The sequence below is a fragment of the Podarcis bocagei genome (assembly GCF_964188305.1).
Source record: "Podarcis bocagei genome assembly, chromosome: 4".
Classification (NCBI taxonomy): domain Eukaryota; kingdom Metazoa; phylum Chordata; class Lepidosauria; order Squamata; family Lacertidae; genus Podarcis; species Podarcis bocagei.
Genome location: NC_138128.1, coordinates 35,312,741 through 35,601,098, shown reverse-complemented (window position 1 = coordinate 35,601,098; position 288,358 = coordinate 35,312,741). Strand labels below are relative to the sequence as shown.

The following is a 288,358-nucleotide window of genomic DNA, read 5'->3' as shown; positions in this document are numbered from 1 at the left end:
AGTTGAGTTTTGGTACTCGAGGCAGAAGGTTCTCCTCCCACCAGAGCCTCTCACCTTAACTGGCAATTTTCCAAAAACGCAACAATAATAGTTAATGTATCATCATCATCAATTAGCTATTTCCTGCCCTTTCATTGTACTAGCAAAGGGCTACTTTGAGGCAGTCAACTCACTCTGCTTAAAACAATGGCGGACAAATCGGACAAAAGAAAGGTGCTCAGGATCTGGGTGTCTAAAAGGCGCACCTTATGCAAGTCTCCCTAACCATTATTCTGCTTCCCTCATCCCGCAGGCAAAGGCGTCGGGACCCGGAAGCAGTTAAGTAACTGTCCTAGCTCTCTCTCTCTCTCTCTCTCTCTCTCTCTCTCTCTCTCTCTCTCTCTCTCTCTCTCTCTCTCTGTGTGTGTGTGTGTGTGTGTTGGAGGGATGAGTTCGAAAGCGGGTCACTGATTCAAATGAGCCCAAGGCTATTCCCGCTTCCACAGAACTACTTGGCAAGATTCCGGTGTGGAATGCCGAACTCCTTCTTAATTCACCCAAAACATATTCTCAGTGCGCAATCCTATCCATGCCCGTTTAGAAATTAGCCCCATTGAGTACAGAACGGCTTTCTATCAAGCAAGCAGCCTAGGTTACAGACATGCAGTGTCCAACGCGGGTTAGAATCTGTTTTGGAACCGGTTTTGGTGCCCTGAGAAGGAAAGGTTGCACAGAGGCGCAAACTACCCTCCAATTCCAAAAGTAACTTAGAGGATACCCAGCCTTCATTTCAATGGCCAGGCCCGCACCGAAAGCTCCCATTTATACACAACCCCCACGGCCAAATTCAAAAGAAGCCTGCAGAAAGAGGGATTGCAAACCCTTCAAGTTCAATTTAGGGAGCGAAGGGTTTGCCGGGGAATAAGGTTTTAAAATGTAGGCACCACCATTTACAGATTCCATGCATGCTTATTTTATTTGTCGTTTTCCTATTGCGCCCTCGCTCTCCTAAGAGCTGCACAGAACAATACATTCCTACTTAAAAACAATAAAAAATCATTTAAAACCTCGAACAGATCCTCATTAATAAAAATAGAAGCAGATAAGCAAGGAAACACGCTCGGCAAGGGTCGGGATTACTCTGAAGAAACTGTCCTGCGTATAACCCTAGGCATTCTTACACTGGGAGTGAAGTCCCCTCTAACTCGGGGGGACTTCCTTCCCAGGAAACAAGCAAAGGAATGTCTAGAATAGTTAAAGTAAATCGGAATGAATTCAGGAGGAAGCGCGCAGAGGATCAGGCTGGCCAGGGACAATCCGGGCGGAAGGGCAGCGGGGAGCCCGCGAGGCGGACTGAATACAACCTTGCAAGATCCGCGGTGTCGCACCCAGAGCAGCGCTAGCCGCCTGGCAGCGGATCATAGAACTGTGGACATGGAAGAGTCCCAAAGGGTCATCTATCCCAACCCGCTACAATGCGATAGATGGTGGGAGCCTCCACGTGCTCCGAAGAGGTGGATCGGGTCCAGCGCGTCAGCAGAGACTCAGGGCTCAAATTTCCTGCCTCGGAACAGATCGTACCTCCGAGTGTTGTGTGATGACATCTACCTGCATATGTCTGCACGTTGTGGAAGCTTGGGAACGGGCTTTTTCATTCCGTTCTGCAAAGGCCGCTCTCCCCCCTAACATTTTTTCTCTCCTATCAGCCAGTGAAGCCATTTTAAGTCGAGTGACATCCCCCGTAGATTCCACTGGGGCATCCTTCTCGTGAGCAGGAAAGATCCCGGCCGAATGCAAGGTGGTAGACCAGGAGGAGTCTTTGGCTCGGGGTCCTAGATCTCTCCTGCCCCTTCCTCTCAGTTTTTACAAACTTAAAAAAGGAAGGTTTTTCTTAAAGGACGGCTAAGTGCTTTGAAAAACACCATGCGGGTCCGGCCCCAAACACCCACCATCTTAATTTACTCAAAGGCATATATACTTTTAAAATTAGCCTATGCAAACGCTGTGCACATGTATATTATTGGCCGGTGCCAAGTATTGAGCAGGGTCCATCGTGTAAAGCTTATCTAAAGGTTGTGGCTTTTCTGCACACTTCCATCTTTACCACATCTCTTGTGGCCGACACACACACACACACACACACACACACACACACACACATGTGTAGGGGAAAGAATAGGGCAACCACCTTTAGCCCTCCCCGTCAGCGAGGGGAGCCTTACAGAGCCGGCTTAACTGTGACTAATCAGAAATAAGTCCTATTGAATTCAATGGGGTTAACTTTCAGGTAAACGGGGTTAAGACTGCAGCCTTAATTGACTATTCCACAGTCACGCACTCCCGAAGGACTTGGATGGATGAATCCGCCTTCCATCCGAGGGCTTCGGCTTTAACTGGGTTCAGGATCCGGCGGGGGACTTCTCTTTTTGGTAGTGACAGAGGGACTACAGATTCTCCGGGCTTCCTCCGTCAGCGGAATCGTTCCTTCCTTTCAAAAACCAGCAAGCAGCCTTCTGCGCTGTGAAATTCCCCTCCACTCCCCAATTAGTTTTCCTCGCGGTCCTGTCAGCCTATTTTCCTAATCTTACACATGCAAAACTGGACTGAGATCAAAAGTTTGCAGGTAGCCCTGACGGTGTCCTGACCGGGGGTGGGGAGAGTTCCCAAATATTACAGCCTGATAAAACTGTCATAAGGACAGCATTAAACGTCACAGAATAGTTTTAAAAAAAGAAGAAGTCTGGAGAACTCGAAACCTTGCCCACTGCTCAGTTGAAATGGATGGGGCTTGTTATCAAGTAGCTGCGTTTAGGATCCCTGGTCAAGAAAAGGCCGCTTGGCAAACGAACAAAGCCCAAGGTCTGAAAGAGGCGGACCCTCCCATAGCAGCAACAGAGCGACAATTAAAAGAATCGAACAGGGATCACTGAAAAGGAGAGTCTGCCCCCAAATAGGATAATTATGAAAGGGGCATTCACATCTCTGCGCATTTGCTTGGAAGTAAGCCCTCGTCATCCTCGCAGAATTTGCCTCCAAATAAGGCTGCAATTCTTAAGCCTAATCACCAGGAAGTCGGTCCCCACTGAACCACGCTGGAATTGACTTCAGAGTAGCCATGCTAAGGATCAGGCTGCTGTTGCAAGCGAGCTTAAGAATAGCACCGTGCTCGTGTCAAGAAGGAGGCATTCCCCCCAAATGACCTCGCTCTCCAAAATTAAAAAGAACAGCGCGAGCATCTGATATTTCTTCGCACTCGCAGACTTCTCCCGCCCGCCTCTGATCTCTATCATCTGTGCCTTCCATGATATCGGCAAGCCGCAATTCTGCATGCATCCCTGTTCTCTTGTGAACAAAAATGTGTAAGGAAACTCATACCACTACGCATTAAAAAGTCTTTAAAGCGCCACGGGCATCTTCTTCAACGCACAAAGACGCCAGAATGGAAAGAACATTAAAAGCGTGCAAGCAAACCATCACCCTAAGCAAGGAACGCCGGGTTTAAGCTACTTGATTAGAGTTTACAATAAAAGTTTGATGAGACCTGGCTCCAAATACGCTCTTTCTACTTTACCTTTACTCTACCTTTTTTTTTTACTCTCTTTCTAAAGCCAGCCTCGCCAGGTAATGTGCTTCTGCAGCCATATGTCCTGAGGAGAGCACCCTGTTGCTTTCATTGGGATATAGATCTCCCAGTGAACACCGCTAGCATTGGACTGTTGGCCAGCGCTCATAATAAGCGCAATGGTTTAGCGGTAAATTCCGCCGCAATCAATGGGACTTACCTTCTGACCAAACGTGGTCGAGAAGGCCAGGCTGTTAGGTACCGCAGCCCCTAAAACGCATTGACTTGGAAATAAATCCCAGTGATTTCAGCAGAACTTACCTGGAAGGAAGCATCACTGATACTCCAAATAAAGGTGCTTAAGATAACCAGCTGTGGCTATTATCATTATTTTTCAAAACAAGTAAGCCTTAACACAATTGAGCGTGCCCAACAGAAAGTAAATTATTTCCATTGTATTTTCAGGTGACCAAAAACCGGGGCGAGCAGAGGCGGGAGAAGCCTTTTAGAGGACTGTATTTTAAAGTCTTTCTTTCCCCGGATTATGTCGTTTTTTAACGATTGGAGTGGGTGGGGGAGCGTTGCGGGGAGAAGGAATAATCTAACCAGTGACTGAGGGCCTGACAATTCTACACACGACCATAAAAACCTTCCAAATGCTGTTAGCAGCCGTTCCACCAAAATCCACACGTTAATTACCAAAGCGTCACTTTTTAAGGTGTGTCAGAAAGAGGATAAGCCAATTAAATTATTAAATATTTGACAAAAGGAAAATCAAACTCTAGTAAAAGAGAACAAAACCACATTTTATTGGAGACTATACAATGCTACGATATACAATAAAAGTGCTAGGTTATTCTAGAAAAGTTGGTCCCGGGGTGGCAGAATACCAAATATCTATTTGTTTACACAGACACTGAGGAAATCATTAATACCTGCCCCCTCCCCCAATTAAAAACACATTTTTTTCTACATTAGCTCTCCCAGGGTTTAGGATTGCAACTCTGTTCGAAAAAGAAGATGATAAGAATCTAACGGAGATTCGTCTCGGTCAAAAAATATTTAAAAATCACTCTTAACATCCATTGAAAAATAAAAATAAAAATAAAAATATAACAATTGCATTTGGAAAAATAGTCTCCATTATTATTACTATTAACAATAATTTCGGGAAACAGTCTTGTTTTGTCCGAATAATTATAGTCTCGTATAAAATTACTCTATCTTGAGAGAACGCTTTCTATTAAAAAAAAATACATATACATATACACCTATTGTTCCCACAACTCTTCTCAAATCTCCTCTGCGTTTCAACAATCAAATCAACATGGCTACTAGATACTGTATAAAAGGCTGTTCTTGCTCAAATACAGTCTCCAAATAAGTACTACTTTGGATAGAAACATAAATCTTTGAAGAAGTGCAATATTCCCCTTAGGAAATTATAATAAAAATAATCGGTTATCACCGTGAATGATATCAGACTGGCAAAGAGTTAGTGCCTTACACTTGTTTAATTCCGCATCAGCAGAATTTCAAAATACAGGGATCACCCCCAAGGCAATTTTTCAAAGGAGTTTTTCCTCAGCTTTAATTTGAACGTTTGGACCCCGATCCTAAATTCATTCCCTAGGAATTGAACCGGTTTTCCTCGCTCATCCCCAAATATATTTTGGAGCTAAATCTTGTTGAAACTGTTTTGGGCCGAACTACCCGACCAAGTGTATCCGAGGTGTGAATTAAACTGACAAGGAACAACTGCTGAGTCTTTGGCACCTCTAAAAATACACTTGGAATTAAATTAAATTCCAAGTATGCAGTGTGCGTGATTTGGGTTTTTCTTCATCCTTTCAAATTAATTTTCATCCGCAGTGCTATGCTTAAAATAGCCACCTCACCTGGAAAAATAGTCTAGTAAAATTATTCCATTTATGGTTGGCAGATGCCATCAAATGCAATCCTATCTCATTATCATTAATCAGATGGCTGTGGATTGCAAAGTTATTCGTGCTTAAACCCTGCCGCTGTTAAAGGGATGTAAACGCTGGAGCATATTGTTAAATTAATTTATTTCAATGGGGTTTTCTCTGCCTTCTCCATTTGCTGGACGGCTGAAGCCCCATCTTAACTTTAATAGGATGTACTTCGCAATAAACCTAGCTGACTTTTTCTGGCTAGCGCCAGGAATTCTGCAAAAAACAAAAAACAAAAACGGAATTATTTTTCAGTGCTTTTGTTCAACCCGGCGGCAGAGCAGCTTATTGCTTCGGCACGTTCCCTCCCTAACTCGACAGACCTCTTCTAGTTTAAAATTCTGTCCCTAACCCACTAAGCGCTTTCCCCGCTTATATTTCTCCCCCCCCCCGAAAAATAAAAATAAAAATTCCCCACCTTCACTCTCTTTAAACTCCCCGCGAAAACAATGAGACCAATACCTCGACCATAAAGAGATTTACGTACCAGTGAGCAACACTTCTAACCAACAACACTTCTAACCAAACAGTGCTTATGATGGGGATATTAATTTCAAGGAAATGCAAAAAGGAAAACAAAAGGCAAATACTGTTCGGCCACCTTTATGTACGCGCGCTAACCCTAAAACCCAGTGAAAAAAGAAACGCAGAACCAAAGGACCCACGGAGCTCCTGCAGCAATGAGGATGTGCGTGGAAGTCCTCTGAACTTACGCTGCCTTCACGGAGAGGATCTGTATGATTTCAGGCACACAGGACTTGGGCGAAGGGGGGTTGGCGCGCGCGCGGTTCTCGTTTTGGCACTCAAAGTCACTGTCCCATTTCAGCAGCGGGTGGGGGGGGAAAGGGGGAATTACAAGAGGGAGAGGGAGAGAAATCCAACACGATGCTGATGATGATGATGAAGGGGATGGCGAGGACGAGGGCGCTTCTTCTTCTCCTGCCTGCCGTCTCTCTCCCGGACGGGCCCTCCGCTCGCTCAGATGTCTATCCGGGAGTGCAAGGCGCTGTGCTTGCTCTCGTGGTCCCAGTAGGAGCAGTGCATCATGGCCAGCTCCGGCGGCTGGCGCCCGGCGCACGCGAACTGCAAGCCCGCCGGCCCGTTGGGCGAGCCCTGCGGGGAGCCGCTCCCTGCCGTGGCGGCCGCCGCAGCCGCCGCAGCCGCCGCCGCCACGGCCGCCGCTCCGAGCTGCTGGGCCGCCGCGGCCGCGTGGTGGTGGTGCTGGTGGTGGTGGTGCGGGTGGTGGTGGTGCGCGTGGTGCGCGTGGTGCGGGTGGTGGTGGTGGTGGTGGCCCCCCATGCCGTTGTACGAGTTCACCATGGCCGGCAGGCGGGAGTAAGGCCCGTACGCCGAGGCGGCGGCGCCTCCAGGCCCGGCCGCCAGGCCTACTCCCTTGACGCCGCCGCCGCCGACGGGGCTGAGGGGACCGCCGCCTCCCGCCCCCGAGCCGCCGCCTCCGCTCCCGGCGCCTGAGCCGCCCGCTCCCTCCGACATGGTGCAGGCGGCGTAGGCTCCCGCCTGAGGCGCCTGAGGCGGCGGCGGAGGCGCGGGCTGCGCCAGGGACCAAGAGGCGGCCGCCGCGTTGAGGAAAGGCGCCTGCAGGTACTTGGCGGGCGGCGCCGTGAGGTAACCGTAGCCGGCCGCCTCGGCCGCGGCGCCGAAGAGGCTCTTGCCCGGCTGGAAGTGGCCGGCGGGCGGGCGGAACGGCCTCTTCATGCGGCGGCGGCGGCGGTAGTTGCCCTTCTCGAACATGTCCTCGCAGGCCGGGTCGAGCGTCCAGTAGTTGCCTTTGCGCTCCCCGCCGCCCTCTCGCGGCACCTTGATGAAGCACTCGTTGAGGCTCAGGTTGTGGCGGATGCTGTTCTGCCAGCCCTTCTTGTTCTTCTCGTAGAAGGGGAACTTGCCGATGATGTACTGGTAGATGCCCGACAGCGTCAGGCGCTTCTCGGCGCTCTCGCGGATGGCCATGGCGATCAGCGCCACGTACGAGTAAGGGGGCTTCTGAGACGGGTCGCCCTTCTCCGGAGGCGCCGACGCAGCCGAAGCGGACGCCGATCCTGCCGGGGAAGCCTTGGCAGGGGCAGCCGGGCTCAGCTCGCTCTTGGCAGCCGCCGACTCGCCGCCCAGGCAGGGCTCCTTGATGGCCTGGTGCTGCTGCTGCTGCTGCTGCTGCAGGAGAGACACGGCGTCCTCGGGCCCCGCGGGGTCTGGGTAGCCGGTGGCCATCATGGCACCACCTGCGGCTGCTGCGATGGCTGCGCCCCTCGGAGGCGCCTTCTGCTTCTTCAGGGGGTCTCTTGCGGATCCCGAAGGAGGCTCCCCTCGATCTCTCAGGGCGATCTGCTGGGAGCGCCTGTCCCGCCTGCCTGCTTTAAGTCCTGCCTGAGTCTGGTGGGCTTTTTGGTTCTCTCCGTCCCCCACCCACTTCTCTCCTCCTCCTCCTCCTCTACGCTTCTGTCTCCCTTGCAAGAGGCAGCCTCTGATCAGCGGGCTCAGATATCCACTCAACTTCTGGACGAGCTCTCCTCTGATTTGTATGGGCTCCGGCGAGTTCCGCTTTCGTCAGGATCCCTTTTCTCCCATCGCACCCCCCCCCCCGTCTCTCTCTCTCTCTCACTGTGCCACCCCCTCCCCCGCCCGTCCCACAAGCCTGGGAGCCAGCTGGGCACGGGCGAGTTCATGGCGAAGTCAAACCGCGCAAGTCCACCCCAGCGAGGAATCCGGAGGCTGGAGCCCCCTGGGGGTCCCAGAGCAGAGGGAAGGGCGGGGGTGGGAAGAGGCGAGGGCAAGAATCCACGGCAGGAGAAAAAGAAAGAAGCTGTGTCTCTGGCGACTCCTGCACGAGGCAGCTTAGGAGCAAAACAAGTGAGGAGAAGGGGGGGGGTTGGTGTGGGGGAAAACATTTCTCTTCTTTCCACGCTGCAAATAGATTGCAAATTTGCAAGGGCGATCTGTCGACTGGGGAGGTAGGGGCTCCTCAGTGAGCCGGGATGGACGGCTGGCTGGCTGGCTGGCTGGGAGCCGCTGAGGGAAGCCACCGTCTCAGGGATGTCCCGTGAGGTTGCTCTGGAAAACGTAGGCTGGGAACGCGAGGCAGTTTGAAGGATCACGGCTTGGAAAGGTGACAACGTCTTGCTCCAACGCCTGTTTTCCAAAGAAGTGTTGCTGTTATTGTCACCTTGTTTGAGAGTACAAAGTTGCACGCCCTGCTCATATATTTTAAGGAAGCTAATACACAGAAGGGGTGTCACAATCCTCTCCATCTCTTTCTGCCTATCTATCTTGTCCATCTAGAGACAGAACGAGCCGCGTGATTTCTACTTAGATTCGAGTTCGGGCGCCCTTCCACTTGACACATCAAAATATAAATATCCCACGCATATTGGGGCTCTGTCCTTGCAACCTTTTAGTTCACCTTAGGCGTGCACAAAAGCAAAGAAGCCCTCTAACAGCTCGCTTCGCTGCCGGCTCCGGACAAGATGTTTTTCAAAAACATGTCATTCAGGTATCACTTGTTTGTTTCTAGATTTCAGAGACATCCTCCAGGTCTGAGGGGGGGGGGGGAGAGGCAGCGAGACAAATAAATAAATCAGCGAATGAATGAGGAGGGTTGGGAGCTGGGGGAAAGGAAGAGCTCGAGGAGGCTGCTGTTTCCCCGGGTTAATTGGTGCCTAGGAAAGGGCCTCCTCCTCGAGCTTTCCTTCAGATGCTCCAGTGCCTTCGGGCAAATCCCACGCACAGGCCGGCCTTGAAGCCTCGATCTCTGCGAGGCCTTGGACCGAAGCCTAGCAACCGAGTTAGCTACCGGGCCTTCGATTTTCTGATGTTTCTCCAATAGAGATGGTTCACTTCCACGTTCCCGTGACCTGTAAACAACTGCTCATCTTGTTCTCAACAGCCACGGGCCTGTGAGGATCCTTTTACTGTCCTTCTTTGCCATTCATTTCGTATGGCCACTTGGGACCATCAGGTCTTGCATTTCCGCTTCGAATGTACATCATTTCATTCATTCTGGGCATGACAGTCCTGGCCGCCCTCACTTCCAGAAGAGAAAGGGGCTCTGTCAACGCAGTTCTTGCGCACTCTGTAATTTTCTCTCCTGGAAAGGGCTCTTGTGACTCTGTTCAGCCATTCAGCTGCGGGGCTTTGTAGAGATTTTAACCTTGGGTGGGTAGGCCCTTGAATCAGGGTAACTTGGCCGCCATGGTTTATGTAGCCTGTTCGGAAATTATGCACGCTTGATTCTGGGGAGTGGAGCATAGAGCTAAATACAATGGGAAATATCACCACGCTGGTTCTGCCCCCGTATATAATATTTGTAAAAGAAGAAGAAAAACCCATTGGTGTCAATGGATCTCAACAGGCACCTAAAGGATCTCTTTCTGTGGGTGCTTTTGTGTGTGTGTGTGTGTGTGTGTGTGTGTGTAATTTATGATTATTGCGTTCACACAACTGGTTTTCTTTGTAACTGTACCTGATGCTTTTTTAAAAAAAATTGGAATGTTTGACAATTAGTTTCTAATAAATGCACATGGCATTAGTTCCGTTCCCTTTGTCGGAATCAATAAAATCAGGTTTATTTGATATCTTCCTGATTTAAAATGTTAAAGACTGAGGTGACCAAATTGTGGCAGGTCACTAACAGTCCCAAACGCATTTACCTCCAAATTTCATCATTTTCACTAAAACTTTCTTTCCAAGTTAAGGGTGACTGTTTCTCGCAGCTTAAAAGGTCACATGTTAAAATATATGCTGTTTCCTATTGGACGCGTAAAAAAATCAAACAAGTTTTACGACTTGTTCAGCCATCGAAAAAGAAAAAAAGAAGCTTACTTAGAAGGAAGCCCAAATGTATTTAATGGGATTTACTTCCAATTAAGTAGGCTTAGGACTGAAACATTGAAACAGGAGTCTCCTAAGAGCATGTTGTTTGTACAATGTATCTCCCAACAGCAACCGCAGAAAGTGCTGCTCTCTTTTCCGTTAAGACCTGTATCTTTGTATACGCACTTACATACGCTGATAACACTATTACAGCCTAGAAGCAAAATAAAGCCAAAAGTTTTATTGAACAGAATGAGACTGTCGGTAAAGATCAGGAAGCCCCTGAGTCAATGCTTCAACTAAGACGAGGTACATAAAAGGACAGAAGTAATTTTTTTAAAAGCGCATTATTTTTGGTTTGCAACCGAGGTGCTAAGGATCTGTCTTCGTGTGCTTCTAATGGAGTGCATATTTCTATTGGAGTCATCTCTGGTGGAATCCCTTCTGTTGCTTTTCTGGAGCTTGGGTGTTTAAAGTGAGCTCTCGGATTTAGATCAGCCCCTTCCTGAAATCTTAAGCCCAGAGAAGCTGGCGGGGAAACCTCTTTCCCACGTAGGACGCCAAGCACGCACCCAAAGGCTCTGTGGATCCAAATAAGCTGCGAGGCTCTGCCGTCCTGTGCGCATTTACTGGGAAGTAAGCACCGCCGACTCAAGCGGGTCTGATTCCCGAGGGCCAGCTGGGCTGCCCTGGAGCAAACCGGCCCGAGGGTTTTGCAGCAGCCTGGCTTCCCTTTTGCTAAGCAAGCGGGCAGTCCCTGCCTCTGGATCCGACGGGGCCAGCTCCTGGCCCCCCGACGGAAACCGAGCGCTCGGCCGCCTGCTGGGATTCAGAGCCGCGGCTGCTCTTTCTTTCGGAGGCCGGTGGCGTGAGCTAGTGAGGGCCAGTTCCTTCCCCCTGACCACCCAGGCTGGCCGTGGCTGCTTCCCCCACCCCGCCCCGCTCGCAGGCATTTCCTTCCGCAGGTGTAGCGGCAGCATTGTGCTGTGTGTCATCACCTCCGCTAGACTGCAGAGCCCTCCCTTCCCAAGCCTGGAAAGGCGGCGGCGGCGGCGGCCACAGAGGCAAGCGCGCTCGGCCAAAGGGTGGCTTTCTGGGGAGTCTCTCTTTCTCTCTCCTCGCACGCTTCAGTGGGATCTGACAGGAAATCAGAAACTCAGGAGGAGGAGGGCTGAAATGGCGAAGAAGGTGAGGGGACAGCCGTGGGTGTCTCTGCCGAGCGCGCAGGGCTGACACGGAATGACTGGCGGGTGTCACTGTTTCGCTCAAGGGAAATCTTTCCTTGCTCCCTCTCCTCTTCCTGCACACTGGCAGCCAGCCCCTGCTTGGCAAGCCTTCCTGAGAATATTGATATTATTATTATTTTAAAAAATAATGGTAGGATCCATCCAGCTTAGCTTTTCCAGAAGCAACCTAGTTGTTTATGGAAGGAAGTGACAGCGCATGTCTACTCAGGAGCAAGCCCCGCTGAAGCCAACTAGACTTACTCCCAGGTCAGGGCGCAGCAAGGTCTGCAGCTGAACTCGAGACTGACAAGACTTTCTCCGCAGGTTTCTTGGGGAACTAAGCGCCGCTTCCAGTACAATCTACTGAGCATGCCTACTGAAGAGTAAGCCACACTGAGGTCAATAGGACTTACTCCCAGGTAAGTTTATCTAGGTTGGTACCTAATTTGTTCTGGCTCCATCCAGCCTGTAAATATTAAGCGTCCAGGGATCGAGATGTTATTTCCCTGGCATTGACTTCGAGGTCACTCTTATCAGGGCTAAGGGATAACTGTATACATCAGCAGGTTTAGCATCTTCCGCAGATAAAGAAATAAATTTCTCGAAGGGGTGATTTGTGAAACCTCTCTCTTTGAACGGGAGGGTTTCACCTCCCACCTCGCAAAAAAGGAAAAGGGGTACAATCAGTTTTTTTTCTTATAGATGCCCTTAGATTCTTAGGGATGCCACTGTTTCATCCCTTTTTCTCCCCAAACTCAGGGCTAAAACGTCATGCAATTAGAAAGGACGTGCAATGCACAGAGGCGAAGGTATATCTGCGTTCAGCCAAAGTGGATTCTGGTTCACAAGGTCCAGTTCTAAAATCCATAAGCAATCGGGAGTGGAGCTGAATTCCTGCAGAAAAGGCTGCGCACGCTGCAACTCACATGGCAGTTTAACAGCGAGTAAGTTCCAATGAGAGCAAGTTCCATTGAAGAGGGTCCAACCGAGCAAGCACGGTCAGGATCGCATTGCCAGGCACAAGTTTGTATCTGGATCTGAACCTGGAACTACTGAAGCCCACACGGAGGGTTTAGTCTTGGCATCTCCATCAGATTACGACCTGCTTTCTATCCAAATTAAACCAACGCACCGGGATCCGAGATATAACTGGATCTAGATCCAGTCGGTTGAAATTCAACATAATCAGGGCTAAGTAGAGCGACAGGTTTAGCGGGGTTTGAAATGTAAACTTGGAGATAAATCATAATCACATGGATATCAAAAGGACACGCATAACAAGACTTCAGCACCTGAAATACTCCGGCTGCCGATACTACGGTTTATTGGCAATCGGGATAATCTCAAGAAGGGATAAGTCTAGGGCACAGATTATAGGTTTTCCAGGGGATCATATATTTCTTTTGTCTAAACGACAGGATTCCTATTCCCCGAAAAATAGGTTCTGTCGCAATAAACTGGGCTTTACTTCTAAGTAAACCGTTTAGGATTCGGGTTAAACTTGGAAGTAAGGCCCTTATGGCGTTTTCTTCAAAGTCACAGTTTAGGATCGAGGTCGCCGTGGCGCAGCCTCCATCCCCGCTGAAAGGAATAGCCAGTCTTCCACGGGTGAATCCTTTTCTGCGCTTAAGAAGGAAGGGCAGATGAACGAAAATCATGCTGAGTTGCTCTGTTAGCTGTAGAAAGCTGGAAAACCATATTGCCTAGATGCTCCCGGGCAATTCAGGAAGTAGCCAAAGGGGAAAAATCACATTCATTTCATTTTAATGACCCCGGCTCAGGAAATATTAATTGCTTTCAATCACACAGATTGACTCAGGGTGATGAGTAAAATGGTTGGCTTAGATCAGGGTATTCACAGAAACAATATTTTGAAAGGGAAGAAAACCACGGAATACAAAGCATAATAATGATAATGGTGATTATGATGTTTTCATTGTGTGTGTGTTTTAACCCAAATATCACAACAGTTCTTTTCTTTTCTTTTTTTTAAATGGTGCTCATTTATTGCCTTGCTTCTGTTGACTAGAAATTCAACAATTTCTAGGCCCCACTGAATGCAGTGGGTTTTACCTCCGAGTAAATACGCGATGGTTCCCTCTGTTTAAGTAGCACTGGTCTCAGAAAGAGAGAGAGTTAAGCGCACAGTTAATTCTTCAATTGACAGCAATGGAAAATACGACTAACTTCGGCTGGATCTTATGTCAGGGTTGCAAGGTGGTGCGCGCGTTTTAAATAAGAAACTGTACTGGGGATATAATTTTTTGTTCTTGTTCTTGCAGACAAGACTCAAGAAATGCAAGGCAAAGTGAAGCGGCTACAATACCAAAAGCGTGAAGGATCCTGAAAACCTATTAAGATCAATTCCTTATTGAACGGAGGCTATTGCCCTTAAAAAAAAACCGTTTCCAGGGGTGGCTTAGAGGATAACCAGCGAATTTGGACCATTCAGATTAAATTTCTCACACATTGACGGCTAAGGCACAATGGAAGTTCTTTACCATATCTCATTTCTTTCATCTCATGTTTTTGTTAAAAGATGGCATGGCGGGTTAAATGACAGAAAACACGGACATAGTAGAAATTACCGAAAAGAACAAGCCCGCTTTGAACATCCTCAAAATTCTTCGACAGGTAAAGAAATGAAATCTTCTGATGGTAATGAATTCACCTTGTGGGGAAATCAATGATTTATATAAACTCATTTTAAACAATTCTTTTAATTTATGAAGGCTAAGACACTGAGAGTATAACAAACAGATCGTCGACACCACTGTAACGTAATCTATATCTGAATTCAGAGGGTACAACGACAGCAACTAGCTTCGCCATTGGATCAAATAATATTTCAACCTGAGCCAAGAAGTCCCATCTTTTCTGCACTTGAACGTTTGAGTTTGTGGTTAAAGTTAGCCAGTCTTTCCCGGGCTTACCAACTCTTGCCTGGTATGGCGAAATATACCAGAACAAAATTCAGCAGGGAACTATTCCTTTACATTTAAATTCTTTGCTTTATTTGTTCTTTAAAAAATATCTTTCTTTTTTTCTTTTCTTTTAAAAATACATGCCAATCAGAGCCGACGGGTGTCTTTGTTTCATATCATCATTATCACCTGAACAGTTTCGATTCTAGGCTGAAAGAAACGTATATATCTTTTTTCAAACCTTTTAATGCTGGTGGATCTTGCAGCTATGCCGCCCTCCCGCCCTAAACGGACGATCAGCTAGGGAAGCCGGTTCCTCTCTCTCTATTCCACGTAAAGGTTATTCTGACTCCAACGGAATAAATATGAAGGGAAGTACAGAGGTCGCTTCCCCGAAACCTACAGAGCTCTCTTCACAATGGCCCGCTTCCCCAAAGCCTCTTTTGTTTAATTTTCGGAAGCTCCTACCGAAGCCATTTGTCTCGTCCTCAAGCGGCCCGACTCGAAGAAAAACAGAATACTTCAATTTCAACTTTTGCCAGGCACACACAAGCGTGTAAACATACTTCTTTTTTTTCTTTTGGAGAGAGACTGTGAAAGGGCGGCTACAAATTACACAACACAAGATCCTCTTGGAAAATTTCAAAAGAGGTGGGTGGGAAGAAGAAGAAGAAGCTGACTCTGGGGTAACTGGATCTCTTCCCCTTCCCCCACCCCCGCTCCACCCTTCACCAAGGGAAACGTGTTTGCGGATCCCTCGATCACCTACTTCTCGCTTGCCGCTTTCCGGCCTGGTTTCATGCAACTTGTCAATTTCACACCAATTCCGAGGGAGGAGAGGAACCCTGCACTTCTGAAGCCCTCGTTCCCTACCTCAATCTGTTAAGAATGAACCGAGCCTTGCACAGATTGACCCCCAGCAAGATGAAACGGCGGAGAATGTGATCTCCTTCGTTCCCAAGAAGAAAAGCCGTGGGGTTGCTGTTTGGAGGTACCTACCTCCTCCCCTCCCCTATTTCCTATTTTCAGCAGGCTTGCGGCATCAACAGTTTCGAGAATTGATTTATCTTGAAACAGTCTTTACAGAAGTCGGTCTCTCCCACCCGCCCCTTATAAACTCGCCATGCTTTATTTAAAGATCCTGGATTATTTGTTCCAATAACAATTGGGGAAAGAAAACAGGCATACACATAAACATGGCATTTTAGGCACTGTTCTTTCCTCTAAAAGTAACGAGACCAAAGGAAATAAAGTGTGGGAAATGGAAGGGAAAGCTTTTCTTGAAGGAGGGATTTTGCATCAGGTTCAGATTGGTTTTTCACAAGATGAATAATAATAATAATAATAATAATAATAATAATAATAATAAGAAGAAGAAGAAGAAGAAGAAGAAGAAGAAGAAGAAGAAGAAGAAGTTTATTATTTATACCCACACTTTTAGGGTTCTCCTAAAGAGACTAAGCTTGATTATAACCCACATATATGCACACACATTTATGTATGCATTACATGCAAAAGAATACATTGTACATGTTTGCCCGTGGGGGGGGGGCAGGCAGTATATGCATATAGAAGTATAGCCGGAGCATTGCAAAGACAGATCCATAAATAGGAACACCAAAAAGGAATATGCGGCCACACTGAAAATGGTATTTTGAGTGTTCAAATTGAGTTACTGACATGCAAATTATGCTCAGGCCTCAGATGAGTAATTTAATTGAGGATTTTCAATGTGTGCATTTATTTAATCAACCAGGCATCTAATCAGCCAAAATCAACAATCACTTGAGACGCTTGCATGTTATGTGCATCTAGGTGTCATTATTACCTACCTAAACAGGCCTCCCAAACATATAATGATACAACCTTATTTATGCAAATTGCCTGATGGAATGGCTTTCTTTTTGTTCTTTCGTTAGCAAACAAAAATGATAGAAATGGAAAAGCTGTTTATTTGAAAATCCTTTTCAGAATATAGTATTTGTTTGATTAACTGCAGTTCTGTAGTACACCTATGATACTGTGTGAGTTTCTTCATATGTGTCTACACACATACCATAAAATCACACAGTAGAAAGAAATACAGTCACCCAGTCCTGACTACAGAACAGGACTATGCAATCCTATGCAGTCTATGCAATCCAAACTTACAACATGCCATGAACAAAGAACAGGGGCATCTCAGAAAGATGCTCCCAGACCATGCACCCCAAATTACTGAGAGCTGCTTCCCATACCAAACAAGAACAAAACAGTGCAATCCTATGTATGTCTACTCAGAAGGAAACTCACTGAGTTCAATGGGACTTATTGCCTGGTAAATGGATATATGATTGCTGCCTATGGATTTCAGGATATCCTGTAGTAATCTATAACTCTCTTGAACTCCTTGAATCATTTTTGAACTCACCCAAACAAACATTACTCTTTAGTTGTGTCATTCATAAATTGTTGCATTAGATGAGGGGAACTAGTCAGCTGAGCATTAAAAAACCCCCAAGCAAACTTTAATATACTTGGGTGGGGGTTTTTTGGTTGCAAAATCAGGGATTGATAACCTGTGGCTCCAAATCTTGTTGGACTACAGCTCCCATCATCCCTAACCATTGGGTAGGCTGGCTGCGGCTGATGAGAGTTGGAGCCCAACATTTGGATAGCCACAGTTAGTCAGGCCTGGTCAAAATCTTCAACCCCCCAGAATCCAAATCAAACTTTGTTCTACATCACTGTTGAACCCATATATCTGCATTCAGGTTGATTAGCTCTTGGGGGAGCAAGTCCTGTTAATTCATAGGCAGCAGCATAAATCAATGGGATTTCCCCCCACATACTGCATTAGTGTAGTCACACTGTACATTTAAAGAACACATAAAGCACATGGCTTTGGGGACTGCAGCATCTTCAGCAGATTACAATTTCCCAGGATTCTTTGGGAGAAGCCATGTGCTTTGCATGTAGGGTGTGATGGTTGTATGGGGTAGAAATGCACATGCCAACACTAATCAGATTCAGTTGGGGGCCAGATTATTGTCACTGGTTCAGGGCAAAAATGCTTAGGGACGGGATGCCTTTGCTATCAACTTCATAATGGAATTAAACAGGCTCCAGGAGTCTAAGCGCTTGGCTTAATTGCACTGCAGATCACACTGTTGGAATGCTGGGGTATTTAAAAACACCTAATGCATGTCTTCCAGCGAGTATAAGCTGTATGCTTCCCCATGCACACCCAGATGAAATAAGAACTGTTCCGTTCTCTGAGTTTTGCATTGGAGAATATCCTAGTATATCTGATCTATTGAAGTCCATGAGTATTTTGCTATTGAAGTCAAAGAGCTGTGCGTTGTGCACTAAGGCTCATGCTTTTAACAAATTCCCCACAGTCTTTTTGCAAAGGTTGTTGTTTCCCACTGTTAATCCCCGATAAAGTTTTCCTGCTCTATAAATATAATTTGTGAAAGTGACATGAAAGTCATTGAGTCTCATTTCTTGTCTATGAAACCTTCTTTAAGACTCAAGACTATCCTGTTTTTGTTCTAACAAACTAACATGTCTATCTACCCCTGTGGAAATCCTCTAACATTTCTCAAGAATGAATAACCCTGAAATCCTATATACATTCAGAAGTAACCCGAGTGAGTTTAATGGGACTTATTTACAGAAAAGTATGGCTGGACTGGCAGTCTAACAGAGAAGGGCATGTATTATCTACATTCATCCGGATGTTAGTATGGCATAAGCAGGTGAATGGCCGAGGAATCCCATAGCAGAGAGCAAGAGATGTGCTTTATTAAACAAACACAGATTATTCCAGAAAACAAGAACTTGTTACATGCTACAGGAAAGGTAGCAGCACAGTCTCTACACTATAATTTTCTGCAGAATAGTTATTCCTTTTTGCCAGGAAACTGTGCAGAGATTAGGGAGCTGTAGAACAGAACCCTGAGAATGTCACTAAACTAAATTTGTTGGATGCCCCAGAAACAAAACCACAACCCAGGAGGGAGGGGATCCATCTTAAACCTTGGGTTGTATCCAACTAAGTTTCACCTAGAGTAGATCCACTGAAATTAATGAAGTTAAGTTAGTCATGCCCATTAAATTCAATGGGTCTACACTGAGTATGACTAGCATTGATAGAAAGCCAAGAAATTAAAGTGTCAAAAGGACTACAGTTTTCTGAAGGCAAAATGTTATTTGATATTAATATTAACCCTTGCCTTGCTGTAAAAGGCAGCTCAACTCCAATGGTGTCCATCCCATATTCCTCAGGGCAGGGGCAAATCCAATCCTCAACCAATAGCATCTTCCGCCACACAGTATCCTCCCCTGTGTGAATGTCTTTCACTGCAGACAAGAACAAATGAGTAACGTGTGTGAAGATGAAAATTCTAAACTCTAACCTATTTTCAAGAGTCTCAAAATACAAAAAAGTACTCCTGCATTCATTCAAAAATAGAGATACTCTGAAGGAGCATGCTGATTGAACTCACAAGGCGGCAGCCGGGCGGGGGGTGGCGGGGAGAGCTTTATTCTCAAAACCTTACTGAATTTACACAATTGGTCATGTGATAAAATGTAAACAGTGTTGTTGTTCTTTCTTGGTGTATGCAGTATTAGATTGGCCATCCAGTTGGCTCTTACAGGCTTACTGGCTGCTGTGATTATCCTGTGTTGCTGCTGTCCTGCAGTCACTGGCCTACAGCAAGGCTGCTGAACATTGCAAATGAAAACAAACAGGCCAGCCTCCCCATTTGAATAAAAAGAGAACTGATGTCCCTTTAGGAAGCTGTAAACATAGACAGCTTGGCTCAGCTTCAAAGACAAGAAACAGGAATTAATGCTCAGCCATGGCCATTTTCTAGAGCAGAAAATGAAATTTTGCATAAATGAAAGTTCGGCTACATTTTAAGAATTCAGATAAATGTCATTGCCTGTATCAGCATTTTGCTTGTCAGTGATACTGAGGCAAACTTAGTGACATTTTTGACAAACAGGAATTCTTTCCTCTTTGAAGGAGAACCCCTAGCCATCACTGAAACAGTAAACACATTTTACAGAATATCTGTCTGTGGCAATGTGTAAATAAGGTAACAATGATTTCATAGGGCCCAGCGATCTACCTTAAAACAGTAAAGGTACCCCTGCCCGTACGGGCCAGTCGTGTCTGACTCTAGGGTTGCGTGCTCATCTCGCTCTAGAGGCCGTGAGCCGGAGCCGTCCGAAGACACTTCCGGGTCACGTGGCCAGCGTGACGAAGCTGCTCTGGTGAGCCAGCACCAGCGCAGCACACGGAAACGCCGTTTACCTTCCCTATCTATTTACCTATTTATCTACTTGCACTTAAGAGTGCTTTCGAACTGCTAGGTTGGCAGGAGCTGGGACCGAACGACGGGAGCTCACCCTGCCACGGGGATTCGAACCACGCCGACCATGCGATCGGCAAGTCCTAGGCACTGAGGTTTTACCCACAGCGCCACCCGCATCCCTTACCTTAAAACAGAGAACATGACTAACTAACTGCTGATCATCCAGATGCTGAGGAATCCCATGGCAGATAAACCATATAAACAACAGAATCAAAAAATTGTAGAGTTGGAGGATCATCTCATGGAATGATATGCTTAATGAAACATAGCTTACTCAGGAAAACAAACCAAGCTACATGTTACAGGAAAGTCTGAAAAAGCCTTAGGACATATCTATATCAGTTTCACCCAACTTGGTGCCCTCCATATATTTTGGACGACAATTCCCAACAGTCACAATGGCCAGGGAGGAAAGTAGTTTGGAATTCAAAGCATCCTGAGAAAGCTCTCTGGTTTGTGCCTTTGTCTAAATGGGTCCCAGCCCCACCTCCCCAGCCAGGGAGCCTCCAGGTGATGTGGGACTCAGTCCCCCGCCCCCGGAGGGGAGTTGGTGGCCACGTGGTCCACTGCAACTCCTCCCCACTGCTACGTGGAGCGGATCTGCTCAAGACCTAGCATTTTTAGGTGGGGCTGGGAAAGTTTCCCTGCCTGAAATTCTGGACAGCAGCTGCATCGATGGTCTGCTTTGGTATAAGGCAGATTCCTATGTTCCTATGATACCAAACAGGTCATTCTCTGCAACTGACCACACTACTGCCTGAAATTCTGAAATTCTGAAATTTCCAGTGTTCTTTGCACTGGAAGAAAACCACGACAGTCTAAATCGTTATATAGCAACACACCAGACGTTTTTAAGGTTCTGCTCATGACTATCAATCTTAGAGTAGCATCTTAGCATTTCTAAGGAGGAAAAACAAAATAAGAAAATTCCTTCCAGTAGCACCTTAGAGACCAAATAAGTTTGTTATTGGTATGAGCTTTCGTGTGCATGCACACTTCTTCAGATAACTTGTAACTAGAACTATGGAGGTAAATTATCTAATGCAATGAACTAAGCTTTGGCTAAATTTAGCTTTCAGATTATACATAGCAGATGATAGAAAAAATGATTTCTTTATCTTTTAAAAATTGCAATGGTGTGGTCTATACTTAACCCATCTTTCTGGATGCATATATTCAAGTGCACTGTCACACAAAGAGATTGAACTGGTAAAGGCTGAAACCACAACTAGTCTTAAAACATATTTTGCAAGATTTTGAGTGCCATGCTATGCAATGCTATGCATGTAAACCCCACTTGGTTCAATAGTGCTTACTCCCAGGAAAATATACAAAGGATTACAGCCACAAGGTCCCATCTGCCATAACTCTTCAAAAGTAAAATACATTGATGTCTGGTCTTCAGTATTTGTCTATCAAATGAGATATGACCCTGGAGTAGGTTATGTTAATTGGATTAGAGTCCAAGTTGGTTTGCTTGGGGAAGGAATTATTTAAGGCTGAGGTTAGAAATAGTGTTGTGCTGAAATCGGTCTTCCAATTTCTCTGAAGTTTTCCTTCCATCCAAAAGAAGCTTCCATTTGCTTGCCTCATTCTCAGGGAACTTTAAACATTCTTTATTTGAGTTCACACTATCATTGCAAGGTGGGCGAAGGGATGTGTGTTTCTTTCCAGGAAACATTTACCCAGCACACTGCAGCCTTCCTGGCTTCCCACACTTACTTGTCAGAAACAGCCCCAATGATGTTACCTAATGATGCCTCACCCCTGGGTTTTAATTGAGGTGAAGGCGCCTGGGAAGGCTGCAGAGTGCACACCACTGCTGGGATTATTTACAGAATGAAAGAAAAGGCACTCCCCTCCAAAGTAACAAAAGTGGGACAAAAATCCTACACCCCAAATATGAAAATTTCACTGAAATCTTCTCTCCCCATTCATTACTTCCAAATGCAATTTATTTTATCATTAAAAACATGGGAGAAAATTTTGGTCCAGGACTAATAAGAACTCACCTTTGCAACATTGTTTTGGAATGAAATTGTAAAGAAAGCAGCTTTTAAAACTCTCCAGTCCCTAAATGAATTTGCTTCATCCAAAATTATTTCAGTGAAATTACACTTATTTTTTGAAACTTATTTTTACGTTACAATGCTGAGGATAGTGTGGGATGTAAGGGGAAACTCAAATTCCACTTGGCTATTATAGAACCTTTCAGAGAGTTAGTGAATAGACTATGGTAATAAATGAGTATTTTTTTTTAATTGTTCAGGGTAACATATATCTCCAAAAAGAAAATTGAACATAAAGTGGTCTAGTGGTCTGGTGAAGAATTAATGAAAGAAATGAAGAGAGACAAGTTATCTTAACATTTATCACTGGTAATGTCACTTCTGACTATTCTGCAATGTTGTGCTAGTTTGTCTACAAGTGCAACCTTCCAAACTCTATCATACCAGTTTTGCATAAGTTTTAAAGTCTGAATGCTATGTTTGCTCTGAACACTTGCTCTAAAAAGAACCTGTATAGTTCAAACGACCCACTGAAGTCAATAGGGCTTATTTCTCAGTAGGCCTGCATAGAATTGGGCCACATGTTTCTATTATACAGCACTGAAGGGATTTGTCAGGAGGACAATACCTTACTATGCAAATTGTAAGGCAGCAACCCTTGTTAAAGTTAAAACCCATAAAATGCAACTAAAAGATATGCTTATTTCCTCTGTTCACCTACCAAAATATACCTCACTAGAATCTGAAAACGACAGGATTATGGTTTCTTCCAATGGAATAACCACAATTAGATTGTAAGGTCCTCGGGGCAGAGAGTCTGTTTTTCATTTGTACTTTAAAGCAGTATCTCCTCTAAGCAATCAAAACAGCCTAATGCATGCTGGCAACAAGCAGCCTGCCAACCAAACTGTAAATACATGTTTCATACCTTTGAATCTTCGTGCTGTATTAGTCAAGCACACAGCAGATGTCAGTACACCACACATCTTAGGGAGGCTGCAATATAGATTATAAATAGAAAAGCACCAATAGCACGAGTTAGGTGCTGCTAAGTGCGGCGCAGTGACAGTAATGAGTACTGTACCTCTCTCATCCATGTGTTTTTACCATATGGAATTTCACACCTCAGCTACTTTTGAAACTCTCCTTATGAAAATTTTGCCTTGCTAAAATGCAAGACCTCCCCAGGCAAGGACGGGCATATCCTTTTAAGCAAATAGATGCAGGAGGGAAAAGAGCCTCTTGATCACATTTAGCTATTAATTAAAAGTGATTCTCCATGTAGCTTGACTGTTAAGTGCATGTGTTGTGTGTGTGTTTGCATATACTTGCGTGCATGTGTGTGTCTGCTGTTTAATGTTCCTAGGTTGAAGACATCAACCCAAAGCAAACACTTTCCTGACTAGGATGCCATTGTTGAATCACAGCTGCATCATCAAATGATAATAATAATAATAATAATAATAATAATAATAATAATAATAATAATAATAATGGCTCTTAATCTTACTGAAGTCTGACCCTGAGGTACCATAAACACCCACTCACTCTCACATATGGTGATGATAGGTCTTGTAGCCCCGCCCCTCTTCCTTCCTTAGACATACCATTTAGCGCTGCCCCTCCCATCTTGGACCATGCCTCCGTTTATTATGATTCTGATGCTTATTCCTGCCCTTCCTTACAACATGTAAGTCAGGATGCATGACAAAGAATCTATCAAGATCACCAAAATAACTTTGTGGAGGAAGAAGAGAAGAAGAAGAGTTTGGATTTGATATCCCACTTTATCACTACCTGAAGGAGTCTCAAAGCGGCTAACATTCTCCTTTCCCTTCCTCCCCCACAACAAACACTCTGTGAGGTGAGTGGGGCTGAGACTTCAGAGAAGTGTGACGAGCCCAAGGTCACCCAGCAGCTGCATGTGGAGGAGCGGAGACGCGAACCCGGTTCACCAGATTACGAGACCACTTCTCTTAACCACTACACCACACTGGCAGACATTTGAACTCAGGCGCTCCCAGTCCAAGTCTGGCACCTGCTCCACTTCACAATCCCATTAAAGAAACACTGAGCATTAAGTCGCCACCTGCCCAGCTTCTCTGCGCAGCATTTTGAGGACACAGTCCACATTTTCTTTTGAAACCTTTAGAGTTGATTGCTGCTAAACAATGTCGATTTCCCCATTTCTAGAAACATAGGAAGATGCCTTACACTGAGTCAGACCACTGGCTTGTCTAGCTCATTATTGTCTACACTGACGCTCCAGAGTTTAGGACAGAGGACATTCCCAGCTCTACCTGAAGATGCTTGGAATTGAATGTGGGACCTTCTGCATGGAAGGCAGATGCTTGCTGCATCCCATCCCCATGGTTTATGCCTTCCTGCTCACTTTAACTGGCAACACTATAAGCCTCACTGAAAAGCATCCTCTCTTTTGTACACAGAACAAGAGAACTCCTCACAAAAACAAACAGCCTCTCCTCTTTTCTCACTCCTTGATCTGTGCTGATAATGTAGTGTGAAAGCCCAGGGAGTGTTTTCAGATAAAGGTCTGTATTCTCAGGAAGCATAGGACATGCACCTCAATCCAGGGGGTTTCCTTACTTTGTGCACCCAATTTCCCCATACGCCAGAGATCATTGTCTGGACACTTAAAGGACAAGAGTTACAAAGATCATCCAACATTCAGTTGCTTCTCAGGAAACTGCAGAGGGACTTTTAAAAAAAAAAGGCTGTTGTGAAGCTAAGCAGAATGTTTATCTTTCTTATCTGAAAAAGGAAACCTATGGGAAACTGTATGCCATATTCTCTCCTAGTCCCCTGTCATATAATTATAATGCATTACACAAAGCAGACAGCTTTTGGGAAGCAGTAGGTCTAAGGAAGGGACAATCCCTTATTAAATGTGGCTTTGGCTTCCTTTCCAAATGTTTCAGGGCTCAATTGAGTAGTCCTCAGTGTAAAACAATACATGAGCTAAGTGTTTGGATTAGGACAACACAATGTGCCCTAAGTGTCCCATGGTGTTATGGGAACAATTGCTGCACACAGCAAAACTCATTTTCCCCAAGTAAAAGAACGAAGGCCAGATTCCCCCCCTCCCCCCGCTCTCAGACTTCAAAGAAAGAACACAGAGTAAGGCCTTTTACATGGCCAAATTGCTGAAGGGGGTGGGTGGGGAAGACTGATTGTAATTTTGCCATTACATATTTGATGTAACTTCAAGTTTTCCACCCCACTATTAATTTCTCTCTAGACCAAGTTAAATCAGAATCTCAGTGGATCCAAGTCATTATTTTCATTATTTTATATCAGAGTTTGTAGGGCAGCAGTTGAAGAAGGAGCAAAAAGGGTTTTCTTGTGTGTGTGTGTTTCTTGTGGCTGATTAGCTGTTTTCCCTGTGTAAAGGTCAGAGGGGGCAGGGTTTCTGTTGAGGCAGGGGATTAGCTGTGGGAGGAGCTTATCAGAGTTTGTAGGGCAGCGGCGCGCGCCTAGCGGTGCGCGCAGTTATATCCATCTTTTAGATTTAGGGGAGCTAGTCTCAAACGTTTGTTGGGGGAGACCTAGGTGTTTTTTTTTTTGTGGGCGAAGTTATTTGTCCTGTCTTCAAGCTTTTTATGATGGAGGACCTCTGTAGCCACCCCCAACAACACGATCTCAAGATGGAAGGGGAGGGAACAGCTGCAGTCGCCTGCGATTCCTGCGCAATGTTTGCCATCTTGCCAAAGGTTGCAGGCAGCTTCACCTGCAGCAATTGCATGTTGATTGCCCTTTTAAAAGACAAAGTCCAGCAACTGGAGGAACGTGTAGCTACGCTCCAAAGAATTAGAGAGCTGGAGCTCTTCTTGGAAGCAACAGAGCACACCGTCCCCACCAAGGAGGAGACAGGGGACTCCCCTGAGAAGGAGGCTAGTTCATCAACACAGGAGCCAGATATATGGAGAAACGTGACTCAAAGAAGTAGGAGGCCCAGGGTTCACTCTGATTGTTTAGAAATACACAATCGCTTTGAGGTCCTCTCCCCTAGCATGGAAGACGAAGAGCAGACTCCATTTGAGGATCTCTCCCTCATTACAGTCGATCAGGTATATGAAGACGAGCAGCAAAGTCAGTCCTCAGGGAATGTGGAGGCGACCTTGGAACGGACAGCTCACGGAAGAACCCCGACCAAACCCAAGAGGAGGCGTGTAGTGGTGATAGGGGATTCCCTACTGAGGGGAACAGAAGCAGTGATCTGTGGGCCTGACAAGATGTCTCGGGAAGTGTGCTGTCTCCCCGGGGCTAAGATCCAAGATGTAACTGAACGACTGCAAGGAATCATAAAACCCACTGACAAATACCCCTTCCTCTTGGTTCATGTGGGAACCAATGACACTGCAAGCAATAGCCTCCAGAAGATCAAAAGAGACTACGAGGCTCTCGGCAGGAAATTGAAGCAACTAAATGCACAAATTGTCATCTCGTCTGTCCTCCCAGTTGAACGACGTGGCCCAGGGAGAGAGGGGAAAATAGTGGAAGTGAACAGCTGGCTTCGCAAATGGTGTAAACAGGAACGGTTTGGATTCTTAGATCACGGACTGCAGTTTCTTGAAGATGGACTTCTGGCAAGTGATGGGCTGCACCTCACAACGGTTGGGAGGAATGTTTTTGCCAAAAATCTCAGAAACCTCATCAGGAGGGCTTTAAACTGACTAATGTGGGGGAGGGAGACAGTGCTCCTGAAGGTAGGAGTCTATCAATTAATGAAGATGATCATCCAAATGTCATAGACCAAATGGAGCAAACAGCACGCGGACCTAGTGGTGGGAGGAAAAAATCCTTAAATAAGAGACACGGGGGAATGATTAATGGACTTCAATGTCTGTACACTAATGCACAAAGCATGGGAAATAAACAAGATGAGCTTGAGCTCTTGGTACAGCAAACTAAATATGACATAATAGGCATCACTGAAACCTGGTGGGATAAGTCCCACGATTGGAATGTAATAATGGGGGGATACAATCTATTTCAGAGAAACAGACCAGACAAGAAAGGAGGAGGAGTGGCGTTATATGTCAGGGATGTGTATACCTGTGAAGAGATCCAAGATTTAGAACCTCAAAGCCAATGTGAGAGCATTTGGGTCAAAATTAAGGGAGAGAAGAATAACAGAGACCTCATTGTGGGAGTTTACTATAGATCCCCAAGCCAAACGGAGGACATAGATGATGGCTTCCTGGAACAGATGGCCAAGCATGGAAAAGGAAGGGAGATAGTAGTAATGGGGGACTTCAATTACGCGGATATTTGTTGGACGTCAAACTCAGCCAAGAGCATAAGGTCAAACAGATTCCTCACTGGCCTTGCAGACAACTTCATTGTCCAGAAAGTGGGAGAAGCAACAAGAGGAACAGCCATTTTAGATCTGGTCCTAACCAATGTTGATGACCTGGTTAGTGGGGTAGAAGTGGAAGGATCATTAGGCGCGAGTGATCATGCTCTTCTGAAGTTTACTATACAGCGGAAAGGAGCAGCCAAGCATACTAGGACTCAATTTCTTGACTTTAAGAAAGCCGACTTCATAAAACTTAGGGAAGTGCTGGGTGAGATCCCATGGACAGCAATACTAAAAGGAAAGGGAGTTCATGATGGCTGGGAGTTTGTTAAGAGGGAGATAGTAAAAGCACAACGTCAGGCAATACCAATGAGACGGAAACATGGAAGGTGCCTAAAGAAGCCAGGGTGGCTATCTAAAGAACTTTTAACTGAATTAAGATTAAAAAAGGATGTGTACAAAAAATGGAAAAGGGGGGAAACCACCAAAGAGGAATTCAAACAAATAGCCAGCACGTGTAGGCACAAAGTCAGAAAAGCTAAAGCACAGAATGAACTCAGGCTTGCTAGAGAGGTTAAAAGCAACAAAAAAGGCTTTTATGGGTATGTTCGTAGCAAAAGGAAGAACAAAGAAACAGTGGGGTCACTCAGAGGAGAAGATGGTGAAATGCAAACAGGGGACACAGAAAGGGCTGAACTCCTCAATGCCTTCTTTGCCTCAGTCTTCTCCGATAAAGAAAACAATGCCCGACCTGAAGAATTTGGAGCAAATGATTCAGCAAAGGAAACACAGCCCAGAATAACTAAGGAGACAGTACAAGAATATTTGGCTAGTTTAGATGTATTCAAGTCTCCAGGGCCAGATGAACTGCATCCAAGAGTATTAAAAGAACTGGCAGATGTGATCTCAGAACCACTGGCAGTCATCTTCGAGAAATCCTGGAGAACAGGCGAAGTCCCGGCAGACTGGAGGAGGGCAAATGTTGTCCCTATTTTCAAAAAGGGGAAAAGAGAGGACCCAAATAATTACCGCCCAGTCAGTCTGACATCAATAGCAGGGAAGATTCTGGAGCAGATCATTAAGCAAACAGTCTGTGAGCACCTAGAAAGGAATGCTGTGATCACCAATAGTCAGCATGGATTTCTGAAAAATAAGTCATGTCAGACTAACCTGATCTCATTTTTTGACAGAATTACAAGCCTGGTAGATGAAGGGAACACAGTGGATATAGCCTACCTTGATTTCAGTAAGGCATTTGACAAGGTGCCCCATGATATTCTTGTAAAGAAGCTGGTAAAATGCGGTCTTGACTCTGCTACCACTCAGTGGATTTGTAACTGGCTGACAGACCGAACCCAAAGGGTGCTCATCAATGGTTCCTCTTCATCCTGGAGAAGAGTGACTAGTGGGGTGCCACAGGGTTCTGTCTTGGGCCCGGTCTTATTTAACATCTTTATCAACGACTTGGATGATGGACTCAAGGGCATCCTGATCAAATTTGCAGATGACACCAAACTGGGAGGGGTGGCTAACACCCCAGAGGACAGGATCACACTTCAAAACGACCTTGACAGATTAGAGAACTGGGCAAAAACAAACAAAATGAATTTTAACAGGGAGAAATGTAAAGTATTGCACTTGGGCAAAAAAAATGAGAGGCACAAATACAAGATAGGTGACACCTGGCTTGAGAGCAGTACATGTGAAAAGGATCTAGGAGTCTTGGTTGACCACAAACTTGACATGAGCCAACAGTGTGACGCGGCAGCTAAAAAAGCCAATGCAATTCTGGGCTGCATCAATAGGAGTATAGCATCTAGATCAAGGGAAGTAATAGTGCCACTGTATTCTGCTCTGGTCAGACCACACCTGGAGTACTGTGTCCAGTTCTGGGCACCACAATTCAAGAAGGACACTGACAAACTGGAACGTGTCCAGAGGAGGGCAACCAAAATGGTCAAAGGCCTGGAAACGATGCCTTATGAGGAACGGCTAAGGGAGCTGGGCATGTTTAGCCTGGAGAAGAGGAGGTTAAGGGGTGATATGATAGCCATGTTCAAATATATAAAAGGATGTCACATAGAGGAGGGAGAAAGGTTGTTTTCTGCTGCTCCAGAGAAGCGGACACGGAGCAATGGATCCAAACTACAAGAAAGAAGATTCCACCTAAACATTAGGAAGAACTTCCTGACAGTAAGAGCTGTTCGACAGTGGAATTTGCTGCCAAGGAGTGTGGTGGAGTCTCCTACTTTGGAGGTCTTTAAGCAGAGGCTTGACAACCATATGTCAGGAGTGCTCTGATGGTGTTTCCTGCTTGGCAGGGGGTTGGACTCGATGGCCCTTGTGGTCTCTTCCAACTCTATGATTCTATGATTCTATGATTCTATGATTATTTTGGAGAAGTTAAAACTACAACATGGCAGTATTATGGAGCACTACGCTTCTAACTGTGGAGGGTGTGTGTGTGATATTTATAGAACTCCTTAACAGCTGTGAATAAATTTCACTTGGAAGAAGGTATACTGAAGAAATCTTGACCACGAAAGGCCAATTCCTGTCTGTCTGTCTGTCTGTCTGTCTGTCTGTCTGTCTATCTATCTATCATCTATCTATCTATCTTTACACAGAAATCCAGCTTTCAATAATAAATCCTACTGCAATGAAGGGAGTAACAAACCACATCCATAAAAACATAATCTTAAAATGAATAAAATAAAAGCTATGAACATTGAATGCTCTTCCGAACTACAAATATTATGGCAGTCTGATAATAAAACAACTAACAAAATAAAACATCACTGTGTGTGTCTACTAGCAATGTTCTCTCTTATAGTTCTCCCAGACAAAGGTTGCTGCTATGTTTCTGTGGGCAGGGGAACCTAAAGCACATTTTTACTAGGAATTTGGTTCCATTAGTTTTAATGGGACTTGCTTCAAATATGTAGCCATTTCCAACAATTTTTTTAAAAAAAGAGATATATGGTAGCCATTGGAGACTTCAACTACCCCAATATCTATTGGAAGTCAAACCAATAATGTAAGGTCCAACAAATTCCTGCATTGCCTCACTGATAATTTCATTTCCCAGAAGGAGGAAGAACAAGGAGATAATCTCTCTTGAACCTTGTCCTCACTAACAAGGAGGAACTGATGAATGAAGTAGAAGTCCTGGGAAACTTGGAAGAAAATGATCATGTCCTCCTGGGTTTCATGTTACAGAGGCAAGGGAAAGGTGAGTGTAGTCAGACACGCACTCTGGACTTTAAGAAGGCTGATTTCAGAAAACTTAAAGAACTATTGGGAGTGATCCCATGGTCAGAAATACTCAAAGAGAAGTGAGCAAGCAATGAACTCAGGCTTGCTAGAGAGGTTAAAAGCAACAAAAAAGGCTTTTATGGGTATGTCCGTAGCAAAAGGAAGAACAAAGAAACAGTGGGGTCACTCAGAGGAGAAGATGGTGAAATGCAAACAGGGGACACAGAAAGGGCTGAACTCCTCAATGCCTTCTTTGCCTCAGTCTTCTCCGATGAGGAAAACAATGCCCGACCTGAAGAATTTGGAGCAAATGATTCAGCAGAGGAAACACAGCCCAGAATAACTAAGGAGATAGTACAAGAATACTTGGCTAGTTTAGATGTATTCAAGTCTCCAGGGCCAGATGAACTGCATCCAAGAGTATTAAAAGAACTGGCAGATGTGATCTCAGAACCACTGGCAGTCATCTTTGAGAATTCCTGGAGAACAGGCGAAGTCCCAGCAGACTGGAGGAGGGCAAATGTTGTCCCTATTTTCAAAAAGGGGAAAAGAGAGGACCCAAATAATTATCGCCCAGTCAGTCTGACATCAATACCAGGGAAGATTCTGGAGCAGATTATTAAGCAAACAGTATGTGAGCACCTAGAAAGGAATGATGTGATCACCAATAGTCAGCATGGATTTCTGAAAAATAAGTCATGTCAGACTAACCTGATCTCATTTTTTGACAGAATTACAAGCCTGGTAGATGAAGGGAACGCAGTGGATGTAGCCTACCTTGATTTCAGCAAGGCATTCGACAAGGTGCCCCATGATATTCTTGTAAAGAAGCTGGTAAAAAGCGGTCTTGACTATGCTACCACTCAGTGGATTTGTAACTGGCTGACTGACCGAACCCAAAGGGTGCTCATCAATGGTTCCTCTTCATCCTGGAGAAGAGTGACTAGTGGGGTGCCACAGGGTTCTGTCTTGGGCCCGGTCTTATTCAACATCTTTATCAATGACTTGGATGATGAACTCAAGGGCATCCTGATCAAATTTGCAGATGACACCAAACTGGGAGGGGTGGCTAACACCCCAGAGGACAGGATCACACTTCAAAACGACCTTGACAGATTAGAGAACTGGGCCAAAACAAACAAGATGAACTTTAACAGGGAGAAATGTAAAGTATTGCACTTGGGCAAAAAAAATTTTTTTTAAAAAATGAGAGGCACAAATACAAGATGGGTGACACCTGGCTTGAGAGCAGTACATGTGAAAAGGATCTAGGAGTCTTGGTTGACCACAAACTTGACATGAGCCAACAGTGTGACGCGGCAGCTAAAAAAGCCAATGCAATTCTGGGCTGCATCAATAGGAGTATAGCATCTAGATCAAGGGAAGTAATAGTGCCACTGTATTCTGCTCTGGTCAGACCTCACCTGGAGTACTGTGTCCAGTTCTGGGCACCACAGTTCAAGAAGGACACTGACAAACTGGAACGTGTCCAGAGGAGGGCAACCAAAATGGTCAAAGGCCTGGAAACGATGCCTTATGAGGAACGGCTAAGGGAGCTGGGCATGTTTAGCCTGGAGAAGAGGAGGTTAAGGGGTGATATGATAGCCATGTTCAAATATATAAAAGGATGTAATATAGAGGAGGGAGAAAGGTTGTTTTCTGCTGCTCCAGAGAAGCGGACGCGGAGCAATGGATCCAAACTACAAGAAAGAAGATTCCACCTAAACATTAGGAAGAACTTCCTGACAGTAAGAGCTGTTCGACAGTGGAATTTGCTGCGGGTGGTGCCGTGGGTAAAACCTCAGTGCCTAGGACTTGCCGATCCCATGGTCGGCGGTTCGAATCCCCGCAGCGGGGTGCCCTCCCGTCGTTCAGTCCCAGCACCTGCCAACCTAGCAGTTCGAAAGCACCCCCGGGTGCAAGTAGATAAATAGGGACCGCTTACCAGCGGGAAGGTAAACGGCGTTCCGTGTGCTGCGCTGGCTCGCCAGATGCAGCTTGTCACGCTGGCCACGTGACCCGGAAGTGTCTGCGGACAGTGCTGGCTCCCGACCTATATAGTGAGATGAGCGCACAACCCTAGAGTCTGGCAAGACTGGCCCGTACGGGCAGGGGTACCTTTACCTTTACCTTTAGTGTGGTGGAGTCTCCTTCTTTGGAGGTCTTTAAGCAGAGGCTTGACAACCATATGTCAGGAGTGCTCTGATGGTGTTTCCTGCTTGGCAGGGGGTTGAACTCGATGGCCCTTGTGGTCTATTCCAACTCTATGATTCTATGAGTCCAAGATGGATGGGAACCTCTTAAAGGTGAAACATTGAAGGCACAAATCCAGACAATGCAAACAATAGAGAAAAGTGGGAGGCAAAAGTGTGGCTACAAAAGGAGTTTACAGATGAGCTGAAATTTAAAAAGGGCATGTATAAGAAATGGAAGAATGGAGAAATCATGGAAGAAGAGTATACACGGGTAGCAAACAGTTGAAGGGAGAAGGTAAGGCACAGCAAAGCTCAGAATGAACTGAGGCTTGCAAGAGAGGTTAAAAATAATAAAACAGTTTCTTTGGCAATGTCCAAAGCAAGAGGAAGAACAAGCAAGTAGTAGATTTTCTGTGTGGAGAAGATGGAGAAATGCTGTTGGGTGACAGAGAGGAGTGGAACAGCTCAACACCTACTTTGCCTCTGTCTTCACCCAAAAGGAAAGCAGGGATGAACCAGGTGATAATAGAATAAATGATGCCAGGGGGGAGCTGCATCCCAAGATAGGAAAAGAGGCGGTAAGGGAACACCTTTTTTATAATGATATTTATTGAAAAAAGAATTTTTAAAATTACAAAGAAAAAAAAGACAAAATTACAGAGAAAAAAGACAAAAACAGAAAAAAATAAAAAACAAAACCATCATTTTCAAATTCTCCACTTTCATTACCTTCTTTCCATGACCTCCTCCTCCTCCCATCTCTTGTATCTTGATTAATAATTGTCACAGCAAATCCTTTCCATAATTCATAATATTCTGTCATTACATCACCTTGCTCTATTTTCATCTTATCTTATAAAAAACCTTAAAACTTAAATCTTATTTTTACCAGCTTCTCATAACCATTACCTTTTTACCTAATTCTTTAAACATTCTTACAAGAGCCAAGTAATTTCATTTCAACATTTTTGCAACGTTCATAAAACATTTCTGATGATAAAAAAGAGAGAATAAAAACAATCCAATCTTCTTCCAGCGTCCCCTCCTCCCGGTCCCGGGATTGTCAGTCCTTTTTATCCCATTAGTCTGGCACATTAACCTGGTGATCTTATATCCGAGGCCTTCAAATCTCTTCCATGTCCCTTCCGCAGTTCTTCTTCATATTTTCCTGGAACACCTAACTGCTTTAAATGAATTCAGATCTCCAGGGCCTGATTAGCTGCACCCAAGGGAGCTTGTGGATGCAATCTGTCTATAATCTTGGAAATTCTGGGAGAACAGGGGAGGTCCCTGCAGACTGGAGGGAGGCAAATGTTGTCCCCGTCTTCAAAATGTTGATGTGTGTGCAGCATCTATTCTTGGGTTTTCTTCTTTTAATAGACTTGCAGCAGAGCTTCCTTTTAATTGAGTATCTTTATTATTTACAAATATTTACACTAGTCGAATAAAAATAAAATAACATAATCATTTCCTCTTCCAGCCATCCAGCCAGAGACCTAATGCTGACTCATGCTCATTTACACACTGACACTTTACACTGACTCTTGTCGATCACATGCCCTTCACAAAGTCTCCTGTTGCTGGGTAGATTTTTCTGCTGCCTAGCAACCTGTTCAAGACCAATTCTCAAGTTCTTTTTAGAATATTCCAACACAAAAGGGGGAGAAAAGAAGACCCTGGTAACTACTAACCCATCAGCTTGATGCCAACACTAGGAAAGGTCACAGAGCAGATAATTCAATAGTTGGTATGTGAACACTTAGTAAAGGACTCTGCAATGACTAAGACCCAGCATAGGTTTCTCAAAAACAAGTCATGCCAGACAAATCTTATCTCTTTTTTTTGATGGAGTTACAAGCTTGATGGATCAGGGGAATACTGTGGACATAGTGTATCTTGATTTCAGTAAGGCTTTTGACAAAGTCCTCCATGATATTCTTGCAGAGAAGATATTCTCTTTCAGAGAAGCTGGATGAGGCAACAGTTAGGCAGCTTTGTAGTTGGTTGACTGACGAAATCCAGAGTGCCCACTAATAATTCTTCATCATCCTGGAAAAAAAGTGATAAGCGGGGTGCTGCAGTCCTGGGCCCATTGTTGTTCAATGTCTTTATAAATGATTTGGACGAAGGAACTGAGGGGATGTGCAGGTGACACCAAACTGGAAGGGATTGCTAATGTTGCAGAAGACAGAATCAGGATTCAAAATGACCTTAACAGATTGGAGAATTGGACCAAAGCTAACAAAATGGATTTCAATAGAGACAAATGTAAGGCAGGAAGAACCAGCTGCACAGATCTAAGATGGGGAACACTTGACTTGCCTGTAGTACATGCAAAAAGGATCTAGGGGTCTTAGTGGACAAGCTTAACAATCAGTCAACAGTGTGATGCAGGAGCAAAAAAGCCATTGCTATTATAGGCTGCGTTAACAGAAGTATAGAGTCCTGATCAAGTCATAATATCACTCTATTCTGCCTTGGTCAAACAACACCTGGAATACTGTGTCCAGTTCCGGGGAGGGGGCATAATTTAAGAAGGGTGAACAAGCCTTATGAGGAGTGGTTGAAAGACCTGGGTATGTTTATGCTTCAAGTTACAAGAAAGGAGATTCTGACTAAACATCAGGAAGAACTTTCTGATGGTAAGAGCTGTTTCACAGTGGAACGGGCTTCCTCAGATAGTGGTGCACTATTCTTCCTTGGAGGTGTTAAAGCAGAAGTTGGATGGGCATCTGTCATGGATGTTTTAGTTAAGATTTTTGCATTGCATGCGGTTGGACTAGATGTCCCTTGGGGTCCCTTCCAACTCTATGATTCTGTGTTTAGGAAAATATCTTTAAAATATTTGCTGCTTTCCTAAGCGTACATTCTAGAAAACAAGTAGGAAATGATTTTGACTCAAATGGGATGGATTTATAAAATGGTTAAAGATATGTCTGAAAGATGGGTTAAAACACAAGACCCGTTAATGCCAACATTTTGTGGAAGAATTTAAAGACTGGCTGTTAAGAGATCAAGCTGTGAACACATTACTAACAAACTGTTTTTAAAGTTACAAATTATTGGCTTGTCTACAAAGTCCACATTGAAAGAATTTGATGTATAGGCATTTAGGCAACCTTCAAGATCTCATGACACATAATTAGTGCCACATTTTCTCTGTGAGCATCCTAGCAGCACCTCACATGCAGAGGCTATGGGGTCACTCATTCTAGATTTTCTCTGAGCACCAGCAGCCTCCCTTCCTGTCATTCTCCTGCCTTTTATGGGATTCTCCTCCAGCAAAGCCATCTACAGTTAGTTACCCTTCACAATGTTCTTTGTGACTTTAGCATTTCCACTTGGAATCTCCAAATAAAATGTTCTTATTCCCTTCAGACAGGGGTGGGTGGAAGGTAGATGTGGGAGATATGCAAGGGCTTCTGACTCCCATTTGTTTAACTGTAGCAGCAAAGACTTAAGTTCTAACTCTGTGGCTTTTGATCTTGGCTCTGGTTGGTAGATCTTGGTAATTATCATAATAATTTATTACTTAATACCCTGCACATCTGACTGGGTTACTCCAGCCACTGTCCAACCCAGTGTAGAAAGACAAGCTACAATTCCTGCTACCTTCTGCAATTCTCAGGCATGGAAAATAGGCAAGCAGTCTTCACTGAGGGAGGTAGTGAGTATTAATTTGACCATGTTAAAGAGGTACAGTAGAGATAAAATGGCATTGACTTCCTGATTTACATCACAGTTCACTGGCCCAGAATTGAGAAGAACCTTTACAGCAGAGTTGGTGAAGTCCCTCCAGGTTTCCATCCCTGTGCTTGTCTTATGTTGATCACTGTTTTTATCCTGCCCTCCAAAGTCTAGATGGTGTTATTAGTCCCTTCCAACGATATGATTCTAACTAGAGTCAACAGGGTCATGTTGGGCTACCAAAGGATGTATTCTACTGCTAGGGTACAGTCATTATGGTCACCAACCCTCATAGTCCTTCTATCTTGTACATTCTGCCACTCACTCATGTGCAGTGGAGAAAACTTCTCCCTTCTTCCTTTTCCTCATGGGGTAGTTGCTTAACTATCTCTGTATAACCCAGAAATCACAAAGGAATGTTCCCAAGTATTAGGGCTTTTCATCTGCTTTAGGTAAAGTCTGAATACTGAGCCTGAAGCAAAGAGGACACTGCACATGACAAATGTCCAGTTGTAGAGCAGAGTGCTTCACCCACATAGGTGATGAAGAGAAGTGGATAGTAAGGAGAGGGAAGATGCTTAAAATAAAAGGTCTTCCATCAATAAAGAGAGCACTCAAGCAGTTCAAACAAGGTTCGTAACACAGGGAGCTTCCAGATGACCCGACCAATTTGTTTGAAAGAAGGTTGGACAATGTTACATATTTATTAAGCATCCATTCTGATTTGCTTATGAGAAGGTTAGACAATATTGCATCATTTGTTTCCCTACACTTTTGAGTGTATTTCCACATCATTTCCTGATTGGACTTGTGGATTTGTTTAGCAAAACCTCCAAATCACCAGTAAGTACACCATCAGAATTTGTCAGGATGTGATTGGATCTCTACCAAAATTGTTAACAGCCTGGAAGTGCTCTTAAGTGTTAGGAAGGAAGTTGATGTTTCAACAGAAAACAATGGATTCTGCTGCTTTGAATAATTACATTTTTAATTTGTGTGAAATAAAAAATAATTAATTTGTTAAAATAGCCTGGCAGAAGTGGCTGATGAGAGGAAAGACCGAGCAGAAGACTGAATTAAAATAGTGGACTGCTGTTGCTATCATCATCATCATCATCATCATCATCATCATCATCAACAACAACAACAACAACAACAGTACCCAATCAATATCATGAGGACCACAACAGAGATGGATGAAAACAAACAGTAAAGTAGCTCAGGTTTTATAAGCACCAGACAGGAAGATCCAGTGATTCAGAAGTGTAGGGCAGCTTTTATTTGCCATTTGTATCTTAGCGAGCTTTCAGACTCCCTGCCATCATTGTGATACAGTAAAAATAAATACCGGACAAGTGGTCAGTATAGCTTGTTACACTATAACAACGTACAGCTACAAGCCATTTCCCCACTAGAAATGCCATTCATCATGATGGATGTGTCACTTGGCCTGCTGAAAATGTTTTGGTTTAGGTGGAAATCACCAGGGATACCAATGCTTCTTACTATTTCTCTTTGCTAGGTGACTTGAGATGCTCGGCCACATAAGCATCGAGTTAAATGGCAAAAAGCCTTGCTATTCAGAAACTATGGCACTGTCAACAAAAATGAAATGTCTGAAAGGCAAGTTCATACGCTAGATTGTTTGCCTTTCAGGGTTACGGCCAAAGAGCCAATCAAACTCTGCAGCAGTGTTTTGCTGTTTCTTTAACTTCTGACTTCATCAGCGTAAGACAAACATACCACCTTGAGCCCCTTCTGACCTATAATCTATACACAGTTCAGGAGACCAAGTCTGTTATGGACTACCAATCAAAGAAATGCTTGCTAGGAGCTGTGATGAAAAATGGACACTTAAGGCCTTAACAACATTTACTTGTATATGTGGCCCATCCAAGGTAACATTTGGAAGTAAAAACAAAAATTGTTGAGCTTTCTATTTTATTTTTACAAAAATGCCAAAAAATTCAATTGACAAAGCAAAACCGCCCCCCCCCCGACGCCGGTTCCGCCTTTGAAATATAGGACCTACTTATTCTCTCTCTGCAAAAAAGGGTACCCTCCAGGAAAGGTTAAGCCTATTTATGCCTGGTGTATTTCATGATGACTGCAAACTCCAGCAAAGGCCCATAGGGTGCTAATGAACACATAGAGCTCTGAGTGTGTGACAAGGGTCCAGGGGAAACAAGGCTTCCCTATTGTTTTCTGCGATCCACAGAGCACTCTGTCATAGAACTGGACACTGAAGCTGTATATTGAGCATGGGATAGGTGCCAACACATCTACCCAAGGTTGCATCTAAGGTAGCGCTAAGTGAACATTCCATCAGCGCTAGGATTTCTGCACAACAGAACGCACACCACCTAATCTGCTCTAGGGCTTCCCCAACCTTATGGAGCCGATTTTGGGGAGGACATGAGGTAAGGGAGGCGAGAGGGAGGGAGGAAAGTTTTTATATATGTTGGAAGCTGCCCAGAGTGGCTGGGGCAACCCAGTCAGATGGGCGTAGTACAATGAAACCATCATCATCACACAATCAGAAATCCTTGGCGCTGGCAGGTCACATTAGTTGAATACTGGTGACAGTACCCTAATGTCATTTTGGCTTATGATGGAGCCAGCTATGTCAGCTATGTGCGATTATGGGCTGTATCACATGCCGTGAAAATCCTGCACGGAAGCCACTCTCTTCTGTATAGGAAGCTGTGCATCATTATATGAAATAAACTTCATATGAAATAATCTTACGCACGTGCAGGATCCTCACAGGGAATGGTGTGTGTATATAATGAAGACTTCCTGCAGTTTTCCACATGGAAGTCGTTTCCATACAGGGATTATACAATGTGTGAAGGAGCTCTATGGAGTTGAAGCTGACAAGCAATAGCACAGAATCCTGTTCTCATTCTGTCAGAAGTCATTCTGGGAACAACAGTGTTTTTTAACAATAGATGGTGTGTGAGAGAGAGGCAGGCGGGGGGGGGGGAGGTATTACTGTTGCCATTAAAACAGCTCCCAAATTACCAGTTTCTTCCACGGTTGCAAGCTTTAATTGGTTTTAATCACATGGAAGATGGAACAAGCTTGTTTTCTCCTGCTCTGGAGGGTAGGATCTGAATCGAAAGCTTCAAGTTGTGAGTTGAGGACCCGAACCCGCGTGGTGGTGAATAAAAGACAAGGACACAAGTATTTTGGGTTAGTGGGCTGAAAAAGGCCACAACTTTTATTGATTACAGCATGTGAGTGGTATTGGCTTAGGCATTGGATCAAACAACGTATTCATGTTCCTAACCGCACCGGGGGGGGGGGTCCATTGAAGGTTAACAACCAGTGGGAGGAGCTTGTTGATGCAAATACAACTGGAAGCTTCCCATGAGGTCACGGGGGTCGTGCCATGGCCCTAGCCACCAGCAGGGCATCGGACAGGATCCACGACCGCCGGATTCCTTTTACAGAATACCCAAAAGAGGAAGGGTAGATGATGGCCATACTGAATCCTCCAACACAGTACACATATTCCAATGCCTAACTGCCAATACCAAAAAGTTGTGACGAGTTGCTATGAGGTAGGCGAAAAAACCAAGAGGCTGGTGCCAATTTGCCAAATGGATAAAAGAGTCCTACCAGGCCCCTTGGGCAACCAAGGCAACCAACCGAAGTCCATAGCAAGGTCAATACGCAGAGGAAGGTGACCTAAAAGGGAGGGAGGGTGGGAGATCCGAAGCAAGCAGGAACCGACTGGGGTCAGAGCACTGCCATGGCTGCGTAAATGCAGCTAAAACCCGCCCACCAGTTGGCCCTATTGGCCAGCTGAAAGGCTCGGCCGCGGCAGCAGAGGCAATCAGAGGCAGGGAGCCAAATACGCCTCCCTGCCGCTGCAGGAAGCTGCTCCCACTCACAACTCCTCCCCCTCTGGGAGGAGGAGAGGTCTTCTCGTTCTGTCAGAAAAAGTCATTCTGGGAACAACAGTGTGTTTTAACAATAGATGGTGTGTGTGAGAGAGGCGGGCAGAGGGGAAGGGGAGGTATTACTGTTGCCATTAAAATAGTCCCCAAATTACCAGTTTCTTCCAGGGTTGCAAGCTTTAATTGGTTTTAATTACATGGAAGATGGAACAAGCTTGTTTTCTCCTGCTCTGGAGGGTAGTATCTGAACCAAAAGCTTCAAGTTACAAGAACAGAGATTCCAACTCAACATCAGGAAAAACTTTCTGATGGTAAGAGCCTTTTGACAGTGCAGCAGCCACCTTTGGAAGGTGGTGAACTCTCCTTCACTGGAGGTTTTTAATCAGAGATTGGATGGCCATCTGTCATGGATGCTTTAATTGAGATCCCTGTATTGCAGGGGGTTGGACTAGTTGACCCTTGGGGTCCCTTCCAACCCTACAATTCTATGATTCTATAGTAGTAGTAGTAGAAGAAGAAGAGTTTGGATTTGATATCCCGCTTTATCACTACCTGAAGGAGTCTCAAAGCGGCTAACACTCTCCTTTCCCTTCCTCCCCCACAACAAACACTCTGTGAGGTGAGTGAGGCTGAGAGACTTCAGAGAAGTGTGACTGGCCCAAGGTCACCCAGCAGCTGCATGTGGAGGAGCGGAGACGTGAACCCGGTTCACCAGATTATGAGACTACAGCTCTAAACCACTACACCATACTGGCTCGCATTAGTTTTACTCATTTCTGGGGAGAAATTGCAATCAGTGAGGCTGCAAGTTACAGGCATAATTAAAAAAAAAAGCTGTTCTGTTATTGGTGTGTTACTGTAACAGAATGAAAAGACAATGTTAAATATGCTTTTTTCAAAAATAGATGTTTCTGGTTAGATTTTAGTGTGCCAGTTTCTAGAGGAATAGCCCTGCTAGCTTCTTGCAGCAAAAAGAACGAAGCACCTTTATTGTGTCGTAAATGGTGCCCTCCCTTGGACCACTGAAACATTGCTGAGGGTTCTAGCAGCCATTTAATTATTTTTTTCTACCTGTTATAGCCATAGCAGTGTGCTGTGCTAGGTGCTGTATAGTTTTTAATCGTATTTTTTAATCTTTTATTTTATTTCTTATAGTCTATCACATTACAATTTGAATTCCATAGAATATTTAATGTGATGAATGTCCTGCCTTCTTTCTTCAACCACAAATCCATAGATGCACTGAATGAATGGTCACATGAATGAAACTTGCGGACCACCTGTGATCTGTGGGCCCCAACACATTTGTTAAGTCGTTAGAGTGCCACAATAGGTAAAGGTAAAGGGACCCTTGACCATGAGGTCCAGTCGCGGACGACTCTGGGGTTGCGGCGCTCATCTCGCTTTATTGGCTGAGGGATCCAGCGTACAGCTTCCGGGTCATGTGGCTAGTATGACTAAGCTGCTTCTGGCGAACCAGAGCAGCGCACGGAAATGCCGTTTTCCTTCCCGCCGGAGTGGTACCTATTTATCTACTTGCACTTTGACGTGCTTTCGAACTGCTAGGTTGGCAGGAACTGGGACCGAGCAACGGGAGCTCACCCTGTCGTGGGGATTCGAACTGCCAACCTTCTGATTGGCAAGTCCTAGGCTCTGTGGTTTAACCCACAGCGCCACCTGCATCCCTCTTTATTAAATGGTATGTTAGCTTGCACTTCCTTGAATATTTCAAGAGGAAACTCTACATAAGTATTGTTAATATGCACATCTACATAAATTTGAATAATGGATTAATTTTCTAAAAGGTAGGTGATAAAACTATATTTTGTACTCATTTGACGGTTTTTCCACCAAATCTCATGTACGCTTACTCAGCAGTAATTCCCTGCCCCACACTCCAGTCCAGTTCCATTAGAGCCAGTCAGAGTTTCGCTACTAACTTCAATAGGATGTGGATCATATCCAAGATGCATGTAATTTCCATAATTTTGAAAATCCATGAAAAGTAGAAAAGGCTGTCAAAATAAACCGACAGTGTTTTGTTTTATCTCCGATACTCACTCAGGTAGGAAAGAATATGTCAATTTCTTTACAAAATACTAAAGCTGTCACTGGTTTTAGGTTTCCTTGCACATTAAATCCAGCTGCCTCCTTTGAGCTCTCGTGTTTCTAGGAGAGAGACCCAATTATCATCACCTAATTAGTTTTATAGGAAAGAGAGAGCTGCGGTCAGAGAGGAATCTTTACACTGTTAATCACTTACCAGTAAAGACAGGAATAATTCACAATATTACTGACAATTGATGGTTTCACATTAGTTTGCCTTTAATAAATTGTATTTCAAACATACTGTTATTTGATTGGGCACTGCCACAAATGTCAACAACTAGGTGCACTGTTTCTATTAATGACTACTAGCCAAAATGGTCATGGAATGAATATTGATCTTAATGTTTTCTCAGAAACTTAGGCCACAGTCATACCATACATTTAAAGCACTATGATACCACTTTAAGCAGTCATGGCTCCCACCAAAGAATTCTGGGAGTTGTAGTTTGTTAAGGGAACTATTCCCCTCACAGAGCTACAATTTCCAGAGTGGCTGAACAATAAATCCCTCTTCTCTGGGAACTCTAAGCAGTCTGCATCTTGTATGCTTTTCTTAGACTACACATGCTATTTCTAGAGAAGTACCTTCCAGAGATATCACCAACTCCTACTGCATTCAGTGTTCAACTCCTCATTTAGAAAACTAGGTCTTATTTATCATAAGTTGACCTTTAAACAGTTGACCTTTAAACAGATACAAACATGCTGATCATGTGCTTTGCAGTGTCTCAGCTCATAAGCAGCAACAATAGGGGAAGCAGATACTTCAGATTAAATGGTTTTGTAAGTAGGTATGTCATGTGCAAAACAAAATGTCTTGTATCTGACAGTGTTCTATGTGAGTGGAATACAACAGAACTTCTTTTTGCTCCCTTCCTCACAAGTGACCCCTGTGGACCCCACAAATCTGGGTTGGGGGACTCTCTGGAGCAGATCTGAGGGGTGACCCAGGGATAAGAGAGGAAGGGGGAAGTTCTGATGTGTGAGCAGAAAGCCACTTGCCTACTTTTAAAAATAAAACAGAACATCTTCACAGGGCATTAGTATGGACATATTTTCAGACAATTCCAGTATTAGTTAGCGAGAGCTTGGTGCAGCTCCACCACACACAAAAGAGTCTAACCTCCCAGCTACCTGTTCAAACATGTCTCCTTTAAAACCCCAATACTGGGAGTGGGTTAAAGTTACTATTATTCCTATTATTATTGACCATGGGCCATGCCTGTGGCTGGCTTTCATGAGAGTTGGATTTCAATGGCAACCAAAGGACCACTGGTCTCTAGTATAAGCCTTTTTAGACTACACTGCACTTCATCAGATGCATATTCAGAAGATGAGTAGATCTGAAAGGTCTAGGTAAGCTTGGTGAAATATTTCTGTATGTCCCTTCTTCCAATCCTGTTCTGCCCTTTTGTCCCCATCTAGTGGCTTCTGCTTCAGCACTATCTGTTCAGGCGCATGCTATCATCTGCTTGTCTATGGTGCTCCCAGGCAAGGGTCTCACCATTTTGCCTTCTCATTATTGTGTTGTCCTGTGTCCCATATGTTGTCATCATGAAGATGCTCACTCTAGTCTGAGTGCTCTGGCGTTTGTTCTTGTTTAGCAGGAAGGTGGGATAGAAATAAATAAGTAGCCCTGGTTGCACTTGATTCCCAATGTTCCAGCCTGCATGTCCTGGTCTGGAAAGGCATACTGCTTGCTAATCCAATTTGACTCGTTGGGGATTCTTAGCAGTAGTTATTAATTAATTGTGCTTTCCATCAGTTCGTTCTTTCCATTACTCACAATTATGTCCTGTTGTTCAAGATTGTAAACCAAGCAGACTCACATCTGTTTCGTATTTTGTATACTGCCTTGTACAAGATAGTCACTTAATAAATGTTACATGCTATTATCACAATCACCACAATTGCATACTTTGTGGACAAAGTTTCAAGCAGAGCTGAAGCCAGTTTACACTGCAGTCCTTTATGCATCTACCTGGGAGTTAAATGCCATAGAACGTAACTTCTGAGTAGATTTGCAGAGGTTGTACTGTTAGGGATATTTACAAAAATCTTCCTAACCTGCATACAGCAGTATGAAATTTACTTCTATTAGGCAATTAATTAACCGCAAGCAATTGTGTATACTGCTAAACCTGGTATACAGAAGAATCGGATGGAAGGATAGATTTTGAATATTCTTTTACATAAAAAAAAATCCTTGTATATAAGAAAACTAGCACATTAGCCTACTCCCTATGTGCTAATTTTCTGCTCACAGGGAGGTTGAATTTTTAGGGGGTGGGGCTTGCTTTTATAGGGGAACATTCACCAATTTGATTCCTCCTCCTGCAAGCTATGGAACCCTTAGAACTCTTCCTACACTTCCTTCCACTGCATATGTAGATCAGGCCTCACATACAGAGATTTTAGAGGGAGAACTGTAAAAATATTGAATTTGTCAAGTTGACATTTTTTGAACACTGTCTTTACCTCCACCAACTAGATTCAAGGCTTAATTCCTTCAAAAGCATGTCACAATATCAAATTTCAACAGCACAGTTTGGAAATGGTTCCGCTAAAAAAAAAAGGTCGCATCCTAAATGTGATTTTCAAAATTCAAAGATGCTTTGTTTCCGCTCCCCATGCTCAATTCATCTTCTCCCTCTGGTTTTGCTCTACACCTATGGAACAACATGGACTGCCTGTCTGTCCAAGGACCAGATAAAAATAATAAAGCTTTGTATTTGAGGGCAATGCACAAAGCTGTGCTTTATTTGTGGTAAAGAATGTGGCGTGGCGTGCTCTCTCCAGGGGAGCCCAGACTTGTAAAGCGTTGCGCAAAGTGCTTCCTGAAGCCTGCAGATTCTCAAGGGAGAGGATTAGGATCAGGGACCTAATTTCATTGAAGGTTCTGTGTTTTCCTTAGCCGTCCATGACACCAGGTTTCCTAGAAAGGACCGCCATCTAATTACGTGAAACCACCAGCACCATTTACTCAAGTCAGATACAGATGCGTGAGGGCATGTTTTCATACAGCATCGCTGAGTTGTCCTTCTCGGCACTATCACTGTGTATCATCACTGTGAGCAATATGTTTTGTTGCAGGCCGGCTGCCAAAACCCTACACCAGTTTCCGGACACTTCACGGATCCCTTACAGTATCTGCTTCGCAAAGGACGAGCCCATGCTATGGTTTCCAATCACCAGATGTGCAACCTTACAAAATAGGAGTGCTTGGACCTCCCTTCAGTATTTGCATTTTTTGACCCCCAAGGAGAAAAGAATTTGCCATATATAGAGTGGAAAAACAGATTGCTACTTTCACTTATGGAAGGAGCTCGTGCTGATCAGCCTGCCACTAATAATGCGTCAGACAACATCCCAAAAGCAAAACATGCATTATTACATTTCAGGACATCCCGCCATGTCCTGAATAGATGCCAGTATTTTTGCAATGTAATTTAGGACTGCTTCCAGCTATTATGACATCACACTATGAGCTCAGTGTAATTCAGTTTTCTGCTGTGTTTGATATAAAAGCACTCTCTCACTCTTTCTCTCTCTCTTTATAAATGAAATGAAACTTAAATGTTGCATTAGTCAAAGGGTCCTATGAAATTAAAAATGCCACTCAAAAATGCTGAAGTTTAGAGTGGAACCATATTACCACCTGTGCCTTACCATTTAAACAATTGAGGCATAAATGGCATAAAACTGCTTTTCAAATTAAATTTCAGGCTTAATCCCAAATCATGAGAAATGGCAGAAGGGTAGCCACACAGCCACTGTCAAGAGAAGTTTGGAAATGCATGTTTGGAAAAGTTATTCCTTGACATGCTCATTTGAGATTTATCTGAGTCCTTTACCAGTTAAACAGCATCATTTCCTTTAGCATAAATCCAATTTATGAAAGAGCAAGGGAAGTCTAGCTTTAACAGTGCAATCGTACGCATGCCTCCTTTGGCATGTAAGTGCCATTGGATTTAATGAGGTTTAGTGAGTGCAGTCGAAGTGTGTTGTGCTGTGTCCTGTCACACCCAGCATATACATAAACAGAGAAAAACAAGCACCAATCACATGGTTTTTAATTTTTTTTCACTGGGCCACATTTCAAACTTTCTTGACCCTGCACTTTGTGGGCTGGAGCTTATCAGTGGCTTCTAGGGGTCAGAAGTGTTAGTGCGAGTAAAATTACTTGGACAAAGCCAGAACCAGGTCAGATCGCTATGGGATAGTCCCACAAGGCCTTCTGCCGGCTGCTACCACCAAGGAGTTCTAAGGGAAGGAAAGGAAAGACCATGAACCAAACATCCCAGAAAATTCACCAGCAAATGTGTTATTAATCAAGGCAAATACAAACAAAGTTTATTAAAATGCCTTGTAATAGTACATTTCAAAACAACGCAGAGACATCTTATGGGATGACCATTTTAACACCGGCACTCGTGCCAACTGAGCTACATTCTTCAAACCCGAACAGCCACAAGTATACCAGAAAGGAAAATAAACACTGGGGTGATGTGTGTAGGAACATATCCACTTTGACGATGGATCGCCTAATTTAAATAGATGTTTGAAACACCAAATAAATGCATTTATTAAAAGTATTTATGAATTGCTATTCTGCCTCCAAGGTAATCCTTAAAAGAAAAAAAAAAGAATTCATTTGGAAATAGCAATCAAATAGGGAATCATAATTAAAACAAAACAAAAGAGGCAAGGCTTGTGCTAGTGGTCAAATGGAATGAGGTCTGGATGCCTTTAAGTACTTGTTTAACTGTGAAAAAGGAAGAATGATATTAGTGAATATTTTCAAGAACTATCAGTCTGGTTCATTCATTTTCATTTAAGTAGGGCTAATAATGGCTTGTGCCATCTGGAAAGTGGGGCAGAACCAGACAATGTTTTCCTTTCTTCCCCCAACAGAATCCTGAAAGATGTCATTTATCCCTTACAGAACTACAATTCCCAGCACTCTTAACAAAGCTACAGTTTCCAGGATTCTTTGAGGAAAAACAGCTGATTTAAAATTTATTAAAACTTATGTTATAGATGTGGACTGTTTGAAGATTGCTAAATGACACTGTGAGTCTCCCTCAATCTCCAGTTGCCAAATCATCTATTATTTCATCTTGTAATTGAGACAACTCATTACTCAGTCAGGTCTCATACCTGACTGTGTCATTTTTTATTGTTTCTGGGTGTTACTGTAGTATTTAAAAAAGGTTTGCTTGTTTTGAAGATGGATTTTGTTGCTTTCATTTTTAGGACTGCTTTGTACATCAACAGGAATACAGCAGTATACATACATGTATACATGTGTAGTAAGCCAGTAGCAATTAAATAAAATGAGTTTACTTACACAAGCTAAGCATGGGATTACTCTGAAATAAGTGTTTGAAGTGTTGTAACCAAAGTGGAACAAGTAGCTATTGAAAGCTGTGAAATATTTCTCATTCATTTAAAAACAACTTTATTTTATTTTCTGTGTTTATTGTTTTAATTTGCAGTTATGTAAACTGTCCTGGAAATAAAACATACAGAAAGGCAGGATACAAATGTATTAAATCAACAAACAAGCAAACAACCTTTGGGTACTAGCGAGATCTGTCGGTAGCTAGATCAAGATTAGATCTTCAGTACAGACATAACACCACAAATCTTGATGTTACTCTCACTCTCCACAGATATGTGGAGCTGTCATTTTAAGCAAATGAGATGTTCTGAAGTTTTCTCATTGAAGAAACCAGAATAATTTACTGAGCACTTATGGGAAAATTTAAAAAAAAATTCTGGGGAGCCTGTCCAAGTTGACTTAACTGAGGTTCACGGTCTATTGTTTCACTGGCAGATTGTTTCACAACCCCCTGTTTATTTCTGGCTGCAGATTTTTTGCAAACTGGGGTAGTTCTTCTAAATTCTTGAAAGGAAATGATATGCAGAAACCAGCCTCTGCTTCAGCAATAATAAGCCTAATATTCATAGACAGCATTTGAACTGTGTCTCGTTTGAGCTGACATGAAGGTCAAAGATACAATTTTATCAGTTTCATTTGGGAGGCCTTTACTTGATCATGACAGCACCTTGTTTCTAACACAATTATTGTAATCATATTTCCTATGCTGTTTGACTACAGTGGACCCAGATAGCGTTACAGTAAAAAGCCACCAAAATGGGGTGCAAGTTTCAAAGTTAAAGGTTAGAGAGCAAGAGTTACAAATTCTTGTTCAAGGCCTAATCAAAGCATATTCCCAATGGAAATTTGACTTGAGGTTTTGTGAACTCTGGCATTTGTGTTCAATATATTGTGCATGAGTTGGATGAAGAGCAGTTTAACAATTATAATGATTAAAAAATAATAAAGAATTTGTTTCGTAACCTTTGGTATGTGTATACATGTTTAGAAGTTTGCATCCAGAAAACTTCTAAAAGAGACACATTTTTCCATGACTTAAAAAAAAAACCTGCATAAAATTAATGCATCTAATTAATTCAACGCTACAAAAGGGCTCACTTAATTTCATTTAAATGCTACAGGACTGGCATTCTGTCGACTGAAATGCTGTGTGCACACTTAACCATTTATAGTGCAAAAATGTCATTTTCCCCTCAATACAGAATTGTGTATGCTTGTCCTTGGCTATGTACACAGAACATTTTAATCTAGAATCAATGTAGACAGAGAACTTGTTTTTCCTACACAGTTCCAGCCGCAATCTGTATCATAGCTTTTGTCCCTGAAAAGCACTTCTTGAGAAACTGGTTTCACTCTGAAAATAGAAGCTCGTTGCAAATTGATTCTGCGCTACCCTGTTGTGAGTTCATTTGAAAACAGATGAAAACAGATGTTGGCAGTCCTGGCAATGGTCATGTATATGCACCTGCAGAACAATTAATGAAGTTGAGTGAGGTGTGACTGTTAGGAACCTAGGAAGCTGAGCCAGGCCAGTCTAGACCAGACTGGGTCAGACCACTGGTCCATTCTGCTCAGCATTGTCTACACTGACTGGTAGCAGCTCTGCAGCGTTTCAGAGAGGGGACACCCCCAGAAATACCTGGAGATGCCAGAAATGGAACCTGGGACCTTTTTCATACAATGCAGTTGTTCTACCACTGAGCCATGGCCCTTCCTCAAAGTAAAAAGGTAGAGGGACCCCTGAACATTAGGTCCAGTCGTGACCGACTCTGGGGTTGCGGCGCTCATCTCGCTTTATTGGCCGAGGGAGCTGGCTTACAACTTCCGGGTCATGTGGCCAGCATGACTAAGCCGCTTCTGGCGAACCAGAGCAGCACACAGAAACGCTGTTCACCTTCCCACTGGAGCGGTACCTATTTATCTACTTGCACTTTGAGGTGCTTTGTGCTTTCGAACTGCTAGGTTGGCAGGCGCAGGGACCGAGTGACAGGAGCTCACCCCGTCGTGGGGATTCGAACCACCGACCTTCTGATCGGCAAGTCCTAGGCTTTGTGGTTTAACCCACAGCACCACCCGCGTCCTCAAAGTAATCCACCACTAATGCACTCTTGTTGCTTCAATGGCATGTTGCAGATTACGCCCATCAACCAGTCTGAAGAGGCCCTAAATCATGCATGAGCTGCAAAGATATAACAAAAGCCTTCAAACAGCATAGCTGATCATATTTATAGTATTCAAAGAGAAACATGCAATTATTAGCTTATTGTTCTCGCAGACTGCAAGACCGATCTCTTATTCTTAAGCAAGATCAGCTGTCCATGCTCCACCCTACCTTCCAGCAATGCTTAAGCAAAACAAAGCAAAAACGGACTGGGAGGGGAATGTGCCTCTGAATGATTTGACAGAACCACAAGTAATACCAGCAACCACAAATAAGTGTTTGGTTTTATCTGCCCAATCTGAAGAATGCTGATGCCGGGAGGACAGGCGTAATTAGGCTCCAACAGTAAATATTTGCCACACATGCGCTAGATTGGAGTTGAACTGAGTGGCAGCTTTAACTGGAACCTGAGCCCCACAAAGTAAACTGAAAATAGTCACTTCCTTGAAAAAGCAATGATGGTTAAATCTAAAATTTCTAACAACTGATTTAAGAGCTTGCAGGAGAACTTTTGAATAATTCCTCGTTAGGTTCTGAGGTGGCGATGAGTGATAAAGTCTAGCTGTTCTGGTAATAGCAGTCTGAATTTGGGTTGGGGAGAGATCTGGTCCAGGGTAACTTTAGTGAACTTGAAGGCCACAATCTAATTCAGCTTGGGTGTGCTTAAACACTGTTGCAGGCTTCTTCAACCTCGGCTCTCCAGATGTTTTTCGCCTACAACTCCCATGATCCCTAGCTAGCAGGACCAGTGGTCAGGGATGATGGGAATTGTAGTCTCAAAACATTTGGAGGGCCGAGGTTGAGGCAGCCTGCGCTATTGCCTTCAATGGGATTTATGAAGGCATCATGATGTGTTTGACTGTGGCCGAAATGTAGTGTGCATTGCATAACAGTTTTGAAAACCGGTGGTCGACCCTGCATTCCTTTTCCTAGGATGAGAAAAGTAGAAGATGTGTTATGGGGAAGGCTATCACACAATTTGTGTTTTAAAAAAAGGGCTTTGAGGAAATTTTAGAGCTGGCAACTGACTTTGTGTGAAGAAGAGCTCTGTGTGAAGAATTGTCCAATTTGGGCTGTGCTTCTTTACAATAAAAACTTGTTCAACCAGATTCACAAAACCCTAATTGCACAGCCCTATGCATGTTTTCTCCACTGAGTTCAATGGGACTTAGGGTGCAATCCTAAACCCTGGTTGGCTGAATTAGAACTATTTTAAGGCTAAACATTTACACACTTGAGAATGAGACCCATTGACCTCATCTGGCTTTGCTTCCAAATGAGCGTGCATAAGTTTGAGTCAGCCTTGGCCGTTGTTGTCATATGGTTGGTTGCTACATACTGATTTCACTCTGCAGATACCAATCTCAGTCAAGACATCTTTGATGCTATTTATTTACTGGGAATTAGAACGGGGTTGAACAGAGGAGGAAATACTCCTTCGGGTCTTAGCCTTATGTTGCTCATGCACCTATGCAATTCCATGCAGCAATATCCCACTGGAGATAATTTGCTAAGCTTTGTTTCCACCTAACTGACCCATAGGATTGAAAATAATCAGTGTGTTCCCAATTGTGTGGGGTCTTTTTCTTTCTTTGTTTTAAATGGGCAACCTTTATACTTTGGGGCAGTTACCGAAATAGGTTATTAAACCATCTTTGTGTAACCGGCGGAGCTTGTTTTCCTTGGACTTCTCCAGACATGGTTGAAAATACACATTTTCAGATGGGGCTTGAAAAATAGATGGCAAAAGACAGGAGAGAAGGCTGCTCTAGATGGAAAGAACAACAGGGTCATGGGGAGATGAGTTTGAGAGGCAGGCTGTTAAGGAGGATGAGAGCACTAGGCATGTCATTAAGGGGGTGAAATTTAATTTTTGCAAATTTCTTCAGTGATGGGGAGGGGTCTTAAAATTATGTTTTTTGGTGTGAGGAATTCAAATCTGCTGTTATTTTTGTCATTGGACAACATGTAGGTTGGGAATATGTTTGACTAAAAAGCATATAAACTGATTTCGGGAAACTAAAGAATTTTAATTTTACCTTCTGAAAATGTCAGGTAATGCTAAGTAATAATAATAATTAAAAATAATAATATTAATATATAACATAACTGCAAGTACTTGGCAGTCATTTATAATATTTTCCATGCAATTTTACACACATTTTACTTACCAAGCAAAACTAAAGTGTACCAATTTAACCAAAATATCTTTCGAATTCCCAAGTCATTTGCAACTTTTTAGCACCCCTCATTTGGGGAGTTTGAAAGTTAAAAAAATTCAACACACCTTACTGCTACACTCACCCAATTCTCTGAGTGTTGACTTCAGGGATGTTGTCTGTACCCTTTGGAACGAGGTCACTGGAGCCTTATACTTTTTTGTGATATTATTTTTATTTCTACATATGTACAGGTTGAGCATAGGGGAAAGTACAGCATGACTGTAACTGATGCCCTACATACAGTCCTTCTTATCAGATTTCTTGGGGTACCAAGCCAGCCTCTGAAATGATTTTAAGTTTCCAAACTAAAAGATAGCCCCCCATCTCTTCAGAGTCCCATAGACACCATTGTTGCAAAGCACATGGCTTCCACTAAAGAATATGGGGGAGAAGATGGGGGAAAGTCATGTGTTTTAAATGAGCTTTGAATGTATGCTGTGTATGAAGCCTGACTCTGGGTGTCTCTTGGTCTCTTTCTCACACAGAGACACCTTGATGACATCACCTGCCAGCCAGGAGAGAAAGAAGAAAGACATGCCCCCAGTGGTATGACTACATGGCCTGCAAACTATTTCTGTTGTTTGGGAAGCATCTCTGCTGTTGTTTTATGCTGGGCCCCCTCCTTCTGTTGTCTCTTTCAAGCTCTTTGGGTTATGGGCAAAGCTGTGTTTCCCCTTGGTTTCCATAAAGTGCCCTGAATAGAAAATGGAATGGGTTCAAGCCCTCTCACAATAGCTGTGGAAGGATTTCCATTTTCAAGCCTTTTCTATTATTCCCAGGACATGTTGTTAGACACTGTGGCAAACGGGTTAGAAACCATTTTAGCCGGCTGGGAAAACCAAATGGCTTTCAAGGACTATAGCAAAAGCACATGTTTGAGTAGTTTATAGGGCTTTGGCTGAATAATGGGATTAATCTGTATTTTAGAGATTGATAAAAATGATAAATATGCGGCTACTTCCATCAACTGACATTTAAGACGCGTATTTCATTAGCAGATGTCTCGTTAACTGTACAGACAGCAGGAACCAAATCCCATGTTTATGTAATTTGGTAAGTCTAAGAGCCTGTGTTCAGGTTCAGACATTTTGCAGAAAGATACTCAGCTAGCAGTAAGTTACTGGATTCCCACAAAACAATATTCAGATAGCTCTAAGGCTGTGTGCACACATTATCATTTATTCTGGCTTTGGTGCTTTCCCACTGCTGGTGTTTGAAGCTGTGTTTACATGATGTTAGCCACAATCCACATCTATCCTGTAGTTTTGTGAGAACTACTGCTGTTGATGTATTTCCCCATGAACCAGCTTCCATTTAATTTAGGCATGTGCAGTAAAGCTGATGTGTGCACATTTGAGACAATGACTACACATGCACAGATGGCAACTGAATGGATGGATGGATGGAATTGGGGTGCAGCTAAACCAAACAGGTAATGCACATCAGGTGAAAACATCTTCACCCTCTCTCTGGTGCATGTGGCAGTTTGCAAATGTGGCTTGAAATACAGCAGCGGGAAACAACTTTACTGCATTGAAAGATGCTACTATGTCCGTAGACTAACTTAGAATGCTGTATTATTTTACTGTTGTTAGCCACTCTGAGCCCAGCTTTGGCTGGGGAGGGCGGGATATAAATAAAATGTATTATTATTATTATTATTATTATTATTATTATTATTATTATTATTATTATTATTTGCATTAGAACTTAACAGTGCTGAAACTGCAAGAGCAGAACTGCATGTTCATATCTGGCCATTCCTTGTGGACTATTTGGGAAAGGTGAAGGTATTTCCCATGTTGGCTTGCATACAAATATCTTACACAGTTCACTATATCAGTCATATACTGGAATTCCAATATGCATAGGGTGGAATAATAGGTTCTCAAGGGACAACCAATTGCATTTTCTCAATTTTTTTAAAAAAGTTTTTTTTTGCAGCATTACAGGTTTTGAAGTGCTCAAATCTCAGGTAAAGCTGCAAGCTTTTACAGGGAAAAGTCAGCACATCCACTTCACCACTTGCTCAAATGCTTGAATTAACTAAGCCAAAAACTTTGGTCATATGAAACAGCCCTTAGGCTGGTAGTGTGTGTCCAGATCCTTCTCATTTAGGCTATGTACACATTACTGGCTTAGAACACAGCAAGGTTGTTCTTCTTACAAATTTGGATTGAAGCAGGTTTTGGGGGAAAATGCATCAGCATGCAGCATTTCATTTAAAAAGCCGGGATAGACTTTTTCTTACTATCCTTTTTTGAAGGACACGATGCAAGGAAAATGGAGCAACATTTATTACTCTGGGAACTCCTTTCCTTTGTTGGTGTGAACACAGAAAGATTCTGCAACCAAATAATTTGTTGATCTACAGAAAACATTAAAGATGATGAGAGCATATTTTAAGCTGATCGCTCTGTTGAGATGAGATGCTAAATGTCTTGTTGAAGCATTTTTTTCTTTTTCTTTTTTAAAAAATCTCCATTTCCTGTATGATATGCAATCAGCAAAAGGTGGAAAACTTCTCAACTCCCTCTGAGAGTTTGCTGCTTCTCTTGTTTCAGCTTAATAAAGTGTAATCTAAAGTGCAGCATCAGTAAGCCAATGCTGTTCCATACCCAGCTGTTGGAAGGAGGAGTGGAAAGAAATGTTCTACAGGGATGTTGGAGAAATCCAATGAAATTATAGTAATATTCTAGTGCTTTGAGCATTTGCAGAGAAACCTCTAGTGATGGGTGACCTTCCCCTCTAGCCTTATTTGTTATTAAGTTCTCCTTTCTTTTTCTTTTTTTTCAGTACAAGGAGAAAGCTATGAGTCTTTGTAAGAGTCCATGGGACTTGCATGTACATTGATGATGCCCCGCAGATGTGCCTGGCGACTTGAGATTTGCAACTCGATTTGTATCTCGTTTAATTTTTTCTTTGGTGTGTGCACAGCAGAGATGGGGGAGAACCTGACCTTATTTACACTTCCTGAAATAATGTGTGACCTGAGACACATTTGAAATGGAAATATTCTTTCACTGTGAACCACAATGAGTAGTTTCCCCCTTGCCTTTCTAGAAGTAAAGTGAAACACCAGGAATTCAAACCTTGGATGTTTGGAACATAGGTGTCAGGTGTGTGTGCAGGAGCCAGGCCCTGTGATCAATAGGACTTTGAAGAACTGGGGCCTTCCTAAGTTTGCTCTGGAGAGCAAGGTGTGGCTGCACAGGTGAGGCCGCTTGGTAACTCAGCACCTGGTGGCAAGAGCTGGGAAGGGATATAAGCTCAGCATTTCCCTTCAGCTCTTTGCCACAGCAACACGTTCCCTGCTTTGCTGTGTTTGACTCCTTGCTTCTTGATCCTCAGACCCTTGGCTTCTTGACTCCTGGCTCTCTGACCCTCGGACTCTTGGCTTCCTGACTCCTGGCTTCTGGACTCCCGTTCCTGCTCCCACCCCACCATCTTGCCCCCGGTCCTGACACCCCCAGCCGGGACTTCGGTCACCCGTGAACCGGACCGCGACAGTAGGTACTGATAGGCACATAGATCGCATTCTTGATTGTTTGAATTTTTAAGGGTTGCATTAAACATAGCACTAAGTCACACTTTGCACAAGCAGAGCAATTTCTGATTGCGCAATGGGACTTTCTCCTCCCTCTTCTCTTCCCATGCAGCCCTTCAATCTGGGTTTTTCTTCAAGGCTCTGGAACAGGCTTGGGGATGGCAAGGGGAGGAGGTGGGGATGGCCCCATCACACAAGTGAATGTCATGCTGCTCACACATTTATTTAGCTGAATATCTAATTAATTATCTGAATGGTTTCATTTTCCCTATCCCATACAAGCCCCCAGCCCCCACTTTCAAGGCCCTGTTTGTGTGCCTACTTAGGCTGGTGTGCATATGGGAGAGGTACCACTGCCTCATTGGTGCCCCACATCATACAAATATTTGAGCAGGTCTTGAAGACCTGTTGATTCTCTGTGGCTTTTCCCGAATGATTTAATGGAGCAATTGGTGAAATGTTTTTCTTCTGATGATAAGGTATTTTACTGGGTTAGCTTTTTTTAATGGGAATAGCCACAAAGTCGCATTAAGGATGTCCACTGTGACACTAAAAGAAATGTTTCTATGGGAATCATTTCTCTAATCAGTAACTGGGAGGTTCACTTTCCTGCTAGCAGGGAACAAATGCATTAGTCCACAAGTGGCACTTGCCGTCAGGAAGCATCTCTCAACTGCACAGGGATGTGGGAAGGATCTCTTGCATGGAAATGGCTTGGGTAAACATACAGAGGCCCCTTTCTTCCTTACCACCACATTGTTCCAAGTTACCATTTGCAACCAGTTTTATCTTGGGAACGAAACACGAAATAACTCCAGCAAAGCCAACACAGAAAATATGCAACGCCATAGTGTATGCTAAAATCTACTAGAATAGTTGTTTTAGATCTGTTCTGTTTTAGAGAACAGAAGCTCCTGGTCTTTTCACATCAGTGATTCAACTGTTAATCTCATGTTTCCTGTTTGTTTGCTTTAAAAACCCACTCTGATGACATATCTGAGTAACTAACTTATTGGAGACAGATTGGTCCCAACACACAACTTGGTCCCAACACAAGGGTTTCTGCATCTCGGGTTGGTCTAGCTAGGACTGCTGTCACAAAATGAAGCTTAACTCCAGTGCGACAAAGGATTTGAATTACACTCCTTCAACACTGAAGTCAAAATCATAAAATATTAGCATTAGAAAGAAGAGCTGACACAGCAATAGGTGTCATAGCTGCAGGTTCCTCACACATAGTTTAACTCTTAAATATTGTGACACATATATTTGCTCTTGGTTGAGCTGCACCATCAGTTTGGTAATCCCAAAGCTTCTGTTTTTTCTGACCCAGAAGGAAAAGAAAGATGAAGTGAAGAGTTAACGTTTTCAATTAGCATTCTCAGTACAAAATGGTTTTATCATGCAGCTGGGCAAGATAACAGCAAGTGGGTTTGGTACGAAGCGTTACAGATATTGTTGAGGGGGGAAAAAGATTGTTTCTATGGCAGTGAAAATACTTAAAAACATTTCTCGTGGACAAAGCATCGGATCTGACAAAACCATTGCAGGCTTTAGTAAAGGATGCTTGTGATTCTGGAACTATATTCTGATTTTACAGAATATGACATCATATTTTGGCTCAAAATATTCTCTTGGGGGTTGGGAGTGAAGGCAATCCTAGCTGCCTTTCTTTTCCTGACCTAAATATTGGTTCTTATGCAATGCATTAAAACAACAAGAAGAGTGGGTATAGCAAACACACAAGTCATGTTTGCATAATGAAAAATAAACAATTTTGTTTCTACTTAAAAGGTATCATACAGATAATGCAATCCAATTCTGAAAACAAACCTGTCTGTTTTTTAGTTAATGGGCTTGCCATCAGATAACTCAACCACCCCAAAAGCAAACTTATCTGTACAATGGTTAAGTAGAAGCACCATTCATGCACAAGTGCATAGAATAAGAACACGGATGTGCAAGGGCACAGATGATTTTTTTTAAAGTACTAAAATATTGTGAGCAGACGGTACAAATTTTGTGGCATGAGCCATCTGCCCATGTGTTCAGCTACATGCATGGGAGAGGATTTTCCAACACATTCACAGGTGTTGTGTCCTATGGTTGCTTCCCATTTGTAGATCCAGCTGTCTCCAGGGGAGCTGTGCTAGGCATGTGCAGTGATACTCCGGCAACTGTCTCCTAATGAAATACTAAAGGCAGAGGGAAGGAAGGAAGGTAGGTAGGAAATGAGAATGAAGGAAGAGGGAAAATTGACACCTGATGCCTTTTCAAATGTGTTGGGGGGTGTTATTGGATTATTGCTGTTCTTATTTTTACTATGGGTTTTGTGGTTTTTATATCATAATTTTATGTTGTGAAACACCCTGAGATCTATGGGTGAAGGTCAGTGTGTAAATTTAAATAATGATAATGCAAAGTTCACTTTTGAAAGAATCATCAGAGGAATCAACAAGTTTTTACTACTGTTAATGTAGTGTAAAAACAATAAAAACCTAACTTTTAAAATGATAATTTCCTTCAACAGAATGTTTACATGGCGACATGTATGGCAGGGAGGGGAGGGGAGGGGGGAATAAAGGATAACTATGGGTTATTTTTTTAAAACAACAGCTAATTTTACAAAGTCTAAAGATGTTTTAACCAAAACAATCTGCTGATAACTGCCTTGTCTACATTCTTTTTCTGCAATCCACCTGACATTTTACATGTTCTCAAAGATAAACTGTCTGGGTTGCCAAAAATTACAGGAAAAGGTGAAGGCTACCTCTTGTTGTACAGAGTGTTGTACAATTATGTCAGGATTACTCATCACATTCTTCCTATTCTGTGTCCACGCTCTTGATGTTTTCCTTGTACTATGCCTTCCTCCAAGAAATTCTAGCCAATGCAATAGGTTTTAGCAGGTAAATCCGCCCATCATTTCTTTATCACCCCTCCTTCCTCTACTGCCCTAAAGGTCTCCTGGCTCAGCTTGAAGATTTAAGATAATTAATTAGTACATCCCAGTTTATCTGTCTAGGTCCCAGACACAGACACAGCAATGGAAATTTTCTTTTTAGATAGAAACCTGTTGCTTGTTTCTTTCTATCTGTAGGTGTTCTTACTGCAGAAGAGCTCATATTTTACAGAAAGAGAAATTGGTGTGTGGTCCCATTTATTATTAAGAATGTAAGAACATAAGATAAGCCTGCTTGACCAGGTCAATGGCCCATCTAGCCCAGCCCCCTCTTCTCACTGTCACTGACTGGATGCTTGTAGGAAGAATGGAAGCTGAAACACAACAGCCCACTGCCCACCTGTGATTCCCAGAAGCTGTTATTCACTAGCATATTGCCTCTGACAGTGGAGAAAGAAGATAACCACAATGGCTAGCAGCTATCAATAGCCAAATCCTCTTCTAAAGCCATCCAAGTTGGCAGCCATCAATGCCTTCTTTGGGAGCAAGTTCCGTAGGAAATGAGGTTTGGCTTTTTAAATGTGTACTTTATTGAATTCCTTCTCCATTCCTATCCACCACTGAGGTCAAACAACTTGTGGCTTCATCTCTGCTACAAATGTGCCGGTGACTCATATTGTTATGAGTTTGCGGGAGTGGGGGAAAAATAGGCTGCATGCAAATCCTTCTAATCCCCGGATCCAGCTAGTGTTAAAATATAAGCCAGGCTAGTTTCCTGTGTTGAGGTGATCAGCTGGGTGATGGGTCAAAGGAAGAGGATCTGCGTGAGACAGCAAAGGGGTGGGACCCCCTCCCTCCCTGGACTCAGAGATAGTTTGAAGGACGAAGCCTGAGTTTAGAGTTGAGAGTTATTCAGTGATGTGACCTAAAAGAGAAGCAGCGAGAGAGAATCCGGTTCCACTTGTTGTTGCATGCCACCCCAATCTCTGAGCGGTATGAGATTCCAGACACTAACCCAATAAAAATCACTTTGGAAAAAAGAAGAAACAGTGAGTAAGCTGTAGTTATTTTATTTTTTTAGACTTTCAGTGTAGATTCTGCCAAACTGCAAGCAGCAGTTCTGTGGGTGAGTGTGTGACTGAGAAAGGGGGCACTGATGTGGAATCCTTGTGCAATGACCCACATCACTACCAGCTGTTGACACACAACTGCCCTAGTAATGAAAATATTTGCATTCTTCATCTCCTCCCCTGTTTAATCTGATTCTCTCTGTCTTTGAAAATAAGCTTCTGTGTGGGGTTTTTTTTTTAACCTCAAGGACAACATGAACCAATGCCATCCGCAGAATTTGCAGCTGAGCAGGGGCAGATCTAGTATGAAGCTAATGAAGCATCAGTTTCAGAGTCCCTCATTCTGGAGGGACCCCAGAAGCAACTTTGGTTCCAGTTACTTAACCATTTTGATTCTAGTAGACCCATTTTCAGTCATAAGATTCAAATTGATTTATTGTTTTTGCTGTGTGTACTTCCAACAATCCCAAAGTCTTAGAGTCGGCAGTGGTGAACTGTCATGGAACAACCCCATTGAAGAAGATAACAGTGGTTAACCAGATCTCGGTGCTGGTTGTTAAGCCCCCCCCCATAACAGCTTTAGGGCCCCCACAATGTAGATCTACCACTGCAGCTGAGTGTGACTTGTTTAGGATCCTATAAGCAACATGGAACTCAATAAATAAAGTAGAGTGAAAAGCTAAGGAGCTGGTTTTATAGATGGAATGGAAAGAAACCATGGTGGTTCATATTGCCACAAGTAGTAGCCTCATAAAATGAATAAAATTATGAAATGCTGCACAGTGAGGAGAAAGTGATTAGACAGAAGTTTTTTCTCCATGTTGCATAATACTAGAACTTGGGGACATCTAGTGAACTTGATTGCTTGGAAGATTTAAAGCAGAGAAAAGAAAGTCCTTCTTCACACAACAGTGACTATGGAACTATGGAACAAGATGCCATGATGACCACCAACGTAGATTGCTTTAAAAGGGGATTAGACAAATTCATAGAGGACAAGGCCATCACTGGCTACGAGTCATGATGGCCATGTACTATCACCACTAATGGAGGCAGTATAACTGAATACTAGCAATCGCAAGTGGCCAGAGCAGTATTGTGCTCATGTCCTGCTTGTGGGTTTCTGGTTGGTTAATGAGAAAACAGGATGCTGGACTAATGGCCTTTGGTCTGACCATCAAGGGTCTTCTTGTGTTAACAGGCATCTTTATGATCACCTCCATAGAAAAGTTACACCACATTCTCTAGAAGTGGCTAGTTTAAACTATTCATCTTCACTTTTAAATCAAGTCATGCTACATTAAGTCACACCAAGTCACGTGATCAATTTTTCAAACAGAGGAAGCTGTCTTATATGGAGGCATAGCATAGGTCCATCAAGTCCAGTGTCCAGTATTATTTCTCCTGACTGGCAACAGCTCTTCAAGTTGACAAGCCAGCGAAAAAGACCATTGAGGACACTAACCCATCTGGCCATTAGAATCCATTACAGAGCTTCTGAAATTCCTTTGGCCATTATAATGTTTAGAAAACTAATACAGTGGTACCTCGGTACCTCGTTCCGGAGGTCCATTCTTAACCTGAAACTGTTCTTAACCTGAGGTACAACTTTAGCTAATGGGGCCTCCTGTTGCGGCATCGCCGCAGCATGATTTCTGTTCTCATCCTGAAGCAAAGTTCTTAACCCGAGGTACTATTTCTGGGTTAGCGGAGTCTGTAACCTGAAGCGTCTGTAACCCGAGGTACTACTGTACACAAGAACAGAAGAAGCTGACTTATACTAGTCACAACATTGATCAATTTAGCTGGGTACTGTCTACAATAGATCTCTGGGTGATTTGAAGTGGATCAAGAAGATATCTGACTCCCACTTGTTTAACTATGGTAACAACAAATAGGATGTTGCTATGTTCACAGTCCACTTCTGGAACTTAAAAAACATTCTTATCCTCTTGATGTGCTCAGAGGCACCCTGTTCTTTCACTTTTACATATTTTGCACCTGGCTCTGGTTAGTAAATCTAGGGTTTTTAGTAAAAGACAAAGTAGACCCAACAAGCTTTATGTCTGGTTGGCTGCTACCAGCTTCTTTACCCCACTCAATATGTAACACTTTTCTCAGTACAGTGGTACCTCAGGTTAAGTACTTAATTCATTCCGGAGGTCTGTTCTTAACCTGAAACTGTTCATAACCTGAAGCACCACTTTAGCTAATGGGGCGTCCTGCTGCTGTCGCGCCACTGGAACACAATTTCTGTTCTCATCCTGAAGCAAAGTTCTTAACCCGAGGTAATATTTCTGGGTTAGCGGAGTTTGTAACTTGAAGCGTATGTAACCCGAGGTACCACTGTATAGTTACATATTGAGAAGAGTGCAAAAGCTATACTGATGTATATCATCAGAAGTTTCCCATTAACATGTGGATTTAAAATCAAGTATTTAGAAATAGTTCATTTTTAATCTCTCATTACATGGAAGCAGGAGATCATGTAACCAATAAATTCCTAGCACAGCTTAATGCTCAGCATTTGATGAAACCAAGGTTAGGCCTGCACAAAAATTATTTGCTCCTTCAGGCTGTTATCACTTCTAAGTGCAGAAAACAACAGACAGATAAAACTATTCAGGCCTTCATTACTTGCTGCAGAACCCATCCTTGGGAAAATCAAAAGTACTTGGTGTTCACACAACAAGTACTTGCCATCTATCCATACATACAGAGAGACTCCTTTTGGGTTGCTTGAGTGGGCCTTGAGAATTAAACTGAAGACAAAGCTGCATTAAAGCAGTGACAACAGCCCAGCTTGCCATTCTCATGCTGAAAACTGAAAGCATCCCACACAATGCATGACATGATCAAGGTCCTCTTCTCCATGGCCCACATGCCAGACACAAAGCTCTTGCCAGTTTCCTCTTAATGGTGCAGCAGACAAAAGATGACATTGCTAAGAGACCGTGGCTCATGTCCCAGATCAGATTAGATTCCAGGGAAGATCTTAATTAACATTATGAATGTATTTTGCATGTTTACATGCTTCATTTCTATTCATTACAATTTACGCTAGCCTTCTCCAACCCGGAGATGTTCCGAAGTTTTAGACTACAGCTCCCATCATCGCCATCCATCACAACTGTCCCGGCTGGGACTTCTGGGACTTGCAGTCTAAGACATCAGGAGGGCATTGGGCACGGCTGATCTAGCTGATTTGAATTTTGCTGATTTGCAGATGCCTGACTAGCCTTGCACATGACTCAATGTATCCCAATCACAGTCGAAAACAATGTATTTCAAAACAGAACTCTATACCCCACCCCATCCCTGCTCCCCAAATGTCCTAAATTGTTATCTAGATGTATGTGGAACTATTCACAAAACCAGTTCGACTCTCTCAGTTTAGTTTCACAATTCTGTAGAAGAAATGGGGAGCTGTAATATTAACAAGTGCCTGTGTGGATCGGGTCATTAGGTCATGTTCCCCAGGGATGTAACTTCACTAACAAAGCAAAGCTATTAGGGATTTCCAGAACCATATACCCTATTTTTTGCTCCATAAGACGCACCTAGTTTTTAGAGGGCAATGCAAGGGGGGGGATTCTTCAAAGGGAGCACTGAGCAGAGCCTGTATGCACCCCAGGCTCTGCTTAGCTCTCCCTTTCACGAGCCGCAAGGAGCGTGTGTGCGGCGCTTGCAGGCTTTTCCCTGAGGAGGGAGAAGGGCAGCCCATCTCCCTCCTCGGGGAAAAGCCCCCAAAACATGCTCCACGCGGCTCTTTAAAGGGAGCGCGGCTCTTGGGGGCTTTTCTGTGTGCTCTGTCCCTTCCCCCACCTCCCGCAAAAGCCAGGGACAGCCCCGCGAAGCCTCCGCAGGGCACGGGAATGAAGACTCCCCACTGCCCTGCAGAGGCTTCACGCGGCTAAGCCAGAAGCTAGAACAGCTAGAGGGAGTGCTGCGTAGCGCTCCCTCTAGCTGTTCTGGCTTCTGGGATAGCTGCGCAGCCTGCATTCGCTCCATAAGACGCACACACATTTCCCTTTACTTTTTAGGAGGGAAAAAGTGCGTCTTATAGAGCGAAAAATACGGTGCATTCTGCTCTGAAGATCACATCTTGAAAGCAAGTTCTAAGAGGCTTGATAGTGCGGTAGGAGTGGGATGAAAGTCAATCTGAACCGCTTTCTTGTTGTCATGATCCCACACTGAACTATGTGCATTCAGATCTTTTGATTTCATTCAACGCCGTATTGCTCTATTATTCATTTCTTCCTATATATATTTAAAAAATGTAAGTCTGGGCTGACGGTGAAAAGAGTGCTTAATGGTTGCAATGTGTAGGAAGAGGAAGATGCAGAAGGCTACCATGGAAGTGGTTTGTGTGCATAGTGTGAGTGAGGAACCTGTGGTCTTCCAGATGTTGTTGAACTCCAACTCCCATCAGCCCCAGCCAGCATTGCTGATAATCAGGGATGTTGGGAGTTGTAGTCCAACAACACCTGGAGGACCTCAGGTTTCCCATTTCTGCACTACACCACAGTAGCTCTTGTTACTTCTTCTACTTCTACTTCCCCTTTCCTAAGTCTTTCTTTTACATTTAATAGAAACTGCAAATCCAGGACCTAATGGGGTTCATTCTGCTGCCATTCTGCTATATTTCCTTTCGCCACCATGTCAGTATCACATTTGGGGTCTGCAAACAGGTGCACCATTTTTTTAAAAAAAATAAACCTGATCCAGAGGGGTCATTCAGCTGGGTTTTGTATCTGTTGTCACCTTCCTCTTTGCCACTCAATACCTTGAGCTGAGTGCAGCACGTTTGATCTCCATTTGTTTCAAACTGCCTGGCATGCGTAGGAAAAAAAGCAAAGATGTCTTATGTGAGTTTGTAGTATTTCAGGGGAGATGTAGACAGAGATGTAGGCAGCCTTAGGTAAAACAGAAAGCTACTTTTGCATTTTCTTCCCTAATATCAAGAAAACAAGAAATTCTCAGGTTGCTTATTTTTTTACCAAGTGGAAATGGGGTAGGTTAAGTGAATTGGTGCAAATGAGAGGAATTTAGATTATGCAGGCACTGTAGGTTAACCTGTGTAATTTTACTAGTTGGATTATATTAAAAGTGTCTTGACCACCTCTGAGTTTATAAAAAATAAAAATGCATTGTTAGCCAAGAGAACAGTATATGGGGTGAAAAAAAGGAGGATATTTCAGGGAATCCAGATAAGCTCCCTCACACTTTTAAAGCACATGCAAGAAGACTCTGAGGACTAATCCCAACCTCCCATCACTATTATGCCAGCCGCCACCACCCACCATCTGTGCATCTGGTGAGCATGAGAAGGGGTTCTACAGTATGTGCATTCCAATGCAAGGGTAGATTCTGGGCCAATCAATATTACCCTTTACACAGAGTCCCTACATGTGTACGCCAGTATGTCTTCAGCTAGAAGATGGACCAGTTGCACTGTCTGCAAATTATATTCCAGGCTCAGCTCTAGATGCAAGTTTTAAATTTACAGAGTTGTACAGACTATGACCCTCATACTTCAAGGACAGTCTCACTCCACTGTTGAGGAGCAATAATCAAACTTTCATGTACTACAAATTTAATGACTGCCAGCTCTGATTAGGTCACTTAAAGGAAAAGGGACCCCTGACCATTAGGTCCAGTCGCGGACGACTCTGGGGTTGCGGCGCTCATCTCGCTTTATTGGCCAAGGGAGCCAGCATACAGCTTCCGGGTCATGTGGCCAGCATGACTAAGCCACTTCTGGCGAACCAGAGCAGCGCACGGAAACGCCGTTTACCTTCCCGCTGGAGCGGTACCTATTTATCTACTTGCACTTTGACGTGCTTTCGAACTGCTAGGTTGGCAGGAGCAGGGACCGAGCAACGGGAGCTCACCCTGTCACAGGGATTCGAACTGCTGACCTTCTGATCGGCAAGTCCTAGGCTCTGTGGTTTAACCCACAGCGCCACCCGTGTCCCCTTAGGTCACTTACATGTGTCCTTTTGACACTATGGGACCTTGTACCAGGTAGGTAAAGTTTAGGATACATACCTGATTGTTGGTGATCATTGTTGCCATTGGCATTTTTATTTTATTATTGTATTTATACCCCACCTTTTCTTCTCATGGAGCTCAAGGTAGTGTACATGGCCCCCCTCTCTCCATATTATCCTCTCAACACCCCTGCAAGGAAGGAGTTCCTCACCTCCATGGATGGTTGGTTCATGATTTATTGACCCAACTGCTGAACACATGCAAACAGTCTGCGTACACCCAATACATTTTAAGCGCACACCCTTGTAAGAAGTATGGTAACTTTAGTTTGTTATGGGTGCTGGGAATCATATCTCTATGAGGGGCAAGCTACAGTTCCCAGAATTCTTGGCATGTATTTTAAATGTGTTTTAACTGTATTGTGTGTCTGTGCAGCCAAAGTTGGAGAGCCCAGTCTCCCAAGAATGTATGCTGCTCAAGTTCAAGTTCAATGTTGAAGAGAAGTGAATTATACTCAGAACCAGGAAGACTCTGGGCAACTCATGAAAAGCTGCATATTGGGATCATGGTGGGTCAAATTTTAACACTATTTTTCTCTCCTGATCTGAAATTTCAAGCGAAATCAGATCATTCTATTTTATCTGGAAAGTTACTTAAAACAGTTTCATTCTGAACTGAAGGGAGTAGGTTTACTTTCTCAAAGTATGTTTCTAATTTATGTTTGAAAAAAATATTTCCATTGTGCCATATATGCAGTAACTTAAAACCGAAATGAAAGGATTAATATTAGAAGGTTGCAGAATGGTTTGAATTAAATTCAGGTAGTGGTAAAGACGGCTATATTTAGTGAATCCAAACTTGTGGAACTTTTGGGTCAAGAGGAAAAATTAAGTAAAACAATTCTTACCTGTAAATGTTGGAGTAGCATGGGGGGGGGGATAAGAATGATTTTGTGTACTAGGTTATCCATTTGGCAAAACCTCCCATTACTTTTCTTCAACCTGTGGAAAAATAAAACAGCCAATTATGACAATGCTTCACTGCTTTGTTGATGAGGGCTTCTAAGATCTCTTGCCAAATTGTAGGAATATATATATTTCCATATACCAAGGTGGTAATATCATTGACATGACAAATCCATGCTAGTCACATTGCTGGCTCATTATAATAAAAGCATTATATATTTCCAGACTTTAGTTTATTTTTAGCAAGGAAATTTTGAAATCTTCACCATCAACAATAAACTAGAAAATCTTCATCAACAACCACAGAGCTGTTTATTGCACCAGGTAATTTGGGAGTTCATGGAATTTTGGGTATTCTGGAAACTAGAAAAAGCATGGCTATAATTTTCAAAAACTGGTGTTGTTTAGATCTGTATACTGACCAGGTCACCCTTATATTTCTCTTCATAGTTGCCTAGGGTTGAGGCTGAGTTGAGACTCTTCACATGGAAGAGAAGATTCCTGTGTCAATTGATTCAGTATTTGTGAGTGTTTCAGAGTTATAATTTTCCAAATTATAGATACGGTTATGAATTCATATTAGTTATCTCAGCTGCTTTGAGCACAGCTCATTGTGGGAAAGTGGCATATAAGTAATCAATCAATCAATCAATCAATCAATCAATTCTAACCCCCCTCTAGCAGCGCAGAACAAGGGTGAGAATTGCATGCTTATTTTGCTCAAAACCCCTTCATAAATGAAATTTATAATCTGTGAAATGGATCAATTACCTCCATTGCCCGAATTTCACAAAGCAAAACTCTTTGCAGATTTCCAAAAAATATTGCTTTTCTCAAATTAAAATAAAACAAAGCCCCTTTGGATATTTTTGTAAACCGCCCTGAGATCCCCAGGTATAGGGTGGTACATAAATTCAATAAACAACAACAACCACAAATATTGCATATTTAAATTTACAAGAACATCTATACACTATCAGAAGAAGAAGTAAGAGCAGTAGAGAAAGAGCGGCTATTGTTTTCTTTCTCATCGTGCCTCTGGTTGTGTTGCTGTTACTCTGTTTCAGTCTGATTCTCTTGACTGTTTTTGCTGGTTTTAATCTGATTATGTGCTTGTTTATTATTGTAGTCTTTCAGAAGCAGACTGCATGGTGGTGTGGCAATCCTCACCTGACTTCCAGATAGCTGAGTCGCTGCTGCTTACCAGGAGGAAGAAGGGGGAGGTGGGAGATGGTGGAGAGGTCAGTGCGGTGCAAATGCACCAGCAGTGCCAATCTGATGCTTCTGCTAGTGTGTTTGCATTTGGAAGGTGGGATTTAAATTTTTAAAACAAAATTAAAATTTCCTAGATTTCCCCCGGGAAGATGGATTGATAGTTACCCACCCTGGGAATTGTTGCTTTGTGAGGGGAAGAGGGGTCTCCCAACAACTCTCAGCCCCCTTAACAAACTACAGTTCTCGGGTTTATTTGGGGGAAATCATGACTGTGTAAAGTGGTATGTTACTGCTTTAAACATATGGTGTAGATGGGACCCCAGAGAGCACACTGCTATGACATGGCACTACGATCCATATCTCTAAAATAGTAACCCAGGTCAGTTGTTCTGAAGCTCCAATGACTCCACTATAAAAGCTTACCAAATGTGGCAGCTTATAATTTTATTTATTTTCTTTTTCAAGGAGCAATCTAATTCTGTCAAGGTTATCGAGGGGGATAGCAGCTTGAAGACATGACAGGAAATAAGAGCCTGCCCAGCTGACTTTACGTTGTAGTTTTCCATGTGGCTTATGGGTAGGCAGATGTGGAAAATGCAGCAGATGTTTTCTGTGAGAGTCTTCAGCACAAGGATCTAAGTGGCACAATACTTTTACCAGTACCCATCTCAGATAAATCACTGCCCATCTTTTGCTTAGGAGTGGGTGAACTCACCATATCATAAATTGCAATTAATTCACCAAGTTATAAATTCAACTTTACAAATTGGATTATGAGCTTTCAAAATACTATGCATGCACATCAATGTGCATGAGTCAATGTTGGGAATGTGCTGTTTGTAGAATATGCAAAAACACAGCTTCGCGGCCTTAGTTTCAATGTGCAGAGCTGCATTATGTGCTGCTATAGAACATGACTCCATGAAATACTTGTTTTTATTTAAATGCCTAGGTTCAAATGTAGAAATATGAGATGCAATACGTGGAAACAAGTTATGATATCATATGATGATAAAATTCTGCCTGTTCCTGACCATTTGGTAGAGACCATTTGGTTGCTGGGTAAGCAACTTAGCACACTTTTTTTTTATTCACGGGCATCACAAAATAGCTGTTTAAGTCATCTGAAGGAGAACTTGGCTGGACTTTGTGAATCGAGGGCACAATTCTGTACCCATTTACCTGGGAGTAAGCCCTGTTGGACTCAGTGGGAAATATCTTTGAATGGACATGTGAATTGTTAATGGGAATGTTTGAGTAAACAAAGTTGTCATAACTACTAGCACAACCCTTTGTTCTCTCTGAAGTAAATCCCATTACATTTAATGGTCTTTACTCTCAGGAAATTGACTTTAGGATTGCCGCCTGAGAGTCTTAACAAAATGTTATCCTGTCCAATTTCAGCTCCAGGAACATTTTTGTGATAAATGTTTGCCTGCCATTTACAGCCAGATGTCTATTATTAGATTTTCATTACAATATACTGCAAGTGATTTGAGGCCGTAATGAATGACACTTTTAACTCTTATGGGAATGATACGGAATATGACATCATGTAATACTTTTTCTGATAAGTTAGAAATTATCCATGCATGGCTCTCTTTTTTTTACAACTGGTTGTGTAATATCCTAAAATTTAATTACATATGGCCAAGAAATAACTAGCTGGCTGATAATTAACATTTTAGTGTCTAGTGTTAATTCTTTACTACGCACAACATTATCTGGTAAAGTGAAACAGATGATAATAACTTCCAGTGATTTAAGATTTTTTTAAAAAATATGTTGATTTTAAAGGAGTTTGAAAACAACAACCCAAAGCCAAATTTGTTGAGCTTACTTGTTCGACATTCAACATTATAAAAATTCACACAATAGAAGTCTTACTATATTAAAAAATGTAAGATGCCAACAGGTTTCAGTGAAAAAGACTAGTTAGTATGCACATAACACCACTGAAATCAATGAAACTTCAAAACAGAGGGAGCTATTCTGTGGCCCTCCAGATGTTGCTGAATTATAGCTCCCATGATTCTGGATCAATTATTATATTGAAACAGGGCTGAGAAAGTGAAAAATAGGCTTGGTATTTGTATGGGCAGAAAGCAGTATATCTAAGGTGTTCTATTGGGGGGTGTGATGGGGGTTGGTGAGTAGCAAATGGGGAGACCACTTGTGCTAAATAAGATGGATTTCAATTGCTTCACTTCCAGAATAATTTTGAGGTTGTCTTCTGATGGGGAAATCCTTCTTGAAAAATCATACTGATGGAGGCTTAGAGAATGTTAGCTGTCTCATTCTTATTCCCCATGCCAATGTAGGAAGCTGAGCCCAATCAAACACTATGGGTTTGGGAGACGACATGTTCTTGTTTCCATGCAACAAATCACTGGTACTGCTCTCACTGCTATGAGAAGGGAAATAGTGACTCAGGCTTGTGACTTTTTGCCAAGTTCTATTGCTCTCATAAATCATAGTAGTGTTGCCAGATTTTGAAGGGCAGCTGGGCCATATATTAGTGTCTTCCCATCTCAGGTTTTGTAGGTGGGTTTTGCTGGGACTGATGGTTCCAGCATTCTCAGTGCAGCACCCTAAGTGATGACTTTGTGGCTTGTGCTAATTAACACTGGGATTTCATAAATAACAAATCGATGCTTTGGACTCAGGTAAAAGACTTCTCTTTAGACATGTGTTTGGTGTCTTCTACATGATGCTCCCCCCAACCGCTCATGCTATAAATCAGGAACAGAGAACCTGTGTGCATTCAGATGCTGTTGAACCACAACCACCACCCCCTGACCATTGACCATGCTGGCTGGGACTGTTGGGAGCTGAAGTCCAACAACATCTGGAGGACCAAAGTTTCCCCATCCCTGCTATAAACGATATAACATTTTTACAGTAATCTCATTTGTCAGCATAGGCCTTAAACACCAGTTGTAATTAATAGATTTAGGGTTGCTTCCAATGGAATGTTTTGCACCTATGGTTTGCTTATTAAACCACACATATGAGTGCCTACATTCTGAAAAGTGATGTGGCAATTAGAATTAGTCACGCATGTAACTTTTCCAGAGCTGAATCCATGACTTCTCACTTCTCTCAAAGGCAAATTCTATGAATAGTCCATGTTGCCTATTTGACTCAATATAAAACAACTCAACCAATGGAAGTTAGAAACTTCTTCACTGCCACCTAGCTGCTCTGTATCGAGGGGTGGGGGGCAAAGGGGGAGATGTCCCAGGTGGCAGGTTAGGGGGTCAGAGGGACAGCCCCCCCTTCCAGAGAGAGAGGAGAGAGAGAGAGAATTCAGAATTAGGAGGAGGGAAGTGGAAGTGCAGACCTTTGCCCCCTACAGTAAAATTTTGAGCACTGCCATCTATAGTGTCAGGACGTGGGTGGCACTGTGGGTTAAACCACAGAACCTAGGACTTGCCAATCAGAAGGTCGACCATTTGAATTCCCGCGCCGGGGTGAGCTCCTGTTGCTCGGTCCCTGCTCCTGCCAACCTAGCAGTTCAAAAGCAAGTCAAAGTGCAAGTAGATAAATAGGTATCGCTCTGGCGGGAAAGTAAATGCATTTGCATGTACTGCTCTGGTTCGCCAGAAGCAGCTTAGTCATGCTGGCCACATGACCCAGAAGCTATATGCTGGCTCCCTCGGCCAATAAAGAGAGATGAGCACCGCAACCCCAGAGTCGGTCACAACTGGACCTAATGGTCAGGGTCCAGTTACTCTTACCTATCTATAGTGCCAATAATTTATAGTGCCAATAATTATATGTGACATGGGCTTTGGTTTAAAAAAAATCTAATGTTAGTGTTCTCCATTCCTCTCCCTCCACACACACACCTTTAAAGGCACAAACAATTTTGTGTTTTGTGTTAGTACACTAGTGGTATCCCTGCCTGATATGCCAGTCAAGGGTATACCAACACTACATGTAAAAGGGCCAGTGCATATAGTACAACATGATGGGGCACTTATGAAATATGCCCTGTCTCCTGTGTATGTTACATAACATCAGATCAGTGTCAGATTCATCCATATTATTTTAATTCTGTGAGGAATTCAAGCTGTCTAGAGATTCAAATATTGTCTTAGCACCATGCCTACTGATATAACCAGGAAAATGTGGGTATGATAATGGCATGGCCAGGTACCTTAAGAAATTATAACTCAGTATCCATCACTGTAGATATTGGGGTATTCATCATGTTGGATTGTTTCCATTGGTCTAAACCTAGAAAAACTTAGGGTCTGGAACAGGTCAAAACTTGATCCATAGACTTCAATAAGCACACATAAACAGTTAAATTCAATAAGACTGCATGCTATGCAAGGATATTATACAATGCTACACTTGTGTGGAGTGATTGCTCATTGACTTCACATGAGAAACCACGCCAATGCTTCAAGATAAACAGCTTGGTTGCCCCAGTGCTGATGTGAACGCCGGATTTTGTTATATCCTTTGTTCCAACTTACCGTATTCCTTCCATTTCCTGGAAGAGCAGGAAAGAGAGATGTGTGAGCAAGAACATGACTACTGGTAAAGACTAGGTAAGCCAGGAAAACAGAGTCTGAAGAATGAACCTGCTTCCTTAATTATCATGTGAGCATTTACATTCAGGATGTTCCCGAAGGCCAGTTGCTGGGACTCACAAGTGGGGAGGGTGTTTTTGCACTGAGGTTCTGCATTTGGGCTCCCCATGGGCATTTGGTTGGCCACTGTGAGCAAAGGATGCTAGACTAGATGGGACATTGGCCTGAGCCTGCAGGGTTTTACTTATGTTCATATAACAATAGCAGTTTCAACCAGGACTGGGAAGAAACGTGTGGTGCCTTTAAGTTGTGATGTACAACCTGTGGGGTGTAGTGGTTAGAATATCAGGCTAAGAGCTGGGAGACCAGAGATCAAATCTCCACTCTGCCATGAAGCTCACTGGGAGACCTTGAGTCTGTCTAAGGACAAAATGGAGACCACCTTGAGCTCCTTGAAGGAAAGGTGGAAAACAGATGGAAACAAATAAATTTGCAGTAGTTCTATTGTAAAATATTTTCATACATCATGTTAACTTCCTGCTCAGGCTAGAAGTGAGGTGGCTATTGGATACAGGATATGCGTGTGATGATGATGACGATGACGACGACGTATCCATTTATGTATGAGAAAGGGAGATTTTAATGTTATTGCAGTTCTATAAATGAGAGATTTAAGTAGAGATTTGGTGTAGATGGGTTTTCCTACCAACACATGGAGGGTTAAATTTAGGATCTGAAGGAAGCGACAGAAAAGTTGCAAAGCTTATGGGATCATGAGCACAGCTCAGCTTACAGACAGCCAGACAGTCATTTGTTATAGGGGAAATAAATGGATAGGAGTGTAGGAAGAGAGAAAGGCAGGGAAGCAGCTCACATTTCCCCTTTGTAGCTTCACCATTTTGGGAATATGCATGGAAGAGAACAGTCTTTTTTGGAGGGAGTTCAGCTAATGGAATAAGAAAGCACATGCTCATCACTTGACTCTGCAGATTTCACAAAGCTCTAGCACAACAATGCCCGAGTGCTACTCCAACACACACAGGTAGGCATATTGAAAACTCATTGGAATCAATATCATTTACATATGCTTAATTGGCTTTCACCTTGCGGTCATGACAGTATTCCACAAATATTAACAAAACATAACCCCAGGTCCCTTTGACAGCAACTGTATGGTGGTACTTTAACCAAATGGGTGGGGGGGATGCTTTCTATTCCTTAAACCGCTCAGTAATTCTATGCACACTGAATTGAAGAGTTCTTAGTGGAGACAAATTAGGTTTTATTTCTCCAGATCTTTTTCTATCAATCTGCAGTGCAGTTCTAACCATGTCTACGCCTCTTAAATTCAGCTGTGCTTACTCCCAGGTAAGCGAGGTTAGGACTCCAATCTTAAATCCCATTTTGTGATACTATGTTGCAGTAATCCACCATGATATAGCAGACACAGACCCTGCTTCTCAGGTGGCACTGGTGTTAAAATCTCTCCAAAAGGCAAACACATTTACTTGGAAGTAAGGTTCACTAAAGCACTGCTTATGATCAAAAGCAGCAGGATTTCATATCCAAACAATACTGAAGCAGTGCAGTCCTATGCATGTCTACTCTGAGTAAACTCAGAAGTAAGTAAACAGGGATTTAATCTTAGTTGGTTTTTACTTACTTTTAGTTAAGTGATTATAGGAGAGTAGCTTTAGTGTAATTGTCCTCTACTATTCGGTGAAGGAAGAAACGCTGTAAAATATTTAAATATGTTTATTCTTGAAGATACGTTCCTTGTTATTGTACTCTCTAAATTTACAAGAAGCATGTTATTTCCCTTTTATTGACAATTGTGGGGACAGAAAAATTGGAAGTTGAGACACTAGTTCAAACAACAACAACCAGCTATATAACCAGAGTGGCTGGTTTAATGAGAATCGTGCCCCCAAAATGTAGAGATACAGACTGTAAGTATTGCAAAGGAGTATTATAGTCCTTTGTGAAACCTCACTGCAGCAAGAAGAAAATAATAATTAAAAAGCATACTTACATTTTCCTTACATATTAGTGTCGATGAATTAGCTCTCAAGACATCCTAATAGTTCCACTGGTTCGCAAGGTACAAAAACCAATGGTAAAACAACCAACATTTTCATGAAGATTGGCAGCACATGTTACCTTAAGATGTGGACACTTCTTTAAGTAAAAAGTGTCAAAAGAATTGCTTGCCTCATGGAGGGTGAGTGCATTGTACAAAGATGCACAGCATTTAAAAATAAAACATAAACCAGGAAGACGTTGAAGCTTACAGGTGCTGTGGCTCCATTCTGTTGAATTGAAAAAGCAGTTTGCGTAAGGTGCAAAATGACTTCGTGTAGCGCTAGGATTTTCCCAAGTATCTACAGTAATTGCTACAGTTCCTCTTCTTGGGTTGAAGTCTTCTGTCACTGATATCCTGATGTTGCCACTCTCACAATCGCCAGGCATTTCCAATTGGTTGATTGCAGTCATTTTCTGCTTTTGTTCTTTGCGTTTCTTGCCTCATGCACCTCACTTACTGCCTGTTTATGAGCTTCTAAGTGGCATCTTGTCACCCACTGTCGCAAACAAGATACTTGACTAAACAGACTATTGGTCGGCTCCAGCAGGGTTTTTCTTATGTTGTCATGCAGGTACATATGAGACTGGCAGAAGCATGCTGTGGCGTAGCGTGGGTTGTCAGCACCCGGGGCAAGGCAAGTAATTTGCGCCCCCTAACCCGTGGATTTGCGCCCCCTAACCCTAACCCCCAGATGTTGCGCCCGGTGCGCCCGGCCCCCCCTGCACCCCCCACGCTACGCCACTGGAAGCATGTGTACTAAAAGAGATAACCCCAAAGACTTCAAAACACTCTTATCACAAAACTAAGGAAACGAATGCTTGCTTATGATAAGACATTAATGAGGATAAAAACATGAAGCAAAAACCTCAGTCAATATCATAATTGTCCTTAGTTCACCTTTAGATAATGCAGAGGTGTCTTCTGTGTCACTACACAAACCTCTGCCACTAAATCTTTTAATCAGCTCATTTGCATATGTTCTGCTGCTAAGCATCCAAATATTTTGGGGCAAAGGAAGCCTCAAACGTTAAAATATTTTTGATATTCCAAATTTGCACTGGCTGTGTTTGTAAATAGTTCTTTATTTTCTTTATTGCCTCTCAGTCTCCAGACTTCAGTTAAGTTCTATGGAAAGACCTCAGAGAAGTGAGTCACCAGTGGGTTTCAAAAATGGTTTCCTGCTGGAAAGGAATAATAAATATATAAGAGCTCATCCAGATTGTTATCAAATAAATACTACAGACTATTAGAGTAATATCACCTAATGAATATACAATGCAAAAAGTATAAAATACACCCCAGCCAGCCTGCCTTGGTATCCCTGCCAATGAATGTTTTCTTGTTCCATTTTCAGAGCTCTCTCAGGGGAAGGGTATATGGAACTGCACTGTAGAATTTGGAGAACTGCTAATTTCAAAGCATGGTTGTGTTTTGTTCCTCGTATGATTTTGGAAAGTACAAATCAGGCCACCTTTGCTCTAGCGATCCACTGTCCTGTTTCATCACATGCAGGTCATCAGAGTACCAGCACCCCCGAGGTGCTCCACAGCATTGGGTGAGGGCACTCAGGAAATTTTTTTCAGATTTTTTAATTGCTTGTGTATTTGCCACCTAGGGCTCCTTTGGGAGGAAGGGTGGGCTATAAATCTAATAAGTGATAAAGATAATGATAAGACATGATAATAAATATATATTAGGCAACACTGCATACAAAAGAAAAGGTGTGTGTTAGGAGAAATTTGCACTTTGAATTTTCATGAGAATATATATCACACACAAACCCCAAACTGATGTGAAATATGGAGAACTGAAGAGAAGGAGAAATAGAGAGAAACCAAAATGGATGGATTCACTACCTACCTGTACTCCATACAGTACCCTGCTACATTATCCTAGCCTCAGTGTTTGTGAGCAGTGGCCACAGTCTGGTCAGATTTTGTTCATGTAATGAGAGGGGGCAATATTTGACCTTTGCCTCAAGCAGGAAATGTCTGGGATTGACACTGGAATAAGTGCAAATCTTTGTTATTTGGCTGCTCCTACCAAGCAGAGCCAGGAGATTTTTTGGCGTGGGGTTGGGGAAGTGGAAAGAGCTTCATGTACGAGCTTGTTTGTTCTTACGCTCCTTTCTTTCCCTCATTCAACCAAGCAAGATGTTGGCAGGACTGGAAACAGACTCAAGTTTGGTGTGTCCTTCTATTAAAAACACATCACAGTTGCCAAGAACCGCCTTACAGTTTGCAGTGGAGGAAAACCAATACCCAAAAAGCTCAGCACCCCTATTTGCATATGGAGGACAGTTCTGCCATGACTTGATGAGGATTTCCCTCATATGGAATCCTGTGTGTTTTAGGAAAACACATCATTTCATAAACAGTTTGGTACCCTTCTTGTTCATGCTATGGATAAGAATGCTTGAATATAGCCTCGAGGTCTGCAGAACTGTTACGCACCATTTGCGACATGGAGAATGTTACGCGCTCTTGTTCACTTTGGAATTTCTGTGCTAAAAATAAAGTGCTTGTTCTCTCTCTCTCTCTCTCCTGCAATTAAAAACAGTCCACTCATTTCTTGTGCTCTGTAGATGTGGTGGAGGAGACAGGCGTCGAAGAGGAAGAGGGGCCAAAATGCAAGGAGTCTGAAGATGAAAGATTAGCCGCAGGGCCAGCTCCCATTAAAGCAGGGATGCACAAGAAATGGTACGCAGATGGGTTTTGTGCATCTTGGCACCTGGAAGCTGTTGGTGCAGCTCTCTGGCCTCTCCTCCCCAATGCCCAGCATAAATGCAGGGGATGCAGGCTGTGAAGGGACTGTTCCTTCCCTGCCAGGGACCACGATCCCAGGAAGGTGAAGAGTTAATACAAAAGTAACAAACCGATTTCAGCTTTCTTGGGGAGGGAAGCACATCATGGTAAAGCTAAAGACTCTGCTTATAGGACCGAGGTGGGAACCAAATAAGATTACCTTCTGGGTTCCATTCCAGTTCCTTGGAAATGTTAAATTAATTTTTGCAGTAATTGAAATCTGTGGTCTTTATCAAGGAAACCTTGAACAAAGTTGCCAAGTGTATGATGGCGGCTTCTGTGATGTGGACACTGCAGACTGGACAGAGATCAATGTTTCAATTCATTTAGGAAAACTGCACGGCCATCAGATGTTAGCTATTATTGCTAGGCGCTGATGTGAGCCAAATTCATACTTATGAGCCCAAACAAAGGCATTGTATTCCATTACCAGTCTCCTGAGCTGTCTAATACTGGTTAATAACAATCAGTTCTTTAATTCAGATACAATTTATTGCAGGTACAGGACAATAAATGCCTGCTGTTTTAAGGATCCTACCTTAGGTCAGCTGAGGGAACATAGATACATCTCTCCCTTTGATTAGCTGAATCCAAAAATCATAACTTTGGTTTATGCTGCTGTGTCATTCTACTGAACAACTGTAAATGGATGTTTGTGAAATTTTGCTGGACTCACATACATCCACTGTTAGATGCAGTATGTTTCAGCCAGTGAGTTGCTGGGAATCACAAATGGGTAGCTTGCTCTTGTATCTCAGGTCTTGCTTTGATGGCTTTCCATAGTCATCTCGTTGGTCTCTGTGAGAACAGAGCACTGGAGTATATGGGTCATTGGCCTGATCCAGCAGAGAATCTTCTTATATCCTTATGGACATCACCTTAGATGGCAGGACTAGAAAAAGTGGGCAGAAATTGTAGGAGGCATTTTTTTGACTAAAGAGAAGAAACTTTCTAATGGCAAGAGCTGTTCAGTAGTGAAACAAACTGTCCCAGTAAGTGGTGGGCTCTCCTTCATGGAGAAGAGGCATTTGGCTTGGAGTCTGCTCTTGTTATGACGTTCTCTTATCGCTTAAACTAAGGGATCCAGTTCCTACTTCAGCCATTGTTGATATTTGCAATATTAGACTGAAGTAGCTTCCACTCTAATTACCAGTACCAGGTGTATATGACGTCCATCATACAGTTGCAGGAACACAGTGAATCTGCATCTGCATCTATGGAGACTCATGACTGTTGCTTTAAAATTTGTAATGCAAGTTCATGCTGTGTGTCACTTTTGTTTGTTGTCACCATTGATGATTGCTGTCTTCTGAAGATGAACTCTCATGTAATAATTGCAGCTATATGAATTATCTATTGCAGTGACTGAGGAAAGCCCTCAGCAGGATCTGAAATGGTCGTCCATGGGAACACTGATTCTAGATTTTGCACAGACACACAAAAATGTATACATAGCTGAGATTCTCCTATTCTGAGCACCACTTAATGGTTCCGTCACTGTGAGAAGTGAAGTTACAGGGAACCAGGCAGAGGGCCTTCTTGGTAGTGGCACCCGCCCTGTGGAAGGCAGCCCTGTATTGGGAAGTTTTTTATGTCTGATGTTTCGCCATGTTCTGTTATATTTTGTTGCAATATTTTCCTCAATGATAATAATATTGGATATTGGGTACATTGGTGAGTACGCTCTCAGAATCATGGGTGAGAAGGAAAACATAGGGGGAAATTCTGGACATTGCTTTAGCAATGGCAGCCATAAAAGGGGCTGGGAAATTAAAGGTCAATTAAATGTTAGTGTTTTTGATGAAGCACTGATGGGAAATTTAATCCCAGAGTGAATTATATCAACAAGCATCTACAACAGCTGTCTGGCCAAACCCTTCAGCTTTATAGGATGCATACAAATAAGTCATATGAAACTAGAGTGTTCTGGTTAAAAATCATTTTAATAATGACTCAGCCATTTAAATTTAAGCAGATGAAGGATAAGCTAAGACAGGGATAAACTGAAAAGGCCACGTTAATTACCTGTGTAACTAGAAACAATGCACGGTTGCCTTCCGTCATCTGCTTGAATCTCCTGCCTATCTTTCCCTTTAATTTCCTTAAATGGCTGGCCTGCTGCTGTGGAGATAAGGCATTTAATATAGGAAAGGGTTCAGGTGTTCCTACAAGGTCTACCTAAGCCACATTTTTTTCCAAAATGTCATCTTGATTTGTGCTTTTCTTTTTCACTAAGTAATAGACACAGGGATTACAAAGTGAATCTGGAAGCTAAATTTCACTAATGAAATTATTACAGACAGCAGCAACATAAAAAACAATTAACTCCTGGTGCCCATATCTCAGCTACTTTTTTTTTTTAATTAAAAAAAGGTTCTATTTAATACAAAGTTGTTTTATACTTAAATCATAGGGACAGGTCTATATAACTTAGGGCGAGCCTTGCATTTTGAGGGGGGGCACTTTTAAAAAACAACAAACAAACATTAAATAAGGCATAATTTCTTTCAAAATTAGAGTGGGGCAAATCTAGACTTTCTACAAAAGGCATTGACTAAATCCATCAGCTATTAAAAGGTGAGGATGACGGCACCTCAATGCAACTTACATACATGTTTGCATGCATGCATACACACATTAAAACCAGCATTTAAAAAAAATATCTAAAAGGCATTTCTACTTTTTAAAAACTAGGTTAGCGTGTCCCACCTACATAAAAAAGCTATAGATAAGTACAGTAAAAGCCAAAGGCCTGACACCCCAAAAAGTTTTTGCCTGGTGCCTCAAGATATGTGCAGTGGTACCTCAGGTTATATATGCTTCAGGTTACAGACTCCATTAACCCAGAAATATTACCTCGGGTTAAGAACTTTGCTTCAGGATGACAACAGAAATCGTGTTCCGGCGGCGCAGCGGCAGCAGGAGGTCCCATTAGCTAAAGTGGTGCTTCAGGTTAAGAACAGTTTCAGGTTAAGAACGAACCTCCGGAACGAATTAAGTACTTAACCCGAGGTACCACTGTAATGATGCTGACAGGTGAGCTCCTTGGGGACACCGTTCCACAAGAGGGAAGCCACCACATGTTCTTGTGTTGCCACCCTGGACCTCCTATGGAGGGGGCAGATGAAGAAGGGCCTCAGGGAGAGGCGATCCTTGAGGCATTGGGTTCCTGAGGCATATCAGACTTTATAGATCTAAACCAGCACCCAGAAATATTTGTTTTATTACTGTTTTTTTAAAGCATGATAATCATTACATGGAGAGAGACAGGGAGAGAGAGAGACTGACATTCACATTGTTTTAGGTTATTGGGTCTAATGAGCTTTGCAATGGAATTGTTAAAAAAAAGAACAGTTTTAGGATTTTCACCCTACTCTATCTCCATGGTGCAAGACAACCTGGTGGATCAAGTGAGCTGCAGAGACAGAAGTGAGATCACCAAAAATCGTCCCACTCCTGCTTCTACTGACAGATGCCTTCTATCAGAAGAATGACACCCCATTGGATTCTACCCAATGAGACTTACTCCCAGATAAGTGAGAATGGGATTGCATCTGAAGGCAATCCCATTTACTTCTGTGTAGTCACACATAGGAATGCACTATCTGAGTAAACTTTGGTGCATCTCCAATGAAAACAGTTTAGTGGGGTAGGAGAAAAAAAATTCACATCTGGCAACCAATCTGCCTCTTTGGTTTCAGATACCATATCCTCCAACTTTTATGCAATGAAAATAGGGACGTCGCATTCCATAATGATAATTTTACTATTGATACCCCACACATCTTACTGGGTTGCTGCAGCACTCTGGGCAGCTTACAAAATACAGTAAATAAAAACATTACAAAACATTAAAATAACCCTTCCCCATACAGGATTGCCTTCAGACATCTCGGAGGGGTGGATAACTCCATACCCTCCAACATTTCTCCAATGAAAATAAGGACCTCCTAAGGAAAAGTGGAACATTCCGGAATCAAATCAGAAAGCAGAATGGCTTCTCTAAATCAGGGACATCCCTGGAAAATAGGGTGTGAGATAGTACAGTCATACCTCGGGTTACAGATGCTTCAGGTTGCACGTTTTCAGGTTACGGATGCATCGAAACCCGGAAGTACTGGAACGGGTTACTTCTGGGCTTCGGCGCTCGCGCATGCACAACAAATGCTAAATCATACTTTGTGCACGCACAGAAGGGCCAAATCGCAACCTGCGCATGTGGAGATGCGGTGCTGCGAGTTGTGAACGCTGTGAGTTGCGAACGTGCCTCCCGCAAGGATCACGTTCGCAACCCGAGTGTCCACTGTACATGGGTAAATGAATCTAAAAACCCCTGGACATAAAATTTTCACGGACATCTAGTGGCTATGGTGGCTCGTTTACCAGCAGTAATGTATTTAGTGTTAACTCTGGAAACATATACTCCATTCTGACCAAACTATGACTCTTAGAGCAAAATATACATACATCACTCCCCAGCATCTCCAGGTGGGGCTAGGAAGAAGCCTTGTCTGAAACCCTGGAGAGCAGCTGCCAGTCAGTGTAGACAATGCTGAACTAGCTGGATCAATGGTCAGGATTGATACAAGGCAGTTTCCTATGTCCCCCATGAACAGGTTGTGCCAACATTAAGGATCCAAGCCAAGAGGAGAACCACACAAACACAACAGATTAGAGAACTGGGCAAAAACAAACAAGATGAATTTTAACAGGGAGAAATGTAAAGTATTGCACTTGGGCAAAAAAAATGAGAGGCACAAATACAAGATGGGTGACACCTGGCTTGAGAGCAGTACATGTGAAAAAGATCTAGGAGTCTTGGTTGACCACAAACTTGACATGAGCCAACAGTGTGACGCGGCAGCTAAAAAAGCCAATGCAATTCTGGGCTGCATCAATAGGAGTATAGCATCTAGATCAAGGGAAATAATAGCGCCACTGTATTCTGCTCTGGTCAGACCTCACCTGGAGTACTGTGTCCAGTTCTGGGCACCACAGTTCAAGGAGGACACTGACAAACTGGAACGTGTCCAGAGGAGACCAACCAAAATGGTCAAAGGCCTGGAAACGATGCCTTATGAGGAACGGCTAAGGAAGCTGGGCATGTTTAGCCTGGAGAAGAGGAGGTTAAGGGGTGATATGATAGCCATGTTCAAATATATAAAAGGATGTCACATAGAGGAGGGAGAAAGGTTGTTTTCTGCTGCTCCAGAGAAGCAGACACGGAGCAATGGATCCAAACTACAAGAAAGAAGATTCCACCTAAACATTAGGAAGAACTTCCTGACAGTAAGAGCTGTTCGACAGTGGAATTTGCTGCCAAGGAGTGTGGTGGAGTCTCCTTCTTTGGAGGTCTTTAAGCAGAGGTTTGACAACCATATGTCAGGAGTGCTCTGATGGTGTTTCCTGCTTGGCAGGGGGTTGGACTCGATGGCCCTTGTGGTCTCTTCCAACTCTATGATTCTATGATTCTATGATTCTACAACATTGTGTATATAATCTTTTGGTTAAACAAGACATAAGAAACAAGCTGGAAAGTTACATGTCTAAATATTTATATTGTTTCCTGTTAATCTAACACAAGTAAAAGGTTGAAAAATGGAGTGTCTCAAAATAATAATTTTAGAAGTAGTAGGTAGGCTTCTCCACAGAGTCTACCCTGAATTCTGTCCCTGAAAAGAGATCCAAGAAAAATACTGATCCAATGTACATTATTTTACAACGGAAAAAGCTTTTAACATATTTAAGAGAGTACATGCAGAATCATAGTGAGGTAAAGTATATGAATCAGGTTACTGGCGTTAGAAAAGGATTGCTCATGTCTTCATTGTTAAATTTGTATAAATATTTGTGGAAGTTATCTTCTCTGGCTGAGCTAATTCAAGTGCAGTTTTCCCTTTTATCAGCCGGCTCATCTGTATGTTGTTCTTCTTTGGTCCAAGATGAAATGGATATCTTAAACATCAAAACAACCCAGACTTACAATCATGCTTATCCGCCGCTAACAATACCTCTTCCCACCTGTAGGTCACTGGTTCAGAGGTGCCGATAGGTCAATCCTGTCAGCTTTTAAAACCTAAATCTGAGAGTCTACTACGCTTTATGGTTTTGGAGATCAGCTTCTTCAAATAGCTGAAGTTCCTGGTTGCAGGTGTACTTCTCTATTGAAACTAATTGCTACACAGATTGTGGGTGCCCCCCCCCCCATTGTGTCATGATCTTTTGAAGTTGTCTTGAGTACCTGTCTGCTATCTTCCTGCCACTTAGGCCCTGGATTACAAAGTGACAGTGCTGCTCACATAACTGATCTGATCTCACTGGTTTTGGAAAGGGGGTGGGGTTAAGGCTGAGGCATTAAAGTTCCTGTGACTAGCGTGAGGAAAGGGAGAAGGCAATTTCTGAAGCCTCAGGGGAAGGAAATGGTGTGTTTTATCATTTATAGCACCATCCATGTACATGGCACTTTAAAAAGAATAAGAGGGCAGGTCCTTTCCCCCTGGGTTTACAATCTTGAAACTGTTGAGGGGGCGGAAATGCATGGAGACAGAAACAGGGGAAGGGTGTGCAGTGGGAGGAGATCATAGCCATATTCTGCATGCAAAAAGTTTCAAGTTCATTCCCTGGTGTCTGTCATTAAGAGGATCAAGTAGCAGTGTGAAAGATGTCTGCGGCAGAACCACTGCTGATCAGAACACATTAGCGATGGATAACGTCTGACCCATAGAAGTCAGCAAATTTTTTGAGCAGGGGGCCGGTCCACTGTCCCTCAGACCTTGTCGGGGCCGGACTGTATTTGGGGGGGGGGGAGAGAAATGAACGAATTCCTATGCCCCACAAATAACCCAGAGATGCATTTTAAATAAAAGCACACATTCTACTCATGTAAAAACACGCTGATTCCTGGACCATCTACTGGCCGGATTGAGAAGGCGATTGGGCTGGATCTGGCCCCCGGGTCTTAGTTTGCCTACCCATGGACTAAATACTCAACAGACTGGCTTAAATCAGGAGTGGGGAACAGGATCCATTGGGTGGGTTGGATCCTGAGGTCCTACAGGCCACTTTGAGAGGTGGGCATGGCTACTCACTTATTGATCACCTGACACCATCATGATGTCAGGAACTTCATGATGAAACAATCAAATGAACTTCAAATGAAACAATCAAGAACATGCTCTTAGTGTATTGCTGGTTATTTCCTTTCTGCCTTTGGGACCTGGCTTGAACTTGAGCTAGGCCGCAAAGGAAGATTCTGAACAAAACCCTGCTTCAGACAGGGTTCAGCTGCACTAGGAAGCTCCCTGTTGAAAGCGGACTTTGCACTCAGGGCTGAATTTAAATTTGGTGCTGACTGCAAGCCCCACTTTGGATAGAGTTCAGCTGGACTCAAAGTGCAGCCAGCCCAGTGGGACTAAATTTAAAAGATGCTGAATGCTAGCCTTGCTTGCAAAAAAGCAACCAGGAGTGCCCTTTAAAGCTTCACATTTTTCATTTGCAGCTGCATCTTTACCTGCTCTAAGCCCAATTTGGCCCATGAGAGGTTCTCCATACCTGAGTTAAATGGACAAAGGATGCTTCTAGACGGGGTCTTAATTTGCAAATGGGTCATTGAGATAATACAAATTAGTCGCTGGTGTGTGGGGTTTTTTCTAATTGGATTTCCCCCAGAAAGTGTTTTTGTTCTTTTTTAAATTGGGGGATGGGGTGGAATATGGGCTTGCATTTTGAACCTAACAATTTTGTGTGGACATCACACAAAAAAACCTGGCATTCATGAAAAGGACCAGTCTTGCAGTAAACACCTATCTGGAAACATCTAAAAATGTCTGACCTGGCATTAGGCACTTCTTTATGGTCATCTGATTATTGAAGTGGCACCTACTGATGCTGACCTACGCAGCTGCATGCTCAGAATGCACATACCTCTGAAGTGATATTACTTTGGAGTACAGTGGTACCTTGGGTTACATACGCTTCAGGTTACATACGCTTCAGGTTACAGACTCCACTAACCCAGAAATAGTACCTCGGATTAAGAACTTTGCTTCAGGATGAGAACAGAAATCGTGCTCCGGCGGCGCAGCAGCAGTGGGAGGCCCCATTAGCTAAAGTGGTGCTTCAGGTTAAGAACAGTTTCAGGTTAAGAACAGATCTGCAGAACGAATTAAGTTCTTAACCCGAGGTACCACTGTAGTAATTTCCAGACCATGTGTTGGATCATGTTAACATACTGTGAAAGCACAGCTGCTGTGCCCACCGAAATGCACCCCCAATTAAATAGTTAAAGTTCCAGGGTACCCTGCCCCAAGAAGGGGCTGCGGTTATTGCAGCTCTGCAAAATTTTGCTGCATTGCCTGTGCCTTTTTCTAATTAGTCTTAAATGAAGGGGGGAGGGAGGGGAGAAAAATCATTAAAAAAAACAAAACTCTCCTCATCCCATCAGAGTCTTGATTCTGCTGCTATCTCCCCTAAGGTTATTACTTAGACTGGAAATGTTTGACACACTAATTGCATTCAGGCAATTTAGCATTATAGGTAGGGTGGCCACTGAACAGATTGCCAAAGAAGGGAAAACACATAAGGCGGGATGCAGATTTGCATCTTATTTATATGGATAGATGCACCTTGAGATAGAGCAACTAATTTAAAGAGAATGCAACACATCTCACCATAGTGGGGAAAATTGTGACCTGGTGACCTTTGCGACTGCTTGCTCTCCTAGCTATTGATGGGCAAGCTTCCAGCTCCAGCTTCCAGCTCTCCCCTTTTATAGCTCTTTATTTTTAAACTGGACTTGGACTGGACAGCCTTTCAAAGAGAAGACTGTGTCTGGCTAACACAATATTGTACACCTTATGATTCTTAGGGAGGAACTACTAAACCTTGCATGGTTATGCTGGTTCATGACCACAATAAAGTTTGATTGATTGATTGCATGGATTTACTCAATTCTTCCTCCACGCATGCTAAATAGCTCTCTTCGCCTCTCTTCCGGTCCTCTGCAAAACTTTATTAGGTCTTCTGTAATTGAGTTGATAATAGTTACATTGTAAACCTTTGGAGCTGGTGACTGTGGCTGCCTGCCTGTGATGTAATATAATCACATACTAAAATAAATAGACTCTTCCCTTGGCCTGCCCAGGCATGGCCATTCTTTAGACGTACTGAATGGTGTCAAAGCTTTTGTCTCTTGGTGTTCTTGAAAAATCCACATGTATCCCCATAAACAGAGGCTGAATCAACCATGTGCATCATTTTTTAAGATGAATGAAACAAGGCACTGTCCTGTGCCACTCGAAAGAGACAGATAAAAACCACTGTCTGCTTCTTGAGCATTTTCATCTTCCTCTGGGATAGGGTCAAACTACTGTAGATGTGCCAGTGTCACAATGGCCCTTTAGGAAAACAAGAAGCTGCCTTATAATAATAATAATTTATTATTTATACCCCGCCCATCTGGCTGAGTTTCCCCAGCCACTCTGGGCGGCTTCCAATCAAGTGTTAAAAACAATACAGCATTAAATATTAAAAACTTCCCTAAACAGTGCTGCCTTCAGATGTCTTTTAAAGAGAAGATAGCTGCTTATTTCCTTCACATCTGAAGGGAGGGCATTCCACAGGGCGGGCATCACTACCGAGAAGGCCCTCTGTCTGGTTCCCTGCAACCTCACTTCTCGCAATGAGGGAACCGCCAGAAGGCCCTCGGCGCTGGATCTCAGTGTCTGGGCTGAACGATGGGGGTGGAGATGCTCCTTCAGGTATACAGGACCGAGGCCTTATTCTGATTCAGACCATTGGTGCATTGAGCTCAATACTGTCTACGCTGACTGGCCATGATTGTATAGGATTTCAGACAGGGTTCACTCCCGTGGTTTCTGGGGCTGGACTTAGTTCCTTCTGTTTGCAAAGCAGATGCTCTACCACGAAGCTGTTTTTTTTAAAATGTAGATCTGCATCAATGACATGTCATGTGTGCATGCCTGCGTGGGAGCTATTTGAAGACAAAGTGTGAGGAGGAAATCACCATCATGTGGCTCAGTTCCCTGGAGCTCTCCCCACTACTTCCCTGGAACTTTTCTTTCAGCCAAGCTCTCCTACTGGAAGTGAGCCAGCACTGAGGAGCGCTTGGCTGAACAGACTGCTGGGAAGTAAGTCACAGGGAGAGGTGAGCTCATAGCCCTTCAATTCACATGCTGCATTTGCTCATAAAATTGGGCCACTTTATAAGGCAGGTGTGTGGAACCTTTGACCCTCCAGATGTTGCTGAACTGCAGCTCCCATCATCCCTGGCCATTGGCCATGCTTGCTGGGGCTGACAGGAGTTGTAGTTCAGCAACTTCTGGCAGGCCAAAGCTTCTGGCAGGCCAAAGCTTCCCCGTACCTTTTACGATGGATGTCTGGAAGACCCTTGTTCGGTGAGAGACATCTGCTGCTGTCACATTTCTTTTCGGACTCATGTCAAGAAGATCTTCACTCCATGGGCATAGCCATTTTTGTTAGTGGGGGCAGGCCTTTTGTTAGGGGGAGGGGCTGATCCTCAGCTATGCATTTTTAGTGATTTTTATTGATAGGGCAGCTGCCCCTCCCCCCCTTGGCTATGCCCATGCTTCACTCTGCGATGGCTTGAGCAATTTCAGTCACTCTGCTTAGTAAATCAACAACCTGAGTTTTGCTCCAGTCAACAGATGCATATTGCAAACACAGCAGACATGATATTGATATTGAAACTGAAATACTTTATTGACACTTGTAAAACTTGTATACAGTGAGATTACACGAGCACCCCCCACTCAGCTCTCTTAGTCTTAATTCCCCTCATTTACTGACGCACACCCACCAAACCCGAAAGTCAGATGCCCTGTTGTTATCTTTTCATTCAGCAGCCTAATAGCCCACAGATAGAAGCTGTTCTTTACCCTGTTGGTGCGACTAATGATGCTTCTATATCTTCTGCCTGAGGGCAGGAGATCAAGAAAGTGCCGGCCAGGGTGTGAATCATGCCTGAGAATTTTCCTCACTCTCCTGAGGCAACGTTCTTCCGCTATTTCATCCAGTGGATTCACGGGATAGCCCATAATATCTTGTGCTGTACTTACCACCCTCTGTAGGCACTTCCTATCAGATGATGTCAAACCAGAATATATTTATGTATTTCGTTTATATCCCACTCTTCCTCATAGAACAGTCTCTTGGTGAATAACAACTTACCCCCTCCCCATTCAAAAAACAACACATGAAATTCATGAGTGGGAGTCTGCCTGGGAACTGCATGTGCTGCATGTACATGGACTTTATACACTGTATTGGGTTCATTGGTGGAAAAAAGATGGCATATATAAATGCAGAAAAATAATGCAATAGCTGTATAAAATCAGATGTTTGGCAAAAAAGAATGACTGCTCCCCACTTAAAGCGCAGCCCTGGATCTGGAGCGGCCCCATCAGCATAGGCTTGGCTTTGCCTTCCCTCAGGTGGGATACCTGGAGGTCCCCGCCCAGAGTTGTTTGAAAGAGCAGATATTTGCATACCACTTTTATCTACACATTACATCGAATACAGCCGTAATAGGGAAATTTAAAATTGAGGTTTCAATAAAAGCCACTTTCAAAAATGTATTGCAGGATCACAGATACAGCAGTACTATCAAACTAAGCTGTCTCCTATTAAAATAACAAGACAAGCTGTTTAGATGGAATGTGGGCAAGAATGCCAAGTAACCACATATATAAAGTTTACCATGGGGCAGGGGAGTCTGCAGAAAAAAAGAGCAAAAAGCAAGTAGAAATTCATGCAAAGGGTGATGCTAATTTGTGCCCGCATTCTTCCATGTCAGAACAGAAGTCCTCACACAAGAAACCACAATGCCACATCTCAAGCCTGCCATATTTTAGGAAATGAGAGCCATTAATGGTTTTATCTGATGAACTGTATTGAGCTCTAGTGATGTATTAATTATCACATGGCTTATCTCAAAGTATCTTATTAATCAAAGATGTTCTGGAGCCACATATCAGAGCTGGGATAACATGAAGAGATCACACTATTATCTGGAGCAAGAATAGCTTTCATGAGTTAAGAGCCCTCAAATGATGTAAAGTTTGCCTTCTTTTGTCTAGAACATTAAAGAGTCCTTTCTGGCTACATCCTGCATCCCAGCCCAGTTTTCTCCCTGCCATTTATTATCTCTAGAGTCAGTCTCTTCTTCATCTGAGAACAATGGTAATTGAACCTGACCTTGACCCAGTAAATCTCTGCTGGAGATGAAGGGAATGGAGTACCAGGGCGGTTAAGAAAGCATTTCTCATTTAAAAATCTGGCATCTGAACACTGTCAGAGGAAGCCCAAAGGTTGGACCTCAGTCCTTTCTTCTCTTTGATTTCCATCTGTAGCTGAAATAACTGCAATTGTGGCCACTCATCTTGAAACTCTTCTGCAATGTAAAAAAATTCCTTCCAGTAGCACCTTAAAGACCAACTAAGTTAGTTCTTGGTATGAGCTTTCGTGTGCATGCACACTTCTTCAGATACACTGAAACAGAAGTTGCCAGATCCTTCTATATAGTGAGAAGGTGGGGAGGGGTATTACTCAGAAGGGTGGTGGGAATGGGAGATTGGCAGATAGCTGCAATGGATATTGTATTAGGTGGGGGAACACTCTCAAGGCAGCTTCCTTTCATGGGAAACAACCACAGCTCCGTAGTAGCTGTAATAGCATATTGCAGAAGGACTCGGGGTCAGTCCATGGCACCTCGAGATAAAAGGAGAAATCTTTTTTAAAAAAACAAACAAAAACAATACAAATGTATGGGATGAATGATTTCAGGGTGGTGGTAGTATACCAGGCAAGCAAATTGTTTAGAAGCCACATATTCCTTGTTTTTCTGTCTCTGTGGGTTTTGGATATTTTCTTACCTTTTCTCTTTGTCTTTCCAATCTGTTAGGGGTATAAAAATGGGATAATTAGCTTATTTCCTCAGAATCCAGTAATTGTATGACAATCTGAATAAAAGTAAATCTGTTTAGCTAAGTCCAGTTTTCAGAATGAGATGGTCTGGCTCACTTCAAGTGCTTTTTCTCCTTCCCTGTCTCCAGCTGCAAGCTACCAAACACATACTTTTTCAGGTCATTATGGCCCAATGTCTGTGGCATTACATTATTTCAGTGACATATCTTTGAACATACCGTAATTCCAAAAACTGCAGGTCATCCTTTAGCTAAGTGAAAAACAGGATTTTTATATTAACTCCATACTTTGCCTTCTGATGGGGGGGGGGGAAGCACAATGCTGTTTCCTTCTCCCATTATTTCTGATCCCTTCTTTGTAATAACTCTAAAACTTTCCCTATTTGGGAATACCAACTTGATCATCAAGGAATGTACTACCACTCAACACGTCTCTGACCCATAGATGTTGGCGTTGTTCCAAGAACCACAATTATTAAAGAAATCTCTGGCAACGGAAACTCACCCGCAAATGGCACCGTTTCTATGAATGCAGACTAAGAGAACAGGATACTTAGTTTTAAGAAAGTGCTGCAAAAGCATCAGTGCTCAGACAGAAGAGGAAGCTCTGAAATGTGTATGTTAATCCCAAACTTGTTTGGGGAAGAGCCATAGGTCAGTGGTATAGAGCATGTCCCTTACATGAAGGAAGTCCCAAATCCAATCCCTGGGGTCTCCAGTAAAGAACTGAGAAAGACTCTCCTCTGAAACCCTGGAGGCTCTCAGAACTGAGTTAGATGGGCCATTTTGTGAGAGTTTCCCTTGAAATGAGATATTTAAATACATACTCCTTACGCTGCAAAACACCGCCAACAATAATAGTGTCACCCCATGCAGCTTTTAAGAATGATCTTAAGGTAGGAGGAATCTGTGATCTTGCTCAAAGATCTTTCCAGAGCAGATTGCCCATTCCAACATGCTTTCCAGGCTCTACGGGGAATCACCCTAAAAACATTAATGGATGAAAGTGTTGCTTTGACATTTACCCCCAGTATACCGGAATATGCCATAAATTTAGCAACATTTCTCACGTGCCCAGGCATGAGGACGATGCTGTGTCTGTTAGGCATGGAAAGAATGACAGTACACTATTGTGGGGTTCAAATTAGGCAACAGCTTTATTGGTTATAGATGCAAGTGGGTTTTGACTTAGGCATTGGGCAATCCTGATTCCACCAGCCTGCCTGTTGGGTGTTGATCCTGACAGAGAGATGACTTATGACTTACACCATGCAACAGTGTCCTTCAGCTCTCTATATTGGACAAACAGGCCAAACCTTACGGCAAAGAATAAACGGACATAAATCTGACATCAAGAATCACAAAACAGAGAAACCAGTAGGAGAACACTTCAGTCTCCCAGGACATTCTATACAAGATCTCAAAGTAGCTGTTTTACTACAAAGGAATTTCAGAAATAGACTGGAAAGAGAAGCTGCTGAATTGCAACTCATTACCAAACTTAAAACCATGGATAGACCTGGTCTGAACAGAGACATTGGATTCTTATCTCATTATACATGACTAAGCCATTTCTCACCTTCTCACCCCTTGCCTTTTCCTGTAAGACCTATTACAGTCGTTAAGAGTCGTCAACAGGCTCATCTCAGCTATCTGCCAATCTCCCATTCCCACCACCCTTCTGAGTAATACCCCTCCCCACCTTCTCACTATATAGAAGGGTCTGGCAACTTCTGTTTCAGTTTATCTGAAGAAGTGTGCTTGCACACGAAAGCTCATACCAAGAACTAACTTAGTTGGTCTTTAAGGTGCTACTGGAAGGAATTTTTTATTTTGACCATGCATCTTTGTCAGGGTTGGCATTTGGGTACACGAACAAAAGCATCTACCCTAGAATCCACTTAATGAGATACCACATTTCTTGGAGGGGCAGGCAGAGACATACTACACCCCCCTCACCCACTTCATCACATGTCACATGTTATTTAAGCTCCAAGAACAGACCAGGCTGAAGACTTGGCCAGAGTCTCCAGCCAGCCCCACCCCCAGCGACTCCAGCCTCTTAGGCCACTTAATATTGGTCAATCTGCAGGCAGGCAAATTCAAATTTCAGAAGCTGACATGAGTGGAATTCTCTCCCGCTGGCCAGTAGCACCCAGATCTCAGGGCTGTGCCATGTTGCAACCACCACCGACGCCTCAAACGTGAGCGGAATTTTCAAGCCTGAGTTCTGAAAACAGTGTTCTTTTATAAAATCATAATCATGGTCCCTGAGAAGAGTGCAACTGCAAACATACTAATCACGTTCTCCTAGGCAGTATATAGATTTCCTTTTGAGTTTCCACGAAAGGAAAACAGAATTTTAGACATTATTGCAATGTAATTGCATAACAATAGCCAGGCGCCATGTTATAAAATGTGATCACTCCTGTAATCATTTAGGATAATTAAATTGTGTTAGAGGCCACATGCTGTTCAAGGCACAGTTGCAAACATGCTGATTTCTAGACCCTTCATGTCATACGGTATTACACACGTTCCCTTTTCCTTTCTACAAATGAAAATTGAATTTAGACTCCATGCCACAGTAATTGTGTAATAATATCCAGACAAAATGTTGCAAATTAAGATCATCTTTCCAATTATTTAGTCAAGTCTAAATTTCTTTAGCAAAAAGTGTAATAATCTGTCGTTCTTTGTATTCGTTCTCAATAAAAATTGAGCTTTACCTCTGAGATTGTATAAGAGAGGTAGAAAACACGAATCTCTTGTTGCCCAAACCCTATCTGGTTAGTCAGTGTCAAAGGGCAAGAGCAGACTTCCGTTGGTTTCATATTACAAGTCCTTGGTGATATTTCTCTGATTTTTACAAAGTGGACAAAGTAACTGACAGCAAACTATTTCTAAACTGCTCTTTTACAACTGATGCCAGCCATACTATTTCATAAAGAGAACAGCTCCAAATTCATTGTTTCTCGACAAATCTATTTTTAATGTCATGGTTACAGTACTGAATGTGATTTCTGAGCATGTGATATATGCACATCCCTCTGAAGAAGGTGGGGTTGATGGGATTTGTTGAGGGATTTGTCTTGGGAAAGAAAATAAATGGTGTGGCCTTTTGTATTATTTTGTCCAGATCAGACAGAGAGCCTTCTCAATAGTGGCGCCTGCCCTGTGAAACGCCCTCCCATCAGATGTCAAAGAAATAAACAACTATCTGACTTTTAGAAGACATCTGAAGGCAGCCCTGTTTAGGGAAGCTTTTAATATTTGATGAATTACTGTATTTTAATGTTTTGCTGGAAGCCACCCAGAGTGGCTGGGGAAACCCGGCCAGATGGGCGGGGTATAAATAAATTATTATTATTATTATTATTATTATTATTATTATTATTATTATTATTATTATTATTATTATTCATATTTATTGTGATGTCACTGCCACAGATGTAATGGCATTTACTCCTAAATATGTGTGCATGGGGGTAGCCAGTATTTATTTGGGGAGGGGACAGGCTTTGTGTTAGGGGGGAAGGATCGAGTTGTCTGTGATGTAATTGGTCAGTTAGTTATTTTTATTTATTTACTTGATTTAGGGGTATGTTTTTATATCTACACATCACGGTTTATAGACCAAGGATGACTAATCATTTGCCCTACAAGTGCATTGGGCCTCAACTCCTATCATTCCTGACCACTGGACATAGTGGCTGTGGATGACTGGGAGTTGTAGTCCAACAACATTTGCTACAGACAATCAAAATTCAAACTACCAGAATCCAATCACATCTTTTCTGAATTTTTCGGGAGTAAACATATGACCGGAACTCATGCAGACATTCCACCCAGCTGCTTCCAAAATGATCCATACCTGGGACTACGAAAAGAAACAAAAAACCTCAGGCAAATATGAATTTAATTATTACTATTATTTACAAGATAATCTGAATTGAATTGTGAGGATTTGTTGATGTCCTTTGCTCCCACCATCCCAGCCAGATGGGCAGGGTATAAACAATACATCATCATCATCATCATATGTCAGCTGTGAAGGCCCCGTGAATACAGTTGGTGGTTTACTTCAAAAAGTTACTACATGAGTGCCAAACTTTACATCAGAACCTTCTCATTGACAGTTTTGTACACATGGGTCATCGATGGATACTCTGTCCAACTGGCTTGGAAAGCACTTCAAAGCTTCTGATTAGTCCAGTTTCAGCAACACAAGTTCAGCCCTTGGAAATATCTGTGCAGTGTCTGCACAGTTTGCCAACAAGTTTGCTTACAGCTTGCACTCAGCATGGACTTTCACGCCTCCCAAGAGAGCCCATTACCAACCAAACACCCAGGTGTTGCTGAGTTTTAACAGGAGAATAGCCTCAGAATGAGAGGAATTCTGTTGCCGGCACACAGCTGCCAATGCCTTTTGTCCCCCACATATATCCTATTTTCTCTCTGCTGCAGCCAGGTCCCATTTTTTGAGTAAATGACAGACAGCTCCCCAAACCTGACCACCTGGCTCTTATCAACAGGCCAAACCAGGAAAGGCCTATCAGGAGCTAAGCCAGATGGAAAGCGAAATTCAGCAGCAAGGATCAAGAAAGGCACTTGAACACTACAAAGCCACTCTAGGATGGTTCCCCTCCATTCCCACTCCCCACCCCCCACCCCAAGGTTTGACATTGTTCTTTGACAGCTCAGTGCTTTGTTAAAAGGGGAATTGGTGGGGGGGGGGGACATCTCTTTCTAAGGAATGTGCATCAGCACCGGTTCGCTGAAAGCTAATTGTTACTCCCTCCTGATGTAACTTACAGATTGGCATGTCATGTGGCTGATTTTAAACCAGGCTGCCCCCCTCTATATTTTGCTTCATTTAATTACAAGCCACACAGCCTACATAAGGGAGGTTTACTCGTAAGTAAATGGGTGTAGGTGTGCAGCCTGAAGGTAAGGCCGAAGCAATTAAAAAGATGTGCTGAAGGAACAGTGAATCAGGTCAAATGTAAATAAATGCCTTAGTGGCATGACACTGGCTCTTTTGTTTAATGGGGGGGGGGGCTTTGCTTGTTTTCGTTAGGATAGGTATTTTGTATTTTCATTTTGTATTTTATGCTATAAAATGCCCTGTGATCTTTGGATGAAGGGTGATATATTTATTTATTTATTTATTTAAGAACAACAAAACTATTGGTTTCCCTTTTTTTCATAGTCTTAAATTTAGTTTTCCATATTTCCACCTCAGATTGCTAATTGAATGAATGAAGTAGATAGGTAGCCGTGTTGGTCTGCCATAGTCAAAATAAAAAAAATTCCTTCCAGTAGCACCTTAAAGACCAACTAAGTTAGTTCTTGGTATGAGCTTTCGTGTGCATGCGAAGTGTGCATGCACACGAAAGCTCATACCAAGAACTAACTTAGTTGGTCTTTAAGGTGCTACTGGAAGGAATTTTTTTTATTTTGAATGAATGAAGTTCCTCATGAAATATCACTGGGATGGGGGAAAATATGTTGGCTTATCCAGTTGAGCTGAGGATGGTGAATTACACTGGTGTAACCTGGCTGTGCCAGGAAACCTCCCAGCTCAGCTAGAGATCCAGTGGATCATGACCTTGTTGATTCTGGTGGATTTTGCTGTAGAATTGTTCCCTTATGGTGCAAATGGCAGCTGCCTGAATGTGTGAGAGGTCCGAGCAACTAGCACTGGAGACCCACTAAAGATATACTAGGGACGTGGGTGGCGCTGTGGTCTAAACCACAGAGCCTAGGGCTTGCTGATCAGAAGGTCGGTGGTTCGACGCCCCGCGACAGGGTGAGCTCCGGTTGCTCAGTCCCTGCTCCTACCAACCTAACAGTTTGAAAGCACATCAAAGTGCAGGTAGATAAATAGGTACCGCTCTGGTGGGAAGGTAAACGTGCACTGCTCTGGTTCGCCAGAAGTGGCTTAGTTATGCTGGCCACATGACCCGGAAGCTGTATGCTGGCTCCCTCAGCCAGTAAAGCGAGATGAGTGCCGCAATCCCAGAGTTGTCCGCAACTGGAACTAACGGTCAGGGATCCCTTTACTAAAGATCTACTATATTTCACAGATGCTGTCAAGAATTCTATATGGGGTCCTCTTGAGTCTGGATGATGCTTAATTGTGTTTCGGACAATACTGAAAGTTTAAGAAGAGCCTGCTAGATGAGGCCAACGGCCAATCTATTCCAGCATCCTCTTCTCACAGTGGCCAACCATATGCCTGTTGGAAACCCTCAACCAACACCTGGGCAGAAGAGTACTCTCCCCCTCCTGTGGTTTCCAGCACAGGTATTCACAAGTACTGCTCTCTCTGGCTGTGGAGGCAGAGCATGTTCAATATGCCCAGTAGCCACTGACAGCCCTCTCCTCCATGAACTTGTCCAATCCTCTTTTAAAGCCATCCACACTGAGAGCCTGTGTGGTGTAGTGGTTAAGAGCGGTAGTCTCGTAATCTGGTGAACCGGGTTTGCGTCTCCGCTCCTCCACATGCAGCTGCTGGGTGACCTTGGGCTGGTCACACTTCTTTGAAGTCTCTCAGCCCCACTCACCTCACAGAGTGTTTGTTGTGGGGGAGGAAGGGAAAGGAGAATGTTAGCCGCTTTGAGACTCATTCGGGTAGTGATAAGGTGGGATATCAAATCCAAACTCTTCTTCTTCATCATCCAGGTTGGTGGCTCCTGTGGAGGTTTGACTGTGGCTGCAATCCTATGCACATTATTTGGAGAGTAATTCTCACTTAACTCAGTTAGAATTACTTCCAAGTACACATGCACATAATTTAGCTATCTGCATATTAATTTTGTGGTTTATTTCCTACTCCTTTAGCTTCTTTCATAGTTTGATGGTTCATGGGGTTTTTTTACCTATTACTTCACACAGTGTACAACTTTTATTAACTAGGTGTGGTCAACAAATAAAGGCTATTTTGTGTGTGTAGTGAGATAGAACCTCCACACTAGTAAGGTAGTATTTTAGAATACACACACACATATACGTTTATTAATATTTTCACCAAAATTTCAAGGTATATCTGAATACATTCATAACAGATACAAAAAACAAAAAGAAAAGAAAAACACAGTATATTTCTATTATATGAATACATCATTACTATACCAAGGAAAATGATTGGATATGTTTTAAATTATATAATTGTCAGAGCTGCCCGAGGTCCCAGCTCACAAAGGACCAACGCCAGTTCGTTGTTATATACAAAAGTCTTTATTGAAGTCCAGTTTTGCTTTCACAGCCGTAGCGTGCAGCTCTACGTCTGAAACTCTAGACCGCTGAAGCTCCGTCTGAATCTCCTCCCCCCAGACACCAGTTTAAGACTCTAGCCTTGCTCCACCTCTTCCTTTGCTCTTTCCTCCTCTGGCTCCGCCTGTCAGCTGGGGTCTCGCCCTTCCTAGACTCTTCTGACGCTGAGTCCCCTGAGTCTTCCCCCTGCCTCCGGCGGGCTTTAGGACCTGGTTCCCAATCCGGGTTTTCTGCTGTCCCACGCGCCTGTACATTCAAACTTGGTGCGCGCGCCCAGCCGGCAACCTTCCTCCTGACCGTTACACTGCTCCTGTCACTGCTTCCCCCTTCGGGGAGGCTAGCTGGACCTGACCTCCCCTCCGTTCCCCCACTCTCTGATAGAGGCGTGGTCAGCCCTGACTCATCTTCTCTCCCTGCTGGAGGAGACGCTGGCCCTGACACATGGGACTCTTTCCCCCCCACTACGCTCTGGTGGGGAAGCTGGTCCTGATTTCCAGCTGCTGCTTTGGGAGTCCCCGCTGGCCCCTTGTTTCTGGTGTGTCCCCCCTGGGACCCCCCTTGCCCTGACCATCGGCGCCTCCTTCTGGGAATCTTCTGATTCGCTGGAGAAGCTCATGGAATCTCTCAGGTCACTGCCATACTCCCCTACGCTGCCCTCAGATTCTTCCCCTTCGCTCTCCATTTCCTCTCTCCCCTGTGCCTCTGTTCCTGAGCCCCTGACAATAATATATTAGCATTAAATAAAGATGTTAGTGTTCATAACTTTGTTGCCTTTCTTGACGTCTTGTTATATTGGCTTTTACCTTTCTTTTAACAGCTGATATGATTCGGAGTATTAACAACTTTGTTTATTCTTACACACTGAAACCAAAGAGAGCATTTGGGATGTAAGGAATTATCTGACAATATATTATAAAATGGCACCATAGTTCCATAAATTAATTCTGCTCACAGCCTATTTCTGGAAAAAGTAATATGAAGCAGTTTTCAAAAAGGATAAATTATCACTTTGTTGAATAGCCTTAAAATGCTTCTGCAGTTAAGATGTTGCCTGCGTAGTTATTATAGGTATACTCTGCCCTTGCATAGAACTCCCAGTGGTTTCTCATCCAGATTGCTAACCTGATCCACACCTACCCACTTAGCTTCAATAAAGCAGCAGCATCTCATGTCCAACACAACCTGTTCTCAAGTAATTCCAGGGTCTCATTTTAATCGTTAGTTTTTATGAGTTAATCAGTTCGTTGGTAAACTACAAGACGATTAACCACAAGCCTTTTATAAGCTGGCAGTCAAGAACAAATACTTTCACTTGAAGCAAACTTTTGAGAGAAGACACTTCTGGTAGTAAATGAAAATTTACTGTGTGTTTTACTAGCCTTTAGTGAAGAACAGAACAATTTGCCGTTTTGCAGCTGGAAGACTTCTTGTTGCATTAAAGTCTTTGAATTTTTAACATTCCCAAATGAATTTAATAGCATCAGCCACCCAGCCAATTGTGCGAAGACCAGGTGACGCTTAAGTATATCTTGCAGATATGTGCACATACATACTTTCCACACCAAAATGCCATAATTCAGATAGTATCTGAGGCAACACCTCCCCTTGCCAGTCCCTGCTTTCATTTCTCTGATTGCATAGCAGTAGCCCAGGATGGGTTGTAAGTAGGAAGGCAGGCAGGTGTGGGCTGAATGAGGACAGACAGAAATTGGTAAGGCAGTATTCCATTTGCCCTAGTATAGCAGCCTCTACTGCATTGACTCCCATGGAATGGGAATAACTACGCCAGCCCCAGGAGAGGTATACAGTTTGGTTCTTTGGATGGGAGAGGGCATTGGAGGAATGAGATGGCTTCTTATCTATGGATTCATGCCCTTCCCCAACATGTCCCAGATTTCCGTTGCACTGCAAGTAGATTCTTGCCAATATCTATGTGGGTGGAACTGTCTGCTAATGTACTGGGAGACCAAGTACGCTAAACTGTGTTGGTGTAGCTTCTTCAGCCAGCCTCTTTTTCTGCCATTGGAGCAACCTTCAGCCAGTGATAGGATTGTATCCAAAGTGGCAATATAATTCTCAAACACTGTGAGCTTCTATATCTGCAAATCCTATGTCCAGATCTTTTTTTCTAAAAAAAATGTTTAGGGGTACTCTCATTTTCCTACTCATATTGAAATACTGCCCCTCAACAAGGCCAAACGTAGACTCACAAAATGTTTAGGGGTATGTGTACCCCCAGGAAAAAAAGCACTACCTATGTCTAAAAATAAAAATCAGTGCATGCAGTTCTTTTTCAGATAGAGGGGGAAAGAAAGGGAGGGCAAGGAAGAATGCACACCTCGAAAGACCAGCTGACAATTTAGTAAATCTTTAATGATGATTTTAAAGTCAAATATATAGATACTGCATAAAATTGTACTGCAGTAGGTAAAGGAGCATCTCCCCCTAATTATTTTTTTTAAAAAATCCCCTCCCTCGGAGCATAAGATGTTGTTAAACTGTTGGTGAACTTTTAGAAGAAACAGACCATGTGTTGACCTGTGGAAAGCACATGAAACCTTGAAAATATTAGGAGGTTGCAGACTTTGGAACTGTGAACCTCAGCTGGAACTTCCTGCTGACTGCTTGCCCGGGTCTGAAGGCATCAGGTTGAGTTTTGTGCTTTGCAGCAAACAGCATGTCTGATCACAGTTGACAGACTGCTTTGAAAGCATGCAGCACTGATGAAAACCCAATCTGCAGCATGAAATGATTGCAAGGAAAGTGATTGACTTTGGTGGGAAGGCAATAAAAGAAAGCAAAGGTCCCCTTGCTCCCAACAAATATATATTTCAGGAACTTCTCTTCTCATCAATTAGTAGAAAATAAACAAAAATGGCATTTCCAGCCAAAAGCAGAATTCTGGGGTAGAGTTTCATGATGTCTGGAGAATGCTTTGCTTTAATATGCTATGGGGAATGTTTTGATGGACTGTTATCCTGATCCACAGAGGGCCCTCTGCAGCAGGACCCTGTATATATGGATTCCCTGCAACACTAGAAAGCGTGTAGCATGGGGTCTGCAGCCATTATTTGGGAAGATGGCACCTAGGAAAATGGCATCCTGGATTTTGGCTTCAAAGTGTTGGACGGTACGAGTAGCATCAACTATCTCTGGAACCACTAAGAGGGATACCTCATGGATGCCATGGACTGGATTGAAATTAAGTTTGATGAATTTAGCTCTGTTGAAATCAATGGGATCAGTTAGTAGTTTCCTTAATCTGGATCCAACTGCATGTGTTGGAGTGGTTCCTAGGACCATTCTGGTTTACATTATATACATGAATAGTTTATACAATCTAAAATTATATAATTGTATAAACTCTGAAATGAACAGAATCCCATAGCCATGCATAAACAGGGAAACAGGTTCATACAGTTGCAGAAGAGGCGTCTGGAAGGAGCAGAGTGAACCTGCTGCCATGTATTGCTCAGAGTATTTTGGAGACCATAATTCGTGCAATTCAAAATGAGTAGAGCTGTAAAACAAAACTTGTGCGTTGCTGAACTCTGCAGAGCGTGAGGACCACACAAAAGCTAATATCCTAAGAAGAGTAAACAGTACAGCTTCATTATGATATGTTTAGCAGACCTATGACACTGACATAGAGCCAGGATTTCTTTTCCAAATCCTGAAAACTGTGGCGTGAAGAAGTGTTGGCGTTCCTAAAGAAAGAGTGCATTTGGTTACAAGGATGGTAACAAATAGGCCCTAGTCTGAGCCTGAGAAAATGTTAATTGAAAGATATGACTATAACTGCAACCCCAGGGCTACATAACACACATGCCATGCTGTGAAAGTTGGAAATACCATTTTTATTATTGTTTCTGTTCAGCACGCACAACAACCATCTCTTTGCTTGTGGCCCATTTCAAATGTTAAGCAAAATAACTTAGGATGTTCTGTCCATTCTCTGCTGTCAAATAAGCAAGCATTTCCTACACGCCTTTTTAGTTGGCACAGTGTATCTCAGTAGAGAGCACGTGCATTGACATTTTCATTTTTGTTACTTTACACTTTACATTTTGTACGTGTGCACACACCCCAAAAAAGCAAACTGCGAACTGCCCCCCCCCAATGGAAAACACTGGCTTGGCTTATAGAACTAAACCACCTATTCAGTAGTTCACCCATACACACACTCAATGCAAGTAGAATTATGTGAGTGTACAAACTAGCCGAAGGGATGTGGGTGGCACTGTGGGTTAAACTACAGAGCCTAGGACTTGCCGAGCAGAAGGTCGGCAGTTCGAATCCCCGCGATGGGGTAAGCTCCTGTTGCTTGGTCCCTGCTCCTGCCAACCTAGCAGTTTGAAAGCACGTCAAAGTGCAAGTAGATAAATAGGTACCACTCCGGCAGGAAGGTAAACAGCGTTTCCGTGTGCTGCTCTGGTTCGCCAGAAGCGGCTTAGTCATGCTGGCCACATGACCCGGAAGCTGTATGCTGGCTCCCTAGGCCAATAAAGCGAGATGAGCGCCACAACCCCAGAGTTGGTCACGACTAATGGTCAGGGGTCCCTTTACCTTTACTTTACAAATTAGCCAATTGCACATATGCAAAATTTGCATGTGCTTCTCTGCCCCCTTTCTTTCACTGACTCCACCCACCACCGGCATGGAGTCCTCTGGAGATTGCTCAGAAGGGAATGTGGTCTCTGGACTCCCTACTCCTGATTTAGACCGCTGTATAATCAGGAATTTAAATAACATGGGGAGTGTACATGAGTGGAGAAGTCTTCCCACCACAGACATTTGGCTCCCAGTTTGCGAAGGATGGTGGGGATAGGTAACAAGGGCCAAGTGTTTCCTCCCTATTCTCCCTCTTGTTGCATGAGGGGCATAACTTCTTAAGCAGGGTCATGTCCACGGTAATTCCTTCAGCATAAAATGTTAATTAATTACATTTGTTGGCTCTCTAGCCTGCCACATCTTGACGACTTGGGACAGATAATACTAAACTAAACTAAACAACCCCCCCAACTGATAAAACCCATGCATAAAATCACCTATCAAAATACTAATATGCTATGTCAGAATTAAAATTATTCCATATCTACCTCATCCTAGCCATGAAAAGTCAGCCCAAGTAAGTATATTTTACAGTACTATTGAGAAATATTTGGGCTCGGGCATTTGTGAGTCTGAAACAAAAAGGGATTTGTTTGTGTGTTTGTTTTTATTTAAGATTTTAGACTGCTTCTTAAGGCAAAGCCCTCCCATGGTGGCTTACCTACATCAATAAAACATTAAACCAAAACATCTTATTCTAATAAAACTAACCCATTAAAACTGCAGTTGAAAAACATTGCACAGGCCTGCACAACACTTACATAAAACCAATTTAAACAATTCAGAAGAAGATGTTCTAAAACTAGCAGTGGTATAAATAATCAAACACTCAGTCCATCCTTTCAGCCAAAAGCAGCATGGAGGAAATGGTTATTTAAGGCTTGTTTTAAAACCAAGTGCACATCCCTTGTAAGGAAATTCCCCAGTTATAAGGCCACCACTGAGAAGGCCCCATCTCTTGTGCCCATTCTATTGTTACAGTCAACCACCAAGAGTGGCTCTTGGTTGATCTTCACAATTACCATGGAACATAGGAGAAAAAGTAGAACTGACTCCAACTACAAAATCTGAGGCTGCTGAACAGACCCTTGGGCTGGAGTATTGTTTAGCGGGTTTTGTTGGGTGGTGTTGCTGTTGTTTCTGGTTTGTTTTTGTTTTTTTGTATCTTTATTTTAGATCTTATATTTATGTGCAAATCACTCAATTTGATTGTGTACTTTTTGTTGTTTTGTTTATTGTGTATGACTGCTTTTGTTTTTGTTTGTAGTTATTTGATTTATTTTTTACATGTTGCAAGCCGCCTTGAGCATGATTTTAACTTTGGAAAGGTGGCGTGCAAATAACATGATTGACTGACTGTTTGATTTGAATTTCCTGAAACTGTACACAAACTGAAACACAGCTATCCTTTAAAAATCACACTTCTCCAAATTTTGTGATGCCGTTCACCTGTTAGGGAAAGTGTGTACACTGGGGAAAGAGTGGATAAAAAAATGCATTGGTGTCTATAGCAAAATTCACGTACAAAAATGTGCATTTTTTGGACAAATGGACAGGAAAATGCACATGACAATACTGATGAATTTTCATGAGAACTTAAAACACCACCACAAAAAATTATGTGGAAATGCAGTGAAATGAAGGGAAGAAAAAACGAAAACTGTCAGAATCTCCATGCCTATCCTCATGCTAAAGTGAACAAGCAGTCAGTGTGTGTGTGTGTGTGTGTGTGTGTGTGTGTAAGAGAGAGAGAGAAAGAGAGAGAGAAAGAGAAATAGAAATAAAGAGAGAGCACGCTGCAGGTGTCATGAGATCAGGAGCATGGCTACTAGTGGTGTGATCCTGCTCTTTTCTCCACACCTTTGCTGCATGCGTGAAGCCAACATTAAGTACAAGTGAGAACTGAGAATTGTTCAAGTGGGAAACTGAGGGCATTCGCTCCTCAATGAATACTGGATTCTTGCAGAGAGTTGGATTAAATGACCCTTAGGGCCCCTTCCACCTGTACAATTCTATGATTCTATGAACACCTTCACATAAATGCATCAAAAATGAATGAATTCCAATGGCTGCAGGATACGGTTGAAACCATGAACAAAGGGAAAGGGGAACACCAGGAACTCATCAGTTTAGAGCCACATGCGTTGAGGTAAACAACATCTTTAAATGCCCAGAGGCAAGAAGCAGGCTGCACAGCTGAAATCAGATGAAGAAAAAGACATTTTGTCAATATTCCACAGCAGAGAAACAATTCAAATGCCAAGTTTTGGGAGACATTCTTCTGGGTCTAATTTTTTGTAGTTCTGCTGCACATTTCTCAGGTAGTTGTTTTTATTTCATTTGGCACACGTCCCAAAAGCTTTGTGTAGTTTGTTGTCAGAGCTGATCCTTTGTCTCCAAATATAGGGTGTCATATTAGATAGTAGCCTGTAAGAGAACGGAAAGCAACACATTCCTTCTTCACTTTCAGGTACAGTACATTGTTGAGCATGGTTTTCTGCTTAACTGGGATGACAGATTTTTAATCCATTCCACACTGCCTTTTGAGTGGGTCATCAGTCGCTTTACACAATGTTGACACTGAATCTTTTGGTGTCCCCCCCCCCCCACCAATGTTTTAGTCATATGAACACTAGAGTAAAGATTTAAAAGTGATGCAGGCTACTCAAGAATGAATTATTTCCTACATTAAAATATATGCATAACTGAAAATTATTTCTCTTCACTCTCTCCCACTCCTTCTATTATGTTCCTCTCCTCCTCATATTACTCACAGTACTCAAAACAGAATATTGGCTCCTTTTTCATTGTCAGTTTTGGATGAATTTATGAATGAAATGAGGGCATATAGTTCATATCACTGGGCTGAGTGAAACTTTATATATATACAGTTTAGGAAAATGACTCCCCTTTTTGATTATCTTTTTGCATTCATTGCAACATTGTTTGCCTGTTAATTTGCCTTGCACTCTGCTCCTACCAGTCTCAGGTGTCTTCAGTGATATGAAACACAGGTCAGTCTTAGCTACATGGTATCGTGACACATCATTCATTCATTCATTCATTCATTCATTTAATTTTTATTTTATAAAATTTGTATACCACTTGATTGTAAAAAAATCTCAAAGCGGTTTACAAAAAGATGCAGCCATAACATCAGGAACACACCACAATACATTAAAACATACAAGAAGTTAAAATAGTAAAGCAGATTAAAAATTCACTTCAGCTTTTACACTTATTTATTTATTACATAAAATTAATACACTGCTTGATTGCTGTTGTTGTTTTAACAAAAACACAACTCAAAACGGTTTACAAAATTTGTACATGGTCCTTGATATGTTGGAATCATTCATGAAACTAATCCAGGGGCAATCGTCCTACCTCTAAATTGTCCTTCTTCACTTTAGTGACTGGGGAAGCAATCATATAGCAAGATCTGCTGGGATGAGTTGGGCTAGGAACCAGTGGGCCTCTAGCTGAGTCAGGAGGCTCCTGGTGTAGGTGGGCCATACCAGCATAAATCCCCATCCTAGGCTCAGGGGGATCTACACAACATATTTTCCCCATCCCAGACCCAGCTGGCTGAGCCAAACCTGGCTGATCTTAAGCTAGCGTAAGCCTCCACAAAAAGGACAGGGCATGACCAGAAAGGGGAGACTTAGGCTGGATGCTAAGCCTGTTCAGATCAGTGATGTAACTTGGCAACCTTACCCAGAAAAAGTTAAGCTGGTAAAAAAGGGCGGTGTAACACAAACACTGCTTTAAATGGTTTTATTTTCCCCTGCCAAGCGTAGTCTGTCTCAGCCAGCAGTAGTCCTGCCCCAGGGACATGGGTGGCATTGTGGTCTAAACCACTGAGCCTCTTGGGCTTGCTGATGAGAAGGTTGGCGGTTCAAATTCCCATGACGGGGTGAGCTCCCATTTCTCTGTCCCAGCTCCTGCCAACCTAGCAGTTCAAAAGCATGCCAGTGCAAGTAGATAAACAGATACTGCTGCAGAGGGAAGGTAAACGGTGTTTCCATGCACTCTGGCTTCTGTCACGGTGTTCCATTGTGGCAGAAGCAGTTTAGTCATGCTGGCCACATGACCCGGAAAGCTGTCTGTGGACAAACGCCAGCTCCCTCGGAATGAAAGCGAGATGAGTGCCGCAACCCCATAGGCCCTTTTGACTGGACCTAACCGTCCAGGGGCGTTTTACCTTTTTTTTACCTTTTAGTCCTGCCCCAGGTGCACTTTACACAAGTTTAACTTGCACCAGCTTGCTTTATGTCAGCTTCTTGTTTATAGTATTTCTCCTGTAATCTCATAACCATAATAATGTAAGAAGAGCCCTGCTGGGTCAAACTAAAGGCCCATCACAGTGGCCAACCAGATACCCATGAGGATAATAATAATAATAATAATAATAATAATAATAATAATAATAATTTATTTATACCCCGCCCATCTGGCTGGGTTTTCCCCAGCCACTCTGGGCGGCTCCCAATTAAATATACAATATAGCATTAAATCTTCTAAACTTCCATAAACAGGGCTGCCTTCATATGTCATTTAAAAGTAGGATAGTTGCTTATTTCCTTGACATCTGATGGGAGGGCGTTCCACAGGGCAGGCGCCACTACTGAGAAGGCCCTCTGCCTGGTTCCTTTGCTTCTTGCAGTGAGAGAAACCTCAAAGCAGGACATTAGCACAACAGCTCTCTCCCCACATCACAGTGCTGCCTACTTAAATGCAGCCACATGTGCATTTCAAGCAACTATTGCCCTTTCACGTGACTTTCAGCATCTTAAAGAGAATTCAGCAATGGGCAGACAGGAATGCTTGCTTTGGTGATTTTAAAACGACCCTTTGTCTCTAAACCTACAGTCAGATTCACCAGATGGGGGACTACAACTCCCAGCATCCCTGACCATTCAGGTGAGTCTTTAATCATCATCATCCATTTCCACACTTTTTTTTCTTTTGCTGTATAAGAAACAGTCAAAGGGTCAAACCCAAAGGAGGACACTGGGTTCTGAGAGACAGTCCTCCCTTTGAAAACGTAACTGAATTAAGGACACCCCTTTAAGATAAGAAGCGATCTTATCTGTCTCACCCCCCCCCCCCATTTTACTGTTGCTGAGAGGGAGAGCAGGAGAGGAAAGCTCTCTGGTGTTCTTGGGAGGTCTGGCAGATTTACTTTTTTGGCATGGTGCATCGCTGGGGAGTTGAGAAATCATCTGATATTGGATTGCTTCAACCAGATGCAACCAGTTTTCTTTCCCGTGCGCCTGCAAAGTTAGACAGAATGTGAAAAGGGAGCATTGCCATTTGCGTGGAAACCATGAGCATGGAACACTCACAAGCAGCTCTTTAATTGATCCAGGTTTGCTCAGGCAACAAAGGTGTGCAGTCCCTAATGTGTCTCTGTGTTCAAATGTCATTGTTTGCATATCAGTGGCTTAAAATTCCTTCTCCAGGAATCCCTAGGCTGTAGAGAAAAAGGAAATGAAAAGAGGTGTGTGCGTGTGTGTAAATACTCTATCCATAGAGATTAAGGATGAGGAGAAATAAGATTCAGAGGTATATGATCTGAAGAGAAACCAGAGTATAAGGTTCACATCTAAAGGTGAACCTAACACACCTCCTGAAAAAATACATGAACTGAATCGCAGTCATCATTCAAAATTTGCACTTCTCCAAACTTTGTAGTTATGTAGTTATTCAGTCAAGTAATTAATGCAAAAATGTATTTATGAGGGCAACAGGAACATGAAAACACAAATACTGACAAATAAAAACATTATGGTAGGGGAAATTATTTTGGAAAAATGTGAATAATAGGCCATATTACATACAAAAAAATGTGTATATTAGCAGAAAGTCTTATTAAAATGCTGGTGATTTTTCACAAGGATCCCTTTAAAATAAACAAATAAATCAATTGCAAACTGATGTGGAAATGTGGAGAAGTGAACTCAAGTCTGGAAAAATGAGAAACCGAGAGAAACCCAAACTGACAGGTTCTCCCTGCCTTACTACAGATATGTGGATTTTACTACGCAACCTCCCACAAATATGTCCCAGATGCCAGGGGCCACTAGGGTGCGCATTGGAAGATGGCCGACAATACCATCACTCCGACCCACACGGGGTAATTAAGAGGCTGTTATGGGAGTAGGCAGCCTCCCTTGTTGCCCCAAGGAAATGGGGAATACTGCCCTTGCCTGCTGTGCCCATAAATCACCCCCTAATTCGAAAGAAGGGGGTGAGGGCCCTAGGCAGAATGCCCCCGTGTGGACATTGGCTCTCCTGGACGCTGTCTCTGATCGTGCACTAGTTGCAGCAATTTGGAATAATTAATTACAAAAGAAGCAAATGCACATATTTCAAGTGAAGAAGGGGAGTGAAGTCTGCTAATTTAAGTGACCTCTGCGAAAGAAGACGATGGGCTGGAGAAACAGGAATATTTTACGATAAAGATACACCAAAGGCGGGGTATGTTGACAACGGGGCTGAATGGGGGGGGGACCTTTTTTACTTTCCTTCTATGTGATTTACAAGAACCCCTCCTCATTAGAACCGTCAGTTGAACTGACCCAAGCAGGATGATTAAGGTCTGTGTGGAGATAAACTTTAACCAAAAGTATGCTTTATGGAGACCGAGAAGCAATAAGAGCTTTTGGGAATGGCGCAGCAATTAATTCGGAGTTGCCATCTTGCCAAAGGATTTATAGCCGGGAGGAAGAACGGATTTGTTTTCAGACTGCATTCCTAGTGAATCTCCTCAGAGGTTTTGAGAAAGGAGGCAGATTGGTGAAGATTAATGACGCTAAGACTGTTTTGATGTATGGAAGTGATGTTATATGGAAAACGTTTGGATATGGCTACTGGATAAAAAATTTAATATCCACGCAGGATTACAAACTGTTCTAACCAGCTTGCGGAGACTATCAGAGGTCACAAAGAGAAAGGAAAAATATATGAAAATAACAACAAGAGATGTGGAAAAATAATAAGAAAGGACTGGATAGTACTGTGAACATCATAAGGTTAGATTTGTGGACATTAAAACAGCAGTAAGAAGAAAGAAGTTGATTGGATCCCTTCGGAACTTGAAATATGGGTACCCCCAACAAAAATTTAAAATTCGGCTGTGTAATTTGGAATTAATGTAATTTGGTTTGATTTGATGTGATTGGTCGGTTAATAAAAAAATATTCTTAAAAAAAAAATATATATGTTCCAGATGCCTGACCTAAAACCATCCCTAGTACTTGGCAAATTGATTCTCTTGGAGTAGTTTGTTGTTTGGTGTGGATGATGGGAGGGTACGTAGAGAAGACCTCAGTGGTGCTGAAGCTTGCAGACTTCCTGCCTTGGAAGACTTGGCTGCTCCCTCTTTCCCTGCCTTTCGAGGTCAAGGTCAAGGTCAGGTTATAATGCTTGCACTTCTAGCCCAGTTTCTAGCTTTCCTCCTAAACTGTATTACCTGTTGCATTACGGTTCTGTGGCTTTTTAATCTATATCCTTCCACATTGCATTAAATATTAAATGGTGGAAACAAAAGTATGCCAGGACACCGGCCCAGATTTTGACACATGAAATTACAATTCAAAACTCCGCCGATTTTCCAACTTAACAGGGTTGTAAATAGATGCTTTTTCCCCCTGGAAACAATTAACACAGAAATGAGTGCTAGCTTTGCACTAGATTACCAGCAATGTCTCTTACATTGTTTGAGAGATCACATAAAAACGGGGAAGATATCAGAGATCACTTCTTGGTTTGCAACCGTTTTCTTCCTTTCTTTGTTTTCTTTTCTTTTTTCTTTTGAAAAATCTATAATAATAAATAAATAAAAATAAAAATGTGCACCCCACCCCTGAGACTATTCCATTGTAACTATCCAACCTCCCAAAATTTCAATACCTCTTGCAATGGATTGACCCCTTTCCATTTTAAGAGTACAAATTCTACAAATACCTTCCATATCTCCTCCAAATCATTTCTCCTGCATATTCCCCATCTTACCTTAACAGCACGTGTTAATTTATCATTCATAGCTATATCCCACACCTCTCTATACCATTCTTCCATGACTAGTAAAGGTAAAGGTAAAGGGATCCCTGACCATTTGGTCCAGTCGTGACCGACTCTGGGGTTGTGGCGCTCATCTTGCTTTATTGGCCTAGGGAGCCGGCAGCTTCCGGGTCATGTGGCCAGCATAACTAAGCAGCTTCTGGCGAACCAGAGCAGGGCACGGAAACGCCGTTTACCTTCCCGTCGGAGCGGTACCTATTTATCTACTTGCACTTTGATGTGCTTTCGAACTGCTAGCTTGGCAGGAGCAAGGACCGAGCAATGGGAGTTCACCCTGTCGCGGGGATTCGAACTGCCAACCTTCTGATTGGCAAGTCCTAGGCTCTGTGATTTAATCCACAGTGCCACCCGCGTCCTCCATGACTAGTAGGTGTGTCCAAAAATAGATTGGGGTTTAAATCACAATAGATAGCTCTGTGAGCAGAGCCAAAGAACTATGTTGCATAAACTGAGGCTCAGTTAACTATCATATGTGGGAGGGAAGGTTGACTGCAAAAACCCTTCTGTGACAGAAGCCACCATTATATGCATCAGTCTATTATCAACCATCTATTCGAGGCATTTCTGTGTTTTTGCTAGGCCCCCAGAGCCTCCAGAGATCATATTGCAAACTACAGAAAATGTACCCAAATGAGCCCAGACATTCCAGCATGCTTCATAGGTTCCCGAGAACAAACTGATCCATAACCACTGGCAGAAGAGCGCTGGTATTTAGGGAAATCAAGCTCTCTGAAAGATTAATGGAATGTGTAATGGGGGGGGGGAATCTAAAAGAAGACTCTTTCATCAAACTTTTTACAACCTTGACTTCTACCTGTGATTCTGTTGTCCAGGCCTTATTTTAGCAGCTAAGAGTAAATGTGGGGTTGGGTCTAGGGATGGAGGGAAAATTCAATTTCGTTTTCATTTGAATGAGAAACTAATTTGCACATAGTGAACCAATAAGTGAACTAAATCACAATTTTCCTACAGACTTCACTCTTCTCTGATTTTGCGATGCAGTTCTCCAACCAGTGTGTACAAAAGTGCATGAATTAGGGGAATGTTTGTATAAAATGCATATATGGAAATAACATGCAAACATGCATTATAGTAAGGGGAAATGCTTTCAGGCATGTGTAAGTTAGTCAAACCTGCATACAAATATATGTAGATTGGCAGACATTCACACTAAAATGTGAATCTTCATGAGGATTAAAAAAAATCACAAATTGCTACAGATATGTGGAGGACTGAATTTAAGATTGGAAGAATGAGAAACTGAGAGAAGCAACATTGACAGATCCTTCCATCCCTACCCAAGATACTATATCCAAACAAGACACCTCCAGTTTTCCTTAACTGGAGATACACAAGTGCCATTGATGATGAAGAGTAAACTGAGAAGTCCAACTTGTTCTATATTTTCCATGCCATCCTGGTATTGTGATAGGAATTAGAGACATAGCACTGGATATGTTGCTGAGGCCCGTTTTTGAGCTTATAATGAGAATACCCTTGGGTAGTATTATAGAGGCCAAGAAAAGTTGAAGACATGTGAAGGCACTTGGATAGAGCTGAGAAAATAGGCACTTGCTTTATGTAAATCATAAATGCCAAAGAAAGCAGAGATCTGTCAGATAAAAGAGTATCACTATTGTTTTGCAATGATGACAGGTTTAAGTGAAATGCTCCTATTTCTCCCACAGATTTCCCACAAAACCATGGCTCAGTCACCTGAAACTTTGTTCTGTTGAGCTATACTGTGAGGCGATTTCAACTGTGTTTAAAGACTAAACTGGTAACAATATAGACTGTCTGTTCCTCAGCCTGCGTGGCATTTGCCTGTCTTCTGCCTGGAAAAGAAATATGTGAGGAGTACAGAATTTCTTCCTGGCTGTTAAATATGCAGGAATACTGCTGCTGGCATTCCTCACCAGTGCTTACTATTTTGATTTGCCCACTTGTAATTGGGCCTAAGAGTAATTTGCATGGCCTGGTGTTTCCACCCAAGTACTAATGAGGGAAGCTGACAGCTTTGGGAAACATTAACTGACACACAGGTATTAATCACACAAACTCTAACGAAAGGAAAAGGAAATGGAGCAAATATTTTTGCTAGCTAAGTTTGTTTATGTGAAAACATTGCACTGTTTGTTTAATGCCTTTATGAAATCTGTAAACTTGGCTTGAGGATAAAGGCCTTCAATGTGATGTTTAGGGTTACAGGCACACAGCCCTGTCACTCAAAGCAAAACTTGCTCACCAGCAGGTAATTTGCCAGATGCATCCAGCTTGCTGTTCATTCAGATTGCCCTCAGCTGAAGTCTGAAGGGGCTGCAGTTCCAAAGAAGCCAGGAGCACAGAACTACTGCAGTTTCATAGCCCCTTTGAAGGACCTTTCGTAGAAATGGGTAAGGAGGCAGCCATGTTTTTTTGCTGCAACAAATGCAACAAGGGGTCTTGCATGTGGCACTTTTATCCAATGCATGCTTGGCACCTGTCTGTTTTGGGAGACGATGGAGGAGTGTGCCTTTGGGGGTGAGGTCAAGCCATTGGAGAGTTACAGCGCCTGCTGTGGCTGTAGAGACTGACACAGAAGAGACATGTTTTGTTGCAGTTGGGGCAGATCAAGGCATCCAGTTGTGCTGATGCAGGTGTACCATGGCATTTCTTCTTTCTGCGCTTCTCCCAGTGGTCATTCCTCCTCTGGTCACTGCTTTGCAGACACAACCCGACTGATTGTCTCCTGATGCTGCTGTCATCTGCAAGGGATTCCCATATGGTGGGGTTAATGTTGCCAGCCTTCATGTCATGTTTGCAGATATCTTTGTAACATAGAGTTAGTCTGCCAACAAGTCTGGTGCCCAAGGCCAGCTTCCCATAGAGGACATCTTTGAGGATCCTGCCACCCAATGCATCAGTCATAATAAAACTAGTTAGCCTTTAAGATGCCACTTATCCCACCACCTTCAAGAATATAGATGTGTGAGAAGTAGTGCACCACCTGTTGAATTTCTGCCTGACATGAAATTGATAAAGATAAAGAAATGTGCTGCTGCTGACCAGCCCCACTGAGGATCTGCAGGCCTGGCACCATCACAAGCAATTTTTAGGTGTGAGGCAAAAAGGCCGGGTTCCCCTCCCCCTCCTGCCAGGCCTTTCTTTGGCCTTTAATTTGGAAGGGATTGATATTTGTGGTCTCCTTCAGAAACTTATTATAAATGTGCTTTTTAATGACTATGAATCTCCTTTTAGCTTTAGTTTTATGTTGGCTTTAATTTATGTGCTACTTTTTTGTAAGTCACTTTAGGTTCTATGGTTAAATTTAGTTTTAAAAGTGATTAATAATAATAATAATTGTGCACAAGGATGGGTGGTATTCAATTAAATTTTACTCAAAGTGGATCCACTGAATTCAATGAACAATTCAATTCAATGTTAGGTCCATTAATTTCAATAAGGCAATGGACAAGTCTTTTTCCTTCTTTTCCAGTTGCTTTTGCACACTTTCAGTTTTGTAACAAATTTCCAAACTGGAAAGGCCTACCTGAAAGCTGAAGCAATGCCTTTCCGGACGGACTATTCCTGCCAATCTCTCTAGGTTACAGTCATGTAAAGGTATAAAATTCCCAAATGAAGTGTAACCTTCTGAAGCGACTAGATGCTTTGCTCATTAGCTGCTTCTCACATTTTCTGCATGTAAAGTTTTCACAGCTAAGAACATGCTGACCTTTCTGAAGGTTTGTCCTTAAGACAGAAGATAATATTAAGCTCCTCAGGGCTGCAACCCTCTAACCAGAAGGTCTGAAGTAATCCTATTAAAGTCAAATGATCTCCTTCAAGGTAAGGGCTTAGAAAAACATGCAGACTATCAGTTGTTTTGCTCAGAGATGCAGACACCCTGATTTTGATTTTGATTTTTACAGCTTCCTGGAACTTGTCCTTCCTTTAACAGTGATAATGGCAGCTGGAGACACAAGTGCTTTCATGCCCAAGCCTGGTACTCAGAAGAGTTTCTTCTCTCCTGGATTATGTTAAGGTGGGTTTTTCAAGAGGGTTTAAAGCCACTGCTCTTTACATTACAATCAGGGAATCAAAGGCTTTTCTTAGGAATCTGATGCTTTTGATGCAATATCAAAATGCTCCACCTGCCACACTTGATCCTGACCTTCCTTCCCTCCTTTGCACCAATCTCATCATTCCTTGTGCCTTGTTGTATGCTAATAGGAGAGAGGCAGACATCTCCCTTAGCCATCATATCACAGCTTGTAAAACTCCCCTTCTAAATTCAGCCAGCCCCCTTCTAAACTACTTTCTGTAACCCCACAACCCAGCACCAGTCATCTGTTCCTCACTTTGCAGAGATCCTTCAGTGTAGTGGTGTGTATGCAACCACCTGTGGGCTGGGGTCGTAATCCCACCCTGGCATTAGAACAGGAAAAGAGGAAGATACCTCTCATCTCCTCCTTCAGCTGGGTCACAAATTCTGTTTCATTTGTCTGAGGGTCATAGAGTTGGAAGGGACTCTGAGGATCATCTAGTCCAACCTCCTGCAATTCAAGAATATGCAGCTGTCCCATAAGGGGATCGGACCTGCAACCCTGGCATGATCAGTACCACACTTTACGCAATTGAGCTATCCAGTCAAACACAGTGAAACAGAACAATGTCCTTCTTCCTAAACTACATTGGGATGGTGGGGCTTTACTCACAAGTTCACTTCCAGGCAACATTGAACCCATCTAGATCTTGGCTGCTTCTTCTTGAGAGGCAGCCGCATCCCATGGTTTGAAAACAATTGCATTACACTGAACAGATATATTACTGTCCCATTGGCCAACCAGATGGCAATAGGAAACCTGAAAGGTGAAAGCAAATCCTGACCTCAGCGACACTCTCTCCACCTGTGATTTCAGATAACTGGTGTTCAGTGGCATACTGCCTCCAACAGTGGTGGCTAGTAGCTATCCATAGCCTTATCCTCCATGAATTTGTCTAATCCTCTTTTAATGCCGATTACGTTGCTGTCCATCACAACCTCTTGTAGGAGCAAACGCCAAAGCTTAACCATGCAACTGTGTAAAGTAGTACTTCCTTTTGTCTGCCCTGTATCTTTCAATGTTCAGCTTCCAACATGTTGCTTAAGCAACATGAAATCCAGAGCAATCAGTCATTGCGTACAGAGTCCTCATAATTCTAATATCATATCCTCCTTAACAGCGATTCTATCTCTTTTTACATACGCTTTCATTCTCTCTTCATCTCCTTCCCTCTTTCTCAATCCCTCCCCTAGTCACTCTCTCCTTTCAACAGTTATTTCCCAACCAACACTCTCCACCTGTCACTCACACTACCCAACATTCCATTCTCCACTGTCAATCACTCCTCCACTTGCTCTTCTGTCACAAGACTACTTTCCTCAAGCCCTGTCATGGCCACATTTGTATTTTTTGTCAATCCTGTAAAAAAAAATAAATGCTGGAGGCCAGGAATCGAAAAGCAGCTTACAGACTAGCAAACCAAACAGAGAATGAAGAAACTTTGCAACACTTTGTACTTTGATGACAATGACTAACCTCATCTTATTTACTCCTACTTAATCAAGCCTACATCACTGACAAGCATCAAACTGACTGCAATCCACCATATGTGTATTGCAGACCACCAGGGCTTATTGGTTTTGCGACTTGTCTGGGACTTTGAAAACTGATGGTTTGTCAAGCATCATGCAGCCTGGCCACAATATGTTATTTGGTGGTCTGTGGTCAGCTTGAATTACCACTTCTGTAGACTTTGCATCAAATGATTTATCAGCCACTTTAAGTAGTGCACAGAACTGGGTGAGTTGTCTGGATGCAACCTAGCTTAAAAAGGCCCCTTGTTGGGTGGCACTTTCCAAATTGATGAAAAGTAGGACAGATGTTATCCATCACACTCCACTAAGATGCTAATGATACCTTCTCTTTATGTGTGTATTCTCTGAAAACATTGCGCACTCTTATTTGTGTGGGTGCTGCAGCCTATGAGGAGTCAAGTTCCGTCTTGTTGACATGACCAACTTCAGCTGTTCCTAAGGCAGAGATCCACGCCTGCTTTAGATCTAATGCAGGCAACTCATTAAAATTAAGTTGCTGTCTCTTGTAACAGTCCATTAGCCAATAATACCCTTACTCAAATTAAATGCAATGGCTTCCAAAGAATAGCAACAGCCTCAGAAATACAAACACAGGGTTACATCCAACTAGGTTTTACTCAGAGTACACCCATTAAAATTAATGGACCTAACTTCATCATGGCCATTAATTTCAATGGGTCTGCACTGAGTAAAACTAACATTGGCTACAACTCACAATTTAATGTATACTATGAAATGTTTGCATATAAAAGAAATTACTGAGGAAATAACTTGGCTTTCTGTGTTGATTCTGTTATAAAATATATATTATGGAACTAGATAAAAACAATAAACTGAGAAAATTAGAAATTGGCAGAAAACAAATAGATTCCTGTGTGTGTGTGTGTGTGTGTGTGTGTGTGTGTTTGACTGCATGTGCTCAAATCGCCCAAAACACAATGAATGTTTCTTTTTAATAAAGAAACCACCCAACACAACTGTTGGATGTAAAATGAAAGACATAAGTACTGACACTTGATCTAGGAATTAGCAATGAGCACAGGGACTTCAGTGTGTGCAGAGCTGTCTGGCCAGAAGATCAATTGTTTAAGTAGCAGGGGAAGGAATGCAGATGGAGATGCCCTGTCCATTGAAGTGAATACTGTATGGAAGCTCATTGGTTCAGGATCTCCGTGTACTTATTACATCACATCTGAGGCTCTGGCAGTAAGTTATATTCAAGGATATTCAAAGACCTTGAGCAAATCACCATTCCACTACAACCCTCTTTCACACAAAGGCAGGCAGTGTCTAATAGGCAGAGGTCTTTGCTCTGGGCAAGCCAGATATAGATACCCAGAATTGGCACTCATTTGTTGTCTAGTTAGTCCATTGTTCCTTTCTTCAAATTCCATTTCTATATGGACAAGTAACTAGACAAGTTACTGTAGTTATATGTTGTTCTTGTATTTACATGAAAACCAATAAAAATTATTTGAATAATTTATTTGGATTCCTCTGTCCCATGTTTACAGCTGCATTTTGCTTTAGCTTTGGCAACCTCTCACAATCTACATCCACACCTTCTACTATGAGATTGGTGGAAGATATTGAACACAGTGTCTTCATTTACCACCTTGAGCTTGCCTTGCCTTGGCTCAGTCTTGGGTCATTTACTGCCACAACTGAGATGAAGGACTACCCATAGTCCTTAACCTCCACGTGGAAGTGTCATGAGCTTCATACATTTGCTTGATGTTAGCTTCTTTGCTTACTTGCTCGAGCAGAGAAACTCACCTTTCAAGTGAGTTGCTTGCCAGATCCACAGTTCAGGTTGCCTCCAAACACCTAGACATAAGGCAACTAGACTAGTGCATTATAGCATTGTGCTTCTCTACAAAACAGCTTAGTAGACCTAAAAGTTAATCCAACACAGTCTGTAACACCATATCCATAACCACAATACAATCCTATACATGTTTATTCAGAAATGTCCCACTGTGCTCCATTGGGGGGGGGGGTAGTCCCAAGTAAATGTGCATAGGATTGGGAACGGGTCATAGCTGTAGAGTATCTGTGTTGCATGTGAAAGATCCCCAGCATCTCCATGTAGGGCTGGGCATGTCTCTGCCTGAAACCCTGGAGAGCAGTGCCTATCAGAATGTAGACCAGAGGCTGGTCTGGATCAGAAGATTGGGGAATCTTAACAGAACAGGAGGGGGAATACCCCCCCCTTGCTTCCAGCGTTTCCAGGAGCAGACAGGCAGGCAGAGATAGACGCTGCTCAGTTGAGAGAGGAGCTACCCAGCTTTGAGATAGTATCTAAGCAACCAGAAGGGAGGGAGCAGCTGGGCGATACATAAATCAAGAGTGGGGGGAACACCCTCCCTCCTCCAGAACTCGGAGGTCCGAGTGTGTCAGAGAACAAAGCAGATGCAGGGACGTTCTGAGGTGGAGGCAGGGGGCGGGCCGCCCCAGGTGCCATTCCAAAGGGGGGGGAGTGACAAAATGCCAACCCCCGATTGTGGCACCTCCCAGGGCATGCGCCACTCGCCACACATGCCCCTGGGATGCGTGCCACGCCCCCCACGGGCGGCTTGCCATGCCCCCTCGGACAAGTGCCACTCTGGGTATTGGAGCAGGCTGCTCCGCCTCTGGGAGGAGGGACATCCTGTTGGCGTGCTTCTTGCTGCAGAGGTCAGAGTGAGCAACTGCCATGCTTGCAGAGAGTTGCCTGTCTGTGCTCGCAACATGATACTGTAATAAAAAGACTATAAATCTACCAAATGCTCGCTAATTCTTATCGGTGAGCTTCCAGAAGGGAGAGGGGAACTCCCGTACTTGACAGCTGGCCAACCTGATGCCTTCTAGATGTTGTTGGATTACTGCTCCCATAATCCCTGGCTATTGGCTATGGAGGTTGGGAGCTGGACTCCAGCGACATTTGGATATCCCTGAAAATACTGTTCTAGGAAATGATATATAATGAAATGAAAAGGATGTTTAAAATGATGTTTGCAAAAAAAAATCCCAACCCCCTCCCCCAAAGCTTTCTTTTGGGAATTATAGGGACAGAACTACCCTAACTGTATAGAAACTTATTCATGTAGGCGACTATCGCGGCAAGAATGCTGCTCGCTCCCAAAATGGAAAGAAGCAGAACTCCCAGCAAAGGAAGAATGGATACAAAAAACTTATAGAATATGCAGAAACGGCGAAACTTACCGGAAGAATAAGAAATCAAGATAACAAGCTTTTTTTAAAAAAAAAGGAATGGAAATCTTATTGAAGATTTACAGATGAATTGTAAACAGATAAGAATATTGGCAGGATTATTGGAGTAACTGGCCATTTCATAAGAGTATATATTTAAAGTAGATGAATAAATGAACAAACTAAGTTAATTTGGACATGCAGAAGATATTAAAAATAAATTTAAGGAACCGCAGAAAGAGGGGGAAGGAAATTAACTTTGAAATGTTTAAATGATTGTAAAATCAGGGAAATGTATAAACCTGAAAAGCATAAATAAAAAAATAAAAATGAAGAAAGAAAAATAAAATACTGTTTTGATGGACTAATGATCAATGCTAGGATGGCTCAGTTTGTTAGACCGTGGTGCTAATAATGCCAAGGTTGCAGGTTCAATCTTCATAAGGGACAGCTGCATATTCCTGCACTGTAGGGGGTTGGATTAGATGATCCCCAGAGTCCCTCCCAACACTATGACTCAGTATAATGTGGCTTTTTATGTTCCTATGGACTGCAGCCTGGTCTGGTGATGGGCCCATGCCTTTGTTGATAATTACTTTCAGGACTATTTTGTTTTGTGCACACAAGTCGGGTATTTTCCTCTTGATTTATTCTGTTTTTTAGAACTTTATTTGGCCACTCACCATGCTCAACAAAGAAGAAGGGGAGATGTCACATTAAAACAGCTCTCTGATCAATCTCACTGGGAAAGAGCCAAGTTGCCTTTTTTTAAAAACCCACGTTGTATTTCATTTGGTTCTGCAGTTATTTGTTCAGTATGCAGTGCAAATTTTTCTGGCTAGAGACATGGGATATGGTAAACCTTTGCCTGGATCAATGTCCAACCTCTTTTAAGTTATGGAGCGAGTTACTCTCTCATAAAGTTCAGACCTGCCAGACTCAATAACTCTACAAAAATGTTCAGATGAAAATTGCTTCAAGCAATCCTAGTAGAAAGCCAGCACCTCACCCCTAGTTTAAAGTTATGATCCTTATCATAATTAATTCAATAAAGAAGTAATGTACTTCAACCTAGGCATAGAGAATAATTTTCTATCCTGACTGGTATAAACTTTCAGCTAGGGACATTTAAACTCTGGACCCGATCTTTTACTGAAAATAATAAATCACAGATCCCGAGCCAGCAGATTCTAGCTGAAGCTAAACCACTGTAGATGTGTTGCTAAGCATGAGGAGAAAAGGGGGGCTGTATTGTTGTATAATAAATAGTGTAAAATGATTTTATAAATATAGCAGTAAGTTTCTTCCATTGATAATTTCTATAGAACTGTGATGTTTTTCACTCTGGACAAGCTGTTAAGCAAAAGGTTGGTCAGCCAACATACTTTCCCTTCTGGGTTTAAAAACATTTTTTGCCACTGAAAAAAAATCTGATTAATGAAATGTCAAAAGAGATTAACTGTTAAAACTGAGCATTTGAAGGCTCTAGAACTGCAAAAGCAATTCTGTAGTATCAGCTTTTTGACGTCCTGTATTATTCTTTATAGTCCCCAATTGTTTTGTTTTAGTATTTTGTGACTTTTCACTAGGCGTGAGGCAAGCACGGCTGGAATTTTGATTCCGTTTGTAGTGGAACTTAAAAATTGCTCTGGACTAGTCAGTCACCTAGCCTTGAAATTTAAGCAGATAAAACAATTATCTGAGTCCCAATAAAGTCACTGGGGAAATTACTAATACAGTTCAGTTTTATCTACTACTATAATAGTGCATGCAAACAAGATTCACTAGCTTTTTTTAGTATAAAGATTCACTAGCTTTTTTTAGTGCAACAGTATATTTATTTTCAGTGTTAAGTATAAATACATTTCATAAATCTACATCAATGTATTTTTTTATAAACATCAATGTCTTTTCTGGAATTTATGTAATAACTTTATTTGCATTCATACATTTTTTTGTCTGCTTCCTGAGGGTTTTTTTTTTAAGTAGAAAAGTTACAAAATTGATATTATTTTAAGTATAACATGAAGAATGTGTTTTTTCAATTCTTTAATAAGTATGGTATATCTCACTGCCTTACATGGATTCTATTCTCCACTAATGAAGCTAGGTTTGCGATATACATCGTCACTGTCTCTTTGATGATTAGCTATTTCAAAACAAGATGCTTTGCAGAGCAGGGGTTTTTTAATTGGATTCATGAGCAGGCAGATTCTCTTAAAGGTACCTGAAATCCAGATCTACATTTAAAGGACCATAGTACTCTTTCCATATGCCAAAGGGGGTCCTGGGTTTCTTTTTCTTTAACAGTAGCTCCTCATGTCAGGTGGTGATACTGCTTTTGAAATTGTGCTTAGTTTCAAAAGCATTCTGAAATATGGAATGGGTGGAGGCGGTTCTCTGCTGTGTAAAGTGTGGGAAGAACAAAAAACCAAATGAGTCCATGCAAGCTGTTGAACTCACCTAAAGTAGCACTTTGGAACTTTGCCATATACCAGCTGTTAAAAATCGTATTAGTGTGTGTCCTATAAATACAGCCTGTATAATTTTATGCTATGAATATGCTTACTACACAGTGTACTGCTTAAATGCTTACCTCTCCTTTTAATGCTACGAAGATAAATGCATGGTAATGGGCAAATTGCATGTAAATCCAATGAAGATCAGGAAACAAAGGTAGATGCTATCAATCTGTTGTTATATATGCAGACATAACTACAAATGTTTGCACTGGATAGGGTTTAACATATAGTTTAGGTATATATTTGGCTAAATTAAAATGCACTCCAATTCTCAGCACATCCAATTTTCTTCTGTAGGTATAGATCAGGCATAGGCAAATTGGGCCCTCCAGCTGTTTGGGGACTACAATTCCCATCATCCCTGACTACTGGTCCTGTTAGCTAAGGATGATGGGAGTTGTAGTCCCAAAACAACTGGAGGGCCGAGTTTGCCTATGCCTGGTATAGATACACATATGGACCGTGTTGGTTCCATTCAGCCAGCTTTCCTTCCAAACCCCTTTGAGCACACATAGTCCTAACTTTCATAGAAGTGAATGAGGTTCATCACACATACACGAAGTCTTTGCACACATTTTATGGATCGAGAGAGATTAATGGAAGTGGGTTTCTGAAAGCATGCACACCAACCCATTTATAGAACAAAATTCTCCATTTGGAACTGTTCCTGTTCTTCCTCAAGATGCTGCTTTCAATCTAGATTGATTTTAGATCCTGCTGTCCACAGGGAGTCTGGTTACCTCATGAATATTTGAAATCACTTCCTTTGGTCAGATTACCCGTGCCTTTTCCTCCCTATACATGCCCCAGGTGAATGAAGAAGGAAATGGTGATTATGATCTTTGTATATGCCCACTCGGAACATCACTGGACAGGTGTAAATATGCCCCTCATTGCCAGATCACCTAAATATGTTTTCAAATGGCCATACTGCAGGGTAAAGCATAATCAATCTGCAATAGTGTTTATTTTCAGAAGCGTTTTTCAAGAAACACTTTTCAGGGGGCAAAATATCTGCAGTTGATCTAGCTTGTGTGTTGACTACATAAAAGAAACAAATACTCACTTTCTACTAATTCTAGCGTAAAATGTTGTGTGTATGCAGCCTCATTGGATAGTGATATTAGATGTGCTTATACTGAATTGGCACAATCCAACAAAAGCTAGCCATGACTAAGGCAGCAGTTTTATGCACGTTTACTTGGGAGTAAATCACAATGAGAAGACTAGTTTTTGAGTAAACATACATAGACTCAAGCTGGATGTCCCACTTACATGAATGAGCCAAGTTAAGTCCTTTCCAAATATCATTCAGCCACTTTCAATGGGACTTCTGATTCCAAACTGGAATGAGGACCAAATAAATGTGTATAAAATCAACAGACCTCAAAGGTCATCTACGGTACTTCAACCTCATGTTGATGTAGGAAATCCATGCTGCAACATGGCTGTTAGGTGGCCAACTACTTTCTGAGGCACCATCTTTTCCACTGTCAAACAACTTACACCATCAGGGAATTCTTCCTGATATTTAGCTAAAATTTCTTTTCTTGTAATTTGAACCCATTAATTCAGTTCCTACTTTCTAGAGCAAAAGACAATATATTTGCTTCATCATCTACAAGTCAATCCTTCAGCTATTTGAAGATCCAAATGAGATACAGATATCCCAATAGTAGATTTGTAACATCATCATCTAGTTTTATAATGTATTGTATATAAGCATGATTATGCAAGCTGATCTACAGTTAAAACATGTTAACTGTGCTGCAAACCCTAGTTATAAAACCATACATCATATCTTTCCTTCTCCATATTATCAAGAAGGGTAGTATAAAATTAAAACACATTTTAAAATATGTTGACAGATATAACATGACTAACAAGAAGCCAGGGAGTCATTTAGGAACCTGAAACAAGTAAACACCCACCCCACCCCATAATATAAATGAATTTATTCGGAAATCAAATAAGCCCTGTTTTGGCATCCAAATGCTTGGAAATAAACCCTATTGAAATAAATAAGGTTTACTTCCAAGCACTTGCATGCCAAAACTGGAGGAATTTTTTAAAAAATCCCTGCAAAAGTTGTTGGATCCTGAGAACACTGTAATAGTGCTTTCTACGTATTTTTCTGCAAATATTTTCTCCAGCAGTCATCACGTGGAAGGAGCAACTGAAGTCAATAGCAATCAGTTACTTACAAGTTGCAGCAAAACAACAGCCTAAAGAGGAAACGTCAGCATATTGGACACCGGTTACATCTGAGCCGAGCGTTTGACCAACACTTACAACTCTCCTCCCTCCCTCCCTCGAGTCCCCCTCGGATTGATTAAATTGGCTCAAGATGACACCAATAATTGGCTCAAGATGCTGCTTCGACAGGCCCAATGATCCATATCTTCACATTCCCTAAAATCAGTCCTTTTCAGCTCTGTGTTAGATTTAGGATGGTTTACATTGGCTCTGTCACAAACATTTTAATAAAGTCCCAGGGAAACCTCAAACTGGTGACATCATTGGATGGTGTTAAAAAAAAAGTTTCTTTTTCCTGGTTAGCTGTTGGCCTTTAAAATCTCACTGGAGGTTTTCTTTTTCCTTTTACGTTGCTTTGTCATTCCATAATTATCTTGTGCAATCAAAACAGCAACATTTTTAAAGGGAAGAAAAATAATGTTTAATAATAATAATAGTTCTAAATATTTTGACATCAAGTAGCAATGCTATATATACAGTGTGTATATGTATACCATATATATATATATATATATGCTTAGATGAGTATTGTATCCTAAAGGTAACAGGTTTGAAATAACCTCTCGGTTATTAGGCATTAGGTGTCTTTAATTGCAGTTGGAAATTCTCTCACACAAACAGTTTAATATTATCAAGCTGATCAGAAGGGTTCAACAAGCCCTTTTTTAGGAGGGATAATAATAATAATAATAATAATAATAATAATAATAATAATAATTAATAATAAACCCCACAAAACCTGGGCACTGTAAAAGCCAGTATTCTTCCTGAAGGAAACTGATTCCTCCCAGTAGCAGCGTGAAATGCCACAAACATTCTCTCTTGGTTGCCACTGAACAGTCAGTTTTCCCATTGGGAGGATTACCGACAAGGGTATATTCTGGGTACAAGGGCTTGTATCCAATGAAGTTGTGCAACAGGAGTTTCCCTCTCTTCTCCCAGTGTGTCCCTCACCTACTGAACCCTGTTTGATGGGTTCCCCTAATCCTCCAGAGCAGACTTGTGGGAACTAGGGGAGAAGAGGGAGGGGAAGTCCCATTGCACGATGCCACTCTGCAGACAGGTGCAGAGATGGTGGTTGGTGGCAGAGAAGGAGGCCACGGCAGTGAGTAACACGCACCTTGGAGGCCAGATCTGCTGCCTGAGATGACTGTCTCATCTCGCCTTATGGGCCAGCCCCACAGTTGAGTCATTTACTGTTTCCCGGGGCTCTGATGGAAACCTTGAGGTCAGAATTCAATTTTATAGGCCCATTTTACAAGGGAGGAAGTGAGGCTGAGATAAATTGGCTAAGCACTCATTGCTTTCACAGTCTAAATGACATTATACCATATATAGGTTCTGCATGGCACTCATTAATCTTCTGTATAAACAAATTATTTTGTGCAGCCCATATGTTTATTGATAAGTGGGTCCCACTGCTTCCAAAGTAAGGATGCACAGGATTACAACAAATTTAGGGTCACTTTAAACAGTGGGCATTTCTCTATTATTGTATGGCCTTGCCAAACCACTTCGGCTCCTGTTTGATATTTGTGGGAAAGCAATGCTTCACTTGAACTCAAGAACTCAAGGCAGAAATCATTTCAGTGTAGGAAACAGTGGGTAACATCTTGCATATGGACCAGCAGATTATGATAGGAATATATTGCATTGTGTGTGGGAGAACCTGTGACCCTCTTGAAGCTGTTGGACTACAACTGCCAGCATCCCTGAGCATTCAGGCTCTCAAAAACTGAATCCATTGAGATCACACCACAGTGTACTAACATTGCAAACGTTTGGAGGATTTGGATAGTTATACGTTGCTGCTTTCTGTTTATAAGAACCACTATTTAATTTGAGGCCGGCTTCTGTGACTCTTAACTTGCAGATGAGCTAAGTTCTTGCAAAGAGTGCATCTGCCAGCAGATCTCTCACAACAGTAATGGTGATTATTTTGCTTGCCAGTAATGTAGCTTAGGCACTCCATGGCTTTCTTGAGATACAACCAAACTGAACATGTGGCAAACATAAGGCCCAAACACAGCCATGTTGCTTCCGAGCCCTCAGGGGTGGCTAACTTGTGGCCTTCCAGATGCTGATGGACTCCAACTCCCATCAGCCCCAGCTGGTGTGGTCAGTGGTCAAAGATGATGGGAGTTGTAGCCCAACAACAAGCCACCCCTGGTCTAATGAGTGCTTTTATATGTCAGCACTGGCCTGCAACTGGTTAGGCATCTTTCTCACTTTCATCTGATTTCGAATGTGATGATTTTGTGTTGTTTTGGATACTGGGAGAAATAGAAAGAGGAATTTGTCTCTAGGAATAACAGATCCAGCTTCAAGGACTGGAGGAGTCTTGCTCCACTTGAGCTACAATTGGGGCAGAATTCAGACTGGGTTCCATTGGGATGCAGTTGAGCGTCGGGCAGGCAGGGATGCTGCCACGGTCGCTAAAGGGGCAACTTCCCAGCATCACCACCAGAGTGACTTAAGGAGGAGAGAGCAAACTATGCGGTGCATCTGCAAGTGTGGTCCAGTCCTACTGTTATGTTGAGGCAGCTGCCTGAGGAACCCGATTTATGGCATCAGAAAAGGACCATAATTGATTATTTAATCTATTATGATTGTATTCTTACTCCTGGGGAGATGCATCTGGGGGATTTTATGTCTCAGGTACCAAAATCACATGGCCAGCCCATTCTGCACCTGGACTCGGGGAGAGGCAGGCATTCTTTGTAGGCTTGCCAAATGTCAGGAAAATTTCTGACATGTCCAGGTTTTCAGGTGTAAAAAATGGCATCGGGGGGAATTTTACCAAACTGGCAAAATGTCTGGGAAAATCCAGATGTATGGCAACGTGATGGAAAAAAGCAGCAGAAACAGTTCAAAAAGTTGCATTTTCTTTATTTCCCCCCCAAAGCTCAACAATCTGGGTTTTACTTTTTGAAATATGACAACTCTAACTATTTGCTTTTCCCCTTTAGGCAGCAAACTGTCCAGCAATGGCCCCAGGGCCTCAGTTGCTTCCATCCACACAAACTAATGAAGTTATCGGCCTGCTTACGTTTCTAGCAACCTTAATACACAACAGGACAAGGCAACTTTCCACCTGCCCCACTTCCTGGAATGCCTTGGGAGCAAAAAGCATCATGCTGTTTCTCACTAGCCTCTCTTCCTATTGCCCTGGGAGCAATGCAATCTGAAATGATGTTGCTGCCAAAATCTTCCCAGAAGTGTGGCCAGCAGTAAGTTCTAAAGCATCTCACTGCCATGCCATTTTGACTCGCCACACTTTCTAGGATGCTTTGGGAGCAATGCAATGCAATGTGATGTTTCTCCCAAGCCATGAAGCTAGAAACAACTTATAAAACCAGAAAACCCTTGGCCACTTTCCTAAGCAGCAAGCCTCATCTGCAAATTTCAGGACCATTCTCTTCCCTGCCCCTACTATCATTTGCCCCCCCTTAACAAAAAGGAAATTTGAAAAAGGGAAATTTCAGCTCAGCTCTAGTTTCAGTCACGAGTTTTATTTTATGAAGGAGCTGGACCTTGATTTTACCAAATAAGTGAGACCAGGTTCTCATTTGGCAGAGACTGGTAGAATTTTGTTGATTTTTCACTAGTTGAAGGCCTTGTTTGAAATACACCCTTCTCACCCAAACAAACTGTGGGGGCCTTGTGATGGTTACAGTTAATTTCAGCTTCCCTCCAAATTAAATACAAATAAAACAGCCTAACTATCAAAACAGGGATATATTTATTCTTAGCACATTAGTTGAAAGCATGATAGCATTTCTTAACTAGTTAAGAAAATAAACAGGACTTTCAAAAGTTGTAGCCGTTCTTCCTCTCCTGTTGCAATGCAAGTGCCTGCAGTGGGATGTGTTAGCAACTGAAGCATCAAAATCTAAAAACAGCACACAAAATAATTACTTTCCCTGCAAGCAAATAGTTTTCAAAAAGGTGCCTCCATCCCTTCTTGTCCTCTTCATTTCTGAATATATTTTGGATTCTGGAGCTTAAAAGATAGCAGACCCTCCAAGTGTTCCTATTTTCCAGAAGCTGTCCCGGTTTCTGATTTGATCCCAGAATGTTCCACTTTTCCTTAGGATGTCCCCATTTTCATTGGAGGGTATGGAGTTATTTGACCCCCGAGCCATCTGAAGGCAATCCTATATAGGGAAGTTCTTTAAATCTTTAATGTTTTCTTATGTTTTTATATAAGAAGTGGCTGGGCAACCCAATAAGATGTGTGGGGTATAAATGGTAAAATTAACATTATGGAATAGGACGTCCCTATTTTCAACTGCAGGGTGCAGGTTGGGGTAAACTGTTTCTCCTTGCCGGGCCGGGGGGGGGGAGTCCTTTCAATACAACATAAAAGTGTCTGATTAAAATATATGTCGATATGTTTTAAATCAGACTAACTGATTTAAAACATATTTCCAAACAAAAATAAAAAGGTGATTTTCAGGTTTCAATATGCGACAACTTTTTAAATTATCCAATACGATGCCTTGATTCTGTGCAAATGTTTCTTTCCTTCAAAGAGACAAAAAAGCATGTACTGCCAGATCTGATTGTATGTCGAGAGTGGATCTGATCCCCTTGTCACTAAGGTTACTAATCAAATTTCCATCCAATATCAATACGCTCATGCAGGATTTCCTGATCAAACACTTAAATCTGCCCCCTCCGCACCCCCATTAGCTAACATGTTTTATATGTACTGGGGTCATCAAAAGTGTAATTCCCTTAAAGAAACCTAATCCTACCCTCTTGTCAACCAGCAGATAGCTAATAATGCTTTCTATCCTATATATTTTTTCCTAACATCAATAGCATGCCAGAAATTAAAATCTTATTTTTAATCTCACAACAGATGTTTAAAACAAAGGTATCCCATATGCAGACTTTGTGCATTTAAGAGAGGCAGGTGAGGGAAAATGGATGTTTCATTTGAAATTAACTTGTGTGTTTCTTTCCATTCCCAATACAAACATAAAATAAATTCAGTTTCAGTTTGAAAGCGCTGATGTGTACCTTATATCCCTAAACTGGGTAGTTGTTTTTTGGGTTGTTTTTTTTTTTTTAAGCTCTCCACTTAATGAGTTGAAAGTACAAAAAGTACAGACAGATCCAGAAGTTATTTTTCAAACAAACCTGAAGAATGAAACTGATAACAGTAGGAATGGATGCACACATACAAAATCAAACCACACACAGTAATTCATTACATGGAAGAATGTGCTTTAAAAAATGCAATTGATCTTTCACTGCAAACTTTTGTGCAGACTTTATTGTGTAGCGATGATACTGACCACAAATATGACATAGGAAACCTGCTCTGGCATTTTCTCCTTCGATTTCTTGACAAAATGTTCATCTTGATAGGAAGCAGATTATAGATGATAGATGGTGACAGATAGACATACAGATAGAGAGATAGATGATAGATATATAGATAGATCTCTTGTTTGTTTGTTGAGTTGTAAAAATGTATCTGCTACATTCTCTGCATGTGCTCACAGCAGAATCGTATCTTAGAAAGGTCACAATAAAATTACACTACAACTACAACAAAAACTCTAAAACCACTAAAATCACCATCAAGGCCTTCAATAAATATCATAGCAACCAGCTCAGTCATGTTATAAACATCCAGCCAAGTGATAACCCAACATCACAGCAATCTGCTTTGACATCCCTCTATTTTAAGGAGTATGATGCTCACAATCAGATGTTGGAGACATCCGGAAATTTAATCTGACTTATCCAAGTCTGGTCTGAATTTTTTTGTTCTAGAACTCCTGGGTTTGCCAGATGGCAGTGAAGTGTATGTATCTAAATGGCAAAATGGATTTAAAACACTGTCCTTTTGACTTAACATTTGCCCCAGGTATTGCCAGATTTCGGTTATTGGAAACATCTCTGCATGCTTTGGTTTTTGAGTGACTCCATGTATGGTCCAACAGCTTTATTCTAGCTGAAAGCATTTTTCCTGGCATAAAATATTTTCCTAGTATAGAAAGAGGATCTATCATCTCATTCAGTTTCTAGGGCATATTGAAGTGTATATAAAAGACCAGCAGTTTTAAACGATACGTCATATTATCTGTTGGAATGTAAGGCTTTAACAATAATGCAATGCAACTGGTCCTTTGTAATGACGCTACGTGAAAATCATAGCCGCAGACAGATTAATACACAATCCCCCCCCCCTCTTAAAAATGCTTTCTTGAGTTCAGGTTTTTATTGATTTCAAATGACTTTTTAAAGATAAAGAGGAAATTCATAAAGGGCTGATTCAATTTATATCACATCTTCTTTGTTCAAAAATAGCCTTAATGGAAAACAAACACATGTTCAGCATTTAATATAAATAAAATTTGATACAATGCTATATGGGAGGCATGTTGTACAGTAAAAGCATTTACAGACACCTTGGGAATACCATCTATAATAATGCAATCTATTCAGTGTACTGAGCATATCTGCCTATCAGTGAGAAATTTCAGCATTTCCCCCAAAGTGGGGGTGGGGGCAATTTGGAATGGGGAGAAAAAGGGAGAGAGATGAAATGTTCACATTAGTACATTAAACATTACCCAAAGTGGTTTAAAGTAAACCAATCTGGTTTTTAAAAAATCTGTTTCTCTGTTCCCTAGGAATTTTGAAAGTGGGCTATTTTTAAATAGATTTTAGATCAGAAGAGAAACATGGATTTTGTATGGTTTCAATTGTTTGCATTTGGAAAATAAATTTTGTTTACTTGTAAGTTTCAAATTTTCTATTAGGATTGCTGTCTAGATCCTTAGATATGAAGAAAGTTGCTATTTTAAAACTGTGCTTCACTGTCTTAAATGCAAAATATTTTCTATAGGGTTGAGGAGGGGGACTTTTATAGACACTCTAACTTTGTTCTAATAGTCTGAATTCCAAAATTGTAATTTGAGCCTAAACTTGAGATTTCAAATTAAAACAAAAATGAGTTATGCAAACGCAGCTGATATTGCATCACACTCTCAAATCTTCTTTAAATTAACTCAATGTCAAGGGGCTCCCCTAATAGAATGTGTGTGTGTTAAACATTTGAACAGTATCAGTTTACTCCAAGATTCAAAAGATCACTTGGTAATATTCCAAGGAGCAGCAACTTTTATTCCCCTTCTCTCTTTAGACTATAGTCCCATTTATGTAATAATTTAATCAGGTTCCCCCACTTACCATTTTTTGTCTTTGCAAACTCTTCCCACTGACACAAAGCTGACTGGAAGCAAGAATAATGGATCGAACAGTAACACTTTGGATCAGCAACAAATGTCCACCAGACACTTTAAAAACATGTTACAGGAATATTCTGCATGACTTAAAGAGCCAGCTCCAGATTTTTGTGGCCCTCCATTCAATAGACTATCCCATTTTGCCCCTAGACATGTGAAAAACAAAACAAAAGCAAGACAATGGGTTGGATCCAGACTAACATAACCCTACTTTAGTCGGACTGAAATCACTAGAGCATGATAATGCCACATCAATTTCAACTGGAGTAAAACATGATTAACTTAGTCTGCATCCAACCCAATACACTTGAAAATATATTTGTTTACTTACCTTACCACTGCCTAACTACCTCTGAGATTAGGGGAAAGGCCTCACTTGTTTCTTCCACAAGTGGAAGAAACTTTTTATGTATAATATTTATTTTGAGTTGCCATATTTCAAAAAGTAAGATTTGACACCTGCTTTTTTTAGAAGACCCCAAAATTGTTGAGCTTTTTTGGGGAAACCTACACACACAAAATAGTGATTTTGAGCTTTTGGGGCTGTTTTCCATCTCATTGCCATACACTGGACATTTTGCTGATTCGTCAAAATTCCCTGCAGCACCATTTTTTCACACAAAACCCAGGACATGTCAGGAATTTTCCTGATGTATGGCAAGCCTAATTTATTATGATATTAAAGAGCAGTACATTTAGTTGTTCATTGTGTTTTTATAGAACACAGAAATTCTATGGAGTTTATTTTGTACTTGCTGTTTATTTTAAATGTTCTAACCTTTGTTGTAAACTGCTTAGAGATTTGTTTCATATAAGTCATGGGTAGGCAAACTAAGGCCCGGGGGCCAGATCTAGCCCAGTCGCCTTCCCAATCTGGCCCGCGGACGGTCTGGGAATCAGCGTGTTTTTACATGAGTAGAATGTGTGTTGTTATTTAAAGTGAATCTCTGGGTTATTTGTGGGGCATAGGAATTCTTTCATTGTTATTTTCTCCCAAATATAGTCTGGCCCCCCACAAGGTCTGAGGGACAGTGGACCAGCCCCCTGCTGAAAAAGTTTGCTGACCCCTGATGGTATATAAATAGTCAAAATTAAGTATCATGGAAGGAGAGTTATTTAATCATTGGGAGGGCATCTTTCTTCCCACCCAACCCACTCTTAGTGCTCATCTTCATGACACTGTAAGATCTGAGGGGCTCCAACAAACCAACTGTCCTTCCCCTCCATTTCCCTCCACTGTCTCAACCATAGGCCTAATGACCAGACTCCCAGCCTGCCCCCCCTGTAGGACAGGTACCTGTACTGCACGCATTTGCCTTTTCTTCTCTTCCTCATTTTGGGTTGAATGGTATTTATGGGCAAGGGTATGTATTTGTTTGTTTGTTTATGAAACACTGTTAATATGTGAATGCATGTTGATGGCAGTGTGCAAACAATGATAGTATTAGTTGATGGGTTGTACTGTGTGTGTGTGGGGGGGGAACCATTAAATAAATAAATTGTGTGTCCCTGGTTCCAGAAATCATTGAACCTTTGTGTGAAGATGCCACAAAACTTTTTGTTGATCTTGTGACCACATATTACAAACATGACTACTATTGTGGTTACCTGCTGACCATTGGTTGGAGAAATATACTAAGATTACAATATCACACACACACACCCCAAAAAACCCCACCCAGCTGCTAGATGGTCTCCTATATTCTCATAATGCCTATCATTATCATTTTTTAAATAATAATTTTTATTAATTTTTCAATTACAATCCAATAGTAGCCTTATTATAACAATACCAAATTATAATACAACATCACCATTAGAATTATGGGAGGAAATGATATTATAATCCTGTTTGGTCGTTGAAAAAGATAGATGACTATATCTAGAAATAAACAAAGGAGAGTTCAGTTATAGGGTTGCACAATAAAATACTTGTGGTGAAATAATTCTTTTGTGGTTTGTAGTTACAGCATTGAGCTGCTGCCTTCAGAAGAGGGGAGTGCCAAGAAACAATTCAGATTACTGTTGTTGGTGCTTAATCCTAATCCTACATTGAGTTCTGTATGCTTACATAACCCTTTGCAACCCAGTATGGGAACCATGCAGAAAGATTTTAGCTGAATTAAGAGAGGAGGAAGGGAGGGTTTTATGTCTTCAGCACTCAGGTCCAATACTGATCCTGATGGTCTTTCATTTCCCCTCGCCATATTATCCATGGAGAAGGTTTGCCCTGAATAAACCATATGCACTAACTGCAGGGAGTCACTTTCAGACATGTTGCAGGAGGTTTGAAACAAACCAGAAAGTGATGTTCTACATTCTCTACTGCAGGCTTCCTCAAACTACATTTCCCATCATCCCTGACCACTGGTCCTGCTAGCTAGGGATTGTGGGAGTTGTAGGCCAAAAACATATGGAGGGCCAAGTTTGAGGAAGCCTGCTTTACTGTATATTCACAACAAAACTCTGACTGTTCTGATTCTCTCTCGAATTGCTAACAGCCCACTACTGTGCCTTTCAAAAAAAAAATTAATGGCTACTGCTGTTAGACGATGGAAAGTCTGTTGTTCAGAAGGGGTGGTAGTGCAAGAACTTTGGGCTGTGCAATGGAATTTCAACTTCCTCTCTTCTCTCCATGTGTGTGCCCACTGCTCCCAAGATCACCACCTGAGGCTCTTCTTTGTGTGCCTCCTCCAAAAGTGGTCCAGAGGATGGCGAAATGAGAATGAGCCTTTTCTGCAGTGGCTCTTCATTTGTGGAATGCTCTCCCCAGGGAAGTTTGGCTGGCACCTTCATTCTACACCTTTAAATGCCAGGTGAAAACTTTCCTCTTCAAGCTGGCCTTTGACTGATTAGCATCTTATATCCCTTTTCAATGTGTTTGTGGAAGGGTGATTATTGGTTTGTTTGTTTGCAAATTGTTGCATGCCTTTAAAGGTATTAAATGGTAGCATGGAAAGTAATTTCGATCATGCAAACTCTCCTTATGACTTTAATGTCTGGAATAATTCTTAAATGGCTGCTACAAAAAGCTATTTTAAAAGACCTGGGAGGGGGATGCAATGTTTAGATGGACTTCTGTTTGTATAGAATTGCATTTAGAAGATAGCAAAAGAGAAAACTGTGTGGATTGGGGTGTATAGAGCTTTTAGAGAGAGATTTTCCTTCTGCTGCACACACCTCAGTTGGGCACATGCAATACAGATGAGATTGAGAAACACACTGTTTTGGGTAGACGTCTGTCCATGGTCACAGTTGTCCTTCCAATTATGCTTTATGATATGTAGCACGCAATCCACAGATGGTAATTGTTTAGTCTCCACACTGAAGTCATCCTTATTCCCCTTATGTTGTAGATTGCACACTCTGCAGCAACGGTAAACTGTCTAGAGTAGTTTCATGGGTTAAATGTAATTCTCCTGCTCGCTAGAGGACATAAAGTGTGTGGAAAGCTGACTAGACAGCCACACTGTCCCCTGGTCACAGTCTTCTCCATTATGTGAGATGTGCTGCAGTGTTACTGAAATTTTAGTATTGATTTCTGATTCTGCATATGAATTGGCATATGCAGATTTCCATGCAAACATGCATCCTCTTTTTTGTGGTGCATTTCCTCTTTGGGAGTGATACATAACCTAGAGTGGCTACTTGCAGGACAAAGCATCTGACTTCCCATACATCAACCCATATAAATAAGAGACCAATAAGACTGGGTTTGGGGTAAAAACAGGACACAACTTTATTGAATACAGATGAAAGGGGTTTGGCTTGGGCATGGGGCAATCTAAATACTTCCGGCCCACCCACCGGACGTGATGCGTGGTTAATCCAGGCGGGGGTTCCTAAGACTTATATCAAATAGGGTGACCCCCGCAGGGACCGCCGTCTGGGGGAGTGCCTTTGGCCCTGGCCCCCCCAGGCACGCAGATGCGGCCACTCCCCCTGGATCCCTTTAATACGGTATACCCCAGCATTCGGAGGGGCAGGCAGGGACTACAACCTCCCCTCCGTCCAAAACAAGGGATTGCCCCAATGTTCAACTGCCAACCGAGCGAAGCTCGCCACCAAACCACTCACATCTGTATTCTGGCCTTAATGCTTTCAGTCATGTCTGACAACCAAATATAATTGCCAGATGGGGAAAGATGCATGCCATCTGGGCAAAACAGAGTCTCGTCCGAAAATGTGATCTTGGGGTGGAAAACCACCCAACCTCCCCACTGCTGTATGAGCGCCTCACTGTGTGATTAGCCTTTTTCCGAGCGCGGTTGATACCCACTGGGTTTGGGTTGTGCCACTGACGTCTCTCGAGCATCTCAGACCAACCAAGGCATACGGAGGGATACAAGTTGTGCAACATATGCAAGTCCTTGATAATAGCCCACGTTAAATCAATGTCCTTGCGCTGGCCCAAATTGTTTCCCCCAGCTGAATGAGCAAGGCATCCAGGGGCCTGGGAGACTCAATTCTTGCCAAAGTTAAGGGCATAAATTCATGCCACTTCATGCACCGGCAATCAAGCCAGTGAATCGCGAGGTCAGATGGGAGCCCGGGTGCTCCCAGACCACTGGTGATGGTGTGCATCCGAGCCCAATGCACAATACTGTGCCTGCAAATCCAGATGTTCTTGCTAGGAGAACCTGAAGAGAAATTGTGGTAGAACACACACCTGCATTGCAGGGCATTGGATTAGATGAACCTTGAGGTCCCTTCCAACTCTACAATCCTATGATTCTGTGACAGCTTTTACTGTGATGTCTGTAAAGAGTGGGCTGTGAAACAAAGATTGAAGGGGATCTAGCAGACATAAAGCCACACATGTGTTGGGGCTTCTTTGTTCTCTTTAGAACTCCTCATGCCACAATGAACTTTTACATGAGGCATGAGAGAAAGTCTCACTGATCAGTTTTTGGAGTTCAGCACCTCCAGCATTGCAAGGATAGCAAAGATATGGTTAAGCCATTCTCTTTGCTAGCTCGGTGTCAAAAGAAGCAACCAATCACATGGCATAGAATATAAATAAATCTTTGGAAACTCCCATATAATACTAAACAAAGCAAAACAAAATCCAAAATGAATCCAATATGGTCTGCCCTGAGCAAAATTTATAGTGTATAATCCAAGTTGGCCACACAAAAATGAGAATGACTGATAAATAAGCCCAGGAGGTGCTTGTGAAATGAGGCTAAGGGAAAAAAAGTGCCAGGATAAAGGTGGGGGAAGCACACTGTGGACACCCCTAAACAAAATAGGGTGGTGGATCAAATATTGATCAAGCATGTGGCCAAAGCACTGTCATTTTTAGCCTCACATTATGCTACAACGATGAACAATTATTAGCTCGGTATGTATGAATATGGCCAATAGCTATTCAGCTGCTAAATGACTAAAAAGCATTACAGATCTTGGAAGCGTGTGCTGCCTGTATCTTGTTCAGGAGGCTTTTAGTGCTTCAGATATTTACTCTGCTCCTATGGTATTCCCTAGTGCCATTCCATTTGGAATGTTGTAATCTAAGAGCTTTAACAACTGTATGAGGTTTTGGAGGAGAATTGGGGTGGGTTGGTGGGGCCGGGAGTGACAGCAGCAACTTCTTTCTGGATGCGTTTCTCAAGCAGCCTTTAAGAAGGAATAATTATTTTGTTTCTTTAAATTCATGCTGCAAGACAGCATGTGCACCGACCTCTTATATAATGAAGTCCAGGGGTCCCTCTGCAGGGTCCTGTTTCACTGTCAGGGGGGTCCTTTCAATCTCTCACTCGAGCCGGTTGCCAAAGATGGAGGTCAACTGTTTTCTAAAGTGTTTGGCTGAGCCATCACCCACTCTCTGCCTTTTCATGGGCAAGAAGAAGGAGGAGAAGCGAGGAAGATGAAAAGAAGAGTAAAGAAATTGTGCTCAGAGTAGTAAAGGGGAAGAAAAGAGAAAGGGGGAGAAAGGGAAGCCAGGTCCTTTTGAGGTTTCAGGAGGAAAATACAAGGAAGCGTATCGCTCGCAATGTTGCCAACGTCTCAAGTGTCACCCTGCAACTTAAGAGTCCTCCCTTCCATCCCCAAAGACAAAGCTTTTAAAAAGAAGATTGTGAAATATACTTACCAAGGTAAAGAAAACTTCAGATACTTGTTCTAACATTTCTACAACTTCCACATGAAGAAACGATGCAGCACAAAGAATACTTGATTGAAGATGAGAATGCCTGATATTAAATGGAGTTCAAATATTCATTGCTTTTGTAGCTAAAAGTAATTATAAATCAGTGGTAACCAGTGTGGTGCTCTCCAGATGTTGTGGACTACAACTCCCATGATCCTTGACTACTGGCTATGCTGGCTGGAGCTGATGGAACTTGAAGTCCCAAACATCTGAAAGGTTCCACATTAGTTACCCTCTTCTAAATTATTGGTCCATATTCCTCTTCTCCCACTTTTTATTGTTACTTCCTTAAATTAAATTCGTTCATAATTTGGGCCATTCAATGCCCCTTAATGATTGTTGTTGTTTTTTAAGGCAACTTAGAAAAGCTGCAGCTCTGTGGTGGAGCACTTGCTTTGCTTGCAGAAGGTCTCAAGTTCAGGGCCCAGCATCTCTAGGCAGAGCTGTAAGAGATCCCATCCAAAACCCTGGAGGGAATCCTTGGTATGCCTCTTATAGTGCATCTTTTGTTCATCATTTCCCCTCCATAGCACAAGGCTTATATATGTTGTGTATTTCCCCACCTTCTTTCCATATCATGGGCTGCCACTGGTGGGCAACATGCAAGAGGCACAATATGACGATGCCACCTAGTGTTGTTGTTGTTTAGTCGTGTCCGACTCTTCGTGACCCCATGGACCAGAGCATGCCAGGCACTTCTGTCTTCCACTGCCTCCCGCAGTTTGGTCAAACTCATGCTGGTAGCTTCGAGAACACTATCCAACCATCTCGTCCTCTGTCGTCCCCTTCTCCTTGTGCCCTCCATCTTTCCCAACATCAGGGTCTTTTCCAGGGAGTCTTCTCTTCTCATGAGGTGGCCAAAGTATTGGAGTCTCAGCTTCAGGATCTGTCCTTCCAGTGAGGACTCAGGGCTGATTTCCTTAAGAATGGATAGGTTTGATCTTCTTGCAGTCCATGGGACTCTCAAGAGTCTCCTCCAGCACCATAATTCAAAAGCATCAATTCTTTGGCGATCAGCTTTCTTTATGGTCCAGCTCTCACTTCCACACATCACTACTGGGAAAACCATTAGCTTTAACTATACGGACCTTTGTTGGCAAGGTGATGTCTCTGTTTTTTAAGATGCTGTCTAGGTTTGTCATTGAAGCCTCCTAGTACTTAGAGATTAGTTTAAACGTGGGTAAGCTAGATTCAATACATCTGGTCTGATGGCAGAAAGCAGCGATAGGCTCGTTATAAAAAAAACCCCAAACTTCATTACCTGGATTCCAAGGAAGCAGCTCATTTTCTGCTACTGTGGCTGAGGCTGACGGTAAGGGTTAATGCACAAATGTGAACAAACTCTTAATTAGCATATTTATATTTTGGGAGGATAAGGAGGTGCCGGTGACTTGTAAAAACCTGTTATAAAATTCTCCATTTGATGATAGGGAGTACGTTTTTACAAGCCCTATAATTATGAACAGTATTAAAAGAAAATCCACTTAGGAAATGTAAATACCAAAGAAGCTAAACATATATGGTACCAATTAGCTAACATCGTAAACGCTTGATACAAAGAAGTCATTTCAACACTTTTTTCGCTCTCTACTTGAATGTTTGTGTAGTGAAATAATGAGAAAGAGCTGGAACAAGATCCCAGTCCACTTATCTTCAACACAGTGGATCACCTTTGATTGATGCCCATCTGTATCTAGGATTCTATTTAATTAATTACCTCTTGCAAGCAGGCAGGCACATTTAGAGAGGTAGTTATCTCTAAAATGATGCATCTCTGCACCTGACAAAGTAGTCTATTTTCTACAAAAGCTCAGTCTGTAATACGTTTGTTAGCCTTTAATGTGTTACATTAACTCTGAGATGGTCTTGTATTAAAATGACGTTGGTTATAAATGAGCAATTAGTCACTTTGGCCCCAGCAAAGCGTGAAATATGGACTCCTTGATTATTTTTATTTGAAACATGTATCTTCATGTTCTCCTACAGTGCTAATGTAACAGTGAGAGAATTATCCTTTATCCTTGATATTTTTACTGTTCTTTTGTTTTGTATTCTCTGCAAATTTATTTATTCCATAAAATTTATAAACTGCTTGATTGTGAAAAATAAATAAAGAAAAATTAAAGAAAAATCCAACCCTGAGGGATCCAGTTTTATTTATTTATTTATTTATTTGTTTGTTTATTTATTTATTTATTTATTTATTTATTTATTTATTTATTTATTTATTTTTAATTGAATTTATATACCACCCTATACCCAGAGGTCTCAGGCGGTTCACATAATAAAATCAAAACATAAAACCACAAAATACAGAATCAAAATAAAAACAACAACCCAATAACATGCCCCCACCAAAAAAACCCACATTTTAAAAGGGCATACGAGACATCAAATCAACCAAAGGCCTGGTTAAAAAGGAATGTTCTTGCCTGGTGCCTAAACATATATATAATGAAGGCGCCAGGCAAACTTCCCTGAGGAAAGCAATCTAGAGATGGGGAGCCACTGCAGGGAAGGCCTGCTCTCATGTTGCCACCCTCTGGACCTCTCAAGGAGGAGGCACATGGAGAAGGGCCTGAGAAGATGACCTTGTAGGCTGAGCCTAGTCCATGCCAGGGAATCGTTGGCCCGCGTCCTCAGATCCAGAGAGAGAGTAAAAGAAAACTCCAGGAAAGATCCTTCTTTGGAGGAAAGCAGTTTTATTCTCTGTGCACAGGAGACAGCCAGCAGAATAAATTCTGGAAAACTGACTGCCCAGAAAATACCCCTCTGCAGATTTTCTTATACCTTGAGTGGGCTCTCTCCCTCCTCCCCACGCCCTCCCGAAAAAGTTTCCAACTTATTTTTAGCATGTCTATAGCCTTCTAAAACAGCCCTCCCTATTGTTCTTTCTAAGCGTCCTGCATCCCCCCGTCTCCTCCCGTCTCCTCCCGTCTGTGTCTTTTTTTATCTTGCATTCCTAAAGCGAGGCTATTTCTGGCTTACAGTCTCTGTCTTATCTTGCATTCCTTGAGGGGCCCTTAGCTCAGAAATTAACTTACAGAGAATATGAAGATCCTTCTTAGGTATATATGAAGATCCTTCTTAGATATAAAATATAGAAAGCAACCCTTCCCTCTCCCTTCACTCCCTCCTCTTCTTATGAACAACCTAATACTTAGGTTCGTTCTGGGGTAGGGGTCTATAATCTCTCATGAAAGCAAGCACGCGAGGTCCCATCATGCGAGACATCATCTTCTCCATCATATTTTGCATACATTGCATCAAGCAGGGCATACAGAAGCAGAAAAGCAATAGAAGCATAATTGGACCTATCACCATAGTAAATATTCTCCCCATCCATCCACCTGGGAAGATGCCGTCCAACCAAGACATATCCCAGCCCTCCTAAGTTTGTACAAGGACATGTGCTACCTTTTCAATTCTTGCTGCCAGATCACGGATAGCCTCGCCATGGTCTGAAATGTTGAAGCAACATGCTCCACCTGTCAGGTTCAGGGCAGCACAAAAACCTCCTTGCTTAGCTAAAATGAAGTCCATTCCCAAATGCAATTGGAGAATAGCCGTTCGGGTTTCATCTAGCTGGGTGGCAACAAGGCGGAGGGCGGTGGCTGTGGCATTGGCCACAATTTTTACCACTGCCTGGAGCCTGATTATGCGGTTAAAGTTATAGATCGGCCCCCTTGCCCCAGAGATTTTCTCTCCCCGATTCCATGAGGTTGGAGCATAATGGGCCAGTATCCTTTCCGGAGGCCACTGATTTTTGCCCCAATTTTGGGAGCTGCCACCTGCAAGTGTTGCCAGGTCAGCCGAACGCCTCCTTCTAGGGGGTGCAGAGGCAATCTGGTCAGGAATCCACATGGGGGGTATTAAGTAGGCTGGAAAACAGACCCCATACCATCCTCTTGGGAGGGCATGATAGGCCTTCCTGCCACATACCCAGTAAACGTCCTGACCATGGGCAGATGTGGTGCCTGTCAGCAAGCGGGCCAGGCAGGCCGTCACTTGCGTCATTTGATTTGTTGACACAAAGGCAGCCAGTGATCCTGTGAACCTGGAAAGGGATGGAATGATTCCATAAAGAAGAATGGTTGCCCAGAGGCTGGAAGGCAACAAGTGGAGTTGTAACCAAGGATTTATTCCAAGGCACAGGGAGGAGTGGCATTCCTCCCAGAGCATCTACAGGGGCCAGAGTGTAGACGGCACAATTGGTCCGATTTGCAGAGAACGCAACCATTTCAGCAACCTGAATTCACTTATTATATATGTGGTGGGCCCTCCACGATTGCAGCAGTTGTCTGGTCACTGTGAGTGGTAAATACCAGCACGGGGACCCACAGTCGTATTTGAGCCATTGCATGCACGGGGAGGGGCTTAGGTAAGTGCTAGAGAGTGGGCTGGGGTGTAATTACGCTGAAAGAAAAGACCCACTAGACACCCTCCTCTGCAGGGGTGGCGTAAAGCAAACCAGGCCCAGGTACCTTCAATAAAGTTCAGTTATGCAAAAGGAAAGGAAAGAAAATGTGAAAATGTCCTCTTTCAATCCATGCTGGATTCTTGAGCCGTGCAAAACGTCAGCTTCCGGAGTGACGTGAGCAGGGCTGTAGTCTGGTGGGCGTCGGGTCGTCTGGTGGGCGCTGGGCATCTTGGGTCCCTTCCAACAAGGCTGGAGCGATGTCTGGGCATCTGGGTCCAATCTGGGTCCCCATCATAGGGATGCAGAGGCTCAACCAAGGCACAAGGCGTTCTGGCAAAAGCTCACCTGTTAAGAGAAGAGATAACAAAGACGGCAGCGATTGCACAGAACAAATTGATATATTAACTCAAAAGGGTATGCTTGGCAGGAAAATTCACAAGGGGTTAACAGTTCTGTTCCTTGGGTTAAGTTTGCCAGCCAAGATTTTACAAAAGTCTTATTTGTGTGTTCTAAGTTTCAGAACTCTAAGCCATGTTGCAAATTTCAGTTCATTTGCCAGTGTCTGTAGAAAGAGCAATGCACTCCTTACTTCTGGCAAAGTTTCAAATTCCTCAAAGTATCAATTCCTATGCCGCAGCTCCTTTCAGAGTAAAATTGCACCTTAAAAGAAAAACTTGACAAAGTTCACAGAAAGTATTCACTTGCTTTTTAAGAAAGTCACTTTTCCAGGTTAATACTTTGGGGCAGGGGGGTGGTTAACTCTTGGCCTTCTAGGTTTTTTGTGGCTGAACTGTAAATCCAGAAAGTGTGAGGTTCAGGGTAGCTGGCTGAATGCAGCAGTGTCCTTCTGAGATAGCTGCCAAGAGATAAGCTACTCCAAGCACCTGGCACAAGGGGAAAAAAAAAAAAAAAGCTGATGTCCTGTTACTTTCATGAATGAGCACTTGCTTCTGCAACAGTCTTTGAGCAAATCATTTTCAGAAACCTCATTCTGTGTGCCGAGCAACCATTGTTGGACCAGGGCCAGGCAGCTTCTGGGAACCTGCGTTTGTTGGGCCTGGTTTATCCTAGTAAGTTTTTTTTTTCGTCTCTCAGGACTGGAGAGGTGGGGTTCAGGCCATGGGGTATCCCTGCACAGATCCCTGTTCTTGCCCTCCGCCTTGATTTTTCTGGAGTTCAGAGCTGGGCTTGTGGCTGTAGCGCTGAGGCTCATGGCTGGGTACATAGGCATCGGAACTTTGGTTACTGTTCCCACCCTGTGGGGAGTGGGGTGTGTCGGGCGTGGGGCCTTTGGGCATTCCATTTTCCAGTGACCCTCTTGCCTGCAGATGGCGCACTGGCTTTTTCCCTAGGCGTTCTCTGCCCCTCCCGTGGACACCCTCGCTCACTCTGAGATTGCATTTTTGGCTTTCTGGCTGTTTGAAGACAAACCCCTAATTATTTTGGCCAGGTCCTCTTCGAAAGAAGGATTCTGATTTAAGGTGCTTGGAGGTCTGTGGTCCTGGGCATCGGATGACTCCAGGGGGTCATACACTCAGTGGAGTGGGGCCATCAAAGTGGAGTTTTAGCTGCCTCAATTGCAACTATTAGTATTGTCCGCTGCCCTGAGGGCATTTATCTTGCAGATTTCCTCAATGGTCAGTATTGTAATCCCAGGGTTCTTTGATCCCTCGGGTTTAATTGTCCTTTTTTTTTTTTTTTTTTTTAACAGTTCTGTCCTATGCGGCTCTCAAAGCCTTCCCTTCTGTTTCTTTCTGCCAGTTCACATCCTTGCATTGTACTGCTTCTAGAACTCAAGAAGCCACATGGTTCTACATACTGAAACACTCTTTTGGACTGCTTGTCCACTTCACCTTCTGAATTCTTCATTCTCTATACCACCTTCTTCTTCACTTTCCTCTTCTCTTTCTTTTCTCCCTCAGTCTCTTTTCTTGGGGGTTGGGTAGGGGAAACCTCATTTAGCCCTGGTGCAGTTGCTGCATAGGGTGGAGGGGGGCTAATTATTCCTTCCTCCTTTTCTTCTGGGACTTCTCTTCTGGGACTGGCAAAACTGCTGGCTTTTTAACTTGTACTTGCTGCCATACTGGGCACAGTTTGGCATGGCACAGGTAATCACAGTTCTACTTTACTTGAGCCATGGGAGACGGTTAGGAACTCCACATAAGTGTTGGAGTCTATTTTTTCATCAGGTTTTTAAAATCCCCAATCTTCTCCCTTCGTGGCATCTTTTCAATTTGTTCAGGAAAGCATTGCAGGGGGGTCATGGGAGTTGTTTTACTGCTTTTTCTCCATGACCCTGGAACACTTGGACACTTGGGATACTGGGACACTCCCTCCTCCTAACGTTATTTTTTCACTCAGTCACAGGCCAGACGTTGCTTTCAACGTCTCACACACTCAAAACATTCACTGGAGTGTCCCCACACGCACATTCAGAAAAACCCATGCACCTCCCCCAACCCCTTTTTCCCCCCAAAAAACCAAAATCACAACCGGCAGTGCTTCACAACTTCGACCGGGGCCCAAGAGCACCTTTTTTACTGCTTCTTCTGGGCACAAAACCAACAACCAACCATAACCGGCAGCGCTTAGACTTCGACCGGGGCCCTAGCAGCACCCTTTGCTGCTTTTTCTGGGCACAAAACCAACAACCAACCATAACCGGCAGCGCTTAGACTTCGACCGGGGCCCTAGCAGCACCCTTTGCTGCTTTTTCTTTTTACCAAAAAACAAAACAAAAAAAAAACAAAAACAAAAAAAACAAAAAAACCTTGTTGGTGGCACACCACTGCCACGCCCTTTTTTCCCTTCCTGGCTGCACACTACTGCATAACCAGGTGAGGCTGATCAGGCCTCCCTTTTTTCCCTTGGGCCCCATGCCCACCTGGTGGCACACCACTGCCACGCCCTTTTTTTTTTTCCCCTTGGGCCCCATGCCCAGCCCTTTCCCTTGGGCTTACCGTGTTTCTGCTGCAGAGTCCCTTCCCTGGCCAGTCCTCTTTCCTCCCTCGACCTGGGTCCTTGCTCTGGAGCGGTGTGGCTGGTTCCCCCCACAAATTGGTAGGGTGCGCGCGTGGAGCCTGCAATCACCGATCCGAGCTGTCCACCAGGTTGAGCCTGGCTCTCTCCAGCCCTCTGAGGTGGGGCAGATTCCCGGTCAGGGAACCAAGATGTAGGCTGAGCCTAGTCCATGCCAGGGAATCGTTGGCCCGCGTCCTCAGATCCAGAGAGAGAGTAAAAGAAAACTCCAGGAAAGATCCTTCTTTGGAGGAAAGCAGTTTTATTCTCTGTGCACAGGAGACAGCCAGCAGAATAAATTCTGGAAAACTGACTGCCCAGAAAATACCCCTCTGCAGATTTTCTTATACCTTGAGTGGGCTCTCTCCCTCCTCCCCACGCCCTCCCGAAAAAGTTTCCAACTTATTTTTAGCATGTCTATAGCCTTCTAAAACAGCCCTCCCTATTGTTCTTTCTAAGCGTCCTGCATCCCCCCGTCTCCTCCCGTCTCCTCCCGTCTGTGTCTTTTTTTATCTTGCATTCCTAAAGCGAGGCTATTTCTGGCTTACAGTCTCTGTCTTATCTTGCATTCCTTGAGGGGCCCTTAGCTCAGAAATTAACTTACAGAGAATATGAAGATCCTTCTTAGGTATATATGAAGATCCTTCTTAGATATAAAATATAGAAAGCAACCCTTCCCTCTCCCTTCAACCTCAGGGTCCTGGTAGGTTTGTACGGGAAGAGGCAGTCCTTGAGGTGTTGAGGTCCTGAGCCATTTAAAACTTTATAGGTCAAAACCAGCACTTTGAATGGGGCCCAGAAACTAATTGGTAGCCAGTGCAGTTGGACCAGGATTGGTGTAATATGCTCAAACCATCTTGCTCTGGTGAGTAACCTGGCCACTGAATTCTGCACCAGCTGAAGTTTCGAAACCGTCTTCAAAGGCATCCCTATGTATAACGCATTGCAGTAATCTAACCTTGAGGTTACAACAGTAGTTAGGCCAAGTTTCAGCAGCCTAAGGCCCATGGGCCGGAAGTGGCCTGCAGAGGTCGTTTGACCGGCCCACAAGCTTCCCCCAAACTGAGTTGCCCACTCGCATGCTGTGCTAAACCAGCGCAGCACAGCGCAGCTTGGGGATTTGCTTTCACGGCACCAAAAATCGTGCCTGAGCATGCGCAGACGCCGAAAATTACATCTGTGCACACACAGACACCCGCCCGCGATTCAGCCCACGGAGGGATCTCAGTGGGACCGATCTGGCCCAGGCAAGATAAACCTTGTTGACCCCTGCGTTAGGCTATCCCTGTCCAGATAGGGGCGTAGCTGGGCCACCAGTTGAAGCTGATGGAAAGCACTGTGGGCCACTGAGGCCACCTCAGCCTTGAGCTACAGCAAAGGATCCAGAACTACCCCCAAGCTACCAACCTGCTCCTTCAGAGGAAGTGTAACCCCATCAAAGAGTAGGCGATCTCCCACCCATCCAGTCTAGGGAACCACCCACTAACAGTGCTTCAGTCTTATCTGGATTGATTTTCAGTTTGTTGGCTTTCATCCAGTCCACTACTGAGGCAAGACATGGATCCAGCACTTCCACTGCCTCACCTGCAGATGTATAGGAGAAATAGAGCTGAGTGTCACCAGCATACTGCTGACAATGTACTCCAGACCTCCGGATAACCCCACCCAGCAGTTTCATTTAGAGGTTAAACAACATAGAGGAAAGGATTGAGCCGTGCAGAAACCCACATTGAAGGTTCCACAGAGCTGAAAAACATTCCCCAAGCAGCACCCTCCGGCAAAGACCATCCAAGTAGGGATGGAACCACCGCAAAGAGGTGCCACCCACCCCTAGTTCGGACAGTCGCTCCAGAAGGATACCATGGTTGATGGTATCGAAAGGTGCTGAGAGGTTGAGAAGAATTAACAGGGCCATATTTCCCTTCTCTCACTCTCAACAGAGGTCATCATACAAGGTGATCAAAGCAGTTTCTGTGCCAAAACCGAGTCTAAACCCAGATTGAAATGGATCCAGAAAATCAATTTCTTCCAAAAGCGCCTAGATCTGGACTGCAACCACTCGCTTCAGAACCTTGCTCAGGAAAGAATTTGCCATGGCCTCTGAAGGTAGTTGTGCACTAATCTCAACTCAAAAAGAAAAGAAAATAGAACTATCAAGTACACTAAGCCCACAACTTACACACATATAACTTCTGTGAATTCAGTTTTATGTGTGTGGCAATAAATGAATAAAAGGGAGGAGGAAAGGGGGTGGGGTTCTGGGAAAAATGAATGTGGAAGTCCTGCTCGCCATTGAAGACAATGTTCTTTGACTATACACGATTTTGGCTTTAGGCGCAGTTCCCAGAACCCTCATTCAAATTGCGGGCCTACTGTATTAAACAATCACTTAGCTGCTCAGTCAGTCCAAACCAACATTTTCTGCTACCAGCTACTCTCTTGATCCAGCCAAGCTTTAGGCTTAAGTTGATGTGGCATGCAGTAGGATGATTTCAGAGGTTCAGCCAGCCCAGACCATACCCGTTTTGCTATCAGATCCTCCCTCCTAAGTATGAAGTTCACCCCAGAGACAGAATGAATCCATGACCTATATTGAACCGCTTATATCCTTCAGCGAAGCAGACCCACCTACTCTGATTCTGAATTCCAATTCAAGTGCTTTTCTATCCAAATTCAAATTCCACCTCCTCATCCCGGACTTTATCCAGGGTCAAGCTGTGGAAATCAACCAATTAGCATGAATATCAAAAAGGCACAATAGAAATTTCTTTTTGTGGGGGGAGCCTTAAACTTCTGACACACATTTGACTTGTGCAAAGAAACAATGAAAATGGCAAAGTGAGAAAGGCAGAGCAACCTGACATCACGTCATCCAGACAACTGCAACTGTCATGAAAATGGCCGTCCCACCATACCATATTTAAAGGTGGGATTGAAGAGGTGTACCACAATATAACCCACATTACACTGCAGCAGCAGAATAGGGGAGGAGGTCTATAACACTCTTCTAACTCTGCACATCAAAGCCATTGGCCACCAAGAGGGATCAGCAAATGCCAGGACCATCCAGTTGCCATTGTGGTTTCTGAAATTTGCATCAAAACATACAATTGGTCCTTCTGTTTCGGTCCCTCAGGGAAGGTCATTCCAACAAAATCACTCCCTGCAGGCCTAACAAAGGCAGTGGAAAGTGCAATCCTATTGTTTTCATGAGGCCTGTAGGCTCTCATTATGAAATAATGATTTTCCTTTCTTCAAAAAGAAGTGGATGGTGAACATCAAAACAAAGCAACTCGCCTCCCCTCCCCTACAAACTCCTCAAAAGATCTGACCAAAATACAGACTCTTGCCAGCCAAGAAGTAACAGCATATTTCCTGACACGGTCCCTCATCAGCAGCCTGAGTGTGAGTCTGGGATCCATTTCAAAAAGGTTGTTTCTGAATACCATAAACATGAAAGCGACAATTTCCTTCATGCCAGCAATACAACGCAATACATATCCTCCCAAATGTTGACATGGCATGTAATCGAGAGAAAACATAATACTGGAGAAGCTCTCCACACGCTGTTATGAAATGTGAGAATGGCAGTTGCGGAGTGTTACATTTTTGTTGTGCAGTAGTTTAAATGAATGCTTATAAAATAAAAAGCCGGTGGCAACTGAGATCACATGGCCAGATGGCTGAACATTTAGGTTGCTCTTTTCAACAGTTGTCCTATGTGACGGTGCCGCTGAAAGATTACTTGTATGCTTATGAATGTGCAGCTTTATTCATATAGCACCATTTTCATTCATTTTGGGCGTTGCCCGCCCTCCTAGGTTACTGGATCTGACAACTATACAAGCATGTATTGAATTTTGAAATGCTGGAGATCTTAGTGTTTGGGGAGTGACTTGTGGCACATGCTAACTCATGATATCTAAATCCAAACATGGTGTTGTATAGATCTTGGTTATATTTCAGAATTAATGTATCTTGGGTGGAGCATGCCACAAGACCTCAAAGAAATGGCATTTATCCTGCTTATTCCCACATCAAGAGTAACCATTTTCTTCTGCCAAATGTTAGAGGGCACGCACTCACTAACTTTTCATTAAACTTGGCTCTGTAGTCGTCCGTATGATCAAACAGAAAGCAGTGCTGTGTAAAACTTCCAGGAACGGCATGCCCCTCCAAATTTCCTTGCTGTATGTCAGGTCCTCCAATACCTCTGCTCATGTAAAGCTACCATGAGCTTTAGAAAGAAAGAAAAGAAAACCCAGGTATTATGTTTCAGTACCTGAAAACACATCTAAGCAACCAGTGCAACTTCTGGTTCCACTCTACCTTTTTATTGTTATTATTAGGGTGAAAGCTCTTATTGGCACAAACTATTGTATGTGGTTGCTTAAATGGGTTCTCCTGATCCTCTTTCCCATGCACTCCTTGACCCTTCTGACTTTTGGAATAAATCTTGGAGCTATCCAAAGATATACTTGGAACTAGAAGACCAGAAACAAGATAGGTTTCCATGCATTCAGAGCCAATTATACCCGAGGATATTTTTTACAACCAAATGGAAGCTGCTCGGGGATTACATTATGCTCACAAAATGTCAACGGAATGGAACTGGAGCTGCCAAAATTAGGTTCCTCAAACTAGATTACGATTTCCCAAAGCGGGGTTCCTGGCCAACCCTAGAAACAGGTCACAAGATATTGCAACTGTCTGGCTCTCTCACAGCCTGGCTGAAAATGTGAGCATAATGGACCGTTACCACATACAGGCAGATGGAAGTGGGATACATGTTTTCCAAATGTTCAGGGTTGTAAGGCATGAAGATTTCCAGTCTCTGTCTCAGAGAGTGATGGTAAGACACTGGCCTTTTTCCCTGGGCTCCTTCAAGTTTCCCTGGCTGATGAAAAACCTGCTGGTTCCATTTAAAAATAATAATAATTTGGAGAAAGGGCTGAGAAAGTTTCTAATGTCCTCTCTCCCAAGTTGCTTTTTTTTTGTTACTCATCCCACCAGCTGGTCTTTCAGTATGCCCATATTTGCATTTCTACATATAAATCATAAGTGTATAAATATATATACATATAAATCAACATATTCAACTCTGTGTCTTTTATTTATTTAACAAAAAAAAATTCTTAATTTTTTTAAAAATGCATCTCTTAGTTGTTTGTATAAACTATTTATATATATGCAGGTTTTGGTGTCTTCGGGTGTCTTCCCGTGTAAGAGTTGGGGTGTCTAGGCGACGTTTCGACGAGGTCTCACTCGTCATCTTCAGGCTGGTGCTTTCGGCTTCTTGTTACTAGAACAGAGCTAGTATATAATATATATATATATATATATATATATATGCAGGTTTTGGTGTCTTCGGGTATCTTCCCGTGTAAGAGTTGGGGTGTCTAGGCCAGTGTTTCCCAACCACTGTTCCGCGGCACACTAGTGTGCCGTGAGATGTTGCCTGGTGTGCCGCGAGATGTTGCCTGGAGGGAGGCGGGCGAGTCGGGCAGCGAGAGGCGGGGTGGCGGCGGCAAGGAGAGGCCGCCCAGCGCAGGGCTCTCGCCGTCTGCCTGCCTGGCTGCCTGCGAGCTCGGCGGGCAGCGCCTCCGTCCGCAGCGCCCGCCTCGTGGCTCTCATTCCCTGCCCCTGCCAAAGCTCACCCAGCCAAGCCGCGCTCTCCTTCCTGCCTCGCTTTGCTGCCTCCTCCCCCCCCCACCCCCAAAGCTTGGAGGTTCCCCGGCAAGGGGGAGGGAAAAAATTGAAACTTACACTTTCACTGGCGTGACGCTGCGTGCTGACGTCACGGGGCTGTAATGGTGGTGTGCCTCGAGATTTTTTTCATCAAACAAGTGTGCCTTTGCCCAAAAAAGGTTGGGAAACACTGGTCTAGGCGACGTTTCGACGAGGTCTCACTCGTCATCTTCAGGCTGGTGCTTTCGGCTTCTTGTTACTAGAACAGAGCTACTACTAGAACAAGAAGCCGAAAGCACCAGCCTGAAGATGACGAGTGAGACCTCGAAGAAGCCGAAAGCACCAGCCTGAAGATGACGAGTGAGACCTCGTCGAAACGTCGCCTAGACACCCCAACTCTTACACGGGAAGATACCCGAAGACACCAAAACCTGCATTCCTGTACCCGTGAAAATCTACGAAAGCAAATATATATATATATATATATATATATATATATATATATATTAGGGACGCGGGTGGCGCTGTGGGTAAAAGCCTCAGCGCCTAGGGCTTGCCAATCAAAAGGTCGGTGGTTCGAATCCCCGTAACGGGGTGCACGCCCGTTGCTCGGTCCCAGTGCCTGCCAACCTAGCAGTTCGAAAGCACCCCCGGGTGCAAGTAGATAAATAGGGACTGCTTACTGGCGGGAAGGTAAACGGCATTCCGTGTGCTGCGCTGGCTCGCCAGATGCAGCTTGTCACGCTGGCCACGTGACCCTCGGCCTCTTGAGTGAGATGGGCGCACAACCCTAGAGTCTGTCAAGACTGGCCCGTACGGGCAGGGGTACCTTTACCTTTACCTTTATATATATCAATAAATTCCACAAGTATTACAAAAAAAAAATACATGGTAAGATTAACAAAATACAGATCAAATCAACAGAATTTAAAAATAATTATAGTTAATCAAACTACATGCCTGGGGAGACCTGCTGAAACAGATTTTTTAAAAAGACAGGAATTGAAAACAAAACAATGAAAGTGCCTGCCTGATATTGAGTTTTAGATGCAGAGTAGATACACTCCTTTTTTAGTAAGTGGCTACCCTGTCTTGTGAACCTTGCCACTGAAATCTCTTCGCCCTCCCCAACACCCTTGAAAAGGTAATCCTGATTCATAGGTTTGTTAATCAGGCACTCTGTAGAGAAATAAAAAAATAGCAAAGTTCCTCTGACTATAAGAAAACTGAAACTACCTTTTGTGAAGCCCGTGGGAAACGGAAATTGTTTTAACTCTTTATTTCAGGAGAAAGGAATTTATCACACCAACCAGTCAGTCACTAATGTCCAGATATTCAATTTTCTCATTTTCTTCCTTTTTTAAAAAAAAAATACAAAAAGAGCCACAACTGGCTTTCATTATATTTAGCTGCACCTTTAAGAAAATGTAATCTGTTTAAACTGTTTAGTCTTTTTTTGCTGATGAAAATCGTAAGTCAAATTCAAATTTGAACCAGTTTAAACGGCTATTCCTGTCAGCACCTTTGTTTATGTTAACATTATAGGCATGAAATGATGAGCCTAACTAAAATAAAGGTAATAATATAATGCCTCAAGTGTAGAATGTTAACACAAGTCTCATTCAGAATATTAAGGCCAAATGAATTTGATGCACTCATATATTTACAGGGGATGTTTCTTAAACACACATAAACAGACACCCTTTGACTTTCTAGCTGTTCTTGTGTCTAGTTTTTTAAACATATTTATTAAGTTTCATTGAAGACACATGTCAAGAAGTACAGTTAATGAAAGGAAAAATCAATGACCCAAATAACACTAAAACCAAGCCACAAACCACACAGCTGCATAACCCAGGTTATAGATAGTAGTTTCAAGAAACAGAGGTAGATATCAGAAGAGAAACCTCTAGTCAGCAAGATATATTGCATAACAGATCAATAAATCACTGCTATTTCTAAATCAAAACCACTGCCCTCCTCTCCTGAGCTTAAGAACCTGGTTAGTTATACAAACTTGACACTAGATTTCTGTATGTATATTGCCTATATTGTTTTTACTTTTCCTTCAGAAGACTACATGTAGGGCAAAACAGGAAGCATACAGGGTGAAAAGACTGTAGACTCTTCTGATTCTTGACCTCCCTAAACTGATATGCAAGCCTATAACCGTTATTTCCCATTCCCACATTTGTGCTGTGTTAGCTTTTGGAATGGAAAAAGATGGAAGTCTCCTCTTTCCCAACCAGGCTATTTTAACTGACAGGAACATGCACAACAGTACCGTACATTAGGGGTGCCCAAACTTTTTTTCAAAGAGGGTCAGATTTGATGAAGTGAACATGCGTGAGGTTGTTCAGCTTCTTTTAGGATTTGACCCCAATAAATAAATAAATAAATAAAACCGGCCATGGGCCAGATTAGGCCCCCAAAACTGCCTGATTTACAGTGGTACCTCGGGTTCAGAACTTAATTCGTTCCGGAGGTCCGTTCTTAACCTGAAACTGTTCTTAACCTGAAGCACCACTTTAGCTAATGGGGCCTCCCACTGCTGCTGCCCAATTTCTGTTCTCATCCTGAAGCAAAGTTCTTAACCCGAGGTACTATTTCTGGGTTAGCAGAGTCTGTAACCTGAAGTGTCTGTAATCTGAAGCATCTGTAACCCGAAGTAGCATTGTACAGTGATTAGCGATATTTTTAATATATTCAGAGATACAGAATTAGCAGTCTGTAACCTGAAGCATCTGCAACCCGAGGCAGTGGCGTAGCGTGGGTTGTCAGCACCCGGGGCAAGGCAAGTAATTTGCGCCCCCAAAACCGTGGATTTGCGCCCCCTAACCTGTGGATTTCTGCCCCCTAACCCTAACCCCCAGATGTTGCGCCCGGTGCGGCCGGCCCCCCTGCACCCCCCACGCTACGCCACTGACCCGAGGTACCACTGTATATGTAAGTGAACTGATGGTGACTGTCAGTACTGAACACTAGCGCAGGTTATCCTTATAAACTGCAGTAGCACACACTGTCCTTGTCACTTGTGCATAATAGTCCCCACATTTGACCAGGTCCAGAATTTTAGGCCACATGAGCATTCCCACTACCACATGCACTTATTTCTTAACAATAGGGGATGGGTAACTCCTATTGACCTGAAGCCCTCATTCATCCTTGGCCAGCCCTGCAGATTGTCACATGCCACCACTGTGTGTGGCTGCCCCCACAAAGTCTTGCTTGCACACACAGAGAGGATTCAACAAGCTACCTCTATATTTATCTGGTCCCTGGGCCTTGCAAGAAGTAACACTGTCCAAAATTGTTGTTGTTGCTGTTGCTGTTGTTAATGTTTATAAACCACCCTTCATCTGAAGATCATAGGGCAGTTTACAATAAACTATTCCCTGCAGAGCACTGAAAAGCTCTAGGATTTTTTGAAAAGTGTTATAGGGGGCTTTTTAAATTTGTTTTTTATTTTACAAAAAACTGAATTATGTTCTGTTTTAACAGCAACAACAAAAACAGCTCCTCTGCAGGGAATGTTCTAGATATTCTTAGGCCTTAGAATGTAAGTCTATCAGAGTCTTGTAAAAAGGCCTACTGGAAGACTTGCAAAGATAGTAAGGCCTGTCAGAGGACACAGCCACCAGATAGGAAGGCTGATGTGGAGCTGCAAAGTTTTAAAAAATGTACAAGAAATTATACATTGTATTTATTTCTTAATTGTTTTAAAATAAAGTTATAAAGTAAAGGAAGCACCCTAGCTCCAGGGTATTTTTGTGCGGCAAACAGGCTCATGCCAATTTAATGCTCAGACTTTTCCCAAAGGTTATTGGGAACTGAAATTTGGTGAAAGTAATGAGAACTTTACATTAGTGATTTCACAGATAGCTTCCAAAACTCTTTAGGGAAACAGGCTGGTTATTAACCCATTGAGAGTCTACTAACTACTTTATGGATGGGAAAACCTAAAGCCCTCCACTACAGTTCTCACTATCCCTGACCATTTGGCATGCTGGCTGGGGCTGATGGGACCTGGAGGCCAACAGCATCTCTCGAGTTCCAGGTTTCCCATCCCTGTTGTATAGCCTCAGAAGAGTTTGTTAAATGTGGTGGTGATGATCTTCTTAAAAAGAAGGAAGATCTGGTCTCACATCTTCAAAATAAATCTCATGTTCCACATTAAAGAGATAATTTCCCAAGGCTGAGCTTGTCATTTTGTGTGTGAGTCTCTTACATATTGAATTTGATGTCCAGGAGCCGTGGTTCAGTAGAGTACAGTTATTGGGGTATTCAAAGGCTATAGCTTCTGCCTTACGATCAATTCACAAGAGCACCTTATTTTCTTCAGCCTAGTACAATGCAGATTTCTTAGCAGCCAAATTTCTTGGAAAAGATAAGAGAGCGAGGCCATGGAAGGTCAATGAGATCAGAATTCCAGAGTGGAGGACTCTCTCCCCTTGTGCCTCATCTTATCAGGCATTAATCCACCCCTATTTAGATTCACATGAAATTGTGGCCCAGTTTCCTTGCTGTGAACCTGACTTGCCCCAGCTGCAATTCACTTATCTACATTTGATTTCTTTCTCTTTCCGCCCGCTCACCATGATCTTCAGCACTAGCATTTTAATTGCTTTGAAATACCAAGTTGTTTTGGTGTGGTCAAACCACAGAGGTGACGTTTATCACAGCCTGTTACACAGCGAGCCAGTTCAGTTCTCACCCAAAGGAGCTCTTATTCCCATTAGTGACATTTTGTTCTAAAAGCAAGGCTACCGATTTGGCGGATGAAAACAAAACAGGCTCTATCATTCGGAGATAGCTCCTAGACTCTCATCCCCATTACCGAGAGAAGTTGGGAAGTGTCAATGGGCCAAGGATAAACCCATTCCTACTGATACAGGCCTGGAGTAAATAAGACAAAATAAGCTCCTGTATTAACGTCTGGCCTTCTGATGGATTAAAAAAAGAACTTTATGGCCTTTTCATTAGAAAGGACAATGTGACCCCCATTTGTGTTAAGACTACTGTAAAATGTAAACAGGCTTCAACAAGACTACTCCCACTCTTGGGGGGAAATGATACAAATGTTTAGACTTTCAGCTTGGATAATAAGGAGAGAGGAAAGTTGACATTTCTTTTTCAAACAAAAAGTAAAGTTCTTATAACGTTATTAGGACTGACATAGCTATTAGACCCAACATAATTTCATTAGGACCAACTAAAAATCTAAATGCAGGGAGCTAGGTTTTGAAACCCACAGAATTTTTCCTCTAACTTTGTGTGTTTAAAGAAAGAGGTGAGGGAGATGTTGCTATCTAGGGTGCAATAGAATCCAGCCTTCAATGTGTGGCGAATATGTGTGCACTGTGTTGGGGTGTCCAAAAAGACTGTAGTAAGCAGATTAAGAACAACTGTATCCTATGCAAATAAACTTACATAACTGCAAAAACAGACCCATTTGCTTCAACAGGTTGGGGCAGCTGTGTGGCACACAAAGGGCGTGCACTTACAGTGCATTTAAAGTTGTTTACAGTTTGCATTCATCCTCACTACAGCTTGGAGCCAAAATGTAAGTTCACTGAAGGAAAAATTCTCCTTCCCTACCCTCTTCACCCCCCTTTCTAGGGGATTAGGGGGCCTTCCTGAACCATGTAAGTTCCTGAACCATGTAAGTTGGAGTGCAGAAGGATGCAGGAGTGAGAAGGGGAGATAAAATGTTTCTTTAGTGCAGTTCCTCATATTAAATTATCCTATGATTCAGATCCAATTTTGTATCCCATCATCTCATGCTATTCAGGAGCCCCTGCCCTCCCACCCATCTCTCTGGAGAGGCTTTGGGGAAGTGCAGGTGTCTTTAGGAGAGAGAAGGAAAAATTATTTCTTTGATCTTCCATCAATGTATCTTTAGGATCCAAGCCAATCTCTCTGTGTGGCAGGATTTGAGAATGTGAAACACTGTCTGAAGTGTAGCAACCATGGCAGACTCACACCTCACACTTTGTAAAAACTTGTAAGGAACTACTGCACAGAGACCCAAAGGGGGAAATGTTGTAGTGAAAAATTCTGTCACCATTGCTGAATCTGTGCTGTGCTTCGATGCTTTCAAGGCAGCATGCATCATGTACTATGTGGCTTTGGGTTTTCACATCTCTGTCTACCACAATCAGAACATCCCCTTGGATGTTCTGTTGCCAACAAATGTGTTTATGCATCTCAGATACAAAATGGATTCTTTGTCACCCTGCTCTCTCTTTTCTTGAAAGTAGCTTGAACAGAAATCCCTGTGGGAGACTGAAGAAGCACTTCTTTGAAACCTCCCCCCCCCATAGTTGACTTTTTGTGGGGGGATAATGAAAGAAGGTGGCAGTTCTTCCCTCTGTAGAGCTTCAGTGTGAGTGGGAACCCAACTATGCCATGTTGTCAAGTAAGATAATGATAAGAACCCATTATTCTGTCATGCTATATGCTGGTAATTTTGGAATTGAGTAAAAAAATAAAATTGTTGCTGAACAGTCTTTGGGGAACAATGTGCAGGATTTCCCTTTGGAAATTACTGAGGATGTGCCACTGTTTGAGCTGCTAAAGACACTAAAGTTTGATTCTGTCAGTGTCTGGGACACCCAGAGCACAATGAAGAAGACTTTTAAAAGAGTCCATTCCCTTCCATTTTATCCCTTCTTTTAATAGACAGATAGGTTGACTTTAGTCAAGATTGTTCCAAAAGAAAAAACTGTCAATCCTGAATGCTAAGGCAGAGCCAAAGCTACAGGGCCACCCTGGGTGAAGCCTCTAGAGGAGGCTCCCAGCGTGTGTGTGTGTGTGTGTGTGTGTGTGTGTGTGTGTGTGTACACAAATGCTCGTGGTGTGTGAGTGCCAAACTGGGTCTTTGATCCGGGTGAAATAAAGCCTAGTTTCGCCCTTAGCTAAGGCGACTGATTAATAATTTGTTCCTTCCAATGGTGGCCAGTTCCTTGCACTCTTTGTACACTGAAGAAGGAAATATCATTCTTCTCTTAGGGCATGTCACACAGTGATCATTAAGTCAGAATCTGGTGGGTAGGCCCCCAGCTCTGAGAGAATAGGTCTGTCCTGGGGGATGTGATTCTCAGGTAGGTTTTCAGTGTAGTCCATGTTGTAAATAGTGCAGTGCTTCAAGGTAGCAAATGTAAGGGATACTTTATATCAGCTCGCTGATTTTTTTTTTTAGAGTGGCAACATCTCTGTTGTAAATTAAAGATTCTGCCCCACCCGCAAAGGTAACTTCCAGACAGAATTCTCATACCATTCTATCCATTCTGGGAAACCCTTGGGATGTGAGGCATTCTCCAGACAGGCCAGGCACAATAAAATGTGCAGTTGAACACAGGAGTGCTTTTTTCAATGGTAGTGTGTACTCCTTTGAAACATAGTAAGCCAGACCTGCTGTATTCACAGGTCTTCCTGTTCATTCTGCTGAGTGGGGCCTCAGACTTCAGACCCACGTTACATATTGCTGAAGACTTTCTCCATGGGCTGTATCCATTTGCTCTGCCATTTAAATGCCAGAAGAATTGCTTGTTCTTGTTAAAGGTGTGCTACAAAAACATAATGCTCATACGATAGGTTGCCAACCATTAGAAATAGCCTTCAGAAGCTATAATACATGAAATGACAGACTGTGCAGTGCACAGTACTTTAATGTTCATAGACATGCATGTGCACTAAAGACAACATATGCTCACTTAGACTTAGTTTCCACTCAATGGGAAGAGAGCTGAATGAACTACAGATTAAGAACTCTAGCAACTCGCTCTTCACAAAATTTAACAAGGCATTCTCTAAAGGCAAAAATAAGGACAAAATAGGGATGCAGGCTAGAAAATAGGAACTATCTTGCTAAACAGGGAGTGTATGTGCTAAACACACTTTTTTTCAGAAAACAGCCTGTGCTGTGCCATAAATTCTGAAAAGACTTTCCCCCCTCACTCTAAGCTGGGGGAGGAAAACACTGTCCAAAAAAAAGGCAGGGAAGTGACTAATAAGGACGAATAATTTTTTAAAAACAATTTCAGTTCCAAAAGGTGAGAGAAAACATATCTTTTCTTTCCATGGCAAAGGAAAGGGAACTGAATAGATTAGCCTTTCACTCCACCCATCAATGGAGGAACTTAGCATCAAAGAAAAATTGAGGGAAAGTAAAATGAATGTCCAAAAGGTCTAGAAAGCTCTGTTATTTGGCCTGTGCACACATAGATCCTATATTTGAGTCTTCACTGAATCAACAACATAGAATATGTCTTCTCATTTCCTCAGCTGGTTAGGGCATCTCTAGACCACCTAATTTAAACCTGCTGCACCTGGAACTGGGTGTGGAGAGTGCAGCTGAATGGGAAACAGCCTTGGGAAGCTTGAGGAAGTAGCATCCACCTTGGGCCTGTCCATAAAAAGCAAGCCTAGAGTGAGAGACCAGGGGAGTGCCTGTTGTTTCCATGAACACTTCTCGCTGTGAGATTTTTGTGGGTAAGCTGAGAGTTCTCTGGGCAAGAGCCCAGAAGCTGAGAGGGAGGGTGTGCCAGAAGGAACATGAATAGATATATTGATCTTTATATATTAGTAACTTTGAATTAATGTAACCATTTTATATGTAACTGTTTTTTTTGTAATATTTTGTTTCAGTTGTCTGTTGCTCCAGTTTTTTCTACAGTGGTACCTCGTCAAAGTGCAAGTAGATAAATAGCGGTGGGAAGGTAAATGGCGTTTCCGTGTGCTGCTCTGGTTCGCTAGAAGCGGCTTAGTCATGCTGGCCACATGACCCGGAAGCTGTACGCCGGCTCCCTCGGCCAATAAAGCGAGATGAGCGCCGCAACCCCAGAGTCGGTCATGACTGGACCTAATGGTCAGGGGTCCCTTTACCTTTTACCTCTGGTTAAGAACTTAATTCGTTCTGGAGGTCCGTTTTTAACCTGAAACTGTTCTTAACCTGAGGTACCACTTCAGCTAATGGGGCCTCTCGCTGCTGCTGTGCCGCCACGCAATTTCTGTTCTCATCCTGAAGCAAATTTCTTAAGCTGAGGTACTATTTCTGGGTTAGCGGAGTCTGTAACCTGAAGCATCTGTAATCCAAAGCGTCTGTAACCCGAAGTACCACTGTACACTGATTAGAGATATTTTTAATATATTCAGAGATATAGAATTAAAAATAATCCAATCAAACATACACTTTTTGGACACATTTGGTTGGAGAACTGCATCATAAAATTCAGATAAATGTGAACTTTTAAGGAAAGCTGTGCTTTGTTTGGGGAAGTGCAAATTAAATTTCTCCCCCATTCCTAGCTTTAATCTACTTTAATTGCAGAAGCCTAAATTTGCTGGTGTGTGATTGAATCCCTCCAAGAAAATAGTGACATTCCATACTAGAAGACAACACTGGAGTAAAATCCAGTATAGGTAATTGGCAGGGATAACCACATTTCAGGTACCTTCTCCGGGAGCAATAATAATTCCATATCAGTCCTCCTTAGACTAACCTGTAAGAACAAAGCAGAGCTCACAACTCTGTTGGGTTGTGTGATCATATCGATTAATTGTATTTTGATCATGTATGCAGGTCTAGGCTCAGATTTCTAAACTGGGATATGGCTGATAAAATTTGGTAAATGCCTATGTTTTCCCTCGGAATACAAGTGAATTGTTTCCGAATTTGTTGGTATTTGGCTGGTTATTTGCAGTCCTGGGAAAGTATCTCATATACTGATTGCCAAGATACTTTATTTCTAAGGAAAGTTGATATTCTATGAAATCATCATCATCATCTCTGCTTCCCAGCAGCAATCTTACAAAGCAGAAAATTCCACATTTAAGAAAAGCTATTTTTAATGTCAATAGCATCGTCATAATAATCTCTGCTTCTCAATAAGAAAAGCATAGCACATAGGAAAATAGACATTTTCTCCCATCAGTATAATTTAAAATCTTTTAAAACTAAATTGATATAAAACAAGAACAACACAACTTAGATAGCCAGAAGACTGAGCTCTGAAGTAATGGTTTTTCCTGGAAATGGTATTTCTTCGGTGCCTTGTGGTATCTGTCTTCAGTTTGGGATCAATTTATGAAATGTGATGAGACTTCTGGAGTACAGTTCTGACTCCACTGTTGTCCGTTTCTGAGTCCCCATTGGCTACATAGTTTAGATGGTCAGCAACTTTTATGGGAGGGGATTGAGGCTGATGGGCCAACTTCTCACTCATGCTGCAAAGTAGACTGCCAGAAAGCCCCATGGTCATAGCCTCCTCCTTATATTTCTCTCACATCTGAGAGGGCAAAGTAGGGATGAGTCACTGGTACTTCTCATGCCGTTGGAGAGGGCAATGGGCCCTTCCCTGCTAATCCATGATCTGGGAGTTGTGATATTTGGCAGTGAGAAACCTTCCCTCCCCTGTGCCCCCAGTACAATGACACTGCACACTTGGAGAATACTCAAACTGTGTGTGTCAGCCATGTCTTTAAAAAGTTGTTTTTTTGTTGTGCAAAAGACTGGTACTTGGCTATTTTGACCAGCCATTACTGTCTCTCAAATCCCAGGCAGTCAATTGCATCGCATGCTACCCAAAATACTTTTAGCTGGATATGTCAGGGATTGTACCTGGGGACCATCTGCATATCATTGAGCCATGGTACCTCCGAGCCCCCTAAGGAGGCTGCTGAAGACAGAACTGAAAAGTATTTCAAGTGCAGACTGAAATGGCTTCCTGCCACTTTCTGACTCACAATCCCTCCAAATAGTTTTGTATTGTGGGTTCTGAAGCAGCATGCTGTTCTGGAGGAGCTGGTGGCGTAGACACATCTGTGTCTTTAATATTTCCTCGGTCTGCAGAAACACCTCTTAACATTTTTGCCAACTTTACTTCTTATTGACTGTGCTTAGTGCACAATTCCACAAACCATCTAAATCAAAGTAAACAGAGAACAGATTCTTCACAGAATTTTCAGACGGTGTTTAGCAGTAACAGCAAACCAAATGGTTGAATGAGGCATACAGATTTGTTACAAATACAATAGCGCCCTACTGGGATGGAACATCTAGTGCAGCAACCTGTTTTTATGGTGGGCAACCAGATGCCGATAGGAAGCCCAAAAGCAGGACATGAGCACAGCAGTACTTCCCTTGCTTGTCTTACCCAGCATCTGGTATCCAGAGACACACCATCTCAGATACAGGAATAGCGAACAGCCATTATGACTCATAGCCACTGATAAGCTTATCCTCCGTGACTTTCCCTACATCTCATTTTAAAGCCATCCAAGTTGGTGGCCATCATTACATATTGTGGAGGTATATTCCATAGTTTTAATGATGCACTGTGTGAAGAAGTACTTACTTTTGTCTATACTTAATCTCAGCGTTCAGCTCCATTAAACTATCCTAATGCATGAAAATGTCAAATTAGCCTATTGGAAAAAGATATAATATGCTCAGCTGTGTGCTTATTAAAGCTGTGCATTTAAATCGGGTCATGTAACCATATATATAATATCCTCTTAACTCAGTGCCACCTTGAAACAACTTACGTTAACATGTAGTAATGCCACAACAGGTAATATATTGCAGTTGTTCAAGCACCTAGGCTGCAGCCTCACAAACAGAATCAGGACTCATCAGATTGAATGGGGCTTAGTTTCAAGTAAAACATACACTGGCTTGTGAGTTTATGGAATATATAGGGAATATGATTTCTTTTTCTCCAACCAGGAGAATATTTTATTCATATCCTGCAAGACACACACACACACACACACACACACACACACACACACGGGGGGGGGAGTGCAGTCACACTTCAGGAGTCTAGGACAGGAAACAATGAATATCATAACCAGCTGAAACTACAAGGGAAATTAATATTAGGAGGATATAATTAGACACATTGGACCTTAGCCAGGATATCAGGGTTAACACTCTTATGCTTGTAAAAAGTACCCTGGGATCCTTAATGACCACATGTGGTTTCCCCTCCCTTCTGGAAAACACAGGCTTGTCAAATAATTAAGACACACACACACCCCCCATTGCAATACACTTAAAGCCCCTCTGAAGTCAGTCATCTTCTTTGCCCACACAGGCCTGGATTTAGGCTGAGAACTTAAGCCACACTTTTATATGGGTGTAGTAAATCACATTTGCCCCCCAGGGATGCCACTGAGAGCAGCAAGTGATCGCCAGCCCAACCTGTCGCATTATGCCTCTCTCCATGCTCACAGCCTCCAGAAATGGAAGGTAAGGGCCCAGTGATTCCTAATGTAATAGCTGCAATCCCTATGGCAAGCCATTTTGACTCACTGTTGCAGGGCTACATTGCAAGACATATCTCTGGCAAGTGAAGCGTGCGGTCCAACTAGGGATGTGCAAATCTGTCAGTTCTCATTTCTCTCCGTTTCTCATTTTCACACTCTAAAGTTCAGGTCTCCACATTTCAACATCAGTTTGCAGAAATTTTTAAGCCCTCGTGACAATTCCTCAGTGTTTTGGTGTGACTTTCTCCTAAAATAATATTTTTGCAAGGTATTTTGCACAGTGCACACATTTTTGCAAAACAATTTTCCTAAATAGAATGCATTTCCAAATGTTATTTTTACACACACTGTAGCCTAGTATTTTTGCCCAGATTGCTTGCCTGGAGAACTGCATTTCAAAATGTGGAGAATGGCAGATTTCAAAGGTTGGCCGTGTTTAGGTTCAATCATTGTTTCAGAAAGTGCAGATGTTATGAACTGGCAGGACAATGAGGAGGAGGAGGATCCCACCGAAGGGTGTAGATGGGCCTGGGACATACCAGCACCTGAAATTCCCTTTTCTATGCAACTTCCAAATCATGTGGCTCATTGTGTCCCTTTTCTGACCCCTGTGTGAAGCAGCATGTTACTTAATGCAAACTTAATGTTCATTGTCCCCAAATGCCAGAACTTGGAAGGAATTCTTCAGGGGAATATTACAGGGGAGTCAACGCTAGACATCAACATGCTCATACCAAGTTATCAAATAACAAGGGCATTCCCAGTACAGCTGCTTCCCCGATTGGCTTCTTTGCATCTGCAGAGATAGCAGTTAATTGCTTCAACTGATTAGAATTCACACCTGCATGTGTTGTGTAAAAGCTTCTGGGAATGAAGTAATTTAACAACCCACAAGTAAATTGCTAGGGAGAGAAGCAACTGGTCAGGAACAAAAATTATGAATATTTGACCAAATATATTTTTTTTATGTTCCTTGAAGAATCACCTTGAATTTGAGCTCACTTCAATATAGGCTAATAATGAATTAATAATGAAACCAACAGAATTTACTTCCAAGCAAACATGATTAGGGTCAGCTAATATTTTACATTTTTGTTTTCATGCAGCATTTGGGATTCTTTTTAAGCAATATAAAATCAACATAAAATAAAGTTCAGGAAATTATATATATTTATTCCTGTCTTTCTAATTGGCAATTTTGTTCTACAGAGCACAATCCACAGCCTATTTACTTTGAAACAGCCCTATGATTGTTGTAATGAAAAAGTTGTGGTGAGCAGCCAGAAAGGAGATCTATTTTTGGCTGTCTCTCCAACCACATACTCAGTGCAATAAATGATTTTACAGGCTGTATTTGGCTTGTATAAGAAATAAGGAAGAAGGATGCCATCATAAAGATTAAAATCCTATTATTATACTGCAGCAGAGATTATCTGATCACACTAATATTGTTTATGCTGTAATAATGAAATGCCACCAGAACCTGTGCCTGGTAACCGAGCTTCAGATCTAGGGATGAATATCCCATTAGCAGGCCAACCTGTCTGTTTACTTCCATTAAAAAAAATATGTATTGCCCTTAGTGAGAATACATTGATAAAAGTAATTTACCAATCAAAGCTAATTTCACTGAAGTAAGAAATAAGAATTTCCGTTGATTTAAGTGGGGCCTGGCTTTGAATGCTCACTTAATTCTACTGACCCGATTTAGGCTAAAAATGAGATTCTTGGCAAACTTCATTGTTTATCTCAAAGTTGCATCATTTTGGATGTTCTTATGCTTATTGTCATGAGGAAAAAACGTCTTGTTGCTAATGCAATTGGGTTGGTTTCCAGCATTCATCTATCTTTCAGAAACACACACACACACACACACACACAGATTTTCATCCTAATGCTTTTTGCAACTGGGTTGAGTAAAAATGTAAAATGTGTGTATGTTTAGCACAAACTCTGACATAGCTTAAAGGATGCAGTTTAGAGAAAAGGAAGATGAGTTTAAAATTACATTTTGCCTTTTCTTCTCTGAGAGCACATGATGCAGCCACCTGCTGAAGCTAAGCAGATCTGTGTCCAGCCAGTGCCTGGCTGGGTGACCATTTGGAAATCCTTTGAATGCTGTCTTGAGTTCTATCATGAAGGAGAGATTTAAATGTTCTAAACCAAGAATGAACAACCTGTGGCTACGGTAAGCATCAGACCTCAGCACAACGCCACCAATGGGCCTCTGTACCTCCATCCAACACATACACAACCAACACCTCCATAACAAATGTAGTTGCACTCCTTTTTTCCTGCCACCATGATGACAACAGCAACACTGACCACTCCTCACTAGGCCCCTGGGCATTGTGTACTAGGTGAGCAGTGGTGCCACATTTTTGGAAGCCAAAATTGCCCATCTTTTGTGGCCACAGCAGATGGTAGCTGATCTTGGCTTCCAGAAAAACTGCTTTGACACCTGCCCAATGTGGGGAGAAGGGTGGTAAGGCAGCTTAGCTGAGTCAGAGGCCCTTCTGAGCCACTGAGACCCTTGACCAGTGACCAACCTGGTTTACTGCTGGTGCAGGCCTACCTGTAACCTTCCAGCAATAGTCTTGACTCCTTAGCCTACGTTCCTATTATTGTGATTATAACCCATAACTCATTTCCTATCTTCATGCCTTATCTTCATTTCTCCAATATCGCCATTACAGTGATCAGATATAGGCTAGGACTTCCTGAGAGACATGATAGGCTATTACGTCTTAGGAAGCAATAGGTGACAGGTGAGCAATAATGAAATCAGAGAATGAGTAAAGTAGTCAAGCAGAGGCTAAACATCTATTTCCTTTTCATGGGGTTCCTCCTTTATGCTAATCATTCAAATGGTAGCATTTCTTTGCAAGATTGTTTGCATTTCTAATTTGAAGGCAAAGGTTGCATTTGAGTTGGCTGATGACATTTTGTGAAAGCTCAATGTGTTTTATGAGAGGAACCTATATCATCAGAAGCAAGCACCACTGAGTTCAATGGAGTTTACTCTCAAACTTTTCCCAGGTTTGCATTTATGTGTATCCGCATCAGTGCTTTCCCCCCTAGAAAAATAAGTCCTGGTACTCACCATGAAGCTGTTACAGTGAGTGCCACACTTTTTAACAACAAAAAGAGGTGCCGGTACTCTGTATCCCCTGAAAATTAAGCACTGATCCTAATAAATAGGATATTGTGCTCTATATACTGCTACTCTTTAATGTGAATAGATGGATGGCTAGATCGATAGTCCATCAGTCAATACAGCTGCCTGCATTTTAAAAATCTCCTTGAGAGTGTGGTCTTGGGGGCTGTCATGATGTGGTTCTGCCATTCAAAATTTAGCACTCATAAATCACTGGGCAAAATGCACAAAGCTGGAAGGAAATGGACTTAATGGCCTTTGGAGGTAATGTACATAGAAATGGAGGGGTATATCTAAGCCAGTTTCTCCCCTTCTATGGTTCACTCTCTGCAGTCATGATTGTAGCCAATTCACGCTTAAGCAGCAGAAAACAGAAACTGGACGGGACTCGGCCTGCACCATTTTTTTTCTAGATGTTTATCAAATTGGAAGTCTTTAACTCTTTTATGGATCTGAGCTGGATCCGTTTTATCATCCAGTCCACTTAAGGAAGATTTTATTTTAAAAGCTTTTCTGTATCTCCTTAATCCAGAGTCTATTTTCTGTGCGCAGAACATTACACTTCCTGTATGGGCACTGACCCATAACTGTGAACAGATGTGCCTCTTCGGAATAGACGGAGATTAGAGATGTTCTCCTGCCAGAAAAACTGCTGTTATTTCAGTGCAGAGAGAGGAACTTAGAGCACCTTGACCCATCCGAGGAACACCTTACCCTTTGCTTTGCTGTGTTGCCAGCTTTTTCTTCTTTTCACATAATGCCGTTGATGAAGCTTTAATGTGTGGGAGGCGAGGCTATTGCTGCTGTTTATCAAGCCCTTTGAAATGTCCAAAACCTTTGCCAGAACTAGGAAGCACAAGGTTTTTTTAGCTGACTCTGCAGTGAACTCTATGGAAAGCAGTGGTTCCCCTCCCCCCTGCTAGGTAGGCATTGTTGTTGTTTTATAATTTATAAACCACTTCACAGCCTAAAGCCATCCAAGCAGTATACAACAAGATAAAAATGAGACAAAATATTTTTTAAATGCAAGTTCTAATTCAACAAACCCATTCTACAAAGTTTAAAATCGATGATACTATTCCTACAAACTCTAAAAATAATAAATACACTTCTACAGATGCACAGTTAATGTTCCATAAAAGAATGGGTCACACCACAAGAAAAGCCATATATATATATATAAAATTAAATTTTCTGTTTTACAATTTAAAGTACTTATTTTTATATCCTTAAGATAGGACTTCCCTTTTTCTCTTTCCATGGTTCATTTTACATATCATAAATCCCTGCATATTTTACAGAAACTGTACCATTCAGTATTCCATTATTACATCCATCAAAACTTATTTACACTGTTGAATTTATCTTAATGCTGCCAGCGTTTTCAGCTGTACACAGTTATTTCCTGTATATTCAATAAACGTTTTCCAGTCTTCTCTAAACGTATGTTCTTCTTGTTCTCTTATTCTATATGTTACGTCTGGAAGCTGCACATATTCTGTCAACTTAAGTTGCCACTCTTCTTTGGTTGGGAAAGAAAAGCCTTCTTAACCAGTGTAAAGAACACAGCAGTGGTTTTGGTAGATAAGATATAAATTGCTATTACTTTCAGACGGCTGTCTTATAAAGCATTGCAGTGTGGTGCTGTACAGGTTACTGGTGTGTATTTGGTTGTGGGAGCTGATGGAGGACCGTTTGGACAGGGTCAAATTGTAGAAATCATTTTATTGCCTCTGGCTCATAGATCAGCAAAAAGAAAAAGGGCCAGTTCCAAACCTGGTTTCATAGCCCATTCCATGCACAGGTATGTACTGAACATGCTGTTGGCTGCATCCTCCAGCCTCCATGCATTTAGCAAATTATGCGAAATGTGCTGTAGGAGGTGACAAGTTTCTTCCACGTGATCCCTTTTATAGGCCCTTTTGACCACTTTAGTCATCAAGCGAGAAACCCTGTTGGTGGCACCATGCTGCACAGATTACCGTTATTTTGGAGTTGCAATTCAAAAGTGGGCGTTCTCTACAGTTGCCCTTGTACTATAGAATGTTCTTCTCTCTGTAATACATGAGGCACCAACAGTTGCCTGCTTTTAGGTGCCTCTTAAAAACATAATTTCTTTTGCTCTGGCCTTTCCTGATCCTTAAGGCTGAATTTTGTACCTTTTCCTGATGCTGTATCTTAATGTTTATAATTTTATGATGCTTTAAGTTTAACTGCACATTTGTCTGCCACTTAAACATTCTCTAATATGTAGTGGCCTATGATTCCCCCCCCCCAAATAAGTAAACATTTAAAAACCTCCCTGATCAAGATTCCCAACCTGGGTGAGTAATTTATTAAATTTAACATTTATATACTACCTAATTGTACATGGAACTTCTAAGCAGTTTACAAAAAATTTAAATCAACTATTAAGTTAAGTTACTTAACAAAAATTTAGTAAACAAATCTTTAGCTTGTGTCTGAAGGCCAGTAATGAGAGGGACACCTGTACCCAAGTTGGAAGCCACCGTGAAGGGAGTCCTGTCTCACGTAACTGCCCCCACATTTATTTTGGGTGACGCATTCTCAACTAATGCACTATCACAGTGCCTTAACTGCCACATATCTAATGGAATGAACATCCTTTTGTCATAGCAATTCCAAGCCAGCCAACTTCTTCTGGAAGACTCCAGGTATGCAGCCAGTTACCAAGAGGACACAGCATGCACAGCACACAGTAGACTATTCAACCTCTTCTTTGTGGGGAGAGAGCATGGACTGGAATCTGCTTTCCAGCATTTACAATATTTTATAAAGCAAAAGTACTGTTCACCCTTCTACTGTACTTAGAGGAGTGCACAGAGCGATGCTTCCTCTGAATTCATGCGCCCATGCCTGCCATAGTCTCTGAGCCAAGGGTATTTTTGGAAATTGAAAAAGAGGGGGGAGGATAACTCCCAGCTGGGCCAATTAAAAAAAGATGGCAATGAGCACTTTAACAATGTCTGAAAATGAAAGGGAGGTTCCAGGTGGTCCCAGCTGTTATCAAAGACATTTCTGACGGTGCGGTATCTGAGCTAAATGCTCTCCAACATACCATTCTTCCCTGCCAGCCCGCTACTTAGTCTTCACTCGCATGCCTCAAACTCAGTACAGGAAGTTTGGATGACATCCACAACTTAAACGTATTTCTTTTATTTGTCATTACATATTCATCATATTTCCTCCAAGGATCTCAGGATTAGCTTATTCCAGCTGCACAACAATATATACATAGTAGGTTAGGTCAAAAGGTAGTGATTTGTTTCCTTCTTCCTAGTGAGCTTCATAGTTGCTGCTTTTCTAGGACAAACCATTCTATGTGTTCATGGAATTGTAGAGTTGGAAGGGACCCCGAGGGTCATCTAGTCCAACCCCCTGCAATTCAGGAATATCAGCTAAAGCATCCATGACAGATGGTCATCCAACCTCTGCTTTAAAACCTTAAAAACCTCCAGGGAAGGAGGACTCCCGAGGGAGTCCATTCCACTGTCGAACAGCTCTTACTGTCAGAAAGTTGTTCCTGATGTTTAGTGAGTGGAGAATCTTCAGAATTTGCTGAACTATACAGTGGTACCTCTGGTTACATACGCTTCAGGTTACATACGCTTCAGGTTACAGACTCCGCTAACCCAGAAATAGTGCTTCAGGTTAAGAACTTTGCTTCAGGATGAGAACAGAAATGGTGCTCCGGCAGTGTGGCAGCAGCAGGAGGCCCCATTAGCTAAAGTGGTGCTTCAGGTTAAGAACAGTTTCAGGTTAAGTACAGACCTCCAAAATGAATTAAGTACTTAACCCGAGGTACCACTGTATCTGGCTGGGCTGTTGGGAGTCCAAAAACATCTAGAGGGCCACAGGTTCAAAATTCCTGGTGCAGGCAGGTGTGAGCTATTTAGATGGACCAATGATCTGACTTAATACAGCAAGCCCACAACTTACTGTATTTAACTTGTGCACACTCAGCTTTGCACACTGGGCAAAATATTGGAAGAAAGAAAGAGGAAAGAAAGAAAAGGGGGAAAAGGGGGATGGTTGGAAAGACACTGATAATCTCACCCGCCATTGAACCCAATGTGTTTTGACTATAAGTGATGCTGGCTTTAGGCACAATCACTGGAATGTAACCCCTGAATAAAGTTGTTGTTGTTGATGATGATGATAATTATTAGTACCCTGCCCAGCAAACTGGGCTGCCCCAGCTGCTGGGTGGCTTCCAGCATATATAAAAGCATGGTAAAACATTAAACCTTAAAAAGTTTCCTTATACAGGGCTGCATAAGTTGTGGGCTTACTATGTTCCTATGTTTCTTTGTCCCTAACAATGCAAATACAGAGAGGAAGTCTGTTTCCCAACTAAGGTTGCAGTCCTGAACACACTAACCAGGCAGTAAGCCCCACTGAACATGATGGGACTAATTTCCAATGAAATGTGTGCAGAAGAGCATTATAAATGCATATAGTTAGGTGTTCTGTTCCACATCCATTTCCATTCCTACTTGGAGAAACACACCATGACCTAAATGTAGCTTAATATTGCTAGTTTAGGAAAGGAACAATGCCAGCACATATATAAAAAAAACTTCCATGCATCCATAAAATGAACAGGCAATATTCCAAAACATCTCTCTTTTCAGGGAGAGCCTTTGTGTGTGCGCGCACGCCATGGCCATACTATGATGAAATTCTGAAAAAGCATAAAACAAATAGCAAGCTGTTCAAGCATAGTTGGAGTCAAGATCTCTTCTTTTGAATGTTTCAGGGTTTTACTAACAAGCTACACAATATCGTCCCTGCTGTTGAAACTCTTTGCTCCGAAATCACTTAAGCCGAACTTTGCAATCACAAAATGAGCACGGGCCATCTCTATCAGGGAAACATTTATATTCATAAAATAGCTCTCAACAGCAACAAGTATTGCCAGTATGTGGAGTCTGTGTGTTTGGAATTGATTTTACTTTTCATTCTACTATGTACCCAAACATAGAAGAGGGTAGACATAATTTTCTTGGGTGCTACTGTGACTGTTTTCTGTTCCAATTCCAATTGCCTCCTCTACCCAAATGCTTGCAGCCATAGACAAGGCACCAAACTGAAGCAAGTTCAATCTCCCCATGCTATTCCCTATTCCCCAACAAACCAACTTTTGATATTTATTCAATCCCCACATGCTCTTCATATTTCTTCAGCTTAGGGGACTTGAGGACAGGGAAACACACACTGAAAAGATGCAAAGCACAAAAAGTTAAGCTGAACTCTGTTTAGGAATGAGGGGAAATTTTGCTTTGATTTGCATTTGAACATAAACCTACCTAATTCACACCTCCTGAAACCATATGCGAACCTCTCCAACTTTTACAATGGAGTAGTCCAGTCAGATTATATGTACATAAAATGTTTATATAAGTGGAAAAGCCCTCCTTTGGGCAGGATTTAAACTCAATAAATGATAAATAAATATAATAGAATAAAAATATATTGTTGAGAATAACATACAAAATATGGCAGAAAGTTGCTTGCAAAAAAATGCATATCAAAATGTGTAGATCAGGAGAAACACGAACTATAATGCAGATGAAAATTATTGAAGAGCTTTTAAAAAACAAAACAAAATTACAACCTTATGCGGGAATGTCAATAACAAACTTAAGATTGGGGGAAAAGAGCAATGGGGAGAAACGAAATTGATAGATTAGCCCATCCCTAGATCTGTTATATAAGAAATGCCATAAAGACCCTCTGAGTCTTACCAATCCAGCTAAGGTTGGAATTTGTACAAGTAATGTTATCTAAAGGAGAAACATATGAGGGCAAATTGAGCAACACAGAATGAAAACGATTAAAGCTGAACCTAGAGGCAAAGTACCTTTAAAGGATCAGCCACGCAGTCCTATCTTTGAAGGGCTGGCTCTCTAGATAACTTTGATTATCATAAAACAAATCATAGTATCAGTTGGGTCCCCTCCCCCCCAAAAAGGATACTTTTGGCATCGTTCTGAAACTGTCTCAGCAGCACACGCCGTTTGCATTAACTGTGGGTGTTGGTTCAAAAGGGGCTGATACTTGTAAGAACGGACAAATGCTGGTGAAAGCATCAGTCTTGCATGCCCCAGAAAGCTATATATGAGGGAGAGGGGTGGGTGGGGAAATCAATATTTGCTGCTGAAACTAACAGGGCACCGTTGAATCTATTATTTTACCATATCCAATTATGAAATGATTCATACCAAATATCTCTACAGTATGTCATTTAAATTAGGAAAATATTGATGGAACTGGGGCATTGGCAGAAAAAGCAACAGTTATCCAATATGCATGGTTAATGGGAAATTGCTGCATTTGTTGGGTATAATACATGGGTTTTGTATGCCTCACATTGTGGCATGTGGTAGGTTGTTGGGGGGGGAGGAGTGGAAAAGAATTCTGTTCCATGCTGTGTCCTATTTGGCTATCTAAAAGAGAGAGAGAAGGGCGGGGGTCCTTGCACTTGCATGTACCAGTGGGGTGCGCATGCTTGTATATGGATGTCAGTACGCACTTTGCCACAAAGAGCCATTAAGGGAGAAATGACGCACTTCCATGATCATTTCCCTTTAGAAAAGAAATTATGTCAAATCTGTAAAACTGCTTTTTTAAATTCAAGTGGAAGGACTTTGAGACTTCTGAACAGACATGAGAAAAATGCAACAGTATGAAGATCTCAGCAACCTTTTGTATATAGAAAGGGGTGTCCTCTTCTGCTTGCACGCCTGGAATGCAGATCTCTAGAGTCCATTGCTGGGCCTGAACCTATTAACTGAGAAGGGTACCCCAGGCTACCGAGTGCAAAAATGCAGAGTTTCTCTTTCAGCGGTACTAGATATTTGCAAATATGTTTGTTTTTTTATCGCTTTCAGTCGTTTTCACTATATGGACAGTGTGCAATAACAACAAGGAAGCTTTAAAAAGCGTCAGGTCGGTGTGCAGAGAATGTGCACATGATGAAACTACTGGTGCAAAGTCATGTATTTACATAAAGGTAAAACTCAACACAAGGCAGCATAACCAATTTTAAAAATAATTAAGGCTGACTTTCAAATAAGAATTGAAATGGAAAGGGGATGTTTTGATATTGCAGTGGGGGTTATTCATAACTCCACAGCTCTGGGCTGTACTTTGCTTTAGCTTACATCACCATACTTAAATTACTCTTATACAGTGGTACCTCAGGTTACGTATTTAATTCATTCCGGAGGTCCGTTCTTAACCTGAAACTGTTCTTAACCTGAAGCACCACTTTAGCTAATGGGGCTTCCTGCTGCTGCCGCGCTGCCAGAGCACAATTTCTGTTCTCATCCTGAAGCAAAGTTCTTAACCCGAGGTACTATTTCTGGGTTAGTGGAGTCTGTAACCTGAAGCATATGTAACATGAAGCATATGTAACCCGAGGTACCGCTGTACAAGAATTAGAGTTCCATGAACACATCGTCTCACTGGATGAGGAACTGGTCATGCAAACTGGATGCAGATCCACAACCAGTTGCAACGCGTATGGCAGAGTTGACTAGCCCCATGAGATCCTGGATGAAGATGCATGACATGTGCTTGTAATGTGAATACAGAACTGCATCTGCTGCCACAGCCATGAGCAATACAGCAACTGCATGCAGCTAGCTGCAGATGAGAGAGCCTGGTTCAGAAAAGCATGTGTTTCTATGTGCGAGTTCAGACACTTAAGGCACCCCAACCTGGTACCCTTCAGATGCTGCGGGACTATAAACTCCCATAGCCACTGGCCATGTTGGCTGGGGATGATGGGAGCTGTGATCCAAAATCATCTGGAGAACACCAGGATGGGCAAGGCTGGTATAAACCTCACTTAGCTTAGCTTTGGCAATCACTCGTAGACAAGTAAGATTGTCTTCTATGAACATGGTCTTAATGGTGTGTCCATAAGTGACTGTGGAGGCCAATTCTGGATCCGAACATCCTTCCACTAAGCTAGGTCTGACTTGCAATAAGGCAGGCCTGTATTCCTCCATTTTCCTCCACTGCCACAAACGAGAGGAAAATGGCCTTCCTCCCTAGAGCTGCCACTGCTGTCCACAGGAAGAAAAAAGCACACCAAGAACTCTGGCCAATATAAGTTTCAGTAGTGGGAGTGGCCCCTACTCGCAAATCAATAGTCAACTGTAACAAAAACTAATCCATTCAAAAGCATGTATTCTGACAAGGATTACAAACTCAAATAAAGATTACAAACTCAAACTCATAAGGATATGTATAACACAATAACTTGTTACAGTATTAAAAATAAGAGTTTATGAGTAGACATAAGTTCATGTAAGTCCATAGTAAGATTTGACGTGAAGATCTTAGTTTCAATCATTGAGCAGAAGCCAGAAGTCAATTATGGATCAGAAACCAGGACAAGGCCCTGTTTCGATTCATATTCACCTTCATCAGCTGGAAGAAAGCAGCTAACCAATTGGCAGGTGGTCCTTGGAAGGACCTAGAGTGGACAAGGAAATGCACCCCCCTAATCTACACACCCCAGCCCTGATCTTAGTCTCCCATCCCTTCCCATCTGCTAACGCCAGTAACGTGTACGGTTTGGATCTGGAAGAAAAAAGAGTGGCTACAGTAATATATCAAGCTACGGGCATGGAGAAGGCTGAGCTCCCCTTGCCCTCATTCATCTTCTATTCTAAACCTGGGGGGGGGGGGACCTCAGGGTCAGGGACCAAATGCACCCACCAAGCTTCTCCATCTGACCCTTGGAACTCTTCCCAGGCCACACCCCTCACTCCAGGCCACACCTCTCATGGACCCTGCTTTGAACACAGAGTTTTGCCTGGCTGGAATGTATCCTTGAACTCTGCTGCAGCCTTTTCTTTGTCTGAGAGAGTGTGTGTGCAGACGTTTGTAGAAGCTAATCTGCTTTACGTTTGTGGTTTCACCATGTCTGAGGCCATGTGGCCCTCAGAAGGTTGCTCAGAAAGAAATGTGGCGCCTCAGGTTGCAAAGTGTTCCCCATCCCTGTTCTAAACTTTGGACCAGCCTCATGCTTTATATGCCATTCAGGTGGCCCCAAGGATGAGGAAGGTGGATAACATCATTCCAAAGTTAGGCCAGACTCAGTTATGTTCCCTGAAAAAGAAGGAGGGTGCCTTGCAATGACATCCCACCCCACTTTGAGGGCTGGATTAGGGCCTATGCATGCTTTAGCAACATCTGCTGCTGCATCAGATTGCTTAGCTTTTGGAGTTTTCCCCTCATGCACATCAGCTGCCATGGCAACACTGGCAGATGGGAGGGAGGCATCTGCCAAAGCCTCTGTGGCTGTTCAGGAGGGATGGACGGATCTGTCAGTTTCGGTTTCTCATTTTCCCAATCTCAAATTCAGTTCCCTTTCTGCAGAAGTTTGTGATTGATTTATTTTTCCAAATCCTCATGAAAACTGATTAGCATTTTAGTTTGAATTTCTCCTAACATTACATTTTTCATATGCTGCTTTGACAAATACACAGATTTTTACATGTTCTTTTTTAAAAATGGCTGAAAGATTGTGGAGAACTGAATCTAAGAAACTGACAGGTCCTCCCATCCCCAGACTGGAGGGAACGAGGTTGGAAAAGGCTGCCTTAAGTATGCCTGCCTTTCAGTCATATAAGCTTGGGTCTTCTCCCTACATCAAATCATGTACTGTATTTCCAAAATGGATTTTTGTGTGTACCCCTGCTAGATAACGTTATTCCCTTGTTATGCTCGTTCAGTTTCTGCCTTGTATATGCTGCATTCTGAACCTTTTAGCCGGCCTCTATACCTATCCCTAAAGGAAATACTGTATATACAATCCCCAAGTAGCCATGAGGGCAGGTTTCAACTCTAATCAGTGTTAGCAAAACATTTCTTGAATTAGCTGCATGAAAAAGAGTAATGGTGATCCTCAGCACCACCAGCCAACCATATCATTACATTAAGCTAATCTAAATAACAACAGCCTAGTTCAGCAACTAAAGCCAGCGGAATAAGGTTTTACTGAGCAGAGCTTTGGGGGAACTTCCAGTTAATACTAAACAAATATAATTTAAAATCACAGCTAAAACAAATCATGTAAGTGAATCCAATTTGGATGCTAATCATTGGTATAAAAAGGGAAATGGCTTGAAATGGAAAAAAACAAACCCCAAACCATGAGGCTTATTACTTGAACGAACTTGATAAATCCAACACATATAGTCAGATCAGTAGTTCCACTTCTTACAACTGTTTGTCATTACTGTGATTCTGTTGTTAGTAACAAAGAAATTTTAACTGATTCACATTATGGTAAAGGGAAGAAAAGATAATAAGAATAAGAATAAGAATAGGAACTATAGAGCTGTACGCAAGTATGCTAAAGACCCAAATCATTTTGTGTAAAACCCATATTGGTTTATAATGTTTAGATGGCACTGCTTAAGTTTTTATTTGATATAAAAAAGACATTATTAACAACAAATGCCCTTCTTAATTATTTTGTATATACAGTGGTACCTCAGGTTTTGGACGTCTCTATTGCCGCACGTTTCGGTTTTCGAACACCAAAAAACTGGAAGTAAATGCTTCTGTTTTTGAACACGCCTCAAAAGTTAAATGGCTTCCTCTGTATTTTTCTCATTTTTCTCAATGAAATTTGCAGACTACCCATTGTGCCTTGGTTTTCGAACATTTTGAAAGTTGAACAGTATTCCAAAATGGATTACGTTTGAAAACCAAGATACCACTGTATGCCTCTTTTGAACAATGAAATCCATTAAAGGCAGGGCTGGCCTGAGACGTATTGTTGCTGTAGGCAAAACAGCCTGACACTGCCCTCAACCCTATGATGATGTCCCCCCCCCTCCAGAGATCCAGGCCCCCTTCTCCTCCCTGCCCCCACTGTCACTCCCCCCTTCCTGCCAGCCTTGTCACCAGAACTGTATCCTCACCCGCAGCTGTGCCTTCACTGCCACCAACATGTAGCAGCAGTGGCTAAGGCAATGGGGCTGTGTTGGTGGCAGGAGCGAAGCACTGGCATGGCTGGCGGGAGCGCAAGGGCAGATGAGGCAGTGGGTCCAGTCTGCCACCTGAAGCAAATGGCTTCACCTTGCCCAATGGTCGAGCCACTCTGATGAAAGGGGTACATCTAAAGATAAGATTGTATCCCCGCATGGTGTCGTAGGAAGTAGAACAACAGCCATGTGGCTCAACAGGGACCACCATATCTGTGACACAAATATGCCACTAAATGTTCAGTAGTGTGGAGCAGTGGTGTAGTGGTGCAGGGACCGACAAGGACAAACCGCCTGCACTTATTTCACAGCAGGGCCATTATATCATCTCCTGGGATGCTCTTTGTGAATCCTCTGCATGCCACAAGCTTATGTCAGAGAGAAACCCACTCAGAATGCTAAGCAGAGGAAGGGCTAGCTTACAGCAGCATGCATGGCTAAGCATTTATACTGTCACTTTTATTTTGAAAAATCCCCAAATGGCTTTGTTATGACCAGTGCTATTTTTCTAGAAAAATAGGTGCCAGAACTCACCATGAACACCTCCCTCAGGCTCTTAGAATGACAATGGTGCCCACCTGAGAGGTGCCGGAACTGAGTTCCAGGTGAAAAAAAGCTCTGGTTGTGACCAACCAAAACGTCACAAAATGGCAGGCAAGCATTTGAGTCTGCCATAACTCTTCATCCAGCTTGATGATAAGCAAAATGGGAGGAAGAGGGGGAAATAAAGCTAGATTTGATTTTGAAATTTATAATGTCCCTGCCCTCAAGCTTACAATCTAAAAAGACATGAAGCAGATGGGAAGTAGCTTGGGAGGGAAAAGGAAAACAAACCAGAACCATTTTAAATCCAGTGTACTTTCCAATCAATGTGTCTCCTTCATTCAGTTTACAAACAAGGACGCAATTCAACCAAAGATGAGCACTTCCAGGTCCCACTGAATTTACTAGTAGAGAACTAAGCAAGTTTTCTCGCCGATAATCGGTTAATTCTCCCAGTGAAATCAGAAAGACCAAAAAGACTGGAAGGAGGCTTAAATACAACAACCATCTGTTCTTAACAGAGGTCATGAAAATGTCTGAGCATCCATCTAGCAGGCTGAATCGTACAATACACTGAGTGAAGTGGCTGTGAGTATACTTTATTCAGAGTAATCATAACTTTGAATTGCATTAGACTGATCAGGTTTAAGCAAAGCCATTCACTGTATGTAAGGAGAGGAAAATGCTGGCCCGAAACATTATGCTGCCATTGAATTAGGCCAGTTTTTGCTGCAATAAATCTTGCTGTGCAGTAGGTACTATGCTGGCAGATGACCCAGTGTTCAAGCTGGGGGTTTTTTTGTTTTGTTTTGTTTTTGCTATGACCTGACAACTATAAAAAAAGATATTCTGCATTAATCTCCACCAGATCTCCAGGACCGTTTTCAAACTTAGATGAAACTCTCTCTAATCAAAGTTGACTTTGGGGGAAATGAAAGGCACAAGGAAATGACAAGCTAGCAGAAGGCTAACCACTCAAGTGCCCCAGAGGCTGCTTCAAAAGTTCACAGCCAAACCAAGACCTGGGTGTCGACCCCAAATGTCTCTCCTGAAGAGATGTGACCCGGGGTGTGACATCTAGATGACATGGTCAAACTACCTGGAACAGACCGAACACTTGCATAGATCAAATCTTTGGAATGCTTTTCAATTCCCATGGCTATTAACAAAGACTTTGTAGCTTTCATTTTCGCCAAGCATCTGTCTTGTGCTTGACTTGAAAGGTAACTCCTTCCACCCCACCCCCACCCCAAATCCCTTTAGGATGTCTTGTTCCTTTAAAAAAAAAAAGTTGCCATGATAAGGTATAATTTAATAAAAGGGGGCGAAAATGACATCTAATGAAAAAAATGTTTGCTTCAAAAGAAATGGAAAAGCGTAAGTCACATAGAGATGTAAAAGTGATACACAGGTGCATAGTGCATATTCCTTCTAATGTCCTTTGTGGATGTTGTAAGCAACAGTTAAAAACAGGCAGGCGAGCTTGGCAAGTTAATGTGGTCCTGGGAACCTGGTGGAAGCCTGGACTCATGAACTCACCTAGCATGAATTCTCACTTCACATTTTGTTCTCTTGTACGGACACAAAGTACAAAACAGATAAACAGATGTGAAGGGCACATGTGTAAAATTTAGTGCATGTTTCTTTAAAATTTTCAGAAGTGTATGTGTGGAGGGGGGGGTGCAATGCAATCTGATTCTGAATTTACTTTTTGCACTCTGGCATGGATACCCAAGCACAAAATACATAAGTTGCTCAACAAGTGCAAAGGGCACACATGTATAAAATTTGATGCATGTGCCTTCAAAATGTTCAGAACTGGGGGTCCAATCATTTCTGGAGCACCACTTCTAAGAATTTAAAGAGAAATGCACCCAATTTTACACACATGCACCCTTCACACTTGATGAAAATCTTATGCATTTAGTACTCAGGTACACAACATGCAAAACAAAAATTGGCCCTGAGTGGTCTTGGCTAATTCCTTGTCTCCCATATTTCATTTCATTTTTAATATGGACCAAATTCCTAAATGGAAAACACTCCTGTTTAGAAAGAAGTGGGCAATTCAAAATTAGATAGTCATCTAATTCAATGTACATGGAATGAAATGCACACCACTGTGGCTGGATCTGGACTTGGGGGTGGGGCACTCAGCACAGTACTATGATGAGCTCTCTCCTACACTGGTGCCCCCCATTGTGGGTTTAGGGGCAGGGGGTGTCCTGATCCGACTCTCCTGTTTCCCCCTCAATGTTCCTCATGAAGCATAATTCCAGAGTGTTGTAGGATTTTAGATGCTGACCATGTGGTGGCCCAGCACTGGGGAATGGGGAATTAAAGGAGGGGCAGGCCAGGCATCACAGCAGACCTGTCAGGGCATCGCCCCCGGCCAGTACCTGAGGATTCCACATGGTCACCCTTGACCTGCACACCTCCAATAATTCCAGGTGGTGACCTCAGAATTAAAACAGACATGCATTCTAAAATGTAGCTGAAGTGGTTTGAACATACATTGCTAAAAGAAGGGGGGAAAGCCTTTGGTTTTGCTTTGTTTGCTTTTGCCTCTATACATTTTGAATGTTGCATTGCAATATTATGATTGCCTAAGACCTTAAATAATAAAATCAACTGGCATTAGCTACATTCCAATTTATTTTGTTTTCAGGTCAAGGATGTGTGTTCAGACAATTTTCACCAGACCTAGAATGTCTGTCTGTCTTCTGCTGTGTCATGAAGGGTCACTTTGCTTGTTTTACATACATTCAAACAGTAATTAAATTATCACAGACCATATGTTTCAGATTCCATTGCCATGTAATGCCAACTTCTAGATCCCCTTCCCTTTGCACCCATGTGTATACATACCTGTCAACTGAGGATTACACTTCGTGCATCTGATAGACTCTAGTCTACGAAAGCTGATGCCATAATAAAACTGGTTAGCCTTTAAGGTGCCACGAGGGCTGTTATTGTTTTCATCTTCACCCCGTCTCTCAGGTTTGTGCGCTATTTGCTACATATGAGTTTTCTGGATGTGGCAATTCTCTCGCACGTGGAACAAACTTAAGGGTAGCCTCCCTCACTGCATTTCTGCGAGAAGAAACAAAATAGATGTTCCAACTCAACAATTCATTTACCCTCTTTTTATTCCATTCAAGTGGAACAAGTACCCCGTGCACATGTTTGTTTGTGCATGAAGATGTGCTCTTATTTAAATGAATGAAGGTACATAGTGGAACACACACTGAAGGAGCATTTAAAAATGCCAAATGAACGAATGAGTCATGGGAACAACTTATAAATACCACTCAAGCAAATCAGGATGAATGTTCATTGCCTTATAATCATTCCACAACTAAATCAGAAGGAAAGCTCAGTAAAGACTGGGCATAGTCTATTCTCTTGTGCAAGAAACAAGAATGAATTCTTTCCTCCGTACTCAGCTTGAGAAAAAACTGAACTATGGAACTCCCTGCCACAGGGTTATTGCCCATTCCCAAAGAGGTGTTAGATAGCAATAAAAAAGTATGTCCGTAATTGTCAACTGATTAGGCCAATATCCATCTGCCGCCATTTTGATGTTGACTCTGCCCATGCACTAGCATTTTGTGACTGGTTGGCCTCAGGAATTTTTAGTCTTCCCAAGTGGACCCTGGGATTAAAAAGTGTGAGAAGCCCAAATTAGATCCTTAGGTGATATATATATTTATTTACAAAATGCATATTCCAGAAATGTACATATTATGTTCTCAGGATGGCTGACAATGTAGTAAAAAAGTATGCAAGAGAATAATATAAAACATGCAAGCTAATGCATCAAAATTAAAGCAACAAATTAAAGTAGCAAAGCCCGTTTAAATCAAACGGAGTTAAAAATGTTTCCATTAGCACATTTTTAAAGCCTGGAAGAACAGAAGAGATTTTTCCTGGTGCCTAAATTATAGCAATGAGGTTTCCAGGTGGGCCTCCTTGGAGACAGCTTTCCAAAGTTGAGGAGCCACCACAAAAAAGTCTCTCTCTCCCTCTCTCCCCCACCCACATTTTATGTTTGTTCAAGGTTCCTATATTTGCCCACTCATGAGATGATTGTTTTATATTGTATAACCCATCATTTATCCATTATTATCCTATATGTGCCATTTCTGATTTCCCAGGCTTCTTAGAGGCAACTAGCCCACATCACATAGTCATCCCATCCTGAGGATCTTGGAAGAACAGTACAAAGGTAGCTATGTAATAGAAAAAATAAAAATAAACTTTATGCATGACTGTAGCCTTATGCTAACTTGAGAATAAGAATTAATTAAATAGGATTACTTCCAAGTCAACACTCACAGGCTCAGGCTGTGCAGCTGAAGATAATTCCCCCCCCCCATTTGTTCAGCTGATTGCACTTTAACTTCCTTATGAGATTCATTCGTTATCTTTCCAGAGTGATTCATTTGTCATCAGAGATCCTTTTCTAGATCAGCCGCTGTTTACATTGCTTTGGTTTAGCATTCATTTTATTTTATTTTCCATTCCAAGGATATTTTACTGCATGCTCACTGCTAAGACCTTCAGCTATGACCACACACATCCTAAATTCACTTCCCACATCAGCTGGAGCTCATCACTGTGTTGAGATGGAATAAATGAACAGAGTGCTTTCAACATATTTGACCAAAGGAGGTGGGAGTAAGAAGGAGAGGAGAAGCTAGAAATCTGAAATAGGGAACTAAGCCACAAATAGAAGATGCTGCAGCTGCAATCCTGATGGCCTGTTACAGCTGGGAAACCTCATCAAAAACAATGGGACATACATGTGATGTCCATAGGACTGGCTGCACATCTCTGAACGCCCATTTACCTGTATGTTCATTGCTCACTCTACACACGTATGCCACACTGAACTGAGTTTGGATTTTAGATCATGAATAGGAAATCCAGCTGCCACTTCTGAGGATTTCCTGTTTCTCTGAAGGACGTTGGCTCATTTGCTCATCCCTTTACAAGAAAAACAACAACTATCTGTTGCATTTCTGTGGTTAGCAAGAAAGCAATTTCTGTACAGGAGTACATTTTTTAAAATTTGCAGTGTTTCTCCAGCCATGTAATGTGTACAAAAATGTATATGTTAGGGCAAAGTGTGTATATATTTGAGAAAATAACATACAAGAATGCATTGTATTAGGGGAAATTGTTCTGCAGTGGTGTGTGTATTAGGCCAAAGTGCATGCAAGATGTGTATGTTTCAGATAAATTCACACTAAAATGCTGCTGAATTTTCATGTTATGCATATTGTGTGAGACAACAGAAAATGAAGAGTTTTGTAGGGAGCCACCTATGGAACAACTAAGTACAAAGAAGGCTGGGGCTGATAGCAGCCTCTGGAAGGCCCCAAGTCAGCAAAGGCTGACTTAAAGCTTGATTATGGTGATAAATCAATACATTTTTTAACTTGTGTAACTAGCTAATCAGCATCCATATCTGAACCATAGGGGGGAAAGGCTTCCCACTTCATCCATACATTCCTCAGTAAGCTGTTGCAAGGTTGTTGTTTTTTGTTTTTGACAAAAAGCTTGGGGAGTCTGTAACTTGATTATTCTGCAGTGTTCACTTGCAATGGAAATAGAAGCCAGGGCCAGCCCAAGACAAAATCCAGCAAGCATTCCTCCCTCTCCCTAGCAGTGAAAACACAAGAATAATATGTTAAAATAGCTTTAGCAATTTGCTACATGAGACCCCAAACCAGAGAATACAACAGAAAATGAATGCATTATGTAGTCACTTGTGGAACAGTTGTCACAGGGAAAGAAGAGGCACAAATGTGATGGAGACGCCTCACTCTGTCTCATGGTGGAGCTGGTCCTTGCTGGTCCTGTGGCTTTTCACCCTAGAATAATCTGGAATGGTGGTGTGATGCATTTTTCAAAGAAACTCAGTGCTCAAGAGAATGCCTTGCACTTTTCAGAAGCTCTTTCATGGCAAGTGAAAGACCCTCACTGCTTCGGTTCCTTATAAACCAGAATCTCCCTATTTGTTGCTAACTAGGGCAAAGCAAACCCAAAAGCTGTATTCACACGGAAGTGGGTCAGTCAAAAGCCTCTGCATTTCTTCTAACGTAGACATTCTTGCACAGAAGTTTCCTCAAAAAGGATACATTTTTGTATGTTTTCCCCCCAATAATATGTACATTTTATTTATTTTTGTTTGACACATTATATGCCACTTAACTACATTTTTGTACATGTTATTTGGCTGGGAAATTGCATTCCAATATTCAGGGAAGTGCACATTTGGAAGGATGCATGTATTTCAGATCATATATTGCTCCTTAAAGTATATTAGGTGGGTTTGCTTTTTAAATAGGAACTGAATTGAATTTATCCCTCATTCCTACCATCCAGACACTTAAAACTATGGCCCATTTCACACAGTATGTGACAGGAAACTCAGGTTTGTCCTTGACCTGTATTGATGCATGTGTTTGTTGCGTTCACACTTTTCAATTATACATAATACACACAAAAAGTGCAAATTTTATTTCTGTGGCTAGATCCTGACTAGAGAGAGATCTTGTGATTTTAATAACTATGTATCAGGGAGATACATCTGATAACTAATATCTGATAACTAAGATTCTGTTCCAGCCATCACTGCTGGATGAAAGTATACCAACTAAATCACTTTCTACCACCAGATTTTAAAAGGGATTGGTGAATTTAAGCCTTTCCAACTGAAACGTAATGTGCAATTATGTTGTTGTGGATCTGACAAAGGAATCACTATTTGTAGGACTCGAACCAATGGATTCAAGTTACAAGAAAGGAGATTCTGATGGAATATCAGGCAGAACTTTCTGACAGTAAGAGCTGTTCGACAGTGGAACAATCTCAGAAGGTTGTGGAGTCCCCTTCCTTGGAGGTTCTTAAGCAGAGGGTGGATGACCATCTGGCATTGGTGCTTTAGTTGAGATTCCTGCATTGCAGGGGTTTGAACTACATGACCCTCAGGGTCCCTTCCAACTGTACAATTCTATGATTCTGTGATCACAATACATTTGTTGATCCTTAAGGTGTGATCAGACTCTTCACTGCTTTGTAAACCATTCGTTTTTCAGGTTTCCCAGATGGAACAAAATAACTGCTAATTTTTCATTGCTCTGAATTGCATCATTGTTTGTCGTTTTACTCTAAATAGTTGCCGAATGCAAAACAAGTGCCTGTAAAAGTCCCTGGACCTTTTGCATCTGTGTTTATTATGAACCGTGTGCACTGTCCTGTATGTCATTTGCGCCTGTGTTTCTCTTCGAAAAGGGACACTGCTTCAGTCAACAGTTGGTAGGAAAAGGAGGTGCACATATTTGAAATTGAAAGTTGGTTGACTCAACAAGTAAACTTCCATACTTGGCATTTTGTGAGTGTGTGTGTGAGAGAGAGAGGAGGGGGCATATAAATAAAAAAAAGAGGCGAGTGCCCTCTAGCTGATAAAACTGCACTTCACATCATTTTCAGACCCATGAAGCCAATCTCATATTGTAAAGTCTAATTGTTAAATTCTGGAAAATGCTTTTATACTGGTTTCAATTGGATTTGCTTCCAGATAAGTGTGCTTGGGATCACACCATTAGTGGCAGTAATGCATAAAATTCTCTTGAAGTGTTTTTTTTTTTGTTGTTGTTTAGTTCTGACATTGATAAACCACACTTGCCCATATATGTCTCCACCTTCACTTCAATTTATTATTATTATCATTTTTAAAAAACCTCAGTGTGTTTTCACTCTAAAGCTCCAGAATTGTGTAAAGGATGTCATAAAAAGGGACATGGGAGCGAAGTATTTTCATTTCTTCCTGTTGTCTAAGGAATGTTCTGATGATATCAGGGTCTGCAAAATTCCTCTCCCTTCTCCTCCAACCCTGAATAGCTAGCAGTTATCTAGTTTTTGCTTAGACAAAAGAAAGGCGCATGCTGAGCTCACGCTCCTCTATCCCATCCAACAAAATGTGGCCTTAAATAAAACTCCCACAAGGAAGAAAAGCTTGTCTACAAGGCACTACAATACTTTTTTTCTTTTCTTTTTTAGAAAAAAGACTGAGCAAATCCATGACTTTTTTGCAATAAAAACACAATATGCTATAAAATAATTCAAAAGAAACTTTTTTTAAAAAAAGATTTTGCAGAATGGTGTATGAAATGAATTGCTCCTGTAGCTCATGTGTATCACATGAAGGAAGACAGTGCCCCCTGGTGTTCTTCAGAAAAGATGTTCCTACCCACACAGTGCTTAGGTTCTGAAACCAGACCAACCCGAAACTGATCCAAGTCACTGGGAGAGCAATTGCTGGTAAATGGATGGCACTTGACTGCCATCTTAATATGTTGCTGCATACTTGGTGAATGCACATGATGTCAAAGTGAGATCAAAAGGGAACCGCAGTAAAATTATGCCCAGCTGTGTTGGTTGAGACTGATGGTGAGTAACTAAGAAAGTTGCCCTCGCCTATCCAGTTATTGAACTGACTGGCTGGCTGTGTAATAATACCTGTATGCCTTTCCTATCTTTCCACTCCATCCTGGAAGATGCTTGGAGAATGGTGTTCAAGTTTGGACACCATCGTTTAACAAGGTAAAGGTAAAGGGACCCCTGACCATTAGGTCCAGTCGTGGACGACTCTGGGGTTGAAGTGCTCATCTCACTTTATTGGCTGAGGGAGCCGGCGTACAGCTTCCGGGTCATGGCTAAGCCGTTTCTGGCAAACCAGAGCAATGCATGGAAACACCGTTTACCTTCCTGCCGGAGCGGTACCCATTTATCTACTTGCACTTTGTGCTTTCGAACTGCTAGGTTGGCAGGAGCAGGGATTGAGCGATGGGAGCTCACCCCGTCACAGGGATTTGAACCACCGACCTTCTGATCAGCAAGTTCTAGGCTCTGTGGTTTAACCCACAGCGCCACCCGTGTGCCTATCGTTTAACAAGGTTATGTACCAATTGCCTTCTTGATAGTGGTGCCCGCCCTGTGGAACGCCCTCCCATCAAATGTCAAGGAAATAAGCAACTACCAGACTTTTAGAAAACATCTGAAGGCAGCCCTGTTTAGGGAAGTTTTTAATACTTGATGTATTCTGCAGGTTTTTAATATTCTATTGGGAGCAACCCAGAGTGGCTGGGGAAACCCGGCCAGATGGGTGAGGTATAAATAAGTTATTCTTGTTGTTGTTGTTGTTGGGAGCTGCAGGAGGATGAAAAGACTAAAAATCAAAACGAAAGAGGAAAGGGAGACAGAATTGGATATATGCAGCCTAATTCTCCACCACCATATTACTGCCTAGTTCTGTGCTGGTATGATGGTAATACAGTTCTCTACTCATGGGAGGGTTAATTTTTTAATTTAAAAAATCTAGCGCTTTACTTTTCCGCTGATTTCCCCCCTACCAAATTCATAGGTTCAATAGTAACACTGGATAGGTGCCAATTGCAAATACAATACAGTGGTACCTCGGGTTAAGTACTTAATTCATTCCGGAGGTCCATACTTAACCTGAAACTGTTCTTAACCTGAAGCACCACTTTAGCTAATGGGGCCTCCTGCTGCTGCAACGCCACTGAAGCACGATTTCTGTTCTCATCCTGAAGCAAAGTTCTTAACCCGAGGTAATATTTCTGGGTTAGCAGAGTCTGTAACCTGAAGCGTATGTAACCCGAGGTACCACTGTATTAGGCAAGCTTTGCACTTTCAAAGTGCTTAGCTTTGCTTACCAAAAAGAGTTGACAGATTGAAAGAATCATAGAGTTGGAAGGCTGAGGATCATCTAGTCCAACCCAAATATGTAGCACAATGAACATGCTGCAAATGAAAAACTGCACTATGCATATACGCTGATTTGCATAGGAAAGTGTCTGGGTAAATTCCAACTATTTTTAAACGCATGTCACTGCTTCTATCTATACTATGCTAGTGTAACATTTTAACTTGCCAAGTCAAATCAAATGCAAGTAATTTTTTGTAACTGCATTCATGGTCAATGGAAACCATCTTTTAGAGACTCCTTGCAAGGAATATAGAAATAGCAGGCAATTAAGTGTAGTACTTTACAGCCTAAATAAACGCAATTTACTAATTTTGATAAGTGCTCTCTTTCAATCTGAGCACCATCTCCTTTGTTAAATAATAAAAAAAAGGTCACTCCCATTGGAATCATGATTATACACAGGTGGAAGTGGCTTTTAGCCCATACTAGAGCATCCCTCGGGAAAAAGAAAAATCCACACAACTGCCAGCACACGACTTCCATTTCGGAAAACAGAAAGCCAAACACTAATTTTTGTATAACCGGCAACGGCATGAAATGTGACTTTATAGCCAAATTACACGGGCCAATCTCTTTCCTCATAAATGCCAGATGGAATTTTTGGGCACAATCCAGCCAAAGTTCAGTACTTTTATATACCATCAGTTTCAATGGCAGAGTCACACACATGTTTAACTTTAACAGCGCAGTCCTATGCATGTTTACTCGGAAATAAATTTAAAGGGAGAGCAGTGGGACATTCTCTGAGGAAAACACGTGTAGGATTTCAGCCTAAACTCCAATCTGTGCCATTTAGAGTCCTAGGTTAGAAGTAAAGACCCCATTCTCTATGGCATTTGAGTCACCTTTGAGTGGGGCTGAAGCTCATCCCAAATGGTTCCAAGCATAGTCAGTCATGTTCTGGAATAGCTCTGGAGTGAATCCAATGCTGAACTGATTGACCAGACTTTTTATTTATTTATATGTGTGTGTGTGTGTGTGCGCGCGCGTGTGTGGAATTTGTTTACTACTTAATTGTAAAAACTTCTAAGAGGCTTACATAAAATATACATAATTTTAATTTTATACATTAAAATTATTGATTAAAGTCTCGTGCCTGCCCGTTCCTCATTTTGCTCCCTGTTCGAAAATCAGCCCTGGCCCAGATTCACTTTCCTCTGCTAGCTACCATTTCATTTCCTCCTGCACATTTCCTCTTTCCTTTACACTGACTTCAGCTCTGATCATCCACTTCACCCACCTCCTACATTGCAAAGAGTCCCTGGAAATGCTCGTGTGCCATTTGAAATTGAGCAAGGGCTCACAGCTTGAGCTGGACATCCTCCAGTGAGGCTCCAGATTTGGGAGCATTGTAGGAAATTTGCATGGTGGCCAAATCTGCCTGGAACTGCTCAGAGTGCCAGGCTTGGGGGTTGGGGGGGGATATGGGTGGGTTTAGAGCAGGCCATCTGTAAAGGGTCCTGCCAGCTGCCCAAATATACAGAAGTGCTGAAGGCATGTATGGCATTTACCACCAACATATGCTCACAACATACCTTTGTGCTCACCAGTGCCCATGACTGTTATAGACTAATTTCACATCTCCAAACGTGTTTACAGAGTGTTGACTCTACTTACATGATTCAAATGCATGTCCTTTTGTAAGCACCACGAACTGACTATACCTTGATTTATGATTATAAATATATATGGAATTAACTTTATCTCACATGCCAGCAAAGCTAATCCTCCCAGCAGCTGTTCCCACTCAAGTACAAAATGAATATGATTTTAACTACGCCTGGATCTAACCTAATAAATTCTATTGTTTTCCTAAGCACTTCTGCAAATTAAAGTGAACTCTGGGTTGCCATCCAGACACATGTATTGGGCTGAAGTGGCTTTTAGGCATGTAGCCAAATAGCTTCCCAATTCCCTAATAGGGTATATAGAACTCTCCCTCTAGAAAATATGTGCATCAAACGTGGAAAAACAAGCTCCTTTCCATTTCCTTTAAGTTTTTTTTTTTAAGTTTCCTAGCATTGCCAAAGTGCCTCGGCAGGGTTTAACTGTGTGACCCTGTGGCAAAGAAGTGTGCAGCCTCCAAGTCTCCCACCCTGCAGGCCTGTCAACTGTTCCATCAGCAGCTGGCTCCCCCCTGATCCAGTCTGCTCAAAGGTGCATAGTTAGGGGTGGACAAATCTATCTATTTCACTTTCTCATTTTCCAATCTCCACATTTCCCCATCAGCTCATTATTTTTTTTAAAGTCCACATGAGAATTCAGCAGCACTATTCAAAGTTTATCTAAAGAAGTATTGTAAAATCAATGAGTGCTAAAATGTCGAGGTTTTAGGGAAAAAGGGGGATTACAGCTGTAAAATATTAAGTAAAAGAAAAGAATGACAAAATTTGATAAAACCAAGTGTTAGGATTTGCTGAAATAATTTTGGAAATTGGGATGTAGAAAGGGGAGGTATGGGGAAGTCGGCGAAGTAAGGTTTAAGAAAAAGGGATACGAAATTATACATGTTTGTTCGTGTGCTTGTTTGTTTGTACTGTGTATTGTTTGTGTTTATAAAAACTGTGAAAAACCAATAAAATTTTATATAAAAAGAGAGAATTCAGCAGCACTTTTGTACACAATTCTACTGAATATAATGCATTTTACCGTATATGTTATTTTCAGTTCACTCTAGCATGTGCACTTATGTATACATTACTTGCCTGGAGAACTGCAGCACAAAATTATGAGAAAAGCACATTTCAAAAGATGGTTGTGTTTCGGTTCACACGTTGTTTTCGGAAGTGCAAATTAGGTAGGTTTGCCTTTAAATAAAAACTGAATACGCCATCCCTATGTTGGCCAGGTTTAAATTTTAAGAGGAAAGGAACTTTTGAAAGACTAATGCAATGTTTCCCAAACTTATGATAGCTTAAACTGTTTTGCCTGTTGAACCTTGATTTTGGATTTAGGGTCCACAAAGGTGTTGGAAATGTAAATGTTTTAATAAAGATGATGATGATAATATTTTTATATGCCGCCCATCTGACTGGGTTGCTCCAGACACTCTGGGCAGCTCCCAACAAAATATTAAAAACAGAATAAAACATCAACCTTTAAAAACTTCTAGAGTGACAATTCCTGCGCAGAACCTTTCATGCAAGTCTGTTGTAAGGTGTTCCTAGTCAAGGGCTGTGGAAACAGTGGTACTCTAGAGGTTATTGTGCAGGACCAGCCCCTGACCACTGCCTATGCTGGCTGGGTCTGATGGGAGTTAAACAACATTTGGTGGGTTAGCTCCCCATTTCTCTCCTAGTCCAAACGAGGCTTGATCACCATTGCTCTTCTGTATTTTTACAGTTGTTGTAAATTTGTGATTGATTGATTCTTTGTGGCACACCCAGATGTGTCATCACGTAAGAGGCAGAAAATCCCCAAGACAGCATGGGGAGGGATGGTACCTCAGGTGGGGGACATGTCATGATCCTTCTGGGGCAGTTTGTCCACCTTGCACTCAGCTCTCACCTGTGGCTCCTAGAAGCTGTCAGCATGTGACATGCCACATGCTGGGAACAGCTTCGACTGGCTGGCTAAACCAAGTGAGGTTAGCCAATGGCTCTCAAACCTTTGGTGAGTTAGGGACTTCCCCTGCATGTGAAGATAGGCTCCGGCAGACTTGAGTGGACAAGACCAATAGCGGGCCAACAGTCAAGAAGGCAGTTCTGTAGAGGGAAGTGAGGGGCAGATGCAGCATGTCAAACTGGGAAGGTAGTCCATCTTGGGAGAAGGAAAACTCTGATCTTAAACCTTCACTGCCTTTGGGGATATAGATCTTCGGGAGAAGAGGGGTGAATGAGTAAACCCTGAAGAAATCCAGAGTAGAGTCCCTATGACATTTGGACGGTGTCTTGTATGCCTCCTTCCAGCAACTCCTGCAGCCAAGCTGGTGCTGAGTCTTGCTCTGCTTCCCTTTGGACCACATCAGCGAGGACATCTGGGCAACCCAGGATCTCCATACACCCTGCCCAGGCTTGCACCTTGGGGAGGCCCCCTTGGTTCTGCTAACCCAGCAGTTTGACTTCACCCTGCCTGGAGACACACTTTCATTATTATCATTTTGTGTGTGGGTGTGTGCACATATGTGTGTTTTTGTATGGAATATTTGGGAGGAAATAAGACGGTAAATAACAAATAACAAACAAAATATTGATGTATATAATTTTTATTTCTTAATTATATTTGGTGGTGGTAGTATGGTTGTATTGTTTTTTGTAACATAAGTCATTCAATAAAAACTATTTTTTAAAAAACAGCAGCAGCTGGAGGGGGCTTTGCCCAGCCACTAACTCAGGCATAGGCAAACTCGGCCCTCCAAAAGTTTTGGGACTACAACTCCCATCATCCCTAGCTAACAGTGGTCAGGGATGATGGGCATTGTAGTCCCAAAACATCCTTCCTTTCCTCTTAAAACTGAGCCTCACTCGCTTCACAGGGCAGCGTTTGTACTGCTTTGAGCTGCCATTGCAATAAATCGCGCTAAACCAGAACGAGGTGCCTATCTCGAGCGCCTCTTCCTCTCTCGTGTGGCTTTCTCTCCCTCCCACCTTCGTCTCTCCTTCGGCGCTGCTGCTTTTTGCACGCAAACCAAGCTCCGCAGTGCCGGGTACGGGCGGACTCAAAAGCCTAGCCAACAAACCAACACCAGCGCTTCAAACCGGCGCTCTCTCTGTGGCGCAAGCATAGAGGCCGCTGCCCCATCGGAGCCTAGAGCGGATTGGTCAAACGCCGCTTCCGGATTGCGTTACCTTAGAAACCCGCGGAGCTGCGACCCGGAAGCGCTTGCGGGACCAGTTCCGGGTCGCCGCGCCATGGCTGCGCTTGGAGCGTCGGGGTGCTTGCGGGGCGGAAGGGTCGCCGTGGCTTCGCTGCTCCTGAGGCAGCGCCCGCAGGGACGCCGCGCCGCGTGGGGATGGCGGGGCCTCTGCCAAGGCCCGGAGGCGGGTGAGTCTTTCCCTCGGGGGGCGGATACAAGCGGACAGGCTGCCCCCCACGTTGGGCGCGTGAGGCGACGTCGCGTTTGAAAGCGCCTCCTGTGGAAATGGCTCACCTGGTTGGGGCTCAAGGGCTAACCAAGGAGGCAGGTGGGCAGGAGGAACTTGCTGCTGCTGCTGCTGCTGCTGCTGGCTTTTGCCGGTTAACGACCCCACCCCAATAAATGGGGCGCTTAGGGGAAGGGGCTGGGCTGGCACCCATCTGCTGGGCCAGATCCAGGCATCTTCGTTGTGCTAGCCTGGGAGCATCTTTTCCTCCTACACTGGCCCACACAAGTGGCAGGGACGTTAGGGTTGCAACCTAAGTATTTTTTTTAAAACATCCAATATTGCAGCCAAAAGTTAGTCCCCCTGTGTTTAATGGGGCTTACTCTAAGGTAAAACATGCATAGGTCATGCCTAAGTTACAGCTGGCACTTTAGTAGCATCGTTCAAGTCTCACTTTTCAAAACTGCATTTTAAAAAGGGTATTTGAGCTGTTGCTTTCCTGCAAGACCAGAGCTTTCCGAACTTTTAACGTTGGGGATGCACTTTTTGGACATGCATTACTCCGCCACACAGTAATTTAGTTTTACCAGCAAACCGGAGGATAAGCTAACCCCTTATAAGAGACATCATACAACACACTGCAGTTGGCGCACTAACACAGTTTGGAAAGCTCTGTGCTAGACCAACCACTTGTTTTTCAGGGGAGAAGAAATCTGATGTTCCAAAACCTTCTTTTACGGATGAAAAAGTTCAGAACTTACTCTTCCAGATGACAGGACTGAATTTGCAGAAAGTCTTTAAGCCAGTAAAACAAGAACTCAACCCCCCGACGTACAAGCTTATGACAGAAGCGCAGCTGGAGGAGGTATATTGCCAGTGTTCAAGAAATAATATATATGGGTTTAAGATATGAATAGAAGACACTTCTGGTTGTTTTTTATTTATTTGCTTTGGCCGTAAGAAGAGTTAGGAAATCTAGGCACTCAAAACATTTATATATTTGTGAAGATGTATATGTTGTGGTTCTAACATACCAAGGCAGTTGCGAAAAAACATTTAAAATAATTTAAATTATTCAGAGCAATACAATGACCATATAATAAACCTTGAGAAATGTATTGCTTATGCAGTGGTAATAATGAGGATGAATGCTGAAATGTTGTAAACAGTAACTGATTCAGAGTAGCCTTGTACAGCAGAAAAAAATCTCTGTCTCATTTTGATCCAGATGGCAATCAAGTACATGAAAATTTATGAAATCTAACCTGCAGTATGCAGATGTGGTCACAACTCTTTAATATCCCAGGCACTTAGTTATGGAACATGTAAATAAGTATTTCCACGAACTCAGATCAATAATAGTAGGTGCAGCTTGTAAAAAAAATGTACCTGCTCTTCCATTTGTGTCTCATGTTTTTATTAGTATTTTTGAACAATTGTCAAATGCTAACATGTTTTGCCAATGAAATGACAACAAATAATAATTTTTGTGTAAGAAATTGTAGTAAGACATGCAAAAATATCTGAAACCTTTGGGTTTAATTGTCACCATGCCAATTTGCATATTTTTGCATGGCTAAACCATTTCTCCCTCTGTCCTTCAAAAACCTATATCTATCAAATATTCACACATTTTTTATGTTAGATGATTTTCCAATATGACATTTTCTGTTTAATTAATTACTCACTTCTTCCTTTTAGGCCACAAAAGCTGCTGTTGAGAAGGCTAAAGAGAGGCTCAAAATGCCTCCTGTATTAAGTGAGCGGGAGCCAATTAATGATGTATTAGCAGAAGACAAGATTCTGGATGGAATAGAACCTTATAAATATGTATTTACTGACCTAGCATACAGCACCCCCCACCGTGTGAGTCTGTTAGCTACCTTGTAAAAATATCAATTAATTTTACCCACTTTGCAGTTCCACTAGTAGACACTAATCTACAAGGAAATGCACTGTTTTATTGTACACACAGGATCACAACAGCAGCTGCTTCTGAAATCAGGATATGCAGATTTAGGATAGATAGCTGGGTATGCTTTTTAAAAAAAATACCATTGATGGATTTGAAGAAAGGAAGAATTTTGCCATCCTTGGACACAGAGGCTTTTTGCTCATGGCATGTTGTGACACTATATTCTTGGGCTGACCTATACCCTCTTGTAAAGTAGTACTTGATGCTTCTGAAAAAAAGACTTTCCCCCCATGGACCACTTGAATATTGGCTGAGTCTTGATAGACCACATCACAAATTTGTTTTTTGTTCTACAAATCCAAACAAAGCTCACATTTTAAGAACTGCAGTCTTGCTTTTTAATAGGATGGGCCTGTTTTTGTGAGCAAAGATCTGTGAAATTGTAATGTTTGTCAGCTTTATTATCAGATCAGGTGCAGCATCCATCCTGCTTCTTCATTTTGAAGTACGATGATGTTAGCCTTTTCGCAGGCTATCATGGTGGTGATTGCAGACCACAAGTTTAAGAACTTGTGCTCTATCTGATCCCACTTGTCCCTCAAGATACGTCCCATGGGGTCAACAGAGGCCTGAATCATTTTTTTTTGAACAGGGCTCTGTCTCCTTTACTATAATCTTTCTATTGGAATTAAGTTTACACTTGAACGTATAGAATTCATTGCTACAAGATGCTGTGCCTTTTAGTACAGGTAGATTTAATATGGATTAGATAAATTTACGCAGGATATGCCAATATAGGGATACTGAGTATAATAGCTAAATGAAACTAAGGAGAATGATTTTCCAGGTGTGTTCTGACTAGCCTGTGAGCTTTCTAGAGACTATTGGCTGACTGTTGTTGAGAGAACAGCTGGATTAGCAGAACTGAACTATTAAGGTAACTCCCATACTCTTAGTTTTTTTGGTCTTTAAATCCCTTCCAAGCAGCAGTAACATCAGCTTCAGGTAAGCTGAACAAGCATGTTCTGTTTTTGCTGTGCAGAAGACATGATACAATTTACCGTATTTTTTGCACCATAACACTCACTTTTTTCCTCCTAAAAAGTAAGGGGAAATGTCTGTGCGTGTTATGGAGGGAATGCCTACGGGTGGCATGCCTACAGATTTTCCTCTAAAAACTACGTGCGTGTTATGGTCGGGTGCGTGTTACAGAGTGAAAAATACGGTACTTTTTTCAAATATCTTGATAGGAAGTTACTGAAAAACAGTTGGCCCTTTAAAAGTTTGCACTGTTCCATATCTTAAAGTAAAGAGACATGATGGAACAGATGACTACAAGTGCAGCTTACTTCTCTTTTCAATTTCAGGAACGCTTTATTGTAGTTCGAGAAACAAATGGAAAATTACGCAAGGCCACTTGGGAGGAACGGGACAGAATGATACAAATATACTTCCCAAAAGAAGGACGCAAAATTATTCCTCCAGTTCTATTCAAAGAAGAAAACCTTATGGTAAAAGCTAGTATTCAGCCTTGTGCAAAGCAATTAATCTTACGTGAGCAATATGAGACAAATATATTGGACCTACTGCACCTTTGCCATTGTCTCAGCTTCCTTACCAGTATCCTTCTTCATGATTTTCTAAATTATCCTTAGACTATATGGCCCATTTGGAAACTCAGTTCTCTATTTGCTAAGCCATAGTTTAAAAGCTGGGAATGAGCAGTGAAAATACACACTCCATTCTCACTTGTCTTCTGGTTTCCCTCCTGTCTGGGCACTTATTTCCTGGTATAATTAGCCGCAGTTTGCCATTATGTCCAAAACTCGTTTAATGAGAGTTTTACTTCCCAGAATCTTAAACCACATTTTGAAGTTGCATTTAAGAATGCAGTTAATAGATTACCATTCTCAATTTTGGTTATTAGAGCAAACTGCAGTTTAATTACACTAGGATGGGATGAGGAAACATATCCCATCCTTTGCAGCCTATGGGAAGGTGGGAGGACTCGGCTGGTAAGGAAGGTGCCTCATCACTTACTGGGAAGGTCACAGGAGGGCCCGGAGACCTGCAACCTTCACAGACCCCAGTAAGCAGCCCTCCATCTTTTAGTGGGGGCACTATGCACTATTTTGTTTTTGCCCATGGACCCCCAGAACAGAGTCCTCATGTAAGTGATGTAGTATAAAAATCCACTGTAGTATAAAAATCCAATGAAAATGAAGCTGATAAAACTACTTTGAGATCCGGATCTTTGACAGTTCTGGTAATCTTGATAGAATCTATTAAAGAATGGACCCAAAACATTTTCGCAACTGCTGTCGGATGAGAACCCTAAATTATTGCCATTGTTTAGACCTGGACTATTACTGTTATTGAGTCTGGTTTTTTGATGCAGGATGCTTCATTTATATTTCATTCTTGTTACTATTGTTCCAGACGACGTTTCTTCAAGACCGCCATGAAGAACTCCTTGATCGTTGCCTTGTACAGTTTGAGCCAGATTCACCTGACTATATCAGAGTGAGTTGCCAACATTTGGGCAGGGAGCGTGGGGCTGAGGCAGCTGCTGTTTCCAAAGGGGTAGTCATGTTTTTGTTGTAACAGTCTTAACTTTTTGCACAACAAATAAATTTATTATGGCATAAACTTTCATGGGCTGCAGCTGACCAGTGTTATCCTATATACCAGATGGTATCATTCCTCAAAGTTGCTATCCCTTTGACACCACTGTTTACAATCCCCTTCTTACTTGACCCTGTAAGATGGTTGTGTATACCTGCAATTCAGGATAACATTATATGCAGATGAAGTGGACTTGTCCATGAAAGGTAATGCTATATAATACATTTGTTTAGTCTTTAAGGTGCCCCAAGTCTTTGTTGTTTTTGCTACATACACTTATTCCAGAAACTTACTCGGGAAGCTATTACGACGTTTAAGCATTATTATGTTTCAACTTCTGCACAGGTTCATCAGCGGACGTATGATGATATTGAGAAACATGGAAAATATGATCTGCTGCGTTCAACAAGACACTTTGGAGGAATGGTGTGGTACTTTACAAATAGAAAGAGGATTGATGGATTGCTGATAGACATGCTCCAAAGAGATTTGTAAGTGTTTATTGAGCTAGAGTTATCTGGGTTCTCCAAGGCAATACAGAATTTAAAAGTTGATATTTAAGCAGCCTATCTGCTGAGATTAGTTGCACTTGTAAGCATATGTGTTCAGGATCAAAGCACTGGTTGACTTTTATTCAGGAACTGTAGGCTGAACGATCATTAACATACTTTGAAAGAGTTTGCCATGAGACACTAGTTAATAGTGTTTTCTGCCAATAGTAGCTAGCAATTCCTGCAGCTATTGCTTATTTTCATTTCCACCTGTATGGGTAGGATAATTCAGTTCCATTTATTATTATTTATTAAACTTGTATACCACCCTTTATATACCACTCCATACATCTCAGAGTGGTTCACAACATAAAAATACAAGAGAAAAAAGAGAAAATACATAATAAAAACAATAAGCCCCCCACACACATTTTATTATTTACTCATCCGAAACATATTTTGGTGTCATCCAGGAATCAATTCAGTTTGAGTAAGGCTGCAGAATGTGATTGGAGTGTCAGGGTAAGGTATCAGATTGGATTTTCCTGTGAAGCTGCAGTCCTTTGGAATAATCCCTTTAAATTTGGTGGGAAGTAAGACTTCTCCAATACATGTTCATCAGTGATGCTGGATAGTTTTACAAAGGCATTAAACTGTAGTGGTCTTGGGAGGTAACTCAATATTGAAAGGGGGTGATTTATATTGTAAAGGTACGTGTGTGACTACAGAACGCCCAGAGCAGGAGGTGTGTTAGAGAGTTCTTTCTACAATATAATCCCTACTGCTGGAATGGCTCCTATATGGGTCTGAACCCAAATGGAGACACTACCTGCACAGGGGGCAAGGGTGAAGCTGAGATCGAAAATGAATTCAGCTGGGTAAAAACCCACCTCTTTGAAGATATTTGCTCATAGTGATGGCTTTCATCGGTTAGTAATTCCTCAAAACTTAGTTCTTTTAGCTAGTGAATTTAATAAAACAAGCTAGTTCCAGTTTAATGTTTTTGTGTGGAGTGCTAACTGTGACGGTTCCTAGAAAAGCAATTAAGTCTTGAATAACTCCTGTATTTCAGAATTGAGGACGCAGTAAGATTAGTTACTTTGTATCACATGCTCCATCCTGATTGCCAGTCAGCAAAAGAAGCACAAGAATATGACATTCAAGGACTAGATTTAATTAAGGTATACAATTCTTTTATATGGGCCTCTTTTCATGGGGTAGGTACTTATCACAGCAATTTTCCTTTTTTGGAGTTTTGGGACAAGAAATATTGTACACATTTGTGGAAGCAAATCATCCATGGAACAGTTTGTTAAAAGGCCAACATTTCATATAGCTGAAGTTATCTTTATTCAGTGTTAAATAATCCCTATATGGACTAGAGACTGCACAGCTTTTAACTTCATAACCTGTATCCTCCATTTCACAAAATGTAATTTAGAACATTAGGCTAGTTTCGTCATTTTGAGGTTACCTGCTAGAGCCCAACCCTAGTAACACAGTCAAAAGTTTGCTGGCTACCTAATTATTATCCTTTACATTTTTGTACAGGTTTTTGTGAAGACAGAAACACAGAGAGCTGGATACATTGAACTTGCACTCCAGTCTTATCAAGCAACTACACCTAGGTCTGCAGCTTCATAAAGAACTTACCAATCCACTTAATATGATGTTTGTGAGTGGAAGGGTGGTGTAAAATGTATATAGAATTCTGAATAAAATACTTTTTGCTGTATAGCGTATGGGAAGTAGCTTTAGTTAGCTTTTAAAGCACAGTTGGCCTGTTTTGATTAACAGAAATACAGAGAACTTGTCATATTGAATAGTTTTGTGGGTACAGTGCTTAGTAATCAAAACATTAAAAGGGAAACTACATTTTAAAAGACATTTATTACAAGGCATGGTCTTCATGTGACAAGAGCTTGGCATAGTATCTAAGGAGTTCTACACAACAGAAATAGATACTGCAATGCGGTTCACAGGTCTAACCCTACTTACTTGATCCAGCTTGCATATAAAAACCAAGCTTCTTTCCACAATGAAGACTGCAGTAAATGAAGTTTAGGGAAAGAAATTTGTAAGAAATTTGGTCATTAAAAAAAAATTCAGTCAGACATCTCTTCATCCAAATTAATATCGGTAGTATCAATATCCTCCAGGTCTAAGTTATCCAAGTCTTCATCCAGCTCCAATAATGCCTGTGGCGGGAAGTACATAGAAGAAAATGGCTTACTAAATACCATGCATCTATCATTGCTAAAGAACTACTTACTGGGAACTACTTATTTTATTTCTGCAAGTTGAAATGCTCCAACTACTGCTTTTTAGTGATATTGGACTATCCTGCTACCACCATCCTAAACAACTATGGGCCTGCTAGATATATTTGCTTATTATAAAACACAGCCCCAAAATTTGGGTATAATAAGCAACTCTGATTTAAACCAATGTACAATCTGTGTGTTGAAGGAAGAGGATGAGTAACTTGTTTCTGATTTCATAAAGAATTGTGAAACCTAGAAAACTTTTCCAAACAGGGCCTCTAACACTCTGAGCAATGGTGATTAAGGCAGTTTTAGAGGCTGTATAATAGGACAGTATTTACATTAATATCTAAAATATTCCACATTCCACAAGCAGAAGTAAGTTTACCTAGGCAGTAGAGATGAGGATGGGGCAGGGTTTGGTACAGTACAGCAAATCAGCAGCAAGATTAAAATGAGGTTATTGACAAGATTGGTTTTATCAAAGATATCCTGTGTTCTGTTAGGATAGTCACGATCTCTGTGACACGTTGACAATGAGCTGCATCTGAATAAGGACTTCCTTGAGAAGTAGGTTTGCATGCTGATAAGAACTACTTTAAGGTTGTATCCACTGCTGTCACACATATGAGAATGGACTTCTGCTTGCACAATGGGACTTCACTGTCTCCTACACACTTTCAATCTGCTTCGGGACTCTGAAGCAGAAATGGGGGAGGAGGAGAGGAATGCAAGTCCTGTGGCACAACTGGAAACCTACTTGTGCAACACTGGATTCTGTCCCAAAGAACCAAAACCTAACAAGCTGAATGGAAGAATTCAAGTTTTTATGCAGCTAGGTTCAAGCCTGAAACCTATGGCTTTAGCTGACAAGATAAGGGGCAATATCCAACACCAGTCATACTCTGGGCATGACTTAAGTTCACTGACTTCAATGGATCTACTGGGAATATGACTAATCTTGGATATCACAAATACCTATCTTGCTGGAAAGAGTTAGGGAACGTTCAGTTTTGCAGTCCAATTTGATCATGGTGTATAAACACATTAGGGATATGTGGGAGAAAGTTGATGGAAGCATTCTTTTTAGCACACACTCTGCAAACAAGCTTCATGTGCCCAAGTTAAGAACACCCATCCTAAACAAAATCTGATTGCAGCCAAGAGCACGCAGTAAGAATGTACTGTGATGTACTGATCAGAAATGTAAACTACTAAGCACAAGTTTCTATATTAAATTAAGAGGAAATCAATCCAATGGCAAACTTTCCTAAAGAGGTCAGATTAAAATTTAGCCACACTCTGGAGAAAGTGTTATTCTCTCAAGAGCTCTCAAGTACAAATCTGATCTCAAAGGCTATGCTTCACAAGAAAAATGTAACATAGGAAAGTGAGCGAAGTGGGGGAAATTGCAGAATGGAGTTAGCTTGTCACTGAATTGTTTTATGGAGAATGGAAATGTAATGGTAGAATTCTAGATTGTCTCACTCCGCAAATGATCTGCATTTAATGTTCGTACATTGCAAAAGTAACTAAACCAAGCTTAACCTCATGTGCCAGTTTATTACACGGAGGGAGATTTGCTATCGCCAGTCTTGAATCTAAAGCTCTGCTGACTTACTCTTATTCTGTATAGCCTGTAGAAAAAGTCTAATTTTGAAACTTCCAATGACAGTTTGGAACAAGAGAAATAAGGATTGCTACTGGGATTAGAACCTTCCCAGCTTTAGGATTTTTCATGGTGCACTTGAGCTTTTACCTTTTCATCTTTTATTGTTTCAATTGGGTCCTTCCCTGCAACCGGAGGCACTATCACAGGCTTAGGAACTAGTTCTTCCTCTTCTGAATCCTTATGACGAAAAAGGAAATATTTAAATATTTGATAAGGCTCATATAAGGAAAAACTGGATCCCATTCTTAGCTTGCGTAACCCAAAGAAACGGATTCACCAAGAAAGCGTGTAATACTAGCCCTACACAAAAGCAAATTCAAGAGAAGGCAGCATATGGAAATACTATGTATCATTTTATTCCATTAAGACATTCTTCCTACAATCTTACCTATTGCCCTTAGAACTCCTGATCTAATTGACACTTGCCCTGTTCAGATGACATACCAAATAATGACCTGGTTGTGACAAAAATAAACTCTAGTGAGCTACCCATCTTTCTAACACACACTCAATAGGGAAGGAAGCTTAAAATGTCTGGTTATATTTAAACAGGTACAGCTTTGCCCTAACCACAGTTAACATACCAGGATCTCAAAGCTAGTTTCAGATCCTGGTTTATTTGAATTAACATTGGTTGGAACTAACCACAGCTGCACATAGTTAGATGTAATGGAAAACTGCAAAATGTCCAAACTGATCAAAAGTTTTAAACTTCTATCAGGTTGTTGGAGCAGAGCATTCAAGCCTGAGCATTCTCATTACAAGAAACTATAGTTTCTTTTGACGTGAACAGGTCTCTCATTCCTGGAACGTGCAACATTTGCTCGTCATTCCTTTCTTACTACCCTTCCTTCTCCTTGCTCTCAAAATTTAGTCTAGAAGGACAATCTTCTTAAATGTTGTGAAGTATATGTGGATGGGCTCATAAAGCAATAAATAATAAAAAGAAAACTAAGAATTTTGGAGCTGTTGCTCAGGGCTATTTCAAAGTGCTGAAAGCAACTGTGATGGGAAGAAATGCAGCAATGTTCAGGAAGACAACAGATTTATTCAGACACAGAAATCAGGAAAACTGACAGCAACAGAATTATCTGCATGCATCTAAGAGCCAAAGCGGTTTCTATATTAAGGTAACATGGTATGAAAAGAACACACTTACAGAGCAATTGCTTATCACCAAAGTAAATGTAAAATATAAAGAGGACGGACAATCTAAATGGCTCAGTTTTGTTTTTTTAACACAGTCCATAAAAAGCCACAGTCTACACTGTGGAAGTAAGGATTTTGAACATTTAGTGGAGATAACTCTTACTCCAGAATTTCATTACCACTGACCTGCAATGCTTCCCCTATTTTTGGTGTGAAACCTTTAGCTTCTTCCAGTATGTTTCTCTCTTCATTTGGCTACCAAAGACAGAGAATATATCATGTGAGTAGAGACTTTTGCTGACACTAAATGATTCTCAAGGTCGTGCCAGATTCTATATGAAATTGCTCATAACTTGTATCTACTTACAGTGACTAGGGGATATTTATTGGCTGGCCGCAAATCAGTTTGTGTTGCCTTGATGTATTCTTCAGCAACAAAAGCTTCCTTTAATCCAGGGAACAAGTTTTCATATTCTGTGGGATCGGCCAGCGATTCTGCAGCTTTCTGGTTGACTTTAGAGAGATTTTCTCTCCACAGCTTTACAACCCTATCGATGGAACAGATGGTCATTGCAAGTACCTCCGTTATAAGCAAAATATTTTTTACAAAACACACACTAACATTTCAAAGTTACCTTGAAACTTGGCTCGGCAAATATGTTCGTGCTAGGAAAGCAGCTTCTGGTAAGCGCCCGGTTTTAATCAACAGCTCAAGACAACTATCAAGCCTACAATGGTACATTTAAAGAAAGTCACATTTTCATTTGTTTGGGTTTGGTTAAATAAAGCAAATAAAGCAAAAATAAAAGTAAAATCTAGTTTTTAAAATGTACCCATTACTGGAGTATAACACAAATGAGACAATAGTAATAATCTGAGGATTATGCTAATAGCAAACCATTGTGTTCAACGTTACTGGCAATGTGGTTTTAAAGGCTAATGAATGTCTGATGCCCTGATCCTATGAAGCAACTACATAGGATCAGGCATAAAGCTGCTAAGGTTTCTTAGAGGAAACAGGTTGTTCTCTTATACCATCTTGGTTGTGAGTCCTGGAAGACCTGCTCCCTGCCTTGCAGGCCTTTTTCCCCCTGGACTAGGAGGGCAAGACCCTGACTGACTCCAAGTACACAAGCTGAGGCTTTTGAATAGATTCTTGGACTGGGATACTGTTTAGGGGCTTGGGGGTGTTGCTGTTATTTATATTAATTTTATCTTTGTTTTAGATTACAATTTATGTTGGGAAGCAGTTTGATTTGCTTATGTGCCTTTTGATGTTTTATTTATTATGATTACTTTTGTTACATTTGTAATTATGTATTTTTTCATGTTGTAAGCTGCCTTGAGCATGGTTTTAACTATGGAAAAGTGGCATACAAATAAAATGATGTATGTAGGTCTTATACTGGCACTGGCAAGCAGCTTTTGATGCTATTGTGCCAGACATACTCCCCGGGCCTCTTCGTGGTATATAGTTGTGTTATAAACAACAAAGGAAACATAATTAATACCACTGTTACATCCTGTAGACCATTCTTAGATTTCCCTCAAATCTAAGACAACAAAACTAATAGATTGAGAGTATACAGGACTTTTGCATAGAGAGGTTCTATTGCATAGACAATGGATAAACTCTGGATTTTCTTTTTAAACAGCTTTCAATGTTGGATCCTGCACACATGCACTTTTTTACTTTCCATCTCCGTCTCCCCTCATAAGTGAATCCATTCCCTTGCACCCACACCCTTTCCCATGTCCATTTAAGTCATAATCCATTTTATGGTCTTTCAAATGCTGGCTCTCTCAAAACTAAAAGATTTCATTGACCTTCTTTCCCTATTGGTTTCCATCCCCCTTCCTCTGTTTCAGGTACTTATTAATAACTTTTATAAGTAATAATAATAATTTTTAAACTGCCCACTCACTACTGACATTTGTTCCTGGTTTCTTCTAATCAGCTGCTAACTCAGACAGTTGCTCTGCAGAATGACCAGAGGTCAGATCTTTTGTCAGTCAACACAACTCAGCTGTCTGAGCCAGCAGCAGCAGAAAAAGATTACTACTGCTGAGTGATTCAGAAAGCACTGTAAATCTGGGAAAGAAGAACTAATGCCAAAGCAATTTGGGGGCAGTTCTCTGCAGAAACAAGTCAAGTGCAACAGTAGGAAACCACATCAGCAAAATAAAATGATGATGATGATATCACCATCAAAAATTTGCCAAGGGTGTGTGTGCATTCAGGGCCCACATAAAAGTTTGGGGATTAGCCACCCCTAGTATAGATGAGAGATTATTTGTTACTTACTTTCCTTGCAGGAAGTAGCTCATAAATGCGACATTGTTCTTCCCATCTTTTTCTGCCCCTTCGGCCAGCTTGTTCACCATGCTGGTATTTCCTGAAGCTGTGGCCAACAGCAGTAAGCCACCATAGTCTTGCGCATGGTGCAGGCACTCTTGGGCAAGGCCAAACTGGCATTTACTGACAGCAAGCTCAGCCAGCTGCTTCCACTTCTGCTCAGACTGCGTAAACAGAGAGCAATTCCACATCAGCCATGTTTGACATTGTTCTGAAGCCTGTTCAGACTAAATTTAGCCCCATTAGGTTTTTTATCTCAGCTTTCTCATCTATAGTTCCCCACTTGCACTGAATGTTTCATTCAAAGCACATGGTCATGCCTTAAGAGAAGATACTTATTGCACTATTTGGACACCCAAGAACTACGGGTATGCCTCTTCTAAAAATTAACTCTTGGTTAGCCCACAGAAAACTTCTCACTGCCCAGATCACCCTCGGTATTTTCAAACTATGCTCTGTAAACCAAAAACTATGAACCTGGGTAGATCTTGAGACTATCCTAGACGCGTGGACTATCTTATACCACTGAAACATCATTCAAGCAATCTAGTCAGATACTCCAGATAAGCAGCAAGACAGAAAATATATTTTAAAAAACACTTGAATTAAGCTGCTTGCTGCTGTCAAAATCTGGGGAAAGCTATCTTGCTCTCACTTCAGCATTACAGAGATCATGTCAAATAATCTTGTTTGATGCTTTACAATAATATAAAAATCAGGAATTCTAGAACTTCAGTGGGAAATCAATATTTTGCACAGATTCCATTAAATTCAGTTCAGCCTTGACACTAAACAACCAGGTTGACTTTGCACCTTTATTGCTGGCATCCATTTGTCTCGAGAGACAATGGAAGAATGCACCTTTGAGGGTAAAGTCAAACCACTGGAGAGTTACAGCACCTGCTGTGGCTGCAGAGACTGATACAGGAGAGACATGTTTTATTGCAGGTTGGGCAGGTATAGGTATTCCGTTTTGCTGCTACAGGTGGACCTTTAGAGCCAAAACATTTCTTTCATAAGAGACTATTCTTCTGCATCTTAACATGGACATTGGTAATTCCTCCTGTGTTTCTAAAATGGTGTCAGCATACCTCTGCTTCCACTGCAAGCTGATATGCAATCTTAAGTTCACCAAGCTGAAGAGCAAGCTCAAAGCGGTGTTCTGGGTCTGTGGATACTGCGAGTGCTTGCTGTTTGAAGCCCTGAATATTATAATAATAAAAACAGACATTAGTGAAGGAATCTTCTTAGCAAACCACAGCAAAAATTGATACACAAATACATCTCCCTTTTTATACAAGCCAAAAAACAACACACCATGATTATTCACCTTGCATTTAAGAGCATTTAAGTGCCTAATAGATATGTCCACCCCTGCCAAATTAAATTTGCAGCCATTTCCAATTCCAGTATTTTAATCTATATTTGTTGACCAAAGATTAATTTGATAGAATGTGCCAAATGTTTTCACCTGCTTCTCAAGGAAGTGTGCAACTCTGGTCCTCTGCTCCTTTGGAATTGTGGGAAGAACTTTGTCAGCCATACTGAAGTCTCTCCTCATCACGGCAGTTTGATACTCTAGCACTGAGACTAGCAAGGAGTAACTCACTATGTTCAGTTCTTTGTCACCAAGGTAAAGTCTGTTGTCTTTGGGGATATATCCAAGTAAATACATTGTCCTTTAAGGAAAGGGGGTGGGAGAGAGAAATTGGATTCATTAGAATAACTTCAGTCTGAGAAATCATCTGGCAGAGCAATCCTAATGTGGAGCAACAAACAGCAAAGTGTCAGTTGAACCACTACATCCCAAGCTCCACTAGCTACACTGGCTGGGGAAGATGGTGGTGGGCTGGTTCTTCAGTACATTTAGTGCATCAGATCCTGGTTGGTGTAGCAGAGAGGCACAAGGACCCAATTGGGATGCTTTGCTTTCCACTGCTGGTGGAACAACAGCTGGCAGCAGCTTTCTACTAGCATGGGCAATAGCAATGGTCTTACAACCACCAGCACTCCAGTTGGCCAGAAGAGAGCCATTAACACACCATCCTAACCTGCACTCCCCTAGCCATCAGCATCACAGTCCTTAAGATTGCATGCTGAATTATCAGGAAATTATGTAATTCACTTGAATTAAACTGATATGCTAAGGGTAGTGAGTCTCTATCAAACTGTGAGTATGCTGAGGTACAGAAACTCCAGATCACTGAGGAGACCCACCCCACCGCAAAGGAATTTTATTTCTGAAACTCTTCCATTTCCTTAAGTAGTAACACACTGGAGATAACAGCAGTGACGGATAGGAAGAATTTATGGCTTAGCACAAGTATGGAGAACCTTTGGCCCTCCAGATGATGCAGAACTACAACTCCTATCATCCCTGGTCATTGTCTGTGCTTGCCAGGGCTGCTAGGAATTGTAGTTCAGCAATGCCTAGAGGGCCACACCTAGCTTAGTATGTGATCTTAAAGTTTAGCCCACACCTGGCTTAGTGCCATATCTGAAAGACATAAGAATCTTCAAGAAGCAGGTTGCATGGGGGGCAACACAAAAGCTACGCTGCTGGAGCACCCCACAGTCAGATTTACACTCTAAATAGCTTCTTGCTTAAGGACCACATGCCTGCCCATTACTGGCACAGTAATTACTTCTTGCCACAGAACTCTGCTCAATGTGCATTGAACTATCAATGTGCATTGAACTTAATAGCAATAATTTCATATCTTACTTTCCCAAACCTTTATTGGGCATTACAAATATAGGCCATCATAAAACCTCCATATAGAAAATTTTAAAATATATGCAAATAAACATATCAAGTATATATATGCAAATATCAACATATCAATTAGAACTATATCTGATTAATAGGTGGACACTCACCGGTCCAAATGTGCAATGGTGACGATTTCTCCTCCAACATAGTAGTTCAGTCTGTTCACAGAACTGGTATAAATAAAACAGTCGCCTACCCACAACCCCGTTTTCACAATCTCTTGAATTTCACCAAGGACCTGGAGGAACAAAGGTGTTTAGGCTTAGGACAATCTTGTTTACTAAACTCTCCATAGGAACTGGGTCCATTAAGAGTTTAGTTATATAAATGGGTCAACTCCACAGGCTTAGTGATGAAGAGTCCCATATTAATGGAACCTCAGCTTAAAATATTGATCCACCAAAAAACCTCTTCTACTACAACACAGATAAGATAAACAAAAGTTCAAATTCCCTATTCACCACAGTTCCCTTAGTAGTGGGATATGGTACAAGAAGTTCCATGTGACATATGTGTACATAGTAGCCTAATGATCTTTTAAAATCCAACAGAACAAAGTTCATTCAGTAACTTTGTTGTCAACAAAATATTCTGAACCAGGAATGTGACCTTCCAGCTATTTTTGGACTCCAAACTCCCATTAAGTTTAGCCAGCATGGCCAATGGTCAGAATGGAGTCCAACAACATCTGGAGGACTACAGGATCCCCAGCCCTGCTCTATATAGATCAAGACAGCTGTACGATTCATATTTACATGAAGCCTTATTAACATCTTAATATGGTTCCCTTGCTGCTAATGTTTAGGAGGACAATTAAATTGTTTCTTTTTCGATTAGGCTTTACAGCCCTCATAAGTATTTAGGCTGCTATCATGTTATATTGTATTATATTCTTTATTGTATATCATTTTACATTGTTTTTATTTTTATTATATACCACTTTGATTTCCTTAAAGAAAACAGGATCTAAATGACTTAAAATGACCGGGTGTGTCCCAAAGCTAATCTTCCAAGTCAATCCATCTTGTCAATTTCCACATTCTCCTTATATCACATGGCTAGTCTGTTAGTTGACATTAGTATAAATGGTTTAAAAGACAGAATCAGATCCAAAAAGCCTATTAATCATTAAGTGTAGTTACCTCAAAGGCATCTTCAATGCCATCTTCAGTGACTCCCTCATGTGTCTCTTGGGCTGTTGCAACTTTTTCAGAAAGGTACTTCAGAATGAAGAAAGATTCTTCAGTGGCTATGCAGACGAGCTCACCAGAGTCAGACCAGAAAATCTACATCAAAACAATGCAATAACCTTTAAGGTTTGGGCTCTGATTAGAAGACAAATTAAGCCTACTGTGGCACCAAAAGAGATAGAGCACACTAGTTTATTTTAAGATTCCGAAAGTTTCATAATAACAGCAGCTGACATTGCAAGGTGAGCTTTAATTAATCAGCAAGTTGCGATTGGAACAAAACTCACATGTTTGGGCTGGATTTCAATTCTGCGTATCAATTCTGTATTTTCCCAGTCGTAAAATGCCAGGCCATTGACAGATCGGACACCCAGCAAGAAACCGCCATAGATACCTTCAGGGGACACAAGCAGAAGAAATTAGAAGCTTTCTGGACAGTGTTTAAAACTAGCTAAGATGGGTACAGAAGATAAAAAGCATAACGTGCCTTCTGCTCCAAAGTCAGGTTTAAAAGACTTCTTCTCTTTGAAGTTTTTAAATATCTTGACACTGCTGTTGCTTTCCCTGATTGCATACCTGCACACAAACAAAAGATTTCAGTAGAACCAAGGTCTTATTCAGCAAGATTAACAAACAAGGCCAGGAGCAGACAATACTAGGCACACTGGCCATATAGATCCTGCCAATGTATACAGACTTGTATAGACAGGTTATTCCCCTTTTGCCAAAACAGCTGTGAAAGGACGGCTGGAATAAGGCTTAAATTGACTGGATGCAGTCCACAGGCCATGTGTCCTTGCCTCCAACTAGGCCATAAACTGAATTGGGATGCAGCCACTACAAAAACTGTTGGTTTCACTTTTTATAGTTCATACTGAATTTTTTAAAAAAACAATAACAGCAGACCAAAGAGCTATGCAAAGACAATTGCTGTTCATAGTCCAAAACAAAGCGTCATAATATTAACAAAAAGTTAAGATTAAACAAAGCACAAAGGACTTACTCTGAAGAATCATGTGCCCATGCAAACTCCTGAGCAGAACCAAAGCTTTTGTTTCTCAGTGCCATAGCTGTGTAAATAATGTATTCACCATCCCCACACACTACTACAAACCTGTAATGTAGTAAAAACAAAAGAAATGTAAATTACAGTATGCAAGGAAGGTTTGTGTAAGACTTGTAAAACTCAGAAAAGCATGATCAGAAAGATACACACATACAATGTCTCTGGTCCTAAACAGAATTTAAAATTAATGAACGGATTTAAGTTTTTATCTTCGGAAAAAGAAATCCCTTACCGCCCATTGGGATTGTGCTGAATAGTCTGAGGATATATTTCACAGCTGCCCATATCTTTCACAGCAAGTGGCAGTCTCTCTCCGTCTTTGATTTCAGCATCCCCCATTGCTTTCAGATTAGCTTGCTGAATTTCTGAATGCTTAGCCCAAATTATCTTGCCATTAGCATCCATTGACATGGCTGGCTCTTCACGGCCAAGCTAGCAAGGAAGGAAGCATGAGGAGAGTAGATGTATAAAATACTCAATGTAACTAATAAACCAATTTGCTTAAAAACCTTTTGACAGTGACAACCAACAGTTAAGTCTCCAATGCAGTATTTCAAATAAGAGTGGTGTCCTCTGTACTGACCCCAATTATTTAATAAAAACATGCCAAGTAATTATTCCACTAGTGGACATCTAGCACAGTTAAATATTTTCTAAGGCACATACCTTAACAATGATGCTACCTTCATCATATCCCAGAGCCACATTATTTGATCCTCTCAGGCTCGCCACACACCACACCCTTTCCATGCCATAGTTCAGAGTACTTTCCAAACGGTAAGTGCTTGAATGCCAAATCCGAACAGTTCCTATGCAGTGGCAGAGTTATTGCATTCAGCATTACTTAGATACTTCAGAGGGGGGAACCCAACCCCCAATCATGATTATTAATACACTGTTTCATACCCCGTGCAAAACTGGGTTACATAAAGGACAAAGAATAAAACTATAAAATAAAACGCAACAAATATGTAAACTGCACAAATCACCTAAATACATAAAGGAGCAGAATCATAATGAAATAAAAGAACAAAAGCATCATCAAAAACTTTTCTGAAGATTTATGTTTCCACAGTCCACAGAAAGGCAAGCAGCTATTGGGCCAGGTGATTCCACATGCGTGGTGCCGTACCTGAAAAAGCTCTCTATCCTGTGCTCCCCTGCAGGAGAACACAGCAGGATAGAACCAGCACTTTGAACTGGACCCAGAAACAAACAGATACTCAATAAAACTTGCACAACTGCCCTCTCCAGGTGTTTGTAACCTGTGTACAATACATGGGGGGGGGGGGCACAGGAGCTGTGAGGACGAGAACAATAGATCCACTGCCCCTCAGTTTTCTGTTGCCTTCCGTGAGTTGGGAGGGGGCATATTCTGGAGTGGGAAGGCTCCCTTGTACCTGTGGAGGCTCCCTGCACGTTTTACAACTGTGTAGATAACCATCACGTGTGCAGGAGGTTCCCTGCTTCAGATAACTGTCCTCCAATTTGTGGAGGGCATCAAAAATGATGAGGGGGTGTGTGGTTCTAGCAGCACTCCCTTTTTCATTTACAGTGGTGCCTCGCAAGACGAAATTAATCCGTTCCACGAGTCTCTTCGTCTAGCGGTTTTTTCGTCTTGCGAAGCAACCCTATTAGCGGCTTAGCGGATTAGCGCTATTAGCAGCTATTAAAGGCTTAGCGGCTAAAAGGCTATTAGCGGCTTAGCGGCTTAGAAAAAGGGGGGGGGAGCGGAAAAAAATCGGAACACTTGCAAGACGTTTTCGCCTTGCAAAGCAAGCCCATAGGGAAAATCGTCTTGCGAAGCAGCTCAAAAACGGAAAACCCTTTCGTCTAGCGGGTTTTCCGTCTTGCGAGGCATTCGTCTTGCGGGGCACCACTGTAAATGACTTACAAATGCCTGAACCTAATTATCATCATAGTTACTGCAGTCCCAATTAGAAGTAACTGCTGCATTTTGAACCATCTGTAGCTTCTGTACATTTTTCAAGGCAGTCTAACAAGAAATACATTAGAGAAGTCCCACAGGGATGTTGCCATAGCATGAATGACTGTGGCCAGGTCTGCCTTCTCCAGTCTTTATATAAAAGGTAAGTATTTTCCAATCAGAGTATTAAGCATTTGTTTATCACTTCTCAGGCATTTCTAACTGAGAAGAATTTAAATCTGTGCAATGGAAATATCTCTCATGGAACAATTCTACCCTTCTTGCATTTCGTATATATTTGTAATCATACCCCTTTTAAGCCTTCGTGATTATTAAAAATCTCAGCCTCTAGGTATATTTCACTTTTGTTTACAATGCTCCTCCAATAAAGGAGCTGTAAATGAAAACAGTTCACAAAGAAACCCACTAACAAACCTACACTTCGGCTCTGCAACCCATCTATACAAATATAACAGGACTATTTCTAATTGTCTTGAGTTAATTTGTAAGCATCTGAAAGAAAAAAAATGCTTATGGCTCATGTCAAGCTTTGGTAAGATGTTAAGTTCTCACTGCTACAGAAACCCCCATAGGAAAATAAACTGGCACTCTAAAGAGAACTGAGAAATGGTTGAATTTACCATCTTCAGAGCCAGTGATGATGATGGGAAGCTCAGGGTGGAAACTAACGCAGGACACATTTTGTGCGTGACCCTCAAGAGTTTGCACACATGTTTTATTCTGCAAAGGGGAAAAAGAAATGAAGCTGTGGTCATTGACCGTATCAAAGATATTTAATTTAAATGAAGCTGTGGATGCAAAGACTTGATAGCACTCTTTAGCATATGATAAATGTTATAAACTATAAAACTGAATGACAGTTATAAAGTACCTAACTAGACCTTTCTGATGATGACAACAACTTTATTATTTATATGCCACCCATCTAACTGGGTTGCCCCAGACACTCTGGGTGGCTTCCAGCAAAATATAATAATCTTGAACTGAAAACAGCCAATGACAAAAATATTCATATACCTGATTTAAAAAACACAAAACCATAACATTTTTGCTTTTTCAATATAATGCAAATAAATGGTATAGGAATAGTAGGACACAACATACCTGATAGTCCCAGATCTTTACTAGGCGGTCATCTGCTCCAGAAATTAGGTACGGCTTATCACCTCCACTGTAGTAATCAATGCAATTTACGCCTTTCTCATGGCCTTCTAAAGTGAAGTTGGGTGATGAAGAACCAAGCTGCCACACCTTCCAAGAATATGGAAATGATTGGTGACTGGGTCTAATGAAACCCTGGAAGCCCTTTCACATATCACTATTGGCTAATTTCATGTGTTTAGAACAGAAGTCAAAGGGAGCAGTATAATTAGAAGCCTGTGTTAAATCCTGGGGCATATTTTGTCCCATTCAAATTCTGTGTGATGACAATAACCCCTATGATAAGCAGATCAAAATTTAAACCCAGGGATCACACTATTCTGAGCACAATCTACACTCAAGTGTATCATGTGCACCAACCTTTGTATTGGATGCATACTGGTGCAGATAAATAAAATAAAAAAATCTTCCCAGAGTATTAAAATGACTCAAAATACAGTTTATGCTATATCCTCCAAGCAGCTGTTAAGCACCTACAATATAAGAAGAGCATTTCACTTTAAATTTAAAATTCTGATTTTCAAGTAAGAAATCACTCTACCTTGATTGTTCTGTCCAAAGAGGCACTAGCAAACTGATTATTATCCTTAGGATTTATGACAATCTGCATCACATAATGAGTGTGCCCTTCAAACACTTGAGAACAGGACCATTTTTTATCCCAGTCCCACAGCTTAATAAGCATGTCATCTAGGAGAGAAAAAATACCTTCCATTATGCACTTCATAAGCACCAAAGGGAAAGAAAAATAGTGATAACCTAAAACTATTTTTTATTTTGTTTCCCTGAACATCTACCTGAAGAGTTCAATATGGCTGAAAAGCTTATCTTTACAAAATCACTTTTCAAGAGTCTACTCATTCTAGTGATATCAAATTTGCAGTGACCTGTTTAGCAGTCCCACTCTCCTCTTTAATATGAAATATACCAGTGGGACAGCATCATGCCTAAGTGCCATTGATCTGACAGCGCTCCCTTCCTCTTTTCCCTAGACGTAACCTGGCAGAGGGCGTTTCTCTCTGATCCTACCTGGCCCCCCAAAAAGGTTCACAGCTAAGCCCCCTCCCCAAACTACTGTTATATTCAGATGTGCCATAGGAAAGCAGTATCTTTCAGATACTGAGTTGCTGCTGTTTGGTCAAGTTTTATTCTTAATCAAATACTTCTATGACATATTCTTTCTAGAGCATGGATGGGAAATCTGTGGCCCACCAGATGTTGTTGAGGTGCAATTCCCATCATGGCTGACCTTTGGTCATGCTAGCTGGGGTTGATGGGAGTTGAAGGCAAGCAAAATGTAGAGGGCCCCAGTTTTGCATCCCCATAATGAGTGTTTTATGTTGCATAGATATGCATCATCATCATTATCAGCAGCAGCATACATTTAAATTCTTTGAAGTTTGACTACATCCTACCACAGTGAACTGGATAACTGAATACAGATGCTTATGTTTTGTAAGAAGTAACTGGGTTTATGTTAAAATGGGACTAGCGTATAATGCAAACAAAAATCTGGGGCACTTAAGATATAAAACAACATAAATAGGAAGACTATGAGACAATAAGCCAGCTAATATGGATCTAGTTCTAATCAGGGGTGACTAACCTGTGGCCATCCAGATGCTGCAGAACTACAACAGCCACAACCAGCATGGACAACAGTTGTGCAATTATAACTTGGCAACATCTGGACGGCTAAAGTTTTGTCAACCCTCTTCTATAGCTTCCGGTAGGATTCTGCAGCAATCTTGTTACAAGTTCTGGAGTCGCTAAAATATGTTGCTACTTCAAGGAGGTACGTAGCTTACTTTCTTACAAAATTCTAGAGAGTAACTCATTAAAATAACAATTAGTAATAAAATTAAACTCTTACCACTGCTAGTTAGAATGAAAGGTTGTGTAGGATGCACAGCAATGCAGCGGATATAATCTGAGTGTGCTTCAAACATGTGAACCCTTTCCAAAGTGTTGTAGTTGAAAACCCGAATTTGCATGTCATCCTATGAGGAAAAACCCAATAAAAATCAGCTTCTCTATAAATGAAAATGGAATTTCCACTTCCAAATAAAGGATTGTATCTAATGCTGCCATTCTGCTTGTGCAACAGACTTCTATTTGTGCAATGGAGCTTTCCCTTCTCTTCTGTGTCCCACCCATGCACTCTCAAAACCTGCTCCAAAGAGTTGGGGGACTCTCTAGAGCAGATTTAGGCGATGTGCAGGGACAGGAGAAGAAAGGGAAGTCCCACTGTGTGAATGGAACACAACTCACAACTTTATTGGTTTTGATCTTGCATTGTTTTTATTAAACTTGTTTCTAAGCTTCCCTCATACAGAAAGATACATTTAAAAAAATAAAAGGTAACGTCTAGCATCACTTTGCATATCTTTTAGTGCAGAGATGGGAAAACAACTGGGTCCTCCAGTTGCTGCTGAACTAAAGTTCTCATCATGCATGACCACTGGTCATCCTGGCTGGGCCTGATGGGAGCTGAAGCCCAACAACATTTGGAAGGCTGCAGGTTCACCACCTCTGTTTTAGTGGACTGTATACCTCTATTTTTGCTAATATAGCACCTTATACTACACTGTATCTCTTTTAAAAATCATCAACCCTCCTCAGTCCATAAGGTTCCTCTGCAATTAAATTTGCAATTCAGAATTTCTTACCACTTAAATATCCTTCTTTTCAAAAAGCAAACCTCTAAATGATTAGTAGCTTCAAGGTTCCAAAATAGACAACAAAACATTCTTAGTGAAAGAAGATAACTTACGGCTCCTGTAACAACCCAGTTTTTTCTTGCCACAAATTTAGATGCTCTCACTGGTAGGTCACATACTTCAAAAGTCTTCACTAATGTCTGAAAACAAAGGTTACATTTTATGTTAACTTTTATTCATGAAAAACTGCTATTTAGAAATCTCTTTAGCTATTTCAGATAGCTCTTTTTCAACTGTCGGAACACGATGGACAATATTCTAGAAACATAAATAAGTTACGAAAGTTACATAAATAAGTTGCAAAATGTTTCAAACACTTCATAAATTTAATATTCTTAGGAAAATAAATACACCACACAGTTCAATGCCCTTGAGTGGGGGGAAGGGTCTTAATGTGATACCACAATCCCAATCAAATTCAGAGGACCCTGTGATTTCATAAAACACAAGCAGTCCTGATCACAAATCTCCCCAATCACATTTAATTGGGCCCTAATATCAATAATCATTTTACAACTTTTCACTGAACATATTTTATATCACACGTTACCTGTGTTTCATGGTTCCAAACACAGACACTACCATTGTAAAGGCTAGCCAACATCCATGGCTCTGTGGGATGCAAGTCCACACTCTTCACTCGATCAGATCGAGCTGTTAGCTTACGCTTTATGTCAAGTCGAAGAGGCTAAATAGCAGAAGAATAGAATGAGACTGTTACAAACACATACAATAGCTGGTTAAATATATTTATGCTGAAAGAAAATTGGACAGGACCTAAACAGCCAGTCATATTTACATAAGTGGTTCACACTAGCCTGACTGCAATAAACCTATTCATTCATTCATTCCCTTACAGACTGTTCTCTGGAATGGCCCAAAGATTTAGTTTACCCAGGCCATGCTAAAATCAGCAACAGCTGTCAGCTTATTAAAACATTATTGTGATAAATAGCACACGTTCATCATATACCTAGTCCTAGGCTAAGAATTTTGACAATGTGAGAGGATTTCAGATATGAAACAACAGTTTGGGATGAAATTATACTGCTACAATATTCACAAAAAGTGACACAGATAAAAGAGCATGTTCATGCCCTTTGTGCACAGCCCTTTTTTGGCAAGTGTAATAGAAGTACTAGGTAGGATTAAAAAACAACAACAACTGATGCCCCATTAGTACATATACAAACATCCAGGAAAACTCACAGGTCACTCACAAAGCACACTGCATGCATTTGACTCCAAGCTCTTCCAGTTAAAAGCATATAAATCAGGAGTAAGCAAACTCGGCCCTCCAGATGTTTTGGGACTACAACTCCCATCATCCCTAGCCAACATCACCAGTGGTAAGAGATGGTGGGAATTGTAGTCTCAAAACATCTGGAGAGCCGAGTTTCCCTCTGCCTGATATAAATCAACAGAATCCTAAGAAGCTGCCGCTAGTAAAAGTTGGCAGTACTGGGCTAAATGGACCACAGATCTGTCTCTATAACTGGTATTTTTATTATACTGCTTCGATCAAATCTCACACCTTCTTGGATACATCTAAGCTAACCTATTTATACAATTCATAAAACCCAGAAATGTGCAAGCTTACTTTCACCCTCCATTTGCTTTCAAGTCTAACTTCCATAAGCCCCAGCCAGCAAGGCTAATGGGATGATGGGAGTTGCAGCAGAACATCTGGAGGGCCACAGATTGGGAGAGACTGTTGTAGACAATGCACTTCCATTTCAGCAGGCATGAAGCGGGACACTAAATACAGGAAGCAACTCTGCCAATACCCTAACCACATGCCTGGCCATCGGGCTACTATCCATACTGCAGAGCCCTCAGCTTAAGATATGTACACAAGATACATAAGAGTGCGAATTACAGCAATGGTTGAAGGAAGTGCTTTTTCTGGGGGGACGCATACCCCTAAACATTTTGTGAATCAAAGTTTGGCCTCATTGAGGGGCAGTATTTCAATATGTGTAGGAAAATGAGAGTACCCCTAAACATTTTTTAGAAGAAGAAAAAAAGCACTGGTTGCCTGCCTTTCACACATCTTCAGATGAGAACAGGCTGACAGCTGATAAGTGGTGGCCAGGAGAATTTGCCATTTTCAACTGAGCAAATGCTTTCATTGAACCATCAACCATCATGCAGACCCTACCCCCAATATCTCTTCCATCACCTCCAGTCCAGACGCTACTTGTGAATATAAGAAGCACTGGAACAAACACCACCATGGGCTCCAAAGGGGAGCTGGCTGTGAGCTTTGCGCTGCACAACACGAAAGATGCAGGCAGTTTGATGGAGGTAAATCCGCTCAGAGCTTCGGGAGAGGCAGCAATAGCACAGGTACCACCTTCCCCGCCCCCCGCCCCATAATCAAAGCAGGCAGAAACCAGCAGGTGAGCCTTCTCCTGTCAAGGCGCCTCCAGGCCGGGAAACACTTCACCTGCTGGATTTCTGCCTGCTGTGCGGCTTAAAAAGACGGGGAATCCTTGGCCCCGCCGGGCAGGCCTCTCTCTCCCCGGTTCCAGCAGCGCCTGCTCCTCCCCACCCACCAAGCCCACTTCCCTGGCAGAAGCAGCCGGCCTCCTGCCTTCGGGCCCCGCTGCCGCCGGCCCCTCCTCGCCCAGCTCACCATGGCTCTGGCTCACGCAGTCCGGGCTGCGGCCACCGACGCTCCCCGTCTCCCTCACAGCCCAATTCACCGACGTGGAGCTTCCGGCTGCAGCGGTTCCCGCGAGAAGCGGGGAAACAACGCGAGAGCACGAGCCCTTCCGCCTAGTCGCCTCTATCTCGGCCAATGGGTGGAGGGGAAGGGAACGTTCGTAGAGGTAGCCAAAAAGTATAGAGTGACCGTGTATGTCTAGAAACGGAGAGAGGGAGGGAGACTTATCCGCTTTCTATGGGCTCTCGATTAGCGCTGTTCGAATAGGGGGAAAGCACGCGCGTTTCTACCTCCCGTGAATATTAAGTGGACAATTCGACTGCCCAGTAGCTTTGAGTCCAACTTTGAGTAAAAGATTCCCTCATTGCAGGGGGTTGGACTAGATGATCCTAGTGGTCCATTCCAACTCATTCTGCGATTCTATCTGCAAATGTGCTTCGTTTCCCTCCCTCTACTACTTGCCTCAGAATAATCCAGCTGACCTCAATACCACTAAGAAACGCAAAATAAGCAATACATGTTTCACTCAGGTGGAAACAATGATGTATACTCGGGTAATAAATGGATCTGGAACTTGCGCATGAACCTGTTAAGGTCACCCACTCCTATGTCAACAGAATAACCATCAGTTTAGCAGACATTATCAAATCCCACCTAGACAATAGGCTTTTTGGAACACAGACGTCTGCGCCCACATGGCAGGGATCCATCTGTACATTTTACACCATTGATCCCCTTTAGAAAAGACTCAGCTCTTCGTTTAGATATCAGTGCTCCACAGTCGTCCATAAGGGCCGTGAACTGATAAGGAACACTCAGACCCTGTATCCTAGATAGCAGCATAAAAAAAATCATCCCTTCCTCCAAATGTCTTTTCAGAACCTACTGAAGTCCTCCCTTTTTTAACAAGTCTTTTAAGTGAGGATTTTTATTCCATGCTGAATCTGTATTGGATTTGATACAGTTTTTAAAAATATCAAATTGTTTTGTTTTTATAAATCTAATTGTTTTATATTTGCTTCCATTGATGATTTTATTGTTAATTTGCTTTGAGGTCTTCTACAGGAAGCAATTCATAAATGGAAATAAATACTGTAAATGAATGACTGAATAATAATGAACTCAGGCAGTGAGTGCCAACTGCCAACACAAAATGAGCCACCAACACACACAAACACACACACACACACACACACAGCCTGATAAAGACTGATCATACTCAGTCACTACAGAATGGTGAATGTCTGTTGGAAAATGAAAACAGAAAACTGCAGGTAGGAGAGAGAATGGCCTGTTGGAGGAAGGCATAGCAAACTGATCAGAGCTCTTAACAGAAGCACTGTTTTTGGTTTTGTTGTTGTTCCACTTGATTACAATAGCCTCTAAGCAGTGTACAAACAATACAATGAAAATAAAAACCAGTTAAAACTATAAAATATTCCATTGAGAATAATATTGTTATGAGCTGAGGGGGTAGGCTGTATGCCTGAGCCCCCTTCTAATTCCTGGATTCAATTCCTGAAACATCCAGGCTAGCTTCCTATTGAGGTAACGGCCCTCTGAGTATGACCCATTAAGGTAACAAAGGAACTGGCTCTGTGCCAGGCAAAAGTGGGTGGGCCCCGCTCTCTCAACTCCCTGGTAATTAGAAAGATAAAAGACATAGTTGAGAGTTGAGGCGTATGTGAGCTAGAAGGTAGAAGCAAGGCTGCAGGCTGGGCAGCTGGGAGACAGAACCATGCCTGATTTCTGCTGGAATCCAAGGCTGTGGCCATGGGGGAAGCAAGACCCTCTTGGGCTGTTAATGCTGTGAACCCCTCCATCATAGGCCCAGGTTGTATATATGTGTAAACAAACCACATATTATTCTGAGAAAACCAAACCCTGGGTAACCGCCTGAAGTCTCTGGAATCTCACACAGCTAGGAGCTTGGGAAGGTGTGCAGCAATATAAAGTAACATTTTTTGCAGAACCCTCTTGTCACACCTTAATATGGAATCTAAGAACAGCAGCAAAGATTCTGATCGTTATTCCCTCTGGATGATCCCAACATCCATGCTTCTATCAGTTTAGAAGCAAAACGGGGCTACCCCAAAAATTAATTTAGTACAGTAGTTTCTGCATACACATGACACGGCCCAGGTACAGAGACACATATATGTTTTTTTAACTAGAAGAATAAACTCATTTATATGTTTGCTTGTTTTTAAAGCCTAACAACTTTAAAGTTGGAGTTTAACAACATCTAAAGGACTTGTTGTTGTTTAGTCGTTTAGTCATGTCCGACTCTTCGTGACCCCATGGACCAGAGCACACCAGGCACTCCTGTCTTCCACTGCCTCCCACAGTTTGGTCAAACTCATGATGGTAGCTTTCAGAACACTATCCAGCCATCTCGTCCTCTGTTGTCCCCTTCTCCTTGTGCCTTCCATCTTTCCCAACATCAGGGTCTTTTCCAGGGAGTCTTCTCTTCTCATGAGGTGACCAAAGTGTTGGAGCCTCAGCTTCACAATCTGTCCTTCCAGTGAGCACTCAGGGCTGATTTCCTTAAGAATGGATAGGTTTGATCTTCTTGCAGTCCATGGGACTTTCAAGAGTCTCCTCCAGCACCATAATTCAAAAGCATCAATTCTTTGGCGATCAGCCTTCTTTATGGTCCAGCTTTCACTTCCATACTGTAGTCTAAAGGACTACAGGTTCCCTATTTCCAATTTAGCAGATTTTAAGTAGGTCCATGCTGGAAGCTTTTGAAGTGGCTTGTAGTAAAGGTGTATGGTGTGGGCTCTTAAAATATCCAGGATGTACACATAAACAGTTCTCTTTTATTTGCCCTTATTATTAATCATTTTCAGGTACATCACATGTATTTGCCATGCTAACTTCACTTGCACATGTTTTAACTATCTGATGCAAATGCCTTCTTCATTTTGCAGGGCTATTTAGTTATTGGTCTGCATGTCGTGACTTTCAACTAGTTGGCTAATTGGGATGTTTAGTTCAATGGCATATGTCCTTCAAGAGGCCTGAGCTGAAAGGATATTAATCCACTTCATTAACCCTTATTGAACAGATGGTAACCACTCTCAGATCATCCGAAATCCGTGCTGAATTTAAGCTAGTGATCTAGATGTGACAGGTTGTGTATTGCATTACCCATCTGCTAGGCTATCCCACTGCTTGGCTGAACCTATGAACCAAGCACCCAGGACACAATAAAATCTAGAATTGCTAGATGCATTGTATTATTTCTGCATGGAAGAATAATTAGTTTATCACTGATGTACTTTCCTGAGTCGGTTCCTGCTGTCTGTCCTTAACGACATCCGATGATTAGCATTTGGACTTTGAACATGGAAGGTGGTGGAATATAGCGTGGAGAATGTGTTACAGCAAGATAGCCATTATCATTTGCCAAAGGGCAACATGGCAGCTTGTGGAACAGCAGGGAATTAAAGAAAGCAAACACCATAGAAAAACAATCAGTGTTTCTAACAGGTTGCTTTGTATCTGCTTAAATTTTTAGATTTACTCCTGAAAACACATTTTTACATAGCAAGCTGCCTTATATTGAGTGAAGCTGTTAGTCTACTTAGACCTGTACCATCTACCAATCTGGATGACAGTCAAACACCAAGTTTTCAAACTTTCCCCACTCCAGAGCTGGCAGCAAATGAAACTTGACCTTCTGCATGTAAAATAGTGCTTTACCAATGATGCATGACCCCTTTCCTTGCAGACTTTATTGCACATGTGATCTTCCTGCCAGCTCAGATACTAGCCTTGTTCCCTACAACCAAACAAGGGGATATGTGGAGTCACTTTTGGTCACTTTTGCAGAGTCTATGTACATACTCTAGAGATGCATGTAAGTGCTCTTTGTGTGATCAGGGACTCTGCAATCTTGGTCCAACAATTCCACACGTACACACACATTCAGTAGCCTCTGATCATGTGTCTAAGGGCTGTTATGAAAGGACTTGTCAAACGAGATTGCTACAGACTTCTAAAATCACTACCAAAACAGGCAGCCCAGAAGTCTATGGGACCATTACAAAATACGTAAACAGTTTTCTTTTGAATACACTAGATGAAATCACACTGAACACAGCAACGCTATCCTAGAAATACTTCAATAACTTGCTTGGGGACTGTAACATACACTTCCGTCAAAATCACTGCCAACCAACTGAGCCGCTGCATCAATATGAGTTTTGGTTATTAAAAAATAAAAGAGCACTTTATTTTATCTGTAATCAAGCACTATATGCTTCAAGTTGCAGTAATTAGATTTTGACACTTGAATTGAGTTTTAGAAAGTATAAAAATGAAAAATGCTATGAAACTGCTCTGTAATGGTAGGGCTTTGCATATTCTATTATTAACCAACTTACTGTGATTTAGGAGGTGCAATGAAGCAACAAGCAAATTGGAAACAGCTTGGAAGAACAGGCTTTAAAAAGCTAGAAGGCAATAGCAACTGTGCTACAGTGCCAGCCGGTGTACCACTTCCTGCAGGGCTTGCCCAAGTTTCTTCGCTTGCCTATAAGTAACAGTAGTTCCAAAATCGCTGCTATTTAGAAAGAGAATTTGGAATAGATCAGAAAACAACAATGGCCATCTGGATAGAATAATATACTAACACATTGACCCTAAAAAGGAGATACTGTACAGGACAATGCCTTTTCATTTCAATGAAGCTAGAATTATTCCCTTCCACATATTGACTCAGCATGTCTGATGCACATGCAGGGACTGCTGCTAAACCCTCTGTCCATAGTTCATATGGAAAAATGAGGACTAGTGGGATCAAGATGTGTGACACATTCCAGATAAGTTCCTGTAATGTTAAGCCCTTGTGATCCTATAGGGTAGTGGTTTTGAAAGTTTCTGACTTGCTCAGCAGGGCAGCTGGCTCTTATGCCAGGGCGAAGGTTGGTTTGGATTAAACAGAGGTATCCTTCTGCAAAGCTCTCACATGGGTGCTGGCCAGTGATAGCTAGCAGAAGGCCCTGAAATTGGGTGTTTGGAGGTGGAGAATGGGAGCTACAATTTGCACGGTGGCTTAACAATCAACCCCTCTTCCCAGGGAACTCTAGGAATTGTAGCTGTGTGGGCGGAATAGAGAACTCCTAGCAACTCTCAGCATCCTCAACAAACCACAGTCCCTGGATTCTTTGTGGGAAGCCATGACGGTTCAAAGTGTTAGGACACTGCTTTAAATGTATAGTGCAGATAGAGCACTAATGGCTTTATTATTTATTTATTTTTAGTCGTTTAGTCGTGTCCGACTCTTCGTGACCCCATGGACCAGAGCACGCCATGCACTCCTGTCTTGCACTGCCTCCCGCAGTTTGGTCAGACTCATGTTTGTAGCTTCGAGAACACTGTCCAACCATCTCATCCTCTGTCGTTTCCTTCTCCTTGTGCCCTCTATCTTTCCCAACATCAGGGTCTTTTCCAGGGAATCTTCTCTTCTCATGAGGTGGCCAAAGTATTAGAGCCTCAGCTTCAGGATCTGTCCTTCCAGTGAGCACTCAGGGCTGATTTCCTTAAGAATGGATAGGTTTGATCTTCTTGCAGTCCATGGGACTCTCAAGAGTCTCCTCCAGCACCATAATTCAAAAGCATCAATTCTTCGGCGATCAGCCTTCTTGATGGTCCAGCTCTCACTTCCATACATCACTACTGGGAAAACCATGGCTTTAACTATACGGACCTTTGTTGGCAAGGTGTTGTCTCTGCTTTTTAAGACGCTGTCTAGGTTTGCCATCGCTTTTCTCCCAAGGAGCAGGCGTCTTTTAATTTCGTGACTGCTGTCACCATCTGCAGTGATCATGGAGCCCAAGAAAGTAAAATCTCTCACTGCTTTCTTCCCCTTCTATTTGCCAGGAGGTGATGGGCCCAGTGGCCATGATCTTCTTTTTTTGATGTTGAGCTTCAGACCATATTTTGCGCTCTCCTCTTTCATCCTCATTAAAAGGTTCTTTAATTCCTCCTCACTTTCTGCCACCAAGGTTGTGTCATCTGCATATCTGAGGTTGTTGATATTTCTTCCGGCGATCTTAATTCCGGCTAGGGATTCATCCAGCCCAGCCTTTCGCATGATGAATTCTGCATATAAGTTAAATAAACAGGGAGACAATCCTAATGGCTAGCAACTGGCATTACAGGCATACTGCCTCCAACAGTGAAAATAGAACATGGCCTTATCCTTCATGGATTGTTCTAATTCTCTTTTAAAGCCATCCGCCACCAGACCCTCCAAGTGTCCCTGTTTTCCAGGGATAGTCCCAGATTTACAGAAGCCATCCCGGTTTCTGATTTGATCCTGGAATGTCTTGCTTTTCTTTAGGACATCCCTATTTTCATTGGAGAAATGTTGGAGGAGATGCACCACTGCATCTCTCTGCCTTTGGGCCCAGGTGAGTGAGTAGGCAGTGACACCTACTGCTCCTTTTTCTTGATCTTGTCTCACCCTCTCTAGCCCAGAGAGAGACAAACAGGAAACAATGGCAAAAGGAACAGCAGCAGCAGAGTCAGGGGGCTCTGGTGGGTCAGCTGTGGGGCCCTGGTGATGAGGCGTGTGTGCCAGTGCCATGCTATTTGGCACCCTAAGCAAAGCTAACTACTTGTACCCCGCCCCCCGGGGGGGGGGGGGAATTGCTAACTTCAACTTTCAAACACAGATCTCTCATAGGAAAAAAAGCACAAAACTTTAACCTGCTAAATTCATTTTAAATTGCAAGAATACCTTTTCTAAATAAGATCAGGATGGAACTGTAAGATTTAAAATTAAGTTCATTTTTACTGTGTCCAGGGCAGCTGCCTACCAGCTCCATCTGATACACAGGCTGCCATCTGGCGGTTCTCTCACTGCAGATGTGATGTTACAGGGGCCTTCTCGGTAGTGGCACCCGCCCTGTGAAACACCCTCCCACCAGATGTCAAGGAAATAAACAACTACTTGAATTTTAGAAGACATGTGAAGGCAGCCCTGTTTAGGGAAGTTTTTTATGTTTGATGTTTTATTGTGCTTTTAATTCTGTTGGGAGCCGCCCAGATGGGTGGCGTATAAATAATAAAATTATTATTACTACTACTATTATTATTACTATTGTTATTATTTACAGATCAACTCTACAATGTATCTATTTTGTATATACTTGAACAACAATTCTATCTCGGTTATTAATTACTTCCAAAATGATAAAATTCTTCAAAATATAAAATAAAGGTAAAATACTATCAGTAATGCACAAGATATAGCAGAAACTAATCTGTATAAAAGTGTGCCCCTACAAAGTCACTACTCTGCCCCTCTGAGGTCTGTGCCCTAGGCAGTAGCCTCGTTGGCCTAGTGATAGCCCTGCGGGCTGCAGCTGCAACCCAAGAATACTAATCTCCTTCGCCGGCACTCCCCCCCCCCCCCCTTCAGAACTCTGCTAACAAGTAAGTACCGTCAGATCGCAGGCATCTTTTACCAGAAATGAGAGAACCTGTGCTACAGCTTTCAGATTGCATGGTTATCATCCCACGTTTCTATTTGAACGAAAGTTGTATCCTTCTGCTTTAGGGATTGCTCCTGGCTCGGATTTCAGTTCTGCTTCCAATGCTTGAAACTAGCAAAAACATCGCATGCTAAGGCGCATATTTTACCATGCATTATTTACAAGGCAGCATATTTACGTAGGAAGATAGCCTTTGGCAATGTTTAGGGATGTTATCAAAACTCTGCAATGAATAGGTAGGCAGGGAGATGAAAACAGGTACACACTGTAAGACTCCTATTAGTATGCCAAGGCTCAGTGCCTAGATCCGCTCAGCATTATGTACTGTGATTACATTCACATGAGGTACCATTATATGTATCCCGCTGGACTGGATGCAGGTTTGTGGGACACATACGTGCACTTGCTGGGAAACACTTTTAACCAAATAATATCTTCTGTTTAAACTGCAATCATAAACATACTAATTAGGGAGTACCGTAAGTTCCACTGAACACAGTGGAGATGCATTTCTGAGTAAATGTGCATAGGATTGCATTGTAAGACACGTGCGCCTGCTATTTTGGGATAGATAAGATGGTCAGCAGGATTCCTAATGTCTGCATTCTCTTTGGTGGAAAGTAATTAAACAGCTTTCGTTCAGCAAATGCGCAAACGATGCATCTCTTAATGCAGTCCATTCGCAACGCTTCAATAAATCACAGGCTAATGAACAGGAGTGCTCAGTTTGTTTTAATTTATTACATTTTACTCTCATCTTTGTCACCAGAGGCCCAAACGTCCTGTGGCTAGGCGTACCTTTTACCAGTTTTGTCTGGTTCGCCATCTGCAGCTGTTCATGACCAGGGATAGCCAGACCACGGTAGTCCATGCATTGGTAACCTTGAGGCTGGATTACTGTAAGGCGCTCTGTGGGGCTGCCCTTGGGTCTGGTTTGGAAGCTTCAGCTGGTGCCAAATGCTGCGGCCAGATTGCTGATGGGAGCTTCTAGTCGAGACACCATGTGACACCATTGTTAAAAAAGGTAGCAGTAGCTGCCCGCCTGCTTCTGAGCTAAGTTCAAGCTTCTTGCATTGATTTACAAAGCCCCGAACAACTCAGATCCAGGATACCTCAGGGATCACCTGAACCCTTATATCCCAGCTCGATCACTGAAATCATTTGCAGGAACATCTTTGGTCATACCCTGAGTTGTTTTATTATTATTATTATTATTATTATTATTATTATTATTATTATTATTATTATTAATTTATACCCTGCCCATCTGGCTGGGTTTCCCCAGCCACTCTGGGCAGCTTCCAACAAAATATTAAAATACAATAGTCCATCAAATATTAAAAGCTTCCCTAAACAGGGCTGCCTTCAGATGTCTTCTAAAAGTCTGGTAGTTGTTTTTCTCTTTGACATCTGGTGCGAGGGCGTTCCACAGGGCGGGTGCCACTACCGAGAAGGCCCTCTGCCTGGATCCCAGTAACTTGGGTTTCTCTCAGCGAGGGAACCGCCAGAAGGCCCTCGGAGCTGGACCTCAGTGTCCAGGCAGAACGATGGGGGTGGAGACGCTCCTTCAGGTATACTGGACCGAGGCCATTTAGGGCTTTAAAGGTCAGCAACAGCACTGTCAGTTATGCTCAGAAATGTACTGGGAGCCAATGTAGGTCTTTCAGGTCTGGTTTTATATGGTCTCGGCAGCCACTCCCAGTCACCAGTCTAACTGCCACATTCTGGATTAGTTGTAGTTTTTGGGTCACCTTCAAAGGTACCTGTTATGTACTGAAGTTCTCACCCTGGGCCAGCAGGGGGATACTGTAGATAGTTTTTACTCAGGTCCACGTCAGTTATTTTAGGCGGGAAACCCTGGGTTGTTGTTGCTACAATGTTGACAGCTGGCTGCCTATAAAAGCAGGCCGGCTGAGCTGTTTGCTGTTCAGTTCTGTCCAGCTTACAAATAAAGAGCTGCTCTGGAGAAATTGCTGTGTCGTCTGCTATGTTCGCCCACAACTAACAGTACCCCCACGTTGAGTGCATTGCAGTAGTCCAAGTGGTAGATAACTAGAGCATGCAACTCTCTGGAGAGACAGTCTGCTGGCAGATAGGGTCTCAGCCTGCGTACCAGATGGAGCTGCTAAACAGCTGCCCTGGACACAAAATTGACCTGCGCCTCCATGGACAGCTGTGAGTCCAAAATGACTCCCAGGCTGTGCACCTGGACGAGTCCCCCACACCTGCCCGCCCCATGTCCCTTCAAAACAGTACTTCTGCCTTGTCAGGATTCAACCTCAATCCATTAGCTGCCATCCATCCTCCAACCACCTCCAGACACTCACACAGGACCTTCACTGCCTTCACTGGTTCTGATTTGAAAGTGAGGTAGAGCTGGGTATCATCCGCATAATGATGAACACCCAGCCCAAACCCCCTGATGATCTCTCCCTGCATGGTGGCTGCATGTAGATGTTGAAAAGCCTGGGGGAGAGGACAGAACCCTGAGGCACCCCACAAGTGAGAGCCCAGGGATCTGAACACTCATCCCGCCCCCCACTTTCTGAACACGGCCCAGGAGGAAGGAGCGGAACCACTGTATGACAGTGCCCCCAGCTCCCAGCCCCTCAAGATGGTCCAGAAGGATGTTATGGTCGATGGTATCAAAAGCCGCTGAGAGATCCAGCAGAACTAGGAAACAGCTCTCACCTTTGTCCCTAGCCCACCGGAGATCATCGACCAGTGCGACCAAGGCAGTTTCAGTCCCATGATGAGGCTTGAATCCCGACTGGAAGCTTGTTCGAACAAGAAACCAAGCCTTTAGTGTCACTGGCCCAGTCGTGTGGAACACTTTGCCACTAGAGATTCAGTGAGCACCTTCTGCGTCAACTTTTAAACGCCTGCTGAAAACATTTTGTTCAGCCAGGCCTATGCAGGCATGTAAGAATACATCCATCCCGCAAAATGGTCTATTGATGTTTTTAATTTCTTTTTTGCTTTTAGCTTGTTCTTAACTTTTTACGATGTTATTGCTTGGTTTTATATCGACATAAACTTCTGTGATATATTTTTATGATGCAGCGTTATATAAATATTCTTACAAATAAATAACAAATAACTCAGCGGTAGACGAATAGAAAAGAAGAAGGAGAAGAAGCAAGGATCCTTTGCCCTAGTGGAGCTGTTGGGGTCAGCAGTGGGACATATTCGCAGGGACTTGAAAATGGTTCTTCCTAGGACCCAGCGCATCTTCTCGGCCGCGGGCAGAAGCGCCCACGCGGGCTGCTTCCTCTCCGCTTCTCGCTCCGCCTCCCGCAGCCCAGCCTCGGAAGCAGCCATGAGTTTGGAAGCGATCCGCTACCGCAGGGGATCCCTGCAGATCCTCAACCAGCTCCTGCTGCCCCAGCAGAGCCTCTACGAGGAAATCGGCAGCGTCGAGGACGGCTGGAGAGCCATCCGCGCCATGAAGGTGCTACGACGGGGAAGGGGAAACGCCTAAGGGACCCGAGCGATGCTTCTCCCCGGCTGTGGTCTCGCACCTCACCTTTATCAGCTGCACAGCAGGCAGCGGTTCAACAGGAGAAGCTCGTGCCACGTGGAGGGGCAGTGATAGGAGAAAACAACTCCCGTTTGAGTGCCAGCCCGCAGTTTGGGCGGTAGATCTGCGGGACTGTTTATCATTCAGATAAAGGAACCGCGACAAAGAGTGGCAGGCAGAAGATTCAGAAGTGAAGGCATATGAGCAGGATATTTCCCCCCCCCCCCGTATTGTGGGGGGAGGCAGAGGTGGATTTTTTTTTTTTAAAAAAAAGGCAGGACACTTGGTTTTCTCCTTCGTGGCGAAAACTAAAGTTTGTAATTCCTGCTCACGCGAAGAGTTCCATCTGTTTAGCAGTCGCGCATTCAGAGTTGAGCTGATGCAGCTCCTGTTCAAAAAGTCGTTCCCAGGAAACTAGCGTGACAGGCTGGGTTTGTTTCTATTTATAAAGACAGGGAAGAGCGTTTTAAGCAGGCCTGAGGAGCCTTTGACCTTCCAGATGTTGCCGAACTACAATTTCTTGGTAGGGCCGATGGGAACTACAAAATGGAGTGCTGGGGTGGATGGGAACTGTAGTGCAGCTACATCTAGAAGGGCTAAAAGTTATCCATACCTGGGTCAGAACATGCGATCTCTTCTCCCCCCACTGAAGGTCTGACGTAATGCAGGCCAACAAGAACTGACCACATACGATTCTGCTGTTCAACTTGCTAATTGCTATCCATGTTCTTTAAATTGTTTTCTCCTAAAGTTCCCATATGAGGCCATTAAAAATCAGTTCCCTATGGCACATTCTGTGTTAGGAGTGACATAAAAAAATTATCACACATAATCTACATGCCAGTTGAACTGTGTGCAGCATTGCCATGTGCCTTTTAGAGAAGACACGTGTGTTCAAGTGCACTTCGCACATGCTAGAAGGATCCACCTCCCAAACGAAAATGCTTTTCAGCTGCCTGTTCTGGGGCAGGCTGTAAGTAGCCCTGAGGGACAAATTAAAGTGAATCACAACTCCTCATTTCCTGTGTAGTATGGTGCTTACACTCCAGTTTCCTTTCCCTTAGGTGCGAGGTGCTCCAGCCATCGCCATTGTCGGCTGCCTGAGTCTTGCAGTGGAGCTGCACACCAAAGGAAACGCAGAGCAGACTGTGGGCAGCCTTGAAAACTTTGTGGCAGACTCGCTGCACTACCTAGAGAGTGCCCGTCCTACTGCTGTCAACATGGCCCGGGCAGCTCAGGAGCTGGGCCACTTTGTTCACCAGGAGGCCAAGCGTGAAGGGAGCACTGCCGAGAGTTTGCAAGAAAGGTGAGGGCTCAACAGCTTCCCAATCTCCCCACACCTTTTGTTTTTAGGTGAGAACACGCAGGTCAATGTAACCTTTTGTCACAGCGTGATCAGCTGGGCGGAAGCCATGTTGGATAAAGACCTGAAAGACAACAGAAGCATCGGGGAGCATGGGGCACGCCACCTCCTGCAGCACATAGGGAAGGACAAGGTGACTGTCATCACCCACTGCAACACGGGCTCACTGGCCACTGCTGGGTATGGCACTGCGCTTGGTAAGTTATACAGTGATACCTTGGGTTACAGACGTTTCAGGTTACAAACTCAGCTAACCCAGAAATAGTACCTCGGGTTAAGAACTTTACTTCAGGATGAGAACAGAAATTGTGCTCCGGTGACGTGGCGGCAGCAGGAGGCCTCATTAGCTAAAGTGGTACCTCAGGTTAAGAACAGTTTCAGGTTAAGAACGGACCTCTGGAACGAATTAAGTTCTTAACCCGAGGTACCACTGTAGTCTGGAAGCGTCACCTAAGCTCAAGTACAAAACCTCTCAAAGCATGGGGCACCTTTCTCATGAGTGGTGGTTCCCTCTCCCAACCCTGTCATATTTTTCTCTGGCTCCCCACTGTCCCTCCCCTGGCAGATAAAGGAAGGAGCTAGGAATCCTAGCTGCCCTTCTGCAAAAACAAGGTTGTATATGGAGTGACAGCTGGCACCTTCTCCCTAGTGTCAATATTCATGATGTTGCTTTTTAGGTGTCATTCGCTCTCTGCATGCTATGGGTCATCTGGAGAAGGTCTACTGCACAGAGACGAGGCCGTACAATCAGGGAGCCCGACTGACTGCTTACGAGCTAAAGTATGAAGAGATCCCTGCATGCCTCATTACGGATAGCATGGTGGCCGCGCTCATGAAGCAGCTCGTTGGTGCAGGTGAGCGCTGGTGTGCTTCTCTCTCTCTCTCTCATCTAGTTTGGCCCTTAGTGTTGCATTTTGGTTTAGCAAGGAAGCTTGATATGTAGCAATCAGGCTGTCTTCTGGAGGTAGTTTTGCTATTGGAACAACTGTTGGTGGCTCGAGCATCTCTTGAACACGGAGGAAGAACAGGGACAATTTAGCCAATGTGGCACACTGGTTTGAGTGGGGAACCCAAGTCTGAGGACGCAGGCCCTCTCAGAGACCCAGGACATTTCCAGCTTTTGAGGCCCTTAAGTCAGTGGCAGCTAGTGTCCTCTGGACTTGGCAGGGCTGCTATAAGGTCACAGGGGTGTGGCCAGTGCGGTCACAGGGGTGTGGCCAAGTTGTTCTGCATTTCTACCCCATCCTCCTTCCTAGTAAACATTCCACGGACACTTAAGCACTGCGATTTTACGATTACTTAGCACTCAACTAAATTGAGAAGTGTCTTACTGTGGTTTAGAAGCGGTGCCTGCTGTCACAGTTGCTCCTCTGCTGAGAGAAAAGTTATGTGGCCTCCACCCGTTCTGATTCTATTTTTTATATCATCTACCTTTCCAAAGATGCAGTGCACACTTAAACATTACAGTTTTATTAATTCTTGGCACTTAAAGTGTCCTACCTTGGTTCAGAAGGGCTACCTGCTGTCAGTGTCTAGTGTGGGCTCATGTCACACTGAATTCCATGGGAATTGCTTTCTCTGTCACCTGTTTTCCAAGGCTAAACATGCCACAAATTATTAGCATGAGCACTGCTTCACCCATCCTGTAATGGGGAATTTCAAAAGGAATCAAGTGCAGCTTGCAGGTGGGCATTTTTTTTTAATGTGTAAGGGGCTTGTCATCCTCTCTTTTTTTTAACCCCAGCTGTCATCGTGGGAGCAGACAGGGTTGTTGCCAATGGAGACACTGCGAACAAAATCGGCACCTATCAGCTGGCTATTGCTGCAAAGTACCATGGGATCCCCTTCTATGTGGCAGCACCCAGCACCTCATGTGACCTGACCTTGGAACATGGTGGGAAGATCATTATTGAGGAGAGGCCAAGTGAAGAAGTGACACACATCAACGGTGTGCGGGTTGCAGCACCAGGTACCGAAGCGTGGGAAGGATGTGTGCAAAGAGATGGGTCATTCAGTGGGACATTTCCATCTTCAGTTGCAGTGCTTTTAACAGGTGGACACACCAGGCTCTGTACAGTGGTACTTCGGGTTACAGACGCTTCAGGTTACAGACTCCACTAACCCAGAAATAGTACCTCGGGTTAAGAACTTTGCTTCAGGATGAGAACAGAAATCGTGCTCCGGCGGCACAGTGGCAGCAGGAGGCCCCATTAGCTAAAGTGGTGCTTCAGGTTAAGAACAGTTTCAGGTTAAGTACATACCTCCAGAACGAATTAAGTTCTTCACCCAAGGTACCACTGTACTCCAGTTTTTACAGTAAGCCTAAAAGAAAGTCAAGGAAAAGTGGCTCAAGTATCTCAGAATCCAACAGACAGCTACATATCTTTGGCCAGGCATGGCCATCCTGTGACCTTCCCAATGTTAGACTACAACTCCCATCATCCCTTCTCTTTCCAGGGGCAAAAATGCATGGGCTCCTTTGGAAGGAAGAGTGGAATGCAAACGTAACAAATGAATAAATCAAAATAAGCAAGCCTTTCCATCTCCCATAATGTTTTGATTTATGATTTAGGGACAAAACATCTCTGAGCTCTTATGACAATGTGCCTTTTCTTTTGAGGTGTCTGCCTCCTATTTGCAACACTGGGATCATGAAACAGAAGCAGAGATTGGGGGCGTTGAGCTAGGACAACCTTTACCATGCTGTTGGACCGACTGTATTCTTTCTGCTTCCTAGGCATTGACGTTTGGAACCCAGCCTTCGATGTCACCCCTCATGAGCTGATAACTGGTGGCATTATCACTGAATTTGGTGTCTTTGCTCCTGCTGAACTTAAAGCAGGACTGACACAGGCAGCGAAGAAAGTCTGAACATGTTGAGCTGGGCTGCTTTCTGGATTTGTGGAGAAGAGTGTGACGAGGATGAGTTAGCTGGAGAGATCAGTATTTGAGCTTGGTGGGATATATTCCTAATTCAGCTCTCTGGCTTTGTATTTATACAGTTGTCGATAAATACTCATTACCATTCCGCCAAACCAGTGGGGTCTATGCAAAGGACACTTACTTTCCTTGTGTCTTATGTTGCAGATTGGAAATCCAGATCAGAAGGGTTGTTCGTGTTTCCATCCAGTTACTGTACAGCATCTGTATTCAATAATACAGAGGATGGTGATCTGGCTCCAGAGCCATTTGTGGCTCTTTAGATACTTTGCTTCTGCCTCAGCCAATAGAGATGTTCCTTTTTTACTGGAGCAGCAAAGAAGAGTTTGAGACTTCTTTCTCACTACACCCTTAGGGCACAACTTACATCCTTGCATATTATTTAGCTCCTTCGAAAGAAAGCTGTGAGGTTCCTCTTTGCACAAAAGCAAAATTAATACATGTGCAAGCTTATCTGCCGAATTGTAGCTAGCTGCTTTGGTTTTGTACTCTGTATTTTGCATATTCCCTTTTTTGCTTTGCAGTGTACCATGCTAAAATAGACTTCCTTTGACACAATGTGAAATTGTATGAATTCTGCATTCTACTATTATCTGGCTAGATTGGTGGGCACTAGGGTATTGGGGGGGGGTGTCACACTGTTGATCTGCTTTTCTCAACTGGACTGTGTAGTGCTTTTAAACAGACTCATTCGTTTTTCTAACAAATACAATAAAAATATTTAAGCTGAATTTTATGTTTTAAACACATGTAAAAAGCATCGTTGAAGGCTTTGTCCTGAAAGGCAGCATATAAATGCCAGGAGTGAAACAAAATAAATTGCGGGGGGCGGGGGGGGGGGCGGGGAGCCTGGTGTAGGAAGAGGTAAAAGAGTGGGGTGAAAATCCATGTTCTGACAATACCTTCTGTAGTATGTAGTAAGAATGTAAGACTTGATTTTCTGTACCAGACTAAATTTACATCAAATCCAGCACTCTTGTCTTCAAGCTTAGCCCACCAGCTGCTCCTGGGAGGCTGTAAGCAGGGCAACAGAAGGGTAGCCATCCCCCCTTGTTTGGTTGTCTGCTAATTAGAGTGAAATTGTTGCAGAGTTCGTATAGGGAACATGAAATATTTGCTCAAAAGAGCTTTTCTATTTTGTTTCCCTTGTAGGGCACACGGTTATTATTTTATGAAATTTTTAAAGTAATACTATGCAATGTCAAAACATCATTCTCCCCTCCAAAGTTACACTAATATGAATAGGTCCGCTAAGACTTCAGATGGCCTTCTTTAATTATTTCTTCATCGTCTTAATTTAACAATTGTTCCCCTAAAGTCTCACTTGTTTAGTTCTTTGACCCAAGAAGCTGTGATTCTCTGCACAACTGTCCTGTACCCTACTGGTTTTGACTCAGGAAATCTGTACAATACCCCTGTTTCCTGTACTCCCATCTTGAGTACATTTGCATGGCTGAAAAGTCACATTTATTAGCTGTTTATTGCAGAGGAGATGGCAAGCTTGAAAGAGAGTGGCTTGACTCAAGTCCTCTGGTGGATTCGTTGCCAAGTTCAGATTTGGCTGTAGGATTTTCTTGAGCTACTTTCAGCAGGACTTACTTTTATGTATGATCAATACACATGATGCAGGAGAGCTGGGAAATGCCATAAAATGGAGAGTTTTGTAACATTTTTACTAAGTTCTTAAAAAGCTATCTAATAGCTGTTCCAGCTGCTAGCTCTTCTTACTCAAAAGATTTTCCATGAATTTTAGAGAAGGCTTTTCAGTAAACCTCAATTTTGATGAATATGATATGAACAGTATAAATAAATTTAGGAAGTTCTTTACTAGGATAGGTTTCCCCAGCCACTCTGGGGAAGTGGCTTTAAAAGATTAAAAATACATTAAAACAGTCATTAATAATAATAATAATAATAATTATTTATACCCCGCCCACTTCCCCAGCCACTCTGGGCGGCTTTCAAACAAATATTAAAATACAGTAATGCATCAAACATTAAAAGCTTTCCTAAACAGGGCTGCCTAGAGATGTCTTCTAAAAGTTTGGTAATTGTTGTTCTCTTTGACATCTGGTGGGAGGGCGTTCCGCAGGGCGGGCGCCACTACCGAGAAGGCCCTCTGCCTGGTTCCCTGTAACTTGGCTTCTTGCAGTGAGGGAACTGCCAGAAGGCCCTCGGTGCTGGACCTCAGCATCCGGGTAGAACGATGGGGGTGGAGACGCTCCTTCAGATATACTGGACTGAGGCTGTTTAGGGCTGTAAAGGTCAGCACCAACACTTTGAATCGTGCTCAGAAACGTACTGGGAGCCAGTGTAGGTCTAAACTAAGGAAATAATCCTCTGCATGAGAAGATGGAATGAAGTGCACCGTATGAGTTAACCCATCGTAAAGTCACACCAGGTCCAAATTCTGTGCAGAAGTGAGGCTGCTCCATCTGAAGCCTGGCAAAGGAAAAACACATCTTTAAAACAGTGTTCTGTGTAAGGTCATGTAAGCTAGTTCAATGGTTGCCCCTTCCATGCCTGTTTTGGGAGACTTACAGCACCTTACTACTCCAGCATATTATACTCTGGCTGAGTTGGGATTGGGGATTTACCACCAGCTGAGCCAGAGATCCAGGGCATCCTAAGCTCATCCTGGAGGATCTTGCCATAGCGTTGCCTCCTAAGAGTGGTCCAGATCTCACCTCTGCCATGCCAGATTGCTTTATTCAAGCTGCCATCTCTCAGCTTTAGCACCAATTCCACCATGGGGATAATAAAACTTTTGAAAGGCAATTGTAGAAACCACTGTGATAGTGTATAGGAAATGCTACTAACATTTAATATATGCTATGAAAATGCTGAGTCGCCTTAGCAGAAACTCAGTAGTCTTGCAGCTGTTAAAACCACAGAAGTTATGCCAGAAAGAGAGATGCAAACTTCAGATAGAAAAGAAGGATTTCTGCATGGATGTCAGCCCTATTTTAGGGCCAAATTAGACATGATGCATCTTATGCAATTGGCAATGGATTTTTAAAATTGCATGCATGATGGGGCTCAATTTGGGTAGAGACCCTGACATGATGGTGGTGTGGATTTAATTATTTCAACCCCTCCTGCAGTCCTTTTGAGGTGGGTGCCTGCTATCTGCACTGAGGAAAAAAGTTTCCACTCAAGGTCTGCCCTCAATGCAAATAGCAGGGATTGGACCCCAATCCAGTTCAGGAGCTTGGAGGGAGCAAGGGGTTAATTCCCCCAACTCTTCATGCCAGCACCATGATCTGTATAAGGACCCAAGCAATTAACGTTTCAAAAATCCATTCGTATAACGGTTAATTTCTGTGAATGTCATCGCATCTAGTTTGGCCCCGAGTCTTTTCCTATCATCTGGGCATAAACCATTCATTTAAAATGTTTAACTTGGCCAGGCAGGGCTTTATGATACATAAGGGATTTCAAATTCATAACAAAACGAAGGAGGAAAATAGAGGTCAAAGGAATCTCCGTTTATCGTGCAGGGGGAAATTGCCTCTGGTAGGTTAAGTTGGCTTGATTTACCATCATTTGCAGCAGCTGCAGATCTGACCTTACACTTTAAAATTTGTTTCATCAGTTAAATGAACTGGATTTGAAGCTTTACCAGTGTGTGTTATGACTGTTACACAGCTAGTGATCAAATTTGCAATAGCAGCCTGATCTGCACAGCTAAGTTGCATTCGACTGAGTCTAATGATTTTTGTTTCACCAACTCACAGATGGGCTCTTGATGCACTGTGTTCATGAAAAGTCCTAATGTGAAAATTTGCTTTAAGGTCAGGGTAATTTAAATAGTCTGTCAAGAGAAGCTTTTAGAAAACCCAGTGTGTGACTATAATCCACAAGATTTCTCATAAGGCATGCCTTATATTAAGCATTGATTTTGGCACCGTTCCTTCAAGGGGAAAACAGCTCTGTCAGCAGTGTGGGGTAATAGTAGGTGTTTTAAAAATAATTTCTTTCTCCAGAAGTTGTAATGCCTATTTAATGGTCTTGTTGGAAAGGGTAAAACCAGTGATTGTTTCTTAAAAAAATAAATCAAAAAACACCTGGCATTTCAACTGTATTGTGGGTCAAACAATTAGCAATCACCCAGCAATCGCAGAATATATTCATTACACAGTGCAGATGTTGGTATAACCACCTGAGACTTTGCCAAGACCAGGTTAACCAATAATTTACTCACTACAATGAGTGATTGCACAGCCTATGTACAGGCTATTGCTCTTGTTTTGTTGCATGCAAGGTGCCATATGTACAGCTTCCAGTTCACAAGTAAATACTTAAAATAATAATAATAATAGTATTTTAGTCCCACTATTGCTTGCAGATCTCAATTTTTTTCTTTTCAACAGAAAAACACCACATGGGTTGTTTTGACTGCTGATCCACATGCAAAAATTAGTGGGAGGGGTTAGGCTTTACCATGGAGCAATTTCAAACAAGGAGACCGCAGAAGTAACCAAGAAACCCCCTGGTGCTTCGGGGTTTTGCTTGTGGGCAACGATTCATGCCGCTTGGGGTGAGAGCTTTGGTGAGTTGGAGAATGAGGGTGGAAGGTGTTGCTCAAAAGCCGAAGATCAAGAGTCTGATAGCGCAGAGTGGAGCCTCCTTCACGTGAGAGAGACAGAGGGAGGTTGTGGGCTACCCCAGGTGAGAGAGGGAGTGTGGGAGCTCTTGCTAAGGCCATTTGCTTCAGTTGGTTAAAGTCCGCCCTTTCCCCCTCCCCATGTACGGTATTTGGTTATATTGTTGAACAGATTCTTGGGCTGGGGTATTGTTCACGAGGGGTTGAGAGAGCTGTTGCTGTTATTGATATTATTGTTGTATCTTTAGTTTTAGATCTTATGATTTACGTGGAAATTGTTTCCATTTGGTTGTGTACTTTTTGATGTGTTTTATTTATTGTTTATGACTTCTGTTATCTTTGTAATTATGTAAATCTTGTCATGTTGTAAACCACCTTGAGCATAGTTTCAACTATGGAAAGGCGGCATACAAATAAAATGATGATGACGACGATGAATTAGAAATTCTACTTTTTGTCCCTGCTGCAGTATAGGCTTGTTTTACATTGGAATTGTGATTTTTTAAAAAAAATGTTATTTATTCTCCCTTTTTAATGGATTTTAATTTTATTTCACTATTCCCTGCTTTAGGATTAAATGTTTGGAAAGTTTGTATGAGGAGTTTCCATTTGTTTCAATTATATTGCAGTTTTAGCTTTCTGTGTGTTTTAAATTATGACTGTAATTTTTTTAGTGATCATTTTATTGTTTTCTATTTTCTGTAAACCTCTTTGAGGGGTTCCCCCCCCTGCAATCAAGCTGTATATGAATTTAATGAAATGAATGAATAAATAAATAAAATACTCAATGAAGATCAGGCTATCAATACTTATAAATAAATAAAAACAATTAAAGTCTCATCTCCAGAATTTACTGCTTGTTGATGGTCATGAAAATGATTATAGGAGCAGGTGGACTCTGACAAACGGTACTGTGTTCACATGTAAACCTGGACACAGAATGGGAACTGGGGGCATGGACAATTGGCAGTCTTTTGTGTGTGGTTAGATTTAGCTGCCATCATAAGTACACATATTATACTTATTAGGGTGTAAGTACACTTATCATCACAGGGTTCGGGCTGGGTGTTCATCAGTATGCAGATGATACCTAGCTCTACCTCTCTTTTAAATCAGAACCAGTGAAGGCAGTGAAGGTCCTGGGTGAGTGCCTGGAGACGGTTGGAGGATTGATGGTGGCTAACAGATTGAGGCTGAATCCTGACAAAACAGAAATAATGTTTTGTGGGGACAGGGGGTGGGCGGGGGTAGGGGACTCCCTGGTCCTGAATGAGGTAACCGCCCCTGAAGGAGCAGGTGCACAGCCTGGGAGTCATTTTGGACTCACAGCTGTCCGTGGAGGCTCAGGTCAATTCTGTGTCCAGGGCAGCTGTCTACCAGCCCCATCTGGTACGCAGGCTTAGACCCTACCTGCCCGCAGACTGTCTCTCCAGAGTGGTGCATGCTCTAGTTATCTCCTGCTTGGACTACTGCAATGTGCTCTATGTGGGGGTACCTTTAAAGGTGACCCAAAAACTACAGCCAATCCAGAATGTGGCAGATAGACTGGTGACGGAGTGGCTGGCGAGACCACATAACACCAGTCCTGAAAGACCTACATTGGCTCCCAGTACATTTCTGAGCACAATTCACAGTGCTGGTGCTGACCTTTAAAGCCCTAAACGGCCTTGGTCCTGTAAAGCTGAAGGAGTGTCTCCACCCCCATTCTTCAGCCCAGACACAAGTCCAGCTCCGAGGGCCTTCTGGCGGTTCCATTGCTGCAAGAAGTGAGGTTACAGGGAACCAGGCAGAGTGCCTTCTCGGTAGTGGCGCCCGCCCTGTGGAACACCCTCCCATTAGATGTCAAGGAAATAAACAACTATCCTACTTTTAAAAGACCTCTGAAGGCAGCCCTGTTTAGGGAAGTTTTTAATGTTTAATGCTGTATTGTGTTTTTAATATTCGATTGGGAGACGCCCAGAGTGGCTGGGGAAACCCAGCTAGATTTGTGGGGTATAAATGATAAATTATTATTATTATCAGCCCCAGCCATCATGGCCTGTTGAGATGGGGCTGTAGTACAAGAACCTCAGCAGAGCCACAACCATGGGTTCCCCTTCCTTGAATTAAGGATTCAATGCCCTCTTATTATAGCCTTGGTCTTCAGTCTTTTATTTGTAATGTTCTGCCTGCTTTGATATATAACCACTGTGGATCAATTTAGTGGTGGACAGAATTTGTACACCCAAACCTTAACCCCTGTAGTCACTTGTATTGGTCCAAATACTTTTGCATTTATCTACCATAGATTTGTCGAGCATTTCTGAAAACATTTAAAGACTCAGTGAGTGGTGTGTTTCTGCGCACACAAACAGAGTAAATTTAAATGTCTGTCCCCTGCACCGTGATTAAGCACCACAGTATTTCAATGTAGCCTCCTTAATTTCTGATACAGTTTGGGGCCACAAATGCCATATGCATTTGTGTTATCAAGGTAGCATTTTAGAGCTACAGGACCTGTTTCATATGATTTGCCCACACACTAAAAGTACATATATTCTGTCACTAGGTGGCATATAGACTCTGTAAACTGTTCTAAAATGATCTCATCAGGAAACTTTCTTTTACTGGATTCACTTTTAAGTCATTCAGATTAGTTCAGTAAGTCCACTTACACTATTCATGTTTCTCGTCATTTTACTTGCTCTGTAAAAGCCTTCTTTAAACATAAAAAATGGAGTTTTAATACTGTATGGGCAGAATTCAATACACTTCTTTTCTTTTTAAAAGAAACTTCATCAGTGGCTACATACACTGTTAATGGATGTATTTTGATATAGTTAAAGTAGAATTAATACTTCCTAAGCCTCATCTTTCAGAAACTTTCACACACCCTTGCTCATATATGTGATACCAAACAACATTGCATCCTGCCCCATGTCCAGATGTCTATGTAGAAATGACTCTTCAACAAAGCTGAGAGATGAATTCATGTATTGCATTCCACAATCAAAATACAAAGTTGGAAAAATGTATGTCACATTCCTAATGAGAATAAGAACTAGCCACATAACTATACTTTCAGCACCTTAACCAGCAGGAGAGATGAAGCTCTGCAAACTGCATCCCAAGCTTCTGCCACCATAAAGCTTGTATCCAGCATAACTCTGCCCACACTACATGATGTCCATTTCCTCTCCTTCCCCTAAAAAAGGTAAGGGTAAAAGAACCCTGACAGTTAAGTCCAGTCGCAGAGGACTCTGGGGTTGCCACACTCATCTCGCTTTACAGGCCGTGGCAGCCAGCGTTTGTCTGCAGACAGTTTTTCTTGGTCATGTGGCCAGCATGACTAAGCCACTTCTGGTGCAACAGAACACTGAAACCAGAGCAGTGCACAGAAGTGCCGTTTACCTCCCCGCCAGAGCGGTACCTATTTATCTACTTGCACTGGTGTGCTTTCGAACTGCTAGGTTGGCAGGAGCTGGAACCGAGCAACGGGAGCTCACCCCGCTGTGGGGATTCGGACCACCGACATTCTGATCAGCAAGCCTAAGAGGTTGAGTGGTTTAGACCACAGTGCCACCCACATCCCTCCTCCTTCCCCTACACCCCCCCAATCTATCTGGAGCTGATTTTAAAGCATGGAGGGGAAGGGGAAGGGGAAGGGGAAGGGGAAGGAAGAGGCGGTTCCATTGCACACATGTTTGTTGCATTAGTGGAGGTGGGAGGTTGGACAAAGCCTTAAGTCTTTTATATATTTATAAAGATACTGTCTTCATTAAAAATAAATAAATAGATATTTTCCCGAGAATCCCGGGACCTTAGCAAGACCCCATACATGGCATATTGTGATTGACATCTGGGTGGTCCCATCTACTTGTCAAAGTTGGTCTACAGGAGAGTTGGGGACATATGGATTTGGCCTACCTGCCAGCCAGATGCATGTCTCTCTCCCCCCCCCCATTGTACACCCTTAAATGGGAGCCTCTGAAAAGGGTGAAAAGTCAGTTTGAATCTGAAGCAATAATTCCTAGTTGAATGTTCTTTTATGTAAGCTACATTTGACATATAATATTCCCCCAAAGTAAGGCTTGTTAACCCAAACTACTTTGAGACATTTGAGTATTAGCTTGGTTCAGTAATTTCCTGTGCAACTTCCAGACTCTTGTCTGTTATAGCACCCTTGAATTAGCTGACCTTTGCATTTACTGGCATTTTTTGTGCAGATGACAACTTCCCTGTGTGCTCGTTTTAGCAGGGATTTTTAGCCAGTGAATATTTCTCACACCCTTTAGAATTTAGCATTTCTTTAACAACAACAATAATAAAAGTGCAGCTATTATATTATATTATATTATATTATATTATATTATATTGTATTGTATTGTATTGTATTGTATTGTATTGTATTGTATTGTATTGTATTGTATTGTATTGTATTGTATTATATTATATTATATTATATTATACAATAATAAAAGTGCAACTAGTTTTTCTTTACTTTAAGATAGTTTGTCGCCCTCATCTCATGGGCAGCATAGGAGTATGCTGAATTATCTTGTCTTCATTTGTTCTAAATAGAACCTGATTAATAAGAGGGGCGAATTTCAAATAATTAAAGAAAAAAACATTCTCTGCGCATGAGATGTACCTGCAATCAGTGCTTAGAGGTTAACTACAGTCTATATTGTAATCAAAAATGGAAGGAGCCAGAGTTCATAAAATTGTTCTTCCAGTTTGAATGGCAAAAAATTCTATCCTTTATCCATCAAGTTCCAAACAGAACAGAATAAACAGAAGTCCTTGTCACAGGCAGAAACCTGATTTTGTGTGTGTGTCTGTGTGTTACTTGAGGGGGACAAGAGATGCAGGCAGATTTATGGGGGAAAGACAAAATCAGGAAGAAATGTGATTGCAGCCATTACAAACACTGGGAGGTAAACACATTTTGTGTGTGTGTGTGTGTGTGTGTGTGTGTGTGTGTGTGTGTGTGTGTGTTTCTATCCCCTTTGAGCTTCCAACTTGTGGAATGTGACTGTCTGAACCAGAGAGCTTTTTTTCAATCCATGGAAGCTCCTGACACATTTTGGAGCACTGGAAAAATCAGGGTTCCAAAATGCATAGGTACAAAGCAGCATAGAAAACTGCCTTATACCAAGACCTTATCTCAACTGCCTTAACCCAACAGCCCATCTAGTTCAGTATTACCTACACTGACTGGTTTTCTCCAGGTTTTCAGGCAGGAGTCTGTCCCAGCCCAAGGTGGAGATACCAGGGGTTGAAACTGGGAACCCTTTGCATGCAAGACGGATGCTCTTCCCCTAAGCTCCATGGGCACAAGAGGCTCCCCACTGCAGAGAGTCACCTTCCACAAGCCGAAAGGTGATAAAAACATCCCTAGAGAGTGCAGTGAGCATACTTGCCCCCACTGCTTCCCTTCACACGTTTATTTCCCAGCAGTTGTAACACCTACATAGGGGTTACAAGAAGCAGCAGATGTTGGAGCAGCAGCAGCAGCAGCAGGAGGAGGAGGAGGAGCATTACAGAAGCCAGAAACAGAAGGGAATAAAGACAAAACAATCAGCTGTACTCAGATCAGTTAAAAACAAACAAACACAACAGTGCTGGAGAAAAGGCACAGTGACAAGATCTCGGTAGCGGCAATTTCACTGGTGAAGATGGGTGACGGCCATATTTGAGAAGACGAAATAGAGACCTACATGGGTGGTGGATGTGACTTCAGAGGTTCCTGAAAGAAAGAACAGGAGAGTCTGAAGAAAGGAAGATGGAACTCTGGAGGGGAAGAGCAATAAGCTATAAATGCATGGCCGGGGGGGGGGGGGATGGGGAAGAAGAAGGAGGAGGAGGAGGAGGAGGAGGAGGAGGAGGAGGAAGAGGAGGAGGAGGAGGAGTTTGGATTTCCTGAATAGGAAGGGCCATTCCACAGCTGGAGAGTATGCATATATTCACTTTAGAAGAAGAATAAGAGTTTGGATTTGATATCCCGCTTTATCACTACCCGAAGGAGTCTCAAAGCGGCTAACATTCTCCTTTCCCTTCCTCCCCCACAACAAACACTCTGTGAGGTGAGTGGGGCTGAGAGACTTCAAAGAAGTGTGACTAGCCCAAGGTCACCCAGCAGCTGCATGTGGAGGAGCGGAGACGCGAACCCGGTTCCCCAGATTACGAGTCCACCGCTCTTAACCACTACACCACACTGGCTCTCGTATGGAATAGTATGGAATAACAGTACACTTGGGAAGGGGAAGGAAGGAAGGAAGGGAAAATGCCTGTGTGACTGGCCCATAAGGTTTTATGCACATCCTAGTCTTCCTTGGGACTCACATTTGGGGATTTATAATAGCGTATATTATCTTTATGCAAATCAGTGGAGAGACCTATACCCCACAAGGCTCTTCTGCAGAAAACTGGTATGTTGTTTAGCGACTTCTGATTTGCTAACATTTTAACTAAATATTCATGTTTTCCATAGATTCAGTTCAGCCATCAGGAAAAGCAAATTGCAAATGCTTTTAGGGAATCCATTAGTGACAAACAGCAATCTGTGTTTTTAAGGAAGGGAAGCTGTTATTTTAGAGAGCGGAGGCTGTCTGTGCCATTTTTATCCTCTAACAGCAGAAATTCATTTTCCAGGTGTGTTTGCTGAATATTTTACCAGCATTTGCTTCTCAAAGAGGTCAGGGAACTTACAGGAGTAAAATGGCTTGCCATTTATTTTATTGTGTATTTTAAAAAAAAACGACATGTAAGTTAAATGCCTGGATATCTTGGACTAGTAATGAAAGAAATATTTTGCTGTGACTCATTAGTGGTTACTAGCTCCAGTGGCTATGCCTCTGAACACAACTTGCTAAGAATTACAAGTGGGAAGAGTGCTGCTGTACTCCTGCTTGTGGACTTACCCTAGACATCTGGTTGTGAGAGTAGGATGCTGAACTAGATTGGCTTTAAGCCTGATCAAGCAAACTACTCTTACATGCTCATCAAGCAGATCAGCAAGGTGACGCCTCCGAGTCTTCGGTAGAGGATAGTCTCCTTCCTCCTCCAAGAGCTTCTTCTGGGGGACGCCGCCGCCGCAGGAAGAGCTCAAGGAAGCGTGCCAAGAAGAGGCGGAGGGACACTTCATCCTCCCTTTCAGGTACCTCGTCCTCTAGCTCCAGTAGCGATGAGGAAGCTTCTCTTAAGCTCTATTGGGGTTTTGGGGAGGCTTCGGGACTTCCAAAATGGGCCTGGGAGCGGAGGGCAAACTCCCACAGGGCAAAATACGGGGCAGTTCAAGAATGTCGTGACGGTGTTTTGGTTCCCGATGTAAGAGTTGCTACCAATTCAGCCAGGGACATCATACCTGGCGCCCACTTGGCTACCAAGCTCCGCTCTAGGATCCTGGATGGCCGTTATGTTGACATATTTAGTCTTGCCCCCCAGGATAACCAGGATAAGGGCTTTGCCGCCTCTAAAAAACGTCAGGCGGTAGCAAAGGCGGACCGCACGTTCGAGCGGTGGCTCGATAGCTTTCAGGTTTTTGCTGGAGTGGTGTCTGCGGCTTATCCTCGGAGATCCTTGCACCTGTGGGTGTATTTGTCTATTGTCCATTCGGCATTTACGATGGCGGGAGAATCTGCCGCGATATCGTATGACGAGAATTTTAGGCGCAGGGCAGCCAAAATTCCCACGGCCCGATGGGATCGGAAAGATCTGGATGTGTGGACCACCTATGTGGCGCCGCGTATTGACAAAAAGGCTGCGGACCCATTGAAAGCTAAGGCCATTCCCATCAGGGTGGGTCGCAAGTTGTTTTGTTGGGATTATAACAAAGGAACCTGCCTGCGACAATATTGCAGGTTCTCACACGTATGTGAAAAATGTTCCGGTAACCACCCTGCATCGGCTTGCACAGGAGGCCGCCGGTCCTTTCGGAAAGGTGGGGGCTCTCAGCAGCCCCCAAAGGTCGCCTCCCCGGCTCCTGCCGGCGGAGCAGCTAAATAACATTCTGTCCTCATTAGCCCATACCCTGGTACGGCTGCAGCCGCTCTTGGCGTTGTTGCAGTCATACCCAGACAAGAAGGCGGCCTCTTATTTGCAGGATGGTTTCTCGTTGGGTTTCAGGATACCAGTGGTTTCTTCCCCGGTGGCAAGGAACCCAGTAAACCAGAAGTCGATTTTGGATATGCCAGAGGTGGCCCGACGAAAAATTGGGAAGGAGCTGGCCTTGCAGCGGATGGCAGGCCCCTTTTGTAGAGCCCCCAATTCCGAATCTGCATATCTCTCCGTTGGGTATTGTCCCTAAGAAGGCCCCGGGAGAGTTTCGCCTAATTCACAATCTTTCGCACCCCAAGGGCACATCAGTAAATGATGTTATTCCCCCGGAGCTTTGTTCGGTGAGGTATGCTTCCCTTGATCAAGCGATCAAGATGGTTCGGAAATTTGGGCCAGGGGCTTTGTTGGCGAAATGCGACATTGAGTCGGCATTCCGTTTGCTTCCAATTCATCCTGACGACTTCTGGTTACTGGGCTTCCAATTTGAAGGGGGATTTTACTTTGATAAGGCCATGCCGATGGGCTGCTCTGTAGCCTGTGCGGCTTTTGAGTGTTTTAGCTCATTTTTGGACTGGGCTTTGCGCAAGAAGACTGGTTTAAGCGGTGTCACTCATTATTTGGATGATTTTTTATTGGCCTCAGCTAGAGACACGGGGCACTGCGTTGTACTACTGCAGGCCTTTGATGAGTTGACACAAGAATTGGGCGTGCCATTGGCAGCGGAGAAGACAGAGGGTCCTGCTACACAGTTGACTTACTTAGGTATTTTGTTGAACACCGTGACCCAGACGTCTAGTTTACCGGCGGACAAGATAATTGCGCTGAAGGCAGTTATCAGGGAATTGTTGCCTCTCAGGAAGGTAACCTTACGTCAGCTCCAGTCGTTATTAGGCCATCTGAACTTTGCCTGTAGGGTGGTCGCCCCTGGGCGACCCTTTTGTTCCCGTTTGGCCAGACTCATGTCAGGCTTGAGAGCCCCGAGACATAGAGTGCGCCTTTCATGTCAAGTGAAAGCTGATCTTCAGATTTGGTTGGAATTCCTGGAGGAATTCAATGGGGTGTCCTTGTGGCAGGACACCCTAAACCTTCGCACAGACTTTCAGGTGCATTCCGATGCGGCAGGGTCCTTAGGGTTTGGCTTGTACTGGGACGGTAGGTGGTGCGCAGAGCGCTGGCCAACAGCTTGGCGTGGGGGAGCGGTAGTTCGGGACTTAACGTTTTTGGAATTTTTTCCCATTGTAGTGGCTGTATACTTGTGGGTCGAGCATTTCAGGGACCGTCGAGTTTGTTTTTGGACCGATAACCTGGCGGTGGTGAATGTGCTAGCCAAGCAGTCTTCACGGTCTCCCAGGGTATCAGCCCTGTTGCGGGCTTTTGTTTTGCATTGTTTACATTTTAACATTGTGTTTTCTGCCCGTTTTGTGCCTGGTGTGTCTAACGTGATTGCCGATGCTCTGTCCCATTTTCAGATGGAGCGGTTCAGGTCCCTGGCGCCAGAGGCTCGAGAACGTCCAGAATTTTTCCCGGATCACCTCTGGAGCCTTGGCAGCACTTAGTTTTACAGGGAGTAGCTGCATCGGTTGCCCCTCCACTTTGCGGTCTTATGAGAAGGCTTGGTGTGATTTTTTAAAGTTTATTGGGCAGCCGGAGTTGGGAGGTGTGGGTAATCCCCACTCTACTTCTCAGGTGCTCCAGTATCTGGCGCACCTGTTTCAAAAGCGTCAGGCAAACAGGACGCTCAGACTGCATTCTGCAGCAATATCCTTCTTTAGTAAGGCACTCTTTAACAAGGACCCATGTGGGAAATTTGTGGTGAGAAAGGCACTTGAGGGCTGGGGTCGGCTTTGTCCCTCCAGGCCTATTTCCCGGCGGCCCATTACATTTCACCTGCTGTCTCGGATGCGTGGTAAACTGAGGAGCATCTGTTGGTCCAGGTTTGAGGCCCGGCTGTTCTCTGCAGCCTTTTCTTTAGCCTTCTTCGGGGCCCTGAGAGTGGGTGAAGTGGTGCTTGAACCTAACCGGGGTGGCGGTTCAAGGGGTCTATTACTGGAGGACGTGAGTTTGTCTCCGTCTGAGGTGCAAGTCAACGTCAGGAGCTCAAAAACTGATCAGCGGGGTAGGGGAGCGGTGATTCGGCTCCCTGCCACTGGGGAGAAGGGCCCTTGTCCGGTCAAGGACCTCCAGAGATATTTAGCATTACGTCCACCAGGCATGGGCCCCTTGTTTATTCACGAGAATGGGCACCCGTTGGCTCGTCACCAGTTCTCAAAGGTGCTCCGCAAAGCCATCGCGGCCTGCGGCCTGGCTGCCGCCGAGTTTGCACCTCATTCCTTCAGGATTGGGGCCGCGACGACGGCCGCTCATTGGGGTTTATCGGCAAGAAGGATAAAAGACCTGGGTCGTTGGAGGTCGGACGCATACAAGGGTTATGTACGTAAATGATGCAATTTCGTGTGCTTACGTATCTGTTTTACCCTAGGTCGAGCACCTACACGTATCTGGATTGTGGGGCACAGCATTGTGCACTGGGCGGCTCGCAGAGCTCGACAGTCTGGCTTGGGTGACGATCTTGGCTTTCCGCAGGAAGTGAAGGTGTCCTGGATTGCCAGAAGGGGAATGCTGTGGAAGGAACTCCTGCCGCTTATCCAGAGGTGTGTTCTTTTGGAGGGCCCTCCTACGGCGATTGTCATTCAGCTTGGGGAGAATGATTTGGTGTCATATTCTTGTTTTGTTCTGCGTGCTATGATATTGGAAGATGTGAGGGATTTGGCAGCCATAGTGCCGCCAACGAAAATAATTTGGTCAAAGTTACTTCAACGCCGTAAGTGGAGGGGTAGCCCTTGTGTGGAAGCCACCGAGCGGTCCAGGAAACGGATTAATGATGCAGTGAGCAAGTTGGTGGAGATCTGGGCGGGTTTGTGATTCCACACCCTTTAATTAGGTTCAAAGCCACTGAATTGTTTATGATGGATGGGGTTCATCTGTCGTCTGTTGGGAATGATGTGTGGTTGAGTTCAGTGGTGGATAAGTTGAGGGTGTGTTTGAGGCTGTGAGTGGTTGGCGGCGAGCGTAAGGGGCTCGATTGGCGGTTAGGCATTGGTTTAAATTGGTTGGTGGAGGGGTATGGATTAGCTGTGCCTGCCCCTCCAATGAGGTTGCTGTATGGGAATTCCGTTAAAGGAATTCAGGGACTTACCATCCATTCGTCCAAACCCCTGGAATCGGGCTTGGGCCGTGTAAGTCCCTAGGAGCATGCGGGGAGAAGCTGAGGGTCTGTGTCGCAGCTCCGCCTATCCCTGAACTTGTTCCTCCACACTGGCTTCCGCTGGAATCCGGGAGCCAGTGCTGTCCCCAAGGCGGGAGGGACAGCTAGTCGTAACCAATGCCTAAGCAACCACTCACAATTTGTATGCAAATAAAGTTGTGGCCAAAATTATGCCAAAAACCTTAAACAAAAATTCATGTGTGATGTGTGAGTTATTGGGGTTAAGGGTGTCTTGGGGACCTCAGCACGCAACCACTGATCCTGGCTGTGTTGTTGTCATACTAACTGTTCAACTGGATACAACTAAAGTTTCTCAGGCTTCTAGGCACCATAGTCTTTCTTAAGTCCAGCCAAGGAAGTTGTATTTCCTGACACAAGGGAAAAAAGCATGCTACCAAGTACTTTTCCTCCTGTGGCCATGCGCTGGAGAGACATGTTTAATGTATTATCCAGATAGGCGAAATGAATACTGCATTGAAAGCCCTGGAGAGGAAATCCTATATCAGAGAGGCCCTCTAGTCACATTTTATTGCCGGATAATCTTTATCCCCATTGCTTCTTCAGGGAAAATAATATATACCTGGGAAGAGAAGCTTAGTTTACTTATTACAGTTCCCTTCTCTGAGTATTACACTTGCTAAGAAAAACAGATGGAAGAGTCTTGAGGAAAAACAGTGGGGGGTAAGTATTAATGCTGAGTTGAGGTGTGCAAAAGAGGATTAACGATTTAAATTGTGAAACTTGCTAAGGCAGGGGAACAAAAAAGATGGAAACGCGTTACAGAAGAGCAATTAAGGAAGACGGATAGATCAAATAGCCCTTGGCTGTAAAAACTGAAGACATTTTGCACTGAATTGCTATCCTAGGTCGAAAGAAGCACCCCAAAGGCAATACTATGGGATTAAACTGGTAAAGACCCTGTTTAACCTTCATGTCTCATTTTCATTTCCTCCAGTCAAAAATAGGGCTTCTGAGAACAGCATGCTTGACAGAGTTTACCCTAGTTGTTCATAAAGTCTTTAATGGGCAATTTTAGGTTGGACTAGGAGTATAAAGTATAACAAAATGGAAATGGCTAAATAAACAACAGAAAGCCTCATCCTGGGGTTGAAGAACTTTTTTTCCACTGAAGGCCACGTTCCCTCAGGGCCAAAGTCACCCCACAGTCTTATTTTCTCTCTAAAGGACATCAACAAGTCACAATATTTCTCTCTCTCTCTCAAATCCACACCTTTCATTTAAAACACATGGCTTCCTTCAAAAAATCCTGGGTATTGTGGTTTATGCTTTAAAGGTAAAGGGACCCCTGACCATTGGGTCCAGTCGTGGCCGACTCTGGGGTTGCAGCTCTCATCTCGCTTTATTGGCCGGCGTACAGCTTCCGGGTCATGTGGCCAGCATGACTAAGCCACTTTTGGAGAACCAGAGCAGCCCACGGAAACGCCGGTTACATTCCCGCCGGAGCAGTACCTATTTATCTACTTGCACTTTGACGTGCTTTCAAACTGCTAGGTTGGCAGGAGCAGGGACCAAGCAATGGGAGCTCACCCCGTCACGGGGATTTGAACCACCAACCTTCTGATTGGCAAGTCCTAGGCTCTGTGGTTTAACCCACAGCGCCACCCATGTCCCTTGGTTTATGCTTTACAGAGCTGCAATTCCTAGCACCCTACAGTTACTGGTGTTCTTTGGAGAGACCATGTACTTTAAGTGTATGACATGTCTACAGTCCACGAGTGTGGACTGCTAATGGTCCTAGGTCTTCCTCTTTTTGTCACAGCCACCTCACGCCATCCACCCATACACACTCCTCCAGCCATTCGCAAGCAAATACATCTACAGAAAGAGAGAGAGAGAGCGCCTCAGAACATTAGTGGTATAAAAAGTTGCAGGATTTCAATAGGACATTGCATGACATGGACTGATTAGAAGTGAAGCAAGGTGATGACCCCCAAATTCTTACAGGCACAAGTAGTATTGAAAGTGGGGTCACATATGACCGCCCCAGTAGCATCATAGGCACAACTTATCATGGGTGCACAATAAAAAAAGGATGTCTGGAGGGGGCCTAATTGGAAATTGTTAACCACAGTGCTGTTTCACACATTAAATGAAGGCAAAGTCAGGTTTACTACCACAGCTGCCATCACCTCTCTGGCACATGTAAGTATACGCTACACTCAACCCTGCCATGTGGGAATCCCTTGCGGACAAGCATAGTGCCTGGAGACAGACAGTCGGGTTGTGAAGCAATCCATTGCAATGACCAGAGGAAGAATGACCGCCGGGAGGAGTGCAGAAACAAGAAATGCCATGGTGCATCTGCAGCAACACAACCGGATGCCTTCATCTGCCCCAGCTGCAACCAAACATGCCTCCCCTGCTTCAGTCTCTACAGCCACAGCAAGCGCTGCAACCTTCTAACAGTTTGACTTCACCCCCAAAGGTGTCTCCTGAGATGGACGGACGCCAACAACTCCACACAGGTGGGTTTTTTGCATGGAATCCCATTTACGCTTTTTAAGTAAACACATATTCTATTTTATGTGTAAAAGGTACCCCTGCCCGTCAGGGCCAGTCGTGACCGACTCTAGGGTTGCGCGCTCATCTCGCTCAAGAGGCCGGGAGCCGGCGCTGTCTGAAGACACTTCCGGGTCACGTGGATTTTATGTGTACACCTTTAAAAAGGTGATTTTATGTGTACACCTTTAAAATTTGATACTTCAAGCAACTTAGCTGTTGGCTGGATTGATTAGGCATCACAACTCTGCCCCTTCCACCTCTACTTTTCACCTTCACTTCCAAACTCTGCAATATTTCTTTCCAGATGAATTACTGCCGTCTTAAACTGAATTTGGTGGAGACAGAGCCTTTCATCTTCCTTCTTCTTTCTTTGCCCTTCCTCCCCAGTTACATCCACTAATTCCATTATTTTACTCAACTTTCAAGCGTACCACATAAAAATTTACATAAAACGCTTCTCTAATCAGAGGCGTAGCTAGGGGGGCCTGCAGCGTGCCTGAGCCACGCATCTCTCCTGGGACTAACACAGTGGCTCGGGTGCCTGCAGGCTCCACGCTGCCTGAAACAGAAGTGTGGGGCTTGCTTTCCCCTCAGCCGCCCTACAACTGAAGGGGAGGAGGCGGAGGCGGACTCCGTGGAGGCTCTGTGCAGTGTGTCCTGCCCTGGCTCGGCCCCCCCTGTGGGCAACTTGCTCCATCCTCAGGGGCGGCTCGGCCCACCACCGGGCGCAGGGCGTGCACCACCCCAGGTGCCCAAGCGTCTAGCTACACCGCTGTCTCTAATCCAGGTCAATGTAACTGTGATGGCCTGGGACTCAGGCTCAGACTCGGAACCAAAGGAGTCTCAGTCTGCACCAAATCCTTTGCCTCAGGCACCATCTGAACCAAGTCTAGGGCCTGATCCTGAAGAGTCCCAGTCTGCACAGGTTCCCCTGCAACAAACACCAGCTGGGCCGAGTCAGGGGCCTGAGCCTGCCCTGGCTCCAGATGCGGGGATTACCTCATTGCCTTCAGCTGGGCCATCACTTACAGCTGCCCCACTACCGTTTGGGTCAGGGGAGGCTGAGGTGGCCCCTGGGTCTAGTAACCCACCGACGTCTCCTGAGCTGCGGAAACTAAGGTCTGAGAGAAGGAGACAACTGAGTACTCGCAGGAAGAGTGCTTGCCTTCGGGCGAAACAGGGAGGTGAGTCGCCAGGGGATCAGGACCGGCCGTTACCCCGACAAAGATAAAAGTCTGTCGGACCCCGCCCCAGGTTGCAGGAGCAACATTGCTGTATGCCAGATCCTGCCTGAGATCCTGTACCTGTCCTTGCCTGGTTTCCTGCCTCATGTCCTGCCTTGACCCTGTCAGACTGACTCCTAGCACAGCCTTCGGATTCTGGACCGGACCTGGACCACAGTTCTTGGGTTACCCCCGGGCCCAGCACAGCAGCCTTCTACTGATTGTTTTTAGCATCTCCAGATTACATCCATTCCTTTTTAAATCTATTGCTTAAACTTTCATTCATGACTATACTTTCCTCTTATCCAGATTGGCTGCTATGGTCATATCTATAGTCTGAGCATGTTTATCACAAATCCTCTTCCCACATTGCAATGGAAAGTGTGTTTCAGGGAGGCAAACAGCTTTGGTTGTTTCTGTTGTCCCAATTTATTTTATTTTATTTCCCCCTGTGGAACCACTGCTTTTCCAGATAGCACAGCTTCCATGCCTGTGCACGTTCAGCATAACCTATGAAAAAGCCTGCAAAAGCTGCTTTGTACTAAGCCAGACTGTTGGTCCATATAGCCCAGTATTCTGACTGGGCGTGGCTTTGCAAGCTATCAGTGTACTTTGTTGTTTATAACTGGATATTCCTGGGACTGAATTTGGGATTTTTCGCAAGCAAGATGTTATTTCACAGTTGGCATTATTTTGTGACATCACAGGGCCCTATTGCTTTTCTGATTATTCCACCATCTTCCCTCTCATGTATTAGTTTCTTAGTGTAATCAGTCACAGTGCAACACAAGATCTAATTATAGCAAGTAGGAAGTGGGGGAAATAATTGACAAAATTTTTGCAGCTCTCAAAATGCATGTCTGGTTAATTTTCCTTTAATCTCATTTTCACAAAATGATTCCACCTCATCTTCCAGTCTTCAGATCTGCATAACAAGTGCAATCAAGAAGACCAAAATTAATAACCATCCCCACCGCTACCCGTCCAATCACTCACAAATTAAATGTGCAAAGAGCCTCTTCTGCTGTGTATGTGTGGGAGCAGAGAGGAAGGAAAAGGACCCAACCCTGCATTAAAAACGTAAGTGCATCTGTTGTCCTATTAATCTCTCTGCATTACAGCTAAATGTGAACTTGCCAATTAGAGCAGAAACAAATATTGTAATTAAATTGCTTCCTGTCTCCGTGTGTATTAGAGCAGTCTTTCTCAAACTTTTTGAACTGGGGCCCTCTTAAAAACTTTCCCAACTCCCTTGCCCCTGCCACCCAGATCCCAACCATGTGAAAAAGATACAGACATCATCCTGGCATGTAGTTGTGTGGTGCATAGAACCTGTGGCTGTAGGTAAAGATCTGTGAAACATGACATGAGAGGAAGAAGAAGTTCTCTCTGGTTATTCTCCTGAAACCATTCTGAAGGATATCTTGTAAAAAGAAAGCAGTCTCCACCACAAATCCACACCCAATTAGTGATGCATAAGTGTAGTTTTTCTCATTCTAGAAGAGTTCATGCTCATCCTCAACATGCTGCTTTTAATCTGGATTGAGTCTAGATCCTGTTGTCCACATTGGTGGGTGTGCTAACTTGAATAAATGTACACACTGCAGGGTGATGCAGAATCAATTTGCAACAAGCTTTTGTTTTTGGAATGAAACCAATTTCTCAAGATGCACTTTTCAGGGTTCGGGGCAAAAATATATATATACAATAGATCTAGATTTATGTGCGGATTGTGCAGGGGGAAAAGCAAGTACCCAGTCTCCATTGAAACTAGAATAAAATGTTGGGTGTATGCTGCCCAATGTGAATTGATGGGGGTTGTCTGCCAGAAGTAATTCAATCCATACAAAATCTTGACAGCTGGGAAGGAAGGCATCCACTGCTGTTCTCTCTGTAGAACTTTGCACTTTGGAGAACATGGATTGCCAGTATTTTGGGACCCATGCACACATTTGCAAACCTAAGCTGGAATCCAACATGGCAGCCTGCTTTCACTCACTTGATGTAGCCTCGCCACTCACCTGTGGTTGCTGACCCAGGGGTTGAAGACTATTTATATAGACATTGTTCTCCATGCCACAGCCCCAGTCCATATGTTATTCCTGCTATGAAATATAGGTCCCCCTGCCTCTCAAATTTCTATAAGGCTTCACACAGTCAAGCTCCCAGAGCAATTAACAATAAGAAGAAAAATGGTTCCAGTATAACAGCAAACTTGTGTTTAGAGCCCCCAGGAGAACAAGAGCTGGATAAAAATGTGGCAAGATGGATGTCCCATTGGAGGCAATAGCTATAGACTGCAGCTGGGGAGGATCAGGGTAGAAAGTGGACTTCATTGAGTAGTATGTGGGTCATGTTATGTACCGAAGTTCTCACCCTGGGCCAGCAGAAGAATACTGTAGATAGTTTTCACTCAGGTCCGCATATGCAAATAAGGAATTGAAAGTGACGTTCATTGATTGGATAGTTACAGAAAGTTGTTACTGTTGCTTTGTAGTTGAGCTCTATATAAGCAGGTTGGCTGAACCCTTCAGTTCAGTTCTGTTCTGTAAATAAACAAGAGCTGTTTGAAGAATCGCTGTGTTGTCTGATATTTTCACCAACAACTTAACAGGTCATCTCCTGGATACACCATGCAAGGCAATGGATCAGATACAGTGGTACCTCGGGTTAAGAACTTAATTCGTTCTGGAGGTCCGTTCTTAACCTGAAACTGTTCTTAGCCTGAGGTACCACTTTAGCTTATGGGGCCTCCCCCTGCCGCCATGCGATTTCTGTTCTCATCCTGAAGCAAAGTTCTTAACCGAGGTACTATTTCTGAGTTAGCCGAGTCTGTAATCTGAAGCGTCTGTAACCCAAGGTACCACTGTAAATGATAAGTGAAATGATAAATTCACTATGTATCTATGCCACTGGGCAGAGGTTTATTCTTTACACAAATTGCCAGCATGGGGTTCTGATTTGGGTTGGGGCCTTAACATGGCATGAGTGCATGTATATAAGAGGCTTTAACTCCCGTGCCACCCTGAGCGAGCCTCCTGCACCTGTAATTTGCATTGGTAAAAACTTTCCATTTGCTTAAATGGGAGCAAATGTTTGCAATACATCTTGGGGTCCTCCAGCGCTGATTAGCATACAGCAGAAGACAAAGTGTTAAAAGTCCATCGTGCTATAGTCCTGATCAGGACTGCTGCCCTCCATGCTGGCAATTTTCTAACCAAACGTGCCCTTAAGGGCACAGATATGTAGATACCATATTGTGTAGTTTGACCCCCTCATTCACATAATATTGCACTATCAAGGTGTTAAGAGGCTCTGAGGTAATGCTCTCTGATTTATTGGTCAGAACTCACCCCCGCCTTCACCCACCCAAATGCTAATGTTTCGCCTGCTGCGAGGAAGATAGCGGACTTTGTGGTAGTTTAGTAGGAAATTGAACATAATGAGCATTGTTGAAATCACCCAGTACTGTTGCAAATTGCAACATAATACATTACCTTACATGTGTTTCCTTTTCAGAACATGCTGGTCTAAAGGACTGAGTTCATGAATAAAATACATTATGATGAATTTGGAAGTTTAAACTCTGTGTGTGCATGGGGTATGTGATTTTGTTTTATTTTCCACCATTTTTGAAGAGGCTAGTTCCCTCCCTCTTTCTTTCTTTCTTTCTTTCTTTCTTTCTTTCTTTCTTTCTTTCTTTCTTTCTTTCTTTCTTGATCTTGGCATGTATGCTGACAATGTCAAGAAGCCCTGATGCAAAACCTGTGTCTTATAGCCACAGCCACATGTTTCATACAGTCTTGACAGTTTATACTAGGCATTAGGATCAGAATTGCGCCCACTGACCCTATCCCAGCCCCAATGTCCACACATGGATCATTTCTGTGCATTGAGCAATCAAAAGGTTACAGCAGGTATAAGAAATGACTGTACAGATCTAGGGGCTTAATGTGCCCCTTCAGACCTCTCTGTATTGCCCTTGTAATGCTCCCAAATCCACAGACATTGTTGACCATGCTCTGCACTCTCATAATGTGCTTTTGCCTGGCTAGAATGTGTTATTGGGCTGGTATCAGGACCAGGCTGCCCATGAGGCACACTGAGGCAGCTGCCTCATGAGTCTGAATCCCGTGAGACTTCTGGTGAGATCTCTCGAGAGTTCCACAAGATCTCATGAGCCTATCAATTGGAAGCCACTGCCACATAACCCTGGTAAGCAAGCCTTCAGTGGTGGGGCAGTGGTGGACTAGGGGCACCTTCCCATTCACCTCAGGCGGCAAAGCGAGATAGGCCGGGCCATGCCTGACTGTGATAATGCTCCTTGCTTTGCTGGATGGAGGATGATCAGGCATGTGTAAAACCTTTAACTCCGCATGGCTGGAATGTGGCCTCCTGTACAAAGGTACAATACTGGTATGCAGCCCCTGGGAGGTTGTCCACAAGGGAATGCAGCCCTGGGTTGGAAAAAAGGTTCCCCACTGCTGGGTTAGAGTCCTCAGCCAGCTGCCAGCATCCACACCAGAGCTTACACTCGCATTTTGTGAGAAGTGGAATTTGGCTCAAGAAGTCTTGAGACAGGCAATCCAGTACTGATCCCCTGACAAGAGTACCTGTGTGGTACATGTGCTTTAGGACAACTCTTGGCCACATCAGCCCTAAATGTCAGTGTCTAAATATAGTTCCTTTATTTAGCCTCGGACAGCAGTTGAGATATAGCTGAAGCCATGATATGAAGCACTCTGATGTGAAGCACTCTGAGAGGCACGAGTTAAATCTCCCGTTAAGCTCGTTGAATATCTGTGACGTGGGTTTTCAGAGACACCTTTCTGAGGAACACAAACTAGAAACAAATTAGGTTTGTTCAGAGGACTTTTCCGATGGCTGCGATCTTCCTTTCCTAAATTTAATTTAGTGATCTAGCTGTTAGTGGCTTTGAGTCTCATTCCCAGCCCACTGAGCATTTTGTTGCCTGAAACTAGAGTCCTGGTGACCCATAGCTAAGGAAGTTAGAAAAAGTACAGTGAACACGGGCTTTGCCCTCCTCATCATTGAAATGTATATTAGACTGTCATGGAGTGAGGGGCCATTGTCAAGATAAGTGTGCTTATTTCTTACATCGCTGCTGGAGGACATTTTGTCTTTGGTGCTGAAATGTTTTTCTTGCCAAGGTTTACGTGGGGGACAATTAGAAGAGCAAGACACACATTATTTAACTTTGGAAAGCAAGAGCTCTTTTAAAAAACCACGTAGGAGAGTGTTTGATGTTACTATAAGAGGTTCCCCACTCATTGAACTGAACAGCAGATCTCTGGCAGTGTCAAGGTTTTATTTATTTAATTCAGCAAAGAATATAATAATTACGCAGTGTGCAGCTGGATGGGATTCAGATCCATTTAATTCTTCTTCTTAAAGACTTGGTGGCACACCTGGTCTTCGCATGTCAGCTCCTACAACATTAAAACCATCGGTAAGCACAGACAATTCCCTTCCAGACTTGCAGAGAAAACAGCTAAGCCAGAGCATTAACGGCGGGGCTGGGCTATTAAAAGGGAAAGAGCAGCGTATTTTATATAACCAATCAGCCAGCAAGCACTACAGGTTGCAGTAATTAGATTCTGACACTTGAATTGACTTTTACAAAGGATAAAAATGGGAAAATGCATAGGAATTGCTCTGTAACTGTGGGACGTTGCATTGTCTATTATTAACCAACATACTGTAATTTATTAAACTCACTGAAGCAACAAGGAAATTGCAAAAGGAGAGAAGGAAAAGCTTTAAAGGTAACAGGAGTTAAGTATAACACTTTGTCAATTGGTTTTCCAACAAAATGTGGATCTTTTCTCAGAATGTTATACCAACCCTAACAAATCCAGTCAATGAGATTACTAGCCAATTCTGAAGTTGTTTCATAACAATATAAAGCAAGTCTGGCACAGAACAGGATAAGATTCTGGTTTCTGCAGGGATGAAATCAACCCAATGGTAATTTTGTACATCTTATTGACCTTCTTTTGCTAAAAGTGAAGCCAGAATTTTATGATCGTGAAAAGAATAGAAATGAGTAGGTAGCTTCCTATTGTAAGTCTGTGAAATTAATCCCTCATCCCTTTAGACTGGCCCCTCAGAGTTTGCAAATAGTCGGTTTTGTATTAAAGTGAGCTATGCAGGCTTGGATAGTGACAATGTAAACAGAGGTAAGATAAAGGTACCCCTGCCCATATGGGCCAGTCGTGTCCAACTCTAGGGTTGCACGCCCATCTCACTTAAGAGGCCGGGGGCCAGCGCTGTCCGGAGACACTTCCGGGTCACGTGGCCAGCGTGACGAAGCTGCTCTGGTGAACCGGCACCACTGCAGCACATGGAAACGCCGTTTACCTTCCCGCTATAAAGCGGTACCTATTTATCTACTTGCACTTAAGGGTGCTTTCGAACTGCTAGGTGGGCAGGAGATGGGACCGAAAGACGGGAGCTCACCCTGCCGCGGGGATTCGGCAAGCCCTAGGTGCTGAGGTTTTACCCACAGCGCCACCCGCGTCCCAAAACAGAGGTAGAATGTTGCAAAAAATAGCAGTGGGATTTTTTAATTCTAAACATAATTTGCAAAGGTGTTTAGTTTTTTTTTTTTTAAAAAAAATGGATTCTTTTCTTTTTTCAGTTAAGTTCATATGGATAAGCTACTACCCTATGGTTCTTCATCTGGAAAATGGGGATAATAATCTATCGTGCAAAGCTTGTATCAGGGTGAAAGGGAAAGTACCACAAGCTAATGAATCATATGACTTATACTCCATGGTCCTCATTTTTAAATTAATAATTTAATTTAATTTAATTTAATTTAATTTCTAATATCATCTCCTTCACCCCTGCGGTTTGGAGAAAATCGTGATGTGTCATGAGGCACTGCAATGTTGATGAAGGCTGCCAAATTCTGTTTTTATACGGAATCCATCAGCAGATTTTTCAGTCCACCTGTGATAAAACTTTGACTAAGGGACTAACTGGAATCTGGTGAGTGTCCACCATTTAGTATTGTTAAGTGTTTGTGGGTGCCTTGACTCCCCTAAATTCCTGTGTCTAGTGGGCATTGGATTATCAAGATGGACTATTATCATGGAACTTTGGAGTGTCAGGCATAGCCCTATTGGCTTTAGCCCAAACGTAGCAGAGTTTTCCTGCACAGCGAAGAAGCTAGTTGCGGCAGTGATGACTAGTCAGCTAGACTCAGAATAACTATTTACAGGATTTATTAAAAGGAAAAAATAAAACCAGCAGAGTTTCTGCATACAAAGCAAAGCAAAATAAATCCTCTTTCTTTCTTTCTCTCTCTCTCTCATAACCATACACAGCACTTCTAACTCCTAACACACCTCACATCAAACTGTGCTAGCAATCCCTAGATAACAGAGTTGAGTGCTGCTCGTTAACCAATCAGAGTGAGTAGTTTCTAGGTCAAGCAGACCTGGGCTTTCTGCCAAGAGTAAATTGACACCAGCTTGAGTTAATTGGTGAAGCTAGAATCTGCAAGTTTCCCACGAGAACCAATTAACAGAAACTGAAACCGAAACTGAACACCCCCTCACAGATTCTGCTGAACAATTAACTCCAAATACACCTATGTAGGAGATCATTTTTCCAGCAAACCTAAACCCTTGCACATTCGCTTGTTCTTTACCTTTGCCAATGGTTTAGTTAACACATCTGCTACATTTTCTTCACTTGACACATAAGTACAGGTGATTACATTGTCTTGTACACAGCAACGTACATTTTGGTATTTTACAGAGATATGTTTGGAACGCGATTTGAAACCCTCTGTTTTACTTAAGGTTATACAAGCTTGATTATCAATGTAAACTTGTACTGGTTCTCCACAATTTACATTTAAATCTGCCAACAAATGCTTGAAATAAATCACCTCGTTGCACAATTCACTCAATGCGGCGTACTCTGATTCCGTTGATGACACACTTACAACGTCTTGCTTGCGTGACCGCCAGCTGATTAAAGCTCCACCGACCATTATGACTAGTCCTGTGACAGATTTTCTATCTGGCAAATTTCCCCAGTCACTATCACAGTAGCAACTCAACATTTCATCCTCGGAAGAATTTAATTGTAACATATAGCCAATTGTCTGTTTGAGATACCTCAGAACTTGTTTTACCCCTTTCCAGGCATTTAGTGTGGGTTTTGAGACCAATCTACTTAATATGCCTACTGCATAGCTAATATCAGGTCTGGACCACTGTGCTATATACAATAAACTTCCAATTACAGAGTGATATACATCAGGGTGTTCAAATTCAGGACTCTCATCTATATGGAGTGTTTTTATGAAACCTGGATCCATAGGCACCGCTGCCCCTTTGCAATCCTGCATCCTGTATGTAGTCAGTAGTTGTTTAACTTTGTTCTGCTGACTAATTAGGCAGCTGCCATCTTGGGCCCAGCACACTTCCAACCCTAGATATGTCCTAACCGGGCCTAAGTCTTTTGTACACCCACCTGCAGCCTACAATCTTTGCCCCCTCAGGCGCTGCTACTGGTGTAAAAACCTTGTGCTCATTCAGAGAGGACATCTCTTCCTCCATTGCCAGTTTCCAGAGCTCTGCCTCCTCTTTTGGTAACTTTAGCACCTCCTGAAAACTCTTGGGTTCTGCAATTACACTAAACACATTTGCAGTATCAGGAGAAAAACGCACTGGAGGCACTCCTTTGTTTTGTCTTTTAGATCTTCTGGGAGAAAATTTTTCTTCTGACCCACTTTCCTCCTCAGAACTACGACCTCTCTTTTGTTGCTTAGCAACTGGTCTTTGGCTAACTTCACTTTCCTGAGAGCTCTTATCTGAACTTTCCTCCCCCTCAGACTCTGACTCTCTGTGTTTACCTTCAGAGTCATGAAGCTCCTGGGAAGGTTCAAACCAAACCTCAGTATTGGCATGTAGTCTCTCCCAGCCACTATGTTCACAAAAACTGGCATTCCTGGAGATCACAATGCCATTTGTCCCTTCAGCAAAGCGGAAACCTTTTCCCAGCTCCTGGTAACCCACAAACACTAGCTGTTTGGTCTTAGGATCTCCCTTCTTTCTCATTTGTTTCGGAATTAATACCCAGGCTTTTGATCCAAACACATGCAAATGGTCAATTTTGGGTTTTTTCTGAAACAATTTAAAGTATGGGGTTGTACCTATTGTTTGGTGAAAGAGCCTGTTTTGGAGATAACACGCGGTGAGCATGCTCTCCCCCCAATAAGACATGGGTAAATCAGCATCTTCAAGCATGGCAAACATCATATCTTGTAAAGATCTGTTTTTTCGCTCTGCAACGCCATTCTCCTCTGGGGAAAAAACGTTTGTTTTTCTATGCCCAATGCCACGCTTTTGTAACCAATCTCTAAAGGCATTTGACATAAATTCGCCACCTCTGTCCGTCTGTATCCTTTTGAGTTTAATGGACAGAAATCTTTCCACAGATGCCACCCAGCCTTTAAACTTAGTGAACACGTCACCCTTATTTTTCATGGGAAAAACCCAGGAGTAACGCGTGGCGTCATCCACAATTGTTAGTGAAAAACGCGATCCACCCCTGCTTACAGCAAATGGACCAATTACATCCATGTGAACCAGCTGTAGCGGTGACTCACTAACTCTGTCACTTCTGGGGTAAGAAACTCTGTGGGTTTTAACCTTTTTACAGACATTACAATCAAGGTACTTGTTACAACTCTTTAAATTACCCCCATCAGCCAATTCAGACATTTTTAGTACACTTTTCCAGCAAGCATGCCCTATTTTCCTATGCAATAAGTGCACACAGTTGTCATGTATAGCTTTGTTATTCACTGCAGGCTGAGATTTACTGACTACTGCTGCAACTTGAGATCCTGCTTTAAGCCAAAACAAGCCTCCCTCTGACTTAGCAGTGCCTAAAATCTCACCAGCCTTCTTAATGATGCAACTGTCTCCTTCAAAATACACTTTAAACCCAGCTTTTAGCAAACAATCTACAGACATCAGATTGCTCCTTAATGACGGCACACAAAGTACATTTTGCAGGCATTCACGAAGACAAGGAACAAAAACTGCACCCCCCGAAATCACTTCGGAAGTACTTCCGTCTGCTAGAGCCACCTGGCTGCGCTGTGCTGAGTTCTTGGAAACAAACAATTCATCTGAATTCACGATGTGGCGAGATGCTCCCGAATCGACCACCCAGACCGCTTGTTTCTCATCAGCAATCTTGACCTCGCCGGTCACCAGCTGAGCCGACTGTTTTCGTTTGAAGAAGTTCTTTTTACGCTGCTGCTGCTGCTGATCTCGTCTCTGCTCCTGCACCGGCAACTGAGACTTGACCAACTCCGGACACTGTCGTTTTAGATGCGCTGAAGACCCACATTGGAAACAACGCCTAACAGCAAACGCTGACTCCTCACCGGTACGCTGCTTTTGCTCCACCTCTGGCACGGCATGAGAACTCCTTCCAAACCGCCCGCCTGTAGAAGCCTCTGCAGCCAACGACCTTTCTTGCCTCTTCTGCCATTCTTCAATCAAACGCCCAGTAACGTAACTGACTGATAAATCACGCTCCTGTATGCCTTCTAGAGACAAAACTAAATTATCCCAGCTTTCCGGGAGAGAACTCAAAATAATAGCCACCTTCTCCTGCTGGTCTAATGCACAGTCTCTTTCCTGTAGCGCAACAAACTTTAACTGTAAACTGTGTAGGTGTTCTTGCATTGTAACCCCAGGCTGTAACATTGCCTTGTACAATGCCTTGCGAATGAACAGCTTGGAAACCGCTGTCTCACGCACATGGAGTTCTTTAAGTGCTTGCCACACACCTCTAGCTGTCTTGATTCCCCTCACATACGGCAACTGGGAATCTTCCAGCCCCAAGACAATTGTGGCCCTTGCTCTTTGGTCTTTATCGAGGTCTTCATCATCAGGCTTCGTAGGAAACTTACTCACCACTTGCCAGAGACGATCCCTCTGCAGCACTCCCTGCATGCGTTCCGACCACAGCAAGTAATTGGAGTCATTCAGACGCTCAAAAGCCATCTGAACTGGTTGTGAGGTCATCTTGAGAGCGATGTCCCTGGAACCTGGAACCAGCTACTCACGACCACCGAGAGAGAAAACAGGAACCACAGCACCCAGCACTCACACGCTGCAGCTGTTGTCCTTGCGTCCGCTGCGTCACCAGCTCACCACAGTCAGGAACCAGCCAGAGAACAACAACTTCTGGAACTACTGGAACCAACGCCGTTGATGCTGACACCACCGCAACTCAGGCTGGCAGCACAATGCCCATAACCTCATGGAACTTTGGAGTGTCAGGCATAGCCCTATTGGCTTTAGCCCAAACGTAGCAGAGTTTTCCTGCACAGTGAAGAAGCTAGTTGCGGCAGTGATGACTAGTCAGCTAGACTCAGAATAACTATTTACAGGATTTATTAAAAGGAAAAAATAAAACCAGCAGAGTTTCTGCATACAAAGCAAAGCAAAATAAATCCTCTTTCTTTCTTTCTCTCTCTCTCTCATAACCATACACAGCACTTCTAACTCCTAACACACCTCACATCAAACTGTGCTAGCAATCCCTAGATAACAGAGTTGAGTGCTGCTCGTTAACCAATCAGAGTGAGTAGTTTCTAGGTCAAGCAGACCTGGGCTTTCTGCCAAGAGTAAATTGACACCAGCTTGAGTTAATTGGTGAAGCTAGAATCTGCAAGTTTCCCACGAGAACCAATTAACAGAAACTGAAACCGAAACTGAACATATTAAGATGGGCTGCCAGACACTGAATTTAACAGTGTGAAAATACAGGCCAAAGCAGTTTTTCTGTGCTCAGGAAAACACATGGGAGAAAAGCTATTATGGAGAACAAAAAAAAGGCAAGGGGTGATTAACAAAGCAGATACTCTGTGCCGGAGGGTAGATGAGCGCAAGGTCCTCCTTCCACTAAGAGATAAAGTGTCAGTCTGTTAAACACAGCAAGCTAAGTATAGGGACAAAAGGCCATGTTTGATCTCTTTGGATCCAGCAGTGGGAGAAACAGAACCCTCTTGGAGCGTAATGCATTGACCTCTCCATCATAGGCTCAGGTTGTATATGTGTGTAAATAAGCCATATATCATAAAGACACCACAGTTTCCACTGTGCCTCATTTCCAAAGGAAACACAAACACTAGTTAAGTGTCTGGAGTACAGGAATCTTGGACCACTCGGAGATTGGGGTGACATGTAACAGAAGAGCCCTGCTGGATCAGACCAAAGGATAATCTAAGGCAGCATCCTGTTGCCATATTAAACTACTGTACTAGGACCATATCAAGCTACTAGAACTTATTGGAATGTACTGGAGCTCAAGCGATCTGGTTATAAGGTTTGTTGAATTTGGATTCCAGAAGATGTTTCAAATGTTTTAGGGATCAGGGTGAAAAAGTGCCACTTCTAAACTTGCTCTGGAATGGTGGGACTTAGAGGGATGCGGAAGGGCATCCTTCAGGTGGGTGATTCAGAAGTCTACCTAAGAAGTTTGCAAGCCTGTGGTTGCACCTAAAATAACTTTGGATTCTGGGCAAGGACTGTAAAAATGTATACATTCGGAAGGTAACATTAAACACAGTTGTTTAGAGCAGTGATGGGGGATCTAAGGCTTGAAGCCAAATATGGCCCGCCAGGACTATCTATCTATCTATCCCTCAGGAATCCCCATAGTCCATAACTCCTTTTCATCCCCTTCCCTTCATCCCAGACCACACTTCCAATTAGCTTGGCTTTGCACTTCCTTGAGTGTTTTTGCCTGGCTAGAATGTGTCCTTGGACTCTGATAATGCTTCTTGTTTGCCTGGATGGAGAACTGAGAGGAGTGTGTGTGTGTGAAAAGCCTACTGTAAAAAGATAAAATTAACATTTGCTGCTCCATGAGCTTTTGCTTCTCCCCTAGCCGCTAGCAGTGCATATGGCCCCCAGAAGGTTTTAATATAAGGGTATGTGCCCCTTCAGCTGGAAAAAAACCCCATTGCACTAATTTTCAATTAAATGTGTTTAGAACGAGGATATGGAAAGTGTTTGAGAAAATTATTAGCTCATCAAGCCATCCTGTTCTACATGGAGAAGATGTGCAAAACCATTAGGGATTATGCAGCTAGATCCATATCAGAGGAAGTAAACATGCAGGTTCATTTCCAAAAGCTATGTGTGTTTGTCTGCTGAAGATCTCCATCTCCTTTGCCTGTTCATTTAGTTCACTGAGGCTTGTGCCCATAAAGAGCTTTGAAAACTGAACTGAAATTCTTTGGTTCACCCAAGTCTGCCTGTTCACTTTCCCAATTGTTCTTTCGAGTCCTCTTAATACGTAAACTCTCATTTATTTTTTCCATACTTCACTGACTGCTTATTTTCTTTACAGGCCCCTATAGCCCCACTGAAGCTTACTACATGTCAGGCTTGGACTTCATTTACTAACCCAGCTGTATGAACTCAGCTTTTCCAGTGGCACTAAATTATACGCTTTAGAGTTTGTATATACCGGGTGCCTGATGGTTATTCTGAGAGCAATTTTCTGACCTGCTTTTCTGCATCATTCTTCTTACCACCCCCCAATAACATCTTTTCTGTAGGTAAATAATACTCCAGATAGCTTCAAATTAGGCGGAGGCAAATATATGCCTTTGTTCATTATGGCAATGATATGCTAGGAAGGGAAGCCAGGCTCAGAATAGTCAACATGGGCAGCGGCTCTCTGGGGTTCCCGGCCCCCTGGAGACACCAGGGCTTGAACCTGGGACCTTCTGCATGCAAAGCTACAGCCCTTTCCCCAAGTTACTGAATTTTCCTGCAGTACTGCTATTGGTATATCTTTCATGAATGATTTCGGCTCTTACCAGATGCAAATTGTCCCCTTCAATCCAGTGTTTCCAGCCTCTGTTATTCTTTTCGCCTTTCTGGACACAGATTAGTTTATCGCCATCCCAGGTCACCAGCGCCTGCAGGGATCAAATGATAAAGTTCAGCAACATGGTAGAAACGTTTGAGGCTAACAACATATCAGAATAAACTGGAGTCAGGGTGACATAATGGCAGCATAGAGTTGGTCGGGGTGGGAGGTGGGGAGAGGGAACACATAACAAACAAATATCACCCCCCTCCCCTCTCTCCCAGCTCCCCAAATTTAAGTAGAAAGCCTATAGTGTCACTAAAAGTGTTTTATGTTTTCAATTCCCGGCTATTTCTCCTGACACAATGATCCATAATATACGCACAAAAGAAGATAATTAAATAAAGTGAATTTATGACGGGATTTGTCTCCAGAAAGGGGAGAACAGATATGAAATTTGCATTATTCCGTTCTCCCTCAGAAGAAAGCCACAAACGCACTGTAAAGCACAGCAGCAGGAAAAGCCGTGGATCATTTTAACTGCTACAACATTAATACACATGCACACGCACTTCTGTTGTGGATGCGGAGGGCATATTGGGAGGGAAGAGATTGTTCACAGCAGCTTGGATTCAAAGCTTTTGCATATGAGCATCTTCTAATATGTAAACGGTCCCCAAATTTATTTTCAGGCTAACCAAAACAGGTGTTTACTGCTAGAATAATGCTGGGGGGGGGGGCTCAGAAAGGAAATGGAAGGAAGGGAGGGAGGGTGGAGTCAACCTTAACATGGTCAAACTACCATGAAAGACAGTTCTCTGTGTGCAAACAAGAGGCATCTTGGAGCCACTCAGCTGGAAGTGCAATAAGAAGAATGGGGATGCCCTGATCACAGCTACTATAGTAGTGCAGGCACACACCAGAGGAGATATTTGAATTATAGTCTCTTTCTTCCTTTCTTTCATTTGAGTGCTGCTTCACTACAATTGTGATTGGGAGAAAAATATGACCTCTGTACATTCTGTAGCTGTCTGGCAACATCCCACATTCTCTGCACTGAAAAGAACAGATTGCAAAAGAACAGCTCTCTTTAAAAATAATTAATTCCTGAGCCTCCTGCAAAAACAGCAGTGTGTCGGTGGGGGAATATCGGGCAGAAATCATCTTGATAAGAAATCAGATAGAATTATAAAAGAAATAAGATGCTTTTTCTACTCTCCGTCAGATAACAACAGTGACGATAGGAGAAAATTGAGGTTATTGAAAGTTCAGGGAAGAGGCAGTTTTCTACCCGAGACAGGACTGGTAAAGGATAGCTTTGACAGAGGTATAAGGAGCATGCTGTGATGTCAGGGCATGAAAAGGTCACAGATAATAGGAAAGATGTTGGCTATGAGCAGCATACTCCTCCACATTATCTTGGGGAGGGGAGAGGAAATGATTTGGCTATTGTAATGCTTGCTATTCTGTTTTAGCTCTGTAGATACCAAGCGGTGTAGGCACAGATTAGGTTATAATCAGGAATAAAACGTAATCCAATTGGGGGAGAGGGAAGCTACCCACTGAAAAGCAGCTATATGGGAAACAAGACCTTGGCTTGAGAGTTCCTTCACAGAGAGCTCAATTCAATGGATGGAAATGAATTGAACTAACAATTGCCTCATAATCAGACCAATATCTTCTGAAAGACAGATCAATGCAATTATCTTCCCTCAAGGGAATCCAGTGAGACCCCACCCACCCCCCAGAAGAGTGGCCAGATCTTACTGTCAGGAAAACAGTAACAACAACAACAAAACACAGGAACTAACTTTTCCATAATAGCAGAGCCAGCCTGTCCATGAGGCATACTGAGGCAGCTGCTTCAGGCTGTGGAATACCATGGGATGGCACTCCCCGCCTTGCCACCTGCCACCACCTGAGAAGTGAGGAGAGGTGATGGTGGCTGGCAAGATCTCATGGAACTCTTGTGATCCTGGCAAGTGAGGCTTCAGAGGGAATGCTAGGGCAGCAGAGTGGCAGCACCCTCCCCTTTCACCTCAGGTGGCAAAACTAGATGTTCCATCCCTGCATATAAGGTCAATATGGGCATAAGTATCTTACAGCTTGGTAAATGATGAATAAACCTATGGGCATTTCTATTATTATTATTATTATTATTATTATTATTATTATTAACCAGTTACCATTTTGACAGCACTGCTTGTCTTCCATATTATAATTTTCTCCTCAGAACCAGAAGCAATGGAGGAACTCGGGAGAACTTTGGATGAAGACATCCTCTCCCCACTCTAAAATTGTGCAAATGTGACTTGAAACACAGAGGGGTGTGTGTGTGTGTGTGTGTGTGTGTGTGTGTGTGTGTGTGTGTGTGATTGACCTCACTGGATTTTAAGCCACTAAAGAGAGCCAGTGTGGTGTAGTGGTTAAGAGCGGTAGTCTCGTAATCTGAGGAACAGGGTTCGCGTCTCCGCTCCTCCACATGCAGCTGCTGGGTGACCTTGGGCCAGTCACACTTCTTTGAAGCCTCTCAGCCCCACTCACCTCACAGAGTGTTTGTTGTGGGGAAGGGAAAGGAGATGGTTAGCCGCTTAGAGACTCCTTCAGGTAGTGATAAAGCGGGATATCAAATCCAAACTCTTATTCTTCTTCTAAAGTGAATACACGCATACTCTCCAGCTGTAGAATGGCCATTCCTATTCAGGAAAGGCCATTGGACTCCACTAGACAGGAAAGCATATAAAAGTCTTCCTATTTGAACAAGAGCATTCATGCATGAGCCACAAGGTTTTTTGGCTTTTGATGTGCAGGCCCCTCAACTTTCTGGCTCAGCACCTGGCTCACAGTTCTGGCCCACCACTGACTATGATGCAGCCCTAACCAGGACACAGCTTGCATCAGGCTCACTTGACTCCTGGGACTCAGCTATACAGCTGCAAATAAAATGTTTTAAGTGTGTTTTAATTGTGATATACAATGTGACACTAGATGACGATGGTGAGCCTTATGGAAAATTCAATGCATTTTTAAAAATGCTTTTTTAAAAAGCATTTTCAGAATGGTTTTTATGTGTGTATAGATTCTACTCTGCTTTAAAAGTTCTCCAGAAACAGGGAGCTACGGGGGGGGGGGGATAAACTAACATGAAAAAAATGTGCCGCCACAGGTAGAATGGTCATATGCAGTAGCTCAGCAGTTGCTTCCACCAGAAAGCAGAATTTGCTGTAGCCTGTGGGGAGTCTGGAGGAGCCAGTGGGGGATATATAAGTATCTGGTGGAACCATGAGGAGTTGGAAAAATAATTCTGTCTTGCTGTCAACGAGCTGAAAAACTGTCATGATTTACATATGGAGTAAATAGTTGCAATAGAAAAACATCCACGTTTTGAAATGCAAATAGCGGCTTCTTTATAAATAAACATTTCTTTAACATTTATAATTTGCTTTCAACCTGTTTTCTTGAATGTCAGGTGCTGGTGTTGACTGCTGTGTAAATGGAAAGCAAATCATAAGTTTCTACCTTCACCACTCGGTCATCAAGCCCCTTGGTGTGCTCTTCAAATTCCTCTCCTACGGTGTAATTCACTTCATAGTTCCTGAAAGTGCTCAGCGTTTTCGTCTTGAAATGGTTTCCCTCTTGAATAATTTCTTTCGTTTGTGTCAGGTGGTTTGCAATCTTTCTCGTAGCAAGGCCAATGCCTGCAGACACACCAATAAATATGTTAACAATGGGCCTGATTAATTCAAACATACATTTATAAACAATAAAGTAATGTGTGCCCAATAGGACTTTCTGCTTTTGGGGTGTGTGTGTGGAATATTACATCCTGGGCCATATGATACTGCCGGTATACAACTATCACATTCCATCAGCATAAGGATTACTGTTTACATAATGGAGCTTTCCAGGCCTTCTTTCCCCATGTGTAGCCCATCTGCTCTGGAGGGTTGGAGAGTCCCCATAACAGGTTTAGAGGGTGCAAAGGGGGAGATGGGGGAAAGGTTCTTTTGCACAAGCGGCAATCCATGTGCTGATGGAATACATTACAGCTGTACCTCGGAAGTCAAATGGAATCCGTTCCAGATGTCTGTTCGACTTCCAAAACGTTCGGAAACCAAGGCGTGGCTTCTGATTGGCTGTAAGAAGTTCCTGCAGCCATTCGGTGGCCACGGGACCTGCTTCGGATGTTCAGGTTCCAAAGAACGTTTGCAAACACTCACTTCCGGATTTGTGGCGTTTGGGAGCCAAACCATTTGGCGTTCATCAACTAAGGTACACCTTTACTTAGCACTGCTGTGGAAAGTTCACTCATCTGAATTGCACTTGTGCACAAGTTTAACTGTTTAGCCGGATTGTAATCTAAGGCAGTCCTCACTTATCAAGAAGTAACTCACTTTGGCAGAAAGCTGGTAGATATAGATGATATAGATATAGATATAGATATAGATAGAGATAGAGATAGAGATAGAGATAGAGATAGAGATAGAGATAGAGATAGAGATAGAGATAGAGATAGAGATAGAGATAGATATAGATATAGATATAGATATAGATATAGATATAGATATAGATGATATAGATATAGATATAGATATAGATATATTTAGGGTGGTATTCAACTAAATTTTACTTGGAGTAGACCAATTAAAAGTAATGAACATGATTGTGTTAGGTCTATTAATTTCTGCTTTGAGTAAAACTTAGTTGAATACCATCCTCAGTGACTAACAGTGTAACCCTAAGTATGTCTACTCAGAAGTAAGGCCTGTTGAATTCAATGGGACTTATTCCTAGGTCCCTATAGGACTTTTTCTACACCGCAGCTGTTCAGTGTTTTTTTCCTATTTTTATTTGACTAGCAATCTTGGCCATTGGACTGCTGGCTTGTGGCCAGATTCCCTTCATGAGCAAATATTGCCACGGAACAGGGTGTCCTGACTGCTGAGATGCTGCAGGGACATCCTGGCAGGATGACAGGCGGTAGTATAAACATTTAAGATCTAGGTACAACATGCTGCTTACATGACTGAAACATGGTCTCAGTGACTGGTGGGGAGTGGGGGTCAGAAGTCCCTCTTGTACTTAGGAAAAATAGTGTGGCTAATGATCCATAAGTTCAATTAAAACAACCTTCCTTGCCTGAACAATCCACCCTCAACAATTTATGATGCAGATCAGGAGTTAAAATACAGGGACAACTGTGGCACATTTAGGGCCACTTTTCTGCTGTTAATGCAGAGATGGCCTAGCTGGGGAGGGGGAGATATTTTCCAGAGGCACCAGCTGTCTTTCAGCTTGTTGATTATGGCACCAAATTGGGAGCACAGAGAGCTTCTTATAAATGTTACCATACAAGATTCCAGCTGCAGCCCTATGCACACTTTCCTAGGAGCAAGACTTAGTCATCCTTACCTTACTACTCAGTAGATGTGCATAGGATTGTACTGCAAAGTAGGTTTTCTGACCCATTTGCAGTTTAGGTCAGTGCAAATCACCTGTGCCTTTCAGCTATAGAATGCCTGTTCAATGATCTCTCATATATAGCATAGGTGTTGAAATATGACTGACAAATTCTTTTGTACGGGAGAAAGAGAAAAGAAAACCTTCAAAGCGAAATGTTTGAGATAAAACGTAATTGCTAGGAAGCATATTCCACTGTATTCACTGGGCTTACTTCAAAATATATCTGCTTAGAAATGGCTTGCTATAAAGGCAAAAGTTAATGTTGAATTAAATCTTATTCATTTATTTTTAAATTAAATGTAGAACAAAGTATCCCACCAATTCAAAATTCTTATTTTTATATTTACCTAAAGCAACCATGTAACCTTCGAAGTTGTCATTGGATACCATCACCCACGTTCCAGTGTAATCAACAGGCATTGCGGCTAGGATTTAAATCCAGGGATGGCTCAGATATGGAACTTGGAAAGGAGAAAGAGCTTACTGTAATTCTGTCCTTTTTATATTTCTCTGGGTGAAGTTTACAGCTTCCAAGATAATAAAGTCTAAGGGTCAGCGAGATAACCTAAACCGAACTTTCCCTTCATTACCAAGGTTCAAGAGGACAAGGCAGAGGCAGCAAACAGATTTCTGAGGTTAGAAGTCAGAGAGAAAATGATGTTGCAATGACCTTTGTAAAATATAAAAGAAGAGTAGAAAAACATTGATGGGAGCACAGCTCTGGAAGATGGACTGCATAATATCAAGTTATATGAACCTGATTGTGTGTATGTGTGTGCTTATTCAGAATTTCCTTAACTCCTGTTTACATTCTGTGGATGTTCTGGATGTATGAAAAATCCAACATTTACTTTTAATAGAAATGTTCATGATGCTGTGTCATCCAAGCAGAAAGAAAGACACACAAATCACATAAAGGACAAGAAAAGATCTTCTGCAAGTAGAAGGCTGATTGTAACAAAGGCACCACCAGCCATTCCCTGCCTGTTTTGAGCTCCAAGTCACCACTTGTGCAAATGTTTAATGCTGGGATAGTCAGTGTGATGCCCTCCAGATGTTGTCAGACATGGTAGGAAATTAAAAGGCTGGTTCCTGCCTGGGAATGATGAGAGCCTTGATGGGGGGAGCTCACCCCATTGCGGGAATTCGAACTGCCGACCTTTTGATTGGCAAGCCCAAGGCTCAGTGGTTTGCAGTAGTAGGGTCTATTTCAGCACCTGGGCTCCTTGGACAGCTGCTGGAGCCTAAATACCCTGCTCTGTGCGCTGCTCTGGTTTGTCTGAAGTGGCTTAGTCATGCTGGCCACATGACCCAGAAAAACTGTCAGTGGAGTGGACAAATGCCAGCTCCCTCGACCTGTAAAGCGAGATGAGCGCCACAACCCCAGAGTCATTCACGACTGGACTTAAATGTCAGGGGTCCCTTTACCTTTTTTTACTGCTCACCAGCACCAATCCTATGACATTATGGTCCAGACTGAAATAGCAACTGCAATTATCGAAAAGCTAGATACAAATATATTGATTGTATTTCCATTCTGCTTTCCACTAAAGTAAATCCCAGTACAGCTTACAAGCGATAAATAACAACAGCTGCAGCACTGAACACCAGCTGCTGCAATGCCTGGGCCATTATGAGCTGACCCCACTAAGTCGGGTAATAAAATTAGGAAATCCACAAGAAAACAATTATAAGTAATTGTAGAATATACGAAAAGATGAACAAAACAGAGCTAAAAAGTAGTCTAAAAGTTGCTGCCTTCACCCATACTCCACCACACCTGCTATCTCAAATATCAGTTACTCTACTCAATTCAAGGAAATACACAACTCTGCCTGGCACTTCTGACTTATGACTGAAAATCTCTTGCTTTGCTTGCTTATAAATTTGTGATTCCTCAGCTAGGCTTTTATGGACCCCTGTGTGAGTAGCTTGCGGTTCCTTTGGTGTGATAATGCTGGTGTTGTGGCCAGTGATTCACACAAACACAAGGTGTAATATTTGAATTTTAATGTCTCATGCATCAAGTCTTGTTCTTTACAACTCAAGGCAGCTGGCCAAGTGACCCAATATCACATGTTCAGGTGCTTTCTTGCCAAGTTGCTTTCCTTATTACTAGAACAGCTCCATCCAACAACACAACCCTGGAAGCATTTGCTTTGTCACTTTACAGCAGGGCTCAGTAGCTTCCTTTCGGATGGAGATACCGCTGAGGTCAGCTTCAGGTTTCGTTAAATTGACTCCTTGCTATCACAGGTCTCCAAATACAATGCTATTTTCTTTCTGCTTGCAGCTGCAGACATACCGAAGGAGGGCAAGGGGAGCTTATATCATAAGATGCAGGCACTTGTCAGAAGGTCTCTGAAAACAAATTGTAACATACTAAAAGCAATACGGGAAGCTACTTTCATGGCATTTTGAAGTAAGCGAAGAGGCAGGAGAACTTAATAAACCCCTGTGTTACTTCTGATTTCATTGAAACGAAGTGATACTTGAGAATGAATCCCATGACATTATGTGGAATTGCCCTGCTTTCCTCAGTGGCTTAAAGAAGTATTTGGCCCTGCTAACCAAAAGATCTGTTGCCAAACACACGGAAAGCATAAAAAGTGGAGTTGAATCTCACCCTCTGAAGTCAGAGGAAATGTGGCTTTCTCTTGCTATCCCACACTTTTTCCATCCTAAATCCAGAGATTCCCTATGCAACTGGTGTAGCTTTCCTGTTCAGATTTTCAAAGCATAGGGAATCTCCAGATCTAGAAAGCACAAAGTGTGGGACAGCAATAGTTGGAGGATGCTGCTGCATGGACCAGGGATAATGAAAAGGAGGCGTGGGGGTTCAGAATCCACATTAAGTTGAGATATGGGTGGCCCTCTGTCGTATTTATTAATGTCAGTGGGGCTACTCTGAGTAAACCTCAGTTGCATATCACCCATGTGAAAGCTGGGCAAACTGGATATGCTCAGCAAAGGGAAAGTTAAAGAGACACGTCAGTATTTACACATACACGAAAACACAAAGCATCATTGCATATTTTACAAGCAAATTAAAAAGTCAGAAAAATACCCTGACAATTAAGATTAGCAAGAAAGTGGGACAAAGCCAGTTGAAACGGAGGGATTTTAAAGCACAGCCTGATGAAATTCTGGCAAGGATGCTTTTGGGACGACGCTTTCTGCTTTTGCAAAAAGGTTTGTACTATCCCAGAGTCCCATTCCAGTTTTTATTTTGCAGTTAGTTTCCTCACAAGTGAATTGGAAATTTTCATAAAGGGATTTCCTTCATTCATACCCTGTATGTAATTGTTCTTAATTGCTAATTTGTAGCTGGTTTCCTTCGAGGTGTGTGGGTTTCTTTTTCTTTTTCTTTCGTTTTTCAAAAAGATGAGCTCTATTAAGGAATTCCCTACACATGTATTTACTCAACACTAGCACCAGTTCCTTTGTGCCTTCTGAGGCATGGGTATAATTAGAAGCATTGCATTATATTCCACCAAAAAACAATGTAAACAGAGAATTACTGAAAATATGGAGTATTGACTTTAACAGACTGTTCTGCTGAGATTTTACAGTGAAGGGTTGCAAGGGCCTATGAAGAGACACCGCAGCTCAAGGGTCAATACTATGATAGGCAATAATGCCTCCATCAGATTCAAAAGTCAGTCTAAATTGCACAGACCCCCACAGACTCCAGAGGCTCTGTCATTGCAGGTGCTGCTAACACAATATTATTTCAGGGCTCCACTGGAAATACTTTATTTTGCAGGTCATTGATCCAACAGAGTCCTACTGGTGTGTTGGGGCAATGAACTGACAACTAAAATGATCTGTGGAGTTGGTGCGGTCACAAGTTCACTTGCTACAAGACCTCCTTTGGCATTTTTGATAGAAAGCTCTTGCTGGGAAGCCCTTTCTAAGTGGGGGAAAATAATTATTGCTGTGCATTTGTCTATATATGCTTACAAAGTTGCAGTGGGCAAGTTCCAGTCATTTCACTGAGTTTCATATATGCTCTGCATTTAGGATCTTCCTGTTACTCTTTAGACTGTCAAAAGAAGAAGAAGCAGCAGCAGCAGCAGCTTCCTGGAAGCAAATTTGCTATTTTGTTGGTGATGATTCATTAACTCCTGCTTAACTTCCTCACAGGGAACTCTTATTGATGTCAATGGGACCTCTCTATGTAGAAAAACTGCAAGCCAGGCCCTGTGGTTCTTTTGCTTTTTCTAAGCATGGTGTTAAAATTTAACTCCAAGTTCATAGTTTTATTCTACTTCAGAGTCAGATATAGTTATCTCAGTATAATAAATCATTGTTCATTAGATAGAGAAGGAGCACCGTGCCTGCACACTAGCACAGCTGGTGTGGTGGTGCTGTTCCACAGCCCTCCTGACAACAGGGTCACTATGCTTCCTGGGCAGGGAAGGAGTGAGGTTGGGGCTAGGTGAGCATTCTGGCAGAACCAGCCTGCACACCCTGCCAGTGTGTCCATGCAGCCCCAGCCTTGCCACTTTCCTTCCTTCCTTTCCTCTGGAGCATATCAGCTGTGGAGCAGAGGCATTGATCCTGTGGGGTGCAGAGTGCTTGTCTGCAAGTGTGCCTTCCCCACAGAGAAGCTGAATGTGAAGGAAGACCTTGCAGCATTGAACCCTCCATTCTCATGAGGGGAAGCGGAGATGCCATATCGCCCTCCCCCCTCCCATCTGGCCCCCAGGACAGATCAGGGGAGCTGCGCATAGCCCTAATGTACAGTATCACCTCCCAACCCTTGTCCGCCCACAGAGCTGGTTGCATGCAACTAGAGCAATGTGCAAACAGGCCATGAGCAGCTGAGCAACCTGTGCACATTTGAAAAAGAACAACTGGTGGAGAACGAGCGAACTTAACAGCGGCAGCTGGAAAAAGAAGGCGATTGTTGTCTGGACAGCAGATTCAGGCTTCAGCTTTAAGTTCTGCCAGTCTGGCATATTTTCCTGAGTGCTTGAGCCCCCTTTAAAAGAGAAAGCATAAAAATCCATTTTGAAATCAATCTTTTGAAAATAAAATGGCTGGCTTCCTGCCACCAGCGGCTGCTAACTCATCTGATCAATGCCTCTGTGTCTCCAGTCAATTCCTTGCCATCCTTTCCCCATTGCCATTAATCCCTCTCTTGCTGACTTCAAACTTCATTCTCATGTAATACTTGGGAGGAAACAGAAGTAAAACTCAAATGAAGCAGTGCATCATTTGAGGAAAGGAAGATGCCATTTAAAAATAAATTGCATGTCCTGGAAATGACAGAGAGCAGGAATGAATAGCCCATCGGTCAGTTTTGGTTACGGATAACATGGTTGTCCTGTCTGCACCTGTCTGTGTAGAAGAGGCGCCGTAATGGTTAGACAAAGGTGTTGCAACCACCACCAGTTGTTTTTTTTTATGACTCGTGTTTGCTAAACCTGGAGTACTGACAGGGGTTTATTAGCAGTGGTGCAGTTAGGTAATTTTAGACTCTGGACTTCATTGTCTTCCTCTCCCTTAAGATTGTAATGTGTTACTTGGCTTACTTAAAAATGTGGTAAGCCATCATTGCTACATCCTCCTGCTCATTCTGGATGAATTCTGCCCTTTCCTGGTGGCACAACCGTTCTTTCATTCTTAATGATAGGCCTAGGTAGCATGCAGCCTCTTTCTTTCATTGGGTCCTTCCAATTTTTTCAATATTTTGTTGAAATTGTGTTTTCAGATCATGCCAACAGTGGGGAACTGAGGAATCAAAGGCACGTTGTGCATTGCCATGGATCTGCATGTTGCACTGAGAGATGCAAAGAGACTCCTTTGGGAGGAAGGAGGGGATAGAATCTTAATAAGTAAAATGGAAGAGACAGTTGTAAAAAAAACCCACAGTCTTCTTGTGGGCTTGTACTGGTTTGATTCCTTGGCCAGACTGCCTCCAGATTAATATCTGATGCCACCATTGATAAATCCAAATAGAAACATCAAGCTTTTATGCACCGTTTGGATTCCCCAGCCCCAGCCCTTTGCAGAAATCAGACATTAATATCTATATTGTTCTAATTGTATTTATTCTGTGGCAAAGTTTTCTAATTGCTGCTGCCAGTTTCTATCTTCATCAGATAAAGGTTACAATATTCAGACATTGAACTGCACTATTGATGGATTGCTTTTGAACGAGAAGATTCCATAGAAAGCAATATGGTTCTTTCACCCTTCTCCTACCTCTATGACAAGCATAATTTAACTAAAAGGATATATATGCCATTAAGCTTTCTCATGCCTGACCAATGAGAATGCTGTAATGTCATTTATTACCAGTTCCCATCCATTACAGGAGCATTTTGGAGAATGGATTTTGTCAAACGCTTTGCAGAAAAGTATTGCCTAACCCCCCCCCCCAACAAAACTCATCGGGAAATCATAGTAAAAGTGCAGTAACATTCTAGGCTTCTGTGGATGTATTTTATATAAATAATATCTATTGGTATAAAATACACTGGCATAAGCTGAAAATACTATCCCCCTTTTTTTCTTTTTTCTTTTACAATGATCCTATGCCAGCTTTCCCCAAACTGATATCCTTCAGATGTTTTGGACTACAACTCTCAGCATCTCATACCAATAGTCATGCTGGCCGGGATGATTGGAACTGGGAGATCTGCAGGGCAGCAATTTGCCCAAGTCAGCCATATACTCTAGTCTCTGCAAACATACCTCAGAATAGTAGTCTGCATGAGGTTGTAAATGGCTTATGAACTCAGCTTCCTCCCATTGCAACCTAGCAGAATGAACCCCCATCGTTCTGCCCGGACACTGAGGTCCACTGCCGGGGGCCTTCTGGCGGTTCCCTCACTGTGAGAAGCCAAGTTACAGGGAAATAGACAGAGGGCCTTCTTGGTAGTGGCACCCGCCCTGTGGAATGCCCTCCCACCAGATGTCAAAAAGAACAACAACTACCAGACTTTTAGAAGACTTCTGAAGGCAGCCCTGTTTAGGGAAGCTTTTAATGTTTAATAGACTATTGTATTTTAATTTTCTGCTGGAAGCTGCCCAGAGTGGCTGAGGAAACCCAGCCAGATGGGTGGGGTATAAATAAACTATTATTATTATTATTATTATTATTATTATTATTATTATTATTATACCATCGTCATGCTCTGACCTAAAAGGCCAACAAGTCAAGAGAGATGTCTAGCCCTTTTTTCATGCTCAGATTATGTAGAATCCACACTTGTGGAGGTCTTGTGCCAACCCCAAACCCATGTAGTAGACTCAGCGCATATCTCCTCCAGCATGCGTATGAATTGGGAGTGTGTGCAGGTTTGTCTGCACAATCCTGCTTCCAGTTGTTCATGCAGAGCCTACTTGCACACATCTGTACAAACGTAGAGTCCAGCCAATGTGCCTAGGTCACAATGCATAGTGGATATGGCATGAGGGTGACAGTCTCCTCCGTTGCGCTGCATGCATGGATTGCAAATAAGTTCTGAAAAGACACATGCATTTGGGAATCTGCTGTTCTGGGGTTCTTGAGAGGGTGCCCTCCGTATGTTCACCTGTACATACCTAGGTCTTTTAAAACCTTACAATGAACATGCATAGGTTGGGATTGTGGCTTGCTGCTGAAATACCTAACCTTCCCATGTGCATTCGCTGTGACTGGTGCCCGCACACTATATATTTAAAGCAGATTTAGTGTGCATTTAAAGTGCATGGCTTTCCCCAAAGAATCCCAGGTTTGTTAAGGGTGTTTGGGATTTTTCCTCTGTGAGGGTTAAACTACAGTCCTCAGGATTCTTTGGGAACAGGCCATGTGCATTAAATGTGCTTTAAACATATGGTGTGACTGTGAGAGGCTCATGTGTAAAGGGCAATTACTACCATAATTCCAGAATTAATTGTACTACTCATGTTTAGTAATGAAAACACTACATAGAAAGTGTTGTGGCCATGTCTGGGCACTGCTGCTCCAAAAGGATGGTGCAGCTGTAAACAAATGGGGACCATTGATGATAAATTGGAAAGGCTGCATCAATGCCTTGATTCTTATTTCTGAAATGTGACACTATCCAATAAAAGCTGTACCATTAGGGATAATGGAACCTAGCGTGGAGAAGACAATATGTTCACACACCACTTAAACCAGCTCTGAATAGATCCATCAGGACGGCTTCCAGGTTCTGCAGCTGTGATTTGAAGATGGGAAATGGACAGGGATGAATGGGTAACTGGCACATATATCCCAATCCCTATTGATCAGGAATTGTTCCTCAATCGTGGCTTTGTGCCCTGTGATGAGGAACAGTTGGGACCGTTTTGACCATCTCTCAGCAGCACCTGCAAAAGGAAATAAGAACGGTGCTGGCAATATGTTGGTGAACACTCTTGTGTCCCATGCTGCCAGGTTTTTGTTTTTATGTTCCCTGAATTCTCCATGAATGTTTTTCTGCAGCCACTGGCAGAGGAAGAGGGGGGAGGGGAGAGCACACCACCCCTGGCACCACAATCCTGGTGGGGTGCCATCGCAGCTGCCCCCCCCTGCGCTGGGCGCCACGCCCCTGCAGGCAGTGCGCCACACCCCCAGGACACACACCATGCCCCTGGGATGCACGCTACGCCCACTGGGACATGTGCCAGCCATGCCCCCGTCTGCACTCCGCCACTGTCTGCAGCCTGCTACCAGTCCCGAATTCCTCAGTAGTCTTGTTTGTTGTCTTGGATGTTCCTGGACCAGTAGCACAGTGGCAAATTCAGAAGTGCGCAGACCCTTCCTGATAGTCACAACCACACCCTCTTCCAACATTGCACAGCGTTCTAAGTTTATAGAATAATCTTGAGAAATTACAGTAATATTAATAAGGGGTGCACTGCAACTATCAATGCAGATCTCCATGTGTTTCCTTTCAGTTAGATCTACTATTTCCTGTGCAAATGATTTGGGGTGCTCTAATATGGTCTTTCAGAGTAATGTGAGCTCCTTGAAGTTCCATTGTACATACATAACACTACATACCAGTATCTTGAATCTGAAGCACTTTGTTTAGCTTTGGAACATACAGAACAACATCCAAGTGTTTTTTCCATGCACCTTCCCCAGAGTGATCCAAGAGTCAATCCTCAATGACTGACTGACATCCTTTTACCCTGATTGCCTCTAATCAGCACAAAGGTTGAACAGAATCAGTAGATAAAAGTCCCCCCTTTCGGACTTCCGGTCGGCGCCAGCGCTAATGGCGGTCCTTTTTCCAAGCTCCGGAGAAGGACTGCCCTGCGAGTTCGGGTCTGCCCCGCTACGGCAAGCGGGGGACCCCTAAAATCACAGGCGCGGAAGCCTATGAACGAGGAGATTCGGTGGGCACCAAAAGCGCCCCCCCTTTACCGCAGAAAGAGCCTTTTTAAAGGCTCTGGAACGACATCAGGGGAGCGCGGTGCTGAGAATCGCTACCCAGCCCGCAGGGTGAAGCCACGTCGCTATTAGTGGAGAGCGCCGATTCCTTCCTGTAAATTACGGACAGAAAAAACCCGTGAGTAAAACGGAACCTTTATTTGGAATTAAAACTTGGAAATTTGGTTGAAAACGGGGAGGTCAAATTTAAGGAAGTCTGCCTCCCCCCGACTGCATGAAAGTGAAAGCAACGGAACTGTAAAGCTGCATCCGTCAAAGACTTTGTTTTTGTTTAATTAAACCTGACATTTGGACTTTAGATCTCCCCTCTAGCTAGCAGGGCAGAGGGGAGGCAAGAGAGACTTTGGCAACTGCATGATTTATTTAAAAGAAAAACCCTCTGCTGCCTCAGCTGTCTTAAGAACATGAAACGGTCTGCCTTATAGGACAATAGGACACTGAACTGACTTTCCCCTGTGAAAGTTACATTGCGATACAAAGTTTTTGCATTGCCTGGCTACAGTACATCAGAGCAGGCTGAGACAGTATCTACTGGGAAATTGTGGCAATTTGCAGCTACAAGCCTCCAGCTACACTTGCTTTAATTTTTCTCTTTCTCCTTCTTCCTACGTATTTGGATATTCTCTTTGCCTATGTACTTGGACATTTTGTATTTGGACATTTTGATTTGCTCCCCCTAGAGGGTAAAGTAAAGGTCGGCACAGCCTAAGACAGTGGAACTTTCCAGTGGGGAACAGCTCCCGTGGGAAACGACCTTGACATGAGTGGTTCACAAGAAGAGATAGTCACAAGAGCCAAGACCAAACAACAACAACAGCACCAGCAGCAGCAACAACAACTAAAGAAAAGAGGCTCAATCACAGGCGTAACTTCCGGACCTGCAGGAACAACAGGACAAGAAAAAGTGACAGCTGTCTCCATGGATGCCGTGACACAAGCCTTGCTTAAGATAAATCAATCCCTGGAGTCTTTGACAAAACAGACTTCAGAAAATACACAAAAATTAACAGAAATATCAGCAAGACTAGACCAGAACACAGAATCTATAAACAAATTGGTTGAGGAAAATTCTGCTACACGTAAAATTGCTGAGGAAGCTAGAGCTATCGCTGGAGAGACCCAAGAGAATTTAGAACCGATTGCCAAGAAGGTTCATGAGCACGACGCAACTTTGGCTCTGTGGGAACTACAGAGAAAAGAGAGAAATTTGAAATTGAGACTGATTCCAGAGAACGAAAGTGACAACCTCGCGGAGTTTTTAACACAGGAGTTTGCTGATTGTTGGGATCTGGAGGAAGACGAATTTAAAATTACAACAGCCTTTAGACTGGGCAAAAAGCAGGACAGAAAGACCCCGAGAGACTGTCTGATTACACTTAGATCTAAGGAAGAAAGAGACAAATTATTAGGACTACACTTTGAAAAGGCCTTGCAAATTGGAAACTCAACTGTACAGATTTTTAAAGACATCCCAAAATATATCTTGGATTTGAGAAACTTTTATAAGGACTTGGCTCTTTTGTTAAAGAAAAACTCCATTCGCTTCAGGTGGGAATTCCCACAGGGACTGTCCTTTGATTACAAGGGAAAGAAGGTGAAAATAAAGACTATTCAAGACAAAGACAAATTTTTGGACAGAAATCAAGAGGACCTGCAGAAGGGGACTGTGGACCCAATTGCAGAACAGAGGAGAGCATTAGACATTCTGAATCTTTCGTTTGGACACAAACCACCACCATCAGAGGAAGAGCAACAACTTGGAGCTGTTGGAGGAGTGCCAGAAAAATAACAAGATGGCTTTGCAATTCCTTAGCTGGAATTGTAATGGGCTCAATGGGCCTTTGAAGAGACGACAAGTTTTTCACATTTTGAACAGAGAACAATTGGATTTGATATGTCTGCAAGAAACTCACATAACCAGAGCCCACAGGAGACTACTTACAAATAAAAGACTAGGACAAGAATTTATCTCATCAGACAAAGTAAAAAAAAGAGGAGTTGTGATATATGTAAAAGAGAAATGGGCACCAAAAATGATTTTTAAAGATGAACAAGGGAGATACTTGGCAGTGGAGATACAAGTACAAGGAGAAAAACTTTTGATTGTTGGAATCTACGCACCAAATGAAGGCAAATCTGACTTCTTCAAGAGACTTCATGAAACTCTGATGGACTATTTGGATTACAATATGATAATTATGGGAGACATGAATGGTGTGGTCTCTACTAACATGGACAAGGCACAAAGACTAACAGTTACTAAGGAAGGGAGACTTCCTAAGACCTTTTTCGAAATGACGGAAAACATCGACTTGATTGATATATGGAGAACAAGGAACCCTCTGGAGAGAGAGGGAACCTTTTTCTCCCAAGCAATGATGACCTGGACCAGAATTGACCAAATTTGGATTACTAGTGGTATGGCTCCAAAGATTAAGAAGGTAGAAATCTGCCCAAAAACTTGCTCCGACCATAACGCTGTGAAGATGGAGATGAAACTTACAACAACTGGTCAATTTAGATGGAGAATGAATGACACCCTCTTTCGAGATAAGGAGATCCTTATGAAGGCCCAAAAAACTTTAAAGGACTATTTTGAAATAAATTTGAGGGCTGATGTGGAAAAAAGAGTGATCTGGGACGCAAGCAAAGCTGTGATGCGAGGTTTTTTGATTCAACAAAACTCAATAAAGAGGAAAAAACAAAATGAGAAAAAAGAAAAGATTTGGGAAAAGATAAAGGAAGGAGAGAAAAAATTAAGAGCAAAACCAAAGTCCCAGGAGATTTTAAGAGAGATTAAGTTATATCAAACACAATACATGGAATTGATGAACCAAGAGATTGAATGGAAGATAAAGCAAATGAAACAAAAGACATTCGAATCGGCAAATAAATGTGGTAAACTTTTGGCATGGCAACTGAAGAAAAGGCAGAAATTAAATACAGTTACAAGCCTAGAAGTGGATGGAAAGAGTATATCTAAACCTAATGAAATTAGAAATTGCTTCGTGAGCTATTTTAAAAAACTTTACACTCAAGGCCCGCAAAATGAAGAAGATATAGATAAATTCCTTGATAAATATGGACTACAAAAAATCTCTCATCAAAGTAAGATGGATCTGAACCAGAGAATAACAGAACAGGAGATAGAGGCTGCCATTCAGAATATGCAACTGGGCAAATCTCCAGGACCAGATGGACTGACTTCTAGATACTACAAATCGTTGAAGGAATGGTTGATTCAACCATTAAAAGAAGTCTGCAATGAGATTCTAGAGGGGAAGAAGGCACCTGAATCGTGGAAAGAAGCATTTATTTCACTCATACCAAAGACAGAGACTGAAAAGACTCAACTGAAGAACTACCGCCCAATATCACTACTTAATGTGGATTACAAAATTTTTGCAGACATTCTGGCAAAAAGATTTAAAAAAGTGCTGATGGAGAAGATTCATAAGGACCAAGCAGGCTTTCTCCCAAAAAGACACCTAGCAGACAATGTAAGGAATATAATAGATATTTTGGAAAAGCTAGAGGTGAATATAAACACTAAAGCAGTATTGATTTTTGTGGACGCGGAGAAAGCCTTTGACAATATTTCTTGGAGTTTTATGATAAAGAATCTTCATGGGATGGGGGTAGGCCAAGGTTTTGAGAATGGTATGGCGGCAATATACTCTGAACAAAAAGCTAAATTGATTGTAAACAATGTAATAACTGAGGAACTTAAGATAGAAAAAGGAACACGACAGGGGTGCCCAATTTCCCCATTGCTCTTTATTTCAGTTCTGGAGGTGTTGCTGAATATGATTAGGAATGACCAGCAGGTTAAAGGAGTGCAGGTCGGAGCTAAACATTACAAGTTAAGAGCATTTGCAGATGACCTAGTATTGACTTTGCAAGAGCCAAACACTAGCACAAAAAAGGTGCTAGAAATAATCCAACAGTTTGGCCAGGTAGCCGGATTTAAGTTGAATAAACAAAAAACCAAAGTTTTAGGAAAAAATCTAACAGATACGGAAAAGGAGAAATTCCAAGAGGAGACAGGGCTGACGGTGGTCAAGAAGGTGAAATACCTAGGGGTTTATTTGACATCTAAAAATGTGTATCTCTATAAGGATAATTATGAAAAATGTTGGTCAGAAATTAAAAAAGATCTAGAAATATGGTCAAATCTGAAATTGTCAATGTTAGGCCGAATTGCAGTGATTAAAATGAATGTATTGCCTAGAATGTTATTCTTGTTTCAGACATTGCAGATCCTTGACAAGATGGAATGTTTTAAGAGGTGGCAGAAAGATATCTCGAAATTTGTCTGGCAGGGCAAAAAGCCCAGAATCAAATTTAAAATATTGACAGATGCTAAAGAAAGAGGGGGTTTTGCCCTGCCGGACTTAAAATTGTACTATGAGGCAGCAGCGTTTTGCTGGCTGAAAGAATGGATGCTCCTCGAGAACACAGACATCTTGGATCTGGAAGGTTTTAATAATGCTTTCGGTTGGCATGCATATCTATGGTATGATAAAATCAAGCTGCATAGCGTCTTTAAAAATCACATTGTTAGAAAAGCATTGTTTAATGTTTGGATAAGATATAAAGATCTGTTGGAAAACAAAACCCCTAGATGGGTGTCACCAGTGGAGGCTAAGGCAGTGAAGAAACTCAATATGGAGGTCGGATGGCCGAAGTATTGGGAAATCTTGGAACAGGAGGGAGATAAATGGAAATTACAAAGTTATGAGAAAATGAAGCATAAAATACAATATTGGCTCCAATATCATCAAATAATGGAGTGTTTTAAACAGGACAGGAAAATTGGCTTTCAGGTGGAAAAATCAAAACTAGAGACTGAACTGCTAGAACCCAATACTAAGAATTTATCAAGAATGTATAACTTGCTGCTGAAATGGAATACACAGGACGAAACAGTTAAATCGGTTATGATTAAGTGGGCACAGGATGTTGGACACAACATTATGTCAGCTGATTGGGAATGGTTATGGAACACCGGTATTAAATTCACGGCATGTAATGCCTTAAAGGAAAACATTATGAAAATGGTCTATAGGTGGTACATGACCCCAGTCAAGCTGGCAAAAATTTATCATTTGCCCGATAACAAATGTTGGAAATGTAAAGAGACTGAAGGTACCTTCTATCACCTTTGGTGGACATGCCCGAAGATTAAGGCTTTCTGGGAAATGATCTATAATGAAATGAAAAAGGTACTTAAATGTACTTTTCCTAAAAAACCAGAGGCCTTTCTCTTGGGCATTGTCGGCCAATTGGTGTCAAAGAGGGATAGAACTTTTTTTATGTACGCTACAACAGCAGCAAGAATACTCATCGCAAAGTATTGGAAGACACAAGATCTACCCACTCTGGAAGAATGGCAGATGAAAGTGATGGACTATATGACATTGGCCGAGATGACAGGCAGAATCCGTGACCAAGGAAAAGAGACGGCGGAAGAAGAATGGAGAAAATTCAAAAGTTATCTTAAGGACTATTATAAACTTAATGAATGTTAGAGTGTTGTGGTTTTCAGGAACAAAGGGATACAGTGATATAAGGTCAGAATACAGAGATGACTAAGATGACAGAGGTTGGAAAGTAACAATTGGGAGTTGCTATAAAATTATGGACATTGGGATGCAGAAAGGGGGGGTATGGGGAAGTCCCAGAAAAGAGGTTTATGAAAATATGTTATGAAATTATACGTGTATGTTTGTCTTTTTAAGTGTTTGTTTGTTCTCTAAAATTTTGTAAAACCAATAAAAATTTTATATTAAAAAAAAAAGATAAAAGTCCCCCTTTCATGCTGATTGGGTGGCTCTAAGCAGTGGCGGAGCTTCATGCTCCAGGACCGCAGGACCGGGGGGGGGGCAGAGAGCAGGCATGGGCGGGGCTGGCACACGTCCTGGGGGTGTGGCATGCCGCCTGTGTTGGCGGGGGGGAGCCGCAATGGCACCCCACCGGGATTGCGCTGCCGGGGGCGGTGCGCTCACCCCACACTCCTCTTCCTCTGCCAGTGGCTCTAAGCCACTGGAAACAGGGACTTGCCTGGGATCCTGCTGCAAAAATAGTAAGAGGTCCTTGACTTCTCACAACCCCACAACTTCCCACCTCTATCCTGGACACTGGCCTACCTTTTCTGTGGCATGAACAAACCCACATTGGTCCTTCAAAGATGTATCCTCCCATCTCTAAGCCTGTAAATTCTGTTCATGCACACAGATCAGGCATAAGCAAACTCGGCTCTCCAGATGTTTTGAAACTACAATTCCTGACCACTGGTCTTGTTAGCTAGGGATGATGGGAGTTGTAGTCCCAAAACAACTTGAGGGCCGAGTTTGCCTATGCCTGACATAGATACACACATTCATTTATGTCCACACAGAGAGGGGAAATGGGAGTCATGGTCACTGGCAATGTCCCTGCTGCTGCATATTCTTGGATCTTGTTTCCATGAAATGTATGCACATAAAA

General features: G+C 42.7%; 5 protein-coding genes and 3 long non-coding RNA genes across 9 annotated transcripts; 4 read left to right on the top strand and 4 right to left on the bottom strand.

Moving 5' to 3' along the window:
- Positions 1-5,932: 5,932 nt before the first annotated feature.
- FOXL2 (forkhead box L2) lies at positions 5,933-7,938 on the bottom strand. Its single transcript, XM_081192692.1, has one exon. The coding sequence runs from the start codon at positions 7,741-7,743 to the stop codon at positions 6,493-6,495; it is 1,251 nt and encodes a 416-aa protein (XP_081048818.1). The 5' UTR covers positions 7,744-7,938; the 3' UTR covers positions 5,933-6,492.
- Positions 7,939-8,119: 181 nt separating this feature from the next.
- LOC308586332 lies at positions 8,120-17,918 on the top strand. Its single transcript, XR_014007821.1, has 3 exons — positions 8,120-8,379; positions 11,889-11,983; positions 13,847-17,918. It is a non-coding gene; the product is annotated as an uncharacterized lncRNA (long non-coding RNA).
- A 43,945-nt stretch (positions 17,919-61,863) lies between these two features.
- LOC308586343 lies at positions 61,864-227,582 on the top strand. The gene is made up of 2 exons (XR_014007831.1): positions 61,864-61,980; positions 227,405-227,582. It is a non-coding gene; the product is annotated as an uncharacterized lncRNA (long non-coding RNA).
- On the bottom strand, positions 111,736-115,485 carry LOC308586313. Its single transcript, XR_014007795.1, has 2 exons — positions 114,879-115,485; positions 111,736-112,928 (listed from the first exon to the last, which is right to left on the bottom strand). It is a non-coding gene; the product is annotated as an uncharacterized lncRNA (long non-coding RNA).
- MRPS22 (mitochondrial ribosomal protein S22) lies at positions 191,944-198,905 on the top strand. 2 transcript variants are annotated; one of them, XM_081192716.1, is made up of 8 exons: positions 191,944-192,101; positions 192,841-193,004; positions 193,841-194,005; positions 195,422-195,565; positions 196,497-196,577; positions 197,025-197,170; positions 198,243-198,351; positions 198,722-198,905. In XM_081192716.1, exons 1-8 carry the CDS (start codon positions 191,969-191,971, stop codon positions 198,812-198,814), a joined length of 1,035 nt encoding a protein of 344 aa, XP_081048842.1. In that variant the 5' UTR covers positions 191,944-191,968; the 3' UTR covers positions 198,815-198,905. The 2 variants fall into 2 exon arrangements, with proteins under 2 accessions (XP_081048842.1, XP_081048841.1); XM_081192715.1 differs by having other exon boundaries at positions 191,945-192,101; positions 196,494-196,577.
- COPB2 (COPI coat complex subunit beta 2) lies at positions 199,042-218,236 on the bottom strand. The gene is made up of 22 exons (XM_081192805.1): positions 218,108-218,236; positions 216,020-216,157; positions 215,523-215,609; positions 214,623-214,749; positions 213,291-213,439; positions 212,693-212,839; positions 212,209-212,308; positions 210,307-210,449; positions 209,873-210,072; positions 209,578-209,688; positions 209,062-209,150; positions 208,862-208,968; positions 208,527-208,670; positions 207,492-207,622; positions 206,083-206,290; positions 205,703-205,813; positions 204,561-204,775; positions 202,891-202,983; positions 202,623-202,803; positions 202,442-202,510; positions 201,194-201,283; positions 199,042-199,368 (listed from the first exon to the last, which is right to left on the bottom strand). The coding sequence occupies exons 1-22, from the start codon at positions 218,108-218,110 to the stop codon at positions 199,276-199,278; spliced, it is 2,736 nt and encodes a 911-aa protein (XP_081048931.1). The 5' UTR covers positions 218,111-218,236; the 3' UTR covers positions 199,042-199,275.
- A 1,354-nt stretch (positions 227,583-228,936) lies between the features above and the next one.
- On the top strand, positions 228,937-234,199 carry MRI1 (methylthioribose-1-phosphate isomerase 1). The gene is made up of 6 exons (XM_081192710.1): positions 228,937-229,096; positions 230,230-230,471; positions 230,556-230,725; positions 231,206-231,382; positions 232,273-232,497; positions 233,266-234,199. The coding sequence occupies exons 1-6, from the start codon at positions 228,965-228,967 to the stop codon at positions 233,397-233,399; spliced, it is 1,080 nt and encodes a 359-aa protein (XP_081048836.1). The 5' UTR covers positions 228,937-228,964; the 3' UTR covers positions 233,400-234,199.
- A 24,233-nt stretch (positions 234,200-258,432) lies between these two features.
- RBP2 (retinol binding protein 2) lies at positions 258,433-272,964 on the bottom strand. Its single transcript, XM_081192789.1, has 4 exons — positions 272,820-272,964; positions 270,529-270,707; positions 267,017-267,118; positions 258,433-258,572 (listed from the first exon to the last, which is right to left on the bottom strand). Exons 1-4 carry the CDS (start codon positions 272,890-272,892, stop codon positions 258,519-258,521), a joined length of 408 nt encoding a protein of 135 aa, XP_081048915.1. The 5' UTR covers positions 272,893-272,964; the 3' UTR covers positions 258,433-258,518.
- Positions 272,965-288,358: the final 15,394 nt, after the last annotated feature.

What these genes read in the sequence shown, in the direction of transcription:
- FOXL2 (XM_081192692.1), bottom strand. Translation starts at nt 7,743, where the DNA reads ATGATGGCCACCGGCTACCCAGACCCCGCGGGGCCCGAGGACGCCGTG.
- MRPS22 (XM_081192715.1), top strand. Translation starts at nt 191,969, where the DNA reads ATGGCTGCGCTTGGAGCGTCGGGGTGCTTGCGGGGCGGAAGGGTCGCC. An exon ending in CATACAGCACCCCCCACCGT is followed by an intron (nt 194,006 to 195,421) that starts GTGAGTCTGTTA and finishes TTTCAATTTCAG; the next exon opens with GAACGCTTTATTGTAGTTCG. An exon ending in GACATGCTCCAAAGAGATTT is followed by an intron (nt 197,171 to 198,242) that starts GTAAGTGTTTAT and finishes CCTGTATTTCAG; the next exon opens with AATTGAGGACGCAGTAAGAT.
- RBP2 (XM_081192789.1), bottom strand. Translation starts at nt 272,892, where the DNA reads ATGCCTGTTGATTACACTGGAACGTGGGTGATGGTATCCAATGACAAC. An exon ending in AGGTTACATGGTTGCTTTAG is followed by an intron (nt 270,708 to 272,819) that starts GTAAATATAAAA and finishes GTGTGTCTGCAG; the next exon opens with GCATTGGCCTTGCTACGAGA. An exon ending in TTGATGACCGAGTGGTGAAG is followed by an intron (nt 267,119 to 270,528) that starts GTAGAAACTTAT and finishes TGATCCCTGCAG; the next exon opens with GCGCTGGTGACCTGGGATGG.
- COPB2 (XM_081192805.1), bottom strand. An exon ending in TAAAGATCTGGGACTATCAG is followed by an intron (nt 212,309 to 212,692) that starts GTATGTTGTGTC and finishes TCCCCTTTGCAG; the next exon opens with AATAAAACATGTGTGCAAAC. An exon ending in AGCTACTTCCTGCAAGGAAA is followed by an intron (nt 202,984 to 204,560) that starts GTAAGTAACAAA and finishes GTACCATTGTAG; the next exon opens with GCTTGATAGTTGTCTTGAGC.
- MRI1 (XM_081192710.1), top strand. Translation starts at nt 228,965, where the DNA reads ATGAGTTTGGAAGCGATCCGCTACCGCAGGGGATCCCTGCAGATCCTC. An exon ending in GAGCCATCCGCGCCATGAAG is followed by an intron (nt 229,097 to 230,229) that starts GTGCTACGACGG and finishes CCTTTCCCTTAG; the next exon opens with GTGCGAGGTGCTCCAGCCAT. An exon ending in GCCGAGAGTTTGCAAGAAAG is followed by an intron (nt 230,472 to 230,555) that starts GTGAGGGCTCAA and finishes CTTTTGTCACAG; the next exon opens with CGTGATCAGCTGGGCGGAAG.